We start from the raw sequence: 282439 nt of genomic DNA, 5'->3' as shown, positions 1-282439 counted from the left end.
GTTATCAGACACACTGCTAGTCTCACTAGGGTGCTGTGCTCACGCCAGTTCAGACCCCGGCCTCTCTGATCCTGCAGGGCAGGGTCTGCAGAAGAGACAGACTCCTAGAGCTCTACAGCCTGAGTAGCACACAGTCTCCCGGCTCACACTGCCTCCTGGGAGCATCAAGCCTGCCAGGGCAGATGAGCACTGGACACACAATGCTGGCAGGGGGTGGTGGTAGGCAGGACTGCTTTTTCCAGTGGCCTTTTCCAAGCCAGAAGGAACTAATATGTGAGCTCCCCTGTTTTAACCACAGTAGAAGCTGCCAGGGCACCTGGATTCCTCCTGCATGTGCCAGGAATGGTGTGGGCACACCTCCACAGTGGTGGAAAATATCATAGCAGTGAAAAGGGCAGAAGCCATTAGGGGCTTCCTGAATGTGGACTAATGAAACTTAACCCTCCTTGGGGATGGACAGGTTCTGTTACGCCGTCTTCTTCCTGGGTGTTGGAGTCCCAAGAAAAGCAACTCCATGCTTCTGAACCTCAGTTTCTCCCTTCACAAGCTGGATGTGCAAAAATGCATGCTGCCATAGTCTGTAGTGGGGACCCATGTGGGAGGTGAGTGACCTGGCTAACACTTGTCAAGTGCTCTGCAGATCATGTGGTCATCATAGTCACCCTACAAGGCAGCGTACCTCGGTTCACATGCAAGAGGCTCTGCAGGAAGATTGCCTGAGGTGACAAGGGCAATTCAAGCCCCTAGGACCATGACACTATGGCACTCTGAGTCGTTGCCTTAATGGAAAGCACAAGGCAAAGGCTAATCGGGAACCCCAGTGTCTGGTTCTATTCCGGGGTTCAGCTATGAGCCTCTTGATTCAGGGGTCTTAGGCAGCATGTGGATAGAGGACTCTAAAAATAGAGATGACCCCAACCAGGAAGAGAGAGAAGTACAGGTGGGAGGAGGCTACTCAGGGGCTCTGGAGGAAGCACGGGGCTCAGGGCTGGGATTGCCTCAGGAGGCCTGAGAGCTGTACTAAAAATAAAAGCAGACTGTCCAAGTCAGGTGAGAGAAGAGACTTTGAAAGGAGAGAAAGTCCATGAAAAGCCGCCAAGAAGAGCCTAAGACATGTGCTGTTGCATGGAATAATGAGGAAAAGCTGCCCTTCTCCCACAGTGACGTAAATCATCCTGCGACCCTCGGGGCGGGAGCCACTGTCCAGCACCTAATTCTTCACAGCTGTCCCCCGGAAAGGATTGGAGGGGGAGTGAGCAAAAGTGGGAGGCAGGGTGGATGTTGAGACTGTGAGATGTGGGGGTGGGGAAGAAGGAAGAGAACAGAGAAGGGACACCGAGGTACTCAGGCGGAGAGGGCCCATCCTGCTTCTGATCTCTTGGTCCCAAATTTGCTCTCCGCTCTGTGAAGCAGAGAGCAGGCAAGTCCTAGGATCAGAGATATAAGAGAAGTCTGGAGATCAAGGAGACCAAGCCAAGGTCTGGCTGATTGTGGTATTAGGAAGCTTGGCTGGCTGTCAACCTGGAAGAGCCCCCTTACCTATAGTCCCCTCCCCAAGAGCCCATCAGCACTGGACTGAGCAGAGAGGTTCTAGCACTGGCTAGTTCCTGATGCCATCTCTATTCTCTCCACAACTTGGACCTATGCATATGGTGGCTGGATACCTGGTGGGGCTTCACAGCCAGTTATAGCTACAGCACCGGTAAGGAGGAGGGGTCAGACAAGGAGTGCCCAGGAGACCCATAATTCCTCCTGAATACTGGGGCCGGGGAGAGGAGGCAATTCGGGTAGTCATTCTAATGACCCTCAGCCCTGTCTGTACCTTCTGACCTGGAGACATGCTAAATACCCTTTTGGAAGGATGTTTAAAACATTACACTAAGGCCAAAATCCACTCATGCCCCTGTTCCCAGAAGAACCTGATCTTGTCCTCAGGATCCATAGTAAGGGGATGAGATTCACTCTTTCACAGATTGAAGACTTGGGACCAAGAGACTAGAAACAAGATAGCCTTACCTATCCTGCCTACCCTCTCTCCCCCTCCTCTAGCTTTCCTCCTGATTCAGTCTGTATTTCTTACAATCTTGCTGCCTGGTGACAGAAGGAGACACATAGAAGGAGATGAAGAGGACACAAAGGGCTTCCCCAGCTCCCACAGCCAGTGGGCTCCAAGTCCAGCCCAGGGCATCTTAGTGATAAAGTAACCCAGCCACTTTTCAGGGTTGCTTGACTATCTGTCCCACTACCTAATCAAAGCAACCTGATCCAAGCAGGCACATGAAACCCCATATTGCAGAACAGAGTAAAACTGCTCATCATAGCCCAGAGGTCTGGAGAACCACAACTTGCATACAATAGAGCTCTCCAGAATCCTGCTGGACCACTAAGGTTATGTCTGCCATGCCCTGAATCTGAAGCTCACTGGCATTGGGTAATGGCGGTGGATCCCAGAGGAGCTGTTAGAACTCAGTGTGTTGACTGATTTTCTTGTTACTGTGACAAAATGCCCAACAGAAGCAATTTATGAGAGAGCAGGCTTATTTGGTTCATAGTCTGAGAGGGCACAGTTCACCATGGTAGGAGAAATCATGGTGACAGAAGCATATATCCAGTCACATTGTATCTACAGTAGAAAGCAGAGCGGTGAATGTTGGTGTTCAGGTGTTTTTCTTTCCCCATCTCTCTTTTCCAAAGATTTCCTCAAGTCTTTATATTCACTACAGGAAAAAGATTTTAGAAGCCTGGGATTATAGCAGGAGGGGCTGTTCTCTAAAGCCTCAGGAATTACAATAACAGGCCAGCTGCGACATCTTCTTGTTCATAGGACCAGGGTGACTGGCTTGCCTCCAAGCCATAGGACACAGTGAGAACTTGTGGGGGGCCTTCCTGTCTTTGGTATGTTATATGCTACCTCCCCCATAGCCTTTGCTCTCCTTGGTACTTCCCCCAACCCCAGGCCCAGCAAAGCCTCTGCTTTGTGAACATGTGCAGAGGGAGCCTCAGGCACTGGGCACAGAGATAGAAACCTGGCTCTGGGCTTCCACCTTCTGTAACTTTGACCTCACTGTCTTGCCTGCCCAAGCGTCTTCCTTCCACCCACCCTACCTGAAAGCCAGGAGCTCAGATGATAAGGAGATTCACCACCCTTTGAATCTCCTCTGCTTTGATTGCTGTAGAGTTTTACAATGGAGACAAGCCCAGCATGGACACATGAGATCAGCATTTTAGCCTGAGTTGCCTGGCCAAGTCTATGACAACACTGCCCTCCTGGGATGGCCAACAGCTGCCCGGCCTCAGGGCCACCTCCATAAGCCCTGCCTTCCTGAGAGCTGCCAGAAGGACCCACCCAGGCTGGCAGCCTACAGCTCCAGATGTAGAGGCCTCGCCTTGCCAGTGGCTGGAGACTTTCTCAGCAATCCTGAAGGTTCCTGGCCTTCTGTGGATTCCCTAGTAGCCCCACATGGAGCAGTGCAGGGCAATCTGAGTAGGAATTCTGGTGGGCCTGAGTTTTTAATCCCAGCTCCTGAGAACTAACAATTGATATGTTTACAAGCCACTCTGCTCAGCACCAGGTGCTGTATTTGCTTCAAAAGACTTAGTTCTCCATCTTGTGAGGTGGGGGGACTCCTGACATCCCCATTATACTGAACAATAAACAGAAGCCCAAGGCACATAAGAAACATGCCCAGGCTGGTTTTCCTGTGAGCTCCAACGGGAGTCTAGAGGAGAAGGCCATCATTATTATTTGCTGATACAGTCACTGAGGGCTAGGACAGGAGCTGAGACATGCCCCTTGCACATCCTTGTAAGTCTGATGGAACAGAGCTGACCTATGTAACAACAGAGTAAGTGACCACCGAGAAAAGCATTCCTGAGCACTTCCTTCCTGGATAGCCTTGGTCTTCCTGGAAGTACTAGACCACTTCCAGCGCCGTCATCTCAGACCACTCTGAGTCCTGTAATCAGAGGATCAGCCAGCCTGGACTGCTTGGGGCAAAGGCTCTTCCCTGATGCCTTTGCTTGCTTTGCATGCTTCCTTGGTCCTCTGGGAAGTCACTATATTAACTCACATACTTCTGTGAAGTGTGTGGAGTCTCGGGAATATTTCCTTTGATCCAGCTGCTCTAGTTTGGATTTAAGAAGAACAGTTAAGGCAACAATACTTATTGTTCATCTGTCTAGAATGGCAGCCCCACTCAGAACTCTGCAAGGTTTGATCTGTTTCTACTATGGATTCTGCTGAAACCTCTGACTGGTGGAGGAACACAGTGCTCCTCCCCCAGATGGCCAAAGGTGATTGGGTCTCTAGTGGAAACAGAATATTGAATAGAGCAATCAGAATACTCTCAGTCAAAGACTAGACAATCCAGACAACTCTAGTCAAATGCTAAACCAATCAGAAGCTTCCTTGGGATTTTTAACCTGGGATGGGAGTTGACTGGGACAACCCGAAAGAAAAGAGGCCTGCAAGCACAACATGGAATCATTAATATGTCGGGGGACCTGCACATGGCATGGATCCCAAGTTGGGCGGGTCTTTGGATGACCTTTACTGAAGTAAAGGTCTACATTATTTTTGTCCCTGCATTTTCGTTAGACAGGACAGGAACCTAGCATAGCTGTCCTTTGCGAGGCTCTACCAGCAGCTGACTGAGACAAATGCAGATACTCATAACCAACCATTGAACTGAGGTTGGGAACCCCTATGGAAGAGTTAGGGGCTAGGATTGAAGGAGCTGAAGGGGATGGCAACCCCATAAGGAAGAACAACAGTATCAACTAACCCAGACCTCTCAGAGCCCTCAGAGGCTAAGCCATCAACAAAAGAGCATACATTGGCCAGTCAGTGGCCTCTGTTATGTATGTGGCAGAGGACTGCCTTGTCTGGCTGGCCTCAGCAGGAGAGGATGCACTTAATCCTGTAGAAACTTGATATCCTAGGGAAGGGAGAAGCTAGCAGGGTGAGGTGGGAGTGGGTGGGTAGGTGGTGGAGCACCCTCTCAGAAGCAAAAGGGAGGAGAGATGGGGTGAAGAACTTGTGGAGGGGGGGCCAGAAAAGGAGGCAACATTTGGAATGTAAATAAATAAAATAATTAATTAAAAAGAAAAGGGCTGGTATTTGGGGAGGGGAGAGGCGAGAGTCCTAATGAGCTGAGTAACCTGATTCTACTGGTCCCACTGGGGAAAAGCATAGGAAAATCCCAAGATTCCAGTTGGAAAAAGAGACGTTGTTCCAACACTGCTGTGTAGAGAAGCAGTCACCAAATGAAGTTCCTGTGATAGAATTAACTCTAGAAAGTGCCTTCTCCAAATAGTCTGAAATAGTCCAAATAGTTCTGAAACACTTTTGGCCAATAGTTTTTATATTCATCAACACAGAGTCAAAACCCCTCAGGGTCGAGATGGGGAATCCAAGATGTCCTTAATTCAGCAACTGAATTCTATCTCCCCTGCCCTCTCCTCTCTCTCCCACCCTGACACTCCTCTGGGATGTTAGTATATAGTTTCTCATGAGACCAACACACAACTAACATTAATTCTTAACATACTTTTAGTTGTTCATTTGTGACAGGCCTCACTACCCAGAACTTGCTACGTATGGCCTGCAGCTTTCCAGGTGGGCCTCCAACTGGTTATGTTCTTGTCTATGCTTATTTCCCAAACACTGACATTATATGCGTGCTCCGCCACACCCCATCCTATGCTTAACTGCATTTTTCAAGAGCTCCCCCTTAGGTAAGGTACTTGAAAACCTATGGTTAGCTTCCTTCGAGTTACTGTATGTTGTTTTTAAAAGTAATTACAAAAATAATTAGTTTTTCCTTTCACATTTCCTTCTCCTAACCTGACCAGCTTCCCAAGACTTTATCCTATACAGTAAATGTATGAACCAGCCCTGGTGGCACATGTTTGGGATCCCAGCACTTGGCAGGCTCACTTGCAAGTTATAGAAGGACTGTTTAAAAATGAACAGAAAAATATGTGGGATCTTCACTGCCAGGAGGCTTGTCTTACTGCTTTGCTAGACTGCTCCCGTACTCACTTAACACCTAGATATGGTAGGAAGAGGTAGGTCAAGTTCAAGGGTGGCATGGAGTAGTTGTCACCAGGCAAAGAGAGATGTGAGTCACAGGATGACCTTTTTCTCTGCAGCATGGCCCCTTTGTCTCATCAGGTGCCAATAGAACAGGGCACTGTGGTCTTTTTCCTCTTCCCAAGTATGGAATTAATGGTGTGTTAGTCAGCTGTCTGTTACTGTAAGAAAATGTCTGTAGTACTTACTTACAAAGAATAAAATGATTATTTTGGCTAATGGATTTAAAGAGTTCAATCTGTGATCTAGTGTCCCTGTTGCTTTGGGCCTGTGACAAGACAGCATATCATGGAGGGAGGGAGAGGCAGAGAGGCAGAGAGGCAAGACACCTTGCCTGAGTTAGGGTTTTATTGCTATGAATAGACACCATGACCAAGGCAACTCTTGTAATGACAACATTTAATTGGGGCTGGCTTATAGGTTCAGAGGTTCATCCCATTATCATCAAGGTGTCCAGGCAGGCATGGTATAGGAGTTGCTGAGAGTTCTACATCTTGTTCCAAAGGCAAATAGGAGAAGACTTGCTTCCAGGAGTGTAGGTGTTCAGGGGGAGTACAGATATCTTCCAGAACAGGGTATCGGCTGGGTGAAGGTTCAGGGGACAGGTCACTATGACTCCGCCTATGATTCACTTGTCCTTATCTAAGTTGGTACTATCCACCAAGGCTACCCAAGGTCTATGACTATTCATAAGACCTATGACTACTTGTTCTCATCCAAGCTGGTAAATTTCCACCAAAGCTGCCTGTTTACAATATCTTATAGCTATCCGTTTCAGTGTTTTTCCACAGAGACCCAAGACTTTGTGTTAGCAGGCATGTGTGTCAGGCCTACTGCTAATTTTAGGCCTATGGCTGATTTTAGATCTTCAGTGTATAAGCAGGGCTGCCCCTGACAGACTGTCAGACCGACAGGCCAAGGAAGTCAAGGACATAGTCTAGGCTCTACTTTGTGACTCTGCCATGGTTTCCAGAAATTTGTGAGGTTTGATGTCTCCACCTGATCCTCCCACAAATTGACTTTTGAGAAAAAATTACTAGTATTACTGTCTGAGGGTGAGAGACAGAAAAGAAAGAAACAAGGAGGGAGTAGGGACAGAAGAAGGGACCAAGAGGGTACAGGAACAATGTAGTGTATGGTCTTACTAGTCATGCTTTGGGATGAAGGATGCTCAGAGCCATCTACACAAAGGTCATCCACTGTGGAGATGTCAGGCCTGAAGCCCAGAGAAGGCTAAGGTCCTAGACAGACCTAGGAATGAAAAAGTACCCTGAACGCCATCCATCTTCCAGCCAGACAAGCCTTGCAACCATCAGGAGCCTGGAGGAAAGACCAGCAGAGCGAGCAGGGAGCCTGCTTCCCTGGCCTTGACAGCCGCTCCACAATGATCATTCTCATCCTCTACACTTGCCCCATCGGAGTCTGGAGCATGCACCCCTATGCTTGATCATGAAAAAAGGCTGTCAAGATTGCATAAATTATATAAACTGCTTCTTTAACACAGCTGTTAATGAAGTCAAATTGCAAGCTTACAGTGAAATAAATTATATTAATAACAAAGGTACCACTCAGACATCATCAAACCCATCACCTCCTAATTCATTTCACTACTGGGTTTCTATTCATCTACAATCACAATCAATACGTTGTGCCTGTGATGAAACTATCCCATAATGAGCACCATTGATCTTATCAGCATCATCCAATGATGTCAAATTGATGTGAGTGTTCATAACATATGTTATAAACCCGGAACTGCCTTACACAACTTCTGACCTGCCCTACTCTGCCCACCCTTCCTGAGTGCTCACTATCAAGGACTAACTGACACAAGACTGATTCCAAGTCCCATGTGTGTGGGAACTGTTGGGCTCTCCTCTCCTGTTTATGAACAGAGTTCAATACATGGTCAGCCACTGGGCATTGAATAAAGAAGGCAGCTCAGCTTCTTCCAGAGTCACCGTGTTTTCTAAATGTTTAAAAACAGTCATCTCTCCATGGGAAACTGGTTCTAGGGTCTCCTGTAGATATAAAGATCTGTAGATGCCCACCCAAGTTCCTGACAAAAAGTGACACCATATCTGTGGAGATCCTACAGGGGGCTCCTGCACATCTCAAATCCCCTAGAAATGGCTTAGAGCAGCTAACACCACGCAAATGCTGTGGGAATGCTATTGTATTGAGATCAGGAAGCAGGGCGGAGGAAATACTCAGTATAGAGGTAATTTTATCAAAGCATGTTCCATCCTAAATTGGAGGATTACATGAGTGCAGGACCTGTGAATATGGAGTCTGCCCTGAAGCTTGGACAGTAGCTCACCTCTACGATCAGCCTGGTTTTGAAAGCCACTTTGAGACAAGCAGAAGGTCTAGGCTTGCATCTTGTCACTTCTCTTCATCCCCAACAGTAAAAAACTCTTTTTTCTTTGTTCTTGAATTTCACTTTGAGCCCCTCACCCCACTTCCAATTTAGGTCAAAATATCTCAAATTGCCTCCTTATTTACAGATGTCAAAATCCAATGCTAAGATCCTGCTGGGGAAAGCACCAGCTTGTCCTGGGGCCAGATTTGAAATTAAATAATAACAAAATTCCCAAATCCAAAGATGTCCATTGCCTGACATATGCAGCTTACATTTGAATTCACTGACTAAAAACCACGCAGCTGGTGACCCCCTCCCTCCCAAGCTAATGGAAGATTTTTTTTTTTATTCACTTGAAACTGCCTGGTCTTCAAAAAAGCAACCTTCCCTGTGCACTTCCTCTCCTCAGCCTCCTGTTTGGACACGTAAGGCATATAAAAACCCCATTTGGAGAATTGCTTCTTTCCCATGAGGCTTTGCGGTGGTTGTAATTTATGAAGCACACAACTCCTGCACCCAGATCTAGAGGTCACCTTAGGTTTCTCCTCCGAGGGAGGCAGAGCTTCTCTTAGCCTAATCCCAATCTGGCTTCTAGAGGCTCAAAACCCATTCCACACAGAAAGGGTGGATAGGCCGGCTGCAGGGGAGCAGTAATAAATTCTGAGCAGGTGTCCGGGCCTAAAATGCTGTCAGGGATGGAGAGAGAATTAGCTGAAAATGTGTCAGTTGTGAACTGTACTTTGTTGCAGTAGATAGTGTGGGGGACATTGTTGATTTCTTTCCCTTTCTCTCAACCTATGATGGAACAAGGTGGCATTTTGTTTGATTCAGGTGGGGAATCTTTTGGATTTGCTTTTAAATGAGGACAGTGGTGTTCTGTCCTTTCAATGTCCCCTGGTCATTTGCTGTTTTAATCAACAGACCCGTTGGCTTTTCATAAGCCATTCCATACTCTGCCTCTCCCTTGGCCAGCAGCATGAAGGAACTGAATTGAGAAAAATATGGTGGTTCCAGTGCGTAGACAATCCAGGAGGGAGGGAAGGGAGGGGAGAAGGGAGATAGCTATACACACACACACACACACACACCACACACACACACGTATGTATATATATACATATATATGTATGTATGCATATATATATGCACATACGTGTGTGTGTGTGTGTGTGTGTGTGTGTAGTGTGTGTCTCTGTGTGTGTGGCATTGGAGCCATTATATGATTCACTGTCCTGCACCCACCCAGGGTTTTGAGATAGGGTCTCACCAGACTGGGACTTGAAGATAGACTGTTGGGCCAGCAAGCCCCAAGATCTTGTCTGTGTCCACCTTGTGGTGCTGGGATTACAGCCCATACCACCCACCACACCTGCCTTTTATGGCTCTTTACATGGGTGTTGGAGATCTGGTTCAAGTCCTTATGCTTCCTCAGATAGCACTTCGTGACTGAGCTGTCTCCCCAGACGCCCCCACCCCCCAGTAGTTTACCTCTGTCTCTATGACTTTACCTGTTCTGGACTTTTCATGTAAATGAGACCACACAGCATTTACCCCTTTGTGCCTGGCTTCCTCTACTTGCTATATGCTTTCAAAGTGCCTCCATATTGCACTGTATTTCATTCCCTTTAATGGCTGAATAATATTCTGTCCGTCTTAGGCGTCCACTTGTCCACTTACCAGCTGACGATTGTTTCCTTTTTTAAGAAATGCTGCTGTGAACACTCTTGCAGAAGTTTTGGTGTGCCCATATATGCTTGCTTTGTCTTGAGTTCATTCTCAGAAGTAGATCACTGGGTCACAAGGTGTCTCTGTATTTTACCGTCAGATGAACTGAACATCTTACTCCAAGACGTCTTCCTTCAACAGCTAGATTTCACTGGATGGGGAGAGGACTGGGTGGTTGTTAGCAAACTGTCAGAAATTCTAATTAATGTCACTTTATTACCAAGCAGGATTTGGGAAGGTTGGTATTGTTTTGCTGCCTCTGAAAGCAGCAACCCTACATACACAGACACACACACAGAGGCATGTGCACACACACACACACACATATACATACATACATACATACATACATACTCACATAGACACATGTGTATGTATTCACATGGACACAGATGTGCATACTTGTACACATGTATACACATACACACAGAATTTCCACCTCTAGGAATTCAGACTCTTGAGCATGTCAGCTTGTTTATTCTTGGCTAAAGGAGCCAATAGGTAAAATGGGATTTCTTCTTCTGCAACAAAGCCTATGGAGCTTTGCTCTCACTTTCCAAGGTCAACATGGATCTGCTGTTTGTCTGTCACTGCTGCTGTTAGAATGGCAGAGATGCAGGTGAGCAGCCCCCTTCCCTCCCCACGACATGTCTGGGGAGCTGCCTTCAGCCACCAGTTTCTGGTTGTGAGTGTGGACTGCCCTGGAGCCCAGAGCCCAGAGCTCAGAGCCTATAGGTAGACCCAGACAGAGTGGGACAGCCCTGCCTCTTGCCCATCCCCATCCTGGGGTGCTGGAAGCACATCTATGCCTTAGTGCTCAGAGAGCAAGCTGAGGCCCCAGGAGGAAGTGAGCAAGCAGCCTGACCAGGTGCTTGCCCTCTCCCAGGCAGCACTGCTTGGAAGAGGCGGCTTTCCAGGTGGGAAGTGCAACATCCTGGTGTCTTAAGGGCCTGGCCAGAGATCCAGATGTTTGGCGTGCACAGCCCCCCAACCTAGGTGATTGAATCTGACACTTTTTTTTAATAGGGTATTGGCACAGCTGTCCAAAGGAAGCTTGTCTGTGTTCATTCCTCCCCTCCCGGCCCCAGTGTGTTCCAAGTTCCGATTCCAGGCAACCTTTGGCAGCTCATTCTTCCACTTTAACACCGGAAAAACCCCAAGAGTCCCCCAAACACACAGGAAGGGGGGACCTGGACTTTTTCATAGAGAGGTGAAAGGGGAGTACACAAATCAATTCAGTGAGAGAAGGGATCCATCCCTGGCTAGGACTTCAGGTAGCTTTTGAGACCATTCTCCACTCTAGGCTCTGAGGACCCACATGCAAGTTTGACAGACCCCCAGGCCCATAGACTGCTGCCTTGGGAGGCCTCAAAGGACAAGAAGGGGGGCACTTTTCTGTTTCTTGGTCATTCTCTTTCCAAGCAGCTCAGCATCCCTGGCCCTACTGATAAACCACCTACAATTCCCAGAATACACTATGCTTCTGCTCCTCTATGACCCTTTCCTTTTCCCCAGAAAGACTAGCTCTTCATCATCATTTATTTTGGTTCAATTCCAACTGCATGACTCCCTGCCACCTTTCTTCAGCTCTAGCAAAACGATGATCCTGCCTTGCACAAGCATGGGGCCTAGGGGTGTACTTCTATGTCTTCTGTGAAGAGGAAGTGGCCTTGCCCTTCTTGGTAGCTCTTGCCAAAGACCAGAACCAGAATAATACTAATGCTTGCTCAGTAGACGTTTGTTGAATGAAATGAGATTAAATGAACTGAAATGTAACTCATAAGCAGCAGAGATGACACCAGAGTCAGGAAGCTGTAGCAAAAGCACATAGAGGCACTGGTGGTTCAGAACTTCCAGCTGCCCTCATGTAATTCAGGAGCATTTGCATCAGCCTCCTTTAAGAGAGTTGAAAGCCACTAACCGGGTACCAAGATATTCAGAAGTAAGTGTGTGTGTGTGTGTGTGTGTGTGTGTGTGTGTGTGTGTGTGTGTGTAGGGGGGTGGGTGTCAGACAATCCTAGAAAAATAACCCAGATGCTGCTGAGGGCTAGCTCTCAGCCAAAGTCCAGTCCTGCAGCTTCAGTTGTGTTTCCAAAAAGAAGATACACCAGAATGCTACAGAGCAGTCCCTAGACATCCAGCATGCCTGCGTCTAAGTTCTTCCTGGGTAGGTGGCAGATCGGGCTCCCAGCAACTCTGCATGCCATTCTCTTGTTGCAACAGGCTGAATCTAAAATGTCCCCAAAGGCTTATGGGCCAACAGCTGGTCCTAGTCTGTGGTGCTGATACAAGATGGTGGAGTCTCTAAGAGGTGAGACCTGGTTGCCCATGGATGAATGGATGTTAACTAGGCACCATGTGGCATACACATAAAGCAGAATATTACTCAGTATGCAATGGTTTTTGTTTGTTTAATTTGAGGGGTTTTCTCATTAAGCATTCAGTGCTGTCAGTTTCCCTTTGGCACTGGCTGTACCCTGAAAATTCTGTTATACTGCCTTTGTTTCCAAACATTAAAAAATATCCTTTGAGGCTTCGTCTTTGACATAGGAATTATTTGGAAATGTGTTGCCCAATTCCTATTTTGGGAGAATTGTCTTTTGTCATTCTGTTACTGATAGCCAGAGAATGTCCTCTGGATAGTTTCAATTCTTTCAAGAATTGGCTCAGGATAATATTAATGACTATTTTCTGGAAGGTTCCTAGGAAGCATGTGTAAGAAGGAAAGCTTGCTTCCGGTGGACTGATTCACTAATTTTGGAAAGAATTACATAATAATTAAATGCTTTCATCTTTATTTAAGATTGTGTTATGTCTCGATAAACTCATTTTAAACTTAAAATACTGTTAAATCAGAGCTAAGGAGATAGGTCAGTGGACAAAGAGCTTGCCACAAAAGCATAAGGACCAGAATTCAGACCCTAACCACAGGCATCAACACTGAATCTGTGTGTCAGCTCTCCTGCAATCTCAGTTTTCAGAAGGTGAAGATAGGAGACCCCAGGGCAAATGGCTAGTTAAACTAGCCTAATTCATAAGTTGTAGATTCACCAGGAGACACTGTGTTGGTAAGTAATATGCAGAGTGATCAATAAAATTGCTTGATACCAACTTCTGGCCTCTACAGGTACACAATGTGTCCACACACATGAAAACACACACACATACACAACATTCGTGTATATGCATAAAAAGAGGAAATGATGTTAAACCAATGACGAATTGACAACCCATAACCTGCTGAGTATCACAGCTTAACAACACAGTATGCTAGAGTATAGGAGGCTGGTTGCCCTGTGATCCCAGGCTGACTGGAACATGTGGCACCCACAGCTACCCACAGTGGTGAGAAAGGACCGTTCCACAGTCCATCACCAGCCCAAGAGCAAATCCAAAATTCCACATGTGGTTTCTACTGAGTGCATATCACCTTTTACACTGCTGCAAAATAAGACAATTGCAAGTCAAGCCGTAAGTTGAGAACTCATGAACTCACAGTAATAGTCCACACTCAAGATGCTTCCCCAGCCTCTAATGCCTTTCTCACAGCTGCTGCAATGTGAGCATTTGTATTTCCTCCACAGGGAGGCTGCACAGGCTGGCTGACCCCAGCAATAGCTAGCTAACACTTTTAAGGTATGCAACAGCAGGCAAGTGGGAGTGTCTCCTTGCTGGGCTCACTCTGTTTCCTTGCTGGTCTAGTACATCCAGTTCTATGTGGCTTCTCCAGAAATGACTGCTTCTGCCATGGTAGCACAAGGCTTATGGGCACAGTCAGAATAGTCCATCTCCCCTGTGAGATCACACAAGCCTGGCTTATGTGCAGCTCTAGCTACGAGACTCAGAAATCTACTGGGAAGTTTTAAGAGAAAGGTTTAAAAAAATTTTTTTTGTGGGGCTAGAGAGATAGCTCAGCAGTTAAGAGCTCTGGCTGTTCTTCCAGAGGGCTTGAGTTCAATTCCCAGCAACCACATGGCAGCTCATATCTGTCTACAACTCCAGTTCCAGGGGATCTGACACTCTCACACCAGTGCACATAAAATTACACACACACACACACACACACACGTATACACATACATGTACACATACATATACATACCCAGACACATAGCACACTCTAAATAAAAGTATATAATTTAGTCAAGTGATGATGGCACATGTCTTTAATCCCAGCACTCAGGAGGCAGGTCTATAGAGCGAGTTTCAGGACAGCCAAAGCTACACAGAGAAACCCTGTCTTGGAAAACAAATGTGGCTAGGATTATGATGGAGCTTGGACCTCACGCATGACCTTGAACTGTCTGCACAGGTCTTCTAATACTAAGCTGTATCTCAAGCTCTTTCTTTTCATTCAATTAAAATGTAATTACAACATTTCTCTCAACTCTCTGTTCCCTCTCCCATATCCACTCCCTCTCAAATCTGTGATCTCTTCCTTAACCGTTGTTGTTACATATACACATATACAAATAAACATGTGAATAGAACGGGCTGACTAGGGACAGTCACTAATGTCACATATTTAAGTTTCTAGGGCTGACCAATCAGGGGCCCATCCCTGGGGAGGCTAATTCTCTCTCCTGCTGCAGTCATTGCCTGCAACTTTTCATGGGGCCTGAGGGATTTCTCTCATCTGTGGTGAGATGCCAGTCAGTGTTGGATTTGTTCAGCCTTGTTTAGACAGCCATGCTGATAGTCCACAGGTTTAGCTTCCCCGTTATAGCCAGAATACACACTCTCATGTAGACTTCCTGGACTTTCTTACAATCGTTCTGACTCTCCTTCTGAGATGTTCCTTGGGCCTTAGGTATGGAAGTCGTGTTACAGATGAATCAATTGAGGCAGGCATGTCATTGTCTGCATTTTAATAATTGTGGCTTTCTATAATGGTCTCCATCTGCTGCAAAAGGAAGCTTCTTGATGAGGGATGAGGTCTAGGTCTATGCTTAACCTGTGGGTATAAGGACAAGTGTTTAGAATGCAGTTAGGAATTATGCTGGTTTAGAAAAGTGCTGGCAGTTGGTTCTCTAGGATCCATGGCCTCACTAAGCACAGGGAGTTGTTTAGCTCTACAGTACCAGGCATGGTTTCCCTCCCCTTGGAGGCCTTGGCTCCAATTGGACAGCCGTTGCTTGCTGCCAAGATACAGGTGCCACTATTTCCCCTGATGGTCATTGCTGTCGATCATAAGCCATAACCAACTGTGTAGGAATACTGACTGCGTTCCCTCTTAGTAGGCTGCCTATCATCTGGTATTACTAAGGCTAGTCCTCAGGGAGTGGGCTTTTGGGACAATTTCAGCTTAAATCATCTGTGTCCTGTGTCCAAAGTGCATGGTGTCTTCAGCAATACAGACTCACTTCAATTTCTGGGATGCAGCCAAGGGCAGTGTGCATCCGTGTGTGTGTGTGTGTGTGTGTGTGTGTGTGTGTGTGTGTGTGTGGATGTGTATGTTTTGTTCTCTTGGACTCCCCTGACCTCAGAGAGAAACTTCTCATACCTGTTACAGGGTTGTTTTTTTTTTTAATTTTTATTGAATAGTCTTTGGCACTTGAAGGTAGTGTTATCATCCTGAGTACTGTAATTTTAGTTAACCAATACATATGTGTATGTGCATAATACAATACATATACATATATTTGTATTCTATTACATATATATTTGTATTATACACATGTGTATTATAGTGTTATGTGTAATTTCAGGTAAATTTAAAATAATGATGGCTTTTCAAACATCCTAGTGTTATTTATTCCTGTACTCTCTCTCCTTCTGTGATGTTCTCCCTCATTGCTCCCCAAATAAAACTCCCTCCTTGTTTTGTCCATTTGCCCCTTCCTTTCCTGTATCTTGCTATCCCCTTCTCTAGACCCTTACACACACACACACACACACACACACACACACACACACACACACACACCATGGTCTCTTACTACTTTCTTGATTCTGTGGTTGCTCCAGGTTATATACTCACACTTGAAGATTTAAATCTAGAAACCGCAGGTATAAGAGAACATAAGATATTTGTCTTTCTGGGTCTGGCTTACCTCTCTCAATCTTATATTTTCTGGTTCTATCCACTTATCTTCAAGATTCATTATTACCTTTTTTCTTACAGCCGACTAATATTCTATTATGTATATGTAACAGAGTTTAATTATGCATTCACCAGCTACTATTTCTAAGAGATACAAGTTTCTGTATCTACCATTGTCCAGTAAGACAAGCCTTGGGAAGCAGAAGGGAGGACCAGGCAACACCACCAGAGAATGGACTGAAACAGTAGGACCGTAGAGCAGAGCCCACTGACACTTGGCATATTTCCCACTCATTCCAACAGAAAGCAGAACAAAGAAGTAATTCAGGCAGGAATCTAAAATTTAGGCTAGAACGAGGAAGTAGACTTCAGACATGAAAATGACTTTGGGCTAGGACAGGAAAGTTGGCTCAGATATTTTAGTCATCCTGAGAAGCCCTTAGAAACAATGATCATGGGAGTATTCTCATAATTGTGTTTAATGCCTTGCTTGTTCTTTGACTATTTGTGTTTAATGCCTTGCTTGTTCTTTGACTATTCATGTTTATTGTCTTGCTTGTTCCTCGACTATTTGCATCTATTGTATTGCTAGACCCTCAACCTAGAACTGACCTTAATACATGCATGTAATTAAAATGGTATAAAAGCATAAAGGAGGAGGGGGATGGGATAGGGGGTTCTAGGGAGGGGAAATGGGGAAAGAGGATGACATCTGAAATGTAAATAAATAAAATATCTAATTTTTTTTTTTTTAAAGAAAGTTTCAGTCTTTCTGGATGAAAGAACCAGAAAAAAGAATTTAGGGCAACAGAGCTACTTGTACCGAACAGAGGAAAGATTCATGACTCAGGGTCTGGAGCACAAACTTCACACAAACCTCCAGGGAACAACAGGAAAAGTCAGGTGAGAAACACATGTTCAGGGCAGCACAACCTAAGGATGTTAGAAGGCTGAACTCAACTATTTTTACTTCCTTCGCTCTACAGAGTGAAAAACAAAGGAAAACTAAAGCTAGTATGTGCACTTGTCACACACACACACAAATTAATACAGGTTAGAGCAAAACTAAATGAAATAGAAAGGAAAAACAAGAGAAAAATCAACAAGGTGAAAATTGGTCCTTTGAAATGATTAACAAAATTTACAAAAGAAAGAATAAAAAAGAAGAGGAGAGGGGGTGGGGGGGAATGGGGATAGGGGATGCCATCTGAAGTGTAAATAAAATATCTAATTAAAAAAAGAAGAGGAGAGAAGGGAGGAGAGGAGAGGAGGGGATGGGAGAGAAGGAAAGGGAAGGAAGAGGTAGGGTTGGGTGGGGAGGGGAAGAAGAGATATAGGAGAGAGAGTGAGGAAGGATGAAGAAGAAGAGAAGAAAGAAGGAAAAAAGAAAGCAAGAAAGAAGGAAGGGAGGAAAGAAAGACAGAAGGAAGAGAGGAAATACGTTCCTATATTTAACAAATACATAACTTAAAAGCTACAAGAATCTCAAGGAACTCCAAGAAGAATAAATGGAAAGGAAATAGAGATAGCCACCCACCTCTCAACCCAGAACTCGGGAGGCCAAGCCAGGATGATCTGGAATTCAAGGGGTAGCAATTTTGAGGCCAGCCTGGAATGCAGAGCCCTTATCTCAGGAAAGCAAACAAGACAAACATCATAGAGACCAGAAGATATGTGTAATTTAGGGACTAATGATAAGGTTCAGAGTTAGAGCACTTGTGTGTAGCATGCACAGGACCACAGGTTCAATACCTCCTACCTTACCTTCCCCTTTCCACACAAAAAGTTTTAGAAAAAAAATGCTAACTTAGAAGTTTATATCTAGTAAAAAAAAATATCTTTCAAGACAGCTTAAAATAAAATTGAGATAGTTTATTACCAGCAAAAAACACACTGAAAAAACTCTTAAGCAGTTTCTTTAGGAAAGAGAGAAATTGCATTTAGTTGGAAGTTGAATCTTTAGGAAAAACAGAACATTAGAAATGGCATATTTCTGAATAAATATTAAATACTATTTTCTCTCCATTTCTTAGAAGGCACAGAACTGTCTGATAACACCTTGTGATACTATATATATTTCTATTAATATTGACATTTTTTAACTTTAATAACATTCTATAATGGTTTGAATGACATATCCACCATAGGCAGGAACTTGAATTCCCGATTGCCAGTCATTATTTGAGAAGGTTCAGGAGGTGTGACTTTGCTGAAGCAAGTGTGTTCCTGAGGGGAGGGGCATCTTTGATGTTTCAAAAACTTTCTACCTTCCCCAGTGCACTCTCTGTTTCCTGTTATGGTTGAGATGTGAGCTCTCGGCTAGCTGTTTCTGCAGCTGTGCCTGGTGCTTACTGCAACATTCCCCAACTGTGACAGTAATGAAATCTCATCTTTTTGTAATACCCAAAATGAACCTTTTTATAAATTGCCTTGGTTATTGTCTTTTATTTCAATAATAGAAAAGTAATTAATACAAAAGTTGGTATTAGCAAGTAAACTCTTGCTATGACAGAGACCATGCTGGTTTTTGAAAGAGTGTGGAAGGTTTTGGAACTCAACTAGAAAAGAGGGTGAATGCTGTAGGCAACATTGAATGGATTGTCCTAACAGGAGCTTAAGAGACAGTAGTACTTAGATCAATGAGGACTGTGGAGGGCCAGCTCAAGAGGTTTCAAAGGGAAACAATATTAGCAACTGGGCTACAGACTATACTTGTGATATTTTGGCAAAGCATGTGGCTACTTTCTGTCCTTGTCCTGAGAACTTGCCTGAGGCTAAACTTAAAAATAATAGACTCATTTTTTTTGGCAGAGAAGATTATAGGAGATTCCCAAAAAGGGCTAAAATGGTAACAGGAATCCTCAAGAATAAACAAATCTGTAGGACTTAAACCACTGAATTCTAAGAGTTCTTTGAAGCTATAGTAATCAAGACTACATACTTCAAAACAGCATAGAGTCCAAAACAGACGCATAAGTGTTTATGCTCATGTTTTGGGGGGTTGTTTGTTTGTTTGTTTTAAAATTGTTATTTTTATTTGCTTTTTATTTTTTTTATTTTTATGTTCATTGGTGTTTTGCCTGAATGTATCAGATCTTGGAGTTACAGACAATTGTGAGCTGTCATGTGGGTCCTGGGATTTAAACCTGGGGTCCTCTTAAAGAACAATCAGTGCTCTTAACCACTGAGCCATCTCTCCATCCCCCACACTCATGTTTTTCAAAGATGCCAAAGTAATCTAAGAAAAAAGAAAATTCTTTGAAAAAATAGTTCTGAAGTAACTGGATGTTGTGAACTTGGAGAAAAATTGAATCTCTATTGAGGAGGTGAGGAACTAGCTTAGGCCTGTGTCTTAGTTGGGGTTTTCATTGCTGTGAAGAGATACTATGACCATGGCAACTCTTATAAAGGAAAACATTTAATTGAGGCTGGTTTACAGTTTCAGAGATTTAGTCCATTATCATCATGGTGGGAAGCATGACAGCACACAGGCAAACATGGTGCTTGATAAAGGGCTGAGAGTTCTATATTTTGATCTGCAGGCAGAAGGAGACTGCCCCACTGTGCATGGCTTAAGCGTATATGAGACCTCAAAGCCTGCCTCCACAGTGACACACTTCTTCCAACAAGGCCACACCTCCAAATAATGCCATTCACTATGGGCCTATGGGAGCCAATTACATTCAAATTACCACAGCCTGCAATTCAGAATGGAGCCTGAAAGCCACTTCTTACTATGATGTTGTATATAACGTTTCTTTATTCCGAGAAGAACAAGACACAGAGCTTTACAACCCCTGGGCAGGTCTATTCCTGTTTCAGTTGCCAAAATAAATACCCAAGGAAGTCTTATTTTTGCTGCCCAGACAAGCCCGCTGGAATAGGATCTATATCATTATGCCAGTGTCAAGCACTCAGGAGTCAGGATTACTGTTTCCTTCCTTCCTGCTTCCTCCTTCCTTCTTCCTTCTCTTTTCTTCTCTCCCTTCTTTTTCTCCCTCCATCCTTCCTTTCTCCCTTCCATTCTTCCCTCCTTCCCTTCCATTCTACCTTTCCCACTTCTTCCTTCTTTTCCTTTCTTCTGAAACAGTCTCCATAGAAAGCTTTACTTTGAATTTCTTTCTAGTGGATTTTATTAACAACGTCTATATAGAAAATACTTAAGTTTTATGTTTCTCTTATATCATACATAAAAGCCAGCTTGAAACAGACCATGAAACTCATAGAGGACAAAATAGCATCTCATGACTTGAGGTAGGCAGAACTTACTAAATAAAGCAGAGATCTGTAAAAGCAAAAGAAAGATTCCTGATGAGTTAGACTTTATCAAAAGTGAAACCTCCTTAAAAGATACTGTGAGGAGAAAAAGCCCTACAGAGTAAGATGAAATATTCAAGTCTGCATCTGACCAAAACATGGTAGAATAAAGATTACCTCTAACTTAACAAAGGAATGACAAATAGGCTGATGAAAGAAAGAAAGAAAGAAAGAAAGAAAGAAAGAAAGAAAGAAAGAAAACTTGAAAACTAAGCTATGATAGAAAATAATGAATTAGAAAGATTTTAAAAATTATTGAAAGAGGTATACTCAGTACTGATCAAATAAATGGTGCATCTACAGGGGAAAGAAAAATGAATATTACGTTAGATAATAGCCAGTCTCCCAAAAATGAAAGCAACAACTAGACAAAATAAAGAAGAATACAGAAGACTGAATAAAACATCCACACAGTTGACAGAACCATTATGAAAACCAGTCACACTCTTGGCTGAGAAGTCCTGACAAATTCCAACTAACCAACATCATTCATACTGCACTCCCTCCTGAAAACACTGTGATTTTAAAACATTCCAAATTTAGAAGAAAAAAAACTTGTATGTTTAAATTATTCCTAGATTAAAAAGAAGTCATGGGTTGAAGGACACACCTCAGTGGTAGTATAGTTGCCTACCACGCAAAAGGCCGTGAATCCAACTACCAGCACTACAAGAAAAACAAGAAATCACAAGTAATGTTTACAAGAGGGCCCATCTTTTACTACAGTTAACATAAAACAAGAAAACTAAAAATTTATCATGGAAAAAAGAAATACAAAAAAATAGAAGGAAGGTAGAAAGTAGAAACAATTAAAATAAAAGCACCTTTGAAAAGAATAAGAATTCTCTAAAAATTTCTTTGACAGGACAAATCATTTTTTAAAAGAAGGCATCAGAAACAAAGTCTTGAAATTAGAAAGGTAAACACTTATATCTATTAAAGAAACTCTTAAGCAAGAAGTTTATTATGTAAACTATATGCTGATGGGTTTTTTTAAAAAATCAAAGAAAATATATAATATAAATTGCCCAAACTGACACAATAGTAGAAGTTTTAAGTTAGTAATGATAGTTAAGAACATTAGAGGAAAAAGGGAAAAAAGTAACATTCAATGCCCATTCATAACCTCATTTGTTGTTTTATAGGGCTTTGTTTGTTAAAACAACAACAAAATGTATGATCCCTGTTTTCACAAGTTCTTCAAGATAATAAGTGAAGCAATTGATTTTTGAGGTAAATGCAGTCTTCATAAGAACAAAGAACAATCTACTGGTTTCATGTCACTATAGATATAGAAGTTGTATGAGAAATATTACCTTTTCTAGTTTAGGAGTGTCCTCATATAATGATAATTTGTCACAAATCAGTACATTTCTGCTAGGAATACAAAGATGGTTTTATCATTAGAAAATAATATGAGTATCCTTTTCTTAATACGTCAAAGGAGTCATAAGCAAACAACACCACCACAACACAAAGCTCTAAATGTATGTGTGTTTCAGTTGGAATACTCACAAAGGTTAAGAAATTAGTAAGGGGACATAGGGGAATGGTGACTCTTTCGAGGGACGGGAGATAGATACAGTGATAACAGAGGAAAGGGGATTCATGGAACAGGAAGGATTAGGAAGATGGAAAATCTGGGTAGAAGACAGAATACAGGAAAGGATAAGTAACACTTAAGTTCATTTGTAAAATCCATATAGAAACCAGCTATACACACACACACACACACACACACACACACACACAAGTTTAAATGCAATTCTCCTATAATAGGAAATCAACACCCCAAGTAAACATCACCCAGTACAAGAAATTGTACAAGAAATTAGTTATCTCTTCTAAATTATTGGTCATGGGGATATCATAGAGCCCAAACATTACAGGCTATTGTAATTATTGTTTCTTACTCTTGAGAACTTGAGAGTAGGACCATTGTGGTGGTTTGATTATGCTTGGCCCAGGGAGTGGCACTATTAGGAGATGTGGCCTTGTTTGAGTAGGTGTGCCATTGTTGGAGAAAGTGTGTCACTATGGGGATGGGCTTTGAGACCCTCCTCCTAGCCACGTGGGAGCCAGTCTTCTTCTAGCAGCCTTCAGATCAGGATGTAGAACTGTCAGCTCCTCCCACACCATCTCTGCTTAGACACAGCCATGCCACTGCCTTGATGATGAAGAACCTCTAAACTTGAAAGCCAGCCTCAATTAAATGTTGCCATTTGTAAGACTTGCCTTGGTCATGGTGTCTTTTACAGCAGTGGAAACCCTAAGTAAGACAACCATATTTCTAAAGACACCACATACTTGAATCATACGCATGGAGAAATCCTGGCCTGGAACCTTCATCCCTACCAGCTAACTTTACACAGTGCTAGAAGATGCATGCTTACAGAAGGTAAAAGCACTCATTAGCATCATTCAGCTATGAATCCCACAAGGCACAAACTGCTCTGTCAAACTATGTTCACTGGGGTACTTGTGCCACAAATGTCATGGGAGCAACCCTCCACTTTCTGACTGGATTTAGGGCCTGATCTACAAGATGGAATGCACACCTGGCTCTAAGAACTTGCAGCCACATGGGTTATAGACTCTAGGGATAGCTCCCACTACTATAATTTTGCTAAATGGACACAGACTAAAATGCCCCCTAACCATTTCTTGTTATAGCATACACCAGTGCATCTCTCAGCTGTCATCAAAGAAGAGCTTCATACAACATGTGACAACACAGAGACTCACCACCAGTCAGTATTTACTGAATAAGAGACACAGTGTGCTCAGTCCTGAAGAGAACATCTATATCACAATGTGCTCAAGATTTAGGGCTTCTTCTGGGAGGATAACGAGGTAGGGGTGATCCGTGGCCAGTGGGAGGAGGAGGGATATATATGATCGAACTACATTGTATGAAACTCTCAAAGAATTAACAAAAAATATTTTAAAGTATGCAAGCGCAACCCTAAAGAAAATACTTTGGCTTTTTTGCTTCATATTGGAAAGCTAATGCTATAATTCACATAGGAATATTAAGAAACTTGAATAACTAAATTGATTTGAACAGCATTATTAAAGAAAATTCCACATGGCTAGTGGAGCCATGGGTTTGATTCTCTCATTCTCTAAAAAGAAAAAGACACCCTGTCATACTCAAAGCCATTTTACAAAGGCAGAGTCTTTCAAATAATGTGTCAGAACTGACAAGCTGGAGGACAGGATAAGATGGAGAACTTATACTCTGGCTGGGGCGGTTATCAGTAGATTGCGTCAGACAAACTGCCTTATGGAGCCTGGGGGAAACAGTTCAGAGACAAAAGACAAATCCCAGATGAAAGCTGTTAGGGAAAGGGAAGAAGCAGGCACTGGGAGGAAATGTGGAAACAAGAAAGCTTATGGTTTGAGTTTAGGGTTGTTTTGTTTGAAAAGAGACCTGAGTGGAGAAAAGCCCACAGAAGGGCCAGCTGAGCCTCAGAGGGAGAGTGTCATGTCCGAGTCTTCTCCAGAGAATTTAGGAGAGAGGGATGGAGGTGAGGTAGCTGGTGCAGAAAGATGAGGGCAAGTCTGTGTCCCTAGTCCAGGGCAACGTAAGTATTCTGCTGTTCATCCTTCATACATTCCCTTGGTTTCTGTGACTGCCTACATTTTAGAATAGGCAGATAAAAAGCAGGACCTTCAGAAGGAGTAGAAGAAAGTAGAGAAGTCAGAACCAGAGACACTGAGCTGTGTGTACTCTAGAGACTACTAAGGACTGCCTCCACTACCCTCAGGCAGCTTAATTACCTACCACTCAAGGGCAAAGTTGAGGCTTAGACAAGAGCATGATTTGAAATAACGGAGGAACCCTGGCAGCGGAACCGCCTTGCACTATCCAGTGCTCCTCCGCACCTGACCACGCCACCCTGCTCTCAGGGAAGTAATTGTAAATGGATCAGTGAGCTGGTGGGACTTGTAAAACCGAGTCCTGAAGATCCTGAAGGTTTTACCCATCCTTGAATGTCCCTGAACTTGAAGTTCACTTTATTTTCTAAGACTAAACAAAGTCCTGAGATCTGAGGAAGTCCTTAGTCTCAAGCTAAGCAAAGATCCCAGGGACCAAACCAGCAGAGGGATACTGTGGGAGGAGACACAGTGGGAACACGTGACACAGTTAAAGAGGTAAAGGAAGCCCTAGGGTGAATGACTGCAAAATAAGTCTCAGTGCTTGCCCCAACCGTCAAAGCCAGAATGGCCATCTCAGTTACTGCATCTGTAAGAGAGCTGAGTATGAAGGCAGAGAGCAAGACAGGGACTTGGTAGGAATCAAGGAGGTGGCTCTGGGCCTTGGCTGTGGGCAGACATGAGCCTGGGCTCTCTTCCATCCATCTGGCTAGCCGGGTCAGGCCTGGGTGGGCCGAAGAGGGGAACCCAGCCTAGAGAGGCTCACACAAAGCCAAATGAATTGAGAGGGAAATGAATCGCTTTGTGGATCAAAACCTGGGGCTTGTGGGGAAAAATAAAAAGGAGTCAGTGGCTGACCAGGGTCCAGGAACACCAGCTATAAAACCTAAGCATCTGTTAGGACTCAGAGTTAATTTGGCAACTTCAGCTGTGGTCCCAAGGAAGTGGGGGTGGGGGTAGGCTGAAGTGTTGCTGGAATCCTCAGAAGAGGCCCCCAGTGTAAGGTTCCTGGGAATACAAAGGACATAACTGCTATCCAGGGCACAGTGTTTTCTGCTCAGCTCACGCATTTAAGACTTTATGATGGGACTCCAGTGGCTGCTGAAAAGTTCCAGAATATTCTCATCAAACACAACAGCTCTGTACTGTGAAACTGAATGACTTTAGACCTGTAGGGAAGGTGCTATTGTTACTTTGAGGTTACTTTGAGATAAGTTTTATATTCTCTGGCATGAGAGAGACTCAGGTGCCCCTCCATTTTCTTTTGCTTCTTGTTTGTTTCTTAATTTTTACAAACATTTTTGGGGGCATGGGAGATGAGCTCAGTGGTAGAGCATTTGTCTACCCTGCACAAGTCCCTGAATTCAATCTTTAACATTACAAGAAAAGTGTTTAATCCGGTGCAGCATTCAGGAGAGCAGGCCCTGTGCCTTGCATTTGCAGTACAGTAGAGCTGGCCCTGGTGGCAAAGGCATGGGTGAGCACCCTGAGGATATGAAATCAGGAGAGCTGGCCTACCGCTTGCCGGCTGCGGTATTGGGTGAGCTAGCCAGGGCAGTGCTGGAGAGCTCACCCTGGTGGTATGGGTGAGGGAGAGCTGGCAGGCTGACCAACTGAGCTAACACCCAGGCCCAGCTCTAGGGCCTTGAGCTGGCCCACCCCAACATCTGCCCCATCTATTACTGCTGGGGCTTGTGAAGAGGTCCGTCCTGCAGATCCGAAGCTCCAGGGTCTTCATGAGACAGGGCAACAACAGGATATCTGAGGAGTCCCTGTGAGGATCCAATATTGGTAGTGTAGCCGAAGCCAGAGAGACCTCGAACTGGACCAATGACTCATTGCAACGAACATGTGCAAGTGAAGATGTGTGGACAAGAGGTTATACTGTGGGACACACTGAGCACATGGAAGCTTCCATGGCCAGATTTTTCTTTTAATTTAATTTTGGGGCATGAGGTTGCAAGGGCAGAAGGTAGGTACAAATAGAGAGATGAGTGGGATTGGGGTACATGATGTGAAATTCACAGAGAATCAATAAAATGCAAAATACACATACACACACAGTGTTTAATAGACATATAACATTTCCCATTTGGGGCTAAAGCATGATGGCTCTAGACTCATAGTCACTGTGCAATAATCAAACCACAACAATTAGTATGCATCCATCGCCTCAAATGCCTGCCATTCTCTGTGTTAGGGGCATTCAGACTCTTCCAGTTGTTTTAGGATGTAGTGATCTTAATTTGCAACATTTGCAGATATGAAAAGTCCCCTCCGGGAGGGGGTGGAGCTTTGTACCTATAAGGAGAAAGGCCCAGGTATATGGTGTAGTGTGTATGTGTGTCTGCCTACCACTCCCTTGGGTGGTATTAGGTGTCTGTTGGTACATACCTGTCCACAGCTTGTCTGAAACAAACAGGGTTTTGCAGCTTGGGGTCTAATAACATGATTTTGTGCCCTCTCTGCTTTCAAGTTCCTTAGTTTTGCAGGCAGGTACTCCTGGGATGTGAGGGTATGTAAACATGGTGGGTCATTCAACAGGAAGCTTAGCAGCAGGCCTGTGACAGGACCACAGGTGCCTGGGGTGGGTCACTGTGGATGGAGATCAGATGCCTTATCCCTTCCCTGTGACACCCAATCTCACAGGCTTGTTTTCAGCCAGACAATCAACCTCTGTTCCCAACCTGTGGACCACTCAGCTGCCTGTCTTGAATGATGCCAGATACTCAGCAGAAATTTCAGTGCCTTCTCCAGCAGCGCAGCTGCCTGGGATCCACTGGGGAGGCCTGGACCTCCAACGATGCCCTTGTGTGACTAGCACAGCTGCCCAGGGCTCCTTTCCATGTACAGCAGAGGCAGCCAGGTTAGAGCCCACTTTCCTTAGTCAAAGACACAAGCTAAACAATCTCAGGTGTCCTTGTCCATCTCCTCCCTGGGTTTGTTTTTCTGTTTATCCCCATAAATAGGTCACAGCGGTTCCCAGGATGCTCAAACAAGGTTGTGTAAGCAATGGTGCAACTTAACAAAAAGCAAGTAGAAAACAAAACAAAATAAAGAAAAATCCTGATCCTTGAAGTCTATACCATGGCTATGGCAACGGAGGGACAACCACAAGTCAGTGCGCATGCAACAAGCTGGACTGAAAGACTCCTCAAGAAAGCAAGGCTTTCTAGGGTGTATGGGTGTGGTGAGCCATGTCACAAAGGTGCCTTGGCCATCAATTGATCCTAGTGACAGCCAGTAGCCATTTTGCCTGAGGTTAGTAGCCATAGATCAGATAGCCAAGATGTTCTCAGATTCCCTTGGGCCTGAACACAGACCACAGGAGTGAGGGGCAGGATGTCAGGATGGGATTTTGGCTATTAAGTGGAATAAGCCCTTTGTAGCTATGATCCGGCTATGGCCACAGCTGTAGGTAGGGTTGGCTCAAGCAATAAAATGACTCTCCTGAGTGTCCTCGGATGACCTGCTGGAGTGTCCTCTTTTTTTTTATAGTGCAGCTTTGAAAGCTCACTGTCACCCTCAGAAAGCATCGGAAACCAGGTGACATGGATCTCAAGGCCTTGACCATTCTTTCTTACCCTTTCTATGGTTCAAAGTATCTTTTGATCTCATTAGGCTATTACCAGCCTTACATCTCATTAAGCCACCTGGGGCCCTTTCTGCCTAGCTATTCCAGCTATCCTTGAACGTGTCACTTAAGAGTCTGAATTGTCACCTTCCTCAAGCTAATTATGTGGGACCAAGGATCTTGTTGAACCTGCTGCTTCCTTGTGGTCCTAAAAGATGAGGCCCAGAGATATGTTTGTCCTCCCCAGTCACCAATAGCTGAATGCATTCAGACACCACTCATAGCCTCTGGGCTGGAGAAGGCCGTATTCTACCACATTGCAAGGTTATTAGGGACATCAGCTTAGGGTCCAGCTGTTCAGAAGGTGTGGGGTGCTTTATGAATCAAGACATTTGTGTTTGTTTATAGACATGGTAAACCAACCTGGAAAATCCAGTCTGTTCCCATCCCCAGGCTCTGAATGAACCGGAGAGAGCAAGCTGGGAGACATTATTTCCTGTCAATTACCAGAAACACTATGAATAAACACGTGGGGGCCTGTTAACAGGCACCTATGAGCTAACGTGCCTTTATCCCTCCCTTGGGCAGGTATCAAATGTTCACTTTGCTGTCCATGGGGGACCTGGTAAACAGCCACTGGGGAGTTTTCTTTCCTTTAATTGGAGTGGTTCTTGAAACAGATGTCCAATGTGTAGGGATATCTGGATGTCAGCTTCTGAGGCAAAAACATAGAGAAATCCCAGTACAGCAGATCAGGAGAGACACGCCAGGGCCAACCCATCAACCATTGCAGTCCCTTAAGTAACGTAGCCTCTGGTGTCACAGGAGGAAAAGTCAGATGTAAAGCATGCGGTTTCAAAGCTAGATCTAGCAACTTAGGAAAGTTCTTGTCCTCTGTCCAGTTTCTACATCCCCCTTTCTGAGCCTGGCACAGGAGCAAAAAGCTCTTCCAGCCATCCCTGGTACTGCTCCCTCACTATTGGGCATTCTGGGAAACATAAGTCTAATGCTCGTCTCAAAACAACCTTCAGCAGGGCTACAGGAAAAGGCCTAGCTTTCAGAGTTGTTGTAAAATGTAAGGATGTTGAGTCTTCTCGTGAGAGCTGCATCTTAAGGATGTTGAGTCTTCTCGTGAGAGCTGCATCTTCTGGATGCAAACATTCGAGGGGCATCCCAAGGAACAGCTAAGTGGGGAGAGAGAGAGCCGATGGCTTTTGATGCGGCTTCCGGACCTGGACGGGAAAAACCTACCCTTGAATTTTAGGAATTGCATCAACCAAAATGAGGCACTTTTTTTTACAACAAAGGAGATATTTAGAAAAGAAAGAGAAAAGACATTTCATCAAAATTTAGTCACAACAAGCTTATAATGTAATTTGATTTCTAGAGGCACTTTACTATTTTTTTTTTAAGTGAAGAAACGAAGAGTATACATTAAAAATAAACTTTTTCCTTTCGGTGCACTCTTTTTAGTTGAATGTGACTTTATTCTATATGTAAATTACTTTTAAAAGTCTAAAAAAAATTATAGGTTTAAAGAGGACATAATAATCCTAAATGTATATTTTCCTAACAACAGGGCTGCAAAACAAGTTAAGCAAAACCAGATAGACTGGAAAAAGAAAATAAACAAATCCACAGTTGCAGTTGTAGACTTTGATACTTTCTTCTGGGTAACAGTAAACAGAGAGAGCACCACCGAGTGAGGCAAGGGCCTGAGGGCAGCATCAGCCTGACCCCTAACACTAGGTGTTCCTTTGGACAAGAGCTCAATGCTCACACTTTCTGGTGCGCAAGACAGGCCTAAGGGAACACAAAATCAGGCTGCAGTCCAATAATAAAAAAAAAAAAATTTTAATTAAAAAAAAAAAACGTTTGGACTTCATTAAACTTAAAAGAATCTAAATTGTTTAAAGTCTTGGTGTGTGCCAATAACAAGGTTAAACTGGAAATAAATATCAGAATATCTGAAAATATCACCAAACATGTAAAATTTTCAATAATTGATGGTGCCAAAGGAAGTCTCTGGTGAAAAGTAGAAAATATTTTGTAGTGAGTAAAGATAAAAGATGTTGGAATCTGTGGCCTGGAGCTAATGTCCTGTTTAGAAGGAAATTTAGTGTGTTTAACTCTTTAGAACATGAAGGGCTCCAAGTTTGTGATGCGGCCTCCTTCCACAAAGTAACTAAGGGGAAAAGGAGACAAATTAGCCCAAAGTTAGAAGAACGGAAATAAGACAGAAATCCACAAAACCAAATGCCATTGTTAAGAAAAAGTCAACAGAAGGAATAAACTTTAGCCAAGCTAAAGTGGGGGTGGGGAGAGGGGAAGGGGAAGAGGAAGGAGAATATATCAGAAAGAGAAATTGGTGCTTGTAAAGATATCAGAAGGTATACTATGAACAACTCAGAGAACATTAATTCAACAATTAAGAGGAAATAAGCTAATTCCTTAAAAACTACAGAGTCTTAAAACCAAGCCAAGAAGAAATCGATTCTCTCGACATCATGTATATATTATTAAACACTGAATTTGTGGCCTTAAACAAGACCCTCTGAGAGGCAAGCCCTGGGTCTGGATCTCACGGCTGAATCTGGCTAAACAGTGAAAGGAAACATAACAGCAAGTCTTCGGAAGTTTCCAGAGAAATAGTAAAGGGGACAAGCACTTCCCAAATCGTCTAAGAAGGCTGATGGTGCCTTTCTATTAAAAGCCAACTAAGAAAGATTCAAAGAAGAAAACCACAAGCCAATCTCCTCGTTAATATAGCCCCTAACAACCTTAAAAACGAAGAGCAAGTCAAATTTAACAATATACAAAGAGAATAACCCACACAGGAAAAATGGAATTGATCCTGAGATAAACCTGGGGGACAGGGAGCCCATATCTGTGTGTGGAGTCCACATCTATCTGTGTATGGGCCTACAGGGCCTCCCATTGTGTGTGTGTGTGTGTGTGTGTGTGTGTGTGTGTGTGTGTGTGTGTATGTATGTGTTTGCACAAAGAACAAATAAAGGCACATTCCCTTCACCTTAGAAGAAATAATTGTTGCATGGCTACATTGCTAAATCCCTAGGAACCTCACTAAGTTAGGAGACCCCCTGCACTGTCATTGGATTTATTTTCTGGCCTGACGTTTGTTGATAACATCTCAGTAAGTCTAAAGTAGCTGTATGTCTTGATCACTGGGCCCAGACAACACAAACCTGCTAAGGTAATGCCCAATATGATTACTTGTGGAAGTAACAGGTAGTCAAGATCCCTGTGAACCAAACATGACAAGAGTGATCGGGAGTTGATACATATGCCCTGGAGGCAGTGTGTGAAAGCTAGGCTTGATAAGCAGCTGCAAGTAGCTGCACCTCCCATGCAAGGGTACAAAAATCCACCATCACTCCCTCACAGATCCAACTGTCCTCTGTGTGGGCCAAATGGGAGTGTTGACTGGGGTTGGGTTGGGCACAACCATATCCACGTCTCTCATACCCTTGACAGTGGCCCTCATTGCTCAAGTCCCTCCAAGAAAATAAACTTGGTCTTTGCTTCCTATTTGTCTTCGTAGAGAGAGAATTCTAATTTTCATTTGACATTTACCATGGTACAACTCCATCCTCATAGTAGGAAATCAATGTAGGGGTTCCTGCCCTTAATCCATGTGTCTCCTCCAATGATACATTGGGAACTGGAGAAATAGCCACAGGATGAGTTAAGACACGATTCGGCCTATTATCAAACCAGATGGCGTCTTACCTCCACTGATCACCTGACTTTTATTACCCCCTACTAGGGCAGGCATGCATAAGAAATAATTTAGTAAATTCTATTAATGACCTTGACAGCCAAGTTCCTTTTCTAGCACAATGCTCCTCTCCAAACAATAGCACCTAGTAACCCTGGACCTCCCCCACCACACACCTGCATCAGGCTACACTTCTTTCTGAACAATGGAGTAAGTTTCTCCTCCCTTGATGGCCATCAAATGTGGATAGTTTCTATTCAAACATATTTCTAGTACATCCTGATCCAAGGATGGGAGGACTCATCAAGCCTGAACTGGTTTTGGGTGCTGTGCACTAAGACAAAAAAACTGTGTCCTCGGGTGAACTGTTGGGGAGTATCCTATGCATACTTGAGTGTGCACGTGGTTACCATGTTTCTCTTGCCTTTGCTGGCTGAGATCCCTTGGCCTCTGCTACCCTGGGATCTGATTACTCTTATCGAATTTTGTTACTCCAAATCAAGAGACTGCATGTTTGATTCTATACTCCAAATCAAGAGACTGCATGTTTGATTCTAAGCACAAGCACATAGAGAGCACCACAGTCATGATTAAAAGGGGGGAGGGGTTTGACCTAAGCCCCTTGAGGCACTCAAGGGACCAGGTCCCTCCCATAAAGACCTCCAACTACCAGGCTCAGCCCACAGAATACTCAAACTGCCATAACATCTGGACCCAGCCCCTCCAGACACAGGCAGCCAACCAAGCTCTGGATTTAAAAACCCAGGACTCCCCACCATGGGAAACTCCACCCCAAGAAACACTTTATAAACTCTGTCTTCTGCTCAATTCTCTGCTGCTTCTCCCCTAAACAGTGGCAGCCACTTCCTTGGGTTTTTCCCTCCCAATAAGTCTATTGTGTGAGGTTTGTTGTACAGCGTGAGTTTGTGGTATCCTTTGGCCCTCTACTGACAGGACACCTTTCCCTTCAGAGCTATAACACTTGGGGGAAACCTTCTCCCTCAAGAGCAGAGCTGTAAAACTTTGGGGAAGGTGCTCCCCTCAGAATTGTATGTAACTCTTACATTCAGGCTTAGATGAAAAGTTCATTCTAACATGACTGTCTCTCCACCTTCCTCTACAGCACAGAAAGTCAGGCTAGCACTTCAGGCTCACTTACTCTAGGCCACACATTAGTCTCCATTTCAACCCAATGGCTGAGAAATATTGGAGTTCTTTCTATCCCCCTTAGCTGAGATGTCAACAGTGGAACCATCTGGTGGTTCCCTCACAGCAAATTGATCTTACTGCAATTTTATGTTCCTTCTGTGGCCATCCACACATGCAATGCCCAGTCTTCTACATGTCACCAGATTGTTTCTGTATGAATAAGGAAACTCAGGTAGCCTTAGAGTATCAGATACTCCTCTGGTCATGTTTTGCCCCCTTTCCTTTGGGTTCTGTCTTAATTAGGGGTTCCATTGCTGAGAAGAGACACCATGACCAAGGCAAACTCTTATAAGAGACAACAGTTAATTGGGGCTGGCTTACATGCTCAGAAGTTCAGCCCATTATCATTATGGCAGGAAGCATGGCAGCATCCAGGCAGATAAGGTGCTGGAGAAGAAGCCAAGAGTTTTCTACATCTTGATCTAAAGGCAGTCAGGAGAAGTCTGTCTTCCAGGCAACTAGGAGGAGGGTGTCTTCCACGCTGGGCAGAGCTTCAAAGCCCACACCCACAGTGATATATTTCCTCCAACAAGGCCATACCTACTTAGAGTGATACTTCCCAAGGGCCAAGCAGATCCAAAGCACCATAGATTCCATTAGGACTTCTTGTAGGTTTAGAGATGGAGGTAGGGCTAGATTCTGAGTAGAATAAGGATTCCTTCGAAGGCAATCTTTTCCTTCCCTTCTTTCTTCCTTCAAACCCCATAAAAGAAAGCCGAAAACAATAATCAGGGCCCTTGATTATCCCCATTCCCCATTCTCATTCTTTGTCCCCCCCAGAGTGGAGAAGGGGGACACTTTGCACTGGAAGTAGAAAGGCTGTTTTAGCTAACAGAGTTTTGTCAGAATTTAGGAGTTCAATGCCTCTAGCTTGCTTCATTGGGGCCTCCTGAGACATTCCATCGAAACTTTCAGGACCCAAGCCCTCCCTAGCAGTCAACACTCTCTCTAAGACTTTGGATTTCATTTATGGTGTTAACTAGATTGAATTTACAGTGTTAACTGGTCATTTAGGAGGATGAGACAATGGTTTTTGGCTTTGTTTGTTTTGCAGCAGGCTCTGACCTTCTAGCCACAGAAGGTAGAGGTTATTAACTAAGCATTTAGACTGCACTTGAAGTCCCTCAGCTCCTCTTCTCAATTCCTTCGTTCTCAAATGACATTGGGAAAAGCTAATCAGTCTCTTTACTTAACAGAAGTTAATTTAAGAAAAATTTAGGGCAGTGCCATTAACATAGTCACTCAGATCCTTGCCAATGCTGGGGGCGAGGGGAGGTAGCCAAGGTTGACCTAGAACTTAACTACATAGCTAAAGATGGCCTTTGACTGCAGATTCTTCTACCTCTATCTCCAAAATGTTGGTGTTGCAGACCTGCACCGCAATGTCTAATTTTACATGGTGCTGGGGACTGAAGCTTTGTGTCTTCTAAGGAAGTTCTCTTGAACTATATGTTCAAGACAGATCCTTCCTTCTTAAAATCGTTTGCTTAGGACTTCACAAAGGTAACATTTCACTATCTGTATTAATAGATCACTTCATCGAATATCACTGATTCCTTTGCTTTAAGAAATGGCCATCACTGTCTTGAAGACCAATGAGGTAGCAGAACCAATTCCAGGCAACAAAGAGCCAACTCAAAGAGCCATTCTTAAGATCTTGTTCCTGAATGGGCACAATGGCTCTGTGGGTTCACAAAGTTACTGGGCTGACCTTACAACCTGAAGGGATTCCTGGATGGAAATGGATGGACATGCATAGGCCCAATTCTTGAAGACTGTCCTCTGACCTCCATATATACACTATAGTATGCACATGCCTTCACTTACCTCTCTCTCTCTCTCTCTCTCTCTCTCTCTCTCTCTCTCTCTCTCTCCCTTTCTCTCTCTCTGTCTGTCTCTCTCTTTCTGTCTCTCTCTCTCTCCACACTTTAAGAAATAATGTTGTACCCTTCACACACAAAAATCTGTATCAGTCAAGATTCTTCTGAGAAACAGTGCAATTGTAGATTTTTATATAGAGAAGCTTCTTGAGTTTTCAACAGGGTTACATCCTAAAAAAAAAAAAAAGTAGAAAATCAGAAGTCAAAGCACATTTGCTGCACTTAACCTGCTGAATGTCATACTGAGCAGTATGATGTACTCATACTAAGCAGTATGAGTAGAGGTTGTGAGGCTGAGTGACAGCTGTGGCTCAGGGTTACTGCCCAGCATCACTAGAGAATATTGTGGTACACAGCACTTGCCAGGAAAGAAGTAAACTGCCAAAGTTCAAAGTCAGGACTCTATTGCATGTGTATCAGTTTTTCATCATTAAATCAAATTATTAAATCAAATTATTAAATTAAAGCACTGAAAATCAAGAATCACACACATATATATATGTATATGTTCTTGCCTATACAGTCTCTATTATATATAATGCCATAATTCTATCTATATTGTTTATGGTACATAATATAAAATGTGTATAATAGGTATAAAGACATTCAGTCTAAGACATTGGCTCATGAGTCTAATGCTACCATATGGCTCAAGACACAGAGCTAAAGGTATACTTCTAGCCCAAAGGGCAACAGGTGAGAGCAAGATGAGCTCACAACCCAGAAGCCTGTGGGCAGTCTGCTGCTGGACTTTTTTCTCAATCAGGGAAACTAATTGCAGTGGTTTAAATAAGACTAGCCCCCATAGACTCATGTCTTTGAGTATTCAGTCTCCAATTGGTGGAACTATCTGGAAAGATTAGGATACATGGCCTTGTTGAATTCCTGTATCACTGGGCTTTGAAAAGTCAAAAAAAAACAAAAAAACAAAAAAACAAAAACAAAAACAAAAAAACCCAACAACAACAACAAAAAACCTCATCTCATTCCCAGTGTGCTCTCTGTCCCTGTTTGTGGTTTGAGATGTGAGTTGACAGCTGTTCCTGCCACCATGCCCTTGTTCCACCATCATAGACTCTAACCCTCTGAAACCATAAGCCCAGTTAAGCGCCTTCTTCTATAACTTGCCTTAGTCATGTGTTCTTATCACAGCAATAGAAAAGTAACTCGTACACTAGTCAACTGACTAGATGAGGTCTACATTATTGAAACCAATTCTCTTAAGCAAAAGCTTATTAACTTTAATTTAATCTTATCTCCAAATATTCTCTTAGTTGATACCTAAGATGCACACAGAGACTTTTTTTTTTAAAAAAATAGCATAATCATATCCTTAAATAGGAAAGACATTGTCCAGAGTTGGATATTCACGACTCATTTTAAAAGTTCTAAGAAAATGGAGGTTAGAAGTGAACTTCTTTGGCTGATAAAGGACATACATGAAATAAACTACAACTGACATCATTCTTAACAGTCAAAGACTGAACACAATTGCAATTCTAGGCAGTCACACCAAAAGCAGTGTTACACACAACTGTCAGAAAAGTGGGAATAAGCCCAGTGTCTCTCAGTGGATAATCACACACACACACACACACACACACACACACACACACACACACACACACTGCATACAACTCAGCAGCGGAAGGAACCAGTCACTGATACACATCACAGCATGCATGGATTGAAGATGCGATAAGGCAGTTAGAAGAAGCCATTGTAAAACCTGCTGCAGGTGAGGGAATCAATCGTGATTGTCAACTTACTGGAATCTAGTGTGAGTCTGGAAACAAATCGTTTTCCCTTGCATTTGCTGTGTCTGTGGGAGAAGGTGGAGTAAGTACGCTGAACACAAACATTCCTCACTCTGCCTTTGGACATGGATGCAGAATCCCTACCACAAAGGCTGCCCCCACTCAATGGACTTTACCTTCAAACTGTAAGCCAAAATAAACTCTCCCTCCCATAGGGTCCATATTGTTAAGTACTTGGTCCTCACAACCAGAAAAGGGACTAATACAGTAGGGTTCCATTTGTATGAGACTCTGAGGGAAAAAAAAAAAAAAAAAAAGCTTTGGTGATGAGGGAAGATAAAGGGCTGCCAGGGGTGAAATGCAGGGGCAGATTAGGTACAAAGGCACAGCAGGAAGGACTCCCTGGGGAGGTTAGAATTGTCCAGAAAACCGCCTGTGGTGAAGGTTCCAAGACTCTAAGCATATGTAAAAACTCACGGAACTGCAGATGAGGGAAGTCTAATATTCTATGTAAATTTAGACAGCAGGATGGAAAAACTTCTGCCAGTGGGCTAGGAAAAAAAATTTAATAAAGGAAACAAGATTTCACTTTAAAATGCTTAATTGTGCATTACTTATTGATGAATGGAGTCCGTAAGATTTAACCTTTTTTCCCCCTGTGGACATTTGATGTCTAAAATTACAGTTGTCACATTCCCTGAGTGTAATTAGATGTGGACGAGCATTTTGCATCGTTTAAAGTGGCAGCGAGGAGGCAATGTCGGGCTTCTCTGTCTGGCTTTAATGATATGTCAAGCTGCTCGGAAACCTCTCTGGTTTTGGAAACTGACATTTGGGCCTCAATTGTCCAATTATCTGGGCCATCACCCTTGGGTCTGGACTGTCCACAGTGATGTTTTCTGGGCCCAAGGCCAAGACCTCAAGGCCAGTAAAAACCTTGACTGACGTCAAGAAGCCAAAACCAGAGAGGGAGAGAGGGAGGATCCTCCTGGCATGTGGCTTTGAAGGAGATACAGCTGGAGTACTCAGGATAAGAATTTTCACCTCTCCAAACGACTTCACTGAGGTATTGCACATGGCTACTTGAACCAAATCCCCAGTGTGTGTTGAGAAGGGTCCAAAGTTACCTGAAAGATTCTATCCTGTCTGCTCTGAAACAGAGCCCACTTGGCATGAAACAGCACAGTGTAGCTCACATTGTGAAACTCTGATGTGGGCAGCCCCATCGCAGGAGAGCCCACAAGCAATGGCGGTCCTGTTCTTCAGTGATCACTCAGTCAGTTAGAGGGTCCAAATGCCTTATAAGTGAGAAACTACCCCCCCCCCCAACACACACACACACACAAAGTTTTCTTTAACCAGCTGGAGATCATTTGTCCCAGGTCACTCGATGGTTTAGAACGTGTGTCCAGCTCCTTGGAGCAGCTTGCATGTACTTATGGGTAAGACCCTGGAGACTGCCCTTACTCTAAAATATCTCCTCTCTTGGCTCAAGCACTCAAAAGGGTGTTGTTCCATCTTGGAGAATAGCCCTAGGGGTAGAGCTTTGAAAGAGAAAAGAGCAGTGGACATTAAGGGACTGGGGAACCACATTGTATAGAAAGCTGGAAACTGAGGGACAGCAAAGGACATAGCACATACCTCACTACTCTCACCTGTGCTCTGACTAGAGTGCCTCTGCTTCCCAGAAGCATCTGTCAGAAGCCTACCAGCAAACATCTCCTCAAGTCACTACACAGAGTTAAGGAATTGGTACCTAGGTTCCTGCTTCTTGGCAACTGGGCATGCCAGGTTGAAATATCAGAGCCAGATTTTATTAATAAACAGGGGCTGTGTTGCTGTGTTTTTACATTGATAAAAAAGCAAATGGGCCAGGTGATGTGATGGAGGGAGGAGCAGAGGGGGAATCTGATACCCTGTATCTACATCATTAGGAAGAAGGCTTTTGGTGAGACCATGTCTCAGATACGAAGACCTGAAAGACAGATGCTTTAGGGGAAAGCATATGGAAGAGGACATCCAAATAACATTGTTATTTGGAATAACAATGGTACAGAAGCAGAATGTGAACAGATTTGAATATTGGTGCCAAGTGCAGTCACGGTGAGATGGGCTAGTGGAAGATAAAACTGTGTAACAGGAGAGAGCCCTGCATAGAATAGGCTTCTGCCTGTCCCTTTGCTTTCCTCTTGGGAGGTACTCTCCTGAGGTTGCCACCTCCTCAGAAAGCGGTCTCTTGTAGGGATTCCCTCTGCTTGACTTTGGAGTTCTAGCACCCAGGGCTTAGAGGATAAGCCATGAAGCAATAAGAAAACTGCTGTTCTGTCCATGCCCAGCAATACCCAGACTCATTCTTTCACCTTGTCAGCCCAAGCTCCACATTCCTCCCCATGCCCTGCCGAGCCTTGCAGGAAGCTGGCCTAGTCTTTCCTGTGATTTCTGTTTCCTTTCTAGATTATCTTTGAGGATTATGTTTTCAGAAACATTTTTTTTTACAGAGGCTTTCAAATATACTCGAATGTAAAAAGACTGACTGAATGGGCCTGCGTGCACTAACAGCTTCCCACACACATTAAGCCATGGAATACCTTGTTTTGTCTATCCCCCAAACCCCTACACACTCATCAGCATTTCATTATTTCAAAGGAAACTCAGACATCATACCATTTTATCTGTAAATATTCTAAAAAGTCAGGTTCTTCCATGATAAAAAGCACAGTGTTATTCTTATGTAAAGTATTTAAACAAAAAGCTTGTAGAGCCATCCAAAATTTGGTATTTCATGTGGATGTGAACACTGGGGCAAGAAGTGAAGTTAGGGCGGAAACTCCTTTTCCCAAGATGAGGCCAGTCCAAGAATTTAGTCTCAACCATTGTCGTAATTAGGGTTTTAATGCTATGAACAGACATCATGACCAAGGCAACTCTTATAAGGACAACATTTAATTGGGGCTGGCTTACAGATTCTGAGGTTCAGTCCATTATCATCATGGCGGGGAGCATGGCAGCATGCAGGCAGGCACCGTGCAAGAGGAGCTGAGAGTTCTACATCGTCATCTGAAGGCTTCCTGGAGAAGACTGGCTCCCAGGCAGGACAAGGGTCTTAAAGCCCATGCCCACAGTGACACACATACTCCAAGAAGACCTCCTAATGGTGCCATGCCCTAGGCCAACCATATACAAACCATCACAACAATTAAGTGTACTTTTTCCAGTTGCCTTGCCTGAAATAGAAAAATACCTGACTATGTTTGGCATCTACCTGTGATCCCTTAGTTACTAGATGTTCAGTCTAGGGAAAGACTTGAGTCAACAACTGGAATGACAGTTCCTTATCAATGATGTGGTAACAGCACTAACTTGTTGTATGGGCAACAGCTGACCACCGAATACAATGTATCAAACACCTGTTCCTTAGTAGAAGTTCAAAATTTTTCCTCTGACTCTGATTCAGAAAGTAATGACAGCTCCAGAAAGTAATGACAGCTCTGGTTTTGTGACTTCCATCTCTCTCATCTCTCTCTCCCTCTTTCTCCTCCTCTCCCTTTCCCTCCCCCTCTCCCTCCCCATCCCTCTCTGCCTCTTTTCACTTTTAAACTACCTATACCAGTTCATTTGAAATAAGTCTCTTATAAACAGCATGTAGCTGGCTCTGCCGATCTTCAGTGAATTTAGATCTCTTACATTTAATACAATCATTGCATTGTAAGGCCTTAAGCCTGCCAGTTTGTTTTCTTTCTTCATTCTTCCCTATATTCCTTTTCAAAGCACTTTTTAAAGATTTGTTTATTTTTGTTCTTGTTTATACATGCATCTGTGCCTTAATGTATGTGTAACACATGCAGGTAGATACTGGGAAGTTAGCAGGAGGCATTAGATCCACAGGAACTGTAATTAAAAGCAGTTGTGAGCTGACTGATGTGGGTGCTGGGAATGGAACCTGGGTCCTTTGGAAGAGCAACTTAGACTTTGAGCCATTTCTCCAGCTTCTCCTTCTGTGTCTTGATTCCATTTTTACTTGTTTTCTTTCAGCTTAAACACTCTAGAGAGATTTTGGGCTGAATAGGAAATGTCCCCCATTTATGGACTCACATATTGGGGACTTAGTTACCAGCTGATAAGCTTCTGGGAAAGGATTAGGTCCTGAGAGGTTTGGCCTAATCAATTGATTAATCCCTCAATAGATTCAGAATACAATAGCATCACTGAGAGGAATCAGAAGTAGGAAGTGGCTACTAGCTGGAAGAAGCAGACCACTGGATATGTGCCTTGAGGGATTTTATCTTGTGCTGGCTCCTTTCGTGTTCTGTTTCCTGCTTTCTGACTGTCATGAGGTCAGTTGTCCCTGCCACATGCTCCTTTGCCATGATGTTCTGTTTCATCATTGGCCCAGAGTCAGCACAGTTGAGGACTGTTGTTTGAAATCTCTGAAACCAAGAATCAAAATAAATCCTTACTCCCTTGGGTTACTTTTCTTGGGTAGTTTTGTCATGTAACTTAAAGTTAAGATGGTAAGATTCCATTGATATTTATCTAAACTGTTTTAAGTGAATCGTTTCACGGTCACTTCAGATATTAGAACGTGCATAGACAACTGCCACAACTTACTGGTGCCATCACATCAGGTAAAACTGACATAGTGCCTTTAGCCTCTTCATGTTCTTTAAGAACACAAGTGTCTTGAGTGGGTTGTTTGTGTGTTTGTGGGTACACATGTGAACTGCTTACATATCCACACGTGTGCATATTCCAGTCCAGAGGTTGACATTGGTTGTCTTACTCCATTATTTTCCACTGTATTTATTGAGGTAAGGTCTCTCACTGAATTTGGAGCTCACTGTTTTAGCAAATCTAGCTAGCCAGCTTGCTTGGAGATCTCCAGTCTATATATATCTGTCATGCTAGCCTTACATGACATTTGTTTTTAAACTCTAGACCTCACATATGTGTAAAAACATTTTATCCACTGAGCTATCTCCCCAACCTAAATGCCCTTATTTTCTATTTATTCCTGAAGGTTACTTTTGCTGACTATAGAATTCTGCCAAGGCAATCGGAGCTTCTGCCCTGGAACTCCAGAGTTGTGTCATAGACTTTCCTTTTCACTCACCTTTCATATCTAGAGTGTGAGAAAGCCAAACATCTGGGGTAAAAATCAATCCATAGCCGCTGTTTTTAGCCTGTAAGCAGCTGATAATGACTCCCCAGATAATTAGAAATGAAAGTACTTGCTATTTTTCTCAATATGTAATTTTGTCCTTAAACATAAAACATCACCTAGAAATGTGTTCATTTAAAAATATATTATTTGATATCCCAATGATTATATTTTATCATAGTACAAGCTACTGTTCTAAGTCATCTTGAATCATCCAATTTTTTTTAAGTTGTTAGATGTAGACATTAGTTCCCCCAAATATTCAGTGTTGTAAGGCAATAGTAGCATAATTATTAATGGGTTAGTAAACTACTCTCTGATTAGGCTTGTGATCCACTTTGCAGGAGGGAATTCATGCTTGATATTATAAACCTGAGCAGAACCCCATGATTGGTTCTTAGTGGGGAACAGAATTCTATTGTTCAGATAAATTGGCATAGTGTCAAACTGCTTTGTAAATGTTTGTGCTTAAACCACAGGTATATGCTACTCTCAGTCTTAGAGAAGCCTACCTTTCTAGAGTATAGGAAGGAGTGTAGAGGCTTATGGCTGCATAAGGTACTAAAAATAAATCATGCATAAATGACAGGTGAGTGCCTAGCACTGAATGAGACATAGCATCTCCTCTTAGCTCAGGGAACTTCCACAGAAGAAAGACAGGAAAGAATATAAGAGCTAGGAGATAGAAGGGTCGAAAAACACCATCTTCTGGGGAAGACATGGCCATTTCAGTTACAAACTCAGAGTAGCTGTAGATGCCTGCACTGGGTGTGTGCAAGAATGGGCCCATCCGTAGTCTGTTGGTGGACAAAAGACTCAAAGGGGCCTAACCTTCCCTGCTAAAGTACTTGCTACTGATAGATTCAGGGAGGGGCAGTCATTGCCTTCAGTTGTTCCCTCTAGTGACTCCCTCAGACTCCAGTGGATAGTTTCAATCCAATGGACACACAAATGGTCCTAGTTAAACTTAATGGATCAGAAAACAAAACAAAGTTATGAAACTTGGAAAGGAAGTATGGCGGGAGGAGGGAAGGCTAGTAAAGATGGGAAGGAGATAAGTAAGAGAGGGGAGGAAGAGAAAGTAATCAGAATGCAGTATATACATGCATGAATTGTCAAAGAACAGACTTAATAAAAGAGGTCATTACAAGCAGACAGCAGTAGAACACATATCTTTTGATGTAGAATAAAATTAATCTCTAGTTATTTTTTAATCACCATCAGATCACAATTATCTCTGGTCATTTCTCCAGCTTTTGAATCCTGGAGTTTTCCTTTTCTGTGTGAAATCAAGGAATAAGAAGCCTTAGAAAGAACTACCCTTCTGATAGACAGAGAGATATTGCATGCTTCCTCTCATTTGTGAGTTCTGTTCTTTATAGAATATGTTACCATAAAAGTACCAAGGATATAAAAGTAGATACAACCATCTAGGGAACAAAGAGGATTGGTGAGGAAGGAAAGGGGTGGGAAGGAAGAGGGTAGCAGGGTAGGACTGCAATATGTTCAGAGTACATTTACATACTTGCTTGAAAGTAGCCTTAGGTAAAGCTGCATAATACAAACTAATTCATTCATTCAAACCCCCCCCCCCATTTTAGTGGGAGATTTCAAGTGTTTCAAGTTCCTTCTCTATTCTAGCCATTAACTTAGTCGATTTACTTCCTTTTAGATAGAGATCAAAATCAAAAGAAATGAAGAAGACTGACTGGGAACGAATCAAGTCAAAGCATCCATTGTTGAGAGCTACCTCTCTCGCCCCTCACTTTTGGAGGCACACATTATTTCCAAACTTTTCTTTGTGGGCAAAACCTGTCATAAGTAACCTAGAATCCCCTTTATAATTAATGTAAAACTGCAGACTTTCCATCAACAAAAATGTGCGTTCTTGTGTTGGCTGGTAGCACAGCTAATTTAGCTTTGTAATGAGATAAAGTATGTAATCAGATGGCCATGGAACCTGGGCAGCCAGACCCTGGAAAATGTCCTGATTTCTGACTGTGGTCTTTGGGAATTGTCTCCTAGGGTCCATAGAGAGACGTCAGGAGGATCTTCTGATTGCCTGTGACCCTGGTCATGGAGGCACCTTCTCTTCTTTCTTGGCCAGGATGCTGAGGAGTAGATTACCCAGTCAGCTACCTCCAGGACAAGCAGAGGGTGTGTGTTTGCAATCTGGTGAACTGTTTGCATGTTTGTGTGTGGACATGAGACCCTGATTTGCATTGTAGCCTGTGGTTAGCAATGATGTCAAAGGAGAGGAGGTAAGCAGACAGTGTTCAGGTAGCATGGTGTGCAGACAGCTGATTCTATGGTGAAATCTGTCTCTCTGTCGCTCTGTTTCTCTCTCTCTCTCTCTCTCTCTCTCTCTCTCTCTCTCTATGTGTGTGTGTGTGTTTCTCTCTATGTGTTTTTCTCTCTGTGTTTCTCTCTGTGTGTTTCTCTGTGTGTTTCTCTCTCTCTCTCTCTCTCTCTCTCTCTCTCTCTCTCTCTCTCTCTCTCTCTCTCTCTCTCTCTTCTCTCTGTAAAAGACCTTTGGGGGAGTCATAGGCCTGCCACCTGGAAGAAGTGGGTGAGCGGCTGAACACCTGTGTGTGGACAGTTACATAAAAACCAAAGTTCCCTGTCATGGCACAGAAACATTGTAAACACATAGAATGAGGGGAAATGCCACATTTTATATTCAGCCCACAACTGAGCTCTAGCTGGAAGTGTAACCAGAAGAGCAAAGGGAGGAGCTATGTGGACCTCCACTTTCTTAGCCAATGCAACCACCTTCGCCAACAACCAGATGATGGATTCAGAGCCAGGAGAGCCCCAGAGGTCAAGAAGAAAAGTGAAAAACACAACCCATGGAGAGGGAAGCCCAAGCATTCATGGACGTGGGGGTGAGCAGGGCCTTAGGCAGTGACCTGCACTGGGACACATGGGACAAGGTGAGAGTGGCTCACTAGGAAGGGACTGTTTGGGTAAAGAATGAGGTCAGGTAGCATCTGGGTTCAGGTATCTTTAGCTGTCCCCAGTAGAACAACCTTGGAGGGTAGAGAAACAAATCCCTCCAAAGAACTCATTGTCCACCTGGCTTTGCCCCCTCCCTGGAAAACACAGGAAATGGTACATGGTTCTTGGGCCACTGGACACTGAAGCATTTCCTAAAGACCTCTAGCAATGCTGGCATTTTAAAGTCTTCTGACAGATTTTACAACCTCATAGCTTTACTCAGTCAAGGAACACATACCCAGGAAGGACGTCTGAAATGCAGGGAATTTATTTTCTTCTTCTTCTTCTTCTTCTTCTTCTTCTTCTTCTTCTTCTTCTTCTTCTTCTTCTTCTTCTTCTTCTATTATTATTATTATTATTATTATTATTGTTATTATTATATTTTAATGTGAATATGCATCTGTGTGTATGCAGATTTATATACACTTGCATGTGCATGTGGTGGTCAGGGGACAATCTTGGGTGTCCTCTTCATAAACACTAGCCATTTCTTTTGAGACAGGGTCTATCCATTGGCCTAACCAATTAGGAGTGAGCCCCAAGGATCCTTCTGCCCCTCCTTGCCTCCCCAACACTGTGCTTACAAGTGTGTGACACCACTTTGATATGTGTGTAGAACTCAGTCCTTCCCATTTGTGAGGCATTTTAACATATGGCCTCCCCCTTCCTCCAACCCCTCTTTTTTTCTTTGCTTTTTGAGATTTTTTTTTTTTTGAGCTGGGCAATAATGACTCACACATATCATCCCAGTATTTGGAAGGCTGAGGCAGGAGAATTGCTATGTATTCAAAGCTAATTTATGCTATATGAGTTCCAGGCAAGGTTGAGCTTCATAGCAAGACCTTGTCTCAAAATAAATAAATATTAACTTTATTTTCTTTGAAATGCATAGAATTCTAGCTGGCTTTGAAATAGCCTAGCTTGTGGGGATGCTTTAGATAGCCATATCAAGCAGTTGGCTTCTGATCAGTCCCTGCCCCCTTTCTCCTCTATTCTCATCTCTCACTTCCTACCCTCTCCCCATTCCTCTACTATCTTCGCAGATTTCCTTGCAAAAAGATTATTTGTGAAACATGACTGTAGAAGTTTTCAGTAAGAAACCCTCAGGCTGTCGTAGACTCTCGGGCCCTCATGGTAAGCACTGAAAGAATTAGAGCACAAATCAGGAAGTAGAGCAAATAACTTATCCTCTGTCTCACCTGACAGCACTTTAGAAACCACGCTATGAGCCAAGTCAGACGTGAGTGTTGTCTTTAGAGATGTTATCATTCTGATGCTCAGTGGTAGGAAGCCGGGTGCCTTGTGCCGTGTGCAGAATTTGAGACAGGGACAGGAAAAAACATGAAATGGGACAGGCCTTGAATGACAGCTGTGGCCCGATGGAATTCATAAGGTGAAAATATCAAAGCCAAAGGCTTGAAAAGCATAATGTGCCACATGAAAGTCTTTACGGAGCAAAAGAATGTTCATCACTATAATCAAGGGGCTAAGAAGAATACACTGTTGTGGAATCGCTCTGCTTGTCAGGCAGAGAAAGAGTGAGCCTGGTTCCTGTCTGCAGCAGGGACATGCACCTTGACAAAGTGGTGAATAAATGCCCAGATAAATGGGATCTCATTAGACCTGTGTCTGGAGCCCCCACCCCAGAAAATCCCACATCCCTTTTCTCAGAAGGGTACTAGAAAAACAATCTGTTCTACTCAGAGTCTGAACCACCAGCCAAAGAGCATACCTGGGCTGAACCTAGGCCTCACTCATCATATGTAGTAGATATACAGCTTGACCTTCATGTGGGTACCAAATGACTGGAGCTATCCCAAAAGCTGTTGCCTGTATGCAGGATATGTTCTTCTACCTGGGCTGCCTTGTCTGGCCTCGGTGGGAGAGGATGCATCTAGCCTCACAGAATTGAAGTTCCAGGATTGGGGTGGGGGTGGGGAATAGCTGAGGGGAGCACATCTGCTCAAAAGAGAGGGAGGAGGGGGAAGAATTATGGGAGGGGGTGACGGGGGGGCAGTGAGTGGTAAATAAAGTGAATAAGTAAAAAAAAATAGTAATAATAATAAGTTAAAAAGGAATGAAAGAAAGACAGAAAGGAAGAAAGAAAAAATCTATTCTACAAAAATAAGGAGTCATGCCAAAAAAGAGGAAGATGTGGGTGGCGCCAAACAGGACTTAAGGGATCGGGTAAAGAGAATGTGTGGGACCATGATGAGGAGTGTGAGTGGTGCATCTGGAGAATTCTCTGTGGAGATTTGGGACGGGATGGGGTGGCAGTAAGAGCTAGAGCTTATAGTAAGAAGGACTCAGTTGCTGCTGTCTGACCACTTTAGAGGTCATCTGAAGTGTTTTTAGAAGTTTGGGGCACAGATTTTCCTTCAAGCTGACAAAAGGGACACTGTAGAAAAGACAGCAGTTAGCCTAAGAGGAGGAGGGTCCATCCAAGGGGTTACAATCAAACTTAGAACATGGCAAAAATCCAGAACATAAATCAGGCGGTCGTAACTGTACAACACTGTGGGGAACATTAAGACACAAAGTTCACACTAAGTTTTTACTTAGTAAGGTTACATTACAATTGTAAAACTGGCTAGACCATGTACCAGAGTTCTTAGAGAAATAAAGTAACTAATTAGCAGTGTGTTCCATCAGAACAAGTGCCTAGAAGCTGTGTAAAAGAAGCCAGTTAAACTCAACACCTAATCATGAATTCAAAAGAGAAAGAGAATCCTATTGCATCATTTTTATAGGATTGTCTAGCAAAGTTTTAAAGGCTTAGATAGTTTGAATAAATATTCCAAACAGAGAGTTTGATGACAAAGTATCTGGCAGCTTTTTGTAATCAGGGAATATTCATAGTTAGCGTATGAACCCTAGAATTCATTTCTGTTAAAAGAAGAAATGGTCTACAGAGTGAGTAGGACCCTGGGGGGTGGGGTGGGGGGGGTAAAGAGCATGGCCAATTGATCCAGCATGTAGGTCCCATATTATTTGGGTGATGGATTGTACAAGGTTCCCCTGTTCATAGTATCCTCACATTTGCCTCTCTGTTGTTTGAGACATTTAGGACATGGGTGCAGACACCAAGATGCTCACTGGGCCAGAGAATCCACCCTGTGTTATGTGAGACATGAAGAGTTACTCACCTTCCCCATCGATGAGAAGGAGGTATTTTGTTTATTTGCATGTTTGGCTTACATGGGCAGAACTGGTCAGTCAGAGACCTGTTGGAGACAGGGACAATGGACTCTGGTGGGCTCTGATTTCTCAGTCATCATTGTCATGGAATGAAGCTAGCATGCAATTCATTTTGGTGGGGCTGTATCCCATCCAAGGGAAAGGGTATTAATTGGGCTTGCGGACATTCTGCCATGCAATTGTGTTGTAAACTTAGTCCATTTGACTCAAGTGTTTAAATTTTCTTTTTCTTTTCTTTTCTTTTTCTTTTTTTTTTTTTTGGCAGCTTTCTTTTATTGGATATTTTATTTACATTTCAGATGCCATCCCCTTTCCCCATTTTCCCTCCCTAGAAAACCCCTATCCCATACCCCCTTCTCCTTTTTGCTTTTATACAATTTTTTTTTTAATGTTAACCAATAGCTTTATAAATTTGGTGATGCTCAATATCAGTCAGAAGTATAACCTAATACCCAACCTAGATATAGCAACTATCTTTGACTTTTCATAACCAGCTTTTTTAAAACTACCCAACTTTGAATATTTTACATTAAACATACTTCAACTTTAAACTTGTTTTGAATTACTTGCTTTAGGCTTAACTTTGGCAACATACAAAGACTTGTAAATGGGAGATACAAATGGTTTCTACCTCTAACCTCGTCCCTGTAGATGAATCATATTTGTACTTACCATGGCTACTTTTTTTTTTTTTTTTTTTTGAGATACGATTTCTCTGTATATCCCTGGCTGTTCTATTCACTCTGTAGACCAGGCTGGCCTCCAACTCAGAAATCCACCTGCCTCTGCCTCCCAAGTGCTGGGATTAAAGGCGTGAGCCACCACTGCCCAGCTTAGAATTTGATCATTTTTTAAAGTGTCTAAAGTTTTCCTAAGTAGCTAAAGATTAGCAAAGTCAGCAAAGACATAAGTGATTAGACATGCATCTTTAAGTCAGATTTTACAGTCTTCTTAAACTCCCCTCCTCCACGAGGGTATTTGTGTGTGTGTGTGTGGGGGGGGGTGTCATTGTTTTGTAAAGGAGAACCAAGAAGCTTGGGGAGAAGTAGAGAGCCAGATATTTAGCCAATAGTTATCTGTAATTACATTTAGCCATTTTGACTTTTATATGTAAGTCTTTCTTGATTAAAAAAATTTTTTTCAATGCTATGAGACATAACAGTAACTAACCCATCATTCCTAAGGAGAGGTGTTAGGTAATATTTTGGGCCATCATTCAATATCTATAACAGTTCTTTATCTCTGTATATGCAGACCTACCTCCTATTTTTAGTTTTTAGCCTGCATACCCTGGAAACCTTGATGCCTCACATAATTAAGGCCTAATTGTAGCCAACCAGCTACAATGGGCAGAATGACTGGACACTCAGGTGTAGGTCAGATGACCTTGTCAATCTCTTCCTTGTTTGAAGGAATATTAACATGGAAAGAGTCCAGCTGTAATTGCTTTAAGCCGGCACAGTTGGAGTTCTGCAGATGGCCGTTGTTTAGCTTAGAGGGCATTGTGCAACATCACCTCCATGAGAGATGCTTGACTACAAATTACACACATGGAGTGATGTAACAAATACTGCCTGTATACTACAGACTGTAAAACTATCAGCTAAGTTTCCAGATAAACCTTATAGAAAACACAGGACAGCCTTTATAACTTACATAGCGTGTAGAGTTTTTTATATATCACAATCATCATTAAATTCTTGTTTACATCACCTAACAGAATGTAGCTGAGGGAGCCCTGTTAAAACTACGATGCTGGAATCATCACTGAGAGATTTTTAACTGAGGGCCGCCTTTATCCTTTCTATGTGTGCGTATCCTATTAGCTGGCCTTATTACAGACCCCTTGGTAGGATGAGATAAACAACAGTAGCATCTATTTCAGTGGCTCTCAACCTTCCTAACACTGGGACCCTTAAACAATTCCTCATATTGTGGTGACCCCCCAACCATAAAATTTTTGTTGTTACTTCATATCTGTAATTTCGCTACTGCTGTGATCCATAACTATCCGATATGCAGGATATCTGATAAGCAGCCCCTGTGAAAGAAGTTTCAAGTTGAAACTTCAAAATGAAGCTTTAAACTGAAAATAAAATCTAGGCTGGGTCCTAGTGCCCATTGTTTCTACTTGGTCTCAAGCTTGCTTTGCCCAACTGAGGTAGGACAGCTTTTTTGTTCTTGGAAGTTCTTTACCTTATGCCTTTGGAGTGTCTTTGTTTCTGCACAAGGGGTCGCAAACCACAGGTTGAGAACCACAGGTTGAGAACCAATGTTCTACTGGAAACAGTTCACTTCTTAGCTGTTTTAAGTTACAGAATGTCTTTCCTGGGGTGTTTTATTGTTTTTCTTCTCCCTGTCAGAGAGTCAGAGTTGGGTGCCAGCCTGACCCAGGATAGGAGGCTTTAGAGGCAACATTGAGATAACTAAGCTTGGGTCTGAAGTAAGCAGGCCACATCCCATCCCCAGAGCCAGCATTTGAGAGAGGTTAGACAACCTGAGACAATTCTGTGACACTTTAAAAACATTATCCATACCCCCAAATATATTTGAATCTCTGTAAGACCTAACCCAGTGATCTATGTACTCGGATCCAGTTTGTGTGTGTCTGCAGATGAGGGAAGAGGACTTAAGGCTGGGAAGACCCTAAGAAGATCTCAGCACCAGATGTAAGAAAAGTGAGGCGTAGAGGCTGACAGACTTGATCTCAGTGAGCAAGAGTATCTAAGCTCGGTGCTGCACAAACAAAGGCAGCCCGAAGGCACACGGTAAAGAAGTTCCAAGATCAAAAAGGCCATCCTACCTCAGTCAGTTAAAGCAGGATTGGAGACCAAGTAGAAACCTGAGTCATTAGGATTCGGCAGAGTGCCAGGGATGAGAAGGGTTAGAATGACCTCGGGAGGAGGGAGGATGGGGCACAACTGAGTGGCCTCAGACCCTTTAGAGTTTAAGAAAGTCATTTAGGTATGTAAGAACTTCAAAACTGAACATTTCAAAGTGGGATCAGCAGTTGCCCTTATCAGAGGACTGTGGCCATTTGAGTGGCTGATTGAACAAGTTTGGTGGAGCTTTTAAAGATTACCTCAGAGACAAGCCTTTGAGAAAGATAATTTAGAATGCATTTTAAAATTTGTTTTAAATTTGAAATGACAAGCAGGACTGGTGGAGTGTCTTCCCCTGATGCCTGAGGCACTCCCCAGGTTTGGGGAAGGATGTAAACTAACCCAAATGTTAGGAAGTTGTGTGCCCACACTCACATGACTCAAAGAGTCAGGAGGTAATGTGGTTTCAGAGGAACCTCTAAGACTTTGTGATCAAAGGAGTGAGAAGCTCTTGAAAGTTCCGGGATCTGGTCAGAGTGCCTATGAGTCATACTCAGAGATGGACAATCACCTGGTCTTGCAGAATCTGGGTGTGTGGATGGCAGCCATCAAACAACAAAAAGACTCTTAACTTGAAGATCAGAAAGTCTAAGCGGAAAAGGTTAGAGGAAGAAGAGCACTTGGAGTAGTGCAGAGAGGGACAGGATCCAGAGGGTTTCCGTTGAGCATCAGTGGTCCCAAGAAGTGAGGTTCCATTCGTGGGACTTAGGCTACACAGAGGCAGAGGTGACCAAAGAGTAGGTAAGGTCTTAGGTCAGACTGGTTACACACACACACACACACACACACACACACACACACACACACAGTGAGTTTGGGGGGGGGGGTGCTCCCAAAGAAATGCCCCCAGGGAAGGGGGAAAGAGGACTTCAAACTTTAAGAAGACCTTAAGAGGGTCTCAGCACCAGATGTAAGAAAAATGAGGCGTAGAGGTGGACAGACTTGATCTCCGTGAGCTGGGACTGCCTTATTAGAAGAGCTGGGCCCTGGGCTTTCCAATGAAGATGGAGTGCATTTAGAGGGTCTGGGGACAGACAGACAGACAGACAGACAGACAGACAGACAGACACACACACACACACACACACACACACACACACACACACACAAGGGCAGGTAGCTAGCAGGGAGTTGCAGCTGTTTTTGTGGTTTGACTGGGAGCAGGATGAGTTCAACACTGAGACATATGGTTTCTGCAGGTGAAGTAGAGCAGCCAGGCTGAAGGCCAAACGATTCTTTAGGATTCACAGCTATTGCCCAGTGCAGCCTGACTGATCGAGAACTTTCAGCTGAAAGTTCACTTTCCAGCATTTCAGCTGCCCCCAGACAACTCCAGTCTGAAAATATTAAATGGAAAATTCCAGAAATGAAACAAGTCACAAATTTTAAGCAACTTATAATAGATGGCTATCATTGTTCTATCTTATTATTAGTTACAGTTTTAATCTCTTATTATACCAAATGTATAAGTTAGCCATGAGCATGTGTGTGTGTTGGGGCGGGGGGAACAGCATACAGAGAGGCAGGCACTAGCTGCAGTCTCATGAGCTCTTTGGAAACCACCCCCCAAGCATAATGAGGTGCTACTAAATTTGCATAGCAGAAGGCTAACACATCCCTCTTCCAAGTCCACATTCAGTAATGTCACTGTTGCATGACATTGGTGACAGTGAGAGTATTTCCACTAGGCAATCAGCTAAGCTACAAATGAGGTCCTTTAAAGCCAATTCAGTACTAAACCATGACTAAAGCCACCAGGTTGGGAGAGAACAAGGGAATATTCCAGAGTTCCACAACTAATATTTGATTCAGGGATTCTGTTCATAGCATGCATTTGTTATGAACACAAGAGTTTGGGGGCGGGGGAGGGAGATGAAAGTCTCCTGGGAGAAATAGGACTGTCCGGAAGTTACAGTAAAGAACACAGTGTAGCCTATTGTTTATTATAAATGGTGCAGTGCACATTCCGGATGTCACCAGCTCTTACTTGGAATTCATATGCACGTGAATGCATGTGTTGTCTTTTTACCAAGCCTCTGTTAAACAGTTTGCACGGTGCTATTAGACCTGCTGAGAAAGAACAACCCTGTAACTAGCAGCACCTGCCCGGAGATACCTCCCAGGAGATGAGTTAAACAGAACTTCCAGGATGTCTACCAGGACTCTATAAGATGCATGGAAAAGCAAACCAATGACCACATGAAATCATTCATAACGAATGCACAAAAGACTGCACAGACAGGAACCGTGAATCAGCCATCTGCCAGTGACTCAGCTAGAAACCTTCAGTCAAATAAAGTCCACAAAAACGTCCTTTGAGATGTAAGTACCACATGCTGTTGATTAGACAGTGTACTACAAACACACTGCCAGGAAGCAAGAAAATGCCCCTTACGATCATTTCCTGTTTTCAGACACTGTTAAGTGGGGGGCAGGACAGGAGAGGAGGCATGAGGACTGGAGAGATGGCTCAGTGGGTAAAGACACTGTAGCCAAGCCCCAAAACCTGTTTAGATCTCTGGAACCTATATGGTGGAAGGAAGACCAACTCTCTGAAGTTGGTCTCAGATTTCCACATGTATCCCATGGTACAAACACCACACACACACACACACACACACACACACACACACACACACACACACACAGATGTAATACAAGTTTTTAACAGGAGCCAGGTTGACTTGCAGTAAGTGACGGGTGGGAGAGGGGATGATGCAGAAGATGGAGATAAAAGAGGTAGATCATTATCGCACATTTAAGATTAAAATTTCAATTTTTCATTTAAAACTTTAAGTCACATTCTTTTATTTTTTAAGTGTGCACAGTGAACATATGAAGGTCAGAAGACAGCTTTCTTTCTTTCTTTCTTTCTTTCTTTCTTTCTTTCTTTCTTTCTTTCTTTCTTTCTTTTTGGTTTTTCAAGACAGGGTTTCTCTGAGTAGTCCTGGCTGTCCTGGAACTCACTCTGTAGACCAGGCTGGCCTCGAACTCAGAAGACAGCTTTCAGAAGCTGGTTGTCTCTACTGTGTAGGTAGGTCCCAGGAATGGAATTCAGGTTTCCAGGTGTAGCAACAAGTACCTTTGCCCACTGAGCCATCTCACAAGCTCTTCTTTTAAATGTTTATAAATGTTGACAATGGAGCAGGCGCCACTTACAGCCATGGTTCCTGTGAGCCACAGTCACACAGCTCAATATTGCTGGGAGACATCAGATGCAGTATGGTCTTGTGCCTGCTGAACTACTGGCTTCCCTCCCAGGGGAGCTGGAGTCTATGGGGATGGTCTAGAGCTGCCCTCCACCAGTCTGCTCTCTGATCACCTAATGACATCATCTCCCTGTATGATCTTGGTAATCCTTTCTCCCCTGTGCTTTTCCTGAGCAAAATAAATGAACGTAAAAGGCCCTCAGAGTGGTCCTCAGTCCACTTAATTGTCCTGCCTTCAGGTTTTGACAGATAGTCTGTACTTCTTAAGACCCTTCAAGCATGCATCTGCCTCCCCATCGCTGTGGGATGTGAAATTCCACTCACATGCCTTCCTCCACCTGACCCTGGCACATTTTCTCTCTGCCTTCTCCTTTGGGGGCTAAGCTGAAGTCTTCCCATGTACCTTGGCAGAGCCTGGCTCCCTGCATGGTAGGTCAGAGACACATGTAGAAAATGTACGTGGAAGTAACCCCGCACAGTGACACCCAGAGAGAAGGCAGGCACACTAATCTAGAGACATACCCCTGACATGAGGGTCAGAGACCCAGGCTCCCCAGCATGCTTCGTCTGGCTTCATCCAAGCCAGGACAGAGCCTTATGATGCCTAGACACTCCAGGCCTGACCATCCAGAGCCTGTACCCACTTGAATTCTCTCAGACTTTTAATTGTGGAAGGTTTTTTAAAATTTTTTAACCAGAATGGTGTTCATTTTAACTTTTTTTTCCCTCTCTGACTTGTGCGTATATGTGTTGTTCTGGGAGATTTTTGCAGATTCTAGCCATTCCACCACTCCTGGTAGTGGGAGACAGACCACATGCACCAGTTTATGGAACCAAGAACAGGACAAGTGGAAGAGTCTTCTTAAGGCTGTCACCAGTACTCACGTTACATTTCCCTGAGATTCCAGGCTTACCTGTGCTCAGATGAAGAGACAAGCAAGGCAGAGAGGTGGAGGCAGAGAGGCTGGGACCAGAAGAAGCTCCTTTGCTTTCATGACCTTGGACAACACACTTTGAACAGGACTGAGCGAGTGATAAATGTTCAATAATTGCTAGACAATATTTCTGTTTTCTTTAAAAGTTACGTGTACAAAGTGGCCTTCTATTTCATATTCTGTTCTGTGAATTTTATTTATTTATTTTATTGGATGTTTTATTTACATTTCAGATGTAATCTCCTTTCCCCATTCCCCCCACCCAGGAACCCCCTATCCCATCCCCCCTCCTCCTGCTTCTTTGAGGATATTCCCCCACCCAACCACTCCCACCTCCCCACCCACGATTTTCCCCACACTGAGGTGTCCAGCCTTCACTGGACCAAGGACTTCCTCACCCACCTATGCCTGACACTGTCATCCTCCCCTACATATACAGCTGGAGCCATGGTCCCTCCCTATGTGCTCCCAGGCTGGTGGTTTAGACCCTGGGAGCTCTGGTTGGTTGGTATTGTTGCTCTCCCCATGGGGCCACAAACCCTTTCAGCTCCTTCAGTCTTCTCTCTAACTTCTCCATTGGGAAACCCTTGATCAGATCAGTGGTTAGCTGTGAGCATCTACCTCTGAATATGTCAGACTCTGGCAGACCTCTAAGGAGACAGCTATATCAGGCTCTTGTCAGCATGCACTTCCTGACATCCACATCAGTGTCTACCTTTGGTGATTGCACCTGGGATGGATACCCAGGTGGAGCAGTCTCCAGACGACCCCTCCTTCAGTTTCTGTCCCACGTTTTGTCTCTATATTTGCTCCCATGAGTATTTTGTTACCCCTTCTAAGAAGGGCCAAAGCACCCACACTTTGGTCTTCCTTGTTCATGAGCTTCATGTGGTCTGTGAGTTGTATCTTGGATATTGTGAGCTTTTGGGCTAATAATATCCAATTATCAGTGAGTGCATACCATGTGTGTTCTTTTGTGATTGGGTTACCTCACTCAGGATGATATTTTCTAGTTCTATCCATTTGCCTAAGAATTCCTCGAATTCATTGTTTTTAATAGCTGAGTAATACTCCATTGTGTAAATGGAGTATCCATTCCTCTGTTGAAGGATCTTTACCAATCCTACATCCGATAGAGGGCTAATATCCAATATATACAAAGAACTCAAGAAGTTAGTCTCCAGACAACCAAGTAACCCTATTAAAAATGGGGTACAGAGCTAAACAAAGAATTCTCTACTGAGGAAACTCGAATGGCCAAGAAACACCTAAAGAAATGTTCAATATCCTTAGTCATCAGGGAAATGCAAATCAAAACAACCCTGAGATACCACCTCACAGCAGTCAGAATGGCTAAGACCAAAAACTCAGGTGATAGCAGATGCTGCCAAGGATTCGGAGAAAGAGGAACACTTCTCCATTGTTGGTGGGATTGCAAGCTGGTATGACCACTCTGGAAATCAGTCTGGCGGTTCCTCAGAAAATTAGACATAGCATTACCTGAGGACCCAGCTATACCACTCCTAGGCATATACCCAGAAGATGCTCCAACATATAACAAGGACATATGCTCCACTATGTTCATAGCAACCTTGTTCATAATAGCCAGAAGCTGGAAAGAACCCAGGTGCCCTTCAACAGAGGAGTGGATACAGAAAATGTTCTGTGAATTTTAAGACACGAGTAAACCTTCCAGAGTAGGTTAAAAAAGAGTTCCATCACCTCAGGAAACTCCCTCCTTCTGTCCCCTTCCAGCTTAGCCTCTCTCTTTGACCTTTTCTAGAGTGCCATATAAGCACAGGTAGGTAGCCAGCTAAGACTGGCTTATTTCTCTAAGTATAATGACTTTGCCATTCATTCTGGTTATCGTTTTATCTTCTTTTTTTTACCTCACTGAATAGTATTCCATGGCACACTGTTAACACAGTTAATTCATTACGTCATCTGTTTGATAATACTAACGTTGTGTCTGTCATGATAGCTATGATTCAAAGCATTGGGCGCCAGATGCTGCTTGTGCCCTGGACTACTTGCCCTTGGGGGTTGAAGGTGAGGTGGTGTGGAATCAATGACACAGACTCCTGGAACAGGTGAGTCTGCAACAAGCTCATCTGAACTCTGCTGCAAGCTCCTTTAATACCCTCCACCCATGCCCCATTGGTTCCAAGAAAGCATTTCTTCTAAACAGCAGTTCCCGATTGGTTGGCACTGTCTACATCTGCAATCCTTAGTCTCTTAGGTAGTCCTCATTAGGTCCTCCTGCAGGAGATGTCTTTGTGACTGCACAGCCCCCAGCGTTTAGGTAGCTGCCGTTCTTCCTACATTTCCACCCTTTTGTTTTTATATTTTTTACAACCTAGTGGGAACTGGGGTTCCATTGCCTTGACATTGTTGACCCCACCTCAGAGGATTTCCAGTATACTGGACTGTGCAGGTCTTAGGTTGTCCTGTCTCCCAGGATCTTACGTATCATTAACTACCAGCCCTCAAAGAGATATCACTCTGGAGGCATGTCACACAAGGGTGAGATGAGGAACAGCTTACACGGTGGTCTCACGGATCCCTGCCATCCAGGTTTTGATCACTTCCTTGGAGGAGGGGTGTTGCAATTGGGATTTTTGAGAGCCATTAGCACCTGGAGGGTCACTTTATTTACGGAACACTGCCTGGAGATATGCTGTGTGAGACGCTTTAACAAAATCGTTATTAGTATGACAATTCCTCTCATCCTAGCATAAGTGGCTATCCATGAGGGGTTAAACAGCCTCTTAATACTGTCACAACCCAGTCTTTGCATGAGCATGAATTCATTTCTGTGGAGCAAATATCTAACAAAGGATTGATGGGTCACAGGTGGCAGTGGTACAGATTAGTGCTTTAATGTCCATTTTCTGAAGTGGCTGGAGGTGCTGAGAATATGATTGTGTGCCTGCTTGCTACCCACAAGTCTTCTTGGGTGAAGTGTCACTCCAATTGCTCCACCCACCTTTTAAACTGTGTCACTCATATTCTTCCTTTTGAAATATAAGAAAAATTTTACATACTCGGAATAGGCTAATCTTACAACATTTGCAAATACCTTCTGCCAGATAATGTATCATCACCATCACTACCTCCCCCTCCCCCTCCCCCTCCCCCGCCCCCTCCCCCTCCCCCTCCCCCTCCCCCTCCCCCTTCCCCTCCCCCTCCCCCTCCCCCTCCCCCTACCCCTCCCCCTCCCCCTCCCCCTCCCCCCTCCCCCCCCTCCTCCTCCTCCTCCTCCTCCTTCTTCTTCTTCTTCTTCTTCTTCTTCTTGATTTATTTATTTATTTAATTAGCTGTCTTCAGACATACCAGAAGAGGGCATCAGATCCCATTACAGATGGTCATAAGCCACCATGTGGTTGCTGGGAATTTAACTCAAGACCTCTGGAAAAACAGCCAGTGCTTTTCACCACTGAGCCTTTTCTCCAACCCTGCTTGCATTTTGTGGGGGAGAGGATTTTTTTTAGTGGTGGTGGCCTCCAGGTCATGATCTTTGTCTTTGGTCCCACATTGCTTCTGATATCAGATGTCTAACCCCAGGCTGGAATGCACTGCTATTTTCCTTTAAGAATTTTAGACTTTTTAAAGTAAAATTTTAATGAAGACATGGTCCTCACATCAGGAATTTTTTAAAGTTACTTTGCTTCAGAGTATTCAATATTTTTTTTAACAGTTTTAAATATATACCTGTCTTAGTGTCTTCTCTATTACTGTGATAGATACCAGGACCAAGATGACTTATAAAAGAAAGTGTGTAATTTGGCTTATGATTTCAGAGGGTTCGAGTCTGCAATGGAGAATCAAAGGAACACTGAGAGATCACATCTTTTTCCACAACCATGAAGGAAGCACAGAGATACCACTGGGAGTTGTAGCAGTCTTTTGATACCTCAAAGCTCACCTTCAATGACATCTCTCTTCCAATAAGGCCACACTCCCCAATTCTCCCCAAACAGTTCTACCAACTAGGGATCAGGTATTCAAATATATAAACTTATGGGGGCCATTCCCATTCAAACCATAATATCCTATTATTTGTATTAGTTTTTCTCTTGGCAAGTTGAAAAGGTTTTCATTTTTTTCATTATATTTAAAGTGTGTGTGTGTGTGTGTATGTGTTTTCTTTTCCTATAATAAAGAGGCATACGTAAAAAGTATCCAGTATGTGGCTTATGAAATCATATGGCTATGTACTTGTCTGGAGAAGCAAGCACACAAAACACACACTCCTAGATAAGCCAATAGCAAGCTAAGTGCAAGACATAGCTGTGACCCCTGAGGACATAATTCAATGCCTGACTGTACTACAGTGAACCCCAGATTGAGCTTCATGTCCAGATCTTGTCTCAACAAAACAAAACCAACAAAAACAAATTGCAAAATGCAGTCCAAAACGAGAAGGCACCAGTACCCCAAATTAGATTTCTAAGCCAAGCCTACTAGGCTGCAAAGCTAACTTGACTCCAGGGCAGAGTAGACATCTGTGGTTCCAGGTGACCTGCCTGGATCCCTGCCCAAGGAGAGGTGATATTCCATGATCGTAAGGCAAGGCCAGTTCTCTGTCTTGTCCAGTTGGTGGTCAGAGAAGCATTGCTAAAATGAACTGACCTTAGTGGAAGCTGAATCCTTTTCTGTGCTGCTCAGTTTGGCTAGTGTGGGTGAGCTGGAAATCTGTTCCTCCTCTTTTGAACCTGTGCAGATACAAAGCAAAGAATTTACCCTGGTGACTTAAGGACCTTAGAAATTCTCCAACAAAAGAGCTTATTATTTTCTGACATGGTTAATGTCCTGACTTAATGGTACTGCTGTATCAGACTCAGCACCTTAAATTAGTGGACAGCTTGGGCTGTGCCCCTCAGGATTCCAAGGGGTCACCATGCAGCTGACCTCCTTGGCTCCTGTGAGAGCTGAGCACCCTGGCTCCCCCTCAAGAACTGTCTGCCTCACCCTGGTGCTCCAGATCACTGTCCCTGAGCATTTGCTGACACAAGGAAAATTGTTCTGCACACATGATTACCAAACCAGTTCAGGGTTTGTTAATTCAGTTAAAGACAAGAAGTCCCCTCTGTGCCGGCCTCCTAACCACCTCTACTGTGAAGCATTACAGTCAAGGAATGTAGTTGTCCAAAGGGTTTCACAAACTGTGTCTCCCAGGCTCCCAGGGCTGCTGACTGGTTATGTCCATGCCTGACTGACAGGCTGAAGAGATTTTTACATTTTTCACCTTGACCATCAGGTAAGGTAAAATGCTTGTACCAACACTTCACAAGCTTGTACCTAGAAAATCAGTGTGGACTTAGGGCTGACTAACACCCTTCTGAAAAGTATTTCCTGGCTTTTGATCTATAGTCACTGGTAAATAACAACCCAAGAGTAAGCCAAGTAAGTGAAAACCTACATTGTCTGTGACATGAAACTTCACTCTTAAGAGTAAGTCACATTACTTAGAGGCTATTTCACAAAAATGGGAAGTAAAATGCATTTTAACGAGAAAAATTGAACACAACAAATTATAAAGATTGACTAAAAATAGCTTAGCATGGTGCAAACATCATGACTTGCTGGAGGTGGATGAGGCAGGAGGAAGAGCCTCCTGAGAAAAGAAGGACAACCTCTTAACAGTTGAATTTCAGCTTCAAAAGAGCTGGATCCCATGATAGCTCCTGTGGTAGTTTGAATAGGTATGATACCCATAGACTCATATGTTTGAATGCTTCCCCCATAAGGAGAGGCACTTAAAAGGGGCATCAAGACAAATGCAGTTGATGGACACTGGTTGGTGTGCTTACTGTCGTGAGCACAGTCAGATGACACTTTGAGCTTGGTCAAATTGAAAATGGACACACAGTTTCTTGAGCCAATGGCTAACTTCATCTGTGCCATGTCACCGCCCCCAACACCAACACACACAAATTCACAATACAACATAGCTGGATTCAATGGCAGTCAGTCACAGTAGCACACTGTATTTTTTTCAGCTTGTAATTATAAGACAATAGCAGCTACCATTATATTTTTACAACTGTTGCTACCATTATATATTTACTACATTACATATTATATATATTGTATATTATATATGTCATATATAAAAGATTATATTGTATATTATATAATGTATATTATATACACATTTGCTACTGTTGCTACCATTATATATTTACTACATTACATATTATATATATTGTATATTATATATGTCATATATAAAAGATTATATTGTATATTATATAATGTATATTATATACACATTTGCTACTGTTGCTACCATTATATATTTACTACATTACATAATAATATATTATATATTGTGTATATTATATTATATTATATTATATTATATTATATTATATACGTGTCTTAGTCAGGGTTTGTATTCCTGCACAAAACATTATGACGAAGAAGCAAGTTGGGGAGGAAAGGGTTTATTCAGCTTACAGTTCCACATTGCTGTTCTTCACCAAAGGAAGTCAGGACAGGAACTCACTCAGGGCAGGAACTTGGAGGAAGAAGCTGATGCAGAGGCCATGGAAGAATGCTGCTTACTGGCTTCCTTCCCCTGGCTTGCTCAGCTTGCTTTCTTATAGAACCCAGGACTACCAGCCCAGGGATGGCATTACCCACAATGGGCTGGGACCTCCCTCCTTGATCACTAATTGAAAAAATGTCTTACAGCTGGATCTCATGGAGGCATTTTTCTCAAGGGAGGCTCCTTTCTCTGTGATAACTCCAGCTTATGTCAAGTTGACACATAAAACCAGCCAATACAATACATATGTTATATATAGAATATTATATGTATATTATAACAATCATAGTATATATACATTTACTACTGTTACTATTATATATTTACTATGTAATACATTATATAGTATATTAATATACATGTTATATATAGAATACTATATTGTATATTACATATATTACATATATTGTATATTACACATATATACATTTACTACTGTTACTATTATATATTTACTATGTAATACATTATATAGTATATTAATATACATGTTATATATAGAATACTATATTGTATATTACATAGTGTATACTATATATACATTTACTACTGTTACTATCACTATATATTTACTACAGCATACATTTACTACTTGACTGGAATACCGATGGTTTATACTTCATGGGAACGTGCTCTCTTGAAGTTCTTTTTTGGCTGTGTTTGTTGTAAAGAAAAGCCTTTCAAAGAGGGAAACAGAAAGGCACTGGGGGGGAGTAGAACACAGGGGGCTACGGCAGTTCCCTCATTTACTTGGAACCCAGGGACGGGAGGGGACTCGGGCCATTTCACACAGCAATGGAAAGACCACTTGGCTCTCAGGAGCAACTTAATAGAAAACATCCTTCAGCCCCACAGAACTGTGGATGATACAGCTGATGGTGTGTAACACAAAACACACTCATCTTATTCCTTATACCTAAATAAATCCCTCCTGGGGGGCGGGGGGAAGCACACTCCAGTAATCTGTTTTGGTGATGTATTTCAGGAAAGAATGCACACCAAGGAGGGCTGGCACAGAAGACATGGGAAGCCATCAGCCAAATGAGCCGAAGAGGACAGACCCACCGCATTGGGACAGGGTGGAAAGTGGGGAATGCTATCGGCAACAGAACAGAATGAAGCCCTTGGGGGTTGTATCATTTTCATCAGCCTGAGTCATTGCAGGAGACCGGGAGGACAAGTCCGAATCTATTACTTAAGAAGCCTCGGTGCTGGAGTGGCAGTTTTATAGGTTGTGTGCAAATTTTCATAAAGCCCACACTGGGTTTTATATGCCACGTTTCCGAATGACTCCAAGCAACGCCTTCCCATTGAGACAATTGACAAAGCAGGGAGGTGCCCTAGGTTGGAGGAGTATTTAACCTCCACAGTGGCCATGGAGAAAACACTGGAATGGAGTGGGGCTCACTGAAAGCCGAGGTTTTCGGACACAGGGACGGTGTTCCTCTGAGAGCCAAATGCATCCGTTCTGAGTGTGTTGGATAAAATGGGTTTGTAAATGGGTTTGTAAATTCTGCTTCCAGTGGAACGGAATATTCATGACCCAGATTCAAAGCATCCTAGGCAGTGTGACACTATGGTATTTGCTTCCTAGGGGATGAAATTCACAGATTTGTAAGTAGGTTCTCCCCTTCAGGTAGGGCCCCCAAAATCTCATTGAGTGTACACTTCTAATCCAACCTCTGGCTGAGCTAATTGGGTCGTGCTTTTGATTTAACTGAAAGGCCAAAGATGACTCTTGTAAACAAAATTCAGTAAGCCAGACAATAGAATTTGAAAAACTCAAGACATGGGTAAGCATCACAGGAATGAAGAGATGAAAAAGCTTGCTAAATCTGCTTTTAAATCTGATGATCAAAATAAGACTATATAAGCTGGGTATGGTGGCACATGCCTGTAATCCCAGCACTGAGGAAGGTAAATTGTGAGGACCCAAAGTTCAGAGCCTGCCTGGGCTACAGGATGAGTTCCAGGCTATCCTGAGATAATTGAATATAACTGATCCAGGAAGTGTTTTTAAAAGCAGTGGGGGCCTGAATTTTTCTTTCTAATTATTCTTTTATACACATCTCATTTCAAGATAAGATAGAAAACAATAGCAGAGTATTATGAAATAAGATTATATATATATTTATGTATATATACGTATACACATATACATATGCATATTTACTAGGAAATTGTGATTCAGCTAAGGTGGTGCCTTGAGGAAATGTCATAGCCTTAAGTACTTATTATTGTGTTCACTTTCAACTAAAAAAAATTGTGTGTGTGAAAGAGAGAGAGAGAGAGAGAGAGAGAGAGAGAGAGAGAGAGACTTTGCAGTGATTCCAGAGAGAAGTAATAAAATAAAAGAATAAAAGATTTTTTAAGTGAAAAAAAAAAAAAACCTGCAAATAAGCCCAAGAGGTGTACCTCTGGAAAAAGAGCTGGACTAGATAATTAAATAATTACATTATAACTGTTGAAATAAACATTAACCCAACCCAGGGGAAAAGGGAAGAAAATGTTGAAAGAAAACCATGGAAATGGGGAAAGTCTCAGCTACAGGAGACATTCTTCAGAAATGACTGACAGCCCTGCTTACTGCTACAAATGCAAGTGTGAAAAGCCATTGTTTTATGGGAAAACATAGATTCCTAAAAGTAGAAGTCAGAAGAGGTAGCCATAGAAACAAAATAACCTGCGGCATAAGGATGTCAACGCTATGGAAGAGTTGCTGGAGAGGGCTCTCGGCCCAGCTGGGTGTTGGATGGATTCTCTCAGCCCCACAAAGCAGAGCTGCTGTCAGTAGTCTCTAAACTGCCACAAATGCTGGGGAAATCAGGAGCTCTTCCAAGAGCAGTCTCATTCCAGTTCTTAAAGGCTTTCAGATTTACAGAGAGCTGCAAAGATGAGGCAGAATTCCTGTAAGTTCCCTCGCACTCCTCGATGACTCTTTTGTCACTGGTGTCGTCCATGTGTCAGGTTTGAACAGGGAACAAAACCCTTAGACAGTCTGTAGTCTCCTTTAGATCTTCCAGTTTCCCCTTGATGACCTTTTGCTATCACAGGAATTAATCCAAGGCACATAATACTCTTATGACTTAAAAATGTACATATTGATTATAAAATTTGTCAAGTCCTCACCAAAGAAATTTTTTGTTTGTTAAAATGGAAAAGATAAAGGTTTCTTCTTTCTTTCTTTCTTTCTTTCTTTCTTTCTTTCTTTCTTTCTTTCAGATTGTTTTCCCATAGCTCCAACTCCACCTTTGAATCATCTGCCTCATAACCCACTTATCTGAAATGTAGTTTGGTACATATGCCAAATCCCACGTGCATTTTTGAAGTGTTGTGGATGGGATACACATGATATTTAACATAAAATATAGCTGGGTCTCACTGTGAGCACAGCTACCAAAAGATCTAATCAATTCAACTGCACTTTAAAAGAAAAATATACTCCAACCAGCAAGGCTTAGTCTGAGATGTAAGAATATTCCAGCTTAGGGGATCTAGTAAATATAGGGCAGAGGTCAGAAGAAAAAAATAATTATTCATAGATTTAGAAAAAAGTATTTTTTAAAAAATAGAAACAGATTGATCATAATTTTATGTGTGTAGTTATGAGTCAACAGTGCTTAATGACAAAGCTTCAAGGGTGTTGCCACTGAAGCCAGGAGAAACAATTGGCGTAGTCAATTAAAATTATATTGGCATTGCTGCCAGTGTGATCAGACGAGAGCAATACAGTGCATACAAATTAGAAAGTACATTTTCATTATTTGCAAATGTTAACAATAGTTTGCCAATAATACAGAGACACACATGATAATCAACTAAAAAGAAAAACTATTAGAACAAAATTATATATATATATATATATATATATATATATATATATATATTTGCATGTAAGAGAAACAACTCCTAAAAAATATAATGCCCTTCTACCAGAAGCCATAGATTACCAAATCAAAAGCTCAGGTTTGGGATGCCTTCACTCAAGTCATTGGCCAAGGGTGTTCTAGAGGCCTCAAAAACAATACAAGTGGTTACCACTGTTCTTGGTTGCCCAGCAGAACTCAATGATAAGATCCTAAAGATTAGAACCTAGACTTTGGTCATAGGACATGAAAAAAATCAAATGGATACTGATTAGGAAGCATCTTCCATGCTATCATGGTACCTAAAGATGCTGTGTAGAATACTGGGGGTTGGGGGTGGTGTCATCAATAATCTTACCTAGCTACGAATGAACTCTGTGAGCTACAGTAATGACTGGCATAATAATCTGTGGATGATGGTGCAGATATCATGGAGATAACAAACCACTTTCTGATTGAAGTGAAGACTCGTTCCACAAGAGGAAACAGGGGGAGTAGTGTAAATCTGACCAAGAAACCATGGTTGAGGATTTCACAAACTCCAGACTACTACTGTTGATGCTAACAAAATGGACATAAAATCAAACTGCCCTCGAAATTTGTATATTTCTATCCTTAGATTAATGCAACATGCATCCCTTATTAGAGACATCTCTTTGTCCAGTAGATGATGATTTACACAGAAACTCACAACTCTTCAAAGTACAGAGAATATGTTCATTCACAAATGGAATATGTCACCTACCCACCCCCAGGGACCATCTCAGAAGAGAAGGCAGAAAGATTATAAAATACAGAGGTAGGGAAGACCTGAGAAAAAAACAATATTTTCTAGGCACGACTGGACCATTACATTCATAAACTCACAGCAGATATGATTTCCTTCACCAGAACTGCATAAGATCAAGATGGTCAACATCCTATTATAGAGTGGACCCCAACTCCTAACTGAGGAGCTTTGACAATTGGTAGTGTCAAATCTTGTAGGTCCATGTCTGACATCTGGGACTCAGTCATGGTCTTCTGGGCTCCAAAGGGCTTAAATAGGCCCACTTTTCTATTTCAACATTTATAGCACATGCAGCTTGTCTCCTAGGCCCAGGCTGGCTCTGCACCACGTGATATGCTGTCCTTGGCAGTATTCACATAATCCTGGCATCTCTAGTATTCTAATTTCTTCATAATAACTGAGACCTCCCCTTCACCAATGATCTCTTCCTAGCCTCCAGTGCCAAGCCTCAGCTACTCACCATGATCCCTTTATACCTTCAAAATCAGTACCACATGAGGAGACTCATACATTGCCAATTTTGTTTTCTAGCTTGAGATCTAGCTGGACTACAGCATCTGTGTGCTGACACTGAAGAAATAGTCCCAGAAGATTTCATCGTGAAGATATGGGTTTCTTATTAATAACAGCTGATTTTTGTTTCCAGCCCCAACTAACCAGTTACACTTGCCCCAGTAAGGAAAGGTTTCATTTCTATTGATTCTTAGCCCAAAATATCATACAAATGCCCCCTCAAAACTTCTCAAGCCAGGCCTCCATCTTCTATGGCTCTCTCAGTGTTCCTATTACCCAAGCTCCCGTGACATCTTGTTAAGATCTGAGTATCAACAGCTTTTCCAGCCTGCAGTTTCAAATCGCTTCCACAGTCCTCCCCCAAACCTTGTCAGGTCTTTCCCGCTAGCACTTCACTCTCTCTTCCAGTTTCTGTTCTTGTTATTTTTCTGTTGCCATGATAAACGCTGCTTTCCGGCTTGCTCTCCATGGCTTGCTCAGCCTAGGACTGTTCATGGGCCAATCTGATAGAGATGACTCCTCAGCTAAAGGCTCCATTTCCCAAGTGACTCTAGCTTATATCAAGTTGATTTAAAACAAGTAAAGGACAATACACAAGGACACAAGGTAGTGTGAAAGTCACACAGAGGGAAAAGTCCAGGAAAACTGAAAACTGAAGGCCCACAAGACAGGACTGGCCTTATCACCTTTGGCACAGTGGAAGCTACAGTTTTGTTTTCATGTATCACTAAATATCAGTGGAACCTTGTGTAGTGAGTCCAGAAACATACCAGACAAACAATGAGCAGCCAGGGATACAGCTCAGTTATAGAACAGTCTAGAGTGCCGAAATAAATACATAAAAGGGTAGATTATTCAGACCTGAAGTTGAGACAGTTGGGTAACAATTTGCTAAATATTAAACATTTAATAATAATAATGTGGTCCTTATCTTACTCCATTTAACCAAAACTTTTTAAATAGTTGAAATGAGTAAATACCTACAACCAATGGAACTGACAAGATATAAGACAAGGCTCAAGAACAATGGAAACATCTTGAGTATTTTCGACAATATCCTGACTGTCTCAGTAAAAATTATAAATCTGATCGCATAATTGCATTTCCAAACAGAAATAATATAATCACATGTGAAGTAAAAGATGTAAGTCACCATCTGGGGAGAAAATCAGTCACAATCTGGCAGATGGCACAGAAAAATCCGATTTCCATAACATGTGGTGGTGACCTGTTGAGATTCAATAAACTAAGAGCGGGTAAACAAGTAACATAAGCCAGGCTGCATTCAGTAAAATGAAGCAGCAATGGCTGCCCATGCTCAACCATAGCTGTGCAAACCGTATCTGCTTTGGAAATATAGTTATTTTTAATCTTTCTGACTGGCAGGGACAAAGAAAAGTATCCATTCCCATGAAGAAACAGGACAATTCATGAGGTGTGTCTGGCGTAACTTGGGAGGCTAGTTTGTTGGTATCTCTCCCTTGACCATGTTTCTCCAGGGCCTTATCCTTTTGTAGCATGCAAAGACACATAGAAGAAGACCCTGGCAAGAGCCAGATGCCTACCAGTTAGGAAATGTCATGAAATTATAGTAGAAGCTGATAATGGAGTCCACAGGAAATAGGATCCCCACTGCATAACGGGAACACAGTCAAAGAGAGAAAATAGTGAAGTTTGCTTGGATATTCTTCCATAGAGAAGTTTTCCTGATTTTTATGAAGCTGAACCTCTGTAGGTTTGCCATGGTCTGGCTTAAAGTCAGGTTAGTGGGTTCAAGTATTTGGGGCTCAGGTACTGTGCTGAAATATGTGATTAAAAAAGTGAGGTGGCTCTAGGGTGACAAGCTTGGTAGTGGTCACAGACAGCTTCAGGCTCTGAATCTTGGGTTGACGCCCTTCAAACTGGCAATACGGGCACAAAAGGAACTTAGTAGTTGAACCCACCTCATCCGGTCACTGAGAGGACTAAAGCTGTATGTCCACATGTCAAGCCAAACATCCTATGAGTAACAAGAATATGTAAGACTCAGCCATTACCCTTGTTAAAGGCTGACCTCTAAATTCATAATTCTGTGGGTCCAGTGGAAGGCAGGAAGGGTTGTGCCCACTCACTTGCTAGAAGGTAGGGAAGGTTCAGGCTCAGTGAACTCCTGAGATATTCATGTCCGCATCCATTTGGGCACTAGGAGCTCCTCTGGAGCAGAGCAGTCAGGTAGGAACTGAATGGGAGGAAGAGTTATTTTCCACGTGTAGCTCACCCTCCCTGCCTACCTGTATGAATTGCTTTTTTAATTAAAAAACAATCCCAGTAGTAAGCCAGTAATAAACAGAAGGGTCTCCTGCTCTGGCTGGGAGGAATTCCATGTGCCCACGGCCTTTCTCTCTGCCCACTGATGCTTGAGCTATCCATAATCAGAGAGCTGATGTAGTGCCAGTTCACAGTGCTGTTGACAGACTTCAGCTCAAAAGTCCCTTTATGAGACCTTGTCCCTCAGTAAAGCTTGCAAATTGCTCTGATCTTAGGGGACAAAGCCATTGCTCATTCTCTGAGTCTCTGAGTACCCTACACAATAACGTAAGAATTGGCGAAAATTACCCCAGATAAAGCGTCTTTTAGAACATCAAAGTCCCTGATTTCCAGGCTGTAGGCTGCAGGTATGTGACAGGCCTGACAGCCCAGATGGAAAGCAGAGATAAAGGGGAAAGTGAAATTCTCCTGGAGCCGAGGAGCTGCAGCCCGTGAGGGTTTCTGCAGAGGGGATTAATGTTATTCTCGGAGGTGTGAGCACATTTGGCTTTTACGTTCAAAACCAGGTAATAATCAGTGCTGATAACAATCAACAGTCAGGAGGGAATCGGTCAGCCCTTCCCCAGTTGCCTGTCTATCTCCCGCCCTGCCTGTTTAACTCTGGCCCGGGAGGTTTTGTGAGCACATTGTCCTCCATGTTTCAACTAGACTCTTTTGTTTCTGATGTTGTGACCTGAGGCTCCCTCTCCCCTCCATCTTTTTTTCAACACTAAAGATTGAACACAGAACCCTGAGCATCCTAACTGGGCTGCTCTACCACCGAGCCACACCCCCAGCCCCGTTCCTCTTTCCCCTTAGTCTCGCTTACATTTTTGAAGGAAAAGCTTTACCAAACTAAGGTTCTCCTTGACCAATGTGAATGCTATCCATAAATACAGCCAAGGTGGAAGCTTGTGTGTGTTCCCTCCAAGACACAGAGCTGTGGCTCAACACCAACAGCACCTGTCTGATATGTACCTAGCCTTGGAGAATTCAACAAGGCATCCTGCAACTCTTCTAGGATGTTCTTCATATTCCTGCTGACCACTGAGCAACGGCTGACTTTTTTGAAAACAAAGTATTTTAATAGGTCACAAAAAGAATAGTGCTGTTTCGTTCTTTTCGAGTTGGCAGCAAAACTGCCTTATTTTATCATCAAATGTTACATAAGAAAAAAGAGAGAGAGAGAGAGTCACCAAACTGACATGCTCATGTTTCTTTGATATAATAAATGAGAGACTAAGAGGAGGGCTAATATAAACGTGATACCAGAGGATCTGGACTTTAGAGAGAATCCCTAAAGAACCAGCCACCAACAGCACACAAACAGAACTCTAAAGCAACTTTAAGGAGACAATGCTTTGATTATTTGTAAACCAGGCCCAGTGTTTTCAGGGAGAGCAGAAGATAATTCACACAGCTCAGTGCTCTGCTCCCTGGCTGGTAAAATCCAACCTTTTATGGAACTTATTAAATAACTGCTTCTTGTACCTGGAAGCAGCTAAAGTATACATGGTTCAGACAGTGGGCGATGCCACATCCTAGGATGCCCATGGAGTTAGTGGTTCTCGCTCAGAATGCAGCTGTGTTGGAAAACATAAGACACCATCTCTAAAACAGACAGTTTCCCCCCTCCGAACCCACAATGGTGCCTTTCCCCAAGGGCTGGTTTTCAAGGCCACTCCTAGCAGGACTAAATGTCATATTTCATGCTCCAGTTTTGGAATATTCTTGGAATTGCTCCCTGATGGACCTCATTCTCAGCGTACATTGTATGCGGTCACAAGATTTTTGTCAAATAAAAATTATGGCACCTATTAGGATTATTTTCCCCAGAGATGTATGGTTTAGCATTTTACCGACAAGAAACCCACTCTCAAAGAACAAAGGTTTTGGCCCTCATGAGGATAATCAAGACCATGCAGGAGCCCTGAGCCTTACAGCTGTTTTAGATAGGTCTGCAGAACTGGGTCAAAGCTGGGCCTGGACAATGCTGCTGGCTTGTAAGAGACTGGCTTTCAAAGCATCGCCTTGTTGACGTCTGTCAATACCTGGTGGTGGGTGGTCCACATCATGACTGGCACATTGTCTTCATCTCTTCCATTCAATCTTGTGAGGGACCAAGTGGCCTTCAGATCTGGACAGGGCACCTTGTACACTGCCTCACCTTGGCTGATCCATACTTAGGTCATCATCACAAGGTCAAAGGTCATTTCTGGGTATTGTCCCAAAGTCATATGGACCTAAGTGACTTAACCAGGATCCATTTTGCAACTGAGAGGAGCTGAGGTCAGATACAAAGTCCCAGCAGCTCAGGGATGCTGTTTGACACCAACCAAGGAAGCAGCAGAGAATGGAAAGGGGGGCGGGGGGGGGCTTAGGGGAAGTAGGAAGGGCTAAGAGCCATTGGAGTGAGACTTCTGCTTGGGGGAGACTTGAGTGACTATCTCAGGAAGACAACAGAAATTCTGGAATGACTACACTGGTGACATTTGATCATGTGGTAAGGTTCAGTTCAAGACCCTCACTAGAATTTTGTAACATTTAACTCCACAGGCTATCAGCAAATGAATTAGTTTTCAATTTAGCCGTCAACAACTTTCCTCCAGTGAGGTCATCTCTCTCAGAAAGTTTTTTTCTGATCATCACTTCCACATCCCTCAGCCTCCAGAAATCAATACTTCTGTGCTTAGTGATGCCTTTTAAACGGACAAAGGACATATACACACGTGGAGCTTTAGATTTTTTATTAGAGAATTGGTTCTCAAGGTGGGGCTAGCTGGGCAGGAACACAGCAAGGGACTGACCACTGTTTCATCATCCCTAAGCTTCACAGGCAAGGGGGGAAAGCACACCTTCAGTCTCCCACAAAAAAAAAAAAAAAAAAAACAAACAAACAACAACAACAAAACCTGGCCCTCTTGCCATTCTTCAGATGAGCAACGTGACAGGTCAAACAGCTGAGAAAGCCACAGTGCCCCAGGCTCTGTGATGGGTGACTCATGGTTGACTTGTGGGACCACTTGGATACCTTCAGTCTGAGTGAACCTTTAATCAGGTATTGAAAAGCATATCATCTGTAATGGACAGCATGCCAGCTTTGCTTGCCTATGCCTCTTGTTTCTTGCACTGGAGATTTACGGTAAGTGAATGACCCTTTTAATGCACACCTTCAAGTAAGAGAACTTGCAGCCAAACCTAGGATAAGCTTAGTAATTTTTATTAAATTTTCAAAATATAAATGGTAAATAATAATGAATAAAAATAGCTACCCATCACCCCCTTGCTTTAACCCAATTTCTTGTATTGCTGCATGCTTCGTGAGGTGTCTGTGAACCACTGTGATCACAATGTCCATCTTGTTTCATAGTTTCCTCTTTCGAGACAACCATTGCTGCTTTCTCTATGACTGGCATGTAGATACTATCATGCTTGATATCATGCTGTATAAATTTGACATGTTTATTGTTTTCTGCTTCTGCATCATTACACGATATGCTTTAGCAAATTTATAATGAAGTCCTTCACAGATATAGTATGTTTCTCCTGCTTTTTAGTGTTTGGGGGACATGCATGTGTGTCCATGCATGAGTGTAGGTGTGCATGTGTGAAGATCACACATCTTCTACCTTATTATTTTTCTTTTTTAACTATTACTTTATGTATATGGATGTTTTGCTTACAAGTGCATTTGTATGTGCTCTCCCCCCACCGTGTGTGTGTGTGTGTGTGTGTGTGTGTGTGTGTGTGTGTGTGTGTTCTCTGTATCTGTGTGTGTATGTGGAGTGTAATACATATCAGATTCCCTGGGACTAGAATTACAGACCACATGTGGGAGCTGGGGACAGAACCCTGGTCCTTGGGAAGAGCAGTTAGTGCTTGGGTTGTCTGCGAAACACGGTGATTCATGACTGCTTATGGAATATGACAAAGAACACTTGCTATGTTCTTCTTCAGCCTGTCCTGATCTGAAGTCTAGCTCTCTCCTCCATTGTAAAATAAGTTTGGAACTCCAAATGTATATGTGTCTGAGTCACAATCACTAAATACCTTTCTCAAAATGATAGCACAGTGTCCAGTGTTGCCAGTGTTACCTGCCCACCCTTCCCGGCACCATGCAAACCTCTAAATGACACTTGTCACTGTGGCTTGGTCGTTATGATTCAAAGTAGTATATATTTCCTGGTGCTCCCCAGTGGGAAACAATAAAGAATCAAATGAAATATAAAAGTGCATTTCCATATCATCCTAACACTTCGAAAGAGCAACTTCATCTAAACTTGAGAATTGTGAATCTCTTTTGTCTGTAGTCTTGGATCAGGTCAGTGAGAAACAGACTGGACAAACCAACAGAAGGGGCAGCTTTTCTCCTGGCTCACACTGGCCACTGCCACCCACCACTCTGGAGGGACAGTCAAACATTCAGGTCATAGGACTCTACAGAGCTTTAAAGGAACTACAGTCTATGTGGATCCCTGAGAAAAATCGACCCTGGGCCACTAGCCATGTGATCTTTTGTTCCCCCTCGTCTTCCACCTTCTAGTTTTCTGTTTTTAATTAGGACTTTTGAGTTCTGTAGTGCAGATCTGAGCCGTTTAAAGAATGGCTTTTATGCTGTATCTTTTAAGGAAAGTGATTCTTGGTTTCCAGCTTCATCTGTCATTCCACCCTCATGCATCTCGGAGAAATTAGCAATGTGATTCTTCTCCCTCCTCCCTCCCCCCCCCCCATTGCAACCTAAAATGAAAAAAGCTCTCTTATTTTCCATCCAAGAAACAGTGGGGTAGGGAAAGCAGCGGGCAGACGGGGCTAATGAGGTATAACTAACCATAGCCAGCAGGTTTCTAGGATCATATGTACCTGCATGCTTCCCTGTGGTAGAGCTAGACAATGATGTGTGTTTATATCTCTGTTGTACTGTTTGTGCAACATATGTGTGTGTGTGTGTGTGTGTGTGTGTGTGAGAGAGAGAGAGAGAGAGAGAGAGAGAGAGAGAGAGAGAGAGAGAGAGAGAGTCTGCATGTGGTGGGGGAGCTAGACACTTCTAAATGACCTCAGATCTTTAGAGCAGCTTACAGTGCTAACTTATAAAATACCTAAAGTCAAGATATCCACTGGTGCTGAGTCTCTGACAAGCCACACCATGCGTTTGTCTCTTCACAGAAGCAGCTGAAAGATACTTTATTGCCAGGTGATGGAAATTCATCAGTTACTCATCCCATTCCTTCCACGAGCTAGGAGCCTTTCTGAGCACTCTGGAGTCTGGAACTGTATACCATCTCTGGGCCTCCCTGTATGCTGTCTCCAACCCTAACTCATATCTCAGGTGATTATCTACAAAGCCATCACTCGGCAGCCCAAGTCCTCAATGGATGGATGAAGACCATCATAGAACTCTCACTTCCCATAATACGTGTCACCTAGATGGTTTTAAGTCCTTTGGATGTTGTCCTATTCTGTATTGGAGAAACGGAGCCCAGAAACCTTCTGCATAGGAAACTAAAATAAACAAAACATTTGCCTTCTGTGTTTGGCTGCCTGGTCTGGTAACAAGAAACAGCTACTTTTTAAACGATATTTTAATTCTTTGGGAACTAAACACTGAACCTTGAACACATTCACGATACCACTGCCTGCATGACCATTCCTTTTTATCCAACTTTAAATTTGAGTTTTCTTCCCCCCGCCCCCCGCCCTCCTTTAAGACTAGTTTGTGTTGCCCAACTAGTCTTGGGAGTGGGGCCTGACCTGGCATTGGTCAGCCTACAAGGGGTCACATCATTAAAGAAAAACAGTTTTTTCTTTTTCTGTAGCTATCACATGCCTATAACTCCTCAGCTACTGGTGGAATTCCCTGCCCACCTTCCTCCCTCTATGCTGTGGTTGTGTCTGGCTTGAGCTTCTGAAGGTCTTGTGCCTGCTGCCATAATTACTGTGAGCTCATCTATGCAATTACCCTGCTGTGCCTCCAAAACACTGAAGAGACAACTTTTCAAAGGTGCTGAAAGACACACACTATCAGATGTGGGACTCTATTTAATCTTACCTAATCACCCACTCATGTGTGCTTTTTTAACAGTTCTGATGTTGGATGAAGTGTGTTCCAATCAATTTGACTTTATACCATTTATATATATCATTAGTTAATGTCTTAATTCTGTGTGTATTGTCATGAATCTTTAGTAATGTATACTAGTTTCCAAATTCATTTGATTTATTTAACTGATATGTAAATAGAACTCCCAAGAAGATAGACATCAGAGGATGTCTTTAGGAAAGCCGACAGATAGTTTTTCAAACCATCACATATATGCTGTACGAGGATGCTCTCCCAGTGTTGAAATACCAGAGCAATTCCTCAGAAAGTGTACAATTTACCTCTAACCTTCATTTTAAAATTTTGATTTATTATTTTTATTTGCGCATGAGTCCCTTTGTGCATTTATACAAACCATGTGTGTTCAGGTGGCCTTGGATACCAAAGGGTGTTGGATCCTCAGGAACTAGAGTCATTGCCAGTAGTGAGCCACCTGATGTAGGTGCTAGAAGCTGAACCCAGGTCCAGTGTCAGAGAAGAGTTTTTAACTATTGAGTCGTTTCTCCAGCCTTGTTTTGAATGTTTTTGAGCAGTGGGTTCCATTCCCTTCCCTTGGGTAACTCTGGGCTGTACAGTTAGTAATCATGTTAGCAATCACTAGAAAGTCGACAGCAGATGCACTCCTGAGGGTACGGGAACTGTTTGAGTAGCGTCTGTCCAGCTTGCACAGTTGACTCTGACTGTCAGAGGTGCCAGGAAGCCACAGGCTGTCCTGCAAGTTCAGGGGGTTGAACGCAGGTCTCCATCTCCCCAAACTCCCACCCCTGCTCCCAGCCTTCCCATTTTCCCCGTTACAACATGAATCAAATTACAGGCACCTCTGTTGGGTTTCCTGTGAAATAACAGATCTTACTGTAACCAAATATTACCATCCCAAGAAACCCTTATGCAACCAGCAAGGACGCTCCATTCTCAGGCAACAGAGAAAAGCTTCTTTGTTCTGAGGTCGACCACCTGGAACACGTTATCCAGGGCAGTCACAGTGGAGACGGGGCTCTGAGAACCCAATCACACCCCTGTCTTTGGAAGGACAGGCCACCTGATGCTGCCTCCTGGCTGTGTTTGGCCCAGTTTCATCAGACCCTGGTCCCTGAAGCAGGGCGTGGACAAAGGAGAAGCTGCTGTCATCCATGGAGTAGGACCTTGCTGACACAATGCACTCTGATACAGCACTTAGGGGACAGATGAGAGGATCAAGGGCACAGGGACAGCAGGCCTGGAGTCTGCCCTTCCATCCGCATCTTGTCCCACTCTCTAGAGCAGTTAGCTGATAAGCCTGTATGTCGGCTGTGTGAGAGGCAGCCACTCCATGCAGGATCAGTTCAGGCATGAGGACACTTCTCTTGGAAGCAGAGACACTCAGTGTCCTGTGCTTCAGAACATTACCGTTCCAGAAGAAAGCTTTGTCTCTGTTCTTCTGTGCACTCATGCAACAGTCACAGAAAGGGAACAGGCCTAGGGTTCAGTAGTGAACCTTAGAGATAAAGAGTCAAAGCTGGGTGGAGAGCTCAGAATGATGTGTAACCAACCATGACTGTGGCCTGCCTTTATGAAAGGCCAGCAGGAGGAGCAGGCAACGTTCCAAGTAGATTCAGCTTCAATAACAATATAACTTTTTGAAGATAATGCCCCAGTTTTGTTTATATTATTTAGTCTTAATATAACCTTAGGTCATTGCTGGAAAGGACCTTCATGTTTAGTCATCTTAGGGCCCCACTACGTGGTATCTGAATGGAAGTGGATAGTATTCTGTCCACATCATTAATTTACACCCACTCTCTCAGACCCTCAAGTGTACAACAGTATCCTGGAGTCAGGCACAAACCGCTGTTGAGACAGCCACAGGGCAAGGCCTGAGTAAGTATTTTTTCCAGCAAGTTCTGAAGTTGCCAGGACAGAGAAGTTAAAAAGAGATATCATAATGACAGCCATTTGCTTGTATAATGAGAGATTTAATATAGCCAATAAAATGCCCAGTTTTGAACAGGCATCTAAACCTGTTATAAGAACAGAGGCTTCTCCCTACGCCAGCTGACAGGAGATAAAATAGGATGTGTCCTCGAGCTAATTTTAATATCATTCATCACATGTGGAGACTGAAGATAAATCAAGGGCTGGGAAACAGCTCAGTGGTCGCTACATCTTGCCAAGCATATGCAAAGCCTGGCCTCCCAACACAAATCAATCATCAATCAAGTAATGAACGAGGAGCCGATCGCTTCTCACACAATCTTCGATGGTCATTTGGGAGAACAAAGCAATAAATACAGCCGTTTGCCAGAGAGGTAGGGAGTGCATTCCTGCAGAACTATTACAATTATTAATAGTTTAAGAACATTTTAGTGATTATAAATACACAGTACATCTTAAGAGAGACCAAAATACAAGCCACTTTTAAGGCTTGTATCCTTTACTCCTGTGTTCCAGAACCCATACCTGGTTCACCATTTGAAAGAGCATTGCTTGCTTCTGAACTAGAGAGAAGGGCACTGCCTGCACAACACTCCCCTAAAATGGTGTGGGGGGTGCGGGCGGGGGGTGCGGGGGGAAGGGTGCCCATTCATCATTTCCTGTGTGGTGTCAGATTTCACTGGGCAAGTGCGTTTTCATTCATTTAAGCCGATCTCTCTGGCAAGAGGCATTTGGGCCGCTTCATCCCACCCTAAAGCAAGTTTAATTTCCTTGATTAAAAGTACACCCGTGTTCGGCATGTCTCATGAGGCCAGAAAGGGACGTTAATGAAGAGTTTCCCTTTGAAATAAAATATACAGATTTTGTTTCCCAGTGTTTCTGTCCCCCCTGCTCTCTTAGTTTTCATGTCATATCCGATATCACAGAGCCTGGCAGCAGAGGGACGCCTGGCAGCAGCGCTTCTCATGGGGGGCGTTCTCTGGGCTTGTGGGCGTGGCATAGATGTTATAGGAACAATGAGGAACCAGGAAGGGATCCACTTTGTACCCACCCTGATGGAAGAAATGCTGTCTGGGGTAGAATTGGGACCGGAGGGTAAAAGGTTATTATCAAAAGCATCAGGAAAGGAAACCATTTCTGGCTCTTGAAATTTACTGCCCTTCAACGACCCTTCTCACAAAGGTTTTTACCTAGAACATTCACACCGACTACAAACGCTAGTGGAGAAACAGCTGTTCTATTGACCAGGACTCGATGCAGAACTAGAAGAAAGGCATGCTTTGTATGTATCTGTATATTTATGTCTTTCAGGGGATAGTGTACTGTGCATATTAGATTTTACCACGATGTGCAGAAATTGCTCAAGCTGATATATAATTAGACTTTTTAAAATATAAACTATCTTTATTTAAATCTCAGACCCACATGTTTATTTTTACTTATCCAGAAGACTGAAACAACATTTTTTTTTAAAAGTTTGTTTTCTTGGGCTTTATGTTTAAATATATATAATTAAGGCAGTTTTTGAACATACCTAATAACCATGAGGTGACTGAGGAAGATCTTTTCAAAACTTAAAATTAAATAAAATAAAAATAAAAGCTGGTTAGAAGTTGTCCTCACCACCTTTCACCTAGTTTGGTAGCTTAGCTATTCATTTCCTGGAGCCAACAGCCAGGGTAACGAGACTGTAATGAGAACTCAGTGCGCTGACATCTGAGACTCAAAGTGCAGGACGAACATGACAAGCATGCTATTTTTGTTAGTTTGGGAGGAGAGATGATCAATTCTTCATTGAACGTTCCAGAAACATGCAGGGCATATGGGGGAAACCACTAGCCACTGGGTTCATTTCATTTTCATCTGTAGTCCTGGTATAATATAAAGTGAACATGTCTTTTAAGCATCTTCCTATGGTCTCTTTGCTGGTGCTGGGGCTTGAACTTAGGGTCTTGGGCATGCTAGGCAAGCACTCTACCACTGAGCCATATGTCTGGTATCCTCACACAGTCTGCTGTCTGCCTTGCCCTGTGACCAACACCAGGATCAAGAGTGAGACCAATTCTTCTAAAGGCTCTCAGCCTCGTCCTGTGAGCACCCACACAAGGACACTACAGTCCTGATCTAACCCCCCCCCATGGGGGTCATAACTTGCACATTCTTCTCTGGGTGGTGTCTCTCCCTGAGACTAGCATCTGCAGTCCTCACTTGTCCAAGGTTAGACTCATCCCCCTTTTTCAGGAATGCTTTCCTTTGTGTGGCCCAGTGCATCTATTTAGCCTGCATTTTATACACATTTTAATAGTTCCTCAGGAAGTTAGTTGGCTTTCTGTTGATGTCACAAAACACTGAGTAAACACCTTAAAAAAGAAGGGCCCCTTACCTTTGGTTTTGGGTTTCAGATGTAGGCTTTTGTCTGGCTCTGTTGGTTTTGGCCCATGATAAGGAAGAATAGTATTTTACAGAAGGGAGGGGCTATGTGGTAACATGTTAGAAGGCAGTGGGGGACTGGAGGGAGTGAGCCAGATCCTAAGGAAGGAGCTAGCCCACAGTGACTGGGCTCTGGGGTAAGCCACTTCCCACTCATGCTGGCCAGAGTGGGGGGCATGACTCAGCAACCCACTCCTGCAAGGTTTTCATCCGTGTATGCACAGTGAAGGGACAAAAGAGGCTTCCCTAGGTCACACTGCCTCCAGACTCTCCCACCCGTCTCAGCCCTGTAAGATGCTGCTGCTGGTAGCGCCTGCCATTTGGATCCAGTAAGTCACAGAAGCCTGTCTACTTTGGCCAATGGTCCATACGCTCTTTTTAAAATTTTATCACCATCATCGTCATTCTCATGATTTCTCATTCTTGATCAAAAAGTAACAAGGCCATTTTAGGAAACCCACCACTCTTTGGCCAGAGTCCTCAAACTTCTCCCCACCATAGACCACACCCTCTGTGTGTCCTGCCTGACTTGGCACAGTGCTGCCCCCTTTCTCCTCATATGCAGATGCTACATCCTGGAAGATGTTTTCAGACTCTGGGATCTAGACTGCAGTCATCTTGCCAGAGGAGATGAGAAAGCCAGATACCTTCCCTTGTTTCTGGTTCTACAAATACTAGCCTTGAGATTGAAAGCAGACTACACTCTCCTCTGACAACTTGTATTTTCTTTGTCTTGTTTCTTTTCCCTTCCCTTCCTCTCCAATATTTTTTCCTTTAGGGATGGGAGTTGAGCTCAAACCCCATTAATCAGATAACTCAACTTTTCTAACCTTCCAAAGGACTGGTTCTCAGCCACATATCAGATATCCTGCTAGTCAGATATTTACAGTACAGTTCCTAACAGTGGTGAAATGACAGTTATGAAGTAGCAACAAAAATAATTTTATGTCTGGGGTCGCCACAACATGAGGAACTGAACTGAAGGGTCGCACCCTGAGGAAAACTGAGAACCGCTGCACCAGAGCAACGCCAGATTTTAAATTTAGTAAACACCACTCCCACCACCTCCAACCGAGACTCTCCCACAGCAGCTGTGTGGACTGTTCTCCCTGAGTCTCCCACGCTCCATTCTGGTTAGCTTCCTCTAGAGCTGTCTCTCAGGTCCTCTGTGATGCCCCCTCCATTGCTGACCACATCCATCCAGAGTTGTGTCAGGGTGGTCAGAAGCTCTTGAGCCCTGAAGTGTCATCCATAACCTGAGGTTACAGGATAGTGGTGGCTCGGCAGTTCGCAGGGGCACAGAGCTGATGTGCCTGAGGGCTTACTGTACTTAGCTTCTGAGGAGTTCAGCTTTCTTCACCTTTTGCACAAAGGGCCTGGTTCAGTCTACCAGGAAGGAATCCTGGTTCTAACAGGCCACACCCTGCAGTGGTAAATTTCCTAGGCTAGTGTCTGCCTCACCCTCTTTCTCCCCCTCCCTCTGGAAAATAGCAACTGCTCCATCATGAACACCCTCAGGCTCCACAGTAGACAAACTCCCACACAGTAAGGAATTTTGAAACCTCCTGCCAATAGCCCTGTGGGTAAGTCTTCTTGGAAGCAGCCTACCCAGCCCCAGTCAAGCCTTCTGATGCCCACAGCCCTGGCCACATCTTGTGTTCAACTTCATGAGGAAACATGAGCGAGAACCACCCATCTAAGCTGCTCCTGAATTCCTGAGTAAGACAATAAATGGTTAAAGTTTCCCGCCTCTGCGTTGTGGGGCAATTTGTTACACAGCATTAGCTTACAAACAGCTTATTAGTACCAGTCACAAATATTTCTGGTTCTAGCTTTCAGACTCAGGACAGAATTGTTTATCTCTCCCTGCTGAAAGTTAGCTAAGCGTACACAAATTCTTGGTTAATGAAAGGGACCAAAACATATATGTGTCACCTTGATGAGAGCATTTTAAGAGTCAGTAGAGTGCCACCAACCCTCTCCCTCTATCAAAGCATGGGGGTGTGATATAAATAGAGCGATGTGGTTCTACCCACTGTGGACCATGAAGAAAGGGCATAGAGAGCTAGCTGACCCACTGTGGACAGCAGAATGAATAAATGATTGGGGCTTTCCATATCTCTGTTTTAGCTGCTTGTTACTGCAGCATGCCCCTGCCCTGCCCTGACTGATATAGACTGATGAAGAGATGCAGGGATCTGATTCCCTCTACCCTCTGCTTTTTACATTCTTTGGGCCCAGCCAAGCCAGTGTCTCCATTGAGTTCAGAATAGAATCTTGAGTGTACGATCTTGATTCTACCTAGGAAGCCACACCCACTCACACACCACTCCCAGTGCAGGGAACAATAACTGTGGGGTCTGGTTAGGGAGAGAGTTAAGGGCTTGGCCCAATCACCATGGCTTTGTTGATGGGACGTCATGGATGAGAGACCTTGCAAGGCAGTGACGGGAGTGGAAGGTGTTAAGGAGCAGTCCCTGTGATCAACTCTTTGCTTTCTTTTCCAGAACCATAGAGAATTGGGGGAAATTACTGTCTGGCCACCCAGAAAACAAAGACCATTAGGATTTCTTTTCTTTTCTTTTCTTTCTAGACCAGTCCACAGCTCCCCAAGGACCTGCTGTGGTTTTGGGCTTCCTTTTGCCTTCTCCAATCTCCATCACACACACACACACACACACACACACACACACACACACACACACACACACACACCCTTCCTTCCAGCCCCTCAACTGTCTGCCTCCCCTCGCCCACGACTCTGTCTCCTCCCCTAGTTCTCCAGCTCCGGCCCCTCATTAGGAAGTGTTAGAAAGTTGCTGAAGTGAGAAAGGAGCCCGTGAAAGCTCGTTGTCCTAATTAAACTTTGACAAGGAGAGAGACAAGAGGTGACAGGGGGCTTGAGGGGACAGTGCCACCATCAGAGCCCCAGCCTGGGCTCAGGTTGGAGAAGGCCTTTGTCCTGCAGAACAAAAGCTACTGTTTACATGTGTTAAACCTCATCAGACTTCATCAGACTCAGGTGCAAAAGCCTATATCCCCAACAGGCCCAGCTTATGTCACCTTCCCTGAGCACAGAGGGTCCCAGCCATCAACCTCAATCAGGGCCAGGAACCACATCAAAGCGTCTTCCATTCTGCAGACTACTTCTGCTCTGAAGTGCACTGTTGTTGTGACTTCCATGCTCCTCCCCTGAGGAATTAGGGCACAGAGCCCCCCATGGCAAAGCTGGACCCTGCAGCATTGTTAATGAGAAAGGAAGGGTGGGATTGCCCAAGCCTTCTGACATAATCACATGAAGCTGCTGCTTCAGAACAGACCCCAACGGCCCCAGAGTCAATTTCCCTGAAAGCACTGTGAAGCAGAGCTTCCTGGGAGAAGAGACAATGGTTGCTATTGTCTCTGTCACTTCCCCTCCACCCGCCCAGATTAAGCATCCACATGGAGCCACAGCCCTGTGCAAACCACGTTTGCCGATGAGATGCCCAATCCTACTTCCAAAACCCCCGTGAGAAGCAGTTTCTTTCCCAGTCATTGCTTCCAGACTGGCCAAGCCGGCTAGAGAGGCTAGGCCAGAGCCCAGGGAAACCTGGGAGTAGCTTGCAACACAGGACACTGGTGGCTAGTGGCGTCTCATGGGGAGCTGGGAGGCAGCCAGCACTGGCCTTTGTTAGACATGCTCAAAGCCTGGGCAGAGGCCAGGGGGTTACATATTCTCCATCCCACTTCCCTCCCTAGCAAGCCCCTGGGAGGAAGCTCCAGAGGGGACAGATCTAAAGGTGGGTTATGCAGTAAGCCCTCAGAACATTCCTGGGAAATCTATACCAGAGCCTCCAAGATCAGCTTTTTTCCTTCCTTCCTTCCTTCCTTCCTTCCTTCCTTCCTTCCTTCTTTCCTTCCTTCTTCCCTTCCTTCCTTTCTCCCTCACTCCCTACCTGCTTTCTTCCTTCCACCCCTCCCCCGCTCCACCCCTTTCCTTAGTGCTGGAGGACATCAATCCCAGGGCCCTGAGCATGCCAGGCAAGTGCTGTACTACCAAGCCACAGCCCTGTCCACAGACCTTGCCTTTCTTCTCAGCTTTCTGAGCCAGCAACCACACTGTCCTCTACTTAGCCACCCACTTCTCTCTCAGCACTGCCCAGCCCTGTTGTCTCTGGAAGTGTCCTAGAAGTAATTTCGACTAGAAGAAAATCCCCATCATCCACACCTGAGGTCCTCACACTATCTTTCCTCCGGACTGCGTGTTCTGAACTGAACGTGTGGCTGGGGAGCCCCAGATCAGCAGCATGGGGCTGGTGTAAAAGGGGTGACGAAGACATGAGAGATGGGTGTGGGTCTGTGCTGAGCACTGGGTAGGAACAGGGAACTTGTCCTGGACACTATGCCTCTGCCTCTGCGTCCCACTTGAAGTACCTGCAAGCAAAGCTGACTGGAATATTCAAGAGCGAGACTCTGGCCCCTCTTCTCATTCATAGGGAGACCAGCCTGTGGATAACCCACCACAGTCAAGACAGATGTTCCAATGGTAGGGTTAAGGAGAAGGGAAGGGAAGGTCTGGTGCAGAGGAAGGAAGATTCCTGGGAGAACTCTGGCCCTCAGTGGATCAGCAGGGTCCATAGCAGGGATGATGGAGCACAGGCAGGTGACAGTTTCACTGAAGCAGCACAGTGACAAAGGCATCTGTCTCATCACAAAGGCCCTTGTACCTTCGTAGGCCTGGTCGAGCTGCCTTTCTAACTGTGACATCCTTGGAAAAGTGTGACTTCCATTCTGCAATGACCTGCCCCGCTTCCAGCCCTCTCCTGCTGCAGCCTGGCTTACAGGCAAGGCGTCGGAGAACAGCTACCGATGCATGAAAAACGAAGCCATTCTTTGGGGCCCCTAGAACCTAAGGTGTCTTGCGGAAGACAGAGATCATTGTTGGCTAGCAACGAGAGTGAACTGGCGTGCTAAGTATTTTCCAGTGTGCTTCTTTTTAACTGTGGATCTATTTTAAAAGGCTGACGTGCAAACCCAACCCGAGAATACCTTGGCTCTGGCTCAACTCGATGAAACTAAAAAAAAAAAAAAAATGATTTAGTGTCATGTCAGGCTGTTGCATATTAAAGTGGTGCCGTGCCTTCGAAGAAACCAGTTCAGATCCCGAAAGAGAGGCCTTAGGCAAAGTTAAAGTTGTAACTCACATTTCAAGGAGCAACTGTAAACACGTTCCCCAGTGTGTACAGCAGCCTGGACTCCTAATGACACTTGGTGAAGGCTCTTTGCCCCAGATTAGGACGCTTTTGTTTGCCCCTCCCCTCCTCAGAGCACATATTTTCTCAACAACATCTGTGTGCAGGAGGGGGCGTTCCTGAGGCGGAAGTGTTTGAGGCTGCCTTGGCTTGTGGAACGAGGCTGCGTGGTTCCTGGTTTACAAAGGCAAATGGTTTCACAGGAAACCTGAGTTTCTGACGCTCAGGGTGGAGGGGGACAGGCAGGGAGCCTGTGTATACATCGGGTATGTTGTCTCTCCAGCTGTGCCGCTGTGGAGGCCTCTCTGTGCGGAGCCACTAATGGACAATGCCTGGGCCCTGAGCCCACAGCAGATGTGCTGGGGAACGGAGCCAGGAAGGGCTGAGATGTAGCTGACAGAGGGACGCAAAGGGCCTGAGAAGCCTAGCAAGGTAACCACAGGCGGAAACAAAGAGAGAGAGAGAGGAGAGAGAGAGAGAGAGAGAGAGAGAGAGAGAGAGAGAGAGAGAGAGAGAGAGAGAAACAAGAAGACATTCCCACCATTCCACAAAATGGGGCTAACATGAGGTAGCCCTTTTCCTTGAAGTGGGCTTGGCAGGCCTAGTTGTTGAAAGAAAAAAAAGAAAAAGAAGAAGAAAATCAACGTGTTTTACATTTGTCTGGCCTGCATATCTAGACGAGCTTGCTCCAGACCCCCTCACACACAACACTGATGTGGGAGAGGAGGACAAAGGGCATTGCGGACAGAGTGAAGGGGCATTTGGAACTATTTCTCCCATCATTTTTTAAGCTGAGTTTGTAAACAGATAGCAGCCTTTAGGACCCTCCTGAAGTTCTCCCACCTGCTGCAGGGGGCAGGAGCCAGGGTGCCGAGGGCCCCTCTCATAGACCACCTCAGTTTTTAAAGGAAGGCAAGGGTCCGTACCTCTGGTGTTGAGGGCTCCTGTTTCCTGATTTGTGTTTTGGAGCTTCAGTGCCTCACTTCCTTCATCTTCTGTTGTTTGCCACAGAATTAGACACGATTCCAGGATATCACAACTCAGGACCCCGGAGAGATTAACTGAGTACACGCACAGGAGAAGCACCTGCTACCTGCGAGTGTGACAGGGTCAGATAAGTCTGAACACCTGCTGCAGGTTCAGGAAAGGAGCTGCCACAGGATTAGACTCCAGGATGAGCTTTATTAGGGGAGAGCCTTGAGATCACAGGGGCTGTGGTTGAGCCTTGAAGGAGAGAAGTAATTAAGAAAGATACAACATCATATCAGAAATATCACAATGGGTCCCCAGAGGGAGAGAAAGAGAATCCCTTCCCTTCAAAACCCAAGAAGAGCTGGATCAGGAGTCGGGGCCCTGAGGAGATAGAGGCAGGCCCTCAGGTCCAGAAAGGAGCTGCACTGGGAGAGAGACACCATCCACTGCATGATGGAGTAAGAAAAGCACCGTCAACTCCCTGAAGAAAAACCTTGGCGAATAAAAAGGGTTTCTGGATTTTGCTTTTTGAGGGGGTGAAGTGGGAGAGGGATGATACGGGGAGTTCCCTAGCACGTGACCTAACCTGGCCTAGCCTACCTGCCAAGGAGCATGGAGCCAGGCACTAGATAGCACCATAAACTTATCTTATAGTTACAAAGGGGTTGGGAGAGACCTCATGTCCCCTCCCCCATTCCCATCCCTATCCCCATGTGCAGTAGCCATCACTTCAGAGGCCAGTCAGCTTTTTGACAGATTGGAGGTGGGGCATGTGGCCTGATTTCTGAGGAGACAGAGGAGAAGCTAGAGAGCATATGACCTCATACCTGGGACTTCGTACCTCTAGTCCTCACAGTGGGTGTTATATAGATACCTTATTGTAGGATCAGGTGGGGTCCCAAGTCACAGGGCTCAGGCTGCTCAGGGAGGCGGGCCGCAAGAAGTTTGACTTTGCTTACCCCACGCCAGTGCTAGGTGGGTATCAGGCTATGGGCAAGCTGCAGGACACCACTCTTCTCTGGGGATAGAAAAGCGCAGTCTGAGGTCCCAGGAACAGCTGGGGCTGACTGGTGGGGGGGGGGGTCCCCAGGCCTGCAGGAAGGCTGGGACCATCTGGTTCTCAGGCTCTTCGAAACCCAGTCACCACTGGAAGCTGCAGAAGAGCTGAGAATGAAGTGGGGGACCACGGGCTGGATCTGGCCTGGGGCATAAGGGGAAAGGAGGGAGCTCCGGCTGGATCCCGGGGTGGGATGAGGTGAAGTCCTGGCTTGTCTGCGGGAGGCTGGCTTGGCTTGGTAGAGGCCTTCTTGGTAGAGGAGCACAGAGAGGCCTGGTCCAGGAGATTAGACAGCCAGCTCTTTAGGTGAAAGCCTTCTCCATGGCTCCCCATGGCAGATCCTGATGAAAAGAGACAGTCCATGGTTTTAAGGCATTTATTGTCATGGTGGAGAGTAGATGAGTAAAACCATACCCGTACCCCAGTTTCTCAGGGCAGGCCTGAGGTTAAATGCCTTTTGTAGGGAGGTGTGTCTGGGAAGGAAAGCTTAATTGGCTAAGCCCTTCAGGCCTTTAGGTACCTCATTAAAATGGTGATCTGTCTTGAGGCTACGTGACCACAGGTCAAGTCCTCTACCTGCAGATAGTCTTGGGGCTTTGCCCTTATGTGATTGATGGCCACAAATTTATGGAGGGCTACAGCTTTGTGTCAGGAGCCTAGTGTTCGGGAACCAGGCAAAATGTCTGCTGTCCCTCAGGGTCACCGAGGTTTCCAATCTTAGCTCAACCAGGAACCAGGCTGCTTTTCACGGTTCTATACCTTATGCTGGGTCCCATGACTTTTGTTACATAACAGACAGCCCCAAATTCAAGTCTTCTTAGGGTCCTGAGAGCTGAGTGGAGTTCAGCTCATGTTTTCCCTGCTGGTCTTGCCTGGAGTGTCTCATTAATCACAATCACCCTGGGTGATTTGACTTAGCTGTCTGTTATTCAATAGGAATAGCTCAGCCAGGATATTAAGACAGTCAGATCTGCCTCTCTCTGGGGTGGTAGAGCCTCTTTCTTCCAACATGGCTTCTTCATGGGGTCACTCCTGAAAGATATCTGGTCGTCTTACATGGGGGCTTAGGCCCACAAAAGTGCAGAAGAAGAAATGGGAAGCCCTTAAAGATTAGACTCAGATGGGTGTGGCATTCCAGGTGTGTTGTAGAGCTGTGGCAGTATACGGATGAAGCCACCCCTGAGTTAGCATGGGAAGGAGGGACTGCACGAGGATGTGGGCATGGAGAGATGCCATTCAGGGTTATCTCGAAGGTCTAGCTGCTGTGCCTCCTGAGTGGGTGTGACTGTGACACTTGCAAATGAGAAGGGCAAGGCCGAGGGAGACACAGAAACCTGCCCAAGGCAACATACCATGGACGATGAGAATGAAACTCAGGTTCCCAATCTCTACAGCCTGATTTCATGTATCCTCCATTCTTGGCCTCTTGGACAAAGTGATATTGTCTTAGTCTCTTTTCAACAGCTATAACAAACTGTCTGAGGCTGAGTCATGTATAAAGTAAAGGGGGTTTATTTAGCTCATTGTTTCAAAGTTTAAAAGGCCAAGCAGCATGGAACAAGCTCCAGTAATGGCTTCATGACACATGACATGGTGGCAGAAACAAATGCAGAAAAGGCCATTTGGTCAAACAGGATGCCTGAGAGAAAGGGTCAAATTCACCTTCTTTTTAATAATAATAATAATAATAATAATAATAATAATAATAATAACCCTCTCACAGACACTATATAAAGATCCATGAGAACTACGTCAATCCCATCAAGGGGTACTTATACAGTGAAGGAACCACCTTCCATTAGGCCTCAGCACCTCTTCACACTGCTATATTAAGGACCAAAGCAGATGCCCCCGTCTCAGTGTAATTTCTGTAGCTAAAACTCAATACAGTAGACTGAGTGTTTTATAGAGAAAAGAAATGGGTTTCCTATAGTTCGGAGGCTGGACAAGTCTGAGGGAAGGGCAGCAAGGGAAGCTTCTAAAGGAAAAGAGCTCTACAGGGTCCTGTGGGTATCACATGGTGAGAGAGTGCAAGGCTGCTAGCTTGGATCTCTTCTCATCTTTGTAAAAGCTACTAATACCTTCATGGGGCCCTGTCCACACAGCCTCATCTAACCCTCATCAGTGGGCTCACCTTCATATCCCGTTTATATGACTGAAAATTAAATGTCGACATGAGTTTTGGTTGGGACATTCTACCTTGATGGTGCATTTGTGTGCCCAAAGCATGAGAAGTGCACACGTAGGACTGAAGGCCGGCTCCCAGTCATGCTCTCTGTCTTGTTTAGCAGTATGGGGCCCTGGGAAACCTGCTACTAAGGTTTAAGAGTTGATTTTCTAGAGGGGCTGCTACGTGGAGAGTCAGGGGCATCCACCTCGCCGCAGCTGCAGACCCTGTGCTTGCTCAGACCATACACCACCATGCTGGATTGCCACACGTCCCAGCATGCACTCTAGCATCTTCACCTAGCAGTGCACCAGCTGAATCTCTGGGTGCAAGACACTCCAGAGTGGGGAGCAGGGCTCCCAGGAGAGGTTCCCTCAAAGTGTGAGAGTTCCTTTGCCCACCCATCATCTGCTTCCCTCTGGTATGTTTTTGGACACACAGATCCCAGCCAGCCCAGCCCCCTGGCCTCCCAGCTCAGCCTTCAGGGCAGGGCAGGAGAAAGAATGCAATGGGAGTTATGGCTTAAGGAAGTGAACCGTGATAACCGTAAACAGACAGTTTGGGATTTGGTCTGGTATTCTGTGCAAGGCAGGGCCTTTCAAAAGGCACTGGTGTCAGGGTCAGGCTTGCACATTTTCATGTCACCAACAACATAAAACACAGTAGTGGCATTGTTACAACGCTACACTTTTTCACCTTAAAATGGGATTGGTTTGTGCATTGGGAAAGTTTCCAAAAATAAATGGCCTCCATCACAAAGGTTAGCAGAGAGGGAGTCACTGGAGGACTATAAAAGAGCTGTCGCCGACGATCATGTACAAGTCCCTACCCAAGCGTTGGCAATATTTAACACACGGATCTTAGGCAGTGGATCCTGTACAACGACAGGAAGAAAACTTCTCTATCGGTCCTGATGTGCAAGGCTTAGCAGAAACAGCTGTGGGTAACAGCTCAGGCTGCATGCTCTGATTTAAGAGAAGTGGTTAGTATTGGGCTAGGAAGGTAGCTCAGTCAAAAAAGGTCTTGTCTAGCAAGCATGAAGACCTGAGCTCAAACCACAGAACACGTTTAAAAATAACAGTGGGTGTGGTGATCGCCACTTGAATTTTAGTGTGGAGAAGGCAGAGATCGGTGGCTCTCTGGAACCCACTGGGTAGTCAGCTAAATCTACCTAGTAAGTGCCAGGCCAATTAGAGACCTTGTCTTAAAAGGCAAAGTAAAAGAACAACATCCAAGGTGAATGATACTTGGGGACAGCCAATGTTGTCCTCTGGCTTTCAGATACATGCTCACACACATGTGCCCACATACACAAGTATACCTGTACATACAAACATTCACACACACAAGTGACCATTACCAAAAACATTTTCCCTCTTTCAGTCAACACTGTAACTGGAGAGTACCTATGTATGTGTCATCTAGTCTTATAGTCTTGGTTGGTAAACACTCTTGCCGCCAGCCCAACGTAGAGACAATCTGGAGAGTAGACAGCTCTCTAAACCACCTTAGAATGTGTTCTGCTATCCTTAAAAGGCTGATGACTTTTGTGTCGCATTAAAACATAGGCAAGATGCTACCTCATTGCTGCTGAAGTCAGGACCCTTCTCAGATCTTTTCAAGTTTTGAGTCATTTGGTGGTTCTCAGAGGAGTTGTTCATTTTAAAAACACAAGCTAGAAGCAGGCCCCAAACAACCCTAATTTGGAACTGACCCGAAGGTCTACTCTTCCTGGGGACTAGTTTCCATGATACCAAAAAGTACTAAGCAAGCTTGCAAAGGAGGGAGGCAACCAACAGTCTTACCCAGATATGATGACTATGAACCACAACAGTGACCAATACAGCAGGACAACCCTATGGATGCAATAGTGACATTCATACCCTGGCAGTAACCATCCACTCTCTAATTGGACTTAAGACTCATTCAACCATAGAGAAGCCAGGCCTGATAAGTAGAAACCCAGCTAACTCCTCAATGCTAGTGAAGTCATGGTTATTGGAGGAGAAACTACAACCGCTATTTTACTAAACCAGCACAATGTCCAGCATCAATCCATAAACATGTGTCCTTACACTCACAGATAATTATAGTCTTTGTGCCTCTTCAAGGAAACTTCTCTTTTCGATAGACAGACACCACTACAAAACCAAAAGCAACCAAAGTGTAGGGTTGTGCATCCCTGTCTCGGGGGGATACTCCATAAAATGCTCTTGCATCTAAGGCTCAGGGAAGGCTCATTGCAGAAGAGGGGACAGAAAGATTGGAAGAGCAAGAGGAGTGAAGAGTTTGCTGGGAGATAATTTCTCCTACCAATATGGGAAGCTACATCCATAAACTCTCACCAACATGACTGGTCAAATGTGAGCTGAACAAGAACACCACTGGTGGGTGTACCAGGGTGCACAGAACAAAGCTCAAGCACCTACAGCCCCACATGAGGAACTATAAACAACTGGGAAATCTAGGCACAGGAGAGGTGACCTCCCCCCGGGAAGAACACAGCAGCTGGCTGTCCAGTGAAACATACATATAAGAAACATTATATGGACTGAGCAGGTTATATTTAGGAATATATATATATATATATATATATATATATATATATATATATATACAAACACACATATACATACACATATACAATGTGTGTGTACATATGTATGAATATATATTTAGGAATGTGTATATATATATGAGAATATATGTATGTACATATAAACACACATATATACATATACGTGTATGTATGTATATGTTTATATATTTAGAAATGTGTTTATACATATGAATATATATGTATGTATATATAAACACACACAAACACACATAAAACATATACATATATGTGTGCGTATATATGTGTGAATATATATTTAGGAGTGTATATATATGCATATATTCAGGAGTGGCCCTCCCGCTTCCTAAAGCATATACTAATCTCCATGCTATACAACACTGCACTGGGGACCCAGAGTCCCTTCTCATTCCAGCTCAGTCTCTATTGACTTGATAGCTGTGGCTCTGAACTCTGCCTGTTCTGTAGCATCACTGTTTGTATACAAAGAAGGATACATTTTTGGAGATGGCAGTGGTCTCTACCAGGGCTGTGGCCCTAGGCTGGCCAGGGACATTGTCTCATCTATGAATATCTCAAGCATGAGAGAGAGATACCAAGGGATGGCTTTTCATTACTCCAACTATTTTCATTTGTTCTAGAAAGAATATTATTTCTGATGCATTTAGCACACACCTACCAATAAACTCTCTGAACGAACTTTGGCCGGATTGAGCATGGTGAACACAGGTCTGCTCACCCTGCCTTGCTAAAAACTGTTAGACTACATTCCTGAAGCTAGCCCGCAAGGTCTCTTTCCTTAATTGACCAGTTTCTCCTCATAAAGCTGACCACCAAAGTCCAGCTATCAAAGTATTGAAGCCCCCTTTGGCTCATCAAAGTAACACACACAATTAAAATTACACATCTCATCCCTAGCACAGAGTTTCCCATTTTACCTTTATAAACTGCCATTTGTCTATGGTCCATGTGTGTCTCCTCTCTATCCAGAGACAGTCCTTTGTCCCATCACCCTAATGTATCCCCTGGACAAATACCTCTTACCCTCTCCCTTCCTCTCCTCTCCTTTGTATCCTTCCCCTCCTCCCTCTTCCCCTATCTCTATCTTGTCTGTTATTCCCTGTTCTCTGTCCCTCTGGGGCAAATGAAGCTCCTTTGCACTGAGAACTTGGTCTTAGGGATCCTGAGCCGATCTCTTTCCTTTCACTTTCCAATTCCCATTGGTGAGCATGCCCTGTACAGAAGGGGCCTTGTCAATACTTTGGGACTCCTCAGAAGATCCAGAATCAAATTGTCCTGGCCAAGGCTCTACCTTGTGGCTAATGGGAGTTCCCCTGTGGCTGGGGACTTCTATTGAAGCATCAGAATTCCAGACAGCAAACAAATAGAAAAGGGTATAACAGAGCCGTGAAGAGAGAAGGGCAGATGGAAGTGTGGATGTGTCATCCCAGACAGACTTGTCAAGGGAGTCCTCAGGGACAGAAAATTTCCCCTAGGACCACAATGGAAAGGGGCCAGTACTGCAAAGATCAGAGGAAAAGCAAATGCCCTGGGGTGGCTGCCAGGTGATAGTGCTTTGGGGATAGAAAGACCTTGGCAGTTGGGTCTGCAAGCAGCATAGGTCACTGTGGGGCAGACAGAGGCCCACGTGGAAGTCTTTCCAGCACGAGCAGTGGACTTAAGGGCAGAAAGTTAGGAGTTAAGGTCAAGCAAGAGGGTGGTGTGGGACAGGCAGAAGTCCCAGTTTGCTTCATCTTTGACCTTCGACTGTCGAGTTGCATCGGGGTTAAAGTGAGGTTTTGGACAATGGGAGAAAGATCAGTTCTTGCAGCATCGTGTTGCAACATTCCTTCTTGATCACCCATCATACTTTAAGATGTTCTGCTTTCAACAGCATGTAACTCTTCAGCATCCCAAGCCCCCAGATGCTCAAGCCTTCTGTACAAGAGGATGTGGTGTTCACACAGACCTTCGTATATTCTCCCACACAGAAAACCATCCTTCATGGCTCACAGCACTTAGCACAATGTGGCGCCATGCAGGTAGCTGACATACTCCATCATTTAGGAAAGAGTAACAAGGAAGACTCCCATGCATATCCCGTACGATGTCCTTCCTTCCCAACACCTTGGATCTGGTGTTGGTTGATCTGACCACAGATCTTGAGTATATAGAGGACTGACTGTCCTTCAGTCTAGCCTTCCCACAGATGGCTCAGAAAAAGTTATCTCCCCTTTAAGCAACCTCCATGTCATCTCACTGGGAACAAAGCTAGTGAATGGATCATGACAGTGGAAAGAAACTCTTCCATGAGTAGATGAAGTCTCACTGCTGAGTTCTTCTTGCTTGCTCAACAACCCACTAGCCATATCTCTCCCACTTCAGGCATTCTTGTGGAATCAGCTTGGCTCTAAGGCTCCTTTCCTATGACCCATCTATCTCTCCAACTGTCACAGGGTCAAACACTTACACTGCCCTGAAAAGTCTGTAAGCTTGACTTTCTCAGAAAAAAACAAAAATAAATAAATAAATAAATATCTGTTATGATGAAGACATAACCTCTTTTTAATAGCATTGCCTTAGTGTTTCTAGACTTGGCTCTTGGAAAAATATCTTATCAACTAAAAGTCTCTATCTCCTGGGGGGACAATTGTAAAATGCCTCCAAAGAGCAGGGTCTGGGTTGGTTGCTGAAATTTTCTTTCAGCCACAGAAGAACATGGTGACATCCTGACTGAAATGAAGCTGAAAAGAAAAAAGAGAAAAGAGAAAAGAGAGAAGAGAGAAGAGAGAAGAGAGAAGAGAGAAGAGAAAAGTTTATGAGAGATTCATTGCAGTCATGATGATGAGGCGGGGCCGAGCTGCCTTCCTCAAAAGAATTAACAGCACAAGCCCAAGCAACCTTTCTTCGAACTACTGTGCACAGCCGAAGCTTCCAGAGATCTTATCAATTTGTAAACTTTTGTCTCAGCAGGTCCCAGACTGGGCCTAAGAGTCTGCATCACTAACAAAGCTCCCAGATGATGCTGATATTGAGAGGATGCCTGTTAGTTATGTGCTAGTATAGGTTAGAGTGTCCAGTTCCTGAGATGATCCTCTTCTGACTATGAACAGAACATGTCCAGCAACAAGATCACAGATTCATATGCATGTCCCAGAGCGACAAGGTGGTTTCTTGGACTTGAAGTCATCTCTTGGTCCATGACAGACATAGCTAATCAATCAAGATGCTCGATGATTCTTCTCTACTTAGCATTACAATGTCAAGCAATGCTGGAGAGACAATCTAGGAAAATACCTTGCCCCCGAGTCTGGAGAAAAATCACCCTTGATTAATGGCTAAATAAAGTGAGAAAGATAAACAGGCCAGGGCCAAGTTGGGCTTTTAGAAGCCCAATCAGTGAGATTTCTAGAAAGTACTCCAGTATCTGCAATGCCAGATAAGGCATATGTGATAGTTTGTGTAGGCTTTGCTCAGGGAGTGGCACCATTTAGAGGTGTGGCCTTGTTGAAATAGGTGTGTCACTTTTTAGAGTGGGCTTTAATACCCTAGTTCTAGCTGCCTGGAAGCCAGTCTTCCACTAGTAGCCTTCAGATGAAGATGTAGAACTCTCAGTTCCTCTTGCACCATGCCTGCCTGGATGCTGCCATGCTCCCACCTTGATGATAATGGACTGAACCTCTGAACCTGTAAGCCAGCCCCAATTAAATGTCATCCTTATAGAAGTTGCCTTGGTCATACTGTCTGTTCGCAGCAGTAAAACCCTAACTATGACAGTATATATGTTCACAAAGCTCTGAGTTCTGTGGTGGTCTCTCCTCCCATGCTTATGGAGTTGCTGAAATATACCTGTAGCTTTGCTCATGAAGGCCAGGAAAGAAATTCTAGAAGGGCTGAGAAACTACTCACCAGCCCAGGAGTTTCTTGGCCTGTGATGAAGCAAGAGGCTAGAGTCTATCTCCTTACCAAGAAGATCTCAAGAGGCCTAAATGGACTGTTGCCCACTATGCACCAGGCAGTGACTGGCCTTCCCACACCAAGGATGTCAGTCAAAGTTTTCATTCCAGCATCATTTTAGGTGAGGATTCTGAGGCAAAGGAGCTCACACGTGCCCAACAGGAAACTTCACCATCTATCTGCCTGCCAGGCTGGCCTACACCCACACATAGTATATCTTTGCACTTTAACCATTTTGCAATCTCTTAGCAGGTTTGCTTTACCAGGTCCTTGCTTGTCATCCTTTGGGAGAAACTTGGAGGGATGAAGAACAGGTGGACACTGAGGATAGTGTTTTCTCACTATCAATCAAGAGTCTGGCTGCAATGAGCTCTTCTTGTACACTGGGTGTGTCACACCTGCTCTCTAATCCATGTGACCCCTTTGCTGGATGGAAATCATTATTCCCAAGCACTGCAGCAGGGCAGGATGACAAAGAGCAGGTGTTAGGCTCAAGTTCGTCCTGGGCTGTGATGGGCACCTCTATTTCTCCAATAAATGAGCTGTTTTCCACAGCCCTGCCTAGGTACTGTGTACCTAGCACCAGCTGAGCACATAGGCACCAGAATCTGTAGGCCTCATGTTTAAGCCTATGGAGCAGCGGTACTGATTGGTCCTGTGCACCGCTGAAGTTTGGGGAATGATGGCTCAGTGGAGAGATGGCTCAGTGGTTAAGAGCACTCACTGGTCTTCCAAAGGTCCTGAGTTCAATTCCTAGCACCCACATGGCAGCTTACAACTGTCTGATGCCATCTTCTGATGTGCAGATGTACATGTAGACAAACTACCCAAAATACAACTATTTAATTGTTACTGGGAAGTGAATGTCCATCTTCTCTATAGAATACATTATAGTGGCAATTTCCTACTCAACTTGGTCCCATGACATCTAGTGGTCAACAGAGGAAGTGCATGAGAAGTTGTGATGAGCAGGTGCAAACATGCACTGATGGTTTATGGGATAAAAGATGGGTAGAGTTCATCGTTAGCTAAGTCTCTGTGGAATTAGTCAGATGCACATTTAAGCCATGTAAGGCCTGTGTTTCGTTCCTAATATTTATGCTGTTTTACTATCACCAATGGAAACTACACTACAAGTAATCTGCTGTCTCTTAATAAACTATGTTTATGGTAACACAAAGCATATGGTACATGACATCCTGATATAATGTGATGCAAACCCAGTGCTTGAATTCTTGCTCGAGTGTGAGAAGCACGGTGAGTTGGAAAGTGCTGTAGTCACTCATTAAGCCAGGCTCCTGGGAGTGGGGTGAAGGTATCAGGACCACCGTAGTATCGTATGAAAGACTTAGGTAAAGAATAGCACAAAGAGGCATATTGCATCTTCAGGTACAACGTGCCTTGCAGGGGAGTGTGAACTCTGCCAGTGGATTCACAATGAGGGTGTGGCTACAGGAGAATCCCCCAGGAAACCTCTGACAGCAGAGACTTCAGCAGCCACCTCTCCCCACCATCATTTCCAACCCCGGATCCAAGTAGTGGCAAACTTCCAAGAGAAGATTCCTCAGAAATCTATGCATTCTTTTCAGCATGTCCCAGCTGAAGGGCAGGAGGACAGCCTTTTCGCTGTGGAGCCAGTGAGATGCACCCAGGAATGATTTGCCAAACCGTAACATACTCAAATTATTTTTTAAACATTTTGGGTTTGGCAAAATGTATCCCACTAAGTCCCTTTTCCCGGCATCCTTACACCCATGTGGATTTCAAAGGAAATCTAATATGTATGTTTCTGATTCACTTGGGCCTAAGCGAACACCATTGTTCAGTGAGAATCATTCTGTGTCCAAGACTCTCCCTAGACCCTTTCTTCTATCTGCCCCTTAACACTTTCCCTCCTAACCGAGAGGCCTGTTCTGTCCTGATCAAATTGAACACAAAAGCTAAAACATTCAAGCTTAGCTCAAACCTTAACGACCTTCAAGACTGATGATGTCTGAGAAGTTTGCAAACAACGTCTTGTGTCACTAAGAATGTCCAGGGGAGGTTCTGAAAAGGGTGGGCTGTCGTGAGCGAGATGCAGTGGTTAGAGGGAGTGATGTTTGGTACACTTTAAAACTGAAACTCTGGCCTCTTATTCCCTAGAGTGAGTGTCACCCCAGACAAGCATCTTTCTGATCTGGATGGCTCAGTAAACCTTGGCACTCAGGGCAGTTCTCCCAGTGTCGGGCATCCCTCAGAAGACAGCAGACACCAGGAAGGGACCATGGTGTATAGGGTGACTGCCCAGATCTGTGGGACATTTGCATCAAGCTATTCTCTTCCCTAGGTGGGAGTCCACTGTCCAATTTAGGCAATGAAAGCAGTGACTGACTCAGTGAGGTGGATTCGTTTATTCTGTCTAAGGGTTAGTATTGTTATTTTAAAGTTTCTATACAACACAAACAGTACATGTACATATCTACACCATGGAAAGAGTGCGTGCGTGTATGTGTGTGTGTTGGGGGTGTAAACATGTACATTAAACATATGGAGCTGCCTCTCTCCTTCCAGTGGACCCTGGGACTCCAACTAAGGGGTAGACCTTGGCAGCATGCATACACTTTTACCCACCAAGTCATCTTGCTAGCCCTAGGGCACTGGGTGATGCTCAAGATAGCCAAGATGGAGAAGACATTCTTTCTAAACAGACTTCTTTTGATATAAAAATGGCATGATTATTCCATTAGAGTCTTTTTTTTCTTTCTTTTTTTTTTTTTGGTCCAGTGAGGGGTTGGGTTTATACAGCCAGCTCAGGGTGACATCCTGAACAGTGAAGGAAATCTAGAGCAAAAGCCTGGCTCCAGGGTCATCCGGGTCTGGGTTCTTGCTATGTGTCTATTCCAAATTCCTTATCCTAAGCTTCCGGTTCAGAAGTGCTTAACCATCACAGGATGGCTGCCTCAACCGCAGCCCTTATGTCTGTGTTCCAGCCACTGGCAATGAATGAGTCTCTGAGCTGATTCTACCATGGAAGCTCAAACCAAGGCTTCAGCTTATATTTCCTTCATCATTTATATTTCTTTCTCTGCAAGAGAAGCTGGTAAGCATGCTTTATCAAAACACATGGCTGCCCTGATAATACGGGGTTCTTATGGCCAGAAAGAAGAGGAAAATTGGAAGGTCAACCAGCTGTCATGCTTACCCACATGCTCTTTCCTGGCTTTGTCACAACTCCTAACCACTGGCAGACAGGAAAGTTCCAGAAGCCGTGTACTGTCAGATGTTGTGTGTGTGAGGTCTCATCAAGGCCAGACCCACAAATATTGTGATGTATTCTCTTTGGTTTTATATGATTATTTCTCTGTTTGCTTCTGCCTGGTTGGGGTTGGATTTACCTCAGCTTCATGTGTGTTTGTGTGGAAGATATTTTCTTGGGATCCAGAAGGGCCAGAAGTGTTGAGGAGAAAGCAGCTGAAAGAGGCAATAGGGATAGCCCTTCAGTCTTTGCCCTGCTTGCCGTAGTCAACCCTGTTTCTTCTATGCAGGCTGCTTCTCACTCTCAAGATCCTGGTTATCATGGCTACATGCACTATGTAATGGACCCCAAACACCCACATGTTACAGCATTGGTCTTCATCCCGCAGTAATACCTTTAGTAGTTGGGGCCTGGTGGAAGTATGTCTAGTCATTGGAAGGATGCCCTAAAAAGGATATTAAGGACCAAGCCCATTCCTGTTTCCCTCTTTCTTTTGCTTCTCAGTCAATGTGAGGTGAACTTTTCCACCTACTCCAGCCATGATGTCCTGCCTCACCATGGGTCTAAGAAAACAGGCCCAAGGGACTATGGAAATATGAGCTGAAATCCAATTTTTCTCATTAGTTGATTGTGCCAAGTATCTTGTTTCAGTACCAGAAAACTGACTAACACTTGTGTTCATTAGTTTTTACTGACAACTTGACGCAATCTAAAATCATCTTAGAAGAGGAAACTTTAATTGACAAACCTCACGGATTAGATTGGCCTAGGATCTTGTCTGTGAAAGATTGTCTTCATTAAGGATTGGTAGGGGAGGGTTCAGTCCACCTTGGGCAGCACTGTCCCTAGGCGGGTGGTTCTAAGATGTATATGAGAAGTAGCTAGTTGTGTATACACCATTGAATGGATCGATGGGTAGCTTTCCTCCATGGTCTCTGCCTCCAGGTTCCTTCCTTGAGTTCCTACCTTGAGTTCCTCGCTCACCTAAGTTGCTTTTGATCCGAGTATTTTACCACCGCGGAAGCAAACTAAGAGAATATAAGGAAACAGATTCATTTGCATGTTCCCACAAAGCTGTAGCACAGAGTAGACTTGATGAATCATAATTCATAAAACTTGAATAGTAAGAAGGTGCCTGTTTAAATCAATTTGGTCAACATTGGACAATTCTCACACAGTGCAGACTCTGCTTCGGTGAATGGAAAGAAGCATTCACAGTAAATCAACTTTACCTTAGTTCTAGGCCACCTTATCCCCCCACTCCACCATTGATAGCCAAGAAAACTGAGTCACCAGGGGCCACCTAACAATTGCATGGCCTTCCCTTTGTCAGAACCTCCCTTATCAGAAACGCTTGGCTTTCTGGGAAGCCTTTCAGAGTGCACACCCATGACCCTGGATTGGGTCAGACTCGCTGAAAGAGGTGAGTGATTTAGCTAAGAAGATGCAATGGTATCTGGGATGCTAGAGACCCCCAGACAGCCCAGTCACCCCTCATGGAGGCTCAGACACCAGACTTGTAAAATAAAGTGTAGGTTCTGTCTTACCCATTATTAATTACATTTATCACAGATTTCAACATCTCCCACAAACGTGTACGGTTTGAAGCAGAACTAGGTTTTGACGTGAGGGAAGTTATCCAACCTCTCTTTTATCTCGGCTTCCCCTTCATGCGTATTTGTGTGGAAGCCAGAAGTTGACATCGGATGCCTTCCTCAAGACTCATCATTTCAGCTAGACTGGCTGGCCAGTGAGCTCCAGGGATCTGCTGGTTTTCACTGATCTATCTAATGCTGGATTCCAAGCAAATGCTGCCATGAAGAGCGATTTTTTCAAGCTGGTGCAGAGGAGCCAACTCAGGTCCTCACGCTTGTACAATAGGCACTTTTGGTGACTCAGTCTCCCCTCCAGTCCCCAGTGCTTTGTAAAAATATTTATTTATTGATTGATTGATTTATGTGTTTGCCTGCATATTTATATATATACATAGATATACATACATACATACACACACACACACACACACACACACATATATATATATATATATATATATATATATATATATATATATATATCCCACACCATATATGTGTAATGCCTACAGAAACCAGATGAGGGTGTCAGATCCCCTGGAATTGGAGTTACAGACAGCTAGCTGTGAGCCGGCATGTGGTTGCTGAGAACCAAACCATCTCACCACACTAGCCCCAAGATGCTTAACTTTGTTTTTTATGTTTATCACACAAACAAGCCTTCGACAACATAGTCCCAGATCACATGATGTACTCGCCAAGAAGCCAAGCTTCAGACAATGCTAGCCCCACCAATCTGAATACAGAAACAATGAGATGAGCAGGAAATTGCAGGCTGGATGCACTGCATAAGCCGGGATGAAGTGAAGGAGAAACGTGTGTGAGTAGGAAAACCTGGAGAATTAGGACCAGGCATTCTACAGCACTCCATAGTTTATCCAGTGTTATCTTGCTTGAGCCTCCCCAAGCACTAGGGAGTAGGAAGGGGGTTACAGGAAAGGAAATGAAAGTTCAGAGCTCCAGTGTCCAACTGAGGAGTACACAGCTGGGTCTGAGGCAGGGATGTGGGGCGCCCAAGGGAAGCTGAGCCCTCACCAACCACAATGCTCCAGAACTCCCCAAACACCTGGCGACCCACTGTGCAAAGTAATGAGCCCTTTGGTCCCTAGGGCCATGTTCTTGTGGCCAAGTCTATACAAAGCCATGAGTATTGGTTCCTAGCAGACACAGTCAGAAGGGACGACCTTACTATTTTGTTACCTCATAAAATACTTAGCACCTTAATTACATCAGATGACTGTAACCCCGGGGGCCACCTTGGGACACAGGTACATCCTTGGGTGAATAAATGTGACAGAAAAATATTAAGAGAAACCTATCCTCCCATCCTGCACCACCGGCTTCCGAAGTTTGCCTTTGGTTCCTCGGAGACAGTGAGGTCTAGGACAAGTATCCACCTGCCTCTGTTTACTCACCTGTAAAATGGGAACTTGAGCATCTCAGCTTCTCCCTGACTGCTGAATGACAAGCTGAGGGGTGTGGAGGAAGAGACTTCCAGTCAGGACAAGCCCAGAGCCAAGCCCATCCCCCCTGACCTGCTCTTTGGGAACTGCCTACTACAGGGAAGGTCTATGGTTGAGTATTCTGCTCTGACCTCTGGGTCACGTGGGAATCAGTAAGAGGAGGAAGGTGAGCCAGCCTGTCTGCGGGCATTGCCAATGGCTCCAAGACTCTGCAGATGCCCAGTCAGGAGGGAGTCTTGGGGTGTGAATTGAGGCAACCTGAATGCCTGGCAGAGTGACAGCTGTCCACCTTTAAAAGAAACCGATTCTTACCAAAAAGGGGCAGAGTTCTAATTCCCAAAGCCATTTGCCTCCCCCTAACAATTATTTAATAAGGTCAGTGTCCTCTGTACGTTTTTTGGAGTTTGTATTTTCTTAAAGACCTGTCAAACTGATAGCCCAGGCAGGATCCAGGGTAGACTCGGAGAATAGGAGTTCTGATAGGGTTGTGACAACTTGCCAGCCTTTGGTCTCTGGCCCCTGCGCAGAGAAGAGTCTTTCGGCATCCAGATGGTGGGACTCAGTATCCAGGGGCCCTTGTGTGAGACACCCCAGATGTTTTCAGTAGACCAAGGTGGGAGTCATGGGACCAGCTATGCTGATAGGGAGCCCAGAAAGAGCAGGAATGATGGAGGAAGAGTGGTGGTGACCCTAGTGTCAAAGGCAGATTCTCAGAAGCCTGTCAGTCCTTGCTTATTTGGGAGCCCACGGTCTCTCATTCCCACTCTCACCCGCATGCTCAAGTCTCAACAGCAGGAGACTTTTCCACTGCCTGAGAGGGCAGAGCTCAAATAGGGCCCTTCTGAACGTTTACTGCTTATTCGACTATCCAGAGGGATCCCTAGTGACAATATAGTGGGGAGGGACACGGGAAACAGAAATGGACACTGAGTCCTTAGAACAGACAGAGGGAGCCACCTTACACAGAAGCACATGGCCAAACTTCTCTGAAGACTGAACCCCCGTCCTCTGTGGGGCGTTCAAGCCTCATCCACTGACACAGCCACCCTACACCTGGGTGAGCTTTCCCCTGTTTCAGATGAGGCTTAAGTCTAAGTCCTGGGCTTAATAAGAGGAGTTGGACATGTCTTTCCCCAACTACTTCTTGGCAATTCTAAGCAAAATAAACATTAAGAACTTTTAGTCTGAAAGCAACAAGCTGCAAAGATCTCATGTCTTGTTTGGGGGGGATATTTTTCCATTTTTTAAAAACGGAATTTTAATTTGTGCGTTTCAAACATTAAAATAATTGCCTCCCTGGGGCTGTGCGTACTTAATGAAAGTCACAGGACCAGCAGCCACAAAACTCCAAAGTGCTGTGCATAAGAGCTGTCGCTTAGCTTTTGCCTGCTGTCGTGGGTGTGAAGGAAGTTTCCTGCCAGCCAGGCTCAGAGTGGACCTCCTTCGCTGGCGGCCCTAGCTTGGGAAGGATGGAGTGCAGGCTTCTGGCAGCTGGACCCCAAGTCCAGGCATCAACGGGTGGTGGCTACAAGACGCCTAAATCCCGGGAAGCGCAGCGCAAGGTCCCAGAGCGAGCTCTCACTCTCGCCGAAGTTTCGGAGAGCCGCTGCGGTGGCCAGGGGACCGCAGGTGCCTTGGACAAAGTCTCGGGATTGCCCGGAGAGAGGCCTGTTACTGTGATCGCTGCGAGCCAGCTCCCTGCCCTGACGGGTGTCCGACCCTTGAGAATTCCGGCCCCCTCTAAGCTCGCAGAAGGGCAGCCTTCTGGGCTGCAGAAGCCCGCGGTGTGGCCGCCCTGCGATGCGCAGAGCTCTCTGGCCGCAGCCTAGATCGGGCTGGGACCGTCCGGCTCCCGCAGGGGCAGGGACAGCGGGGAGGGGTGGCTGCGGCGGCCCGGTCCCCTCCTCCTCTCCCGCGCCCGCCCTCCCTTCCTCCGTCCTGCAGCCAATTAGGCGGCCCCCTTGGGCGGGAGGCGTGGGGCGCTGCATAAAGGCGCGGAGCTGTCACCCGGAGCAGGCTGCGCACCGCCCAGGCCAAGCCGGTGTGTCAGGGACACGGACCAGGGAGTGCGAACCAGTCATGGCCACCACCAACGGGGCTGTGGAAAACGGACAGCCGGATGGGAAACCGCCTGCCTTGCCGCGCCCCATCCGCAACTTGGAGGTCAAGTTCACCAAGGTGAGGAGGGTGACCATTCGACTCGACGGCGCCCGCAGCCTGGTAGGGAGATCAGGGGACCAGGAGCCAATTCTGCTGGGAGTCCGCAGGGAGCTGCCCTGCCGGTACCTGGGCGTCTCTGATGGGGGCCGGCTCCTTGGAAACTGTACTTTTTTGAGGGGCACCCAGAATGAGAACCCGCGTCTCTAGCTGAGTGATCTAAGCCTCAAAGCAGGAGTGAGGCAGTGCAGCGCCCAAGGTGCAGAGTTGCAGCCTCCAGAGACCCCATGAGTCCGGGCCACCGCCCACTTTGAGTGCTGGTGCTTTTGGTGAATGAGCATAGAGTGACTTCTTGGTAAAGGGCTTTCTGGGCTGAAGGACTTGGGTTGGGAGGGAGACATACCTGAGTTTCGAGTCTGAGCCACACCAGGAACTGTAACTGGGAAGCAGGTCTTCCTTGACAACGAAAGAAGGGTCTGGTACCTTCCGTTGTGTTCAGCCTGAACCCAGCTTACCAGCTTACCGGGAGAGCTGGGGAGGAGAGATGGAAGTCACTGATGAATACTCCTCTAGGGCTTTAGATTTGGGCCTAGGAAAACAGCTGCGGGTTGAACAAGGCCACAGGCAGTGCCCAGGCCCAGTAGTGCTTGCTCCTTCCTGGGAGGCTGGAACTGGCAGAGTGGAGACATCACCTGCCCTGAGCTTCAGGGACAATGATGTCTAGGAACAGAGAAGGTTTAGGGAGGAAGAACAACCCTAAATTCAGGGATGCGCTGCTCTGCCCGCTGGGGTGTACGGCAACTGAGGGACCGCAGCGTTCTTCAGCTTCAGGTCTGGAAACCTCAACCCCGCTTATTTTCCCATCTTGTCCACCGATCTCAACTCCAGCTGACACAATGCTTAGAAACCGCCTTCATCCATTTTATTTTTCAAAAGTAGCAATTATCCATCTCGAATAATTTTAATCAAAAGGCGAGCGTGTCAGGTCGCTATGTGTGGGCTTCAGATTCTGATCTGTTGGTACTTAGTCCCCAAAGTCAGCCATGCCGACATATAAATTGCATGACATTTACATGAACTGTTTTCCCAAGGAAGGCTCTGTAATCAAGAGAGGCACAGCCCTGGGAGGACTGAAAGTTTTTAAAATGTAGTTTCCTTAATCACTTCAGCTTTGGAGGGAGAATTCCAACATCAGGGCTGGGAACCAGGCAAATAATGGCTTCATTTTTCAGACCTCACTGCGATGATCCGCTCTTGTTCTGGTGGTGGCTGTTTTGTTTTGTTTTTACAGTTCTGAAAAACAGTAGCCAGAAAGTGAACAGGATTGCCTCTTTGCTTAGTATCTTACTGAATCCTCCCACAACTGTCTGGATACAGGGCAGGAAAAGTTTGCCTCTTTTTAGGTGATTTCCTGGAACACTTTAAAGTTTAAAGATGCAGCCTTTATGGAGAGGATCCTGGGAGATTGTCAGAGGAGTAATTGGTTCTGACAGAGCCCCCTCCCCTTTGAGGGTTGAAGGTCCACGGGTGTCTGATGGAACCTGAGGAAACATGGTGAGATGCAGGGGACTGAGAGCTGCGACCCTCGACCAGGAGATACTTTCTCCAGCTGCCTTTTGCCTGCCTACACCTTTCATTCCCTTACTGGTTCCAACCTGCTCCCTCTGGGGTTCTTGTGCACCTCTGTAGAGACCTCTTGAAACAATAAAAAGGCCAAAGCAGGCCTTGAGCCATCAGGGTATCCTGGGCTAAGGAAGGACGCCAAAGACGTGGAAGAACAGAATCCAGACCCCGGGGCAAACAGTGGGCTGTGAAGCACTGAGCCAGCAGAGGTGTGGGGTTTCCCAGCTCACCAGGCTTCTCCAACACGGAGGACTGGTTTGAGTCCAGGCAATGGCAGGGTGATTTACCAGCTTCCAGAAGGATGATTTTACCAAAGCTCCTTCATTTATTTTCAAAGTTTTACACTGGGTGCAGGGTCATGTGGCGTGGTTCTGGTAAGGAGAGGGAGGGTCCTCTGGGGTTTCCCATTCTGATCCTAGAGGACGGGAACCTCTTCCACTTTAGGGGCCCACTTTCTTTATAAAGCCTCTCCCAGTTGGAGAGGTTCTTTTTCAAGGTTTCTAATTCATCAAAATACAAAATGTGGTCATCCCTTTTATGAAAAATAAAATTCCCCCAAATCTCCTGAAAATATAGTCAGTCACTTTGAATTTAGCTGAGTCCAGTGGAAGTTACCGGAAATAATCCAGCAGGGTTCTCTTGTGTGACCACCACCTTTACCTCTATCCAGAACACCTTCCAGGGTCTTCAGTAATAAAATATAAATTCTATCTGCACCATGAGGTATCTTTAACTTTATGCCTCAATAATGTCCCATCCCTGCTGGTTCACAAGTCGATGAAGATGATGTCTTTCTAGATCTGTCAGCTAGCAGCAGCAATTTAGCCGGCATCGGCGGTGGGCCTTGCCCATGACTGCTTCCTCAGTTTTGTTTATAAGTCGATTTAGTGGAAAGAAAACCGGCAGCGGGAACCACTTACAAGATCCTACTTACTGGTAGAATAATGAAAACAGCTTTACTCAGTGAGAAACAAATGCTATGAGAGAGAAATATGGTCAGCCAGTCTGTAGTTTTTACTTGAGGTTGCTGGCTTGCAAGGTCTAAGGATCAATGTCATGAACAACCAAATACACACACACACACACACACTCATATACACATACATACACACTCATACACACACACACTCATATACACACACACATACATACACACACACTCATACACACACACACACACTCATACACACACACACACACTCATACACATACACACATACATATACATGGACACACACATATATATTACATATGCATAGTTTTAAAGAGTGTGCCCAGAGATGAGGTGTGTTTAGCAGACATCCGATCACTGCAATCTGCCTCCATTCCCTGCTATTTAGACTGTTTTACCACCTTCTCACTTTCCCTCCCCCTTGGAACTGATACCAGGAAGGACCTAGAATCAGCAATTTTCACTGACAGTCTCTATTATCTAACCGACGAAATTTCATCTTCCTTCAAATGGGCCTGCTCCTGGCTTCACTTTCCTCTGCACACTGACTTAACTCCTTCTCTGCTTATTAATTTCTTGCTGGTGCCGAGTAATTACTTGCCGCATGGCCAAAGTGGACTCTTGGATTTGGTTTCAGCTGAAAGAATAAACCTGTAATTGTAGCCAGGCCTCTTCCTTGCATGCTTCCCTGGGGGCCTGGCCTCACATGGAAGGTGCTGAGCTTCCAGAAGTTGGATGGCTATGTCCTGTCACAACTTCCCCCTCAGCTCCAAGCTCCACATTGAGGGTCTGGGGCAGCCAGTGCTCACCACCCCAGCCAAAGCCTGACCTGTGTTTAAAGGTCACTCCAGAGGAAACCTGGAGTGGTTTCTTTCTGATAAGCTTCAAAACATACATAAGAGAACCTGAAGCAATGGTAACCAGTCACACACTCGTGCCTTCCCCAACCCTCTCTTACTCTCATCAGGGAATCCTTGTGTTTTAAACTAATCAACTTCAGTCACTGAAACTAATCCTGCAGTGACACAATTATTATTATCATCATCATTTTACTATCTTGCATAAAGTTATGTGATATATTTTGGGCTGTAGAGTTCTGGCACACAGTGGCCTCTTCTGTAGGTGGGCTGCAAAAATGATGCTTCAGGAACTACAGCACAAGGGTGGATGCCTTGGTGGCTTCCCTGGTGGCTGACAGGTCTTCTCTGCCATCAGAGCCTGCTTTGTGTGTTAGCTGTCTCCTCTGTTTCTTGTTCCTTCTAAAGGCCACATCTTTTGGGTTTTGTTTTTAAGTTTTATGTGCATTGATGTTTGCATGTATGTATGTATGTATGTATGTATGTATGTATGTATGTATGTATGTATGAGGGTGTAGGATCCCCTAGAACTGCAGTTACAGCAGTTGTGAGTTGTGACGTGGGTGCTGGAAATTGAACCCAGGTCCTCTGGAAGAGCAGTCAGTGCTCTTTACCGCTGAGCCACCTCTCTAGTCCCACAAAACCACATATTTTAGCACTGTCTTTTAAAGGTGATTAGAGATTAGAACACAGTCTGAATGAGTAGAATTCACCTCAGTACACTGATTCGATAAATTCCTTTTAAATATTCTATTTCCAGCTGTGTTTTGGATAATTGAGGCTTCTATAAAATAATCTTTTTGCGAGTTGCTTGTTTCTGGATATAAATTATAGTTTACTGTATCACTTAAAGTAATCTAAAATGTTTCTAACCCAGATACTTAGCGTGGTGTTCCAACGCTGGCTTTGTAAAAGGCCCCGGGAATAAACACTGTGAGGGATGCAGAGATGATGCCACCCTGTGGCTTGAGGAAGCCTAAAGATTTATGGGAAGATCTCAAATAAACCTACGTCCTGGGGGTCTTACTTGAAAGGAGGAAGTGTGCAGAGCTTACAGCCTTTTGGGACCTGGCAGGCTGTATGTCGATTTATACACAAACTGCCTAAAGCCTACTGATACACAAGCTTCAACGTGCACACTCTTTCTAACCATTCAATCCAGCTATTCTTTGGCAAATCCACGCTATTGCTACAAACAAAGATAACGTTTAAAAAATAACTCTAAAGAACTTTGGATTAATTCTTCTTCCGGCTGGTTACTTCGTGTGACTCTGTGTTCTGTTCCCCACTCCAGGTCTCATCTATAAAACATCCAGGGGAAGGGGTGGGGAAGAGGGTGGGCAAGACGTTACCTAAGATCCTTAGCGTGTTGAAATTGTATGATTTTGATTTAAGCCTAATTTGTTACACTTCCTTTCCCGGTTAGATATTTATCAACAACGACTGGCATGAATCCAAGAGTGGAAGAAAGTTTGCCACATATAACCCTTCAACTCTAGAGAAAATATGTGAGGTGGAAGAAGGCGATAAGGTGGGTGCTCCCCCCCCACACTTTCTAAGTAATTCAATTAGAGAGAAATGGAGGCTGAGGAGCTGTGTGGCTTGGCTGTAAGACACGTGGGCCCACCTTCAGGTAGGGCCAACCACAGCAGCCAGTCGGTATGTGCAGCTCAGACGCAGCCTAGCATGGGATCAGTTACAGATGGTCCTCTACAAAGAGTGGCCTCTTTGATGGATGTTTCTCCATCTCTGAGGATGACCTCAGCTGTCTTCATCACACAGCTAAAGGGAAGGTTTTTATCAATTATTTCAACCCGTAAGCATTAAAGAATCTTTCCAGAAGGCATTTCCTGCTGGTGTGCTTCACCAAAAGTAAGGTTCTGGCAGGAGACACTTAAAAGGGGTGGGGGTTGAAGGGTGGGGAGGATGCTTCCTAATGAGCCTGGGAGTAGCGATGATGTCACATGACTGCTCAGTTTCTTTGCTAGTGGAAACTCACAAGATCATGTGAGGCTGTGGTCTGCACAGACATTTGCCTAGTGTAAGGCCTTCTTTATCACATAGGCATGAGGGAACTTCTACATGTGCCCTTTGTACCTGTCAAAGCCATCAGATTTATTTTAAATAGAGAAGCCTTGAAGAAAGTGGCCTCCTACAGAGAGAAGGAAAATGTGACTCTCTGCTTAACCATTAAAGTAGTGGGTGGATTGCCTGTCTGCCTTCCCCCTTCCTTCTTTTTTCCTTCCTTCTTCCCTCCTTCCCTCCCTCCCTTCATCTCTTCATCCCTACCTCCTCTTCCTGTATCCCTTTCTCTCTCCTTTCCTTCTGTCCTCTCTTCCTTCCTCCCTTCATCCTTCCCTCATCCCTCCTTTCACTACTCCCTCCCTTCATTTCTTCCTCCTTTCCTCTCTCCTTTTCCTTCCTTCTCCTCTTCCTTCCAGTTCCCATACCTTCCCCTCACCCTTCCTTCCATTCCTTCCTTCCCTTCCCTTCCTCCATTCCTCTCTTTCTATGACCCCCTAACCCCAATTCTGAGATTGCATCTTGCTTTATTTCCCAGGCTAGCAGGTAACTCCTAGGCTCTGGGATCTTCCTAGGACTGTGGATGCTAAACATTTTTGTTTTCTTTTTGGTGTTGCAAGTCAACCCCAGAGCCTTTTGCATGCTGGGCAACAACACTCAGCTCTTGGTTTCTTGAGATGGTTCTCACTATTTAACCCAGTCTTGCCTTGAACTCTTGATCTTCTAGCTGCCACCTCCCAAGTCAAGTGCTGAGGTTGTACCATCATTGCTGCTGAATGGATTTTGTTGTTGTTTTTCTTTTGAAACACAGTTTCTCTGGGTAGCCCTTTGTAGACCAAGCTGGCCTTGAACTCACAGACATTTGCCTGCTTCTGCCTCCTGAGTCCTGGGGTTAAAAGTGTGCACCACCATCACCCTGCCAGATGTTCTTAATATGTGCATTGGTGAGGCCAAGAGGGTAGAATAAAGGTCAAGAAGACTGGAATTTTCTTCCACAAGTGACATCTTTTATATGTGCACACATAGTGGCTTACCTGAATAGACTGCAGAAACCCTGCCCCCTGTGGTTCCTTACACTGAAAAGCAAAGAAATGAGGGGGAGCTGGGAGAGAGCTGGAGGGGCCTGGCAAAGGGGACAGGAGGCAGATAAATCCCAGGAAGAAAACAGGAATTCTGCATCAGGCTCTGGTTCTTCCCATCACCCGAATGAACATTTAGCTCTCTGCACCCAGAGATAGAGATTGCCCTGGCACTGCAGCTGGAGAGGTCCTGGCCTCTGCTTGGGATCCAGAATAAGAACCACACTATCTAGCATTTCCTTGGCCAAAATTTAGTGAAGGCTTTGGAGATGGTCTTGAGAGGCCTCTCCTGACTGGGGTGCAGCTTTGGCTACCTGCCACATCACCCCAGGGAGACACTCTGCACCAGGCCTGCCTGTCTATCAGTAACCAGATCCTTCGGAGCCCATTCCCTGAAAGGAGGCTAGGTAGTTCTCCTCTGCATATCTCCCACTCTGTCCTTTTAAAAAATAAAGGACAGAGGCTCGGCTGTAGAGAGCTTGTCTAGCACATGGGAGGCTCCAGTTCAAATCTCAGCTTAACAAAACAAAACAAAACACAAAGACCTGTGGTTGTTACCCTTCCTTAAGTACAACACTTAGTGTGTACATGGTGGTCTCTGTGTGGTGAAATAAAGGTGACACACGGAGAATCTTTCTTTCTTTTTTTCTTTCAGTTTTTTGAGACAGGGTTTCTCTGTATAGCCCAGGCTGTCCTGGAACTCACTCTGTAGACCAGGCTGGCTTCAAACTCAGAAATCCGCCTGCCTCTGCCTCCCAAATGCTGGGATTAAAGGCGAGCACCACTACTGCCCTGCTCATGGAGAATCTTTCTTAAAGTTTTATGTTTTATTTCACTTATTAGCATATATATGGCATGCCTGTGACTGCAGACACTCCTGTTCACCGGGAGATCAAAGGGCAATTTTGAGGAGTTATTCCTCTCTTTCCATTATGGGTTCTGGGGATTGAACTTGGGTCACCTACCTTTCACAGCAACACTTCCGCTGGCTGAGCCATCATCTCCCTGGCCTGGGTCAAGAAAAATATTTGAGGTGAACAACTCTATAAAACATTAATTCTTAGCCAGTACAGAAAAACTAAAAACGACTTACCATGTAAAGAAAAAAAAATCACTTGAAAGCCCCCAAGTCATCCAAAAGATTTAAAAAATGTGTTGCTTTGAAGCTCTGGGCTGCCCCCTTTCTTGGCTCTACAGCAAGATGCTGTTGTGTTCTGTGCCCTCAGACTGCGGTTGGTGAAAAATGACACATTCTCTCTGTTGTTTTGCCTTGCAGCCTGATGTGGACAAAGCCGTGGGGGCCGCTCAAGCTGCCTTCCAGCGGGGCTCTCCGTGGCGCCGGCTGGATGCCCTGAGCCGTGGCCAGTTGCTGCACCAGCTGGCTGATCTTGTAGAAAGGGACCGTGCGATCCTGGCAGTGAGTACAGGCACCGGGCGTGTGTGGGGGGGGGGGACTGTCCTCACTGTCCCTCTCACTGAGGGATCTGTCCCCATGGGATGCAGCTGGAAACATCTGAGGTGTTTGTTTTGTGGGGTTATGGGTCTGTTTGGTCTTTGGGTGTGGGTAGCAGGTGTCCCTTCCTGAAGACTTCCTCCTTGTCATATTGAAGTCAGGTTTTCTCTGCGGCAGCGCAGCCTCTTGGCCTAGCTATGGAAAGGAAGTTCGGTTGCCTCTGTGGTTCTCAAACTAGAGACATTTACAACCAGTCCCCAGAGGCTGAGTTCACCTAACCTTACCTGGACATTTATGTAGTAGCTGTTTTCTGCTTCACATTAACTTCCTTGCAAGCATAACTCTAACTTTATCAGAGTTCTGCTAGTCTACCCTTAGCTGAGGTTTCAGTTATCCAGAATCACCTCAGCTCAAAAATACATAGACAATCCTAGAGATAAGTAGTCGGCCTTGTATCGCAGTGAACTGCTGTAATTTTATTTATCAGCTACTACTTCTCATCTCTTACAGTGATTTACAAGCTAAGCTTTACTATGGAAAGTCAGGATAGGAAAAAAAAAAAACAATACATATTTAAGGGTTAGGTGCTACCTGCAGATTTCAGTCATCATAGTATAAGCGCTGGGAAGGGGTGGGGGGTGGGGACAAATGACATTGTTTATAGAAAATCAAAGTCCTTGCATTATTCAAATGCATCCCTGTATTGCCCCAGAACAGAACAGTGGCGGGCACACCCAGAACGTTGGGCAGTATGAGATTTGATTATTGAAGATGCACAGCATGAAGGATCTAGGCTCCAACTCCAGCTTTGCCCACTTACTAATTACATGCTAGTTTCTTGACTGCCTGAGATTTATTTCTTCAGAGAAATGTCACAGATAATGATATCCAGGTCCTGTTTGAAAAGGAGCCATTTAAAATCATCAGAGTCCCCAGGATACAGTAAGCACCAACGAGGAGATAGCTATTATAAATAATAGCTATCATGTTGATGCTCCATGAGCCCCAGGCTCTGACCCAAGCTGCTCCCCTCCCCACGCTGGCCAGTCACTGTTAGAGATCTTAGCTTCTCTGCTAGGAAATAGGAACAGGATAGCAATACAGCCTACCCATGGGTGTACACAAAGGCTGCGGGGCTGGGAAGCCATTAATAAGCTAAAAGTCTGTTCTTTAACAAGATTCAGCCTTCCTTTGGTCCTGGAGCAGATGACCAGAAGACATAGCTGGGCCACAGAAAGTCTTTTGTTTTGAAATTTTAAAAAGTTTTAAAAAGTCATTATTGTCTGTATGTGTGGTGGTGGGGGGGGGGGTGCATGCGTGTTGGGTGTGCACTTGCCACAGTGTTTGTGTAGAAGTCAGAGGACAACTTTCAGGAGTTCCTTCTCTTTTTTACCATATGGATCCCAAGGTTCCAACTCAGGTTCTCAGGCTTGGTGGCAAGCACCTGTTCAGGAAGCTGTATCACCAGCCCCACAGGGAGTCTGGAAACCATCACAACCTTCTCTCTAGCTGATGTACAAGTCGATTTCTTGGTTAAAATTTTGTTTCAAACCTTGAGGCCCAGTTTGTAGGAGGGGACATCTCCTGTTTGATCATTGATTTTAAAAAAATTAGAAAAAGGTTTTTAATTTTTGAGGGTTTTTTTTGTTTGTTCGTTTGTTTTCTGATGTTGAAAACCAGGAGAGTAGCCACCCTTTTAAAGAACAATATCAACCAGGACCCTTGAATTGCTTTTGTCCTGAGTGCACTCCTTGGGGATATGGGAGCCCTCTCGCTCTCCTTGAGAGAGGTTTGCAGATACCTTGAGCTCTGTTTCCTTCTCCCAGTGCTGGGCCTTGTGTCCACAAGAATGAATCCAAGTGAGAGCGGCTCCCTCCCAGGGTAAAAGCTCCAGAGAGCCTCTGGTTTCTTCCTGCACCAAAAACCAGCCGTACTGTTCAAGCTGCCAAACTGGCTTTTTCAAAAACATTTCTGTTTTCCCCCGCATGAGCTCATCGGTCTGCAATGTCCACGAGTGCTAATAGCAGACTGAAGAGGATGTGCCCTGGGCAACCCTCCACACCCTGTCCTCAAGTGTCAGTGCCGTCCGTCGCGGTGAGGGGCCACCTTCCTCTCCTGCCCCATCGCCCTGGCAATATAGCATGTTGATAGCAGACAGAAGCAGGTGGGGGGGGGTTGGGCCACCACCCAGAACACCACTACAACCTGGTTGCCCACAAGAAATAAGATCCAGCTCTTGGCCCCAACATTAAAGGGCCCCGAGAATGACTGGGAAATATGGCTTTGAAAACTGTAACCACATCATAGGAGGGCGCCCCTCGCTCTCCACCTTGATATGGTTTCCTGCCTTTTTGAGTAGCAAAATGCTTTTATTCTGTTATATTCTCTTGCCTGCTCAGTGGTTTGATGGAGCTGGGTGTTTATTCTGTGTTCAAAGTTTGGAAACAGATGTTGGGGCCTTCGTGGCTGGTGACTTTTCTAGCTCTGTTGAGGAACCTAGGTCCAAGCCCTGGCCCTCTGGGTGCCCATCCACATAGGTGCCACATAAGGCTCCTCCTTGATAGCTTAGGTGCCGTTTCTGGACCCTCATTTGCAGCCTGGGACACACTGGCATTTGGGGCAGCCACATTAGTAGCTAATTATCCTGTAGTATCTGAACATTAAGACATCAATTTTTTCAGAAGGTGCATTTTTTCTCTTAATGCAATAAAGAAAGTAAGCCTGGGAGTGGCTGAGGTGGCCCATGTCTGAATCACAGCAGAAAGACAACTACCAACTCCAGTCTGGAGCTAACACTTGATTTCTCAAGCTCAGCTCTCTACCTAAACTCCAGTCTCCTCCTCCACCAGTCTTCCTCTTTCTCTTCCTCTACCTCTTCTCTCTCCTCCACATTCTCCTCCATCACCTTATCCTCTTCCCTCTCACCCTCCTCCTCCACATTCTCCTCCACTACCTTCTCCTTGTCATCTCCACATCCTCTTCCTCCACCACCTCTTCTTCCCTCCTTTTTTTTTCTTTTCCTTTTGTGCATGTAGAGATGGATATCTGTCTTAGTTAGGGTTTCTATTGATGTAATAAAACACCACAGCCAAAAGCAACTTGAGGTGTGTGTGGGGGGGGGGGGGGCGGTTCAGCTTAGAACTTTCAGGTCATACTCCATCACTCAGGGAAATCGGGGCAGGAACTCAAGGCAAGACCTGAAGTAGAAGCCATGGAAGTTTGACGTTTACTGGCTTGCTCCACATGGCTTGCTCAACCTGCTGTCTTATACCATTCAGGACTACTTATTCGGGGTTGTCACTACCCACAGTGAGCTGTGGACCCTTCTTAATCACTTATTAATTTTAAAAAATGCCCCCACAGACTTGTGTACAGACCAATCTTGTGAGGGCACTTTCTCGATGGAGGTTCTTTCTTCCCAAATGGCTCTAGCTTGTTGTCAGGTTGATGAACCAGTAGCCAGCACATGTGAGTATAGATGTGCATGCACACGTGTGTGTGTGTGTGTGTGTGTGTGTGTGTGTGTCTATAAATTTCTGTATAAAGTCACTGTAAACTGGGTTTTGCTTGTACTGGTTCTTTACAATCAACCCAGAAAATTCAAGTTACTACTCTACTAAACAATTTTGCCTAAATTAATGATTTAATAATTTAAATCTGTAGGCAATGCGTATTGGATGCTCTGGCCTTACAGCACGTATTGCCTCATTTCAAAGTCAGGAAGTTGAGGCCCAGAAAAAAAATAACCACCTTGTCCAAGGCTACCAAACCAGAGGTAGAAATTCAGGCTGGGAGGCAGATGGTTGCCATGTCCCAAATTTGTCCAGAATGTTCCATCAATGTCCTCTCTCTTACCTTGTCACAGAAAAAAAAAATCGAGAATAGCCAGATCCCTAACTTCATGCACAGTAGTGTTCATGTAGTTGGAGGTTGTCCAGAACTGAGGGTATTTGGATTCCTTGCAAGTACTAAGCTTCTCCTCAGAAAATGAAAGTGGATTCAAATCCACAGGGGCCAAAGGTACAGGGTACTGGGTGTCATTCTGGTCTCCAAGTGGTTGATGTTCAGAGTGAGCCTCAGACCCTCAGACTCAGCCAAGGTCTTTCATCTTTACCAAGTCTGAGTCCTTCCTTCTTAAGAACAGTGAGAGTCACCAACCACCCATCTAGTCCATAAGAGAAAGCTGGTCTGTCCACCAGTTAGCACATAGACAATTGCACTGTAGCATGCTGTTGATTTGAGTATTATGTTCCCTGATTGCCTTAACTCACACACCAGCCCCAAGATGGTGAAACCGCTAATATCTTCCTTTTACAGCAGAGAAAACTGAAGTGGAAGACATCTGAGGGCTCCCTGGAAGTTAATGTTGGCTTGTGTTCAGCCTTAAGGGAGTCACTGGGCCCTGCTAGCCCGGTGTCCATCAGAAGTGATGATTCCTATGGCTAGGAAGATGGTTCAGTCAACAGAGTGATGTCTGCAGCATGAGCATGAAGACCCGAGTTTGGCTCCTCGGCACCACATAAAAAGCTAGGCATGGCAGGATGAACCTGAAAATCCCAGGGCTGAGGAGATGGAGGCAGGAGGATCCAGGGCTCACTGGCTAAAACCAATCTAGCTAAACCAGTGAGCTCTAAGCTCACAGAGAGACCTTGTCTCAAAAAGTAAGACGACAAGGGATTGAAAAGCTTCTATAGGCATACATACCCATACGCACATGTGTCTACACGCACATGAATATGTATACACAAACATACCACACACACACAGGCTGTGGTTGTTTCTTTTGGTTGTCTCTGAAGTAAAGGTCAGACAGAAGAGCCTTGAATATTTTGAGTCTTCTAAATGCCCAGGGATAGCCGCATAACAGGTGATAACTAAGCTCCCTGGAAGTTAATGCTGGCTTGTGTTAGCCTTAGGAAGTCACTGGGCCCTGCTAGTCTTAGTGTCTGTACTCTCATCAGTATCTTCTAATGGGAACAGAGCCATCCAGCATCCAATAAGACACAGGCTTGTTAGTGCCTTGGGAATAAAGCCCTGGGTGGGAATGAGGCACCTCCCTTCCTCTCCCTAGCATCATTTAGCTCCATAGAAACTTCAACCCTAGGAATTCAGCCCTAGGCAATGTGACTGGTGAATACTTTCTGTGAGGCCAGATAAGTGGACAGTTCAGCAAAGTGCTCCATAGGACTGCTTGTGTGAGAGACAAAGGGGTTTCTTTCACCCGGGCTAGAAATAGAAAAGAATCCCAACATTGAGCAGTGGCACCCAGGCCTAGTCCAGCTAGCTTGCCCTTTCTGGTCTCTTTCCGCATCCGGCCAGCAGCCTGCTTGGGAAGCATTTTATTGTTGTGGTGGTGGCCTGACCCTCCTGAGCTCCATGGTTCTTTCCACTGCCACACTGACCAGCTCAGCTAATAAGGGAAATCCGGTGTCTTCCCTTTCTGTTTTGTTAAAAGAAGCCATCCTCTTGTCAGCCAAATTTCTGGAAGCTCCCTAGTGGTGCACGAAGTCATGTGTCTGGATGGTACATTGGAGACTGCTGCGCTCTGGATGGAAGAGCAAATGCCAGGGTGGATGATGTTCAAATGAGTGTCAGTGGAAACAGTGCCCATGTTTGCCAGGCCTCTGCTTCAGGCATCAGGCAATAAAGTGGGAGAGGACAGTCCTTGCCAATAGGGGGCAGATACATTTCAATGTGGAGGCAGGTTTTCTGAAGTGCTGTGTAAGGACTGAGGTCTAGAGAGCTATGCCCTGGGGAAGGGCTTTCTCCTTCACCCTCTCTATTTAACAACCAGATGAGGGAAAAATGCTGTGTCTACAAAAGACGCTGCCTTGTTTTTGCAGACTCTGGAGACCATGGACACCGGGAAACCATTCCTTCATGCCTTTTTCATTGACCTGGAGGGCTGTATTAAGACTTTCAGATATTTTGCTGGTTGGGCAGACAAAATCCAGGGCAGGACCATCCCCACAGGTGAGCCTACGCAGACTCTAACCTTGCTTGGGTCTACTGGGGGGGACCTGTCTTCTCTTCTTCCTTGCTTGCCCTTTCCCCTGCATTGCATCTGTCCCATGGACTCTGTCCCCACATGGACCACGCCAATTTGTCTTTTAGGGAGCTCAATTTGTGTTTTGAACTTGAGTCCAAACCGCTTCTTTGCGTTACAGATAAGAACGAGACCTAGGACCTTCAAAGGCTTCTCTTTCTTTCTTTTAATTTTACCCAGTGAAATTCCTTTTTGTTTGTGGGGGTTTCTGTTGTTATTGATGTTATGCTTTTGTTGTTTGTTGTTGCTTTTGCTGCTGCTGCTGTTGTTGTTGCTGCTGTTTTAAAACAGGGTCTTTCCACACTTGCAGAATAGTCGACTGATTATATCTGCCAAGACAGAGTAATCAGCCCTTAATAATTCTGCATCACTAGGTCTGTCAGATGATCCTGGGCCAGAAGGCTGAAAATCGGATGCTCCAATGTTCTGTAGTATAGGGACTCTCCAGGTGTTCAGTGGTCTCTATAAATTGGCTATGTTTTAGAAGCTATGCTTGTGCTTCCCATAATCTCAGTTAACTCAGTCATTCTGGACTTCTGATGGGGTTGAAAACTTATAGTCTCATAGCCAATCCTTGCTATTTACTATGAGAGAAAAGATTTGAGTGGATGGTTTTCAGCTGACATTCATTCTAAAGCCAAGAAAAAAAAGCCAGGTTCAGAACTAAGTCTTTTATTTAGGAGAGATGACAGAGGTTCTGCTTAGTCAACAAAATGATGGACTGGATATTAGGTCTATCTTGCACCTTACAGACATAAATTGGTATAGTTATGCTCTAACTGTATTATGAGAGAAAAGTTTTATTTTAACAGGAAGGGTGATATGTAGGAGGAACTAAGTTGGAAGGAGTAAGGAGAGGAGGAGTAAGGAGAGGAGGAGGAGAAGGAGAGGAGGAGCTAGGTGATGAGAGAGAAAGAGAGAGTGGGGCCAGACATGGAGGCAGATGTTCACATGTCCCTGCCAGTCAATGATAGTTGATATATCTAGGTTGGGTATTAGGTTACACTTCTGATTGATATTGAGCATTACCAAATTTATAAAGCCATTGGTTAACATTTAAAAAATTGTATAAAAGCAAAAGGGAGAAGGGGGTATGGGATAGGAGTTTTCTAGGGAGGGGAAAGGGGATGGCATCTGAAATGTAAATAAAATATCCAAAAAAAAAAAAAAAAAGGATTTCTACATAAAAAAAATAAAAAAATAAAATAAAACAGGGTTTTTCTATTGGCTCAGGTTTGCCCTGGAACTCAGCCTGTAAAACAGGCTGGCCTTGAACTCCCAGAAATCCACCCACCTCTGCCTCCCAAGGGCTGGGATTAAAGGTGAGCGCCACCACACCTGAGTCCATGTGAACTTCTTAACACGATTGTATTCTTCCCCTATGCCACCTTTCTTTCAGATGACAATGTTGTGTGCTTCACCAGGCACGAGCCCATCGGGGTGTGTGGGGCCATTACCCCAGTGAGTATGAAAGTGTTCCTTCACAGACCATTTCTGCCCACCGTAACAGCCACTGGCTGGGGACAGGCTGTGGGCATCGGACTCAACGCCTGAGGGCTCCTAAGATAGTTCAGGGGGTTCGGTAGGAGGCATGGTGGATTCCAGCTGTGTGATCGGAGAGGCTGCTTCTCAGGGACAGAGTCTCTTAATTAGGCCTGGGACACAGGAATGTTTGGTTACCAGAGAAGAGGGCTTTTCAAACAGTCAGACCTGCCTGGGCAAAGGCATGGATTGGTGGCTTTCCTTGGAAGGAAACAGAGGAAGGTTGGCAAGGAGGAGCTCAGGTTAAGGTAAGCACTCCTGGTAGATAGCAGGTCCCATTCCTGGAGCCTGGGACACTAAGCAGCTGAGCCTTGCACAGGTTGGGAAACCGATACTTCCTATCTGTTTGGGAAGTCCTTGCCCCCCTCCACAGCAGCTGGGTGAGTGAGGACTGAAGAGACAAGGGAAATGTCACCCCTTTGGCAAGCATTTTGGAGGGAATCTGAAGACACATAGGGTAGAACTGTTCTGCATTAGCATCTTCCAGGATGCACTGAGCATGCACTAGACTCCTGCAGTCTTGCTTACTCCAATGCTACCCTTCAAAGCCCAATCCAGACAAAGGAAGCAACCACAGAGGTGGCTGGGCCCCGGGATGCGGGCACAGTGGACCTGAGCCTCAAGGCCCCTTTCTTGTGCTCTGGCACAGTGGAACTTCCCCCTGCTGATGCTGGCCTGGAAACTGGCTCCTGCCCTGTGCTGTGGGAACACCGTGGTCCTGAAGCCAGCTGAGCAGACACCTCTCACCGCTCTGTACCTCGGCTCTCTCATCAAAGAGGTAAGCAGTCTGACAAGGAAATATTATGTGCTCTGGATAGACCCACACAGCCAGGAGTTAGGTACCATGGAAAGCAGTGACAGCAGCCGGCCACCATGCTCACCAGCTCAGCACCACGCAGAAGGAAGGGCATGACTGGTTAGCTTAGCGACTGTGTACATGGTAGCTGATCTGAAAGCTGCGGTTCCTCACCATGGTCCTATTGAGAACCTGCCTCTCTCATTAAGGTATAAACCAGTGGTTAGCTCTCTGTGTCTTACCTAGGGCATTGCAAGAGGGGGCCAAAAAAAGAGATCTCCAAACTGGGTCCTGGGCTCAGTGGGCATGGGAGGTGGGAAGGGTAGCCTTGCCAGCTAGCTAGGTAGTTAGTTGCAGCTGTGTGTAGGTCCTCAGGAGCTTCCCCATTGTCCTCCCCACCCCAAGGGAGCCACAACTCAGGGAAGCAGTGGCCTAGAGGGACACCTGCCAGACACACCTGGCAGCATATTTCAGCTGTTCCATCATCAGCACGCATGTAACAAAGATCGAAAGAGCAGGAAGAAAGATGAGCTGGAAGAAAGGCGACCGTTTCACTCCCAGCTGGACTGAGGCAGCGGGGAGGCGTACACGGTGGAGGGAGGTTGGGGTTGCTGTAACCAGTCAGGACTCACCCTCCCCTCACTGGTCACACATGCTTTCATGCAGAAGAGACTCTAGGTTCTAAAATCACAACGGTTACAGAATAATGCCCAGGAAACTTAAGAGTCAAACACTGGACCGTAAAATGACATTTTAAAAAATAAAGTCATAGACAAGACCCTGTGTTGGGAATGACCCCTTCTACCTCATTAGGGTGGTAAAAGTCTTGTTAATAGGGAGGGACATGTGAGTGGGGAGCATGAGTGTGAATACGGAAGATCAGGAGTCCCTTGCCTCAGCAAGGGCCAATCCTGGATGTGCCCAGTGGGCACGGTAAGGGGAAGGATGTGTGTGTGTGTGTGTCCACTCCAATGCTCTAGATTCTCAAATTAAACACATACACACACACACACACACACACACACACACACACACACACACACACACACACACAGAGAGAGAGAGAGAGAGGCAGTCTTATACAAGAGAGCCACTGCCACCTAGTGGTATCCCTCAACCTTTGCTCCTGGGCCCTGCTAGGATGCTAGCTAGAATCTTCCTGGGTATGATCAAGTCTCCCATGTGCCTTCACCCCCAGCCAGCAACAGAGGATTAGAAGAACATGAGGAGGGCTGCTACAGCTGATGTGGGTGCATGCTGACCAGTGTGTGGCCCAGCTACCCTTTGAGGATGCTGCTCTGCTTGGGGACATTACAGGGCTACAATTCTTAACCACCCCTGCAGATAAGTTTGTAGTGGGTGCTGTCTGTCTGATCCTTTGATACTGTTTCTGTCCCTCTCAGGTCGGGTTCCCTCCGGGTGTGGTGAACATTGTGCCAGGCTTTGGGCCCACAGTGGGAGCAGCAATTTCCTCCCATCCACAGATCAACAAGATAGCCTTCACCGGCTCCACAGAGGTAAGCCCTCTTTGTGAGCTGTTGGCAAAGACAACAACCAGTCCATTATTTGAGACACACCGACATTTTCTTGAGGAGTTCAAATACTATTTGCTTCTCTTTTTCTAAACCTATTAGTAAACTATTAGTAAAACATTCCAGTTCCCAAACTAAATAAATAGTTAATAGAGTTTGGAAGCCTTAGAAAAAATAACTGAGAGATAAGATAAAATAAAAATGTAAAACATCCATATAGTAAACAATATCATTAAGACTAAGAGATGATAAGTAAGCTGGGAGAAAACCAGTTGTACAGCATGTAGCTTTACAAATGTTTATATATCCTTCATATGTGAAGAGCACCCACAAATCAATTTTTTTAAAAAAAAGAAGAAGACAAGCAGAATGGTGGGGGAAATGGACATCTCTGAGATGTCTAGTCTGGCCAGGAGCCTGCTACCCACCTGAGTCCTGCCACTCCTTTGGCAGCTAGGGTAAGCATCCTTAGAGACTCTAGTAAGAATTAGACTCTGACCTACAGCCACCATTCCCTTGCATGGTATTAAACAGGCCCTGGGAATGTGGACCCTGAGCTGTTCAGCTTAAAGTCTCAGTGTCTGCTTTGGTCCCCTGGGTCTTTGCCATCTCTGAGGTTCTTGGTGCCTGGCTAAACTTGTTGACAGGGTGAGTCTGGAGGAACACTAGGCCAGCCCTGCATTCAGCTGTGTACTCAGATCTCAGAGAGATCTCAGGGTGTGTGGGAGGGTGGTCCAGTGGCACTACCCCAGCTACCAATTCTCATTCCTCCTCCCGAGGTGGGCCATCTTTAAAGGGCTCTAGAGAAATGGTCACATGTTATTACAGGCCAAGCCATCTTTGGTGCTTCCCTCATTTGACAGTCCTCTCTGACCAGCACTACCTCTATATTAGGCTGGCAGAGTCTCAGCAGTTACTAGCAGGAGTGCCAGGTCACTCAGCATGGTGCCCAGCTACAGTGGCCAGCCCGATGAGCCAAGGCTGTGTGACAGTATGATGCATCAGGCCTGGGGTGCATCACTGAGGCAGGTGACCAGGGTACCCAAAGCGTGCCTGCACATGTTCACCACATCTAAGAGCTAACAAAGCCTAATTCTTACCCTGAAGGTTGGAAAACTGGTTAAAGAAGCCGCCTCTCGGAGCAACCTGAAGAGGGTCACGCTGGAGCTGGGGGGCAAGAATCCATGCATCGTGTGTGCGGACGCTGACCGTGAGTCACTGGGGCTATAGGTCTCTGCTCACTTCCTGGCGTGCATTCAGGACCCATGAGAAGAGGAGCATATGCACATAATGGGATGCTTTCCTCATGGGATGGCCCTGCCATTGCCCTTCACAGGCCCAAGCCTTTGGAGGGCAGAACAACATTGCTGAGATGGGCAAGCATGTGACTTATAGATACTACAGGGTCTGTCCCTGGAAGCTAAGTTCACCTTCCTGTCCCTGAGGAGATAGGGGAGGCTTCGAGGAGTCTGTAGACAGGCTCCAGTTTCTCCTACAGGCCTCCTTCTGGACTTGGGGAGGAGGCAGGCTCCCCATTCTAGGCATCCATTTTTCTATCTTCAAGCCAATGTCGCTGCAGTATACTTAGGCTCTTGAAAGAGTTGAAGCGTTTCTTTCTCCTGACACACCAGAGGACAGCCTTGCTGACCCTTTAAAACACTAAACAAAAACACGCTCTGCGTGTCATTCCTGTGTGACTATTCCCTGGCAGAGCCGCCTGCACAGTGGCTGAGCGCAACTTGTCTCTTGCCAGAGTTGTGTGACACAATATTAAAGAGTGTGTATGTTATTGTTGGCGCTTGTGTCCAGAAGAAGACAGAAAGGACCTCAGTGAGCATTTATCTGTCTGAGCACTGGGTCACCTACAGTGTGACTCCTCAAAGACTTGAGAGCACCTATGCCTTAGGGAACAGCCTCCCCGCTGTCCACCCGTGCCAGACATCTCTGCCACAGAGAACAAAGCCTTCCATTCCACACTCAGATAAGACTGGAACTGCAAATAACCCTGAGAAATAATAACACTATTTCTCACTAAGATGTGAAGGACTGGTTTCTTTCCCTAAAGCTGATTTTCAGTGGGAGAGAAGAGTGAGAAAGGGCCCCAGGGAGGCTGTGGAGAGGGACTGCCTGGCTCTGGCCCGAGCAATGTTGCTACTGGAGTCACTGGAACAGTTTTGTATGTAGCCCTCTTGTGACTCACATTTAGGGTCCCAGACCCCCATCCAAAAGAAACAGTCCTGTTCTGTGTTTGTCCCTCCTGCTGCTCTTTCAGTGAAGGGAACCTTATGTAAGGGCTGATTTTCCAGGATCATGAAAACACAGTGTGTCCCCCTTTTTCTTCCGGCCTCCTCCTCCAGGGAGCGCCATTCCCCAAAAATTAAATTCTGACATAATGCTCAGGGTGACATGCAACACTGTCACTTCAGTCATCCTTCCTGGTTCCCATCAGGGACCAGAAAATGAATTGATGTCTTCAGGACGGGCCATGCTAACCTGGCCCCTGGCCCAAATGCAGAGGTGGGGCACAGGGAGGTCTGAGATCCTTGTGAGACTGTCCTGTCCCAACTCTGGTGGGATACTGTCCCTCCAGGGACAAGAAGGCTGGGGTGGGGGGTTCCATGGACAGTTGAACTGGAAAGTGCTCCTACTGGACTCTCATTAGCACATTAAAGGCACTGAGAGAGCCTGAGACTCCAGACTTTCTTAACTCAGACTTGGTGAATCTAAAATCCTTTTCCCCATCCTCTCCTTTGGGAAGCGCCAAGAAAGAAAAATTAGTTTCTGAAATGTAGTCATCTGGGCCCTGTTTTCTTATGGGGGTAATTAGAGTTGCAGCTGTCAGGCCTGCTGTAACAACTTAATCGCTTCCTCTTGCCTCCCCTGACCCCCAGTGGACTTGGCCGTGGAGTGTGCTCACCAGGGAGTGTTCTTCAACCAAGGCCAGTGCTGCACCGCGGCCTCCAGGGTGTTTGTGGAAGAGCAGGTCTACGGGGAGTTTGTGAGGAGGAGTGTGGAGTTTGCCAAGAAGAGGCCCGTGGGAGACCCCTTCGATGCCAAAACGGAGCAGGGGCCTCAGGTAACCCACCAACAAATATGTCCCCATGCGTAGTGCTCCTGCAGGGACTGAGCTAGGCAGAAGTGTGGTCACAGACAGGATTCCTCCTCCAAGGAAAAGAATTAGCTTGTGCTGTCCACTCAGGGCTTTTATTTAGAGGCGCATGGAACTGTTTCGGTCAGGAAATGGAGCTGTATCCACGGGAATCAGGGAGGAATCAGCAGATCCCAGGCACAAAGCTATCTGCTGAGTCCAGCAGCCTTCTTGATATGGTGACCTTCAAAGTATGGGGATAGAGAGAGTTCCCTGAACCCTGCAGAAGAGGGGGCAGTCAAAGCAATGACTGACCAGCTTGACTCAAGGGCCTTCAAGGCCACATGCATTATAGCATGAAGTAACCCCCAGTAACCAGAGGGTGGAGAGACTCTAGGGATTGGGCTGCATCCTGGGCAATGAGAATAGGTTTCTGCGGGCCTGGTTTGGGAAGCCTGGGCAGGATGTGAATAGCCACAACCATGAAGTTTCATAACGTTTGTAGAGTGCACGTCCTGGGTGGCTTTCTTACTAACCATCCGTGAAGCCCATGGCTGGATATTTAAGAGAGGGGCCTGGCCACCCCTGCGCCACTGCAGCAGAGAACGGTGGCAACTCTGTTTCTGCCAGACTGCAGCTCAGCCCTCAAGTTTCCAACCATATCCACGACTTACTCCCTGCTATCTGCCCCAGACGCACACTGAATTGGGACCAAATGTTTACTCAGGAAACTTCAGAGCTCAAAGGAGGCTCTGTGGCTTTGTTCCTTCCAGCCCTTAGTATTCTCATCTGGGAAATGGGAGTCGTAGAGGGTATAATGTCACCAGGAAGAACTCAACAAAGGGAGTAGACTTATTTTAAGGCAGATGCCCTGACTGGCAAACTCTCTGACCTAGGAGGTGCACATCCCCAAGTGACTTCAGGGCATCCTAGTCAGTTTTGCTTAGCTATTCTGTGTGGATGCTGGCTGGGGAAGAAGTGGAGGAGGATTTTCTGGCCAAGGCTATACCAACCTTGACTCCAACCCATGTGCTCTGTGGCTCCAGTGTCATGTGTCCCTGGCAAGGAAGCTGTGTGCATTCCTCACACCCAGCCTCAACCACAATCTCTACAGTCCTGTCACAGGGTAGTCCATGCTCTCCATGCAAACATGGCCACAAACCGGTATCGAATCCACAAATTGTAACATTAATCTGGAATAGGTGGAAAGCCTTTTCTCCTGACATTTCTCTCCTTTTCTTCCCAAGTCTCTGGTGTGGCATTTCTGGGAAGCGGGTCAGGGAGGGGGTGTGTGTCTATTCCACCTGGGCTCTGCTGTGCATGGCACAGTCCCTTTGAAACTCACTCATGCTGTCTAATCAGACACTAGGATCCTGTGGATGTTCTTCCCCCTCCCAAGACCTGTGAGGTTTTACTCTGCAAGACTGTCCAGCTGCCTAAACACTCCTGTGTGTCTCAGGCCTGTGGAAGAGCTTGCTGACCTAGATCAGGGACCGGGGCTGGAGACCGCTTGCTGGAACATTCCATCATCTTTTGGGTTAACTTGGCAGCGGAGCAAGGAAGCCACCTGGCCTGCTCGGGATCCGGAGGCGTCCTCTGCAGAGGTCCTGTGGGGACCATCTTTTCCCACTTCTGGTGCAGTGCCCTGCCCTGTCATTTCCCTTCCTGCCAGATCTTTCTTCCTGTACTGTAGGCACCAGCTGACATTTCACGGATGGCTATTAGATTTAAACAACGTGTTTATGAGGGCTCATGGGGGGGGGGAGTGGAACATGGGTGTGTAGGGGTTCTGACAGGGACCCACGCTGCCTGCAGAACAGATGAGGTCTTCTTCCAGTAGATCATAGCTCCAGCCAGCCGAGACCTGAGGCCTGATGAACTTCCTACATCCTCCTATGTTGGCCTCTAGGAGGAGAGAGGGGTTTTGTAACATAAGGACTTCCCCCCACACACATTTTAAAAAATGTTTTAAGTGACACTCATTTATTTAACTTGTATGTGTATACATTTGTGTATGTGGGGGACTGGTGCACATGCCACAGCACATATGTGTATGTGAAGGCTAGAAGCCGTCTACCCATGTGTATGTGGGTCCTTGCCCGACCCAGGACTGAGCTCAGCCAGCACCGTTATTTGCTAAGCATCTCACCAGCCCCATCTGGAACTTTTGAGCCAAGATGTGGGTCACCCAGAGAAAGATGGAGAGGGCTGGGAACTGGATGTGTTTGGGTTTCTTTCATTACTTTTCGTGGGTGTGTAAGCACATCGCTCTAGACCCTAACTATGTACAAAGGACTCAGTGAAGGGGTTAACCATCTCCACCCCCACCCATTCTTACCTCTCCCCATATTGGAGCTCCTGTGGTCTTTATTCCTGGAGTACCCACCCCCAGGATTTCCTTGCAAGTGTGATTATGTGCTTGGATGTCCTCCCCATCTCTGTGCACAAGAGAGATCATGTTGGTGCCACCATTTGATTCTTTATTATTCTTTAAAAAGAATCACAAAAATCTTTCTGTACCTGAAATGGGTTTACTTACTTTTCATCCTTTTTTTCTGTATGTGTGTATTTGTGGCATATACATGTGTATGTATTCATATGTGTGTGCAACCATGTGCACAAATGTATGTACACGTATTATATGCTTGTGTGGAGTCCAGGGATCAAGGTCAGGTTCTTCCTCTGTTGATATCCACCCTATTTTTTGAGACAGGGTGTGATTCTGAACCTGGAGTGCACTGACCAGCAAGCCTCAGGAAGCATCTTGTCTCCACCTTCCCAGTGCTGGGACTATAGGTGTGGGTCACTATGTCCAGTTTTTCTCTGTGAATGCCAGAGAGCCAAAATCCTCATGTTTTACTGACTGAGCCATCTCTCCAGTCCTGTTTTTTTTTTCTACTTAGTGTTTCTTGAATGAAACCAAGTCTCCTATCTGGATGGCTCAGCAACAGTGTTTTTGCTTAGATTTTGTCTCTCTTAGCCTGGGAGGGAAGGAACTGTCTGTCAACCCAGTCACAATACAAGCATATGTATTTGAGGAAGAAGACAGGAAGGAAGAGCATCTTCCCTGTTGAGCCATCCCAAGAAGGGGTGGCCTTTTGACATCTGGTTAGAAACTGTGTCCCCCAACTGGGTGTTAATCTGTGGCATGTGGCTTAGGGCACCTTGTAGCCAAGATGGAGACAGCAGAATGTGGAACTTTTCCGATCAGTTTGTTTCCCTCCAGCCCAGAAGCAGTACTCAGGCCCTACTGTGAGGCTCACTCCACTGTTCCCAGGTCTGCTGAGTCCTTGTTCCCTCCTCTGCACTGTGATAGGATCATTCCATTAAGTTCCTACCCCAATCTGTGGTGTGCAGTAAGCAGGGCAGAGTTGTCAGGCAAATATGACACCACTAGACTTGAATTTCAGACAAACTGAAAACACAGCAGCTTAAGTATTATCCCAAATGCTGTTTGGTGTATCCTTATACTAAAAGCTACCGTATGTTGTGTTTCTGATAGTTACATTGAGCTGGGCATCCTGTTTTTACTTGTTAAATCCAGTAATGGAAGCAGAATGCTGAGATTTGAAAGAATGTAATCACTCCTGAATCTGTTTCACCCTGAACCTTACCTCACAGCATGAGGACCAGAACCAGACATGACATGAGAGTAAGGCCTCAGGATGCAGATGAGGATGGACGACCTCCCTGTGGCCCCAGTGTTCCAAAGAGCATGGGTTTGTGCAGGCAAGGACTCTCTGCCCACAGGCTCTCTGTTACCAGAACTAGGACTTGACAAGGATACAGAACAGAGGAGGACCTGCTGAAGGTGCTGAGGGCCATTGAAAACACGAGACCACAGTCCCCTCCTAGAAGAAAGTAGTCATAATTTCCTCCTGTGTCTTGCAGATCGACCAAAAGCAGTTTGACAAAATCCTTGATCTGATTGAGAGTGGGAAGAAGGAAGGGGCCAAGCTAGAGTGTGGGGGGTCAGCCATGGAGGACAGAGGGCTGTTCATCAAACCCACTGTCTTCTCAGACGTTACAGACAACATGAGGATTGCCAAAGAGGAGGTAGGTATGGCTACGGCCAAAAACCGAGGCCCCAGGGGTCCTTCAAAGAATTCTGAGGCTCCAGGGATCCCAGAAATATTTACAGGGCAAACAGTCTTATTTCTGGGTGGCTCTGCTGTCTCTTGGAGCTCTGATGCTTCTGGTGAACCCCAAAACCTGCAGCAGCTACAGTTATCCCAGCCCTGTCTCCATCTTTGGTTATGGTCACTAGGCGGCAGCAGCCCAGTTCCTTCCACACAGTTACACACACAGCCCAGGTCTGACATATCTTAGCCTTTCAAGTATGACCAGGCACCAAACTATGGATTCAGGAACAGTGGCCACTTCCCACTCTTTAGACTGTTCTTAAATGAGTGTCCCTTTGAGTCCCAGCTATCATTCTCACTGGTTTGTCTGCCACATTTGTTCTTGAGAATGACAGATTTCCCCTTGCCTCTGAATCTCTTGGTTAGGCTCAGCTGTTCCTGCACAGGATTGGTAAGAAGGGCCCAGTCCAACAGTTTCTCAACCTGTGGGTGAAAACCTCATTAGGGGTGGAGGGAGGGGTGGTCAAATGACACTAAGACCATCTGAAAACAGATATTTACATTACGATTCATAGCAGTAGCAAAATTAAAGTTAGGGTGTAGCAAATGAAAACGAATTTATGGTTGGGGGTCACCACAACATGAGGAGCTGTATTAAAGGGTTACAGCATTAGGAAGACTGAGAACCACTGGCCTAGACCTTCTGGAGCATGTGAGGGGGTGGGCATGCGCTTCCCTGTGAGGTTCTCTGATAGTTTCTCCTTGAGATGTTGAACGGTCTCTCACCTCTCTGTAGAGGTGCAGGGCTCAGATCTCTATGTACTTCTTTTTTAAAATCATCTTGTTGTTGCTGCTGTTTGTATACTTCTTGGTGAGATGTCACAAGGAAGCAGAGAAGCCATTTCCAGAGACTGTGCACTGTCCTGGTGTGATCCCACCTGCTGCTGAGTCACTGAGTCACTCACAAGCTCCCCTCAGACCCTCCTCTAAATGAGCAAACATGTAGCTTCTCTCTGCCCTTCTTGGCTGGGTGACTATTGTGTCATTCCATCCCCTGGGACTCACTATAGAAATAGCTTAAATATCTTCATTAAGTGACAGAAAAAGACACCAGGAATGAGCCAGGCATGGTGACACACTCCTTTAATCCCAGCTGCACTTAGGAGGTAGAGGCGGACAGATCTCTGTGAGTTTGAGGCCAGCCTGGTCTATAAGAGAGTTCCAGGACAGGCAGGACTGTTACAGAGAGAAATTGTGTCTCAAATAAAACCAACCAAACAACCAAACAACCAAACAACCAAACAACAACCCACCAAGAAAGCAGCATTTGTCCACTTGTGAACACCCTTCCAAAGAACTTTCCAGAAAGCTATCCAATGCTTTCCTTCTGTACACCCTGCTGTGCATGAGTCTTCCCAAAGATCTAAGACTGAAGATTCTTGTGACATGAAGGGAACATAAATACAGTGTAAATTCTCAGATTAACTCTCAGTTTTTGTTCTGTCTGAATCCCCTATTTAAATTTCAGCTATCACACAGTATAGAGGTTCTCTGGGGTTCTTTTTCTTGGGGGGAGGGGCTCTAAGAGTGTGGAAAGCCATGAAAGTGGGGATGCCTGCTCAGGGCACCCAGTCCCAGCCTCATCACATACCTCTCTCCTTGTAATCAATCACAGATTTTCGGACCAGTGCAACCAATACTGAAGTTCAAAAACCTGGAGGAAGTGATCAAACGAGCAAATAGCACTGACTACGGGCTCACAGCGGCAGTGTTCACCAAAAACCTCGACAAAGCCCTGAAGCTGGCTTCCGCGCTCGAGTCGGGGACAGTCTGGTGAGCCAAGCATGCACACTGGAGCGTTTGTGTTGTCCGAGCAACCGGCTTCCTAGTTTCCCTTTTCCAGTTTCATCAACAGAGGTTACGTGATGTGCTCTCGCTGTTAAGTGTTCTGTTGCTCGCCCTCTGAAATAGGGCCTTAAGTTCTGCATGAGGAAATCAAGGCATAGAAAGAGATGGAATGACTGGTCCAACATCACACAGCTAGCGCAGTTGGCCCTCAGTGTTTAACTGCAGAGGATTCATTCCTTACTGAGAGACCAAACAGGATGGCTACTCAAGTCCTTTGTATGTGCAGGTAGCTTAGACACATCTTCTAGATGGCAGGCTGGCTTGTAATATTGGTCTGTCTGTCTGTCTTTCTGTCTGTCTGCCCACCCACCCACCCAGCTGACCATCTATCTATCTATCTATCTATCTATCTATCTATCTATCTATCTATCCATCCATCCATCCATCCATCCATCCATCCATCCATCCATCCATCTATCTATCTATCTATCTATCTATCTATCTATCTATCTATCTATCTATCTATCTAATTATCCATCACATCTATCTATCTATCTATCTATCTATCTAATTATTTATCCATCCATCCATCCATCTGTCCATCCATCTATCGATCTATCTATCCCATGCTGGCACTCTGACCCAGGACCTGGAACATGCTAGAAAAGCATTTTACCGTCAAGACACACCCCATTCCCTCCTGTGTACATCTACATGTTTTGCAACACCCAGTACAATGCCGTGTTGATATTTGTTGTGCAACATTGCTTAGGGAGCAGTGGCAAGAGAAAGAATAATTCTGCACAAAAACTTTGGGTTTGAAGTTGGTTGAATCTGAGGATGCAGAGCCTATGGTTATCATGGGTCACTGGACATAGCCGAAAAGGCTCCAAAGCCTCGACCTTTGACACACTGTGTCACACTAATTTTGTCTCTGGTGGATTCTAGAGTCCATGCATAACTAAGCTGCAAGGTATGGACATGGATCCCTGCACACTGATAATCCTGCAGATGGTATACTCATGCGCCCATCTTCCAGATGGATAAAATGAGACTCAAAGAGGTTGAATAAGCTTAGAGTCACACAGTCTAGGAAGCAGATCTCTGAGGTCAGGCCTGCATCATTTCACAGCTAACTCATCCCCTAGCTCTCTTCCTCAGTATATTCCAGTTGTAGTTTCTGGCAGGAAGAACAGGAGGCAGGGGTAAGGAGCACATAAGGAGTGTGCTGTGTGGAAGCTATTGAAGCTTTGCCCAGAGCTGTGCATTGGGCATGCTCCAGTGTCTTAAGACACAGGGGTGTGTTCTCCAGGTAACCCAGGTAACCCAGGTATCTTTCACTCTTGCTCTAGGATTAACTGCTACAATGCATTCTATGCTCAGGCTCCATTTGGTGGCTTCAAAATGTCTGGGAATGGCAGAGAACTGTAAGTATTTCTGACCCCTCACTGTTCCCTCTGTGACGAAGGCTGGTGGTCCCTCAATGGAGGCTGTTCCAGATCTTTCCCTTCCTCCCTCCCTCCTTCCCATCCTTGTCTTCTTCTAAGCCCTACAACCAACCTATAGCCTCAACTTCTTCTCCTGCCCAGTGCCATCACCTTAGGGACATTCTACAGTTCTTAGCTCTAAGCTAACAGGATGAGGTTGTGTCAGTCAACATCAACAGTCTTACAACACACATCTATATCTCCACTTTGCATAGAGAAAACAGACTGGCTCAAGTCAGGTTCTGATTCTTCCCAGCTTTGCTTTCAGAGCCTGGCATAGGCTTTAGGGAGATACATGGGTGACTCTGCTTCCTTTTGAATACTTTTGGGGGGGGGGGGCTGTGTTGCCCCTCCATGGCCTCTGAAGTACTTTCTGAGCCTGAACAAGTTCCTCTGTACCTTCTCTGCCTGGCCTCTGGTGATTCAAGGATGTACCATCTTACCTCTGGCCCAGATTCAAAGTTGGGTGGAGTGCCCCTGGGTGAAGATGCTGGGGTCCCCAGCTGCACACTGTTTCCATTTGCCCTTGCCATGGTCCTGGTTTTATTAGCTAGTGTGAACAAACATATTGGTAGGCTTGGTGTTCTTAGGGAGCCATCTGTGACAACACCCTAAGGCTGTTCCTGGACATTTCTGAGCGTGCATGTTCGTCCTTTGTTTAAACAGTTTGTGTAATTTATATACAAATGCATTGCCTTCTACATAGTCAGAACAGATCTTGGGTACTTCTCAGCCTGGGCATTAGTGGGGATACAGAACAGCTCTCCTGATAGATTAAAAGTGTGTTGTGGTAGAGAGGGCTGGCTTCTACTGGTTTTTGACTGATCTGAATGGAACTGGGGTTCCTCATTCCACCTCAGTTCTGTTCAGGTCATGACACAGGTCCAGGAGTCATCTGCACATGTGAGCAGAAAGCATAGAATGTTCTTTGGATCCTTTTTGTCCCTGTGACTGATTCACCTGCAATAATGTATTGATTCTTGGCCACAAAGACCCACTCTTTGAGCACTCTGTAGAGCTCCCTCGGGATCTTGATGTGTTTTCCATTTTTAAGCTTCTACTTTATCACCTCTTGGCGAATACTGACACTTGAGGATGAGAAACCAGGAACAGGGTCATCTGAATTCCCTCCAGGATCTTCCAATGGTAACAATACTGATGATGCTGGCATTTGCTTAGGACAGACGCTAGTGTGAGAGCCCCTGAACAGTCGTCTGTGGCCTTGTAGAGATGGCCCATGAGAGAGATAACAGCTTTCATGGGAAGACTTGGACTCAGGATGTTAGTAGGTCATAAGAGTTGAGAGTAGGGCTGGAGAAATGGCTAGGCTCACAACAAAAGTGACAAGAGTCAATATCAATTCTGGTTCTTTGACCTTGGGTAACCCAGGACTTAATAGAGATCACGTGTGCCCCTTTCTTTCTTTCTTTCTTTCTTTCTTTCTTTCTTTCTTTCTTTCTTTCTTTCTGAGTTTTGTTTTGGGGGATTTTGTTTTGTTCTAGTACTGGGACTTGAACTTAGGTCATCCAGCATGCCAGGCAAGTTCTCTGCCGCTGAGCTAACCCCTGTCCTAGGAGTCATCACTGTAAGCCTCTTCAAATGAAGCCGCCAGATCTCATGTGGTCATTTGTCTCCTCTGGTCTTCTGTCTTCAGCCAAGCAGGTTATGAGGGCTAAGGAACTCATACCCCTCACAGCCTTCCTTCCAGAGGCAGCAAGCACACCAGTCTCCTAAGTGCAGATCACTGGAGAAACACAAAGTGACCAACCAGAAGGCATGTGGGGTACACCTACTGCCTGGCTTTCCCTAGCATCACTGAGGATTGTCTGCATGGCTTTTTTACCTGGGCCCTTCTTATCCGGTGTGGGGTCTGTGGTCCCTCTGCCTGCCACAGACTGTCGTGGTAAGCTCACAGACCTCAGTCATGTTTCATCCTGACAGTTGCCCTAGGGACTTTCTTAAATGTCTGGAGTTTTGTTTTGGTTTTTCGTTTTTGGATCTTGGGCATATGTTTTCCCAAAGCTTTTTTTTTTAAATGAAGTTTTTTAAAATCACTTGTTAGGAGCCTAGAAACTGCCTTGAAAAATAATTTCTATTTTCATTTCTTTCAAATCAATGTCTCCGTGTTGCAACAAGTTTCCGTTTTGTATATATATATATATATATATATATATATATATATATATATATATATATTGGAGCACCATATGGTGAATTGCATGGTTTTCCCCAAATTGGTTACTGGGGCTGGGCTGGTTACTGGCTGCACACCCACCAGCCCCACCAGGATATGTCCTCTGGGCTGGTCTTGGATGAAGCCTGAAAACTCTGTTCCTCTTGGTGCATATTACTTCCTGTTTCTTTGATTTGCAGTGTAACTAAGGCATGCAGCATCCAAGCCATTGAACAAAACCTCATATGACAGAGATGCGGCAAGGTCAGGCGTTCTCCCCTGGCTCTCAGTCCCACTTGTTAGAGGGACAACTGCTCACTCATTTTGTTCAATCACTCAGTGGTTCACATAGCAATTATTTGGTTTGTTTTTGTTTTTCTAGAGTAAAAATAATTAATCTTAGATTTAAAAAATGATAATTTAAAAAATTTAATGGTGGAAACAAAAAGAAACCTAAAAACCAAAGCTACTGGGAAAGTCTCTTGCTCTGGCCTATCTTGTGTTGCTCCTCATACTTGACCCTGACCTCCCACCAGGCTTTGTATTTCCCAGCTGGGTCTCTGAAGACCTAGTGAATGACAACAGTTTGTCCAAGGCCGCATCCACAGATGACCCTGTAGGCATGAGGAGATTGTAGCCCTACAATTTCACAAAGGACGGGATCTTTGGTCTCTTGGCGATTTTTTTCTTGCAAATATTTGTTGAGCGTCTTTGCTGCTCCAAGCTCAGTGTCAGGTCCTGGGACTTTGTCAGTGAACTGTTATCACTCCTATCCATCCTTGTGCCCATTGATAGGGAGGGTTATTGGAAGGAAGGCTGAGCTCCCAGATGGTTTGGGTGGCTGAGGTAGAAAGGACTGGGTGAGGGGTTGGAGGGAGACAGTGAGAACTTGAACCAAGACAACAGATGAGGAAATAGAAAGAAGAAGGGGGAAGCTACACCCTGTTTCTTGCAAGAATGCTGACATTTCTGAACGTGTCCAACTTGAGCTACTTTGGAAAGATTCCATCCCTTTTCTTTGCCAGATTAATAAATCACTAACACTTAGAATTTTTGCAAAGCAACATTACTTTTTCATTTTGAAACTTTACGGCATATTTTCTATAGATATGCATAAATCCATCCATTCTTTTCTGTTTACTAATGCGGAAGCAAGCTACTTTTTGGCCTCAAAAATGGGTGTTGGACATTTCCCAGTCTTTTAGTGAAAGCCTCCTAGAATGGGCGTTAGTGTTATTTCCAGAGGATTTTATCATTACAAACGCTGTTTATACACTTCTTTGTGTGTAAATATTATGCACTTAGGGTGATGGTTTTCAGAATAAATTCCCAGAATTCAGTGCCCGGCCACATGAAAGTGATCCTGTCACTGTGTGGGTTTTCATTTCTTCAGGTGTGCAATGTTGAGCGTCCCTTTCACACACATTGGAATTTGCTTTTCTTTCTTTCTTTTTTCTTTTCTTTTTTTTTTTCTTTTTTTTTTCTTTTTTTTTTTTTTGTACAAACATGAGTATGTCCGTTGTGTAATTTTCCCCTTTGGTTGTGTTTCTCCATGTTGCTTTGTAAGAAAGAGCACTCAAGCAGTACATCTTCTTAATGGTGACGTTGCTTATCCAGCACAGAGAGAGTGGCCTGTGTGATTGATTCTCTCTATTGATACAACTGAAAAGGCATGCTGGTATCCCCATGGCACAGCTCAAACAGTCCCAACGATGCTGATTGTCTTAGTTTGGGTTTTATTGCTGTGAACAGACACCATGACCACGACAATTCTTATCAAAGTAAACACTGAATTGGGGCTGGCATACCGTTTCAGAGGTTCAGTCCATTATCATCATTTCTGGAAAGCACAACAGCACCCAGGCAGGCATGGTTCTAGGGCAGGAGGTATGAGTTCTACATCTTAATCCAAAAGAAGTCAAGAGGAGATGCTGGGCTTACCCATAGGATTTCAGGTCTCAGAGATGAGAAGGGACTGTGCCTCAGATCTTTAGTACAGAAGCCCAAATGGACATCTTCCTACCTTTTCTGGAACCAGAATCTATTGGTTTTGGTTTGTTTGTTTTTCTGCAAGCTCTAAAAGTGTGCTGTAGTGGAATGGCATCCAAGATGTCTGTGGGTTCTGGAAGGGGATCTACTCCAAAGATGGTCTATGATGCTCAGGAAAGATTCCTGGCCCCTGTAAGTTGTAAGGGAAGGAAATATTCCGAAGATGCTGAGCTGAGCCATCACCTCCCTGTCTTTAGCCTGTGTCAGTGTCTGCTCCCTTTCCCCTGCATTCTGACCCAGCTCCTCTTGCAACTCTTCCTGTCAGAGCCAGATATCCTTGTGGTCCCTTAGCCAACTCCTCAAGCTTGGACATCACCTTTTCTGTCTCTGCAAAGAGTAACAAATTGCCACTTGAAACTTATATAGTCGGTATGGTTCTCACACCCCGATTCCCTGCCTGCACATCTCATTCAGTGCATAGGCCTCTTTTCCATAGCCACCTCCCTGACACAGAGAACATGTGTTCTTTTGTTTTCTTCTCTCATTGTCCAAAGGCAAACTCTTAGTTCTTTTAGCTTCACCCAAAGCATCACACACAGGAACTTAGCATTTAAACTCACATTTCCAGTTCCTGACACTTACTGAGCGCATCGTAGAGTCGACTGTCTTTACTACGTCCAGACACCACACTGTGTCCTGTAACACAAACTACAACACTCAAGCTGTCTGACAGAATGTTCTGGCTTTAGAGGAGTTTTCCCAGAACCGTGTGAACTGACAGTGTGAACTGACAATGTGAATTGACACTCTTTTCTGTCATCACAGAGGAGAATATGCACTGGCTGAATATACAGAAGTGAAAACTGTCACCATCAAACTTGATGAGAAGAACCCCTGAGGACAGACCGGTGTCTTCCTCAAAAGCTGGACAGCTGACCGTGGCAACTCCAGCTCGCCGCAAGCAGAACGCAGGACGACAGTGCTCAGCTTCCCAGGACCCTCTCTTCTGGACACTCGATCTACTGGAGTTCAATGGTTTTGATTTTCCTCTCACTCACACTCACGCTTTATGGACCAAACTGTGGGTGGCCGGATGTTATGTGGGAAACTGCAGGCCTGCCTGGGGAGGAACTCTTATCCAGCTCTGACTTTGCCTTTAGACTAAGTGCAGGACACCGCAAAGACATCCAGCTCTCTTTACCTATAAGATGGTCTCTGGAGTGTCCCAAGGTTCATTTAAATGCTTTTTGACCCTGGTAGGGATTTGCTCTCTCACTGAGAGCAAATCTGGTCTTCTGGTCTCCTCGGGGTCATCTGTGCACAGAACAAGTCCCTCTTCATTCTCGGGGGGGAAAGTGGGACTATTCGCAAGCAAAGGATTAGTGAAGGTGAAGGGAGGATTTCAGGGACCCAGAGTGGGAAGCTTAGGGAAGCACATGCCACGGAAAGGCGCCAGAAGCCTTTGGTGTGCAGGGGTGCGGGTCCTAAGGGCTGCATATGGACACTGACCACAGGATTCACCTTGAAAACAATCCTGACTTTGGAATGACCAAATGAATATCTCAGAGAATTTGCCCTATGGCTATGAGATGGTCTTCCATGACGAAGGCCCACCTTAGGCAGAGAACGTCTCACCTTTGCCACTGAGGACTCATGTTAGAACTACCAAGGTAGAGCAAACCCTGGGCTCTCATTCGACCCTCAGAGCCACCGTTCACTCTTACAAATACCCGTTTCTACCACATTCATTAATGGGTACGCCCACTTCCTTTTTCTCTTCTCCAGCTCCATTACCTGTTTTAGATCAGTGAAGTTCATGCCACTGAGAGACAGCTGCCACTGCATAGCTCTGTGGTCTTCAAAATCCCATTTGGACTTTCATTTCTGATGGGTTTTAACAAGTAACACCGGGATCCCACAGGGGACCCGACCATCAGCCAAGTGACCTGGGTATCTCAGTCACACTCACACCACAACATTCTTCCTTTCCTCTTTGATGCATCCATACGATGTGCAAGTCCATGTTTGAACTTGGAAAACTACAACGGTCCCCATGAAGCTTTGAGGATAGAACCAAACTCCTTGAGTTGACTGCTATCTGGGTGTTGGTTTTTTTTTTGTTTGTTTGTTTGTTTTGTTTTGTTTTTTGTTTATCGTCAATAACATGCACCTCCCTAACTGGATGTGATGCTTACATTCCAGGAATAAAGTTGGGCTGAGCAAGAGTGAGAATTAGGCCTTCTGTCAGAACCAGTGTGTGCGTAAAGAATATGGTGTGTGAATTGAGGCTCTCAGCCCTGTCAGAGACAAGGAATTTCCCATTCACCTTCTTCCTCCATCAGCACTTCAACTACCCTAACTGGTTAAATCAGGATTTGGCCTCATCCACTGAATTTTCAGTATCTCAGTAACTCTAGGCACTACCCTTCACCATAGTACAGTAGAAGGTTGCGATTCTTCTTCCATTGTACAATAATGCCTTTAATATGAAATGTTACATTATTTATGACTGGTATCATTAATGTATCTTTTTATAGCTGTAAGTACACAGAGGTAGTATATTTAACCTTCTGTAATATACTGTACTTAGAAATGAAAACCTATATAATATTAGATTTCACTTCTTTTAAGGTTTACCCCTGTGGTATGGTTTTTAAATCGATTGGATTGGGGATTTTGATCTTAACTTCAGATTGTGTGCAGCAATGAAACAAATAAAGTTGGACATTGAGAAACATTTTTTTTTTCATTGAAGGACTAACCCCATTTGAATTCTGTGGTAGGCCCTTCTCTTTCTGAGACTTCTGTGCAATGTGGCTTTTGATAAGACAATGGCAATAATGAAACCACAGTCCTCCAGTTGGGCACGTACAGGGGTCTTCTTGATGGTAATGGCTGTTTCTATAATCTTGCATGGTGAAGACCCCCGTGGCTCACAGACAAAGTGTCAGATCCTTTCTATGCTGCCCAAGTCCCTTTTAGTCACAGAGTAACAATGGCCTGGGCAGAAAGTGAGGATTTGGGAAAAACATCTCGTCCCCAAATAATGACCCTGTGTCTATTTTTTTGTGACTTTCTCTACGATGATCTAAGGGTCTAGACTTAACTTAGCTGAAGTTCTTACGGCTTCTCAGTTACCTGATTATGACCTGACGTTGATGCTGCAGCAGAAACCTTGTGTAGGTCTGGAAAGATCAAACTGTAAACTCAGCATCACAAGCCCAGGCATCTGATGTGAAAACACCACCCCCTTAAAAATGGTATGGGAGGTTGGACCAGATCGCTCTCAGCGTGCACCTGTACGTGTGTCGCTGTATTCATGAGTGCTTCATCTCTGATCCAAACGCTAGCAGAGGATGATATAAAAAAATGACACCTTCTATTGTCTGATTAATTAGAACATGCCCGCCTAAAGAGAGCCACTCTAGAGACACGTTTGAGTATGTGTGTGTAAGGGTGTGCAGGTGCACGTGTATGCCAGTGCTTGGACACATTCTCTCGAAGAAGACATTATGGGATGTTCCAGCTTCAGCTTTTGGTGGGTGCCTACTTCCTAATGTCTATACCTTGCTAGAATCCTTGTAGCTGACTGTGATTGTAGGTGGAGACTGGGGGAGGGTCTTTAAATCATTGTTGAGGGGCATCAGACAAAAGTGAGCATTTGACTGAATAAAAACGAGTGCCAGAAGACAAAAGCAACAGTTAGCCCCAGCAGTGTAGTGTTCACTCAGGGAGATGGGTGGCTGGCCCACCTCTGACTGTCTATCAGAGGAACCCTTTGTAGACAGGGTCATTCCAACCTCAGACTGAAAGTCAGGGTGGGATATGAGCAAACCAAAGAAGAACATGGGTCTGCAGCAATGAAAAGAAGAAGGAGAAGGAGAAGGAGAAGGAGAAGGAGAAGGAGAAGGAGAAGGAGAAGGAGAAGGAGAAGGAGAAGGAGAAGGAGAAGGAGAAGGAGAAGAAGAAGAAGAAGAAGAAGAAGAAGAAGAAGAAGAAGAAGAAGAAGAAGAAGAAGAAGAAGAAGAAGAAGAAGAAGAAGAAGAAGAAGAAGAAGAAATAATTTTAACTGTTCTGTAATAGTCTCCTTCGCAAACTTGTGATTAAAACATACTTACTCAAAAAAAGGTCATATATGTGTCGAATGTTCCAGATGTTTGAGTTGTTTGCTTGTTCTTTTGTTTGCTTTACATTGGTCACTTTTCCTAACCTATTTCTAAGCTTGTCTAAAGGGGACATTTTCTTGCCACAGTAAGTATTGGCGACACAAGTCCCCTTAATGTTGGTCTTGGCTCTAGACATGGACTTCCTTTTGGTAACGCTAGGTGGCAGTGATGTATGCATGCCCTGAAGGCGCCACCAAGCCAGGCTCATTCAAACTGAGGACGCCATGCCTTGCAAATTATTAGGGACTTTTCCGTAGCAGTCATATTGCTGGCCTTGCTAATTGGTCTGAGGACCTCGGTGGCGAGGGCGGGATCGCAGAACTGCGCCTACATTTTTGAAACGGTGTTCGGTGGAGGAAAAGAAGAGCGAACGTAGGAGAGCTGCAAGGTAGTCAGTCCCCTGGTCAACTAGGGATACAAACTCCAACTTGAGGCGTTCCTGAAGTATCTCAGGAGACTCACAGCTTCTCAAATTCTGTGAACTGGCAGTGAAGCGGTCTGTCTATGTTCTTTGCACGTGGTCCCTGGAAAATTCGTTGTTACCTTACCGGTGAGAAGCACTTAGGTGCAGTACTGGTTTTCTGCCAAGGATTATCTTTTCTACGGGAGGGGGGAGGTGAAGGGGGAGGGGCTGGAGCAGAATCCTAAACTTGCCTGCCATGAGTGTATAGAGCCGCGTTTGGTTATTATCCTCAGTGGCATTAACTGACAACATTCCACCCCATCACCACAAGCAGCCAGACAGGGTGGCATGCGCCTGTAGTCCCAGCTACTCCGGAGTTCGAAAATCGAAAAAGATTCATCAACTAGTAATATCTTTGCAAACGTCCATAATTAGCGAACTTGTACGGTGAAAAAAAAGCGCAGTTTACAAAACATCAACTTTTAAAATGTAATTTCTGTACTGCTCCCTAAAGACCTGCACACACATTAATATTCTCGCCCTTTTAATATTTACAGCCAGAGTATATGGCCAGCATACAAGATAAAAAATTAAATTAATCTGTTCTAAAGCAAGGTAGAAAAGGCGCAACCTTGTCACTGCGCCTGTCCCCAGGGAAGACAGCAAAGCATTCAAATTTGGAGAGGACCCCACAAAGTCTCAAGACCCCAGCGTCTACCAAGGCACAAGAGCAGTGAGCTTGGTCACCAAACACCTTGCAGCTAGGGAAACCGAGGCAGGCCATCCAGGGGGCCGTGTCGCTATCTGCAGAGGTCCTGGGCGGCTTACCCTCTGGCCTGGCCCCGCTTCCGCGCCACCCGCCCTCTCCGCCCGCCAGGCGGCCACAGGATTGAGGAAGTGCGTCTGGCCCCCGGCGGCCAGAGCGTTGCAGGGTACGGTGGAACCGGCAGGCCTCGGCTCTCTGATGTCGCTGACCTGCGGTTCCGGGACCCCGCCGCCACAGGTAAGTGCTGCTCCGACCCGCGCCCTGCCTGAGGACCCGAGCGGAGCCCGCACCCCTAGATCCAAGCTTTGCCGGCGCCACCCCGTCCCGCGCCCGGGTCCCCGCGTGCAGCCGCTGTCGCCTTCTTTGCGCCCAGCGCCCCGCTCCTCCCCGCAGCACCCTCTCCCCAACTCGGCACCCCGCACCCCGGGAGACCGCGTGCTCTGGACCCCCGGCCTGTGTCCTGGATCCGCAGGTCACAGTTGCGGTGGGCGCCTGGATCTCAGAGTGACCGGGGTCTCTTCACTGCCTCTCTGGGCTGCGCAGAGACCTTCGCTCTTTGAAGGGTTCAGGGAGTGCAGTGCTGGAAACCGGGGGGGGGGGGGGGGGGAGGTTGCGGGGAGGGGGGACACACAGAAAACCAGAGGGGGATCAGAGCGGGGCGGGGGCGGAGAGCAGAGTTCAGAAACAAAAGTAGGAAACACCAGGGCGGCTACAAAGTTCTTTTGCGTTTGTAAAAGCCTTACTTTTAACTTGGAAGTGGGGGTGGGGTCTAAGCGTGGGTGCGCGTGGGAGTGCGTGGGCTCAAGTGGTGGGAGGCAAAGACCCAGCAAGGCTCTCCCCGCGCGGGGCAGCCGGGAGGCTCGGGATGGTCTGGAGGTCTTCCCCTGCTCCATGCCTGGGGCATGCTTCACCCTCTTGTCGCAGCACTTTGACTACCCCTTCTGTTGCTTGAGCCCGAGGCAGTCCTTAATTGATGAGGACAAGAATCCCTGGAGGGTTAGGGGTGGTAAGAAAGACAGTAATGGAGGAACTGTAGGATGCTGACAGCCAGTTCAGCCTGGCTTTTAATAGTTTGAGGACATTAAGTTTTTCTCTTGCATGATGCTCACCCCTACAAAACCCGGAGTAGGATAAACAGGGTCGGTCATAAGGGCCATGATCTTAGCAAAGTCTCACCAAATAACCTGCTTTTGATGAGTTGGTCACTCACAATCACGTAACAGCATCGAAGGACCCACAATTTGTACATTTTGGAAAAACCTTAGCACTGAATTCTTTCTGTGATTTGGTCTTCATTGTCTTTGCTCATGTTCCAGAAGAATATAGCATACCAACACCTAATTTGTCCCTAGAGGGGCTTTTAGAGTCAGCCACGCCTGTCCTTCCCCCACACCTCCAACAGACTTCTACATCAACTTAATAGCTTAGATAGAATAATTATGAATCAATAAATCAATTAAAACAGCTAGAGAGATGGCTCAGTATGCTAAGCACTTGCTGGTCACCTGTGAGGATCTGAATTCAGATTCAGAATCCACATAAAGCAAGATGAGATAAAGATATAATCCCAGCATTCCCCTACTTCAAGATGGGAGATTCCCTGGAAGCTCACTGGTCAGCTAGCTTGGTGTAGGCAACAGTGAAAGAGAGACAGAGACAGAGAGAGAAGATTAAAAATAAGAACCCTAGTCCCTTCTCCTATTTTTGAGGCACAACAGGGCTAGTGCACATAGGAACTCCTACGCAGTCCAAATTGCCATTTTTGCCCCTCCCTGTGTTTTAGCTGGCAGGTAAAGTGATATAGTACATAGCCATTCTTTATTTTAATATTTCTCTTATAAATTACGTATACAATATATTTTGTCATATTCTTTTCTCCACCCCCAACTCCTCCCAGATACTTCTCTCTATCCATCTAACTTGATATTCATTCTGTCAAAAACAAAACAAAGAACACTAAGTCAAACCAACCAAACAAAACAAGGCACACACACACACACACAAAAAAAAAAAAAAAAAAAAACATGGAGTTTGCTGTGTGCCTGTGTGTGCATATGCGTGTTAGGCATCGGGCCTGCCCTGGAGCAAGGCTGAATACTGATTTTCCTCATTCCAGCTGGTATCACAATTGCAAATTGCTTCTTGGTTGAGAGGTGGGACTTTGTGCCCACTTCCCCTTCTCAGCACTGGCATTTTTGTCTTGTTTGCACCTGTTCAGGCCCCGTGCTTGCTGCCACAGTCTCTATGAGTTCATATGGGCATCAACCCTGTTATGCCTTGCAGTCTTTCCACCCCTTCTTGCCCATAGATCCCTGAGCCTTGAGGGGAGGAGTATGACCAAGAAATCCCAGTTAGAATAGAGTGCTTCAGAGTCTTTTACTGTCCAGTTGTGGGGCTCTGTGTTAACTCTCACCTACTACAAGAAGAAGCTTCTCTGAGGTGGGTTGAGCTATGTGGGGATAGCCAATGTGTCGTCGTCGGGAGCCATTTTATTGCTGTGTCCCTGTGGTGGTATACTGGTGGGTTTTCCAGCGGGAACAGAATGGTATGCACACATTCTTACTGGCTTGATGACAGGATGTGTCTTTCCTCTTCAAGGAGTCTTCAGTAATACTTTCATCTTGAGGTTGGCATGAAATCCAAGGGTACCATTTCCTCTCATTCCAGCCCTCTGCTATCCCACTGTCCCAGCCCACTGCCTCCAGCCCTCAGCCCCCAGCCTCCCTCTCCATCTTAAAGGGTCTGCTTTGCTGCCCCATGTCTCTCCATGTGCCTCCCAAGCCTACACCATCTCTCCCTTCCTTTCTTCTACACGTGTCCCCCCCCCCACCCCCCACCCCCGTCCACATGTTCTCCCATCTGTTTATCTCTTGACTGCTTACTCAGGGTCTCTGCTCCTCTCTGAGGATCCTGAGGACAGAGATTGCTTGGTTCACTGTGGCCCCCGCTCATAACTGTGTCAGAAATCACCTGTGGAGAGTGGTGGATACAGTGACGGATTGATGAAAGAAGAACCTTGAGTTAGATGTGGGTTCAGACTGGTGGAACGTTTTTGTCCCCCAACTTTCTGCACTCATGTGGGGCTTCAAAGCACATAGTTCTTGGGCCTCCCGCTCCATGATATTCTGATGTCCGTTTTTATAGGCATGAATATTGGTTGGAGGGTGCTGAAATCACCAGAGGTATCTAGAACCATAGGCTGTCCATCTCCACCAGGTTTTGACTCAAGAGCAAGCTAACAAATGTGGTCTGTCCCAGCATGCTTCACTCAGACATTCAACACCTGTCTTGGTTATCTTTCCTAAACTCTGCAGAAACACATGTGGCCCTTCTTTGTCAGAAACCTCATAGCAATGATTTGTTTTAGGGTCTTCCTTCCACTGGAGCATCATAAACTCATAGATATTCACTCTTCACAGAAATGGCTCGGTGAAAGCCTTTTCAGAGCAAATGGCAAGCTCCTTCCTTTTGTTATTCATTAACCATTTAGGTTTGCTCATTCATACAGGCATGAAGAGTTAGCAGAAGGAAATGGGTGACATTTTAAAACATTATTAAAATAGTCAACTACTATCTGTGACATTGCTCTGCGCCTAAGGGAAGCACTGGGCTCTGTGAGGGCAAAGATGGAGTAAGTCCAGTTACCTCAGCCTAAAGCACCTACCTCAGAGTGTAAGTCAAAGGACAAATGATAATTTTAAAACTGTCCCTAAGGCACAATCCTCTATCTGTGGTGTGACTTACAAAAAGAAACTGAAAGGGGAACCAAGCGTGCTGGGTGAGAGTTAGCCTAAAGTATTTTAAAGTGTGTGTGTGTGTGTGTGTGTGTGTGTGTGTGTGTGTGTGTGTGTAGCTTAAACGCATTATATGCCAAGCCATTTCTGTTCTGGGTATGAACTTCTGCCGTTGGGGATCTTAATGAATCCGGTGTGTTTGGTGGCTTTAGAAGTGCATTTGGAAGCAGATGATAGTTATGACTCTTGGTTTCTGGATTTTAATGTGTAATTTGGAGGCTTTACTTGTTAAACAGGGTCGGTTTGGAGGTTCTTCTCCCTAGCTCTTTTCTCAAGTTGATCTCTCGAACTGGGCTGTAACACTTACAAAGCTTCTGAGAATCTTCTGAACTTTGCCTGGCTCTCCTGTGTTTCCTTTCCTCTCTGTGCCAGCCAGATTTCTCAACTCTAAATACATTTCTCTGGATGATGTGTCCCCCAGTTCAGAGAAGTATGGGTTATAGGAATGAGACCGCTGACGTGGACCCTCTTAGCCACATCTTCCCCTGCCTGGAAGAGTCCGCCCCAACCCTATCCCACCCCTAACCCCACACACCACCCACCAAGGGCAGGTGCCTCATTCCTCAGCTTTTAGAGAAGAAATTGGAAGCCCCCTTTAGCTCGTCTTTGTTCTGTGGCTTGCTCAGTGCCTACATGGTTTGGGGGAAGCTTCTAGAACCTGCATGCTGGGACACAGTGATATTCTGGGTGTGTTCATCAGAAGGGAAGAGGCATGAGACCCTCCCAAGTCCCAAGTCGCTCTGTTTTAAGTGGGGGCCACACTAGACCTGTTGGAGAGTGTGTTTGTCAAACTGTCTTATGTGACGTTGCCCCAGTGGCCCTGTGAGGTAGCCAGGGTGCAGGGGTGTGAGAGTCTATTCTTAGCAGGTGAGAAAACAGAGAAAATTTTTTTCAACTGGATGTCACACTGCCGAAACCTAATGGAAGCAGCCCACACCTTGACAGCCACACCAGACGTGGTATCTGAGGCACTGCTTATACAACTATTAGCTCTTGTTGTTGCTGGTTTTGGTTATGTCCTCATTCTCAATTTTAGGGTCTTAAATGCTTATGGGCCTGCACTTTATGTATAGGGTGGACTATGGGAACAATGGTAGGAATATATATATATATATATATATATATATATATATATATATATATATATATATATATATATATAATCTTCCTGTCCTGGGCCAGGTCTAAGCAGGCCCTTCTAAATAGGTCTGGACCTTTCCTCAGCAAAGCAGCAAAGCATCATGGGCATTCATGTTGGAGGGCCCCCCAGGGCTAATGGGAATTCAAGCAGGTGCTTAGCCTCAGATCAGGATCTGTTCAGTTTTAGGAGATGACTCTTAATTTGATTAGAAATCTATGTGGCCAGAAAAATCATGCATTGTAAGCTATTTAGCCACACCTCTGACTGTCAATGAATTGTTCTTAATAAACATATTAACAGTGAGTTAATCCAGCAGCTGTAGTTCTTTACCTTATACCAATGATCACACAGAAAAACCAATATTTATTTAAAACTGTGCCTCAATAGATGAACAGTTAAATGACCTATCTTTACTTTCTATGCTATTCTGTCTGCCTCACAGTCCCATCCCATGATACTTGCATATTATTATTATCTGGCTCTTTGGACCCCTTCTTCATCTCCAATTCCTCCATCCTGCTGCTGATCTGAATCTCCTTCTCTCCCTCTCTCCTTCTCTCCCTCTCTCCTTCTCTCCCTCTCTCCTTCTCTCCCTCTCTCCCTCGCCCCCTCTCTTCCTTGCTCTCTCTCCCTCTTTCCTTCCTCTGGCTGGTGGACGTCCCACCCTATTCTCTTTCTGCACAGCCATTGGGTGATCAGCATTTATTGACAAGGCAGAGAATAAATGGTAAGAATTGTTTACACAAACTTGAGACAGGAGAGTCTTGACATAAACATTACAAAGCTGCATCCAGATTGAAACAAGATATGAGGGCAGAGAATAACACACTTGTAGCCTTCACACTGTGCACAAAAACATTAAGCCTACATTTGACCTTTACCCACTATGTGCCTATAGCACCCCTTCCCCCAAGTTGTGACAACCCAAAATATCTCTAAATATGGTCAAACGTCCCCTTGCAGAGAGGCAACGTTTACAGGGTTCATTTGCTGTCGTAACCAATAACAACTCCTTCCAGACTTCTCTTTGGGACCATTGCCTGGTTGTCATTTGGGGATCACCCACAAGCATCCATAGGTATCAGTCCTGAACAAGGGATGGCCTCATATTGTGAGCAGCTGTGTGCCCATCCTACCCCAGCTGAAGTGTTAGTCCTGCCAACAGGAGCCTCATTTTTGCTGTGTTTGCAGCATCAGGGTTCCACATGGGGCTTTGGCTATTACAGTGCAAGATACAGTGGTTAAGTGTAGAACAATAGCAACTGGACACAACCAGTGATGATCCGTGGTAACTTTTAGTTTCCTTTCTCAGAAACAAGATCTGAGCCCAGTGTCAAGGTAGGATGGGGAGAGGTCACTGTCCTTTCAGATTTGGCCAGACACACAGACTGTGAAGAAATATTCAGAGAAAGGGGAAAGCTAGTGACAATGAAGAACATCTTCAAGGGCTTGCAATGAGGACTTAAGTTTGAAAGCTTTCTAAATTTTTGTCTTTCTCCACCAGGATGAGCATGAGTCTGTGGCACCATGACTAGGTGTCCGTGCTTTAGCTCACCTGCACAGTGGCAGTTGCGGTGACAACGGTGAGACTTTCCTTTGGAGATCTGCTGCCTGGAGGGTTGATGGCTGGCATGTCACAGCGACCACCCAGTATGTACTGGTGTGTGGGGACAGAGGGATCAGCTGTGTGTCCAGGATCTGCCATGGAGACCCATAATGGTAAGTGCCGGGGCTGAGTAGGGGCTACCATGCTCAACCTATAGAGAGAACTTAGGCTCACTAAGAATGGATATTTTCAACCAAAAAAAAAAAAAGTATGATTATTCGGTGCTTTTGCTATATCTTGGGATTCTCACTTAAATTCCTAAACTTGAGAGGCCATGTACAAAATTTATTATGCTTTTAGAGATTTTGAAAGTGGGACATCATATTAGTCAAGGGATTTTTTTTTTAAAAAAATGAGAATTCCTTTATGTTTTTACACTATAAAAATACTTGTTTACCAAAAAACAACTGAGAAGAGAAAAATAGAAGTTAAAAAAAAAAAAAGACTCACCTAGGGTCCCACTAAACCAACAGCAGCACAGGCAGAGGCTTGCCTGCTCCTTTAGTCTGTTTCTCTGTGGTTAAGGGACTTTGGGTTCACACTAGGGCAGTGGTGCTCAACCATACTAATGCTGCGACCCTTTAACACAGTTCCTCCTGCTGTGATGACCCTCAACCAAAAATTCATTTCTGTTGCTACTTCAAAGCTGTAATTTTGCTACTGTTAGGAATGGTAATGTGAAAATCTGTTTTCCTATAGTCTTGGGTGTCCCCTGTAAAATGGCTGCTCCACCCCGCCCCCAAAGGGGTCTGGACCCACAGATTGAGAACCACTGCTCTAAGCTATTTACAAGGTTGATGTGATGATGTGATCTTACATGCTGTTGTCTCCTAACCTATACGTGATATCTACAAATTATTGCCAAAGTCTTGTGATGAAGGGAAACTTCAGGGAGCACTTATGAAATTATTCATCCAGTCCTTAATTTTATTTTGTTTTGTTTTGACCCAGGGTTTTGGTTTTGTTTGTTTGTTTGTTTGTTTTTTTGTCTAGTCCTGGAACTCACTCTGTAGACCAGGCTAGCCTTGAACTCACAGAGATCTACTTGCCTCTGCCTCCCAAGAGCTGGGATTACAGATGTGCCCCACTGCCACCTGACTGAATACCTAATTTCTATTTGGACATTTGAGTTACATCTAATTGTTTACTCTCCCCCAAAGCAGACCATTCCTATATTTTTATACGTGGTTTCCAGCTTCTTCCCGTAAGACAGGCTGATTGAAGTCAGATTAAAGATTTCCCATCAGAACTGCAATGCTTTGATACCAATGGGATATCATGGATGTTGCTGACTGTGTGTCTTGGGGTCGGTATCTGAGGACTTTATCAAATAAGCTCTCTAAATTCTCACAGCAATCTGTGGAGACAATGCTTTTTATCTGTTTATTTACTTGTATATGCATGTGTGTGTGCACTTGTGTGTGCTTGTGTATTTACTTGTATGTGTGTGTATGTATGTATGTGTGTATGTATGTGTGTTATGTGTGTGTGCATGTGTGTGAGTGTGTGTATGTGCATGCATGTGTGTATGTGTGTGCACGCGTGTGTGTGCATGTGTGTGTATTTACTTGTATGTGCATGTGTGCACGCGTGTGCGCGCGTGCGCGTGTGTGTGTGTGTGTGTGTGTGTGTGTGTGTGTGTGTTATGAAGGAATCATTAAGCAGAGACATTTGTTCAGTTTCCTGAGGTGTTTTCTCCAAAGCTTTTCACATGCTAGACACACCATCTCCCTCTGAGCTCCACCCTCAGTCTGAGGATGGTGCGTTTATCCCTGTTCTGTAACTGGAGAATCTGAAGATAAGAGACATCAAGAACCTTGTTTAAGGTCAACAACTCATAAGTCACAGAACTGCCATCTGCACCCCGCCTGACCCTCTAGAACTCTTACTCTTAAATGATAGGCTGTCTGTCACACATGGTTTGAGAGTATTTGTGTCCTCAGCCGTAGAAATGATTGGAAGCTAGCTCCGCAGACATGTGTTCAGCTTGCTGGGTTGTTATGTTCGTTTGTTTGTTGTTGTTTTCTCCATCTTAAATGTCCAGGAGCTAACTAGAGTGATGCTTCTTTGTACATAAATCAAATCAATAGGGTTTTGTTGTTGTTGTTGTTGTTTTGCCATCGCCCAGCACTACAGGTCCCAGATGCTAACTTACATCCTTTACATTTTTTTTTTTCTGTCTTTCCCCCCAGAGGTGCTTTGTGAGTGAGATCAGGGTGACCAGGGAGTACAATGCTGTCTTCCACTGGGATAGGGTCTCGTCCTCTCCAGTGTACTCTCAGCTCTGCCATCCCCCTGCTACTCCTTTTAGCTCTCCTGAATGAGGATAGGAGTAGATGTGAATACAGGAACGTTTGGACAATAAGAGCTTGCTGGGCAAATGGCTCTGATGATGGCCAAGCCCCGAGGAGGACTCTGCCTGCCCTTTCTTACTCAAGAGCTGGTGATCTCAATGTGTGCTTCTCCACCCTTGGTGACAGAACCACCCTGCACTCGGAACACCTGCACTCTTCCAAGATGGGCTGGTCATTAACACTCAGCCTATTTTATAATGAAGTGTCCCATGCCTCATGCAGTTGACTAGATACTATACTGTAAGTGGGAAACAGAAAGCTTGTATGCATATACTGTCGCGCTATTATGAAGTCACAGGATCGTAAGTGAAAACTATATAAGTCAGGGGCTGTCTGTATACACCAAGACCACAGTCAGGGGATGGCTGAATGACATCAAAGGGTGGTGCTTCATTAGGACCAAGCCTGCAGAGCTGTGACTCACAAACCAGGTTCAAATGTGCTTCACCGCCCCTTTGCCATCAATGTCTTTTTTTTTTTTTTTTTTTTTTTGGAATAAATGACATTAGACTCAAGTTACCTGCAGCCGAGTCCTCTTCAGATTCCACTTTTGACTTTGAAGGTATCCTCAGATATGGGTTCCTTCCTGCTCCCGGCCCCACGCCCAAAACATTCCGAGAGTCTTAATTTACCAGCTCCCTTCTCCCAACGGCATGGCATCTACCAGCCTCAAGTCAGGGAAAACTGCTCCAGACCTATTTTGCAATCCTGACTAAGAAAAGTTGGCTGACAGAAGGGAAGCCAATCCTTCTCAAATTATACAGGGCCAGCTCTCCATCTTTGAAAAGTCCCTAGAATATCACATGTTTTAAAAAATGGCCAAATTCTTGATACCTGCTTGAATGGTTTTGAAAAAAGATTCACACTTCAGCTGCACACATGCTTTAAACTCCAGAGTTCTTTGGAAATGGTATTTTATGCCTCGCATTCATGTGCACTGTGTGTTCTGCACAGCCCCTACCTAACTTGACATTTATGCATTTAAGGATGGTTTCAAAGTTCATGCGTTTGCAAGCACAGACCAAACTGCAGCATCATGGCAGGTGGTCTGCGTGCTCACCACGTGTCTCATGAGAAAGCAAGACAGGGGCTCTGAGAAGGTGGAGCGGTCCTGTTAGACTTACAGACTTCAGATGATTGGCAGGAGGAGCTGCCAGCCCTTGCCTCTGCTCTGCCAGTGTTGCTAGAGTCTAGCAGCTAGACACATTCCTTTGATAAGCATGACATGTTCTTTTTGTATGCCGGTACCCACTAGAGTGGAAAAACCTGCTCTACCAGTTAAGGCGAGGCACCTGGGAAAGTAGCTCAGCTAGGAAACTTCCAGATTCAGCCTTCCTACACAGCTGAAGGTATGGGGAGGGACTGGAAGAGACCCATCTTTGTGTGAGGGTCCTGCCCTTGCCCCTGAAAGATGTGAAACAGCTACCTACCTCTTAAAGCACTATTAACTGCCAGACCCAGCATGGACCAAAGAAGATGGAACATCCCAGAGGGGCTTCAAATCCCAGGTTGTTACATAGCTGCTTGAAATCGCTTCCTCTTCTTCTTTCTCCTCTTCTTCCTCTTTCTTCTCCTCCTTCTTCTCCTTCTCCTCCTCCTTTTGCTTTTCAAAATATGCATTAATTATCTGCCATGTTACTATAACCACATCGTTTGCCCAAATGGGGACTCATCATGCCTTCCAGGAAATAGATTGTAATGGGAAATGCCTCTAACACATTAGCCTGTATGCTTCTGTGTCAGTGTGCAGTTGTGCTTGCTGGGATGTGTGGGATGCATGAGCTAGACAGGTCAGTGGAGCCACCTGCGCCAGCCAGGGTACAGGGGCACACTGAGCCTCTACAGGAAGCACACTGAGAGTCAAGTGCGCGGTGTCTTACTAAGTGGGCAAAAGAAGAGTAGCTGGAGTGGCTGGGAGCTGGTCTGCTGGGTCGTAGTCAGTTCGTGCAGGCGGCGGTTAGCTCAGCTACACCTCATTCCTACAAAGCCAAGCCCAGCTATGTGTGCTCTGGGCTAAGTGAGACATGTAACATTTACCTTAATCTGAGACTGAGGCCTCTCTTAAGTATTTTTCCAGAAGGTGCTTGCTCACGTCTAGCAATAGGGAACTGACTAGCAAGCTGGTGATATGAGGTTTTCTTAGGAAGTGGACACGTTGGACTCTCTCCTGCTGTTCAGCCCAGTAAGGCAATTTAAGTCCCTTCAGTCCTTTCTTTGGGAACTAAATGCCTCTCCTGCTAAAGCCAAAACTTGCCTCTCCTTGCTGATCCCTTCTTAGGCTAAGCCTTCCGGATGCTCTCAACAGCAGTCCCCATAACACCACTCCCATAGTGTGTAACCTTCTTCTAACCTCAGTCTGTCTATGGACTGATCCTTAGGCTTCCTAAGTGCAGGGAAAGAGCAGTTCCCACCTTCTTTCCAGCCTGTCCTGTGCAGGCTCTAAGGAAGGCTCCTACAGGTCCCTTCCCCATTCTGAGTGGCTAGAGCCTGAGGTGGTGGCTTACTCAAAACCTCAGCCCCCTCTCTTTCTTAATCTGCACCTGATCCCCACTGTCTCGCTCCCACTCCCCTACCTCCCCAGCTTCCCCCACTCCCACCCTCTGTGGCTGGGCAGAACAGGCTCTGTGCCCAGGCCTAACCCATTTGTCATGCATTTAGCAGCCAGCAGAGGTATCCAGTCTAGCCACCCATGGTCCTGTGAGCACAGAGATTCATTCCTGTGTGGAAGGACAGAGAGTTTCAGGCTCCTGTTTGGATTCCTGATCCATGTGAGTCAGACTTTGCCACAACTAGAAGCCATTAAAAAAAATGAAACTGGATCCCTCAACTTGTAACATATAAACCTAAACTCCAGGGAGTGAATGTCACATAGATTTTGTGGTGCCATTTTGTGAGAACCGTCCTTAGCATTCTGACTGCCCACCCACCCCCATGGGCTTTTGGTTTCTGATCCAGTTCTCTTCCAGAATACTGGGAAGCAGCAGAGAGTGGGCAATGGAGCTTCAAGGCTAACAATCGAGTCTCCACAGGTTGTACTGCTCAGGTGGGGTGCCCCACAGCTTACGTGCGTTGGAGGTGCTTCCTACGGACACATTTCCCATTTGCAGTAAGCTCATCAGGGCATGACCCTGCTGTAAGCTGGAGTCCTTCAATCTCTCTCTCCCCATCATTCACCTTTCCTACAATCTATCCAGATTCTATTTAACCACTATGCTCTCTGTTGAATGGCATTTGTCATGGGGAGGAGGGTAGAAGCTACACAGAGGGGGCAAACGTCTCAAGCAAGATGCTGTCCCTGAGCTCCTAGCTCTGATGTTGTGGAAAGAATCACACAGTAGTTTACTTGGACACTGTGTTTCAGAAATATGGGTGGGTTTTGGATTTCAGTTCACTTTTCCAGTTTCTACTAAAGTTGGACCTTCTGGGCCCTCGTCCACTATTCAGGAACCCAAGGGTGCGTTGCCAAATGTGTCTTAAAATCATTTAGCTGGCCCTTTCAGGAGAGCCAAAAGGAAATAGTTGACTTCTGAGACACTGGGTGTTTGAAAGACTCAGAGGTATTTAAGGTCCCCAAGAGCTTGTGGTCTGTTGTTGTAAATATAGAATTATGGGATGGTGACAATTTTGAGGTTGGAATTTGAATGCAAAGTGGCAAGAATGACACCAAGGTTCCTGCCAGAAACTGGTCTGGACTTAAGATCTGTGAGAGCCCAGAGGTAAACGGGGGCTACAGGTGGCCCACACCCATGGGGGTTAGAGATGAAGAAGCCATACCCTGGGTCTGTAGTGGTGTTGGGTGGTAGGAGGCAGGGCAGAGCCCTCAGGGTGCCCACTCCTGCCCCAGCTGACAGGCTCAAATAGCATCAGTGAGCAATTGTTCCTGCCTCTGTGCAGACATCAGCGGCACCTCTGGATTCCAACAGAAAAGGCAAACAGAGGCTTACCCACAGCGGGCAGGGACCATTCTCCTAGGCCCAGTTAGTACTTGAAAGTTAAGGAAAACAGGTATCCATATGTAATTCATACATTCTTACAAGCAATTGAAATAATACAGGGAGAGGCATCACCTGTTGATGCTTCTCATCTTGTATAGGCTGGCCACCGTTAGCTGAATGTACTTCCTAATGTCTTGACCATGTGACACGCACACACACACATGCACACACACACATGCACACACACGCATGCACACGCATATGCATGCACAAGCACATGCATGCACACACATGCATGCACGCGCACGCACACGCACACATGCGTCTTGCTTGACATGTTTTATACTCAGCTGTACTTTTCTGGAGTCCTAGAATTTTACCCAGGACCTCAAGTGTCCTCAGCCAGCATGTGCTATCCCTTAGCTACATTCCCAGCCTCACCAATCTTGTATATTAAACATTCAGCGGTTTTCCCTGAGTGATGTAGGAGTTCACTCCACATGGGCATGGACATAAACACAATTCTATTCTTTCGTCATTCCCTTGGTGAAGTGTCTCTAGAGCCACTGTTCTCAGCCTTCCTCAGGCTGCGGCCCTTTGATACAGTTCCTCGGGTTGCGATGACCCCCAACCATATGATTATTTCTGTTGCTGCTTTATAACTGTAATTTTGCTACAGTTATGAATGGTAATGTACATGTCTGTGTTTTCTGATGGTCTTAGGCAGCCCCTGTGAAAGGGTCATTCAGCCCCAAAGGGGTGATGACTCATAGGTTGAGAACCGCTGCTGTTATACTCTCTATGTTTTTTGCCTGCTATCATGACATGTTCTCATGGCTGGGGCTCCTGCTTGGAGACTCAACCCGGGCTTCATCCTGTGAGACCCTGGTGTGCACATCTTGCCTTTTCCTTGTACCCCTATCCAGCTTCCCCCTGAACTCTTACTTTGGCCTGTTTGACTAGAGTACCCCAGCAAGAAGGTTCTTAAGAAAGGCTTTGCGGAAGACACCCCCGGGCACCTTCACCTCCCCTGGGGACCTGCCTGCCCCCACCTGCCTTCTGGGTTTGGAGGAGCGTGTTCTTGTTCTTTGATGTGTTTTGTCTCCCTCTTGTCCTCAGTTGAACCCACAGAACTCTTCCAGCAGTCTCAGTATTTTTAATGTTTATGCTTGTTTATTTATTTACATCCAAAATGCTGCTTCCTCCGTGTACACCCTCACACAGACCCTCCCCTACCCCCTCCTCTTCTCCTCTGAGAGTGCCCCACCCTTGATATCTTCCCACTCTGGAGCATCAAGTCTACTGAGTCGGGTGCCCTCTCCCATTGAGGCCACACAAGGCAGCCCCTGTTGGGAAACAGATACCAGAGTCAGGCTACAGCTTTAGGGAGAGCCTCTGCTCCAGTTGTTGGGGGCCCACAGGGAGCCTGAGCTGCCCATCTGCTATGTATGTGCCAGGGGCCTCTTTCCAGCCTGTACGTGTTCTTTGGTTGGTGACTCAGTCTCTGACAGCTCCCAGAGGTCCAGGTGAGTTGACTTTGTTGGTTTTCTTGTGGGGTTCCCATCCCCCCTGCCTATCTTCCATAAGTGCTCCTGACCTCCTCCAGTGTTTGGCTGTGGGTGTCTGCAGGCTCGGTATTTTGAGCTGGACTAACAGGCAGCTTGGGTGAGAGTCCTTTTCATCATGACTGTTGGCAGTGGATGGCCCTGCTGTGTATTCCTTCTGGGCTGTTTTTCTCCTCTGCTTCCCTTTTGTCTGTTTCTGTGGAACTGCTCTTGGTTAAGATATGTGTCACTTCATTTTGACATTTGGTTGGTTGACTGTTGGTTGGTTGGTTGGTTGGTTTGGTTTGGTTTGGTTTTTTGAGACAGGGTTTCTCTGTATAGCCTTGGCTGTCCTGGAACTCACTCTGTAGACCAGGCTGGCCTCGAACTCAGAAATCCACCTGCCACTGCCTCCCAAGTGCTGGGATTAAAGGTGTGTGCCACCACTGCCCGATGACATTTGTTTGTTATTTGTCTGATTATTTATTTAGAAGCTCTCACTCTGTACCTTGGGCCAGCCCGTCATTTGTGGTTATCCAAAAAGCCTTCCCATCCTTCGCTGTCCTGTTCGTACATCCTGGTCCTGTGTTACATGTGTGGTATGTTCCTGAATTCCCCAGGACACACTAATAGGATGTTATTTTATTTTAGCACCAATTATTTTAATGTTTTCTTTGGTTATTTATCCTTTAAATGTTAAATTATTTAAAATCAATGTATCTACAATGAATCCTAGGAAGGACCCTGATTGTGTGCTCTATCCTGAAGCATGTTCCCATCCTTTGGCTCTTACATTCCTCCCACCCCACTTTCTTCAGTGTTTGCTGCATTTTGAGGGAGCGCAGGGTTGATATGGATGTTCCAGCCACCACTGGCCACTCACAGTTATTCATTCTCAGCACTTTAAGCAGTAACATGTCTTTGCATTCGGTGACACTCATGGCTGTATGAGTGCTGTAGGTTTTTATGGACAAGATTATGAACAGCACAGCCTATGAATATAATCAGACATATCTAGAAAGTAGTTTGACAACACAACCATCCAACAAAACAACGCCAATATGGTCTCCCCCAGGGTCTATGACTTTCCTAGCGAGAAAATTTTACTGTTAGAGTACCAAGCTTGAATTCCCTCCTATGAGACACGCCTCAAGTCCACTCGAGAGAAAGATTGATGTACTGGCTGGTTTTGTTTGTCAACTTGACACAAACTGGAGTTATCACAGAGAAAGGAGCCTCCCTTGAGGAAATGCCTCCATGAGATCCAGCTGTAAGACATTTTCTCAATTAGTGGTCAAGGTTGGGAGGGCCCATTGTGGGTGGTGCCATCCCTGAGCTGGTAGTCCTGGGTTCTTTAAGAAAGCAAGTTTAGCAAGCCCGGGGAAGCAAGCCAATAAGTAACATCCCTCCATGGCCTCTGCATCAGCTCCTGCTTCCTGACCTGCTTGAGTTTCAGACCTGGCTTCTTTTGGTGATGAACAGCAGTGTGGAAGTATAAGCTGAATAAACCCTTTCCTCCCCAACGTGCTTCTTGATCATGATGTTTGTGCGGGAATAGAAACCCTGACTAAGACAGTTGGTTACCCACATAAACAGTCATATTGCTGTTGTACCAAAGGGCAAGTCTTGCCTGGTAGGTTAGTACTGTAGACTGAAGGAAGGGTCCAGCTATAAATAAGACCATGGTTGGCTTTTCTCCCCAGCAGCCTGGACAGTGCCTTCCAACACTATGAAAGCTACTCATCAAAAATAGTTTCCCAGTAGGTTCAAGACTGATTTTTTTTTTTTTTTTTTTTTTTTTTTTTTTTTTTTTTTTTTTTTTTTTGCACCTTGAAGCCAAAATGTGTGGTGCCTTCAACTGTGGGTTCCTGCCATGTAGTTATCATGGGTGCCCAAGAGCAATGATAATAACCCATATTGTTTTAGGTACCCATAGTAGCTCCCTGACCAATAACTTGTAGGGAGGCAATCCATGTCTGGCACTGAGATTTTTATTTGAAACACACAAGTAGATGGCATTGGCTCTCAGATGTTCCTGGTTGACCAGAAGGAAGGAGTTATGAGGAGGTAGAACAAACATTTGTTGAATATACTAAAAACAACAGAGAATGATGTGACTAGCCCTCATTCTTTTGAGAATTTATTCACTGCACCATATGTCAAAGCCTGGCATGAACCAGGCTTGGAAACCCAGAAATGTCTTCCCAGTGCTTAGAATCCAGGGAGGAATGACATCAAGCAAGAACTAATTAACCTGATAACAATATAGGCTCTGTGATTGCCTAGGTGTGTCGGTGGGGGGGAGGGCGCTCAGCTGAGTGGTTCTTCTTGCTTCACCCATGTGTCTGTTCCCTCAATGCTCCTCTGTGTGACTTTGTCCTCTTTAGCATGTACAGTTGTCACACAGCCCCAGTCTTCACAGCTTACAGTTGAAACTTCCGGAGTTCAGTGGTAGAATCTTCTAGACTTTCAGAAGGCATGAGTCCAGAACTGAAGCAGTATCACTTTGGCCATCTCCCACGAGTTAAAACAAGCCAGGAAGCAAGGTCAGATTGAGCCTATATAGGAAATAGGCTCTTTTTCTGACCAGGAGAAAGGGCGGAAATTAAGCAGCCAACTTTAATATGACAACTCTTCATACAGTATTTATTTTTAGTTACTATAAGTCATTTTGAAAAGATTTAAAGTACATAAGACATGCATAGTTTCTATGTAAATACTGTACAACACTTGACATAAAGGCTGTCACGTTCATGTGTTTTGTCATCCAGAAGGAGCCTGGACCCAATCCCTGCTGATGCCAAGGGTTGACTGTGACTATTATATTCTCTAAGGAAAGACATATAATATTTCACCTACTTACACATTTTTAACATTTCTATTTGGACCCTTTTTTTAAAAGCCAGATTGGTTTTGACTATTGCTTCTCTTTATTTATAGGTGTATTCAGACCTTCTACTTTTTAAAGATTTGTGTGTTTATTTTATGTATATGAGTACATATGAGTACATTGTCTTCATTCACTCCAGAAAAGGGCATCAGATCCTTTACAGATGGTTGTGAGCCACCATATGGGTGCTGAGAATTGAACTCAGGACCTCTGGAAGAGCAACCGTGCTCTTAACAACTGAGCCATCTCTCCAGCCCCAACCTTTTACTTCTTGATTTGATTTTGTCTATATAGTTTTCCAGTGTTTTAGCATAGTGACATCAGGATTCCAACAAAAAAAATGTTTAATTGTTACTCTTGACATAAAATTCAGAAGCTTAAAAGAAAATACAATGAAAACCTTGCCTTCCCCTCTTCCCCCGCTCCCTGTCTTCCTAATTTCTTTTACTACCATCAGTAAAGGGATCTGATGCCCTCTTCTGGTGTGAATGAAGACAATGTACTCATATATACTCATATCCATAAAATAAATACACAAATCTTTAAAAAGTAGAAGGTCTAAACACACCTATAAATAAAGAGAAGCAATAGTCAAAACCAATCTGGCTTTAAAAAAAGAGTCCAAATTTCCTAATTTCCTTTTTTTCCAAAGAACAGACAGATGCTCGCTTCCCCTTGTTATTTTTTAAGCTAAGAAACCACAGGTTCTGTCTACTGCACGCCACTCTGTGACTTTCTGTTCTCATCTGATTTCAGAAGCTAAGCAGGGTCGGGCCTGGCTAGTATTTGGACAGGAGGAGCCACACTTTCTTAGGCTTGAATTCACAGTGGTGGCTTTCTCATCCATAAACCTTTAGCCTGTGCAACATTTCATGTTTTAACTCCCTTTAATTTTGTGTGTATATGGTGTGTTTGTGTGTTTGTATAGTGTGTGTGTGGTGTGTGGTGTGTGTATGGTGTGTGTGTGGTGTGTGTGATGTATGTGTGTGGTGTGTGTGTAGTGTGTGTGTGTGGTATGTGTGTGTGGTATGTGTGGTGTGTGTGTATATGTATGGTGTGTGTGTGTGTGTGGTGTATTGTGTGGTGTGTATGTGTGTAGTGTGTGTGTGTGGTGTGTGTGTATGTGTGCTGTATGTGTGTGGTGTGTGGTATGTGTGTATGTGGTATATGTGTTGTGTGTGTGAATATGTGTGTGTGTGTGTGTGTGTGTGTGTGTGTGTAACTTTTGAGCGCATCACAAAATGAAAGAGACTGATATAATAAACTCCACTGTGTCTGTCACATGGCTTCAGCTAATTTACACTCGGCCCATCTTGATCTGTCAATGTTCTACCGCTCTACAGATGGTTGGGACCTACACACAGATTTACATCTTCAGAAGTCTAAAAGCATTCAGAGCACATCACATGTATACTTTTAAAATTTCAAGAACCTATTAATATTATCTAGTCAATATTTGTGTGTGCTTCGTTGTCTGTTCATGTCTTTTAATTATTGTTTTCCAGTTCAGCTGGCTAAATCATTGTCTCTGTGCTCTGTGGATCAACACTGTCCCGAGACTCTTATTTTCTCTTTTCTCCTTCATTTCCGTTCTCTGTGCAGTTTCATTGCTGATAAAGCCACATGATCCTTGGCAGCTCCCACTGTCTGGATCTGGGCTTCACTCTTGTGTGTGTCCTGGCATGTTCCCCTCTTACCCATGGTTTCTTTGGACCTGGAGGGCTGGATAGATTCAGGGAGATTTGTTGGCAAGAGCACCAGATGACCTGTGTGTGTCCCTCCTACTTTGCCTCAGGAGTCAAAGAATGTCTGGTGTCTCTCTTTGATATTTAAATTTTTTTCCCAGATATTTAACTGGTGTCAACTTGCTATTTGTTATTAAGGTCCTAATGGGTTTTCCAGTTTGTACCTAGTGGGAAGTCCTGGCTTTGATCCCCAGTTCTTCATCAAATAAGGTGTGATGACAATCACCTATAACCCCAGCATTCAGCAGTCAAAGGCAGGAAGATTAGAAGTTCAAGGTCATCTTGACAATGCAGTGAGTTGAAGTCAACCTGGGCTACATGAGATCCTGTCTCAAGAAGAGGAGAGGGTACTTAAAAGTTTTTCCTTCTTCAGAGATTAGCAGATAGACATCTCTAGATAAACATATTCTCTGTCCAGCACGAACCTGTGGTTTCTTTGGTTACAGCTATGGGGAATGTCAGGACCGAGGCTTGGTTCTTCCCTGTTTGTTGTTCTAGCGTGAGTCAGCTCCTGCGTACCCTTCACAGGCAACCAATGAGGGCTTTACCATCTCAATATCACTATGAGCTAAATTGTTCCTCTTTGGCTGGTAGGCCCCTTGGGTTGCTTCCTCTGTATTTGGCATAAACCATCTGTCAAATAGCAGCCTTGCTTTCTTACCTGACAAAGCCACCAGAATCCAGGTTGTCCTTTCCCTATCCAGGACCTGCAACCCAATACCTCTCCAAGAAGTCCCATTTTTCTTGGCTAATCTCATGATTTTATTTATTTATTTATTTTCTATTCTTTGATGCATTCTCTGTCTTGTTCCAGCAGCTGCTCACAGTGTCTCATGTTTGCACCCCACCCTCCCACCTCCCTCTATCCTACCCTTTGGCTTCTGTGTCTCAATTTTGGTCAATCTGTCTTTCCTTAAGATTTTATTTCATTACTCCTTTAAAAGAATTGACTGGGGGTTTTTCTCTTTCTTTTCTTTACATTTTACATTCTTCTTTCTTTTTCTGCATTTCCCACTTCCTTTTCCAATTTCTTGCCTAGTGTCCTGCCATTTCTGAGAACTTGTCTTATTCAATTTGGGAATTATTCTCACTGATTCGATTATATTCTTAGATTAGATTAGATACTTCTTAAATTTTTTTATTTTTATTTGATTTTTTGAGAATGTATTTATTTAGTTATATATATATATATATATATATATATATATATATATCCTCTGTGTAGACCATTTCAGACCTCACTCGTATCAGTCTTCCCATAGAACACTTGTTCACTTACACTTATGTAGTGCTGAGTGTCATCAGGAATCTATGGATACTTGTACTTTGGGCCACATGCACATGCTCCATCATTTTATAAAACAGGCTGATACCTGTAGATATGTGGGAAAAACATAACTCACGGGGTGGGGGTGGGGAGAGTCCAGCGCGGCAAGGGCTGGCAGCAGGTCCCGGGTGGGCTTTCCACACCTCCATCGGAGGGTCCCACATTCACAAAGCCGCCATGGGAAGGCCAGCGGCTGCATCGGGAAGGTTCAGGGTTTCAAAGGCTGGGAACCTGGCGGCAGGCCCAGGAGATACGTGGAGTCCAGTTTTTCAAAGCTTTTATTGTTCATGGCCTGGTGAATGGGTATAGATGGTTTGTGCTCCCCACACACACACACAAAAGCCAGGGGAGCCTGGCTTTTATAGGGAGGGGAAAAAGGGGAGGGGATAACTTAATTAGCTATGCCCCCCCAGCCTTTAGATAGCTCATTAATATTTTAATCTCTGGAGGTGGAAACCTGTTAATCACACCTTCTACCTGTGTCCTACGTGACTGAAGGGCACAGGCTGAATGGAGATCAGACCTCCTGTCAGAAGCCTGTGTTCTGGGGGCGTGGCCAAACACTCACAACCCAAAAAACCAGGATACCCTTCCGCAGCCCGACATAGATATTGCTGTGGAAGAGCAATCCTGGACTCACCTTGAGCACATATGGGGATGGGGAAACAATACCCTGCTTGTCTCTTTCCGGCTTGTCCCTACTTCCCTGTCTTGGCTGCAGCAGCCTCTGCTCAATCTTCCAGATGGCAGAGTTCTCCTCCAGCAGTCACTTCTGTTCTCTACCTCACTTGCTTCTCTACTGTCCAGCTCTTCTGGTTTTTATTTCTCAGGGTGTTTTGTTTTGTTGTTTGCTTGCTTATTTGTTTGTTTGTTTGTTTTTCTAACAGTGGTTCTGGGTAGAGATGGGTCTCTGAGATGCTGGAGAGCTGGCCCTGAGATACTACATGGGGAAGTTCAAGCGCTGGCTCAGCCCGTCTCCCAGGATGAGGTGACATTTGCTGTCAGCAACTTTTACAATGCGAGCCCAGATCTCCCTCATTTCAGTGACTGCCTTACACTTCCTCCACCCTATCTGGAGCAGAAACAACAGGATATACTGAGAAATTCATACTCTGAGCTCCAGCCAGACCCTGCCCCACGCAGACACTGTCTCTATCAGCTGCTCATGTCTCCATGTGATCTCAGGCCCAAGCACCGGCCTGGCTTCCAGTGAGAATGTATACTGGGCTGAATACCAACTTCTCTAGTGGTTCATCTCTGGTCTTCCTCAAGTGTTGTGGTGATCTGGTTGGGTTTCCGCCTTTGTGTTTGAGATACCCCATGAGTTTCTGTGCATCCACCGTCAGTCCCAACAGCCTGCAGGAAGGAGACAAGGAGACTACCGCAGACTCCCTGTGGGGCACGCCCAGAGCATGGCTCCTGAGCAGGAGAATCTCTCAGGTCTGTAAGTCCTGCCTCCCACTCTGTCTCTCTAGTACAAACAGGACAGAGCTCTTGGTTCCCGCTGCCTGGCACAAGCTGGACTAAACCACAGGAGTCCCTCTGTGACCTCACTGGGGTCCCTCTCTAAGTCCCCTGCCAGCAACCCTCATTTCTCCTGCTTCTGCGCACAGCCTGGGCAGCCTCAGAGCACCCCTAGCCTTCTCCAACCCATGCCCCATGACTTCTGGTCCTCTTCTTACACTAATATGATGGCGTGGTAGCTTTGGATGATTCTGTTTAAATATTTTTGATCAAATTTATTATTCTGTGTTTGTACACAAATACATGTGCCACAGCATATTTGGCGGTAAGACGACAACGTACCCAAGTCAGTTCTCAACTTCTACCTATAGGTCCTGAGGGTTGGACTCAGATTGTTAGGATAATGTTAATTTGTTTGCTTTGTTATTTATTTATTTTATTTTATTTTATTTTATTTTATTTTATTTTTGACAGGGTGTCTTTATTAGCCCTGGCTCTCCTAGAAGTCACTCTGTAGACCAGGCTGGCAACTCACAGAGATCTGCCTGCCTCTGGCTTCTCAGTGCTGTAATTCAAGGTGTGAGCCACCTCATCTATCCAAGATGACACTAATACTTGAGGAGATTAATGACACTAATCTCTTTCATTTGAAGCTACCTCATAAAATAGAGTGTGCATTTTCTCATCCCCTAAAATCTTGGGAAAAACTAAAACTCCCTATCTTTGTTATCTGCCATAATAATTTCTACAAATTTAATTAAGTACATGGTGGCTTTAAGAAGATGCCAAAACAAGCTATCTGAGGCTTCTTTTTCTAAATTGAACCTAAGACGACGTTCCTTTCTCTTATTTGTTTTTATTCCTTAAACAAATTCCTAGCGAGAAAGAAGCACCATTTTTCTCCCTCCTTGGCCTTTTTTGCCCTCATTTGTTTGCAAAGGATGTTGTCTCAAATGTGCAGCCTCGGGCTATTCACCCTGGATGCAAGTCATAGAAAGATCCAGAAGGAAGGCTATGAGTCAGGGGTGCAGGCTTCAGGCCTTGAGCAGAGCTGGGCATTCTTGAGATATTTGTGGTTACTAAGGAATGTTGGGCTGTGCTTCAGTTTAATAATCAGAGAGGGAGACAGAGAGACAGAAAGAGGGAGAGAGACAGAGAGAGAGAGAGAGAGACAGAGAGAAACAGAGGACACAAAGAGACACTGAGACAGAGAGAAAGAGAGAGACAGAAAGAGACAGAGACAGAAAGAGACAGAGACAAAGAGACAGAGACAGAAAGAGACAGAGAGATAGACAGAGACAGATACACAGAATCAGGTATACAGAGAGAGAAAGACAGAGAAAGACAGAGACACAGAGAGAAGCAGACACAGAGACAGACAGACAGACAGACAGGCAGGCAGCATGCACATTACTGCCATCCAGCCAGCATTTACTCTAAGGAAGTAAGTCTGTACCAGAAAACTGCTCTGACAACCACAGGCCAGGCTTGGTTCATCTCAAGCAGCCACACCCTAAAAACCCTGATCTTGGCCCATGCTACATCCTTGCTTTTGGCTTAGGAAAGTGGATGACCAAATTCATGTTGCTGAAAGTCAGCTGGCCTCAGTTTTTGTTGTTTGAACTTGAGGGTGTGAATCTCTGAAGATGTGGAGAGAAGAAAGAGCACATGGCCCCGAGTTTTTCCTTGACAACATGATCTGGATTTCCTCAGGACTGTCACACATCTGAGAAATGCCTGCTAGGCGATTTTGTTCCTGTGTGAACATAGACTATGCAGTCATACACATATGCTGTAATGTAGCTGAATATACACATAGATTGATGGTATCTCTCTCCATGTATACATACATACATACATACATACATACACATATACATACATACATACAGCATATATATAGAAAGAGAGCATGCACACATACATATACATATATATATATATATTTAGAGACAGCATGCATATACAGAGAGAATATATATATATATATATATATACACACAGAGAACATATATAGAGAGAGCATACATATATTAACTAGATGGATAGATATATAAAGTTATATTTTGTCTAGATAAATTTAAACATATGCATATATATATATATATATATGTATCCCACACATACATACACATGTGTATGTGTGCACTCACATTCATGGTATAGCTTGTTGCTCCTAGAGCCACACTAAATAACATAAGATTAATGAAGAAAGAAAACAATGTACCCAAGAGACACAATAAGCATGAGACCTACAGGGCTGCTGCTGATAAAGTAAATTGTTCCCATAGGTTTTGTGTAGCTGTGAGTGTACTGGACATGCCAGACAGTGCTGTAGGTATATGAAGGAGCAACTCATCTTTCCCATCACCAGGATGATGTGGTGCTGTGCTTTGCAGGAGATTCATCCCTACCTGCATACCACAGACATGTGAGCAATGTGTTACCACCTGTGTTAACACAGCTCCACAGGGGTTCTTCAGCTACATCGTCATCTCATGGCCCACCATTGTCAATGTCGGCCATCACTGACCAAAGCACCACTAGGCACCACCTGACAACACTTCATAACCTATTTGTTTGAATATGGAATATGATCACGTGATTCCAATATCCTAAGGATAAGTCTTTAATTCTTAGTTTTCCTTCTTCCAGAATTTATTTTTAGGCAAACAACTAAAACAAATGTAGATTCTTTTTTTAACATATACATTTTTATTTACTACGTTGAACACTGTGATGAGTGAATAAAACAAAAATACAGTTAAATTAACAAATGTAGATTCTTATCTCTCTTCTTTTATACAGAATATCGTTAACTGCAAATGCTTGTCTGGATTTCACCTGTTTCTTTCATATATTTGTATATTTGATATTCTTTTTGTCAACTATGTAGTATTCTACAGAGGCGTACCACATTTATATAGGCAATCTTTTGTCAATAGACATTGGGCTGTTTCTAATATTTACTACAAGAAATAATTCTAACTTTACATTCACATGGTAATAAAACTATATAGCAAATTCCAAAGTGTTGTGACAAAGGGCATATGCTTCTCAAAATCAGACAGATGTTGCTAAATAACCTCCGAGAATGTCTGTCCCCTCCCAACTTCAACACTGTTTGGTTTTGCCCATTTGCCGTAGGCCAGACAACAGTGTTTGTTCCCAAACTTGAGGCTTTCCCCAATTTGCCATGTGAAAAATTATCTCAGTGTAGGACCTTGAGCATAGCAAAGCATGTATGTGTGCTATCACTAAGTGCTGCCCCAGAACCCAGCATCTGTTCAATATGTAGTTCTCTTGTGATGAGCCAGGCAGGGCATAGTTTAGCAGTGGAGGAGGGGGTTATGTACTCTGCCCTGCTGGAGTCCTCTCTTCATGCCTCTTGCCAAACAATTCAAGGAACCCTTTGACCTTTTCTCATGAGTTCTGAAACATCCCTCCTGAAGACCGTGTGTTTTGTTAACACATAGAATGCCCTGTCAACTCTATGAGAGCACAGAAACTGAAATGGAAATGTTCAATGTTCACGAGCTAAGAGAAAAGGAAGAAAAAAGTCTGATTTTTTAAAAACCTGCCTTACTAACTGGATTTCCAAATATAAAATTAAAATAAATAAATCAAAGGCCTACCAAAGGAAATGTTAAACTCCGGACATAAAACTATTTAAATCAATCAAATATCATTATACTTAGGATGACTTAACATCATTGATCCTCTTCAAATCATATTGCTTTGACTTGATACAGTTAATTCACTTTTAAAATAATATTCCTTATTATATGTATCAAAACTTACACTGAGTAATGAGTTTTGGGTTGTGGAAGACTTATCTTTGCATCTGTGTTCATTTTGTCTTTGTCCACCAGTTGAGCAAACAGACAAGTGTTGTCATTATTCTCTTAATATTGTCAAATTCCCTATAAATTGGCGTTGCAATTCAGGGCAAAAGCAATTAAAATTCAAACAGGCCTTCTTTGTGGAACATGAAAAAATATACTAAATTTTATCTCAAAAAATAAATCCATGAGAATAAATTGCCAGAAAAATTCAAATGGTGAGGAGTTGGGGTGAAGAGAACAGAACCCATATAGTTTGCGACAATGACACCATGAAGTAGGTGGTGTAGGGTTGTGTAGGGTTGTGGGTCCACCTCTGCTCCCACCATAAGGCACAATCACTTGGAGAGGCTTGGGGAATTTGACTGTGCTTGTTCCACGCTGTCCTGGGTGGATGCTGGGCTATAGGGAAACACTGAGGCACTGCTCAGGGGGTGGGGAAGCACAGTCTGAGGCGTGGGAAAGCCAGAGCTAGTTGGGGGGAGGGGCTGCCAGCCTGGGGTGCCTGGTTCTCAAGCTCTTGGACACCCAGGTGCTACTGGGAGCCCCAGAAGATCTGAGAATGGAGTGGGGGGGGTGTGTGTGGGCTGGATCTAGCCTGGGGCAGGGAGGGGGAGTTGTTGGGAGTGCACAGAGACCTTCTAAGGAAGATTAGACAGTGGCTCTGTAGAAAAGGCCTTCTCCATGGCTTCCCACAGGGCGGCGGATCCAAATGAAAAGAGACAGTCCATGGTTCTAAGGCATTTATTGTCACAGGACAAAGTAGATGTATAAAACCATACCCCACTTTTCAGGGTGGGCCTGAGATTAAATACCTTTTGCAGGGAGGAATATCTGGGAAGGAAAGCTTATTGGTTACACCCTTCGGGCCTCTAAGTAACTCATTAGCATGGAGACCTCTGTCTTGAGCCTACATAACCTACGGTCACGTCTCTTTTATGTGAGAAGCATGGCACACGTGTTCCAAGTCAGGAGTCTGGCAGGGAGCTGGGAGTCACCGAAGCCTCAGGTGTGTGCCCACCGAGTCTCGGGGTCTCAACCTGCTCTAACTTCCTAGCATGGGTTTTACATCCCACGGGGTTGAAATCTCAAAAGGAAGGAACAGAGAAGAACAGGAACCAAAGACCAGAGAAAGACAGGAACCAAAAACCAGAAAGAAAAAAAAACCAAAAACAAAAAAAACAACACAGAAACCAAAGACCAGAGAAAGACAGGAACCAAAGGCCAGCTGCGAAGTGCGTGAAAGTGTATACTACTTTCACTCTGCTGGGTTTGTTTGGTAGTGGCATAGGATACCACGTTGTTTCCTCAATTCTGCACAAGAGTCAATCTCAGAGGAATCAAATGAGCAGGCATGAAATTAAGCTAAGTCTAGGAAATCTCCAAAGTCTAGGAAAGTTACTAAATTGAAATGTTTTTGAAGTGATGTCTTTTTCTCAAAACACAACACAAAAGCTGGGCATCATGGGAGAGAAAACTAAAGACTGTACAGTTAGAACTGATTCGACTCAGAGCACCTTTCTGTGTGAAAACTGCCAGAACAAACTGGTTTCTATACATTAGCAGAGCGCTAACTTTCTTCATCTGGAAAGAACACTTGCAAAACAATGTGGAGAGGATACTGTTATTTTTACATGAAAGGAAATCAGGAGTTAGGAGTTACTTTAAGTTCACAGATACACACACACACATGGGGAGGGGGCATCAATAAACATTGGAAACCTATGTGTGTCATTCTATGAAGAAGAATGCCAATCATATCCATAGATGGAGTATGTTTCCAGGCTTTACAGATATTTGATAAGACAAGGAAATTTATTATCTAACATAATGAGGGTGTAATTTTATTCCCATTTCCTTAGATTTTTTCAACTAATATTGACTAATATAATTTTATAACTAATAATTGTATTGTACTTTGAATGTAAAAGGTCTCCTATTGACTATTATTTAGCCACTTGGCCCCAGTTTATAGATTTGCTTAGAAGGTTCTGGAACCATTAGGAGATGGTGTCTCTCATTGTCATCAAGGCAGAAATTACTGTGGCAGAGAACATGGTGGCAAGGAGCATGACATCAGGCAGGCAGGCATGGTATTGGAGAAATAGCTGAGAGTCACATTCTGGTCCAGAAACACAGAGAGAACTGGGTTTAATGTAGGGTTTTGAAACCTCATAGTCCACCTCTAGGGATGATGCGCTTCCTCCAACAAGGTCAGACCAGACAGAAGCACAGGCAATGGCAACTCCACATTATTTCTACCTGTGTCTAATGTCAAGGAACTTTTCCCTATGTCTCTTCTGGTAGTTACAAGTCTGACATTTAAGTCTTTATTCTATGTCAGGTTGAATTTGGGATATTATGTAGCAGAAAGATCCATCCCCAACATATTTTCTTAAAGGAATTATCCTTCTAACTCTGTGTACTGCAGGTGCTTTGTCAGAAATCAGATTGTATATGTGTGGATTTTCTTTTGAACTTTCTACTTGGTTTCACCTGCCTATGTGAATGATGGAAACATATTGTTTTGATTACTGCAGCTTTGTGGTGTAGTTTGTAACCAGGGTGCATGGTGCTTTCAGTTTTGTCTTTCACAAGACTGTTTTAGCTATTTGGGGGGTTATGGTTCCACTTTGTATTAGGAGGTTTTGTTGTTGCTGCTGCTTTGTTTTGTTGTTTTGCTTTCCATTTCTGTATAACATACTGCTGGATTTTGATAGAAGCTGCACTGAATCTAAAAGACACCTTGAATAGTCTAGAAATTTTTACAGTATTAATTCTTCCACTCCAAGAATATGGTAAGCCATTCCGTTTATTTGTGTCTTTGATTTCTTTTATCAAGTTTGCAGTAGGTATTTCATTCCTTGTGTGATATGACAGTTCCCTCTGTGATTGAAACATTTCATCCTGCAGAAAAGGTCCTTAAACAGTAAAGTACACAACTCAAAATACCTTCAGGAAGTCCCTGAAATTGATCAGATTCACTAGGCCCCTCCCTTTCAGAATAAATAATAAAAGGCTGACAGTCTCCCTTAGATAGAAGGAAGCTGAACTACAAAGACCCTGAGACCAGACCAGAGACCTGGAAGAAGCAGAAACCAGCTGAGTTACCTGGAAGAGGTTTAGACCAACTGAGGCACCTGAAAAGCATACTCTCCAACCCATTGAACTGCCTGAAGGTCCCCAGATTCTGTAAGCTGTCAATCATGCTGGCATGGGCTTTGGTGATGCAGCTGTTTTTGTGTCATTTCTCCCATCATCACCCATTTTCCTATAAGTAACCCCAGTAAAACTTATTGGTTCACCAAGCTGGACTTTGGTAAGATCCATACTTCAGTCTGTCATGGGATCACTTGCTGGGTGAGAAGATTTTTGTTTTATGTCTCCCCAGAAAAAAAAAGTTTTTGCCATACAACAACTTGGTTAAATTTATTCCTGAGTATTTCTGTAGTTTTTGTAAATGAGAGTGTTTCTTGAATTAATTTTCTGATCTTCCATGTTATTGTGTAGAAATGGAGGGAATTATTGTATGTTGATCCTTTAACTGCTGGATCTTTTATTAGCTTTAATGGTTTGCTATGATGGAAACTATGGCCCTACCATGTGCGACCTTTATTGTGCTGAGGTCTTTTGATTCTATACCTGGCTTGTTGACAGTTTTTGTCATAAAGCTACATTGACTATTGATGGTTTAGATGTGTCCACTGAGATGATCTGTTATCATGTGTCACAGTCATTGTTTGGCATATGTTGAGTCACCCTTGCACCCAAGGATAAATCTCAACCTCACTTGGTCATAGTGTATAATCGTTTTACATGCTGTCGAACTTAGTTTACAAGTATTTGATTGAGGATGTTTGCACCTATATTCATCCTGTTTATTGACCTGTAATTTCCCCTTTTTATTAATTTATTCTTTGACAATTTTATATGTATATAATTATATATATGTTATATATAAATGTGTATAATATTCTAACCATCTGTTACTCTTTTTCTTATTCTCTTCCCACTCCATCAGCTCCCCTCCTCTCACCAGGCTCCAACCCACTTCCGCCCTTCGTTTGCACTGTTGCTTTGTGACCCACTGGGCTTAACCAGGGCCACCCCACAGGCGAGAAGCTATTCACTGAACTTTGAGTAACTCACCTGTGACAACATCATGAGAAACAATGAGTTCCTCTTTAAACAGCCTGCTTCTGGCCTTTGCTCCCCTGACCTGTGAGCTCCTGCCCCATCTGTGACCAAATGTTTCAGGCCTTAGAATTCTGCACAACCCATGGAGGCAATTGCAGTTTCCTGAGTTTTGAGTACCACCACCAGGTCATGCCTGCAGGGTGATGTTTCACAGGCCTCCGCCCCACCACCCAGTTCTAACCTGCATTCTTTCTAACCCAGCCCCCATTCTCCCTGAGCCTCGGAAAGGGAGAGATGAGTGCCTCATTTAAGGCTGACCACTAGTTACTTGTTCTCAGAGCTTTGACCAGCCATGACTAACCACCATTCTCTGATGGAGGTTGAGGGCAGTGCTAGTCCCGAGACCACTGGACAATAAGCTCCTGGATTTTTTTTTTCTTACAGTGCCCTTATATGATCTTGATAAGCCAGTATCATAAAATGAATTTGAAATTTCTCCATTCCCTTCAACATTTGTGAAGTATTGCCACCAATTCTTCCACCTTGATAAAATTCACTTCTACAGATATCTAGTCCTACAATTTCCTCTGGGGGAATTTGTTGTTGTTGTTGTTGTTGTTGTTGTTATTCTTTCAGTGTCCCTCGGCATTTTCATACTTCTTATTTATACACAATTCATTCTTGATTATTTCTAAGATTTATTTTTATTGTTGTCAAGTATGCACCTGTGTGAGCACAGGTTTGTGCACATGAATCCGGGGCATGTGGAAGCCAGAGGGTTTGGAGTCACAGGCAGTTGTAGGCCACCCAACATGGGGACTGGGAACCAAACTCAGATCCCCGGCAAGAGCAGGATGTGCTCCTGCCACTGAGCTGTCTTGCAATATTTTGTATGATTCCCAGTCTCCTTGGATGTGTTAAGCCTTCTTTTCAGCCTACCATATGCTTTGCTCTGGATAATGTCTGCCTGCACCTGAGAAGAATACGGACCCTCTTGTCAGATGGACATGTTTGTCCATTCGGCCTGATGTTGGTCAAGTTCATGGTCTCCTTTTTGATTTTCTGTCAGAACCATTCATAGTAGAAACTAGAGTGGCAAAGATGCCAACTATTGTCACGTTGTCTATCCTGATTACAGTTCCCCTTTCACTCATCTCCGTTCCTCCCCCAAATCCTCTTCCATCCGGATGCCCTCCCTCTCTGTCTCTCATTAGAGAAGAGCAGGCTTCCGTGACAAAACAACCAAACATGACAAAATAAAATAATAAGATGGAGAAAAACTTTCATATCCAAGTTGGACATGTAGGAAAAAAAGGGCCCAAGAGCAAGCATGAGAGTCAGAAACTCTTGTTGACACACACACACACACACGGGAGTCCCATAAGTACCAACCTGGAAGCTGTAATATATACTCAGAGGACCTGGTGCAGACCTACGCCAGCCCTGTGCTTGCTACTTCAGTCTCTGTGAGCTCATATGAGCCTTGCTCAGTTGATTGGGAGGGCCTTGCTCTGCTGATGTCCTCTGCCCCCTCTAGCCCTTACATGCTCTCTGCCTTCTCTCTTACAGTGGAAGTCTCTTTTTAGTCCCCGTTCACACACACACACACAAAATACATTTGTCCTTTCACTTTCAGTCTATGTGCATCTCCCGTGGGCAGCAACGCGTTCCCTAATTTTCCTGACTTGGGACTTTCTCTACCTTTTGATTAGAAATGTTAATCTGTTCAGATTGAAAGTAATTTTGGATGGTGAAGATTTACTCTCAGACCAGAAAAAAATGGCTGAGTAGTTGGGAGCACTTGTGCCTCTTCCAAAGGACCTGGGTTCTGTTCCTAGCATCGGGTGGCCACATCCACCTATAACTCATGCTTCTGAGGATCAACTGCTCCCTTCTGGCTTCACACACACATATATACACATGCGTGTATATATGTGTGTGTATATATATATATATCATGTGTATATATGTAAACACATGTTTTTATTTATGCAGATGTGCAGACATATATATATATATATACATATATACACATATATACACATATATACACATATATAAATAAAAAATAATAGAACACATTATAAAAAAAGATTTACTGGTGCCATTTTGTTACATTTTTTTCACCGTTCTGTAGTTCCTTTGCTTTCTTCGTGGTACTGATTTTCAGTGGTAATCTTCGGCGGCATTTTAAGAGAAAGATGCTGTCGATGTAGGCAATTGGGGTGTTTTGTTTCTACATTTAGCATGTTTGGGGAAGTGGTTGTTGTTTTCCTTTGGTGGGGACTTTTTTCCCATGGGTGGGGGCAGGACTACACCTTATGCTACCTCCCAGAGCAGACTTGAAGTCCCAGTCTTCCCATCTCCGCCTCCTAGGTGCCAGGATCTCAGGTGTGTGCCTCCACACCCAGCTAATTTGAATGTCGATTGAGCTTCAGCAATGTGCCAGGCAGTACTTCGCTGTGGCTCACGCCAACCTGTCTGAAGTAAACACTTAGGGAGCTTAATCCACCTTTACCTCTGCTCCTCAGCGCTGTCTTGTGCTAGGTGAGATCTGTTTGTTGACCTTTTAGCCTGACTCACATCTGACTCCAAGCAAAGCACCAAAAGCCACCAACTTATCCATTGAATTGACATTGCCTGGTCCTGGGTGACTGGGGAATATGATAAGAACCTCACACTGAATGATTTCTTTAGAAATTTTCTAACTTTAAATTTCTAACTTAATTTAAAGTAATGACAATGGCATTGCATTTCTCCAGAGCAAGGGTCAGACAGTGTGCTAAAAACTGCCCACACCTTCATTCTCTTGACCCTGACCACAGAGCCTCTGAGCTAGTCAGGCTCCACCAGTCCCTCTAGTTTGGTCACTGAAGAAAAGAGGTAATGGAAGCATGCCAGGGACCCCAGGAAGGGTGCTCATGACAGGGGGAAATGGGGGAGGCAGCGATAGGTGTGTGAGTCTTGATGACCCCACACTTCTATCCCTCTCTGGAACTCTCTCAGGGTCTCCTTCCTTGGAATGCTTCATCTGTCTACAGCTGTGTATTCCTAAGTGTATGATTAAGTTTCAGATCCTTGTGTGAACTGGAAAGCCCCAGAATAGTACCTTGAAATTGTGTAAATTTTGGTCTGAAGTGAGTCCTGTAAATGTTATTCTGAAACAGCCTGATTTGGAGAACAGAGAGGAAATGGGGTGCAGGAGGCAGAGATGCTATTCTTGGGAAGAAAGTTCCAGAAAGGCCTGGAGTAGATAGATCATTCTTGCCCTTTACTGGGAGAATCCTGTGCCCCTGGGCCACGTTTCTTCAAATGTAGGTGGGTAAGATTATATGGTTCAGTGGTCTCAATCCTCTTAATGCTGTGATCCCTTAATACAGTTCATGTGGTGACCCCCCAACCATAAAATTATTTTCATTGCTACTCCATAACTGTAATTTTGCTACTGTTATGAATTGTAATGTAAATATCTGTGTTTTCTGATGGTCTTAGGTGATCCATGTGAAAGGGTTATTTGACCCCCCCCCCAAAAGGGATCATGACCCACAGGTTGAGAACCACTGCTACAACCAGCTGCGCATACCCTCCTAGCATGCAGAGAGTACTGAGGAAGCTTTTGGTGGGTGCCTGTTCTGTGGAGGATACATTGCTATACACCTGCAGCAGTGAATTAGTAGGGCCTGGCCTGAGGGAAGCACTGGACAGACACCTTCCCAAGGGAGCAGATTCTGGATCAGACCACATGTAGACAGAGGAAGTAGAAGGAAGCCCACAGGGGAAGTCCACAACTATTCTTTGGGGAACCCCCATCTGTGGTGGGTTCTGGGCAGAGGAGAGTATTGGCCAGCAGGGAAAGGGTGGGGAGGGAAGGAAGGAAACCTGGAGTTCATTGAGGGAATGCAAACACACACAACTGCCTCCCAGGGACCAGAGTGAGAAGATGGGGCCTGTGTCCCCTTGTGCACACATCTGTTCTTTTATTGGCTAATGTGGAATATGAGGCACAATCGTTCATGGGTTTCATTCTAGAAACGTGGAAGATCCAAAGATACCAAATGCTTGCCAACTCCTTGGAAGCTGTAAGAGGCAAACCTGGCACTTGAACCCCATTCTGACAACTTAATTATACTTCTGTTACTCCGTGTTTTACTTAGCACAGTTCTCAGTAGACGTTACTGGAAGCACCTTGGTGTCTTGTCTTATGTGTTTCCCTTTATTTTGGTTTTTTTCTTCTTCCTTCTTTCCTTTGGGCCTACCTCTGTAGTGAAGAAGTTGGGTTCCGTTAGGAAACTGACTGTGCTAACTGGAAAAGCATACTCTGAGAAACACTGACATTTTAGGAGTAACAGAAATAACTGGAAATTAGAGAAGAGAGTTTTACGGAGATGACCTGAGATTCATTCACATAAGAATGACCACCTTGAGAAATGGTTGTCTGGCAGCTCCCTGCATGCTGTGTGGGGTGGGAATGTGTGTGTCCACATTCATGTATTTCAGTTGTCACATGCATCAGAACATGCAGTAATGAGCATGTTCATGCATACAGCTTCGTGTGTGTGTGTGTGTGTGTGTGTACCATGAACAGGGGCATGCAGATTCTCCACCTTACTGCCCTGAGACAGGGCTTACTCTACACCAGAAGCTTGCTGCTTCAGCTAGGCTAACTGGTACTGAACACTCGGTATGTAACTATCTCTGCTCTGCCCAGTGCTGATGTCACAGGCACTCACAGCCACACCTGGGTATTTTATTTTATTTATATTAAACGTGTGTTTTTCCTGAATGCATGTTTCTGTGCCACATGTATGCCTGGTACCCACGGAAACCAGAAGAGGGTGTCAGAAACCCTGGAACTAGAGTTACAACTTCTTGTGCTACTATGTGGGTGCTGAGAATTGAACTCAGATCCTCTGGAAGAACAGCCAGTGTTCTGCACCATTGAGCCATCTCACCAGCCCCAGGCCTGGATTTTTTTTTTTTTTTTTTTTTTTTTTTTTTTTTTTTTGTGGTTACTGGCAATTAGAACTCAAGTCCCCGTGCTTAAAGGGCACATGCACTCACCCACGGAACCATCTCCCTAGCCCATTTTTATTTAGCTTCTTTTTTTTAAGGCTGGGCATTAAACCCATGGCCTCACATATGCTAAGCATGCCACACCACTGAACCACACTGTCAGTCTTGCATAGAGATTTTAAGTATGTGGATTGTGCCCTTGGAGTTGGTTCCAAGCAAACAGGATTGCTGTGTCAAAGGATGTTCTAATCTCTTGGCATTTATGATCATAATCACCTCAAAGATCAGACTAGGAATTATTTCTTAACTTTTATATCTTCATATTAGAGCATTTTCTATTGTGCTGTAGCTATGGAGTTAAAGGAATTGTCTTTTCTCTGGGTTTTCTCTCAGTCAGAACGATGGCTCTTTCTTTTATAAATCAGCTCTTGTTTGTTTACCATCGTAAGTCCTTCAAACATCCCTAGTTGTGCAGAGGGCACGGTTTCTGCTGCATATGTTTAAAAGTAAACTCTAGGGGAAAGCACGGCATTGACTTAAGCTGTCTCAGCAGGCTCCAGGTTCAGGATCAGCACATAGGAGGTATTAAATGTCCATAGAGTGAAGGAGTAGTGGGTAAGTGAGTTTTGGGAGAAGGATCTAAATTTAGGAGAGAAGTCATCATCATGCCTGTGCCTTTCTCTCTCTCTCTCTCTCTCTCTCTCTCTCTCTCTCTCTCTCTCTCTCTCTCTCTCCCCTTCCAGGGAGACAGGATCATTCACCTCTCAGTTACCACGTTCTTACCATGCACACCATGACATATCTTACGTTGAATAAGAATAGTGTTTGGCTGGCAATGCATGGCCTAGAGGGCAGAAGGTTGTGTTCTGATGGCCAGGGTCCAAATATTAGCTCTGCTGTGCAGAGCTGGGTAAAGCCAGCTTTCTGAATCACCCCAGCCCTAGTCACCTCATGGTAGCTGGTAATGAGATACACAGCCTTGCATGAGCATTGGGGAAAAGGCACAAGTAAGTGGGACATTTTCCAGAGAGCCCAACAGAACTGAGAAATGACAAACTTTACCTGCTGAAGGCAACCACCGTTTTAATTTTTGATACCCATTGGTTCATATTTATAAATGAAAGAGAAAGAATGGGGAGAGGAGAGGAGGGAAAGAGGATGGGGGGGGGAGAGAAGATGGCAGGATGGTGTGTCTTTTCCTGTGATACATCTCTTAGTTAGCTCTCATTGCTGTCACAGAATGCCTGACACACACAAGCTAAAAGGGGAATGTTTACTTTGCTCATGATTTCATAGGATCTGGCCCATGGGACAGGAGAGCGGCAGGGCAGACTAGCTCACAGCATGGCTGACAGGAAGCAGTGAGAGCAAGCATCCCCATAGTTCTGGAGTTTTCCTTTTGCTTTCTTTTATTTCACATAGGCCCCTAGCCTCAGGGGGATCTCCCTCCCCCCCTTAGTGACTCCTCTGTAGAAGCCCCTCACTGAAGCTCCAAGAATGCTTATCTACCCCTCAGGCACTGTTCAGTCCTTCAAGATCTACCATTCCTGGACTGGGGAAGGTGGCCAGGTAAGGACACTTCCCATCAAGCCTGGTGACCTGAGTCTGATCCCTGGGACTCGTGTGATGGAAGGAGAGAGGCGGCCCCTAAAAGTTGTGTTCTGACCTCCACATAGACACAAAGGCATGTACACATGTACATGTATACAGACACACATACAAATAAATAGTTAAATGGATGGATAGATAGATAGATAGATAGATAGACAGACAGACAGACAGACAGGTGTAAGAGAATATTTAAATTAACCACCCTTATACTTCTTGATGCATTTTAGTGACTCACAGCTTCTCATTTGGAAGACCCAGGAGGTCCTATATTAAAAGCAGAGACATGGACACTATGTTCTCTAAAGTCAGAAAGCACAGGTTCACTTCTTGCCCTGATCCTATAGAAATCTGTGAACTTTTAGCTGCCCTCCTGGCCTCCCTCATTTGTACATGGCAGCTGGGACTTCTCCCTCACAGGGTTGTGGGTACTGTATTCACTGACATAAGCCAAGCCCCTGTCCTATGGGAGAGTCCCAAGCATCTACTTCCTTGATGTTGCCAACTCCCTGGCTGTCTGGCGCTTCACTGGCTGGCACGGGAGCTCTGCAGGAAGTAACAGTTGTAGCTTTCTGTTTGTGGTATGTTATTCTACAGGTTGACTCCTAAGAGAAAACCACAGGTCCACTATTAGAACCTCCTATTGGGGCTGGTTACACGGGATTTTCTTCCTGCTTTATGAATAGCCATGACATTTGTAAGATCTCCAGCGATGGCCAAGGTACCATAAGATGCACTGATTTCACCACACTCTCCCAGCAGTGAATTTTATCTTTCCAGTTTTTACTGTGTCATGTGGATGTGGGCATAACATGGTATTTTAGGATTGGTTTCAGTGTGTGTATGTGCATGTAAAAGAGAGAAAGAGAGAAAGAGAGAGAGAGAGAGAGAGAGAGAGAGAGAGAGAGAGAGAGAGAGAGAGAGTTTGATTGTATGTGTCTACAGACCTGTGCCTGCCGTGGTACACACATAGAGCTTAGAGGACAACCTCTGACTTTACTCCTCACCTTTCTACCTCCTTTGAGGCAGAGTCTCCTCACCAGTGTGTTAGTCTGGCTAGCTGGCCTGTCTTCTCGCCATCACTGGTAAGGGAATGCTGCCATTACAGGTGCATGCTGATATTACAAGCACATGCTGCCATTACAGGTACATGCTGCCATTACAGGTGCCTGTGCTGCCACCTCTGGGTTTTAGGTGCCTTCTGAGGATTTGAATTCAGCTCATCAGGCTTATATAGTGCATGCTTTTACCTATGCAATCTCCTGAGAGAGAGAGAGAGAGAGAGAGAGAGAGAGAGAGAGAGAGAGAGAGAGTGTGTGTGTGTGTGTGTGTTTAATTAAAGAAAATAGGTCCTTTCTGTGGTTTCTCCCATGGAGCAGTCTGTATATATGACCACCCATCTGTCTTTTACTAATGAAAATTTCCAAAGATTAGATGAGACTAGACGTGTAGTTCTGTCTATACCTGGGAGCTTTGCTGGAACGAAACTCACTCATCTCAGGATTACAACCGGTCCCCAGCTCTTATCCCAGCCCTTGCTTTGCTCTCTTTGCTGATGCTGATGCTGGTGCAGCAGCTAGCAGGCAGGATGGAGCTGAGTGTTAGCCATTTGGAGCCAGGAGGAATTGCCTCCGGAGGGTCACCTCCCTCCCCTGCACCCTGTATCTTCTGCCTCTTCCCCCAAAGAAATAAAGGCTTGGATTTCACCGTAATGTGACCCAGAGGTAAAAACTGCAGCTGAAGCTAAAACCTTCCACTGGTGTCTGGGGAAGAGAGAAGCATCCTGCTCTCTGACGACTTCTAAAGCCAGGGTCACCAAGGCGAACGCTGAAGTGCAAAGAGGGTGTCACCTCTGAGGAGGCCCAGCCTTCCTTCCTGGTGCTGTGGCCACATGGGGACTTGGTGGATGAAGGTCATTAAACAACTCTGACCAGGTTGGTAGCGTAGCTTCCTGGAGTGTGCTTGTCTTTGTTCTGCAGTGAGCTGAGGGCTGATGGGTCACTTGACCCGTTTGCTGTTCTGTTGATGGAGGTGAGTGTGATTAGCAATGTCATGGGTGTTCCAATAAAATGGCAGTTCCTTTTCTGAATGTCACAAATGTGTCTCTCAAATATAAAGGCACCATACATTTTAAATGGACAAATAGTCTTTGCCTCCTGTCACAAACATTTACTTCAGCACTAATGAGAGATCTCTCTCTCACACACACACATGCACACATGCATATATACATGCACACACACACACATGCTATGCACACACAAACTTAGATCTCAGAATTAAATCCATTTTTTGTATAATTTATCCATTGCCCTCTATTTGTAGGGTAAAGCAGTGGAGAATATGTTTTTGGTTATTTTGTTGGGAGAAATGACAAACCCTGCTCTAGAAGAAAAAAGTTAAGAATTGCTTTGAGACAGAACATCCTGAGGTACAGAGACAAAGGAGGCTATCCTGCGGTGTCCCCGTGTCTGAGCTCCTAGGATAAGTGACAGGGTCCCAACAGCTTTGCTCTGTAATATCTGTGGGATTCTGTTGCTGTAAATCACCAACAGATGAGAATCCTTTCTGCTAGTTTGTTTGTAGTCAGAATAATTTGTTGTTCTAAAACAAGAATTATGTAAGTCCCAGGGATGGGGTAACTGCCAAGAAACTCATTTCCCCTAGATGGGGCTGATAGTGTAGGGTGCTGTGTGAGCCTGGCAGTATAAATAGAATGCTGTGCTGAAAGCAAGAATCAAACACAAATGATGTTCTCTTTCTGTGGGTTACAGACTGTTTCTCTTCTTTTAACCAATGTTTCTTCCCATAATGGACTTGAATTTACCACCCATGTCTGGAGCATCCAGAACACGGCTGCTACTCATGTTTGCCATCAATCAGGAACACCGCAGTCATGAGCTCTGAGCTCACTTTAAGTGCTTCTTTTCATGTTCCTGGGTAACTCCACATGGGCTTACCAGGGACCACATTTCTGTTCCCTCCTTCTGATCAACTCTGCTAAAAATCTGACAGGCAACTCTTTTAGAAGCCGAATCTTTTTTTTTAAGATGCTGTTGGTTCCCATTTCTCTTCCTCTGTGCACCTGGGCAGGCATCTTAATTTGTATTTAAAGCAAATGACACGCTTGTTTGTAGTTGTGTATATTGGAAAAGATTGTCGCTATTTAGGAAAATAAGGACATAATAAAGCCGATAAGAGTTTTTAATATCTGAAACTAAGCTATTCAGGATTCTATTTTCAGCTCTTCCTACTTGTGACAATCAAGTTTTGTTGAAATAGAGTAGATTTGGGTCTCTATGTTTTCATATGACTTTCAAGTGTATATGAGGAGTGATAAGTGTTTTACCATGAAAAAGAAGTGTTATTTTGAGCAAAGTGGTAAGTATAAACCCCTGAATAAATAGGTACAAATAGCTAAGCAGTCTCAATTACTTTTAGACTTTGTATCAAAGTGACCAATTCACAATTATCGAACTGTAATGTCTTGGGCTTAAACAAATAGAAATTCTATGAACATCTTTGCCTGTAAAAAAGGTATCTGATCATGGTAAGGCTGTCTTGAACATGAGGTGTTTCTCTGGCTTTCTACTCTTGGGGTGTGTGTCATTTCTCTACCACTTAAAAGAAATCAGCCATCCCACTCCAGTTCAAGAAACTTGGAAAATAATTTAGAGAACTTTCTGTAGTTCCTTTGTCTATCTCTCACAATCAATCCTCAGTGCTCATTGTTGGAATCTCACTTTTTCTTTCAGTATGAATACATGTTAACCTTCCTGTTTGGCATCTCTGGAAATTACGCAGAACTGGTAGTTAGCTGCATGTAACATGAATTAGTACCTGTCCAACAGTCTGATCAGACTAGAGCCCCAGCTCACTAGAACCCCAGACTAAAGTACACATGGGAAGTTCATACAACTTAAGGAAATTGGGAACCAAACTGAAAAAAAAAAAAAAAAAAAAACCCAATTTCAAGGACTTTAACTCGAACAGGGCAGTTTTAGATCTCCATGACACCTGCTACTGCACACGGCATTATTTAAATACGGTGTTAAAATCAAAGCACTCTTGTAATTTCCCGTGCACTGTGGGACCTGTATAGATGTAGGAAATTCATGGCTCTCCTTTATGTCACTTCAGGATCTAGCTGCCTTTGTGTTCCTAAGAGGAGCAGAAGCAAAGACATGCAGGCACACTGGCTGATTATGAGACAGCGGCTGTTTAATTCTGAAAGATGAGCCGTGAAATGATGAAGTGCCCCCGTGCTGGTGGGGTCGACTCCGCCTCCTTCTCACCCCTGCTAATGGCCCTTCTCCCGCCCAGCCCTGCTCTCAGCTGCCTGGGTCTCAGACTGTGAATAATTCATGGGAACTGTCCTGTGTGTTGGAGAGAGAAGCTGTGTGTGTAGCCACTCACATGCAGAGCTGTCTTGTCTTTCCAGAAACAGAACCCAAGATCTCCCCTCAGACCTAGCCATCCTCACGCCTCAGGGAAGCTCTCAGCCATAAGTGATGATCTACCCGGCATGGATTTTCAGAACAATTGCCTTGGAAATTGTCAGTGTGTGTAATGACTCTGGATGGTGTTGACTGAGGTTGTAAGCAGCTTACCTTGGCTTCTGCACAAAGGTTTTTTTTTTTTTTTTTTTTTTTTCTCTCCCCCTGGGTTGATAGGGAAGCTCATACTGTATGTCAGATGTTGGCCCCTGAATGTAGGGTTTGACAATATAAACCTCCGTTCCCCCAACATGTTATTATGAAAAAAAATTCCTAACATGTAGTCATACTGAAGGAATTGAACCAGGCTACTCCGACACACCTACCACCTAGAGTTTGTTATGAGTCCATCCCATTTCTAATGATTTTAAAGTAAGTTACCAACTTACTTTTCACCCTTAACTAATATATATATATATATATATATATATATATATATATATATGATATTTATAACTTTTTAGATAAAATGCCTACAAAGTGTGCTGCACATATTTTAAATTATCCTTTGATACATTTTAGCAAATACAGCAAATGTGTAATGCAAACTCCATCAGGATCTGGAACCATCAGCACAAGCAATGTCTTCATTCCCTACTCCCCCCATCCCCAGACACACACACCAAGAAATAGTATCACTTTGTGCAAGGTTTTATCTTCTCAGCATTTTGATTTTGAGATTCCTATCCGAGTGGTCGATAGTTCATTCCTTTTATTATTGAGTAGTCACGGCCCCACAGTTTGCTTATTCATGCTCCTATGGACGGACACCAGCGCTACCTGAAGCTGGGAGGTGTCATGACTGTCACTTTTAGGAGCATTTTTGGGTAACTTTTTTTGGACATACTCATTCTGGGTAAAAGTCTAAGATCGGCACTGGCAGACCATAGGTCAGTGTGTATTCCATTGTGAAAGAAACCACCAGAGCTGTCTATAATTTAATTATACATTTTATATTCTAGCCCATCGGGCCTGAGCGTTCTGATTGCACATGCCTTCTTAAAGGCCAGTGCTCTGGTGGGAGTGTCGCGGGTATTGTTGCGTTGCGGCTTCTGTGTTTCCCTGATTGGCAATGGTACTGAGTTCTTGACTGTCTTCCACCGTTCAGATCTCTGACTCTTTGTAATTGTGTTGTCTTTTTGTTATTGTGCTATAGTTTTTTAAACATTCTTTATGGTAATCTATGTAGCATTTCTTTTCAGATATGTTTTACAACGCTGTGTGTGTTCCACACCAGGATTTGCCTGCTTCTTTAAAGGATTCCTTTTCATGAGCTTATATAACACTAAACTCTTGTCTAATTTAGCAACTTTTCATCGCTTCTAAGCTCTTTAGTCAAGTATAACTTGGTAGTTTTCCTTCATGTTTTCTGAGACCTTCTGTATTGCTCATCTTTTCTCCACTGTAACAAAGTACGGACACAGGCAACTTGACAAAAAAAAAAGGTTTGTGTGGGTCACAGTTCTAGAGGCTCAGAACCTGAGTGAGCCCACACTGGCTCAGCAGAGGGGGGGACCTTGTGTTGAATGCCAGGCAGTCCCGTAAGTGCAGGAGCAGACAGGGGGTCACACCTTGACAATGAGCGCTTCCTCAGCCTTCATCACCTGGACCTCCCATGAGCCCACCCTTTAAAGCACTTCCAGTAGTGTTGTCCTGTTCCCAAGCCTTAAATCCCATCGGACCTGAGAGACGCTCAGACCGTGTCACACCACAGCATCATTAAGGAACCTAGGTTTCTCTGAAGTCTTAGGACCTTAATAGTTTTAGCCTGTATGTTTTAGGTTCATGGTCCATCTCAGGTTAACTTTTGTGCACTACGAGAGACAAACATCTCTTACATTTAATTGTATTTTATGTGTGTGAGTAGGTTTGCCTGCATGTATGCATGTGTGTGTGTGTGTGTGTGTGTGTGTGTGTGTGTATGTATGTATGTACGTACATACGTACGTACGTATGTATGTATGTATGGAAAGTGGGTATGCAGTGACTTCAGGGTCCCAGAGATGGGGTCAGATCCCCTGGAACTGAAGTTACAGGCAGATGTTCACTGCCATGTGGGTGCTGGGAGCTGAAATCTAGCTCCTCTGGAAGAGCAGCAAATGCTCTTAAACTGCTCAGTCACCTCTCCAGCCCAAATAATGAGGACATTGGTTATGTTGGGACCATCTATTGAAAACTCTTTTTCCCATTGTGTTTTGGCACCTGTGTCGAAAGTTAATCAGATAGCCAAATACGAGTCTTTGTGTATTTGCTATGTGTATGTGTTCATTTGTGCATGTGTGTACATGTGTGTGTTTATGTGGTGTGTGCGTTTTGTATGCATGTGTTTCTGTAGGTGTGGTGTATGTCTGTGTGCCTGTGTATGAATGTATATGTGTGTGTGTGTTTTGTATGCATGTTTTTATGCAAGGTGGTGTATGTTTGTATGCCTATGCATGTATATATGTGTGTGTGAGTGTGTATTTTATATGCATGTATTTTTGTGTAGGTATGGTGTGTGCTTATATGCCTGTGCATGTGTGTATGTGTCTGTGTTATATGCATGTGTTTGTGTAGGTGTGGTATGTATTTGTATGCCTTGCTTATGTGTAGTTTATAGGTGTATGTTTGTGTAGGTGTGGTGTGTGCTTGCATGCCACTGAACTCAACACCAGATGACTTCTTTGGTCACTCTTCATCTTTTTTATTTTCTTCTTTTCTATGTTTATGTTTGCGATGTGCATGCGTGTGGTGTGTATATGTGCGTGTGTCTGTGTGATCACATGTGTGTGTGTTCACATGCAGAGGTCTGAGGTGGATACTAGGAACCTCCCTTGATTGCTTTTCCATGTTATCCATTGCATTGGGGTCTCAGTCAAACCCAGAGCTCTCTCACTGGTCTCACTGGCTCTGGGGATCCCATCTATGCCGTCCCAAGCCTGAAATCACAAGAGGGCTGCCAGACTCACCTAACGGGATCTAAACTCTGATTCCCATGCTTGTCCAGAAAGCTCTTTACCCACTCAGCCCTCTACCAGGCCCGTCCACATTCTTTTTTGAGGCAGGCCTCTATCACGGGACTCAGATCTCATGAATTCAACTAAGCTGGCTGCAGTGAGCTTTCTCTCCACACCCCTGACCCTTGGAGTGACAGGCTGTGCCCACAGTTCCTGGGTTTTACTTGAGTGCTAGGGATCTGAACTCAGGTTCTCATGCTTTTGCGGAAATCTGAGCCATCTCCCCAGCCACATGACTTTGTTTATTAACTCAGTTATGTCCTATAGGAATATTTGTCTACCCTAGTATCATATTGCCTGCTTATGAGAGCCTTACGATAAGTTTGGAAATTAGGTGATATAAATCTTTTTCAAGATTGCTTGGACTATTCAAGGTTCTTCAAGGTTTCCATACAAAATTGAAAATATGATATAATTTTGTGAAGGGAAAAAATGTCCAAGTGGGATTGTATTTGAACTGAAACTGAATCTGTGCCTAAGGCAGGGCGATTGGCACCTTCACAGTCTCTGCTCTCTGCTCTCTGAGCATGTGAGGTCTTTCTGGCTACACAGATTTTCATTTTCTTGGCAGTGTTTTTCCAGAGTTCAATCTTACTCATCTTTTTGTGAAATTTATTTCTAAGCATGTAATTTTTGCGCTTTGTTGGGTAGCCAGTTTTCCCTCACTATAACAGAATACCCAGGCTAACCAACATTAAAAAAAAAAAAAAAAAAAAAAAAAAAAAAAGATCATTTTAGCTCATAGTTTTGTTCCAAGACATATTCGCTCCACTGCTTTGAGTCTGTGAGGATCCTAAAATGTTCAACTCAGGGACTGAGAGGGAGCAGAGAGGGAATGAGAGCTACCAAGGGGTCTAGGTCCCCAAGGCTCTGCCCCGGGTCATGTGACAGTTTCCCAGCAGGCCCATCTGCTAACGGCTCTGCCAGCAGGCAGGATCGTGGCTTTGCAGATAGAGCCTTTAAGTCATGGGCTTCTGAGGAACAGCTAAAGTCCAAACTATAACCAATGCTATTGCAAAGAAATTAAGCTTCAAAAGCATTCTCCAAATGTTAGCTACTCTTATGTGGTTCACTTTTGTGATGTCTGCGTTTTAGGGCCGCCTTGCTCAACATTTATTTAGCAATCAATATACAACAAAGGAAAGCACCTGCATACATCATCCCTTTTGAGAGATGCAGGTGGTGGGCCACCAGCTCCACCTCTTATCCCAGGGTCCCTTGTCCTGTGTGACTCTTAGCCATGAATCATAGAATTCTCAGCATACTTCTCCTGCCACTGAATGTAGTTCAGGGCTTAGCTCCTCGTCGGCTACAGCCTTTCTGTAACATCTGTAGAGAGAACGCTTTCACTTTTCTTTCCAGAGAAATATACACATACTTCAGAGGAACAGTTTTGGGAAGAACTTTAAAACATTTAGGGGACTTCCAAAGCGCATTTGTCAACATCTGGGAGCTTTCAGACCTCTAATATGAGCCTTGTTCTAGAACGAGACACTGATGGAGAACAGTGATGTTCTTCACCCATATCTTTCCACCCAGTGCAGTGCCTGGCTGTGTCCAGCTGCTCCATAAGGACCTAAGCACCAAGTCCTCTCCTTCCAAGCAGCACCAGATGCTCAGCTGTCCAGAGCATCCCACCTCTCCTCTTCTAACCAGGACAGGCTAGCACTCACTTATAGAGAACAAGAACATGTCTACAGGAAGCCACAATTCAAATAATCACCATGGCAGGGTCACCAGGCATCTTAGGGACAGGGTGGGTTAATCACACACATGGTCTAAGCATGTCCAGGCCCAGAGTTTCAAAGGGTTGCTGGAGATACCAGAGTAATGTGTCCATGCAGAGGTAAAGATTATCAGCCCCCAGTCACTTGACTTTTTGAGAGCTTTTGAGTGTTACGTTAGTAGCTGCTCTCTCCCTAAGAAGGGCACAGCAGTGAATCCTTTTGCTAGAACAACCGGCTCTCTCATCAGAATGCTGTCTGCCTCCTGTTGCCCAGGGCACTGGAGCAGATGCAGTTGGCAGTCCCCTGCAGCCATCGCTGAGCTGTGCTAAACTTCCCACTGTCCCAGTAAATGCCTTCCAGAATGGCTACAGGTCCCCAAAGATATAGAAGCTTGCTGACAGAGGCATTTCAGGATTCTCTTTCTAATCCACCCCCACCCCAGACCCCATTATGTCATGGGTAATGCATTCCTCCACTGTCACCTCCGATGACTACCCAGAGGTCACCAGCCACAGTGATGCCATGTGTACATGTCCTCCCACGCAGGTGCCGAAGACATGGGCAGCAAACTGTCTTTACCAGGTGGCAACTCCACAGTGCAGTGCCCCAGCATGGAAGAAATCCACACTGCATACAAGCAGAGAAACCTCTCCCGAGCCCGTGACCTGCTCAGAGAAGTTTGTGAAGAGAGCGAATCTCCACAGGAAAAGGTAGGGTGAGCTCCTGCTCTGGACTTTCTGGTGTGTGTGTGTGTGTGTGTGTGTGTGTGTGTGTGTGTGTGTGTCTGTGTATGTGGGAGAGGGAGGAGGGATATGCTTACCTGTGTATGCATGCAGAAACCCAAGCTCTACGCAGGGTGTCTTCTCTATGGCTCTCTAGTTTATTTTTATTATTTATTTACTTTTACTTTATTTATTTTGCCTGTAAAGTAGAAAGCGCTCCCATGGGCATGCAGTACTCAAGGAATCCAGACGAGGGCGTCATGTCCCCTGAAATTATGGACAGTTGTGAGCCTTGATGTGGGTGTTGAGAACCAAATGAACCCAGATCTTCTGCAAAAGCTGCAAGTGCTTTTAACCATGGAGCCATCTCTCCAGCCCCTCCACCATATTTTCTGATATACGATCTCTTACTAAACCCAGAGCTTGTCATCTCAGTTACACTAGGCTGGTCAGCAAAACCCCAGGAACTTCCTGAATCCACACCTCTAGAACTGAGGTTATATTGGCATGCACCAATGAATCTGGGTTTTGCGTGTTTACTGGGTATCCAAACAGGTCTTCATGTTTACATAGCAAGCACTTTATCCACAGAGCACTCCCCCCCACCCTTTTACCCACTGACCTATCCCTCCACTGGAAAGGAGGAATAAAGTCTCCCTTTTAGTGGGGGAGGGAGAGTGGGGAGAAGGGGTAAAGTCTCATGGATCCCAGTTTGTCCCCTAACTCACTATGCAGTCAAGGTTGACTCTAAACGTCGTCGGATTCTCCTGCCTCCACCTCACCTCCAGGATAGGGATTACAGCCAGGTTTAAGATGCTGGTGATGACGGTGGATGCCTGATGCCGTCTAGACTAGTACTGGACCAGCTTAATCATGTTCCCAGCTTGTGGATCATTTTCTGTTTGCCAGAGTCTTCATGGGACTCCAGCATTGGTCGGGAACAGCTCGATTTGCACTTGACCGTGTGGAGACTGTTCCTTTCAGTGGTTATTTCAGTGGCACGTTGCTATCACCTTCCCCTTCGGTGCCCGGCCTTGCAGGGTTGTGAACGGGCTCCCTACATCTAAAGAGCCAAGTGCCCTCTGCAGATTTTATCTACTGACTTCATACTTTCTTCTATTATATTAAAAACAGCATGTGTTCAGAAAACTTTGGGAAAACCTGTTAGTAAAGGAAATAAGGAATAAAAGCTGTGGGTATTCCTGATGCCCAGACACTCCCTCTTCACTGACTTGGTACGCTTTCTTCTAGCCTGCTGCTCTGGGGAGTGTTGCCATTTCTGATAATATATGATAAATTATTGTTTTACATATACTTCTTGTTTGTGTCTATTATACCAAGACTTTTCTTCAGGACTATAAACTCATTGCAACCATCACCATTAATAGTTGCATGACATTCCCTGTGATAGAGAGAACATAATTTAAATTCAATCTACTCCTCTAGATTGGATTATTTCAATTTTTTTTTTTTTACCAATAATGTTGTATGAAATTTTTTGCCTACTTTTTTCTTTTTTTTTTAAATAAAGATTTTCTTTATTTACATTTCAAATGTTATCCCCTCTCCCGGTCCCTCACTCCCCACTGAATCTCCCTATACCATCCTCCCTCCCTCTGTTTCTATGAGAGTGTTCCCCCACCCATCCACACACTCCCACCTCCCCACCCTGGCATTCCCCTACACTGGGGCATCGAACCTTCATAGGACCAAGGGCCTCTCCTCCCATTGATGCTCCACAAGACCATCCTCTGCCACATATATGGCTGGAGCCACGAGTCTCTCCATGTGAACTCTTTGGTTGGTGGTATAGTCCCTGAGGGTTCTGGTTGGTTGATATTGTTGTTCTTCCTATGGGGCTGCAAACCCCGTCAGCTCCTCCAATCCTTTCTCTAACTCCATTGGGGACCCCGTACTCAGTCCAATGGTTAGCTGCAAGCATCTACCTCTGTATTTGTCAGGCTCTAGCAGAGCCTTTCAGGAGACAGCTATATCAGGTTCTAGACAGCATGCATTTCTTGGCATCCACAATAATGTCTAGGTTTGGTGACTGTATATGGGATGAATCCCCAGGTAGGGCAGTCTCTTAATGGCCTGTCCTTCAGTCTCTGCTCTACACTTTATCTCCATATTTCCTCCTGTGAGTATTTTGTTCCCTCTTCTAGGGAGGACGGAAGCATCCACACTTTGGTCTTCCTTCTTGAGCTTCATGTGGCCTATTTGTTTTCTTAGTGTAAGGCTATTTTCTTATCATGCATGGGTATCCCAAATGGAAAGTATAGGTATACATATTTTTGTTAGTGTATTAGAATAAAACAGTGAGTTTCATTTTGACATTCTCATACATGGTATTTAAAGTTTTATTACCTATGCCAAACCATTTGCTAAAAAGCAAATCCAAAATAACCCCCCTGCCTACAGCTCAAGGAGGATAAGAATCGAATGTTACCATGGAAACCCTTCATCCATACTTTGTTTACATTACTTTGATTAGCATAGGCTTAATCTGTCTACATTTAATTGAATGTTAGAAATGATTCTATTTTTAAACCTCCAGCCTGCTCTCAGAGAAGTAAGAGATTAGAAGACAAAGAGCATCGTGAAGAGGACATTTGATGTCGCTCTGGTTATGAATTCTCGGGGCCACACCTATGAGTGGGAGATGGCCCAACCGTTAGGTCCACAGGATGATGTGATCCCCAGTGTTCCCTGGCCATAGGATGTTATGAAGAATTCCCAAAGCATCATATAACATGTCAACACAATTTGGAAAGCTCTTCAGTATAATTTCAGTAAATAAGCAAATAACTTCTGCTTCCATTAAGAAGGAATAGATGCGAGCGTGCAGAGGAAAGTCATGTACGCAGGCAAACCACGAGTCCATATAAAAAATAAAAACAAATACACATGGTTTTTAAAACTAAAGAGAAGCTGAAACTGGTGTGCTTTTCAGCATTCCTATCTCTGTGTACCTGAGAACCATGCATCTGCTGTACACAGCAACGGACATTTTCAAGTGGGAGAGAAAAAGACCTGCTAGTGTGGTTAGAGCTGGGGGAAAGATGGTGTTGCATCTCTGGGGTCCCTCTCACTTTTTTGCATCCCAGACTAAACACAAAGAAGCTGGCAACTCAGAAACAAACGGACAGGGACAAAGAAGCTCTAAGGAAAGCCAGAGGACCTGGCAAGGGTAGCATGAAGACACAGTCTGTAGGCATCGCCCGACCACGCCACAGCGGTGCCTGCAGTACTTCTCCATCTCGCTCCAGCCAAGGCCAAGTGGAGAGGTTCTAACCTAAAGATACTGGAAAAGTCATCCAAGAAGGCTGCTGGGAGCAGTAATTTAATAACCATCCCCCCAACACACACACACACACACACACACACACAGCTGCCACTGGAGACCTAAGGAACACGAAAGACCTTCCTAACCAACAGGAACCAGGAGTCCATTCCCCTGGTCCCATCTAATTCTGTGTGGTTCCTGTTTTTCCAGCCCACCCAAGAGTGATTAATCCACCCCACTGTTCACCCACTAGAGTTAGCAGAGTCCAAGCCCAGGACTTAAATAAGATCCCCATTCTAAAAATACTTTTCCACTAATCACCAGATCCTAATAAACACACTCTCCCCAGGAAACAGAAAAGTATCACTCAGTGAGAACAGGGCGGCCACAGACATCCGCAGCTGGATGAGTCAGATGTTTGGAAGCTCAGACAAGACTTCTAAAACAGACCAAACACTCCATGAAGCAAACATGAGCGTGCTTAAAGCAAAAGTAAACAGTAAGCATCTCCAAAGAAGGAGTGTCACGGAGGAGCAAAGGAGAATGAAATGGATATTGTAGAGTCTCTAAAATACAATAGTTGAAGGTTTCTTTTGTAGACAGAATCAAGTCTAGAATAGAGAAGACAGAAGAAAGAATTGGAACCCTGATAGTTTGGGGAGAAGGAGAAAAGGGGAGAGGGAGAAGGGAGAGGGAGGGGGAGAGGGGGAAAGGGAGGAGAAAGACAGAGAGAGATGAGGAAGGGAAAGGAGAGGGAGGAGAGAAGATAAAGGGAGAGATGGGGAGGGAGAGAAGAAGAAAGGAAAGGGAGGGGAGAGGGAAAGATGGAAAGAGGGAAGGGAGAGATAAAGAGAGATAAGAAGGAGAGGAGGAAAAGAGAGAAGGAGAAGGGGAGGGGTAGAGAAGAAAGGGGAGAGGGAGGGGGAGAAGGAGAGATGGGAAGAAGGAGAGAAGAGGGAGAGGGAAGAGAGAGAGAAGGAGGAGGAGAGATAGGGAGAGGGAGATGGAAAAGGGGAGGGGTAGAGAAGAAAGGGGGAGAGAGGGGAGAGGGAGAGAGGTAGGAGTAAGAGATTGAAAGTGAAGAGAACCTCAATGAGAGGTGAGAATTTTAGCTGAACTCATGCTATTGGAGTCCAGAAGGCGTGGAAGGAAACATACTGAACCCTAATTTAGGAAACTGAAAACTCCCCCAAAGCAGAGAAGACAGAGCCAGCAGTGGAGAAGCTAGAGGGTCCACAACAGGAGCGAATTCGGGGACCAGTGCTCCCCACGTGTCATCCTCAAGCCACTGTGAAAACAAGAGATAAACTAAAACTATTGAAAGCTCCAGTGAGAGCGAGCTGCTTCAGGACGAGCTGTTTCCTTACAAGGAAAACAATCAGGAAGACATCATCAGATACAGGGGACCCAGAGGAGGTGACACAAAGCACTAAAGAAAAGGAGGAAAAGGGTCAACCTAGAACCCCATAGCCTGGAGAATGCCCTTCAAGAAGGAAGAGAAAATAAATCCATTCTGGGATGATAGAGAAGAGAGAACAAGTATCTGGAAGGTGTCCCTGATGGAGCACCTAAGACCAGAAAATGCAGATCAGGGCTGCTGGGGTAAACTGCAGCCTGGTGAGAACAAAGCCCAGACACGCAAAATAGATCGTGACTTCATCCTTCATTCCTCAAGTTGTATTTGACAGGGTAGCATGGCTTAATACAGCTCTTAATAGGAAGAGAGGGGATTTTTAAAGACAAGGAAATTACCTAACAAAGGTAAAACTTTAATGCTATCTAAACTGATAAAAAAATTACTGAAAATAATATTTTATCAGTTTATTTTTGTAGGTTGCATATCTATAATGCAATACCTGAAGCAGCCATTTACAAAACTGCGTATAACGGAATATGGTGGTGCCTGCCTTTAATCTCAGCACTTGGGAGAAAGGCGGCAAATTTACAAAGAGGTATACATAGAGAGTTCCAGACCAACCAGGGCTACATAGTGAGTCACTGTCTAAAAATAAACATTAAAACATTATAACCTAAGAAAAATGAAATTCAAAATAAATCAAGCTGCTCATAGGGAAAAAATAAAATGAGAGTAAACAAAGCAAACAAAATTATATGGCAGACTTAAATTTAACATCCAAATAATTATATTAAATATAAATGATTTAAATCTGTGAGTTTAGTTCCAGAATTTTACAGGTAGGGTTTTAAAAAAGAATACAAAATGGATATGGCCTATGAGAAACTCACTTTTAAATGCAATGGTGTGTGTATTAAATACAACGTGAGTGTAAATGCATGTGCATATGTGTATGAGTGTGTGTGAGTGTGTATGGGTGTGTGAGTGTGTATGGGTGTTTGAGTGTATATGTGAGTGTGTTGAGTGTGTGAATGTATATGCAAGTGTGTTGTGTGTGAGTGTGCATGTGTGTGTGAGTGTACATATGTGTGTGCATGCGTGTGAGAGTGTGTGTGTGAGTGTGTGAGTTTGTATTATGCGTAAATGTGTGTGATTGTGTGAATATGTATATGTGTGTGAATGTGTATGTGTTCTGAAAGTAAGTAGATGAAAATATACAGGCCACTCGAGCATTAAGCAGCAGTGACTATGTCGGTACCAGACAAAGTGAACTTCAGAGCAAAGAGAATTACGTGAATGGTGGAGTTATTAACTAATAATAAAGAACTAGATGCCCAAGATAGAAATCTTCAATCTTTATGCATAATTTGTAATAGTAAGAAACTGTGTTTATGCTCTCCTCTGAAATAAAAAAGAATAGTTATAATCAATATATTATTTAGTAAACCACATGATGTTCAAACTAGGGAAATGAGGTGAAGTTAATAAAATATATAGATCTGAAGGGAAAATAAAACTATCCTCCATTTGCAGATGATATAGTCTGCATAATAAGTCCAGAAAAGAAAAAAATCTAGAAAAAAAGGAAAATTGATAAACTTTATATTGCCAAAATTAGACAGTTATGCTCTAATGAATGAACACTCTGCTTAGAGGCTAGAAAGAAAACATGCAGCCTAGGAGAAATGTTTGCTAACCGCATCCCTAGCATCACATTCATTCTGAGGATAGAGCTTGGAAGAGGGCAAGCAGCCCTACTCTACTCAATGGGACACACACACATTCACTCACACACACACTCACACACACACATTCACTCACACACACACTCATTCACTCACACACAAATTCACTCACAGACACACACAGACATACTTATAAACACACACATTCACTCACACACATGGACATACTTACAAACACACACATTCACTCACAAACACACACTCACACACTCATATACATATACACTTACACATGCTCACATTCACACACATATATATATATATATATATATGTATACTCACACTCACACACAGAGAACTACTTACAAACATTCTCTCTCTCTCTCTCTTTCACACACACACACACACACACACATATATACGTATACTCACACTCACACACAGAGAACTACTTACAAACATTCCCTCTTTCTCTCTCTCTCTCTCTCTCTCTCTCTCTCTCTCTCTCTCTCTGTCACACACACACACACACACACACACACACACACACACACATACTTACATACTGTTTACCTCAGGGCATCCAGGAAAAGAGGGCGGGAGAGGCACAGCAGAGCAGTGACTGGACGCACGTCCAGGGCATGTCCTTAGTGACCTCTGCCCTCTGACGAGGCACCACCTCTCACAGTTTATTCCACTAGGACAGGTGTGTGTCATCCACAGCATGACAGAAGTATAAAAGATTAGTGGCTGGCAGGGAGGTGACAGAGTACCTGTGTCTAGGAGGCAGCAGGAGGCAGATTTTTTTGACAAGGAAGTCATATGTGGAACAAGTCTGCCCTAAGCATGGGCAGTGTCCTGACATCATATCACTGGTTTTGAAACCATAGACGGTTATGAAAAATGTCTCCCCCAGGGTAAATTGGGTGATGGGTTGTCAAGTCATCTTTGTTCTACTTTTGTGACTTCTGTAATCTCAAATTATTTCAGTTTTTTTAAAGTTTTTTTAAATGAGAACAATATAATACTTTGTAATGTTTACAAACTAGTTCAAATGAATCAATTCATGATTTTTGCAGTCAGGGTAGCAGGTCTTCCTGGCAGGGCAGAGACCAGTTGGGGATACGTGGGAACAGCTTTGGTTTGGTTACAGTGACAAACTCAAGTTATCCTAGAAGGACAACTTAAGATGGTGAAAGGGTTTTTCTGTCCACTTCTTTCTAGGTTTGTGCTTCCTTGGCCTTCTGCCCATTGCCAACCAGCTCTGTGGCTTTCAGGGCGACATGGCAGAGAAGGCTCAGAGACACAGTGCTCACCCTGAGGAGGCCAGGAAGAAGAGAGGAAGAAAGGAGTGAGGAGAGGCACAGTGGGGCAGTGACAAGTGTCAACAGCATGTCCTTCAGGGACCTCTTTTCTCCAAGTAGGGACCGTTTGCCTGGGGGTCCAGTCACATGGGAGAGTAGGTGGCAGTTCATGGGAGAGCATGAGTCTGCCCTCCCTATGGGCATAGCATACACTTGGTAAAAAGATGTGAAGATGAAGGTCAGAGAAACAGCTCTCAGGTAAAGTGCTTGCTGTATAAGCAGGAAGGCCTGAGTTTAGATTCTCAGCACCCACAAAAAAAGCTAGGTGTGGGGACGTAGGCCTGCAACCCCAGTGCCGGACGAGGGACAGAGACAGGTGGATCTCAGGGACTTACTGGCCAGCCAGTCTGGCAGAAATGGGGAACTCTAGGTTCTGTGAGGGACCTTGTCTCAAAAGATAAGTTGGAAAGCAACAGAGGAAAATACAAGTAGTCTTGAACCTCCACCCGAGCACACACCAGGAAGCGCCTCTGAAGAAGCCGTGTGCACACACACAAACAGATGAAAAGCACACTTGTGTTTGTGTAGCTTCCCTATGAGTGTACATGGAAAAATATGCCTTAGAAGGCCATGTGCAAACTTTCCTTTATAGAGGGAGGTGAGGGCAGAGGAGGAGGCTGGCCTTTTATTTTATACTGAATTAAATACTTCAGAGCTACCAGGTTGTCTCCAGCCAGAAAGGCAGCTCCTGCCTTCCCTGTCTTCTGGGTCCCTCTTGGCTGTGGCCAGCTGTGACATCACCCATCACCTCCTGAGAATGGGGCTTTTAAGCCTGTGATGGACAAGAGTCTAGACAGCTCTTAGTCCTGGAAGTCAGTTAATCAATCACTTGTGGCTTTTCTCCGTAATGCAAGTGTTTTCCAGGAATGGCTGGGCTTTCCGGGCCCCACCTGGCCAGAGGAATGGTGGGTTTTTGTTTTCCAGTTACATTTAACCAAGTTTAGCCCCCTCAGTTGTCAGACACACCATCTCTAGTGGGGTCACACCATCTACAGGATGTTCCTCCAAGGGTCCCACCCTACCCAGCAGGACTTGGGTGGAGTGAAGAGAATGTGGCTCTGTGCCGCAGTTCAGATCTGGGGTAGCTCTGTCAATTGTGCAGCTCCTAACCGAGGGTCACACGTTCAGATCCCTGGCATGGAAATAGAGCCCTTGCGTGGCCATACTGGGAATACCATATGACTGTGCAAATGAAGTACTCGGTGCAGCATCCACACACTGGACAGGGCTCGGTGAACATCCATCACTCTCCCCAGAGCATCACCCACAGAGACCCTTGCTCATCTTGCTCTGACATACTTTGGGGAGACGTCTGCTTTCTATACTGTTCTGTTGCTTATTTTATGCACACACACACCGCCACCGCCACCGCCACCGCCACCGCCACCGCCACCGCCACCACCACCATGAACTTACCTACAAATTCAGAAGGGCCAGAAAGACCACCCCTGACATTCTTTATGCTCAGCCCAGCCCTTCACACACACAGGGCTTCCATAAATGTGCACAGAAGCACCGACGGACTCACTCCAGTCTGGTTTTCCATTTGCCTCCTCCCACACGCTCACACTCAAGATCATGGGGAGCAGCCACGTTGTAGGAAGGACTGATGTCTCAGCCGTGTGTTCCCACAGTCGTGCTGATCCTTGGGTGGATGCAGGTCCGTGAGTTGCTAGGCTACCTACCTGTCACTGACTTCTAAATGCCAGAGTGTCTGGAATGAAGTCGGAACTCAGGCAGAGACCAGTGTCCATCCCATCACTCTCTTCTTTGCAACTCAAATCAAGAATCCTGCTGATGCTTCTTTGTCCCTGGATTCTGGAGTGTGGAACCCCACCATCACACACACACAGTTATCAATAACCTGCAGAGCGGTGTTTTAGGGTTTCTATTGCTGTGATGAAATGCTATGACCATGGAGTCTTATAAAGGAAAGCATTTAACTGGAGCTTGCTTATAATTTCAGAGCTTTAGTTCATTTTCATCTTGGTGGGGAATATGGCAACTTACAGGCAGACAAGGTGCTGGAGTTGTTGAGAGTTCTACATTCAGATCCATAGGCAGCAAGAAAAGAATGAGATACTGGAACTAGTTTGGGCTTCTAAAACCTCAAAGCCCACCCCCAATGACAAAGTTCTTCCAACAAGGCCACACCTACTCCAGCAAGGCCACACGTACTCCAGCAAGGCCACACCTCCTAATGCTTGTCAATTAGTGCCACTTCCCCAGTGTTTACATTTATGAGCCTATGGAGGCCATTCTCATTCAAACCACCACAGATGATCCTCAGAGTGCTTGGTACGGTCTCCTTCTCTAAGGTTCATGAATTGTCACATGGCAGTTGAGCACTGGCTCTGGGCTCATCCAGCCTTCATCTTCATGAAGCAGCTGGTTGAGAACAGTGCCATACGGCAAAAGAATCATTTACGTAGATAAGGACAGGTTTTCTCTTTTAATTTTTTTTCTCTTCACAATTTCATACATATATAATATGCTGTGGCCTTTCTGACCCCACTACTCCTTCCCACCCCACCACTCCCACTGGACCTCTTTGCCTTCCCTACAGGCCTCTAGTGTCATGTCTTAGTATCCATTGGGCTTAATCTCTTGCCTGAATGTGACTGTGGGTTTTTTCTCATGTGTGAGCTCCTTACCAGTGTCTGTAACAAAGTAGCAACCCTTTAACTACCACTAGGTCCTCAGGTAAGGGGGAGATGCATCCTGAACCTCCCCCGCATCCATAATGACATGTTGATGGGCCCCATCTTATGTAGGTCATATGCCAGTAACCAAAGCTGCTGTTGGTTTGTGATTTCATTGGTTATGTCACGTCCAGAAGTGTGTTACAGCACTCCCTCTTGTCCTCTGGTTCTAACAGTCCTTCTGCATGTCTTCCATTGTGTTCCCAGAGCCTTGAAGAAGGGATAAAGATGTTCCATTTGGGGCTGAGCACCTGGCAGTCATTTACCCTCCACCTTTTGAAAGTTAGGTTGTCTAAACCACATTAGAGAAGTAAACTGAAAGAGGAAATGCCAATAAAGTTTTATTGAACCTGAATGGACATTCTCAAACATGTAGTGGTCTGGCTTGACCTTTGAACTTTCTAATGGTGGGGAAATAGCCCACATTCAGGGATAGTGACACCTGGGACCGCAATTGTGCAATCATCTCTGTAATGCAGGGCAGCCATGCCAACCACAGCTCCGGCTAAGCTGTGGTGTCCTGGACTAGATAGCCATGCTGTTTCAGTCTATGTATGGGCTTCTACCCTAGTATGAGTTGGAAAGTATGCCTGTGTATGTTAAAGTCATTGTTTCCACGTGTACTAATACAGAGCTCGTGGTGGGCTGTCTCCTGGTTTTGTTCCAAGTGTGTGAAGTTGAGTGTGGGCTGTCCGCAGTTCAAGCTTGACACAAGCAGCACAGGCTGGTGGTGTCGTCTGGGCAGCTGAGCTGCAGTCTTGTCGGAGACTCAGGGGAGCACCTGATGTTACGGAGCTGGCCTCACTGAACCCTGTCCTGCTTTGGCCAGGGTCAGCTGCTAAGCATCTCAGCAGCCCACGGGGATCTGGAGACCGTTCGCTTCCTGCTCACTGAGAAGCACGTGGAGCTGCCGCTGGAGCCCACTGACGACAACCCAGCTGTGGTGGCAGCGCATTTTGGACACACTGAAGTAGTCCGTGAACTGCTAGAGTCCTTACCAGGTAAACCTCTGTGTGTGTCAGCTCCGTGACCACTCTCCCTTCTAGCTTCGCCTTTTCGGGAATACAGTTGGGACTTCACACTTCACACTTTACATCCTTAGGTGATCTTCTCAGGTGGGTTTTTCTCACCTAGCAATATTCATCAAAAGTTACTCTGTGTCTTTTCACTACTCAGTAACTTGTTCTTTTTATGGCTAAATAATACTCCATCGGATGGATATACCGTTGCTTCTGGTGAACTCGAGGTGTTCTAGTCTCTTATAATGTCCTTGTAGTATTGGCTTAGCAATAAGGAACAAGTGTCCAAAGCGTCACTGTTACTACAGGTTGAGGCACTTTGAGAATGAAATTTAGGTGTTGGACCTTTGATGTCAAGGCTATGTGCTGAAGAAGAAGCTACACATGGTTTAATATTCTATAACTGATACCTTGAATTTCTTTTATAAGTTTGAAACCAAAGGCCCTATTGTTTCTGTCCTGGGTCACATCATGTAGTGGTTCTGTGTGGGTGTGTCTGTGCGCACTGAGATGACTCCAGAGAACACTATCTTCTCGGTAGAAGCAGAGCTTTCACTTAGACCTAGAACTGCTGTGCTTTATTCATGGCCAATGGGAAGATGAGGCTGAGGAGCAACCAGCAGGATTCAGAGACACTTTCTTCTGTCCTCTCACCCCATCCAGGTCCCTGTACCCCCCAGCGGCTGCTGAACTGGATGCTGGCCCTGGCTTGCCAGCAAGGGCATCTGGAGGTTGTGAAGCTGCTGGTCCTGACCCATGGGGCTGACCCAGAGAACTACGCAGTCAGGAAGAATGAGTTCCCAGTCATTGTGCGATTGCCTCTGTATGCAGCCATCAAGGCAGGTAAGTCCCACACAGTCAACCCTGGCCTGCAAAGGGTCCCACTTTCCAGTGTGGGACTCTGGCTTTACCCTCACCCCTAACTCTCCAGTGGCCTACAAAAGGACCTTCTGCAACTCTTTCCTTTCTCCTGTGTATGTTGGGGGGCGGGGGGCGGGAGTCCAGCATGCACATGTGTGCAGCTGTGTGTGCACACTCGTGTGTGGAGGGCCAGAAGTCAACCTCAGCTACTGTTCTTTAAGACAGAGAGATGGCGTATCTCAATTTTGCCTGGAGAGTCCCTATTCATCCCAGTTGGCTGCCTCTCCACCTTCATGGATTCTTCTCTCTTCCTCTCCCTGTTTCTGAGATTACAATCTTATTTCATCATGCTCAATATCTTTTTAAAAATAACTTATTTTATTTTATGATCTTTGATTGCGGTTTTCATTACATCTATGTCTGCGTGAGGGTGTCGGATACCCTAGAACTGGAATTACAGACAGTTGTAAGTTGTCATGTGGGTGCTGGGAATTGAACCCAGGTCCCCCGGAAAGAGCAACCAATGATCCTAACCACCGAAGCCATCTCTCCAACCCCTCAGTATCTTTTGTATGTGAGTTCTGAGGATGGAACACAGCTGTACAACTCAGCAAGCACTTCACTGATGTGGCTGTCCCCTCAGTCCTGTTTTTAGTGTCTTTTTTCAAAATAGCTGGTCCTCCCTACTAGTCCCCCATTGGGTGGCAGGGACCCACTACGGCAAGTGGGTCCTCGTGTGTAGCACTTAAAGATCAAAATCCCATAAACTCTCTCTGCCAGGAATTTGGTGCATCAGGGAAGTAACCTAGGGCCTGCTCTCCAAACATCCCGCCCCCGTGGAAATGACCACTGGAACATCTGCATGCCCTGAGCTCTCTGTGCTTTGCCCCATCAGGGAATGAAGACATTGCCATATTCCTACTTCGGCACGGAGCCTATTTCTGCTCCTACATCCTACTGGATAGTCCTGACCCAAGCAAACATCTACTCAGGAAGTATTTTATCGAAGCCAGTGCCCTGCCCAGCAGCTATCCTGGGAAAATCGTGAGTGTGGGAAGGGTCTGAAACACAGCTTTGGATGGGGCTTTCTCCAGGCTTTCTTTGACACATTTACAAAACCAGTTAAGTAGGTCATATATGTGTTTTAAATTTTCCCTTACACTGAGTAAGACTTAACGCTATGCAGGTAGGGTATATTTTTAAGAGGTGAAAACTCTGGATGGGGTGGAGGGGAAGGTTGTAATGAAACGCATGAGTCTGCTCTTCCTGGGGTAAGTAATCTACTGAGCTAGGAAGGATCCCTTCATATGTTTCCACAAGGAAAGCTGTTAGAACATTGTGAACCAAGACAGGGAGCTGGGCACGATGATGCGGGCCTGTGATCCCAGCAACTGGGGCGCAGAAGAAAAGATCAGGAGTGCAGTGTAACTCATAGAGAACCCAGAGTCAGCCTGAGATACACAGGGCCCTGTATAAAAACAATAGGACAAGCAAAAACCTATACTATTTACATTGGCTCTGTAAAACATCTGTCAACATTGCTGTAACTTGTTCTTCCAAATAGGCACTTGGGACAAGGTAGTCTCAGCCCTTCTCTTGTGGATATGCACTTGGTTTTGCTAGGAATTCTGGGATTTGCCTCTTGTTATGCAGCCTCATTTGCTAGAATGTGTCTGCTTCTGTTAATCTGCACTCCAAGGTCCTGACGCAGGCTGCCGTGGAGTCACTGCAGCAGCAGCGGCAGCAGCAGCAGTGTCTGAGCCTCTGGCCCACACCTTGCCCAGTACTAGACATCCCACCCAGAACCTTCTCATTTTTCTCCAGCCTGTCTAAGGAACACAGCTATCAAGTGTTTTCATTTCCATGTTTTATTAATAGTACTATTAAAATTTTTCACATGTTCATAAAATATTTACATCCCTATAATGTGAGCTGCCTGCTGACGTTTGTTGGTTGTTTCACGAAGCTTTAGCTTTTCGTTTTCACGTTGGAAATCTCTTGCGTGTTAGAGGTGTGGAACCTTTGTGAGTTCTGTGTTTCTCTCCAAACGTTTTCCTTTCGCCTGTTCTTGTGCTGACACAGACATGAGAACATGCTGTCACTGAAGTTCATCTCCTTTATTGGCTCTATGGGGTCTGGGGTGTATGAAGGGGGGACTTCCAGGTTTTATATAAATACTCTGCTAGTGACTCTTACGGGATTTTTGTCCATTTAAGTTTTTACATTTTAAGCTTTGTCTTTCTGCTGCTCATCTCCATGTGTTATGCGAGGGGAGGGAGGCTGGCTTTCATCGCTCCAGGTGGATAACCAGTTAATCCAGCATAATTTCCAGGGGAAAGTAGTTGGGTGTGGTGGTGAGCTTGTCTACAATTCCCACTTGGATGGGCACTTCTTCCGTTTGGGACTGTCTTGAGTTATATAGCGAGACTCTGGCTCAAATATAAGCTAAATAAAAATGGAGCTTCTTCTCACCTCTGGGCTAAAAGTCACCATCGACATTTTCATATAGATACTGGTATGTGTTGGGGTTTCTGAGTACTGAGTCGTATGCAGCAACCAACACTGGCAAAGGCTTGCTGTTTGATTATAGGTGCCTTGGGTAATCCTTATAACCCAGGAACACAACCTTCCTCATCCTTTGCTGTTTCCAAAGTTATACATACTCTATTCAATCCTCACAGACACCCCATTTTGTTGTATCATATAAAGACTTTATTTCTGTTCACATGTCCGTCCTGGCAGAAGAGCCTGTCTCCTCCTTGGGTGGACACCTTGACCTCTCTCCTCTGCATAAGTCTTAGATGGGTTTCCTGAGTTTCACTTGCAGGTCTCAGGTCGTCTCATTTATGTGCCTTTGTGTACATTTCTAGTTTTCTCCCAAAAGGTCTTGGATCACTCTTGTTGATTTGTGATCTTTTTTATTGCTTTGGCACTGTTTGAATGGAATGTACATTTGTGCAGCTCCTACCTCCTTTTCTGTCCTGATGACCCTGGTGGGGAAAATGTTTGTCTTTTTTGTCTTTGAACCATTCCCTTACCAGCCTCCCTTATTAATTCTAAGTCTGAGTTCCTTCAAACTGCATAGTTCAACAGCAGGTTCAAAAAAAAGGTGTGTGTCTGTATAACCTGTTTAGTCTGTGTCTGCACATCACTAGAATTGTTGAGAGTTAGGCAATCATAATTCAGACAGGCACCTCTCCCATGTCCCTGGCTTTAAGGCTTTGTTGTCAGTGGTTTATAAGCCCTGGCTTTGGGTTTATTGACAATAGGCCCTTTTGTATTTAGGTAGGTTTTTGCTTAATGTTGCATTAAATTTGCTTAATGTTGCATTAAAAGTGTCACTGAATTACATGTGGTCAAACCACATGTGAAGCTATAGCTTTTCCACTTTAATTCATTGATTAACTAAATGATGGTGGTAATTGTGAGCCAACCTTGAATTGAATTGGTTTGTTTCTTTGCCTGGATTCGAACTACGGACATTCTTTTTACATCTATATTTGCAGATGGGTTGTTCTATAATTTTAGGTTTCTGTTGTTCTGTTGAGGTTTGCTCAGTAACCATTCTTGCTTCTCACCATGATTTTAGAAACTTTTCATTGTTTCTTTGTAGATGTTTTATAAGAACCATTGTTGACACTTGGATAAAACAAGTTTTATTTTTGCTGGTTAGCTGGGGCTGAGAAGTTAGTGGTGATTAAAAAGAAACCAGCATCCTTGAGGTGAAATCTTGGCAGTGTTTCCTCAGAGGCAGCACACAGAAGCTGTGTTTTAGAGGTAACCAGACTTGTGTCTTGTGCTGGCAACTATAGTTAGTCATGTGTAAAAGTCACCCAGGTAGTACTGGTTTTGAAGGCATGAAGGGGTCATGAGGAGCAGCTTGGGCTTGTCGTTGGGTAGCAGAGCCAGGACTCTTAAAGAGAGCTCAGGCGAGGCTATTGATGAAAACAAAGCCCAGTTGCAGCAAGAGATCCCAGCATTTCAGAGATGCCAGTACCATGGGACAGCTGCCAAGAACAGCAGCAGTGGTGGAGTGGAGTCAGCCTGAGCTTCACAGAGAGTGTATGTGTGCTGCAGAGGGTAGAGCCAGTGAAGTGACCCAGACCCTTTGGTGGAGCCACTAAGACTGTGAGTGGATCCCAGACATTGGACACTGAGTTTTTTACACAGCTGGAGTTTGGTTTGGTTTTGTTCAGATTGTGACTGGGCCCTGGTTCTTCCCTCTTAAAGTAAGAAAGCACTTATCTTATTTTTTATTTTATAGGAGCCCACAGTTATAGACCTTGGATTTTTTCTAAATTGTTCTTATTTTTAAAGACTATGGAAGTCTTAAATTTCAGAATGTTTATGTTGTGATGTTGATATTAATGTGTGATCTTGGGGATGAACAAGAAGGAAAGGTTACAGCTTAACAGTGATATGTTCGTGTTAAGTTGACAAGGGGTCAACCTGGCTAGTTTTATGTCAGTTTGACACAACCTATAGTCATCTTAGAGGAGAGAACCTCAATTGAGAAGATGCCCCCATAAGCCTGGGCTGTAAACAGACAGGCCTTTAGAGCATCTTCTTAATTAATCGTTAATGTGAGAGGGCCTAGCCCACTGTGGGTGGTGACATCCCTGAGTTGATACTTCTATAAGAAAGCAGGCTGAGCAAGCCATGATGAGCAAGCCAGTAAGCAGCACCCCTCCATGGCTTCTGCACCAGCTCCTGCCTCCAGGTTTCTGCCCTGCTTGAGTTCCTGCGCTGACTTCCTTCACTGATGGACTGTGATGTGGAAGTATAAGCCACATAAATTTTTTCCTTCCCAACATTTGGTCATGGTGTTCTATCACAGCAATAGTAACTCTGACTAGGACAGCCCACTTTAGTCCTATGGATGTCTTGGTCCTGGAAATGGAGTCTGTGGCCTCCCCATGTGACCACACCACACTCTTGTATTTTCATTAACCTTGAAAAGATTTGTTGAGACTTCTCTTTTAGATTAATCTTCAACTCTCTCTGTATGTAGTATGTCTGTGTGTTTGTCTGTGTATGTGTAGTATATGTGTATTTTGTGTATGAAGTGTGTGTCATGTGTATATGTGTAGTGTGTGTGTGTGCCTGTGTGTGTTTATATGTGTAGTGTGTGTGTATGTGTGTAGTGTGTGTGTAGTGTGCATTGTAAGTATAGTATGTGTGATGTGTGTGTGTGTGTGTGTGTGTGTGTGTGTGTGTGTGTGTGTGTATAAGAGTGAAGCTGCACAGAGAACAGAGACATCCGACTTTTTTGAAGCTGGAGTAGAGGTGGTTATGGGCTATCCAGCGTGGATGCTGGCAGTCAAGCTCCAGTCCTCTGAGCCATCTCTCCAGTCCTAGTTCACTGAGACTGTTCTTTATTTCCTGGTCTTCTGGCAACAGCATTCAGTGTTAATTTCATCTGAGTGTGTGTTTTGAAATAAGGGTCTCCCCTCCCCCACTGCTTCACATTCGCCTAGAGCCCCCTTCCTGCAGCTGTTACTGCATTTATTGCTGTCCAGGCTTCACCTTCTCTTACTCTCCCTGGTTTCCTTGCTCCTACGGAAGACTGATAATCAGACTTCTGTATGTCGTTACCTCTGTATAAGACTGTTGGCACTATCCACTATAAAACAGGGATTAGTATAGTCCCGCCGTGGGGCAGCCGTGTGCTCAGCACAGGAGCTGGCATACAGCACATGCTCAAAGGGTTAGTTGTTGCTGTTGTTGTTGTTGTTGTTGTTGTCGTCGTCATCGTCTTCATGCTGCAAAAGGAAATGCCGGTCCTCTGGCCCTGCATCCATGCAGTAACTGGCTGGCTTTCTGCTCCTTCTTATCCAATCAGTTCATGCAGCACAACATTAGCCTGCATCGCAGGGAATGCAGTGTGTCTTCTGAGTGAAAACATGAAGGTGCAAAGACGCTGTTATCAGCTCTCATGCAGCTAGACACTGTTGCTGCTCACCAGAGCCTGCATCTCCTGCAGACTTAGTTTCTCCAGACCTCAGTTCCTGAAGCAGGTCATGTAGGTCTCAGGACAATGAGTGGGTCTCACTTTCCAATGTGCTACAATGCCCAGGGGTCTTAAGCGTTCCACTTTTGAACTATACCCTACACTGATGAATCCAAATCTTAGGGTCAGGGCCTGGTCTCAGGAGTTTTAGAAACTCCCCCAGGTGATTCCAGTGTGTTCCAGATGTTGACAGTCAGTGCTTTGGTTTCTTAGTATAATGTTGAAGCAGAGAGGGCCAGACATCTCTGATCTCATCTGCAAGATGTCTCCTGCCTCACACTCCAAGGCTAGCAGCAGGCTAATAAAAAGACAAATAAAAGACCACAGTGCATTTCCCTCTCCTGAGCAATTCAGCTCACATCAGTAGAGGAAATGAAATCACAGCACAGACCAATTCATTCCAGCTCTCTGGACTTCCGCAGATCAGGTATTATTTTTGTGATTCAACTGAATCTCAAAGACAAAGGCCCTGGAGTGCACTAGGTGCACTGGGCTGTCTTGTAATCTCAGACCTACAAGGGGACACCCCTTCTGTGCTGCCCCCAAAGAACAGATAAGGGTGTTAGCCCAGGAGGCCCAGGTAAGCTCAACACCTTTCCGAGTATCCTGTGGGACTGTTATTGTTGGTTGTTGTTTTGCTTTCAAATACTGAACTGCAAATGCTAGGTATTAAAAGAGCAGTTTGGCCACATGGGCAGTTCATGCCCTGCCTGAAAACACCCTTGGCTTTGTTGCCATTCACAGCAGTAACTCTCATGTGGTAGCCGTCACCAAGAAGGACACAGGTGATGCAGGGTACCTCCAGTGACATTTTTAGGGTGTGCCACCTTGTTTTGTGTGTGGATCCTGCCTCCCGCACTGGCTTGTGTGATTTGGGGTTTCTTTTGGGAAACAGGGTCTCACTGTATCCCAAGCTGTATCCCAAGCTCATCTTGAACTTGCAACTCAGTATCCTGAGTGCTAAGGTTGCACAGTGATCCTTAGGGGATTTTTTTTTCCTGGTATATTTGGGCAGGCTCTCGTATAACCCAGGCTGGCCTTGAGCTTGCTGCGTGTTGAGGATGGCCTTGAACTCCTTCCTCATCATCCCGTCTCTCCCTCCTAAGTGCTGAGATCGCAAGCATTCACTGCTATGCCCATCTGTAGTGGGCATGGTTTTAATGTCATTTCTGTCCCCCTCTGGAAGCTGAAGCTAACACAGGCAGAGCAGGCGCCGGTTCTGAGGCTGCCAGGGTCCACCTCTGCCAGCTGACTAGGAACTGCCAAGAAGCTCTTATTATCCACAGACAGCATCTGGCTCCTTGGACCTTGTTGAGTAAGGAAGGTCACAGAAGCCAAACACGTGATCAGATCTATTCAGACACACTTTTCAGACAACAGAAGTGAAGCTAAGTCAGACCTGGCAAAGCCATTTCCCTGATTCTTGGTATCTATCTTAAACTGCCAGATTCTTGCCAGATTCTTGCATACTGAGAGCCAAGTTCACAGTGGACAGCTGGACAGTGGTGTGCTCTATTGTTGTGAGGAAAAAAAAAAAAACCCAGGTTGCTTTAACACCTAGAATAGAGAAGTCAGAAACACCAGGAAAAGCTTAGCTGGTTTCTGGAGCCTTAGCTGTTCATCCTTGTGCAACATTGAGTGTCAGACCAGAGGGCTTGCTGGGCCATTTGCAGGATTGGACATCAACAGAGACTGAAATTTATTTTGACACGGCTCACTGGGGAGATCATTTCCTCTTTCAGATCTCTCAACTAAGTAAAGCTAGAGGGCCATTTAGATCTTGCCATTCACGTTCATCTTTGGGTTGGCCCTGGCTTGCATAGTGACCCACCAGCCTGTCTCCATGCTGGAGCTGAGCAGAAGGTTGTCTGTGCTGAAGCAGGTATTCACCTGTGTGATCTGGGTGAGTGTTTTTATTTTCTGACAGCAGAGGAAGGGCCTGAGGCATCTAGGGAGGCCTAGGTCTCTGCCTCTGGTGGCCTGTGAGAGGTGCCAATTGCCCCAGCTGGTTATACCTCCTGCTCATAGGCTGAAAGGTTTTCTTTTGTTTTGTTTTTTAAGGGATAGATAAGGCATTGGGGGGAGAACTGTCTTCCTAGGTAAGGCCTTGTACATGTTGCAAGGGATTTTCTTCAAGAACTATAAGTAATTGGATTGTAGAGAACACTCATATATTCTTTGTGGCCATCTTAGTTCCTTGAACCTGTGAGTGTCTAAAAGTTCGGTTTCCTGTGGCAGAGGCAGAAATTAGTTTCCCTGGATTTAAGTCTCAGGATTAGTGAGTCTCCAAAGGGGTAGAGACAGTGCTGTCAAGATCCTGGGTTCCACAGCCTGGCCTGTTCACCTCCTACTCATGTGAGTGGATGAGAAATCTATCTGCTGCCCTCAGAAGGTCACAAAGCAAAGTCAGGCATCTTCTGTCCATTTTGCTCTTGCTGGTCTTGTTGCATTATAGTGGTCCCTCATTACCAATGGCTCTGCTTCTCATGGTTTCAATTATGCAGTCAATTTTGGTCCAAAAATATTAAATGCAAAGTTCTAGATAAAACTATTCTTACGTCTTAAATTGTATGCCACTCTAGGTATCATGATGGAGTCTTAGACTTCCAATCCATCTCATTCCAACCCGGATGTGAAGCACCCCCTGTCCAGTGCCTCCATGCTGGAGTCTATACCTGACCAATAGTCGCGTAGCCACTGTCGCGGCTCCCAGATGGACTCTCAGGGTGTCCCAGAGCTGTGCTTAAATAGTCCTTATATTGCTTACAGTATCCCAAGCACCTAAAGAGGAAATGCTGGCCGTTCAGATACACACCAACACATTTTGAGAGAATGACGCCGTTCTCTTGACTTCAGTTGATAACTTTTTTGCTATCATTCTATTATTAGTTTTTGTTGTTGATCTCTTACTAAGTGCAACATACAAATTAAACTCATATAATTGGCACAGATATATAGGAAAGAGCATAGCACATTTAGGGCTTGGTATTAACCATCGTTCAAGCATCCCTGGGATCTCAGGACATCTCCCCATGGATGAGGCAGGATGGATGTGTTCCTCACAGGTATAATTTTCTCTAGTCTGCACAGACTGACTCTTCTCAGTAGATGTCCTGTCGAACATGATACAGTTGGAGCTGTCCTGCAGAGCAAGGCCTCTTGCAGAGTTTTCAATTCACGAATTGCAATCTCTTTTGGCCTAATAAATTGTTACAGATATATAGTTGTATAAAACAGGTATACAAACCAAACATCTACTGATAATAAATCATAAAGAATTTTATTTTAAAGACAATTATTTGACATATATATAATTTACCAGTTATCAGAGATTATGCAGAAAATCTGCATACCAATGGGGTAGTTGTGCATGCTTATTTTTACAGAAAAAATTAAATCTCAGCTGAAAATCTGATGCTACAGGACTTAGAGCATTGTCAGTATTGTTCAGAGGTGGCTGATGTTTTGACCATACACACACACACACCCCAGTGCCAAAACCACCACGTCACATAAATATGTAGTATGAGGTGGCAGAACTGTGATTAGAGCCATCTCAGAAAGTACTAGAAATTCTATCATAATCCCCAGATGAAGCTCATTGGATGATTTTTTTTTTAATGAAACTTGTCATCAAATCAAACTATAGTTTCTGCAATCAAACATTCTAGCACAATACAGTCTAAACGGATTCTTATTGTACTTACATGAGAAACGGTAGCTGGAAACTATTTGAAGTTTTTGCTCTCCTTAATTAAACCATTACATTTATATAAGAACAGAATATCTACATATATAGTAAAAGCACTGCATCTCTTAATACCATAGCCCAGGTCCAGGCTGCAGTGGTTTTGGAACCTGTGTTAGCATGCTGGCACAGTGTGAAGTACCTGTGCTGTGTACTTCCATCTGAGACTGCCATGAAGTCACATGACACCACAGCAGTGAGTTCTGCTGGAAACAGCTCAGGGTCAAGACACCATCGATCTGGAGCTATCGTTCAGTTATTGCAATTCATAAGCCTTTTTACCGTTGCTGAAGGTCCCCACATTCGGGCTCAAGGCCCCACATAGGCTAACAAGCTACAGTTTAAGAAGCTTGGATATAAAGCAGTAGTTGTGTTTGTTATTCATATTTAGTTAAGAGCAGAGAAAATGATTGATGAACCAGACATGCAGAAAACCGTTCCTTGATCTTACATGGAAACCTGGAAAACACAGAAGGGAAGGATGAGAGAGCAAGTCAGAAGCATCAGTAGTCTTGGGACTGTGGGGATGTGGTCCAGCAGCTTAGTTTAATCATAGTGCAAGCAGATTGCAGGCAAGCTAGAACTAAGCTTGAGACACTCATCAGAACTATCCACCTCATAAATATTAGAAGTACTCATCGATTATAAGAAGCATGGAGATGGTTGGTGTTTCTGAGTGTTAAAAGTGTACCTCCAAATATGAAGATATATAATCGGACACAATATGAATGCATTTAATTAGCAAAAATTATTTATAAGAAAGGGTATTTTTAAATGAACCTATTTTTAATGTACAGTAAAGCTGGTGAAAGTTGGACCTGAATTCCCACCTAATTGGGAGGCTGGGGGAGGAGAATTGAGCCCAGGAGTTCCAGAACAGCTAGACAACAGAGAGAGACATCATCTCAACAAAACACAGGAACAAAAAGCAAAGCGACAAAAAAAAAAAAAATTAAATCCAGAATAGGTCATCACTCTCTATGACGGATCACTTCTCATCAGTTGGGGTTGGCTTTAATCCAGACAGTGTCTGTGAGTCACCTCCCGTGGCTGGGACTCCACATTGCCTGGCTGTGCTTTCACCTCTGCAGTCACCTTGGTTACAGAGTCCACTAGACACAAACAAGAGAAACAGGGAGTGAATTCACACGTGAGCAGACCCAAGACAGCGAACCACCACAGGAGAACATACACGAACCTAGTAGCAAGTATGAAAAACCAATTTAAAGCAACTGAAAGCAAGGTCACCCACCTATTAAACATCTAGGGTTGACTCTTTGGATGACATTCCTGTTTGATGCCAACACCACAACCTCAACAGAAGCTTCCTGAAAGCAGGATCCCTGACCACCTTTGCTCACTCCATCTTTGCCATTCAATATAGATTCTGAATAGGATTAGTAGATGGTTGGATGGATGGATGGTTGGATGGGTGGATGGATGGATGGATGGATGGATGGATGGATGGATGGATGGGAGGATGGATGGATGGATGGATGGATGGATGGATGGATGGGAGGATGGATGGATGGATGGATGGATGGATGGATGGATGGATGGGAGGATGGATGGATGGATGGATGGATGGATGGATGGATGGATGGATGGGCAGATGGATGGATGGATGGATGGATGGATGGATGGATGGATAGATGGATGGATGGATCATTGGATGCATGTGTGGATGAATAGGTGGTTAGATGAATAGTTAGATGGGTGGGGGTAGGGGTGGTTTATGGACGGAAGGACAGATGGATATATGGGTGAATGATTGGACGGATAGGTGAATACTTGGCTGCATAAACAAATAGACTGTTGAATTTTTAAATTTCAAATAATGTCCCTTCTGTTTATGTGATATTGTAGCTTAAATGTACCTATGCAAAATATCCTGCTTTAAACTATCACATAAGTGTGGGGCAGAATTTTTGCTTTTACTTAAAAATTGAGGAGCCTTGGGGGGGTTGTCTCACAATAATAAGCTGTAGATCTTTGGTAACTACACACAGATTTTTTTTGTTTCTGGCCTTTTTTTCTTTCTCAACTGTTAGCAAAGCAGTGGTGGGTGATTTCTTATAAATTTCCTGTATTTTAAAAGAATAACTAAAATAGTATAAGTAAAAAAAAGAACATTATTGACTGGGGGGACCCTGTAACTTTTTAAAAACTTTAGGGGCTTAGTGTAGACTGTATCAGTCATACAAGAGGCCTGGGTTCTATCATCAGGGTGGAAAACAAGAGAGTTAATGAAGGCAGAGCCGGGCTTCCCCAAGAAGTGACTATTGTTCATCTGACTTAAGAAGTAACTGTGATCCCTGTCCTCTGTAACCAACTGGGGTTGGCAGGGTCTGAGTTAACACTGTACTGGTTTTCTGGAGAGACATTAATCGGCCCTAGGACTAAAATATTTGAGTTTGGTTTAATTGCAGTCTATTTTTAAAGATGTTATGGCAGTTTTTACATCCATGAACACACATGCAATTGACCTGGAATTTTAATGGCTCTTAGAGAATTCCTGGTTCTGACTCATAAAATAAAGTGAGCAGCTGTAGCAAGGATTCATTTACACAACATGGGGACTGTTTGTTCTTTAAACTTTTTACTTGAGAACAATTTATATTGAATTAGGAACTTGTGGGAATGGTTCTTTAATTATTTCCCTTGGATGCATCATTTCCCACTTACTTTTATTGTGTCACGTTGGGCAATTTTTCTTTTGATAAATAAGTCTTGTATTTTCAGTGCAGTCAGGGGCTTGTTAGCTGTAGCTAACAATAAAATCTCCCATATTTTAGACAATGATTTTTACACCAGCTTTTTAACTGCCATATTTACTCCTTGGTTATTAAATACTGTGTTAGTTTCTTTTTAAATATCTTTTATTCATCTTTAACAATTTCATGCACATATATTTATGCACCCTGACTCCTCCACCTCCCCTGAGCCTCCCCCCACTATAACCCACTGAACCCTTGATCTTGTTGACCTGGTCTCGTATGGGAAGCCATAGCATTAGTGAGGTCATGGATGCAAATGCAGAGTCGTATCCAAAAGACGGCATGTCATAGCATCTGTCTCCACCCCTACCTTACCTTCTGCCTCTTTCACTATACGCCCTAAACTTCTGGAGAGGGATGGTATAGGTGTTCCATTTAGGGCTAAGCATTTGATACCCCATACCCTCAGAACTTTTGCCAGCTGCCCACTGCAGGAAAAGGCATCTCTGGCCAAGGCCAAGAGTAACGATGACCTATGGTGTAACCCTAAATGTTTGGAAGGCAGTTCCACGGGGGCAAACCAGCAATAGAGGATCCTATGATGTCCCCAGCCATGAGCTTTTGAGCATGTTTGAGGAGCTAACTTCTTCCTCACCTGACTCCACCTGGAGCCAGACTCCCACCAGAAAGTGAGCATGTCTAATTTTAAGCTCATCAATGATGATTAATTTCATTGGTTTTTGAGAGATGCTTACCTTGACCTTCTTGGTCACACTCTCACTTTCCCTTCATCTCTGTTTTTCATGCTAGCCTGCCTGACTTTGCTTTTCCCTCTGTGCTGAGGGAACACAGGGCACTATGGTGTTGCCTTATCCCCCCTCTTATAACGGATCAGAGCTGTGTGATCTGGAATCATTGAGAGGCTTTTGTTGTCCTAAGTTTCTATACTGTTGCTGTGTGTTGGTTTTTTTCTTCTCCTCTCCTCACCCTGCATTATTTAAAGGGGAGTTGTTTCAATGTCCAAATAATTGGACACTGTTTAATCCTCATAGGTGATCATAGGTGTGAGCTATGTAGTCGGGAAAGGCACGAGTTACGTTGCAAGAGTGCTTTTCCAAGTTTCTTTCCCTTCATATCTCCAGGTTTAACCAGTTGATGAGAAGGTTCCTGTGTGAAATAGAACTTATTCTCTGGCGTCTGCCCTTTGGTAGCCTCCTGCAATTCCATGACATATAGCTTTGTAAATCCCCCGATGGTTCTTTGCATAGTTCATCTTTCATGGTCTACTATCATTTTTACCTACACTTCCATCGATTTTTCTGTTATCTCTTTTGCCTTGTGTCAGGACATAAAGATTTAACTTCATTGTAATTTTTATGGTGATAATTTGTCTTTTATCACACCACCTGTCTTAGGTGTCTTTGGATGGCTCTCGGTTTTTCCGTAGCCTTGTAAGGACGCAGGTGTGGTAGAGAATATTGAATGCTGGGCATACAAACTACAGTCCTGAGTCTGTTATAGGACTAGGTCACTCCCAGAGTTCTTTCTGTGCAGATTGTAGCAGCTTTGCAGGGATGCTATAAATGGTCGGTTGAAAGTACTTTGCGGGCACTGCAAGGAACTCATGAGAAGTGCTGTCATTGGATGGTAGCTCAACCTCTGGACTGTTCACCTACACGCAGGTCTGAATTCTGCTTGTATTAGTCAGGGCTCCTCTGATAGCACAGCCAGTGAAATAAATGGGTAAATAACATAGATGAAAAATGAATGGATATGTAGAGAAATTTTAATCCAGCAACATGGCTGCTCTGACAAGGGATCACATCCAAAGATTTGGGTCTGAGATTCAACTGGATTGCAGACATAAGGCACACATTTAATCCCTCTGACTGGAATATAGACATGACCTGAGTACTCACCTTTAAGGTAAAATTGTTTGTAGAAGGAAACAGCCATGTTTGAAAGTGATAGCTAATTGAAGGGCAGACAAAGTGATGAATCAGAGAAAGATTTGACAGAAGAGTCAGAGATAGGATGCGTCCAACTCTCACAAGAACAACACAGGAAAGAAAAGCAGGAAAAGAGAGTCAGTCAGCTGGATTTCAGTTCAGTGAGTGCAGAGCAGTGGAGTTGAGTTTGTTCCTGAGTTAACCAGTTCAACGCAGGTGAGCAGGGGCAGTTGAAGCCAGAGAATAAGAAGGAGCCAGAAGAGTAGAACAAATTGCCAGAGTTAGTTTGAGGCAAGCAGAGCAATTCAATGAGAAGGTGAGAGAAAGCAGATCAAATCAATCAGCTTAGAGAGGGGTTTGAGCCAGGATTGCTGTGTTAAACCAGCCAGCCAGAGTTTAGAAAGAACTAGAAAGGGTGAGCTTAGTCAGCACTAAGCCTCTGAGACATCTGGTGAATAAAAGTTATTTTACAGGCTAGATGGATATAGATGATAGATAGATGATAGATAGATAGATAGATAGATAGATAGATAGATAGATAGATAGATTAATTAATTAATTAATGGATAGATGGATGGATAGATGGACAGACATGTGATTGATTGATTGATTGATTGATTGATTGACTGACTGACTGATTGAGGAGATGAAACTTACTAGGGGAGTTGGTTTGTGTAACTGTAGAGACTTAACAGCCCCTTGATTCTTTGAGATGGAGGCCATGGATGCTAATAACATGTCTAGTGGTAGACTAATGGGAAGGCCTGAGAACCTAGAGGACCATTATTGTAAAGCCTCCAAGGTGATTTTCTTTTGTCAATGAGGACAAGGGGAATGTCTCAGACAGAAGAAAACAAAGAAAATGACTTCAGCTGTTCAGTTCTGTCTCAGTCCCTGGCTGAAGGAATGGCACCTGCCCATGTTGAGGGCAGATACTCCACATCCACTGATATCCTTTAGATCCTCATAGACACAACCAGGCATGTCCTACCAGGTTTCTGGGGATTCCTTCATAGAGTCCAGGCCTAGAATTAACATCCACATACCTTACAAGAACAGATAACTGGAGTAGAATTTTTAAATACACCATTAAACTTGGATTTGAAAGTTATTTTTGTATTTAACACTTTTCAATCATCTGGTTTCTGTGGTAATGTTTATTCTACTTTATATGATTGGCAGCTAAGCAATATTAAGTCTGACACTCACAATATATTTTAGCAGACATGTTTCATTGGAACTGATATCATTTTTTTCTTTCATTCAGTCATTGAATTAACTGAGTAACCCCTTTCAAGATTAGGAAAATCCCCTCCTTTCTCTCTTGATCTCTCCTTTCCCTGCTTTCTGAAATAGATATTCTCAAGTCCTTCTTGGGCTTCCTTGTACACCACCAGTCTTCTCTGACTGGGTGGCTAATTTTAGGTCACCTCATTTCCCACTGATCTTGCTTTCTCATCTACTCTCTTGGAAGGTGCCCTTTGGTTTTTAAGAATCCATTTCTTTCTTTTGATTTCCACAAAGGTGTTATCTATGGTCTTTTATTGGTCTTTTATTCTGTGTGTGCATGTGTATGCATTCCTACATGCACATGTGCGTGCATGTGTGTGTGAGAGTTCAGTATGCACGCACACACACACACCACAGCATATGTGAAAGTTAAAGGATTGGTTCTCTCTTCCTATCATGTGTGTCATATGGATGGAACCTAACTGTTGGTGTCTGTTAATGGAATGACCTGGACTCTCTGTTTTGACTCCTTCTCATTAGTTAGCTTCCTTTTACTGTATCAGAATACCCAAGAGAAGTCAAGTAATATGGAAGGAAGCTTTCTTTATCTCAAGGTTTCAGAGGTTTCAGGCCATGATCAGTTGGCCTCACCACCTTGGGCCTGTTGCTTGGCACCAGGGTGAGAATATGCAGCAAGGGGCCCATTTGATTCCTGGCTGGGAATTGAAAGAAAGAGACCAGAAGAGAAGAGACTGAGTCCAGATATTTTCCTTTAAGGGTGTGCCCCTGAGGACCAGAAGACTTCCCACCAAGTCCCACTTTCTCCTTCTGGAGCCTTCCCCAGTAACACACTGGAGACAAGGCCTTTACCACTAGACTGCAAGGCTGTTCCAGATCTGAACCACATAACCTTCTGGCTTTGCCTGACTGATTAGAATCCTGTGATGGTTTTTTCTAGCCTCTGATTGCCACTTGGAAAAGAAGCTAGAACTTTTTGAGATTAAAAAGTTTGAGATTAAAAGAGTTACACACCAAGAAAACAGATGGAGAAACAAACAAAAAAAAAAAAAACAGAGATATTGGGAAATAGACAAAATAACTTGAGAGAGTAGCTAGAGAGCAGACAGTACTCCATCTTTAATTCTATACAATACTGCAAAAATAAAACCCTCTGGAAGATTCATTTGTTCATTCCTCCTGATGAAGAATGGACTAGATATCGTTAGCAAGAGTAGGCACCTATCTAGGTAGACATAGTTGCAAAAACCCCACATTTCTATAAAAATTAGCACACATATGACTGAGAGTATGGCATGCTAAACTCAAAGTCCTGTGACAATTCAAACTAATTCTAAGCAGGGACAGCAGCATAGGTAGCTTTAGATGAACATAGATGTTCCTCTCACCACTCGGAAGCCCCAAATTGAAGAGAAGCCAGCTTCAGACATAATCTGAGAACATCTGCTGAACAAAGAAAGTTTGGGGGTTGCCGTGGGTCAAGGGCCAACATACAACTCTAGAGTATTCTGTGTGTTTCTCCATTTTAACACGTGTGTCATAACTGAACAAACATCTGTTGACTGCCTCTCTCAGTGTGTTGTGTCCCACTGCACTGAACAGTGGTCTGTCCCATCAAGGGGTTTATAGTCTGTAGGGGTGATGGTTCTGACTTAACTGTGAGCCCAGTAGACAGAACTGACATGAAGAGTAGATTGGGAATCAGGGAGGCAGATCTATGAATTCTGACCTGAGGGTGAGCAGAGTCCTGATAAGAAACAAGGGCTCCACTCTACCAGGCTCACCACCTGACCCACGGCTTGGGACCCTACCAGGCCAGTCTCTGAGCCAATGATCCTTTTCCATGTCTCTTTTGGACCTGTTCTTTAGCCACTCTCAATGGAGTTTTAAAGCTAAGCTAAAGCCATTGGAGAATCCAAAGGAGATTCAAATCTCCTTTGAATATTTTTTTTCCTTTAGCCAATAGAGTTACAGTGACATAAGAATAAAAGTCAAGTTCAGCCAGGTGAGAGAAGGTGGCTCAGTAGGTGAAGGTGCTCACCTCTGAGCCTGAAACCTTGAGTTCCATCCTTAGGGCCCACATGGCAGAAGGAGAGAACTAATCCCTTCAAGTTGTCCTCTGATCTCCATGTGTGTGCTGTGGTGTGCATGTTCACACAGATGTACACAAACACACACAAAATAAATAAAATATAGTGAAAAATATTTGGGGGTGGAGGAAGGTGATACCTATGTGGCCAATGGCTTCTAGAATATGCAAGACAGACAATATGTCTGGATTGCAGCCTTCATCCCCAGACCAGAAGAGCTTTCTCTACAACACTGTCTGCCCATGGCCCAACATACATACACAACCCTTTTAGTTCTTTATAAAAATAAGCTTTTAATCTTACTGTTACTAACGTGTACCCGTCTGTCATCTGTCTGTACAAAGGTGTGTGTGTGTGCGTGCGCGATGGCGTGTGTATGGAATGTTTGTGTGATGTATGTATGAAAATCTGAAGACAACTTTGGGGGAGCCATTTGATTCCTGGCTGAGAATTGTAAAAAGGAGAGGAGAGCTTGTGTCCCAGTGTGGCCAGAATACTTCCTGCTGAGAGGCCTAGCAGTTGTCTCTTTCCACCTTAAACGTGGATTCTGGGAATCAAACTCCGGTCCACAGACTTGGACGGTAAACACTTTTCCCCACTGACCACCTCCCCAGCTTCCCACCTCCCCAGCCTCCCACCTGACATCTTCACAACCCAAGTCCCAACCATCACCTCGGGGAAACAGCTCTCCATGCCATCCTTTTCTGCCTCCAGGCGTGGGCGGTGCTTCCTGTGTGCTTCCTCTCATTTGGCAGCATTTAAAAGGCTTAGAGACAAACACCGGGACAGTTTCCATCTGTGTTCGGCCAGTTCCTGAGGCCTGATGGCTGAGCTGTTGAGCAGTCGGTGCCAGCTGCCTTTGATCTTTCGGTTCAGCCCTCTGGGACAGGGTTATGCAATGCCTGGCTGTGCTCCCTCGGAGCCTGGTTTGTGGTAATTTTGCCTAGACTAACACAAACAAGCAACAGAGCACTGCAGGCTCACTGAACCTGTTCCTGTCAAGTGCGTAGCTATCAATGCCATCTGGTGTTCTTTATCTACTCTTTCTGGCACCCTGTGAACACTTAGGTGCTCTAGGTACCCTACCCGGTGCATGGAAAATAATAAAACGTGTCAGCCCAAATTTCCAATGTAACTGAAGACCAGGTGGAAAGCTTCCATGTTTGTCTACGGTATGCCCCATCCTGCCTGCGTGCATCGTGCCGCGTGTTCCTCTGTCTCCCAAGTATGTCATTGTGTCTTCAGACTTCAGCCACTTCTCTCTGGGCATAAATTGATCAGATTTAAGTTTCGAAGAAACGTGTGGTGGAGGGCCCTAGAAAGAGCTTTAAGAACTGGCAGTACCAATGGCATTCCCCCGTCCTTTGGGTCTAGTGAGATTAGTGGTACACACCACAGTCCTCTATGTGGCTGGTTTTCTTCTACTAGAAGGATCACTGTGAAAGAAGCCTCTGCATCTGCTCCTGCCTCCGAGCTCCTGCCCTGCCTGAGTTCCTGTCTTGACTTCCTTATATGAACAGGGACGCAGAAGTGTAGACTAAATAAACCCTTTCTCCCCAAGGCACTTTGGTCATGGTGTTTTATCACAGCAATAGAGACTCTAACTAGGACATGTGCCATGATATAACATTCAGAAATGGTTCAGTAAAGAGTGAAGAATTTTGGTTTTATTTTTGAACGTTTTATTATGTGTATGGGGGTGCAGATAATGGGCACAGGTGCCCTCAGAGCCAGAAACATAGGATCCCCTCGAAGCTGGAGTTACAGGCAACTGTGCGCCACCCAACATGAGTATTGGGAGCCACCCTCAGCAAGTGCTTGACCAGAGAGCCATCTCCTCACCCCCGGAGTAGATGATTTTGTGTTTGGAAAGAACTGGGAGACAGCCATGGTGGTGATGCTTTGACAGCAGGTGACTCTAGGTCTGTGGGGTCCATTGGGTCCTCGTTCAACTCTTGGCAAACTTTAGATTTTTCTAGATTTAAAAGTTTATATTAAGTGAGGAAAGACAGTCATTAAAAGGGAAAAAGGCTGCCAGGGAAACTGAGTGACTTATCTAACACAATTGACAGAAGCTAAGGTTTCTCTCTCTGGATCTTAGCTGTTCATCCTTCTTCATCTAAAAGACCTGAAGACAGGGAGAAAGGCTGGAGATCATTCTGTTGGAAGGGCCGTCAGGGCACACACAGCCTTTCCAGTATTTGACTACAGTAGCTAAAAACAATGTGTACAGCACCACCTTGTGGCCAGATATGATCACTTCTCAGCCGCTGCCAATTGCAAAGGTGAACTTAGCCGGCATTACTGGTACCTTTTCCCCAGTTCCCCCAGTTCTTACATGTTCCCATTTATGAAACATTAATTTTTGTCTATATTTCTGGCCCTGTGATTTTCAAGTATTTTCAGCTGTTTTAGATATACAAGCCAAAAAACATATTTTTTTCTCCCCAGAAACCCAATTGAGTCTCAGACTCTTTGATAACCCTGAGGACAGAGGAAAGCCTTGGTCTTATTTATTTAACCGGGACCAATTTGCTGCCTGACAATAGGATTTCTGACTTCCTCTTTTGAAAAGAGATAAGGAGCATGTTCTGGGCATGCCCTAGCAAGAGATTGGGCTGTTGTTTGCATGTGGCAGACACTCAGGGCACAGAGTGGTAGATACGTCTCAGAACAGGACCGAGGGAAGGTTTTACTGCATCTTCATTGGAGGTTATTGTCCATGGAAATTGGAGACATGGCTGGAAGTAGGGATTCCTGTGTATCTCTGCAAAGGCCTTACTTAGCTTTCTCAGGTTGACCTGAAACTGGAAGCAGGGCCAAAAATTAGGGAAGCTGTCTGTTACTAATATAGTCCTGGGCCAACTGTTGCAGAGGAAATTGGTGAGCTCGTTAGGCTGTTCCAGAGATAACAATGGTTATCTTGCTTTCTGGGCTATTTGCTAAGGGGGTGGGTTTCTTGCTGTGAGTTGTGGGCCAGAGTTCTGGATCTCCATTTGGTGGTGTCCAAAGTGTGTCCTGGCACAGCGCAAGGTGGCTGCAGACAGTGGCCACCTAGACCACACAAAGTGAGTCAAGAACAGAGACCTCAGAGCCACGTATGGGACTCAGACTTCTCCCTGCCTGAGAAGAGGATGTCCAAGCTTCAGGGGGCCTCCTTAGGACCCATTGCTGCTTCACTGCACCCCAGTGTGCAACTCTCAAGGGTTGGCTCTGGTCCCACCAATACCCTCTGGAGGTGACTCGGGGACATGAGCAGATGATTTGTACAGAGCACACTCACTACCTCCCTGTGCCAGCTACCACGGTGGCAGCTGTGGAGGCTAGGTAGACATGGTCCCAGCATCTCAGGACAGGGCTCCAGCTAAAGTGGGTACACGGCCTCACTTGAACCTTTTACTCCAGGCCCACCTTGGGCCTGGACTTACCAAACTTACGTGCTGTCCCTTGCTGTCCAACCGCAGGCACTTCGTGTGAAATGGTCCCATCTCAGGTTGCCCTGGGTGGACCTGGACTGGCTCTTAGATATCTCCTGCCAGATCACAGAGCTTGACCTCTCTGCCAACTGCCTGCCTTCACTCCCCTCAATCATCCCATGGGGACTCATCAATCTGAAGAAGCTGAACCTCTCAAACAACCACCTGGGGGAGCTGCCCTGCGTGCAGTCATCCGACGAAATCATCTGCTCCAGGTGGGCCCAGGAGTGTGGACAAGGCCCTCTGTGCCCACCCGTCAGAGGGTCCTTGGTTGAATTTTATGTTTTGGAAAACTAGCTTGTGGCGGTAGCAAGCAGGACGCTCACTCTTACACGAGCTCACAAGAGCATGGCCATCAAGATCTCTGACCTCTTAGGAGCCAGAGAAGTCTGAACAGATGGTCTGGGCTAAGATTATCCATAGCCACACAGAGCTGTTTGCTCAAAGTACCCAACTGGATCCTGCTCAGAATTAAAGGACAGTGGTTAGAAGCTTCCTGGGTTGGTAGGAGGGTTTACCCCACCAGAAAAAGGCTGAGGAAAGGCTCAACTATGAGAATGTGGTGGCACATGAACACAGGTTACTGCCTGTCTTTCCTAGAGCCCTGAGCCCTGAGCCCTGAGCCCTGAGCCCTGAGCCCTGAGCCCTGAGCCCTGAGCCCTGAGCCCTGAGCCCTGAGCCCTGAGCCCTGAGCCCTGAGGTGGCCCGGGAAAGGGAAAAACATCTGTCAATTACTTTTCTCATTGTTGACTAAATACCCTAATGAGTTAAAGAAGGAAAGGTTTATTCTGACTCACAGCTGGAAGGAGACAATTTAATGTGATGAGAAAGGCATGGCTGAAGGGTCAGGGGTAGCTGGTCATGCTGCATCTCCAATCGGGAAGTAGAGAGAGATGACTGCTTCTTGGTACTCAGCCTAGGACCCCCAACCCATGGGATGGTGCCACACATGTTCAGTGCCTTCCCATCCCGATTTACCTGATCTGAATGGTCCCTCGCAGACAGGCACAGAAGTGTTTGACAATCATGATGAGCCATCAGAGGACTGTACTTGGATTTTTTTTAAGGATCTGTAGCTACCAGGCTTCATTGCAGAAAGGACTTGAGGTCACTGCCACAGCTAAGACTCAGGCTGGCAAGATTACCCAGTGGACAGTGATGCTTGCTGTCAAGCCTGATGTTCTGGAACCTACATACTGGCAAGAAAAGAGCTGATTCCTGAAAGTGGTGCTCTGACCTTCAAGGGGGTGCCAGGGCACACTGGTATAAGTTGTAAAAGAAACTGGGCATTTAAATATTGTAAGAGACAAGAATGTTGGCAAGGGCTTGAAGTTAGTCCTTGAATCTCATAAATGAGATTTACAAACTGAAAAATGTAAAGAACAAAGTCCATCTGCACAGGCTCCTTAACCTGGGTCAAATGGGCGGATTTGCAAGCCCTAAAAGATTGCAGTCCTGCTCCGTGGCCTCTTGGCAGTTCCAGTGCACTGCTTGTTTTGCACAGGCAAAGATTTTAATCCCTGGATGTTCAGAAGAACCAGGACCCACCAAAGTCAGATTCCATTGTGGTAATGGTTAAACAAATGAGCAAAAAGTCCTCATAATGATCCCGCTTATTTTTCAAACTGTGTGTACAGAGAGGATGCACACGCCTTGTCTAGCGAGAGATGGTTACATACTGCTGTTGCTCTTCTGGTCCCTGACTCCCTTCTCTCTGGCCCCAGGTTACTTGAAATTGACATCTCCAGCAACAAACTGTCCCACCTCCCTCCCGGATTCTTGCACCTCTCAAAACTTCAAAAGCTGACTGCTTCCAAAAACTATCTGGAGCGGTTGTTTGAAGAAGAAAATGGTACGAATCTCCATCAATGACCCCGTGTCACTAACCACTTTCTTGATGGTTGGGGCTGCAATACGTTTGACCATGCACACTCTTTTTGCCCCATAGCCACTAACTGGATCGGCCTGCGGAAGCTACAGGAACTCGATCTAGCTGACAATAGGCTGACGGAGCTCCCTGTCCAATTTATGCACTCCTTCAAGTCTCTGACCTATCTGAATGTCTCCAGGAACAACCTCAAGACCTTTCCGGATCCCTGGTCTTGCCCTTTGGTTTGTATCATGAAAGCCACAGTCCAGTTTGTACCCGCTCTCTACATTCTCAGTCACCTCCTGCTCCTCTACATTGTAGCTGTGTAGAGAGGCCCACAGTCTCAGTCACAGCCTCAGTCATGCGGTCTGCAACAGTAACACTTATAAGCCAGGCCTGCCTGGCTGGGGATTAAGGGACACACAGTAGCTGCCACAAAGTTTTGTGAAGCACTCTGATACAGGATGACACAGGGATGGAAAGGTAGCTCACTTTGGTAAAGTGCCTGCCACATAAGCATGAGTCTGATCCCCCAAAATACACACACACGCACACACACATACACACAAACATACACACACACATATACACACATACACACATACACACACACACATACATACACACAAACATATACACACTCACACACACATATACACACATATATACACACATACACACACACAAGCTAAGTGTGGATCTGGAGAGATGGCTACATGGGTAAAGTACTTGCGATGCAAACATAAGGACCTGCGTTTAGGTCCCCAGCCCCCATTTAAATGCTATACAAATACGGTGGCCCAAATGTAAGCCCAGCACCCAAGACGCAAAGGCAGGATTCCTAGGGCAAGCCAGCTAGCTAGACCAACCACATTTACGAGCTCTGAGTTCAAGTGAGAGATCTGGTCTCAGTGAATGAGGTGGAAAGCAACAGAGGGAGACCTACCATCAACCCCTGGCCTCCATATGCACACATGTGAGCATACATACATACATACATACATACATGTTACACACTTTTTTAAAAAGCTAGTAATGGGAACACTTGCCTGTAATCCCAGCATTGAGAGGCAGGGATAGGAGAATCCCTTGTTGGCTGGTCAGCCAGTCTAGACAATTAATGAGCTCCAGCTTCCCTGAGAAACCCTGTCCAACAAAAAAGACGGTGGGGAGCTATTGAAAAGACACCCAACATTACCCCTTAGTCTCCACATGTACACGTATACACACATGCAAACTCAGATAGACGCATGCATACCAACACAAATACCAAAAGGCGGTGCAGCTCTCTAGTGCATTGAGAAGTGAGAAGAAGCGGCAGCCTGTCTGTATTCATGCCTCTGCAGACTAAATGAGGTTTTTGTTTCTTGGGAATCTGGCCGGTTGAAATGGATGAATGACATAAGGAATATTTGTGCTTTGTTTCTGTTGGTTTCAAACCAAAGAATAAGCATTTCTAGTTTGGCCGCGTACTTGGGGAAAGCAGTGACTCCCAAGAGCGTGGCTCTGAATCAGCCCGTTATTTCCCAGGACAATGCGCCAGATGGTGAACAAGGGAAAACTATGAGGCACATTTGTCTTCCCTAGGAAACCCTGTCCCTGCTCCTGCAGGACAGGACCACACAGCAGACACGGAGAATTCGAAGCCTCATCCTTACCCAGCGCTACGGTCACAGAGCCCTGTCCCAGTAGCCTCTCTTCTGACATCAAATTTACAAACAGACTTCTGGGCAGCTCTACAGTAAGAAACTTACTATTCTCCCCCTCTCCTCAAACTCCTAGAAATGTTGTAAAGCCTCCAGAAATGCCCTGGAATTGCTGCCAGACAAAATGGCTGTCTTTTGGAAGAACCACCTTCGGGATGCGGATTTCTCCGAGAACTCTCTGAAAGAGGTGCCCCTGGGATTGTTCCAGCTTGATGTGAGTCCAATGTCGCCCACATTTCTCACTGTCCGCGGTGGTAAGAAAAATCACTCTGGGCTGCGGGGAATCTATGTGCTTTTTCCCAGTTCATGAGACAAGTAAGGAGAAGCAGTAAAGGGTAAGTTCAGCTATCAGAAACAACATGCAGTCTTGAGCCAAGATAGCCACCAGGAAACAGATGTGCCAGGGAAGGGCTTGTTTGCCTGGGTTAGTCAGCTTTTCATTACTGTAACAAACACCCTGAGACAACTGACTTCTATGAAAGGGGCTTGTCTTGGCTCAAGGTTTGGAAAGTATGTTTAGATACACATCCACCATGTTGGTTTTCGTGCTTTGGGGCCTGTGGTAAGGGAGAGCAAAGCTGTTCACCTCACAGCTAAGACCTGAACTAACAGGAAAGCAGAAGAGGTGTGGTCCCAGTATCCTCCTCAAGGGCACACGAGCAGTGAGCAGAACACCTTTCCCAGCCCCCAGCTCTAGAAGGTTCCACCTTCTTCCAGCAACTCTGAGAGCCAGAGAGTCCACCTTTATTGTTGCTTTAACATACTGACCTTTAGAGAGCTTCCTCATCAAAAATAACAACCCTCAGGACCTCACTCGTGGTGGAACTTTCGTTTTGCTTTTGACTGTAGTGAAGAATTAACCTAGAGTCTCAGGTACAGCACAAGAGAGCTCAACCGCTGAGCGCCAGCCCTTCACATCGAAACTTTGAAGCTTGCCAGAGAGAGATTCGATCTGCCTCCATCTGGCCTCCAGAGATCCCACTGAGCACCACAAACTCTCAGAAGAGACTTTGTACCTAGAGCTCTGCACCACGGCCTACACAGGGTCTTCAGGCAGGCTGTGAGCCCTGTAGGCCCAGAACAAGGGATTGCTAACTGTTTCCCGAAAGCATGAGGACATTCCCTGTAAGACCTGATGGTGGGCTCACAGACCACATTGCCTGGGGAATGTGACCATGTTTGAACACCCAGTAACAGCCCCTAACCTTCCCAGACAAGCTGCTCAGGTCATCCAGAAGGCCAAAAGACAGCATATATCCTTTCAACATGCATATCTCAGAAAGAGGGGCTATCAGGTCATAGACCCCCTAAGCAAGCATGGGAGAAAGGAAGAGGTCCACATATATTCACAGCATGGAGAGATCACAGTACTGCTGAATAAGAACCCGTGTCACTGGTCCCCACAGGGGCTGACTGGCCATGCGTTCTTACCATTCACCACTTCCCTATTCTGAGTCTGTCCCGCACACCAGAACCTTGCAGAATTGCTTGGCCAACAAAGACAGATGGAGCCTCATTGAATCTCAACACTATGTTCTGCGAAATCCCTGTTTTCCCCTGGTCTCTTTCTCTGTATTGGGAATTGAGCCAATCTTCACATCCCAGCCCAAGCCCTGGGCTAATCACTTGGGGAAGCTTTTATAGAAATGCAGAGGGTGCCAACCATTCTGGCCATGGTGGGTCGTGACATCAGCCCTTCAACAAGGGAAATCAAAGCACCCAGGGGGCTTAATGTGGTACAGCAGTGTGGTGGGTCTCTTGGGCCACATGATTGTAGGTGGATCTGTGATAATGTCACCAAGAAAAGCCAAGGTGTGTCTCTGTTGCTCTCATTAAAGAAAGACATCCTTTAAGTGAGTAGGAACTCCCCCTAGGCCTGCATACAGCAAGGCATGGGGATGAATCATGTATGTGGAGAACCCAAGGAGTCCATACTATAAAGCTGAGGTCACTCAGCGGGCCTGCATACAGCAAGGTGCACAGGGATGAGTCCCCTATGTGGAGACACCAGGGAGCCCGTCCTGGACTTCTGGGGATGTGGCTAAGGCAGATCACCCATTGTCTTGTTGCCTCTCTGGAGACTGACCAAGGAGGAAGTACCCAGTGGTGTACTGTACACTCCAGGCAGACATCACTAACCGTGACTCTCAAGAATCTTTGGCCGCAGGCCTTTACACTCCTAGTCTATGGTTGTCATTGGCCTTGAGGGAAAGTCTAAATGCATTGAACAATGCATCCCTGCTTGAGAGGATTTGGGGAGTTTCCTAAGTAGAAGTAGGCTGGGATTGTTTGGCTGTATGTTGACAGGAAGCCCGCTGACTTTCATGACAGCTTCTCCCTCCCATGTTTAACATCATTCCCCCACCCCCTTCTCTTTCTTTCAGGCCCTCATGTTCTTGAGGTTACAGGGAAACCAGCTGTTGTCGCTGCCACCTCAAGAGAAGTGGACCTGCAGACAACTCAAGACCCTGGACCTCTCCAGAAACCAACTTGGCAAGTAAGCAGGGGGCCTCTTTAGCCCTGGTGTATACAGACCACAGATGGGGGTCCTGTGCCCCCAGATATGTTTAACTACAGTCGAGCAGGAGATGCTGAGCCAGGCTGTTATAATCCACTTGGGATGGAATGAAATACTTCTGTAACAAAGCAGTTGTTCACCATTATGGAGGCTGCATGTCTGAGACAGGGGAATCACGGAGTCTGGTGCCTACTGAGACCTCCCTCCTTGACTTGTTACATTATTACAGCATCAAGGTAGTGATGGCCCACGCCTTTAATCTCAGAGCTCAGGAGACAGAGGCAGGTGAGTCTCTGAGTTTGAGGCCAGCCTGGTCTACAGATGCAATTCCAGGACAGCCAAGGCTGCACAGAGAAATCTTGTCCTGAATAACAAACAAACAAGAAAATGGCCACCGCTATACACCTCCACGATCTTTCTCTTTACAGTTGTTTTCTTCTGGACACCATCCATATTAGATTTGGGCCCATCCTAAAGAACCCATGGCAACATAGACCCTTTCTTAAAGACCCTAGTTGATAAATGTCCCTTATTCAGAAATGCTTGGGTTTGGAAGTCTTTCAAACTTTCGATGTCTTTGGGATTTTTGAAGTATTTGGCTGCATCCCAGATGTCCTGAGATGAGACCCAAGGCTAAATACAGATTCACATGTGTGTCATATGCCCCTGTCCACACAGCATTTTTAGTACACCTGAGTTTTAACTGTGATGTGGCTCTGAGGTCAGGTCTGGTGTGTTCTCCTTTGAACACCACACCAGCACTCACAGGGTTAGTCTTTGGGAGGCATCTGAATTCTAAACTTCTGGACTAAAGGTACTACTATGTGACTTCTCCTGGGGAGAAATGACCAAAAATGTTTTCCCCATATGGGACATTTGATGACAGAGCACAGACACAATCCCACCAAGTCTAGCTTGAAGAACTGGTGACTGTGTTGGGGTTACTTTCAGGACTCTGGGTGAGGCATAGGTGCCAACCCACAAAAGCTGCATCCTGCCCACCCTATAGGAGCTCCACGGAAGAGTCTCCTCTTCCCCAGCAACGGGGGTTCATTGTATAGCCTGAACGGTTGAGGGCTTATGAATGATAAAAACTCCCCAAGCTTCCTGAGACTTAGAAGTTTCTCCCTTCCATCCAGGAAAACGGCATAGGTACCCAACAGAGTATTCCAATACATATTCCCAGTTCCAAAATAAGGATTCCAGGTGACATCAGGCAGCCCCTGAGGGGGACCTTCCATCTGTAATTGTTACAGACTCCTGAACATCCTGTCTCATACTTCAGCTATTGAAAATGAGCCCTGGGGAACCCAGGCCCTTGGGATCATTGGCTGGTGGTCACTCTGTAACCGCTAAACAGAACATACACTCAAAGGCAGATTCTCTGGTGGCAACATACCAGCCACCAGAATACCAAGTACATACCAAGGAGGAGTGCTTGCACCTTCTTGAAGCTAGACAGTCTGAGAATGAAAATAATGTCTGTGGCACTTTCTAATTGCTTCTTTCAGAAGGCCCCTGAGTTCTCTCAAACAAACTGCAGGAAGCACAAGCACATGCTGATAGACTTTACTGCCTTCTTTGTGGTTCTATTTTATGTAGTCAGAGCTAATATACTCTGTGTCATGCTTGTCATGCTTGGCCTCAAATTTCTGAGTGTTCTTTCTATTTTCCCCTCCACAGAAATGAAGATGGGCTTAAAACAAAGCGGATTTCCCTTTTCACCACCAGAGGGCGCCAGCGTTCTGGAACTGAGACAGGTGTGTGCTGGGCTTGGGAGACCCGGAGATCCTGGAGATGAGGCAAGACAGGGTAGTCTTGTATCCTAGTCACATGTTGGCTTTCCCTTTCCTTTCCCGGTTGGAATGTCAGAGATGTTCATGGTCAGCTGAAAGGTCTGCCAGTGTAAACAGTGACTGTTAACACATGTCACTTGTGTACTTGTGTGTATGCCTGTGGCCCTAACTCCTCATCTGAAGTCCAGCAATGCTGATAGCTACCTGCCACATACAGAGAGCTGTCCTAACTGTATACACAGGAGTCACAGTCCTCATGGAAAGTAGGAAATGTCGTGCATGAGGAAACTGGGGCTTCACATGGACCTCACTCAGCCTAAAGCAGTGGCTCACAGGATAGATAGTTCCTCACAGGCTGGGAGCCATTTCTGGGTGCATCCGTGGTTGGGTTTGGGAGAACCTGGGCTTTCTAACTTGCTAGAAGTCACCTTCTCAGTCCACCCACACGTGGTGGAGAGTCTCTCCTAACAGGAGTCTTTCATCATGAAGAGCTTACCTTCATGACTTCCTATAAACCTAACTCTTCTTCCCAAAGATCCTGTCTCTGGATTGAGGGCCAGGGCTTCTGCACCAACTCAGAGTTCTTGACTAGTTCTGGTTCATGCGACAGAGCCAGGCTTCCACACAGACTGTGGGAGTCCACCTCCAGGGCAGGACCAATGCCATCCAGTCCTTTCTGCTGTACTGGCATCTTCTAAAAGCCATCAGAGGCCACAGCCATGCTGTCCACAGGCTGAAGTTGCAGGAGGATCTTCCCAGGGCTCCGGGAATAGAACTTTCCCTAAAGTTTACATTCTTTTCTCACAAGGCAGAGCTGGGGAGGAATTCCTTGGGAAAGACATTTTGTTCTTCAGGGAAACTCTCCCCTGTGGTAAACAATCAGGCCTCTTCTGTGCAAGCATATGCCTGTGTGCTTGTGTGCATGCATGTGTGTATGTGTCTATGTGTGTGTCTGTGCATGTGTGTGTGTCTATGTGTGTGTCTGTGTGTGACTATGTGTGTGTCTCTGTGTGTCTATGTGTGTGTCTATGTGTGGTGTGTCTATGTGTGTGTCTGTGTGTGTGTCTGTGTGTGTGTCTATGTGTGGTGTGTCTATGTGTGTGTCTCTGTGTGTGTCTGTGTGTGTCTATGTGTGTGTCTATGTGTGATGTGTGTGTGTGTGTATTTACATTAAGTCCAGAGAACAACCTCAGGTGTCATCCCTCTGGTATTTTTCTCCTTTTGTGTGGTGTGTGTGTGTGTGTGTGTGTGTGTGTGTGTGTGTGTTGACAGGCTCTTTCACTGGCCTGGAACTCAACAAGCAGGCTAGGCTGACTAACCATCATGCCCAGGAATCCACCTGTTTCTGCTTCTCTAGCACTAGGATTACAGGTGTGTCCCACACATCCACTTTCCCCCCTTACCACCACCACCCCAAAAAGTGGAGCATCTGGGAATCGAACTCAGGTCCTTGCAAGGCAGGACTTTACAGATTAAGTCATCTCCTTTATTTATTTGCAGCTGTCAAGTACTGACTGTATGCATTTACAGGGCACAATGTACCAAGTGCAAGGACCGGATCAGAGACCACTGACATTTCCAACACCTCGAACTGGCAGTTCTTAGTGTTAGACATTGAAAATTCTCCCTGCTAAGACGTGTACAATTAGTTGTTATCCCCTCTGCCCCCATCACCTCTGCACCCACTATCCACCCTCTCTTCCTCCCTCACCCCTGCATCCGCCCTGGCCTCTGCTAACTGCTATTCTAGTCTCTACCTCTGTAAGATCAATTTTTGATCAAATCTGAGACTCTTAAACCAACTACACCTTTGGAATGTCCATCAGGACAAGAGCATAAAACAAGAGTGAGTATGTAGGTCATTTTAAACAGACTGTAACTCTCTTCTCTGGCTTAAAGGGGTGAATGTGACCAGAACAGGTGGTGAGAGGTGAGGTTGAGAAATGTCACAGAGGCCAAAGTGAGTTTGCAAGAGGTGAATGCTATAGGCCATACACACACTGCCCTTTGTGGGCTGCCGTGTGTGTGTGTGTGTGTGTGTGTGTGTGTGTGTGTGTGTGTGTTTGCATTCACACATGTGCATGCACATGTATATATGTATACACACAGTAAACTTATAGATCGGTCATATGTGTACACAGGTTTAATATGAACAAGTAATATTGGTAGAAGGAAATCAAAAATTGATATGAGTAAATGGAGTCTACCCTACTATGTCTGTGAAATCAACATCTGTGAGATCAAATAACTGCTGACTGAAAAGTCCCATCAGTACCAAACCTGCACACTTGTCTCTGTTTCCTAAACAGCATGATATAACAGCTATTCCCACAACATCCACCGTGTCGGACAACACAAGTCATCTAGAAACGATTTGAAGTCTAAGCAGGCATCAACATACATAGGCTATGCATATGTATATGTGGATTTTGGTGGCTGCTGTAGAAGGGGCATTCTAGAACCAGTCCCTCAGAGTTCCTGAGAGATAACTATGTACAAATTTAATATATGGCAAAGCAATTACAATGCCAAGCATATGTCATTGTAATTTAGTAAAGCAGACTATTTTCAGGTTTTAACACAAATAGTGTTAGTGTAACTAGCTATGAAGAAAGGTGATAGCAATGTCCACATGGATGCTTGCCTTTTTTTAAAAAATAACACTTTAGAGGACATGGGTGTGGTCCGGGGCCTTTAAAAGCAGGCTGGGAAATCTTTTTCATTTTATTTTTATACATGGTCTCACACTTTAGCCTAGGCTATCCTGGAAATTTACTCTGATGCCTCAGTGGCAATTGTCCTCCTTCAGCCTCCCATACACCGAGATTATAGCTGTGGGGCACCCTGTCCTCAAAAATCATTTTAAAGCCCTAAATAATAGCTTTGCAAAAACTAACAAATTTTATTAGGTAAAAGACATTACAGGCAAAAGCTTACTGCAAACATTCTGAGAATTACTTCCCATAGAAATCACCATGACACAGATTGGCACACAAATTCCTAATATGCAAAGAATGCTTAAAATTTATTCCTCTGTGTGTGTGTGTGTGTGTGTGTGATTATGACAACCTCATAAGAAAAAAAAATAGCAACAAATAATAAAGTTTGGAAAAATAGATCCAAACAGCCAGGAGACAGATACAAAGATATATTGCCATGTTATAGGAAAGCATAGTTTACAAATTTTCATAATAGGGCTGTTTTGTTTTGTTTTGTTTTTTCTGGGTGCAAGTATAGAACTCAAGGATCCAGACATGCTAGGCTACACTAAGCCATCCTTCAGTTCAGCTGTCCTTTTATAAATGAAGGCAGCCGTGGGAAGTTGAGTGCAGATGTAGGGATCTCACTTGGAAACGAGAAGCAAGCACCATCTTTTCCCTGGTGCCAAGTAGGACAATGGACAGGAACATGGGCTGGGAACAATCTCAGTCACTTGAGCCACTTGCTGGTGGCCAGCTTTGTGTGCCCTGCCTTCTATTCAAACATGCGGGGTCCTTTTGGGGACCAAGGCGATGGCACTGGAAGGTAAGCACATTACTTAGTGGGGTTAGTGACAGCTGTGGAAACTGCTCTTAGGAAGGTCAAGCTGCACAGTGAGAGACCCATTGGAGTGAGTCGGCAGACAGTTGAGGAGAGCACACCTTCAAAGGCTCCCTGGCAGAGAGAATCATGGCATTGGTAGATGACAAAGGCCTCCTGAGTTTTCAATTGCCTCTGGAATGCTGAGGGCCACCTCTGAGCGAAATGAAGGCAAAGATGGGCTTGCCAGCCCTCGTCCTCAGTGGCGTCTGTCTCTCAGGGTGGCTGACCAGGATAAAGAGTTATCTATAAAGAACGACTTGTTTGCACGGACAGTTAAATTCCAGGGTGGTTTACATATATTCAGTCAGTCATGTTTGTTCAGTTGCCTTGTCCAAAAATAATTTGGATGATCGTTTTTACGGTAAAATTCAGACGAGTGGGGTCATAAATAACTTATGAATAAATAACAGTTCATAAATACCTTGAGCTGTCTTCTCTCCAACCCAGTTTCCACAATTTTCAACAGTTGCCTGGGGTGTGACAGGTGTTGCCTCCGTTCGGAGCTTATTCCCCTCATCTGTCACTTAAGGAGCCTTCATAAACACCAGGCTGAAACTTCAGACTTGGCCAGCTCTGTGCCCAGCTGCTCAGTGTTCCCTTGCTGGGCAAGAAAGCACACCTTCTCCCATTAGCTGCTCTCCCAGGAAAAAATGTGAAGTGGTTTCATTGAAAGGGGAAAGAATGCACTCTTGCCTTAGCAAGCCTGCTGCAACTTTATTTCCACAGCTGCAGGGAATCCTGCTAAGAGCCCAGTGAGCTGGGATTGGTTTCCTAAGTGTTCATTTTAGTAGTCTGGCATCTTCTCTCCTAGAACGTTCTCTGAGGCCAGGTTACCCCATGACCATCAGTACTGCTGCTCCATGGGTGGAGAGATACCAGCACTGAGGGAGGGAGGGAGGGAGGGAGGGAGGGAGGGAGGGAGGTGTAACTAGGTAACCCAACATGATTTCAGCCCTACCAAAAGAATGTTGCCTTCTCTCTCCACTACATAAAACAATGTTGCCTACTCTCTCCACTACGTAAAACAATGTTGCCTTCTCTATCCGCTGTATCTTCTGTGGTTGGCAGAGCATCCCAGCCGGGGACTTTGGGGCAGTGCATGCATCTTGGATTCCCTGATTCCCAGTGAGATATCCTGTCCATTCTCCTTGCTTGTCAGAGGAGGGGGTGAAGGAAGGATAAAGGTTGCGTTGCTCAGAGATCCCGCTGTAGCCTAAACCGCTGAATCCCATTAATGTGGGATTGTTACGAGCTCTGTATGGCATTCTTCCTCTGCACAAAGGCTCGGGTGCTGTGGAAACAGCAAGTGTGACGTGATCTTAATGGTAATCTCATCATTAGCTTCATGAATGAACTTGCTGGAACACTAAAAAGCTGGCTGGTCTCTCAAGGAGTAACATCTTAAGCAGCGTTAAAAAACAAAAAGCGAACAAACAAAAAACCTTGGCTCCTAATATTTTTCTTTGTCGAGTAGCTGGTTGGTTAGCACAGGGGCACTGCTGCGTATTTAAAAACAAACTGAGCAGCTGGCCTTCTAGTACGTTCTTTCTCTAGACTTAACTATGAGCTTGTGTAACATGGATGCATATATGTGTGTCTGTGCATTGTATGTGAGTGCATGTATATAACACTCATGTGCTGGGGTAATACATGTGTGCATATCTGCAGACATTTTCTGTCACACCATTAAGCCTTTTTAGGGACATGGTTCTATGGCTGGCTTTTCCAATTTTCCAGAAACCATCACATTACAAACGTGCATGTGACCTTCACTGTGCTTTGTAAGGATTGCATGTTATTCCAGTGTTGAGCAAATCCCCTGTGGACATGTAGCAATGAAGTATGTGTCACTCTCTCACGTCTGTGCTACTGCAAGCAGTATCGCCATCTTTACATCTTTGTCACCTGCGCATATAAGGGAGTCTGGCCATGAGCACTGTAGGTTTCCCAACATGCTCTCCAGACATTACAGCCATTTGTATAGCACCTCCAACTATAGCTGCCCAGAACCATTGAGAAGCATGGTCTCTCTTGATTTTCCTTGGCAGCCTCCCTTCTGGAATTCCCAGCTTTTCTAAGTGAGTCTTTGGAGGTCCTTTGTCTGAATGACAACCATCTTGACGCAGTTCCTCCATCAGTCTGCCTGCTGAAGAACCTCTCGGAGCTCTACTTGGGCAAGTAAGTTGGTGTTAAGAGCAGGAGCATCCCTGTGAGGCGGAAGCCTTCCCTTTCATCAAGAGGGACCAGGCAGAAGGTCTACCCAAGAAGCAATAGCAGGGATTCCAGACCGGGTATGGAAGGCAGAGAGAGGAAGATGAATAACCATAGTTTGCTGCGTGGCTGGGGACAGTGTGGAGGACGGCTACATCCCTGACCCCTTTGTGTACTGAACTTTATGGTGTGCCAGGTCCTTCCTGTCAGGACCTTAAGCAGCATGCAAAGCTTGAGTGCCATAGAATGTGTTGCCTTAAGGTTGAAAATGTAGAGTCTGGCAAGAGGAAGTAGTGGCCATCTTAGTAGTAAAGGGGAGGGGGTACGCAATGGATGAAGACTCAGTCTGAAGCTGTGGGGACCCAGAGAAGACAGCACTAATGTTTTCATTCCCGACGATGCAGGGGTGTGGTGGGCTTAGTGTTTAAATGGAATATTGAAATTAAGGCCTAAGGCATGTGGCTTGGGGTGGAACTTGACTAGCCACCACAGGCTGGGAAGGCTTATGAGAGCTGCAGGCCTGTGTCTCACAGCCTGTGTATGTTTCTGTCACGCTGACTTGTTCACTTCAGTAACCCTGGCCTCCGAGAGCTCCCTCTGGAGCTAGGCCAGCTGGCAAACCTGTGGCAACTGGACATTGAAGATCTGAACAGTAGCAACGTGCCTGCAGAGGTCAGGAAAGAAGGTAGGGACTCTTCAACTCTGTCCCACTTACCACCTTAGAAAGATAACTTAGGTTCCCTTGGAGGACTGTAAGAATGGGGTTAGTGGGTGAATGAACACAATTCCAGACTCACCGTTTGGGAGATGCTGTGAAACTGGCCCCGACACAGCAGCTACCAACATTGATAAGGTTAAGAATGGCCAGGTAGTAAAGTATGCCAACCAGGGCAGCATGGATGTCACCCTTCAGTCCTGACTCACACTTACTTAGGTTTCAGGGTGGCTATTATCATCCCTTCCCTCTCTAAGATCCAAGCATCTTTCCTTGGAACATACAGAAATGATCCCTTTGGGATGGAATTTGGCCTCCAATGATATGTGAGTGCATTCTCTTTATACATCATCTGGGGTGCCCACTTTTTTCCTCCTCTGATTTCTCACAGGCCCAAAAGCAACACTGTCTTTCCTGCGTGCTCAGCTGCGCAAAGCGGAGAAGTGTAAGCTGATGAAGATGATCCTTGTGGGCCCCCCACGCCAGGGCAAGTCCACACTCCTGGAGATCTTACAGACGGGGAAGGCCCCGCAGCTAGCACACAGCGAGGCCACCATCAGGACCACCAAGTGGGAGCTCCAGAGACCAGCAGGCTCCAAAGCCAAGGTGAAGAATGATGGACATGTATTCCCTGTGGGCGGGAAGGACCTCCCTATGGGCTGTTCTCTGTTCTCCCAGGGATCCTGGGCCTTCTGAGTCCAAGCCCAAGATGTTCCCTGCTGCTCTGGACCAGCTCTTGCCAAGAGCGACAAGTCTGTTCTTTCCATGGCCTTGCTGTCTTTCTTTTATAATGAAGTCAAGGCTCTCGGCCAGTGGTCCTTGACCCCAACGGTCTGTTGGATTCCCTGTGGGGCTTTTAATGAACATATGCTCAGTCTTCAAATCTGGCCTCCATGACAGAGACTCATATAGGCTAGGGCGGGGCTCTCCTGGGACTAAGAACAAAGTACCAAGGCAGACAGTGAGAGATACCTCAGCATCTGAGCTCCCTTAAAAGAAGAGCAAGAAGACATCCCGGCAGTCCTTGTCCCCTTCCTGATTCCTGCTTTTGTTGAAGTTCTCCAAAAGTCCCAGTAAATGTCCTGTTTAAAATGAATTTTTCCCCAACGTGTTCCTCATTCTTGTTTCCGCTCAGGACTGAGCAGGTAGAAGTAAACTTTTTTTTTAACCTTTTGAAGTAGAAAAGCGCCTGTGGGATCTCCGGCACACCGTTTATGTTAGCTACTGTTACGTTGCTGCGACCAAAATGCAAAATACCTCTCAGGAATGACTCAGAGGGAAGCACGTGTACTTTGGCTCACGGTCCCAGGGGGTTCAGTCCATGGTCACTTGACCCCTTGTGTTGAACAGAATATCATAACAACAGTTGAAGTGTGATGAGGACAGCTGTTCACATCATGAGGGTCAGGAAGCAGGCAGTGGCAGGAAGTGGCCAGGATAATATACTGCCTTTAGCAACCTACTTCCTCTATGTGTGTCTACCTCCCTACATTCCTAGAACTTCCTGAGATCTCACTAGCAGGGGACAGAGTGTTCAAGACAGAAACCTCCAGCAGGCATTTCAGATTCAAACTGTAGCAGCATTCCATCCAGAGAACACACAGAGACCAGCTCTACCCGAGAGCCAGCGAGTACCGTCCTTAGCATTGTATATGTGTTTCTGCCTGCCTGTGGCAACTCTGGGATCCAAGGTAGAGAGAGGTTTGCAGAGTAGAAAGCAGAGAAGTTCTGTCCAGCCGGAGCATGGTTTTCTTCTCCAAACCCAGTACGATGAGAGATATGTTTGATGGCAGAGTTTTTCCCATCCCTCTCCCCCACCCCCAAGTTTGAGAAATGGAGCTTTCAGACTGAAGGGGTAAGCTAACATGCTTGGAGCTGGTCCTCTTAAGAATAGGGCTCTTGGGGCCAGGAGTACAGGTCAGTGAGACAGCCTGTGCTTAGCATGTGCAAGGCCATGAGTTCAATCCCCAGCACCCAGCATAAGAACAGGGTGCTGCCTGCTGGGTAGAACACAGAGATAATGAATACCAGGCCCACTCAGAGCAGACAGGGAGTGACTAGCTGACTCACGTCTGAAAGTTCTCTAGAATAACCAGAATCTTCTACAGTCCCCTTGGCTTTGCTGTTTTGATAGTGACTCAGTCACTTTTTCTCCCAGCTGTTCTTCAGTGAATGGGCTCCCAGGCTTGAGGGGTGGCCGGCATGAATCCCCCCGCCCCGCCCCCCACCTTCACTTTAAAGCTGACACTGCTCTTGTGAGCAATGAGGCCCATCCCGCTCTGTGCGGCTGACCTTTAGCTGGCTGAGAACAGCTGTCTGCTTTCATCTTTATACAAAACCAGGTCAGCATGCTGTCTATGTCTTGGAGGCCAAAATGCTGCCTCATGGAAATGATTCCTGGCTATGGCTAACTGTGGCCTTGATTTCCCAGCCAGCTCTGAGCTCAGGCAGTGATAGAGAAACCATTCACACAGCCTTCCTGGCAGCCCAGTTCCTGTTGTTGGATTCTCACATCCGGAGGGGTTCCCATCCTCGTTGGTGGGCTCTAATCTTTGACCTACACGGGTTCAGGGACAACTCTTCCATTTTGCCCTTGCACAGAGGGTGGGAGCCATGATGTCAAAGTGGGGTCCCTCCTGCAACCAGGTGTCTTCCAACTGTGGGAAGCCTAAGACAACCAACGGAACAGGCCATGATCTCCTCAGATGGCCTGCTCTGAGGGCATCTGATGTTAGCTTCAGATAGAAGCCTACCCTTGTGCCATGTGGCTGGTTTCCCTGGCCAGGATTGTTAATTCCTAAGACACACTGGAGTCTGTCATTTTGCCATGGCCATGTCTTTACCAGATGCATTCTAAGTTATACATTTTATTGTGATTTCCTTGCCTCCTTGGTCACTCAAATGCCCCCTTCTGTGCCTTCTTGCTCAAGTAGGTTGAGTCCGTGGAGTTCAACGTCTGGGACATCGGGGGCCCTGCCAGCATGGCCACGGTCAATCAGTGCTTCTTCACAGACAAGGCCCTGTATGTGGTGGTCTGGAACCTGGCACTGGGGGAGGAAGCCGTGGCCAACCTCCAGTTCTGGCTGCTCAATATCGAGGTGAGGAGCCATGCCCTTTGCCCTCTTGTGCTCAGGTCCCAGCATCTCACAGTTCTGTGGTCTGAAGGCTTGTGTAGATTATGATAAAAGGGACGACACAAGGAAAAGACACTCTTCTTGTTGAAAGGCTCTCCCAGAGGGCCTGATGTCTTCTGACTGTGGGAAGCCTAAAATAACCTTGGTTCTTGGTTGATTTTTACACCAAGAATCAGAGGCCTCTGAAGCCTGAGGGCCCAGTGTTCTTGTCATTTTCTTATTTACCTTAAGCCCAATAACCCTGTGTGTACGAAGCAGGCACCACTCCCTCTCAGTGTAAAGGTGCCATTGGCCTGACACGGGCCTCTCCCTCAGGTAGACAGAAGGACCAGGCATGGGCTAAACACAGCACCATTGCATGGTGCAGATCAGGTCATAAGAGTTCATGCCCCTCAGTTCATAACAGACCCATGATGTTAGAGTCCACAGGATGTTGGCTGAGCATGGACCACGAGCATCCAAGGTTGGCACACTTGCACATTGAGGAAACTGTTGTCCACTCTTTATTCAGGGAAAAGATACAGGGCTTAGCTATGGGATTCTGTTTCAGGCCAAGGCCCCAAATGCCGTTGTGCTGGTGGTTGGGACACACCTGGACTTAATCGAAGCTAAATTCCGAGTGGAGAGGATCGCAACACTACGTGCCTATGTCCTGGCGCTCTGCCGATCACCGTCAGGATCCAGAGCTACAGGCTTCCCGGACATCACTTTCAAACACTTGCAGTGAGTATCACCTACCTCTCTCACTTGCCACTGCAAGATGGGATTGTTAAGATCTCATCCTGCCTGGGATCTGTCATGAGGATGAACCAGACTCCTCTGGACAGGGGATGGCACCCTGAGCAAGAGATGACCCATTAGATGATTAGAGAGACAGGGTCTGCAGCCTCCATAACTCTCCTCTCATCATGGCCGGGCCAAGAGCACAGGGCTCCCATGGAATAAAGGTGCATGAACTTGAGTACCACCCATAGTTCTTGCAGATCAAGGACCAACATCCCAGTCCTTGTGTTGGCTTTCACTAGATCTGAGAGTAGCTGCTGAGTCTGAGAGCAGCTGCAGAGTGTGAAGCGGGGTGGGCTGGCGCTGAGGAGGCTAGCCACCCTGGGCGTGTCAATCAATTAACCTCTTGTCAGTAGCCACCACCTTGCCAGGGCAGTGCTGTTCAGGCCGTGAATCTGAGGCTCAGTAACAGAAGTGAGAATCCCTGAACAGACTAAACGTGTGTTGACTGCAGCTACTCTTGGATTCCCTCACTCTGGGTGTGATGGCTGGTGCACAGGTCAGAATGGCCTATCAGCCTGACTCAGAATGCAGCATCAGGATCTGGGGGTACTCCTGGTATGCCCCCAAGAAAGACTTGGAAGGGTCTTTAATAGCTGGAGTGCTGGCTGGTTCATAGTCAAAGCCTCAACATGTATATCTCTTTCCAAGCTAGCACCCTTGGGAGGCCCAGTACCTCTGGGCCTTCCTCTTCCTCTGTGAACTCAGCCTATAGGGAAGACAGACCAAAGCGGCATGTAGTAGGATAACCAGCGTGGGGCTGTGCTTTTAGAGAAAGGTCTCCAAAGCCTTCTTATTCTCTCTTAATGACTTCTCGAGGTTTGTCACCATTTGGGACAAATCTCCAGGGAGACAGGGATGCTATGTGCCCCCCAAACAAAGAAGTGCTATATTGATTAAGCCCTAATGTTTGCACATGTAGTGAGATCTCCTGCAAGAATCTGGAAGGGCAGGAGGGGCTGCGGCAACTCATCTTCCATGTCACATGCAACATGAAGGACGTGGGCAGCACTATTGGCTGTCAAAAACTTGCTGGCAGGCTGGTGAGTGTTCGAATCCCATTAGGTCAGAGGGTCTACTTTCCACTATTGGGATCCACGCTTCTGTCCCCTTTTGCTATAAGGCATACGGCTGTGTTTAAGGTCAGTAGTTCCAGGTGGGAGCAGGGAAGGATCATTGGCTATCACAATAGTCCTGGCATTACTAGATCTGCTATTACCCTGTGTGCTTGTCCCCAGGTAGAGCAAAGCCATGCTCACAGACTTGTTTGCTGTTCTAATGCTGTAAAGTCATGTCCTCTGGTCCTAGGACCATATAGTGGGACAATGGTGGGGAGTGTCGGTGAGGGCAACACGCACTCCTGGCCCCTGAGAGCCCCGTCTTTGCCCCACCTGCACCCAGATCCCCAGGAGCTACATAAGCCTACAGGAGGCCGTGCTGGCTGAGCAACAGCGCCGCAGTCTGGGCGATCAAGTACAGTATCTGACGGACAGGCAGCTGGAGCAGCTGGTGGAGCAGACACCTGGCAACGACATCAAAGATTATGAGGACCTGCAGTCTGGTAGGCCAGGAGTGGGTACCCAGGGAGCATCGGTATGGGGGACCAGAAGGCTGGTGGAAGGTAGGGAGACACCTGTGAGACTTCGGTACATCACATCTCCACCTGGACCCTCAGCACAGCAGGCTAGCCCCCAGCCCCGCCCCCATGCCCTCCCTCCACCTGCTCTTCTTCCCTTGGACAGAGAGCATGGCAGCTACTCTGCAGAGGATGCACACAGGCACAAACTGAACTGGCCACCACCCTCCAGAACCTTGGTCCAGGAAGATAATTAGGTTAAACAATTACAACCAGTTCTTATTGTTCATGGTAGTGACCATCTAAAATGTCACCACAGCTACTTCATTGGGAGAGATAGACCATTGCTCCTGGAGGAAGATAAGGTTAGGTTCCTGCCTGCTTCTGGTCACAGTGCCATCAATGAAGCAGGCAATAGCTTCTTTCACATATGCCTCTGTTCTGCTTTCCTTTCATTTGTTGTGTTAAAGCACCCTGACCACAGCAACTTGGAGGAGGAGAGGGTTGGCTTGGCTTACAATTCCAGGTTCCAGTCTGTCACGGAGAATAAGTCAAAGCAGAAATTCTAGAAGCTCATCATATCATATCCACAGTCAAGGAGAAAGAGAAACAACTGGCCTCCTGCTGACTGACTGCTCAGTTTCTTGCTAGCTTTCTTCCTTTTTATACTATTTAGGATTCCCTGTCTTGGGAATGGTGCCGCCCACAATGGGCTGTGTCAATTAATAATCAAAGCAGTCTCCCACAGACATGGCCACAGGCCAAATTGATCTAGATCATTCCTCAACTGAGACTCTTCTAGGTGATTCTGGGTTGTATCGAGTTAATAAGAACTAACCAACACAACACTTAATTGATTTAACAGGTACTGCTGAATTATATTAGCTCATGCGGTGGCCTTTATATAGTTACTACTTCAACACTGTTTCTCTAATGCCATATTTTCTCTATAAGCCACAGTCTTGTACATAGAAACACTAGACAGCCTTTTAGCCCTGTTTCAGAGGTTCGTTTTATAGCAAAATTAACCCAGATAACATGGCAATACATAGACCATGGAAGGGACGCCCATGGGATGAGAGCTCAGGTAGGGACATGCACGCAGGACAACTCACATTTTCACACAGCTCAGCAAGTGCCTACACACTTGGGACAGCACCTCAAGTGCTACTTTAGAAGGATCATGGGTAAACTTCATCAAGTGCTGAAATTTTCAGATACTCAGTCCGAGAGCAAAGATTACTTGCAGTTGCTTGGCCATCAACTCAGGATATTGGCGAGAGTCACAGCATGTCACCGGGCTCGGGCTGCCCACCCTGTCTGATGAGCCTGGCATGCCGGAAGTATTGGTTTCTTCCTGTGTCCCCCTTTGGTCCCCATGTGGTTCTGACACAGCTTCCTCCCTCCCTGTCTGCAGCCATCAGCTTCCTCATAGAAACTGGAACCCTGCTGCACTTTCCAGACACGAGCCATGGCCTAAGGAACCTGTACTTCCTGGATCCCATCTGGCTCTCTGAGTGCCTGCAGAGGATCTTTAACATCAAGGGCTCACGGTCGGTGGCGAAGAACGGGGTGATCCGAGCAGAGGACCTCAGGATGCTGCTGGTGGGGACAGGCTTCACACGGCAGACTGAGGAGCAATACTTCCAGTTCCTCGCCAAGTTCGAGATTGCCCTCCCTGTCGCCAATGACAGGTAAGCCCACAGCCCATGCTGTGCTGAAGGAAGGAATGGGGTCTGGGGATACCCGTGACCTAAGATTTCCAGGGCTACCACCAGCAAGATAACTAGCTCCTGGGGATGTCCAGTTGCCCAGTGTAGGACAGCAGGAGGGTAGATTTAAGGGACCCCACTTTGATGACCCCCATATCTGGTGCCATGGGCTGCTCTTGGGGCAGTTGGAAGAAGTCCACTTATTGAAAGCAGTTAGGAAAATTGCAAGAGGGGTTCTCCTTGGGGTAGATCTATGGTCAGATCTCCTTGGTTATACAATGAATGAAAAGAATCTATGACATGGACACACCTGTCAGTTATGGAGCACTTTCAAGTCATTAATGGCACTGAAGGTGGCTGGCTTGATAGGCTCAGGCCTGGGCCCCCACAGTGCCACTTCCCGGAAGGCTGGCGTAACATTTGGAAGCATGTCCAAGTCCCTTGCTTTCTTTCCTCTGCTACCTCATCTCACTGGACACATCATCCACACTGGCCCGAAATGTCCGTAACGTATGCTTCTTACCCCACCCTTCCAACTATGTGGCTGTCTTCTGCTTATCCTGAGACATCCTTAGTCTCCCCTGTATGCAAGTTTCACGTTCTCCCAGGTTCATTTACTGACAACCAGCTATGGTGTGAAAAGGTGGAGTAGAAAATGCTATAAACAATTTCTTCGTTTTAAATGCTATGCCATCCCCAGTTGCATAATGAAATTCCTCACCACCCCACTCTGACCACATGGGACGTGACTCATCCTTTGTCCAGTGTATCCATGCAGTATAAGCTACCCGCTTGCTAAGTAGCCACCTTGGTTATAAACTTAGCTGTTCTGATCTGGCTTTGCTTGCATTTGATCTGATCCCTGTTTTATTTACTAAAGCACAAAGGTACTGATGTTGGAAAATTGTGGCAATATGTTTTTATAATTGTATTGTTGTTTTATTATAGAGTATCATTTGTTATTCGGGTAATATAGTGGTTTGAATAGGTTTGGCCCCCATAGACTCATCTGTTTGAATCCTTGGCCCACAGGGAGTGACACTATTAGGAGGTGTGTCCCTGTTGGAGTAGGTGTGGCCTTATTAGAGGAAGTGTGTCACTGTGGGGGTGGACTTTGATGTCCTGTGCTTAAGCTTCTCCCAGGGTGAAAGAGCAGTTGTCTCCTGGCTGCCTTCAGATCACAAGATGTAGAACTCTCAGCTCTTCCTGCACCATGCCTGCCTGAACACTGCCATGCTTTCCCCCATGGTGATAATGGACTGAACCTCTGAACCTGGAACCCAGATCCAATTAAATGTTGTTCTTATGAGAGTTGCTTTGGTCATGGTATCTGTTCACAGCAATGGAAACCCTAACTAAGACTAGTAATATTTCCTTTCTTAAAGCCCATTTTGTTTGACTTTAAAATAACCACACACCAACTTCTGAAGGCCTTTTAGCTTTTAATTCCAACTGTGCCCCCTTCCCCAAATTCTTTTATTTATTTATTTCTTTTTTTTTTTTTTTTGGTTTTTCGAGACAGGGTTTCTCTGTATAGCCTTGGCTGACCTGAAACTCACTCGGTAGACCAGGCTGGCCTCGAACTCAGAAATCCGCCTGCCTCTGCCTCCCAAGTGCTGGGATTAAAGGCGTGCGCCACCACCGCCCAGCCCAAATTCTTTTATTATCAATTTATCTGGGTATTTCAATTACAATGAATATCTTATCAACAGTGAATTATCGAATCCAATGATCTCTGGTTTAAACATGAATACCTAGCTCATTTACATTTAGTGTGATTAGTTTTATAGTTGGGTTCAAGCCTAGTAGCTTATCATTTGTTTTGTATTCATAGCATTCAGTTTGTTCCTTTGTTCGTTTTTATTCTACCTTCTTCCGGGTTAATCACTTTTTCAGTCTTTTTATTCTTCCTGTCTGTTCTTGATGTGGTCTTCCATGGTTCCACTAGGTGTTAGAATACCCATCCTTAGTAGCGTCTTCTAACCTGCCTCTTCTCAACATCACCCACAGTACTCCATGTCAGCACTCATCTTCCTGAACACCACAACTGCCAGTGCCCCAAACCCTGAAGTGGGACCCTTGAGAGGGCCGAGGAGGGCACATGGAGACCAGAGCTCCCGTGGCTACCCAGTCTCCGGAAGATGCTCTATGCTAATGCAGACTGATGTCCTAACTCCTGTCATTTATTTCCTGGGTTTGATGCTGATATGGCTAGTGTCCAAAATCCATAGTCCTTTGTGATAGATCTTTCATAAAACACACCACTGCTCTGTACCCAATGCCAGAGCCTTACAATAGTGCCACCAGAGACTTCTGGGAAGCTGGGCTGGTCCCTGGGAAGCCATTCTAGAGATTCTGTTGGTATAAACTGGGTATCCACAGAGACAGCCCTGCTTTATACTTGGCTATGTGGCTTTGAGAGGGGTCTCAAGACCTTCTTGCTCCCTTATGGGACCACGAGCAGAGTCCTAAAGAGAGAAACCTTAAAAAGGAATTCAAGGTCTGTGATTTCTAAGAAACACAATCTTGTGGCAGAGTTTTTGGTCCTGTAGCTTGTAGAATATTTCTGCTCCTTCTTCAGTGTTCCCTGAGCTTTAGGTACAGGACGTGTGAGGTAGATGGATCATTCCCAGCTGGGCAACCTACCATCAGTTGTCTCTGCATTTTGACCAATTATGATGATAGTCTCTGTCAGCTGCAAAAGAAGCTTCTTTAGTGTCAGGTATAATCTGTGAGTATAAGGATGCATTTTAGAATGCAGTTAAAACATTTTCTGGTCTCCATGGGCCCTGTACACATGGCACACAGAGATACATGCAGGCAAAACAGCTATATGCATACTACTACTAATATTTTTAAAAGAGGAACGAATCCAGCCGCTCGCTGAATCTCCAGGATACCCTGTGCCTGCTCTGTGCCTGTCCCCTCAGCTCACAGCTTACAGCACATAGTGGATGTTACTTTCCAGATGCATTTGTAGGGAGGGACTCCCCAGCTATCAGCTCTTTTTTTTATTGGATATTATGTTTACATTTCAGATTTTATCCCTTCACCCCATTCCCCCACCACCCAGGAACCCCCTATCCCATCCCCCCTTCTCCTGCCTCCACAAGGGTGTGTCCCCACCTACCCCCCCCCCCGACTCCCACCTCCCCACCCTCGAATTCCTCCCTGCTTGGTGTTCAGCCTTCATGGGACCAAGGATCTCTTCTCCCACCCATGCCCGACAAGGCCATCCTCCTCTAAGTATACAGCTGGAGTCATGAGCCCCTCCCTATGTGCTCCCAGGCTGGTGGTTTAGACCCTGGGGAGCTCTGGTTAGCTGGCACTGTTGCTCTCCTCTTGGGGCCACCAACCCTTTCAGCTCCTTCAGTCCTCTAACTTCTCCATTGGGAACCCCTTGATCAGATCAATGGGTAGCTGCGAGCATCCGCCTCTGGATATGTCAGGCTCTGGCAGACCTCCAAGGAGGCAGCTATATCAGGCTCCTGTCAGCATGCACTTCCTGACATCCATATCAGCGCACCTAGGTCACACAGTGATGCAACGTTTTTAAGGATGATCATGTGCTCTTGTGTTCCCATGAAACATTTGTTTTGTGCGAAGTCTCTGTGTTCTAAGTTTTAAGGCAGTTGTGTTGTTTTAATTAGCCAAAGACAATAAACAGCTTCGAAGACTAACGACAGTTACCCTGACCCCAGTATCTGTGTTGTCCTCAGAGCCGTGCAGCTGTATTTGTTTTTCTTCCACCAACCAAAGTCGATGTTAAGTGATTTCACAACCACAACCCAGTTTTCTGAGAAGCAACTTCGATTTGCCTCGTCTGGCATTTTTATGCCTTTATATCTTCCCTCTGTGTTGGTCTAGTGTCTCGAACTGTATAGGGAGGGCCTCTGGCAAGGTGAGCCTTGTCAACTGATGCCTTCCCACAGTCCAGCATCTGCAGGGACCAGGGTCCTGTAGCAGATCTCAGGCCATGATAATCAACCTCTCCCCTTATGTGTTTCAGCTACCTCCTACCACACCTCCTTCCATCCAAACCTGGGCTGGACACCCACAGCATGCGGCACCCAATGGCTAACACCATCCAGCGGGTCTTTAAGATGAGTTTCGTGCCTGTTGGCTTCTGGCAAAGGTTCATAGCACGGATGCTGATCAGCTTGGCGGAGATGGACCTGCAGGTAGCACAGTTTCTGAAAGGGGAAGGTATGGGGATGGGAGAGCTTCTTTAAGTACACTCCTGGGGGAAGACTACATCCTCTGTGCTAGTGAGACCTCACTGAGGGTTGCTCTCCTGCAGAGATGTAACTGATGCAGGGTCAGGAAGCAAATGTAGCATGAATCCATTGTCCTTGGCTGGAAATGCCAGGTTTTTACCCGTCTTGCTTAGATTACTCCCTCCTTGAGTTATGGTTCCCCATGTTGGCCATTTCTAAGTCACCGTGGAGCTTGTTCTAGCAGAAGCAGGGTTCCCCACGAAACCACTATGGTTTTGGCTATTGCTATGAACTAGGCCAAGAACTAGCATTTAAAATCATGTCCCAGGACCCTGACTTCATGGTCTTGCTATCCTGGGTATACACTTTGACCCACCCAAGAGGAATCTATAACTGACACAGCCCTTCCCAGATCTCCCAAATTTAAAAGTTTGGTTGCAAGGACAACTCACAGGACTTGGTCCTCTCCATCTATCTTGTAGGCCCCAGGGATCAGCCAGAGTTACCGAGAGGGGGCCAAGCTGTCAGTCAACAGTAATTTCACGCAAGACAGTCACACACAAGCAATGTTTGCCTAGAGCAGTAGTTCTCAAAGTGGGGTTCACAGACCAGCAAAATTGACCTCACCTGAGATCCTGGGAGAGATGCTCACTGTCAAACCCCAACTCCAGATTTACCACCTCAGAAACTTCAGGATGGGGTCCTACTATGTTGTTGATAAGACCTCCAGGGGCTAGTGCCACACACTACAGTTTGTGAGCTCCTGGCGTGCACTCCGACTGTTGTAGTGTTGCATCTTTTTGACACTGATCTCTGCTTGCGTTTGCTTTCGCCACTCTCTAATTGCAGCACCCTTACGGAATTATAACTTCTTGGCTCAGTAAAGATGGTCTTTGATCAGCCCATTTTATGGGAAGAAAAATAAACATAGGAGGCTGAAAATCAATCAAAACCATTGCAGCCTGTGTTGTGGATGGTGGAGGTGTGGGGGAGTTGTCTCTTTATGCTGTCAAAATGGTTCACTGTCAACAGAGTGTGTGCTGGTGCTGCCTCTCCTAGGGTTCCCTCTGTCCTCTGCCCTCCATTTGAACCGTGTCCTGCTGTGTTCTAAGTGGGAGGTCACTATGCCCCCACACACATTGCCGGAGGCTGAGCTCACAGGGTGGGGGTGGGAGTGGGGGGGTGGGCTGGGTGGGAGTACCGACAGCCTGTGTGGCTGAGAAATCAATACAGAATGAAATCCTGTTAAAATTGAGATGGAAGAGAGGGGAGAGGAGTTCAGCCTCAAACTCATCAAAGACATGCAGATTTGCACAGCAGTAGTGTCTTCTATTTGTTGATCTGTCACACCAACAAAGAGCCCAGCGAGACGCCCAGCACCTCCCCCCCAGCCCCCAGCCCCGGTGGGCAGTGGATATGATAATAGTCTCTTCCTTTTCAAACCTCCCTATGCATCCAGAGCCTTAAAACCGCCAGACCCTAAACCGGGCATCCCACTGCTGAATTCTACACTGAGGGAACCAGAGAAATCGTCCGGTGTTTTTCATGTTTGTGGCACTGTATTTTAAAGGGACCAGAAGGGCCAACCTAGTAGAAAGGAAAGGTTCAAGAAGCCACTATCAGGACTTTAGGGAAATGAATTTTAAGTGGGTTTTTTATGGGACCCATGAGGTTTTCAAAGTAAACCTGTTATCTGCCTGGGGCAAGATGGGCAAGCATTCACCACGACCAGGCCAAAGAGCATGCAGAATGAGACACACACTCCGAATCATTGTTTCTTACATATATGTGTGTAATAAGAACACTCTCAGACTCAAACCTTCTTGTACCTTCCTGCTGGGTGTTAAATTGTTGATTGCTGTATTTGTCTGTCTTGTCCACATTATCTAATGTAAGCGTTCACTTGTGAAGCCAGGGAGAAAAAAGTCTTCAGAGAACAGCCTATTTGTAATCACTAGGAAAATCTGTTCCCAGGGTACCCTGGAGACCCTTCCATACCATGTGGCCTTTTACTTGGCAGCTGGGGAAGAGCAGCAGGCGTGGGAGGCACGGGTGGGAAAGATGCAGCGATTTATCAAGATAGGGCCAGGCCGGCCTGCTCAGAGCTCCACACAAGGCCAGTGAGAAGCCCAGAATTCTTAAACAGGGTCCTTTCTCTCCATCTTTCAGCTTTTTGAGAACAAGAAGAATACGAAAAGCAGAAACCGGAAAGTCACCATTTACAGTTTTACAGGGAACCAGAGAAACCGCTGCAGCACATTCAGAGTCCGAAGAAATCAGACCATCTACTGGCAGGAGGGGCTGCTGGTCACTTTCGATGGGGGCTACCTCAGGTGGGGACCTTGCTTGGAGAGCCCCCTGCTAAGTCAGCATGGTGCCCAGCATGGTGGTCCTGTGAGAGCCCTGACTTAGTGCCCTTCCCACTTGGAGTCCAGAGTTCTGCTCCTGAGGAAGGTTTATCATGGTAGCTTGCTAGAAATAGAGCCCCTCCCTGGGAATGTCCTGCTGGCCCCATCTTCCCACCCTCCCCCAACTTCTTCAGGATAGACTGAGGGAAGCCATAGTCTAGGATTTAAGTTCACTCCAGTTGGGGGAGTAGGGACAAGGACAAGTTAGATCATAAATAAATAAACAAATAAATAAATTATGTAAATAAACAAAAGAGTCACCCCAATATCCTGCAGGGCACACCAACCCTTAGAGTCCCTTGGGATTAAGTCTATCCTTGGAAGCAGGGAAATAACCCAGGTTTTTTGTTTGTTTGTTGATTTTTTTGGTTATTTTATTTATTTACATTTCAAATATTATCCCCCTTCCCAGTTTCCCCTCTGCAACCCCCGTATCTCCTCCCCCTCCCCCTTGCTTCTTTGAAGGTGCTCACCCACCCACCCACTCTCGCCTCACCACCCTAGCATTCCCCTATGCGGTGCCCCAGGTTCTTGACACTGGGCTCCTTTTCATTTCCGGGTTACAGTGTGGAATCCTCAGATGTGAACTGGAAAAAGAAAAAGAGCGGAGGAATTAAAATCATCTGCCAGTCAGAAATGAGGGACTTCTCAGCAATGGCTTTTATCACAGACCATGTCAACTCCCTGATCGACCAGTGGTTCCCTGGTAAGGGGATATTCTGGAACCAAGCCTTTGATCATGCTTACATATATACATATGTGTGTGTGTGTGTATACATATATATGTGTGTGTGTGTGCACATGTGTATATATGTATATGTCATATATGTATATATACATATGTACATACATATGTGTGTATATGTATATATGTATGTGTATATGTATATGACTGCCTCTTTGAGAAAGCAAAGTTGTCACCAGGATTCAGCCCTTTGCTGAGAGTCCTGCTCCAGGCTAGGTCAGGAGGTCCGGTGGGATAAGTGTGACACAGGGAATATGTCACAGAACAGAACTAGTTAGGACTCCTGGATGCCTACAATACATGGGGAGGCATGTCTCTGGGTCATACATGTGGCCCAATGACATTGTTAGTGTGAGTCATACATGGTTTATGTAAGTTGAAATCAAAGGGCTTGACATCGGGGATACCCAAATGTGGAGGACTGTCGCTGGCATGGGGTCAGGGAGGGAGGCGAGCAGAACTGCAATGCCAGTTCCTCCCTCCCTCTCTCCCTCCTTCCCTCCCTCCCTCCCAGTGTACCCCTACTGGTCCTGGTGGAGAGCAAGCCACCCACACAACCCTTCTCAGACTCTCTGAATCCATTTTCCTACTGACAATTTACCCAAAGAAAATACTTTTTGAAGCAAACCCCCTGGGGAGCCTCTGTTTGTTTTGCTACTGGGGTTGAGAGGCCCTGTGGGGCAGCAGTAGGAAGGCAGCTGTGGGGAGGAGCCCCCTGAGTGAGCACTCCTCCTCCTTGCAGCCTCTGGGAACCATAGTAGAGGGAGGATTCTGGACAGCGTGTCTGTCTCACAGGCTTCTATGAACTGGTCTACTCACCTGCCCCAGAGCCTTACATCCCAGGAAGACAATGGGAAGGTGCTTAGGGATGCCACAGGATACTACGTATTGTAGACACAGAGTCTGGCTCTCTTGCATATGGCTGCAAAGAATGACCAACATGTAAAGTGGCTTAGGAAGGGGGTTCTTAGAGAAAACAGCTAATGACTCACACTTCAGAGGGTTCTCGGCTAGCCAGCTGGGCTCCCAAGCTCTGTATCAACTCTCCAGACATTTTATAGCTCCCTACCAGCCCCCCTCCAGTAGGTGCTAGGAACTTGGCAGGTATGCCGAGTAACCAGTCATCTGAGAGAGAAGAAACTCAGCCAAGCATTTGAGACAAGATACCCTAGAGCCAGCAGCCAAGAGCCTCCCTGTGGATGTCAGATGCACCCAGAGCACCTAGGAATCCACACTGTCCTGTACAAAGCAGGTCATTGCCCTGCCCCAGGGTATGTCCATAGGTATTTCTTAGTACCTCCTAATGAGAGGGAATCAGAAAAGATGGGATATCCTAATAGGGAAACCCACACCAAGTGGCCAGCTTCCCCATGATCTTTTGCATTCATTATCCTCTGCATTTAACTTCCTTAGAGCATGCCAGCAAGCTTCCCATTTCTAGCTTATACTAACTGTGGTTAGGGTAACAGACTATAGCTCAGATTCAGCCCCAGCCATTGGGACAAAGTCTCCACCGCTTCCATCTTTCCTTTCTCTACCAGCCTGCCAAGGACTGCAGGAAGTCTTACTCAAGGTCTAGACCATGGGGTAACCCCTCTGTGGTGAGTCCTTTGGGATCAACAATTTTCCTGCCCACCAGAAGGCAAGGGCAGTTGGTATGTAGATGCTGTAACCCCAGCATTTGGGAAGCTGAAACCAGAGAATCTTGAGTTTGAGACCAGCCTCGGCTATATAGCTAAACCCTGCCTTAAAATCAAAACCAAAGCAATAAGGCACCCCAGAGTAGTACTGGATTTATGGTTTCCTTGAGCCCAGGTAGGAGCAGACAGAAGTTCTGATATAAAAGCCATCCAGGCTCAGAGTTCTAGGATACTGCTCAGGGGACCCACAGTCAGGTCACAGGATCTGTCTCCTCCTCTGTTCCCATTTAGCCCTGACAGCCACAGAAAGTGACGGGACTCCGCTTATGGAGCAGTATGTACCCTGCCCTGTCTGTGAAGCATCCTGGGCCCAGCATGCAGATCCAAAGGAGAGGTCAGAGAGCGTGCAGTACTTCGAAATGGAAGACTGTGTGCTCACAGCCATCGAACGGGACTTCATCTCCTGCCCCAGGCACCCAGATCTCCCAGTGCCACTTCAAGAGCTTGTACCAGAGTTGTTCATGACCGATTTCCCAGCCAGGTATGCCCCCACGGTCCCTCCCAGGACAGGGAGGCAGGCCATGCACCTCTCCTACCTGCTCACTGCTTAGCACCAGAACCATCGGGTGGCAGTAATGGTTCTAGCCATTCCTTCCTGCCAAGTCACAGGTGACTTACATCCCTGTTCTAAGCTTCCTGAATTAGACCAATGGCTTTCCACCGGAGTCCTCGGCAGGCCCTGCTGCGGTTGGCTCACAAAGCCACGGGGACACCTTCTCTTTCTGCTCCATTGTGGGTTAGCACTCCTTTCTGCTAGGCTGGGCCTCCTTAGGTTCCCATTCTGTTGCCCACTGGAGGACAGAAGGACATTGGAGGACACAGTGTTCCCTGGCCTCTGGGGATGGTGAGTGCTCCCACGCCTGTAGCCTCCTCTTTATTTTGGAGCAAAGGCCGATGCCCAGCTGCAGGCACACTCTGACTCGGTTCTTCTGGCTCATGCTACCCCTACCCTCCAAGGTGGTAACTGGGATGGAAATAGTGCAAAAGACAGACCTTGACCCGTCCCATCCAAAAGGAAAAGGTCACAAATGTAAGTCCTCCATAAAACAGACCATCTTCTTTAGTGTGCGGGAACCCACTCCTGTGATGTGGACTCCTTGGGGAGAGTCTCTCGACCTTTGTAAACTTCAGCCATTCCCATTCATTTTTGGAGTTATGGAGAACTGTCCCTGCGGGTGGCATGATATTTCTGGTTTCTTTAACTTTTTTTTTTCTTTTAAGGAGACCTGTTTCTCTTTTTTGTTTTGTTTTGTTTTTTTTTTCTTCACTGTCCCAGATGGCCCGAGGGCACAGCGTGCAGCCACTCCACATCCCCACTTAAAAGGATTTGTTGAATTTAAAATGGACTTGGGAGGTGCCCCAGGGACAGTGTGAAGCCCTGTGCTCAGTAGACAGTAACAGAGAATAATTAATTAACAAAGGACAAGTCTCACAGGACTTCCTTCAGTGTCTCCTGCAGCCAGTCCCACAACTGTGGGATGTGCGATGGTCGATGTTCACAGCAAGCGCCACTCTTCTGCAAAAGTGGCTTTTCTTCACTCCTGCCTTCTTCATGGGCATCCATTTGTGTATGAGCGTGACTCATATGTTTTGGAAGGCGCTAGGTTAGGTGCCCTTAAAGTTTTAGACATTTCATTTATCTGCCAAACCTTGTGGTATTTATGCCTCAGCACAGAGACACCAACTGGTGGGCTGCAGGATTCCCTCTGTGGCTTCGAGAAGCCACACTGGACAGCCCTTACTCCTTTGGATCTCATCTTACGCACAGTAGGATTGTGAGATGAAGTTGCCTGTTAGAAAGTAGAAAACTAGCCTGAGTGGGAGTCTGTCTAGAGAGGGGGCTCAGGCTATCTGCTGCGGCCCAGCCAGCTCTGATGGGGGAGTTTGGCAGGCAGAGATCTGCCCTGTAGCTCCTGCAGAACTCTGCATCTTTTTGAAGCCCTAGAAGGACCCATAGCACCCTCCTGGCCCACAGCCCATCTTAGATCGTACCCCCATACTTGTACTTCCCAAGCAAGAGCTTTACCAGGGTACTTGTAAAGCATCCCCTGACCATGCTCAACCGCGTGCCTGAGGCTGCAGAGGACACAGGTGACATGATTGAGCTGTGTGAAACCTCAAAGTCATAGAGATCAATGCATCTAAGGGCCAGGAGGGCTCACTGGCACCCTTAGCCTGGATGGCAGGCTGGCACAAATCCTGATGGGGACCTGAGGAGACCTCTGCTACCTTTCTCCTGCCCACAAAGTCCTTTCTCCCTTTGCTTCCTGTTTCGTCTTTCATGCCATTGCTTCTAAAGAAATCGGGGAATCTCAGGAAGTAAGAGGCTAAGGGATCCATGCAGATGCAGAGTCAACAGGAGGGTGAAGAAGGATGGCCCCCAAGCCCCAAGCCCTGCATCCCCGAGCCTTACTGTCAAAGCCTGCACTTCTGTACCCTGAAACCTCATTCCATCTCATTCTCCATCTGAGCTTCATGGAAAGTCCCAGCTCAGCCCCATGTTCCTTGGCTGCTTACTCCAGAGCCGCCAGGAGGCCCAAGGGTCTTCCCAGAAGGATGATGGTGTTGAGAAGAAGCGGCCATGTTTCTAAAAGCCCAATATAAATCTCTTTTCATAAGGCTCTAGACCAGCAAGTGGCTAAAATCCCCTTTGAAACCCTAGTTCCCAGTCATGGAGACACTAGCTCTGTGTATCAGAGGATGATCTTACCTAAAAAATAAAGCTACCAGTGAATAGTACTGTGTATCCAAGGGAGGACAGCTGTCAATGTGCAAAAACTCCAGAGTAAAACAAAGAAAGGGATTCCTGTTCTATGCCCATTAAGCCAGGCGTCTTCAGCATCTCTCTGTCCTGGTGATGCATCCACCATACAAAGGAGGAGACTGAGATTGCATAGGCTCTACAGGCTGACCCCTGGCATGTGTGATAGATCCAGACTTAGCCTAGATCAGTCCAATCTCACAAGTGGCTTTGAACAACTGTTATTCTCTCAGAGGGAAAACTAGCAACCGAGTCTAGGACACCCTGCCTGAGGTTGGAGGCTAACCCCTTCACTGTATGTGCTGTAGGCTCTTCCTGGAGAACAGCAAGCTGGAGCACACAGAGGGTGAGGACAGCATCCTGGGCCAAGGTGGCAGTGGCACAGTCATCTACCAGGCCCGGTACCAGGGCCAGCCTGTGGCTGTAAAGAGATTCCATATCAAGAAGTTCAAGAATTCTGCTAATGCCCCAGCAGGTAACAGGGTTATGGCCAGAACGTTTTTCTTTGGATACATGAGCCCTCTGCATCAGAACTCCAGGCTACCTTAGAGAGGACAGAGGTCACATGTGCACATGGAGCAGGAGATGAGGAAGATTTGGAGGCTGGTATAGCTGGCACTGCTCTGCTTTGTGCCTGGCCTGGGAGGGTGGGAGTACAAGCTGGAGATCCAAGTCAAGTGAAGCCTCAGTATCGCTGCCTGACTAGACAGAAGTGTGTGTTAGCAGAGACCACTCCTGCTATCTCTGTCTGCTTCGTGCCTGCCAAAGGCCTGGCACACATGGACAAGCAGTCTGATATGGTAGAAGCCACCTAGGACCTCGTGGTTTTCCACCCATCCACTTTGTTCCCAGAAATAACAACTCTGACACTTCTTATATATGAGTAAATATTTAGGCCAATAGCTTTGGCTCTGTTCCCTGAGTAGCTCATCTCTCAATAATCGAGTTTATTCTAGTCTGTGTTCTTTCAGAGGTCAGTTACCTCTTCCTTCAGTGTTCTGGGGTGAATCTCTCACATCTATTTCCCAAAATTCTCCTCTATCTATCTATCTATCTATCTATCTATCTATCTATCTATCTATCTGTGTGTGTATGTGAGAGAGAGAGAAAGAGAGAGAGAGAGAGAGAGAGAGAGAGAGAGAGAGAGAGAGAGAGAATTAACTCTCACCTATTTCCTGCCTTACCTCATTGGCCATAGGCTTTTTTATTGACAGGTGATGCTTTCACTCAGTGCAGGAGATTCTCTCTACAGTCTGGTAACAGGCAGACTCATCTGCAGGGCTCCTTCGGTCGTGTCCTGTGCAAGCAGAGAGCTGTATAATGAAAGACAGGAAATGGGGCAAACTTTGCAAATAGATATTTGGGATGTTCCCTCCCCACTACCCCCCACACCCTACTCCCCACCAAGAAAGCCAAGAGGCAGCACCCTCAGACCTGTGTATCAAATGCAGTCCGAGACCACTTTCCAGTGGGAGGGATCTTCAGTGTTCCTGTAAATCCATGTCTGTTGCTACCACAGAATAATACCCCATGCTGGGGAACTGCTAAACAAAGGAAGGTGTTTGGCTCAAGGTTGTGGTGTGTGAGACCCAGAACAGTGCTAGAGGATCTTCATACTTTCACCCAAAAAGGCAAAGAGTGAGAGAGTGGGGAGCCAGAGCCCCAGAAGGGGGCTGTATTTCTTTTTCTAACAAGCCCACCCCTGTGATAACTAACACAGCTACATTAAGTTTTCCACACATGAACACTGCGGGGTGAAGGGGAGACATGTTCTAACCACAGCACCATGTAGTGCTCAGCCCAGGCCTCCTTATTCCAGCCAGTGGAAGTGCCCCTTGTTCAGGATAGGGTCACCCTGAGATCACAAAGCCAATGTATGTTCTTTAGTAGAAAAATTAGAATCATAGAAACCAGAAAGAAAGAAACCAATTTGCAATTTATTGTAGAGAATATTGGTTTCTTCACTGACCTCACAGTTTTGGTTGACAAACCTCAGTCTGGACTTACGCAGACTATTAGAATTCAATGGCGCTTCATACACAGCAGTGCCCGTTAGAAAATACCCTCCACAGTAAACAAAAAGCACTTGGAATTGTAATTAACTAGGGTACCTTCAGTCTCAACTGGGTAATTTGACTAATGGTGTATCCAATGCACATGCGCTGAGCCAAAGCCAAGAGCTGACAAGGGAATGCGCCAACCCCACAGATGTCGTGAATAAGTCTACAGAGGTTACAGCAGGCTTCTTCACAAGGGCTTGCCTAGGAATTGAAAGCAGCCTGTGGGCTCAGGAAGCCTGCACATGGCAGAGGTGACCTTGCTGGTCTGAGAGAAGACAGCGTACTCCCTAGCTGGGGTGGAGATTAGCATCTTATCCACCCTGTGATAAAAAATAAAATTTTAATGGGTTAAAGAGGGTGTGAGGATGGACCTTCCCCCCTAGGAGCCAAATGGCCAGTGCACTCAAGGCCTTACACAACCAAAGAGCTGATCACTAAGGCAATAGACCCCAACTTTAAAATCTCTAAGGAAGGAACAGAAGCAGGAAACAAAACAGTCAGGACTTGGCTTTCCCCTGCCTAGTGGCTTCAGTGACAGATGACCCTGTGCTGACTGGCCACAGCCAGGGGTCCTGTCCTGAGCCTTCAGAGTCTCCTGCAGGCCATCCTGCATTGAGATGCATGAATGTCAAGGGTGCTAGAAGAAGCTACAGCATGGTTGGAAATCACTCATCCCTGCTGTAGATCTGTTTCCTCCACTGTGAATGTCACAGGCCCGAAGCCATGGACAGACGATAATGGTGGTGGTTTTCACCTTCACTAGTCCTAGGTACTTGGTAAGGAATAAGGTAACCTGCAGTGACCCTGAGGGTGGAGGGAAAGGGGACTAACTACCTTCCAGATAGCAACAGGGCTAGACTTTGAACATGATAAGGGAATACAAAGGGAATAAGGTCACTGGCACCTCCCATGTGAGTGGCAGCTGTGGCTGAGAGGGGTAAGGGCCTTCTCTAAGCCCTGAGGCTGGAGCCCTGAGACCCTTCTCCTGGGAGGAAGCCTGAGGGAACCCAGGGAGTGCCCAGCAACTGTCACAAAAGACAAGGCCACATTAGCCCTTGGGAAAGGAAGCCACAGCTCCTTGTCATTTGCATATGGAAGGCACAGTACAACTGCCTATAGCCTGAGCACCTCCCTTTGGGGTCCTTGAACATAGCACAGAAAAGAACTTCAGGGCGAGCCACAGTGAAGCCAAGTTAACAAAGTTGTGTCTTTATAGAGACAGAGATTGTGCACACTGTAGATGTAAACGGATGTAAGCCATCAGAGGGAAAAAGAGACATCTTTAAAGAAAGGATAGTAGCACCCACCTAAGACATGGGGATGACCACTCAGGAGAGTCAGTCCTTAAGTGCCTCTGTGTGTGTGTGTGTGTGTGTGTGTGTGTGTGATTTTTTTTATCTGAAATTAATAACCAGGCTCAAAAATTAAGCAAAGTTTAATAATTAAGTACAAAACTATAATCTAGCTCACCTGTTTCTCCCATCTTAAAGACTCTCCTTCTTGACAAGGAAATTGCCCGGTAATTTACTGGGTAATTGTTGAGGGTTGGTATTGAGAAAGGACACTGAGGTGGGTAAACTCTAAGATATCCCTCTGTCTGTCCGAGCAAGCATAGTTCTTTTTTTTTTTTTACTTGAGCACTCCTTTTACAAGGGAAGGGACTGACATCCCTGAAGGCACTCTGGGTAGATCTGTCAGTTGTGGTGACTTTTTTTGATTCCCAGTCAGAAAGGAGGTAATCAGATGCTGAATAAGGCATTTCTTCCCTTCTGCTGTCTCTTTAGTTTTCTCTGATTTTCTATCCTGTCTTAGTCTCAGCCCCACAATACCAGCTTTTAAAGGCCAAATTAGTATTACAACCCTTCATACAGTGTGTACTTTAAAATATAAATCTGTCTAACCTAACCAATCCCTGTAGTGCAAAGCTAAGTATGGCAGGCTTCCTGTGTCCTGTTACCCTTGGAAGCAACCTACCAGGCCTAGACCTGGATCTCCCTTGGCTTAGGTCCAGCAGGGAGGCCGTGACCTGCACCTGCTCTTCTTCCTAAATAGCTGATGGCCTTGCTTTGTCCTGCAGACACCATGCTGAGGCATCTGAGAGCCATGGATGCCATGAAGAATTTCTCAGACTTCCGTCAGGAGGCCAGCATGTTGCACGCCTTGCAGCACCCCTGCATCGTGTCGCTCATTGGCATCAGTATCCACCCTCTCTGCTTCGCCCTGGAGCTCGCCCCGCTGGGCAGCCTCAATACCGTGCTGTCTGAGAATGCCAAAGGTACCGCACTCTGAGAGCATTCTACAGGGGCCATGCCTGCAGCCTGCTCCTGGGAGGCCAGCAGAGCCCTAGTGCAGGAGAACAGGGCCTTTCTCTTATCTCACATGGCTATCTTGGTTGCAAAAACAAAGCTATGGGTGGCTTCATTGAGCCAAGTGCTTTGCCAACTCCAAACATGGGACAGGACATCCTGAGGTGGCCCAAGTCAGACAGAAGCAAATCTCAAGTCTTATAAGTTGAGGAAAGCAGCTCCAACTGGGAACAGAGTCTCTGATGAGATGGCACCATTGGCCCAAGAGACAGCAGCTGGTACCTTAAGCCCCAACTGCATCACTAAGTCCCCCTCTGACCACATCCATACACTGGGCACCAGTTAAGATGACACTTAGGAGCCCTTCTGCTGCATCTTATTTCTCAAATAAGCTTGAAGGGAATTCTGAAGAAACTGGTGACTATCCCCAAACTGATGCCAGAAGTAGGGAACTGGCTGCCTTCTCTAAGAAAGAACTATTAAACCAGTCACTTCTCAACCTCAGTGAAAATGGAAAGGACATCTGCAGTGTCTGTATCTTTTGTTTACACTTGACCGCAAGACAAGGTTGGCTTGGATGAGGGCCAGAGGACTTGAATCCTTTTATGAAAACACATGCAGCCCCACACATGGCCTATAATGAAAGGACCCCTAAGAATGAGCATTTCTATCCTAAATGCATACCATTACTTCACTTAAAGCTGTTCTCTGTCCCCTCTAGCATGAAGAAGAGCAAGAATGTATCTGGGGCATTTAGAGAACGTGTTAGTCATTGTGTCACAGTGACAGTTTTCTGTCACTGTGACAAAATGCCTGAGGCAAACATCTTACAAGAAGGAAAGGTTTGTTCTGGCTCGTGGCTTTAGAGATTTCAGTCCATGGCCGTTTGCCCTTGCTCTTTGGGCCTGTGTTTTGTGGTTCTTTATGATGTGGTCACATGACAGAAAAGATTGTCCATGTCATGTCAATTAGGGGATTAAGAAAAGAAAGAGAGAGCAAAAGGTTACATACAGTTCTAATGGCTCCTTCAAAGGCATGTCCCCAGTGACCTCACTTCCTTCTGTGAGGTCTGTCTTAGTTAGGGTTTCTATTGCTAAAACATTATAACCAAAGCAGTTTGGGGAGGAAAGGGTTTATTGCAGCTTCCAGCTTGTGATACATCATCTTATGGAAGCCAAGGCAGGAACCTAGAGACAGGATCTGATGCAGAGGCCATGGAGGAACACTGCTTGTAGGCTTGCTCAGCCTGCTGCCCTATACAACCCAGGACCACCTGCCTGGGGTGAAGATGCCTAGAGTGGTCTAGACCCTCTCCCATCAATCATCAGTCTAGACAATGTACCACAGGCTTGACCACAGGGCAGTGGGGAGGGGGTTCATTTTCTCAGGTGAGGTTCTCTCCTCCAAACTGACTCTAGCTTGTGTCAAGTTGACATAAAACTAGTCAGCACAAGACCCCACTTCTTAAAGGTCCCATCTCCTCCCAATAGTGCCATACAAGACAACCCTTTAACCCCATCCAAAACAAAGGAGAGGAGTCAGGGGAAGAATGAAAGACAAGGTCTAGAATGTTCATTTGATTCCATCTTAAAGTTGATAGATTTGAACATAAACATTGCTTTCTTTCCAAGATTCTTCCTTTATGCCCCTGGGACACATGCTCACCCAAAAAATAGCCTACCAGATTGCCTCGGGCCTGGCCTATCTGCACAAGAAAAACATCATCTTCTGTGACCTCAAGTCAGACAACATCCTGGTGTGGTCGCTGAGCGTCAGGGAACACATCAACATCAAGCTGTCGGACTACGGCATCTCTAGGCAGTCCTTCCACGAGGGGGCCCTGGGTGTGGAGGGCACCCCAGGCTACCAGGCTCCAGAGATCAGGCCTCGCATCGTGTATGATGAGAAGGTATCTGCCTGTTCCCACTGTCATCTCTAAGCCCAGCCATGCAGAGCAGGAGCCCAGGACCAGTGAGAAGCCAGAGGCAGTCCTGGGGCTCTGGGCTCACCTTCTCCAGGGTGTTTTCTTCTCTCAGTGAGGGGGATTCTGGCTCTGACCTTCGGTACCAGGCCTGTGTCTGCTTGTTTGTTAACAGATTGACCTCTGTCCTTAGCTTTAGAAGTATTTTTAAGTTTGTGTATGTGTGTGTATGTGTGTATGCAGGTATTGTTGCCCGTGCATCCACCTTAGTGTCTTCCTTGGTTACTCTCCACCTTATGTTTTGAAGCAGGCTCTCTCACCGAACCTGAAGCTAGCTCAGTGATTGACTAGACTTGTTGGCCAATGAGCCCCTGGGATCCTCCCATCTCTACCTCCCAGTGTTGGGATTCCAGACACGCACTGCCGTTCCTGGCTTTTATATAGGTGCTGGAGATTCGAATATAGATCCTCATGCTTTCCCAGTGAGCATGCTTACCCACTGAGCCATCTCTCCAGCCACAGCTTCAGATGTAGCCACAAGAGTCCAGGATAGACATGTTTCCTGCACCTAGACCTCACTCTCGCATTTAAGGCACCGACTGGGGACTGAAGACCACCTTGCAGGGATACAGATTAAAGGTGATAGAAGTTCTGGGTACCACAACGTGCTGGTAAAGTGCCAAGCCAGAGGAGCGAGAGTGCTGGGGAAGTGAGTGTGGCTTCTAGGCAGCGATACAGCCAGCTGTGGCTGGGACAGGGGCTGAGTTCAGCTGTCTGCTCGGTAGATACATGTTATGCTGGCCTGTTCAGTCACCTCCCCCTTGTCTCTAACTTATCTGTATTATACTTATTTACTTTTGTATTTATTTAGGGGGCACTTTGTGTAGAAATTAGCAGACAACTTGGAGAAGTTAGTTCTCTCCTTCTACAATGTGGGCTCAGGGGATCGAACTTAGATCATTGGCCTTAGCGGCAAGCGCCTTTACCAGATGATTCACAGTGTCACTTGCTCTCTGGTTTCTTATTATTGCATTATTCCCAATGGCTCATGGACCTTGAAAGTGACCTAAGCATGTATGGGTTAACTATGGCTATTGCCCGTGGTAGAAAAGCCAAGCCAGAGCAACAGGAAGGACAGACTTTTCAGTAGCAGGAGACCCAGACAAGGTGTTCACTGAACACGGAGGCTGTGATAGAAGTAGTCACATTAAAAACTGCTGCCTCCAGGCTGGAGAGATGGCTCAGAGGTTGAGAGCACTGACTGCTCTTCCAGAGGTCCCGAGTTCGATTCTCAGCAACCACATGGTGGCTCACAAACCATCTGTAATGACATCTGATGCCTCCTTCTGATGTGTCTAAAGACAGCTACAGTGTACAGCTACAGTATACATAAGATAAATAAATAATTATTTTTTTTAAAAAAAACCTGCTGCCTCCAGGCTGGAGAGATGGCTCAGCAGTTAAGAGTATTGACTATTCTTCCAGAGGTCCTGAGTTTAATTCCCCCCAACCACGTGGTGGCTCACAACCATCTGTAACGAGATCTGGCACCCTCTTCCAGCATGCAGGCCTATATACAGGCAGAACACTGTGTACATAATAAATAAATCTTAAAAACAACTGTGGACTCCATCTCAGACATTCTCTTAGGAAAGATGTTCCCTGACTTACATGAGGTCTGCACAACTCTTTCCTTGCTGGAGTTTTAAATGACAATTAAAATGAGAAAACACATGAGACACTCCCTGTTTTATGATTTTCTTATACAACCCTCTGGGGTCTTGGCTTTGGAGCCCTTAGTTGGCACCTGGTAGTTAACAATTTCTGTGTATATGGCTATCATATGGATGGATAAATGGATGAAGAATTAACACAAATAGAAAGGATAAATGGATGGGAAGATGGTGGTCAGAGGACTGTCTGGATGTTTGGAAAGACCAGGTAGATAGATGGAGAGAGCCTGTGTTTCCTGGTTATACCTTCCTGTTTCTTCCTTCTCCTCAGGACCAGCTTTCTAAGGTTGCTGGGCCCAGGCAGGAGACCTAACTTGACTTGCCTTCCTGCCCAGGTAGATATGTTCTCCTATGGCATGGTGCTGTACGAGCTGCTGTCAGGACAGCGTCCTGCACTGGGCCACCACCAACTTCAGATTGTCAAGAAGTTGTCCAAGGGCATCCGCCCAGTTCTGGGGCAGCCAGAGGAAGTGCAGTTCCATCGACTCCAGGCACTCATGATGGAGTGCTGGGACACAAAGCCAGAGAAGGTACACAGAGAAGAGCGGACCCGGGGCCTGACTTCCCCTGGCGGTAGGGACTGTGGGACTCCAATGTGTGTGTGTGTGTGTGTGTGTCTGTCTGTCTGTCTGTCTGTCTGTCTGTCTGCCTGTCTGTAGGAAAGTTGCCTTTCTTTTTCTCTGCAATGTGTATATGTGTGGGACCAGACATATTTCAAATTTTGTAGTTTTTCAGATGTTTAGAATATTTACACGTTAGTTGAATATACCCAATCCGCTCTGAAATCTGGAAGTTTCTGAGTTTTGCTCAACTTATATATCAAATGTATTGTGGTAATATAGTCCCCATGCCAAAACAGAGGGGAAGGTACATGTCTCTTTGGAAGGTTTGCTCATGAGAAGCTGGGACTGCATTAGGGGCTCCTAATATCAAGTTTAGCACCTGACCATCAAATCAGATAATTAATGTATTGTGAATAGAATCTGAGACAGATCCCTTACAAAAGTTTATGACTTTGGACTTAAGATAGGACAGGATGGGTCTTTGACTCCAGAGCAACTGAGCCTATCACTGTGGCCATGATGACCCAGAGGCTATGAAGGGCTTGTATGTATGTATGTATGTATGTATGTATGTATGTATTTGGAGTGGGGGATGGGGGTCCTGAAGCCTTTCAGTCTTGTGTTAGGTTAATCCCTAGTGGGAGGATCCGTGCTTTCCCCTGGCTTGTGCCAGGCGGCCCTATGGGGGACCACACAGCCATGCTCACCAGAGACCTCTCTCCCGCAGCGCCCCCTGGCCCTGTCTGTGGTGAGCCAGATGAAAGACCCAACCTTTGCCACCTTCATGTACATGCTGCACTGTGGGAGGCAGTCGGCCTTCTTCTCATCCCAGAGCCAGGAGTACACTGTGGTATTCTGGGATGGAAAGGAAGAGTCCAGGTAATCTCTTCATCTGTCCTTCCCTGTGTGCTGGGAACAGAAAACAGCGATGCCGGTGCGAGGTATTACTGACAGACAGCAGAAAGCAAAGCCTGGTGGGAGTACATTAAAGAGAAGAAGGGCCAGGCTGGGGTGGCAGACACCTTTAATCCAAGAGATTCAGCGGACAGAGGCAGAAAGATCTCTGAGTTCCAGGCCAGCCTTGTCTATAGAGTGAGTTCCACAACAGCCAGGGCTACACAGAAAACCCTATCTTGAAAAAAGAGGAGGGGCACAGTTTTGAAGCTAAGGGAAGCAAAGAAATGGTTGGGTGTGTTGGAAACCCAATTCCAGGGAGAGAGGGAGAATCTTGCTTCAGATGAAGTTAGCTATAATCTGAGCATGGACATTAGGTAATGCCAAAGGCAGAAGGGTGAGCAGCCAGTGAGGTGGAGTAAGAAAGCCAACGGACCAGAGCCAGAGGGAGGCAGGAGACCAGAGCCAGAGGGAGGCAGGAGACCAGAGCAGAAGGGTTGCTCTCCAAAAACTGGCTGGGGGCAGTCCCTCTGGTCTCAGCTCTTTTTTCATAGTGAAGTGGCAAAAAGTTGAGAACAGGAGAACGAGATAGCCGAGAAGAAAAGAGAAGGTCCAAAATGGCCACCATGACCTGGGAAGCCAGGATGCCTACAGGGAAGTATGGAGACCCACAGTAAGCTGCAAAGAAACCCACCAGCCTGGCTATATGATTTCTGCTCACTCCATCTCCTAGACTGAAGATGGCTGAAAACCTGACTGTTTCACCAGGAAGGAGAGAGGAAACAGGACTTGAGGGTCTTTCAATGGGGCATTTAGGGAGAAGGCCATAGGACCTGAGACCATAAAGAAGGGAGAATACACAATGGCCCTAGAAGGTCCCCAGCTAGATATGACCCAAGGCAGAGTGAGCTGAAGAGCCTGGAAAGGGTGGGGAGGCAGTTATTGGTCAGCTTGTATGGCCCAGAGAGCAGTCGGTAGCAGAAGACAAGACATCTGCTGTAGAGTGTAGGGAAGACTCACTGGGACAGGGAAAGAATTCCTGAGACTCAGAGGCAAGGTCAGGGGAAGGAGAGTGGCAAGAGATGGAATCTCCATGGAATGGAGGTCTTGTGTGATGGCCTGTAGGGTTGTCCAGTGCATGCTACCCCTCCTGCCCCTGACATGAAAGTTAGCGTAGTCTTCAGACGGTCCCAGTGGAGAGCATTTACAGGCCTTACAGTCTGGAGAGACTTAGACATAAGACTTGACTAGGGTGGGATTAGCAGAATGGACTCTGAAGTTTGCGTGGATCTTATGATCTTAAGCTATCAGTGGGGAGGCATGGACAGAGGGGAAAATAAATTCACATTTCTAATTCTTTCCATTGAAGAGCACCAAAAAATTGTTATTGGCAGTAGACATGGTCTCTAAGTACCAAGGAGAAGCAGGGTTTATCAATGGCTGGTTCTAGGGCTAGGCCTGGAACATTTGACATAAGAGAAGCAAATAAGCAGGTAGAGACTTCTGGGAGTATCTTATTGGGACTCCAGAGCCAACCTGGTTTGTGGATGCTGGGGCAGACCCTCTTTCATCCACCTCAGGATGCTTGCTTTCCCCTTTCTCAGACATGAGCAGGATGCTGGAGAAAGTTGGACCTGGGGAAAAAATCATCTTCCCCAGTAGGAAGAGAGGGTCCTTAAAAACTCCCACCAACACAAAGAAGGGAGAGTGGGGGGGGGGGCGTCTACCTGGGTATGCAGAGCAGGGAACCCAGACTGACCCACGGAAAAAGAAAAGAAAAGAGGCAGGAAAACCAGGACAACGTGACACCACTGTGGCTAGACTCTGGTTTTTTCAATTTTGTATTTTTTCTTAAGCAAATGTATTTACAGTATCATTAAAGTTTTTTTTTTATCAATACATAGGAGAAAAGACTAAAACGAATAGATAGAAGTTTGAAGAAAGTTTACTTTGCAAGTTTTGTATCCATTTTGATCATCTCCAGCCGTTTGGTGTCAGTCAGGGATGGCGAAACCTTCCAAAGTCTGGGCTCACAGCATGGCTCCTGTCTGCTGCTCCATCTCTGCTCCACTTTCTCTCTGACTAGGGGAGAGTGGCTAACCAACTAACCACTCTTCTACTGTGCCTCGCTCCCTCCTCCATGCATAGGACACTGGGGACGTGTGGAGGGGCAGTGGTGCTGGACACATCCAGGCCTGTGAGCCAAGAAGTTGCTCTCCTCACTATCTGTGGGCTGTTCTCGGAGCACACAGGTTGGAGGCATGTCTTGAGCTCCAGCCAGTCAAGTGTGGACTTTGCACACCTTATCTTTAGCCTTCTCTTTCATGTTCAAGCCTTACACAGCAGGCAAACCTACATGTACCCAATGTCATGGAGTCAAGGAGTACTTCTGATTTCTAGAGGTGAACAGGGTAGCAGACAGCATCCTTTGTGTGTAGTTACCTTTGTGTCACTGTGAACAAAATAACTGACAGAAACAACTCAAGGGCAGATGACTGATCCAGACTCTCTGTGTCCAGTCCCTGCAGTCTCAGTCCCCTGCCCTTGGGAGGAACAGCATGGTGGCAGAGGCTCTCTTTTACTTCTGGGAAGACAAGATGCAGAGAGAGGAAATGAGAGACAGAGAAGGTGGGGAGGGAGACTGGGGTCCTGATATAACCTTCAAAGCCCTGCTACCAGTATTCCATCTCCTCGCAGCGTTTCTAGAGCATGCCAAAATAGTACCTCCTACATCTGGAAAACAGATCTTTAAAACATGAACCTGTGATAGACCCTTCATGCTTAAATGATTACCCCTGTTCCAAGGCCATTCCACCGGCCTGGGAAAGGAGGTGGCCTCTGGCTATCCAGAACTAACCATATGTTGTTGCTAACCACAGGAATTACACAGTGGTCAACACAGAGAAGGGCCTTCTGGAAGTACAGAGGATGACCTGTCCTGGGATGAAGCTGAGCTGTCAGCTCAAGGTCCAGAGCTCAGTGTGGATAGCCACCGAGGTAACTGCCAGCCTGCAGGGCCCGTGTCAGGGTGAGCGTGAGAGGGGTACAGTTCCCAGGGAAACCAGACTTATAAAACTACAAGATGTCAAAGTCAACTTGACTATCAGGTAGCCCCAGCTTGTGTCTGAGCAATCCCTAAAACAATGTCATCGGTCCTGTGAGGTAGATCACCAGGGGAAATTGCTGTTGCCCCCCTCCCCCCCCCCCCCCCCCCCCCCCCCCCCCGCTCGTCACCAGCTGGAAGCAAGGATTCAGAGTAGCAAGGATGGGTAGAGACTCTCAGCAGGAGAATCTGGGTGTGTTGATGGCATGCTGTCTTTCCTCATAATACTGTGAGGGCCACGGAGCATAGCCCATCCCTGGAGATCTTCTGCCTCTGTATGCAGAAGTCATTGTAAGACCCAAGTAGCTATCTTGTAGGAATTCCAAACACTACCCCAAATCAAATGCTCCAGGGTTATGAGTAGGGAAAGTAACACCATAATCCACCTACATGACTGTTTAGAAGTAGATAGATCTTCCACAAGCCCGTAGATACCCATAGGACTAAAACCTCAAGAATTAATCTGTTTTAAGAGAATACACAGTAAGATCTCTAAGAATGCCTATCCCAATGTAATTCTTTGCGGCAACAACAAATTCACTAAATATGTTTAAAGGTGATGGACCGAGGAGGTGACCCCATGTGCATCCTACAGGAAGTGATCCTGCCCATGGCACGCTGTCACTGTATTGTGACCTCACTTTGCTAGTGGCATGCTGCTTATGCGTAGCCGAGGTGGGCTTCTGAGATGGTCTGTCCTCTGCTCCTTAGGATCACCTATGAGTTAACTTTCTTCTACTATTTTTCTGTATTTTTCAAACAAAAAGCAGAAATGAATTAGTAAGCAAAATGCTGCCTTTTTAAGGTACCAAAGGGGTTCCCCAGGCTGAAAGCATCCTAATAGGACAAGCTAGTCACTTCCTTATCTGGTTCTTACAGTGAGCTTGTCTGCTTTTGCAGGACCAGAAAATCTATATCTATAGCCTTAAGGGTATGTGCCCATTAAGCATGCCCCAGCAGGCCCTGGACACCCCGGCTGTTGTCACCTGTTTCTTGGCAGTACCTGTTATTAAAAAGGTAAGGTGGGGAGAGGGGAATGTTCAGGTCTGTCACCAAGTATGGGAGGATCTCCTTGCTTGGGACAGTGGATTGAGCTGGGGACAGTGGAGTCACACCTTTCTGGGCCACTTTGCCTACATCATAGCCAGCTTTAGACCATGTTAATGTGTGACCACCATTAACATGGAGTGTCTACCATCCATGAGCCAATGCCAGAGGCCCAGGCTTAGATGAGCTTCACACTGGTGCAGAAGATGGAGTAAGCCATTGCACATGGCCCCTTCTCTTGATAAAGGTATTGGGAGCCTCTCCCCTGCCCTGGCCACTGTCTTTTCTGATTAGTGGGCATAGCTGATTCCCTTTTATCTGTCTATGCCTCCTCTCAAAGACTCGCTTTCCTTCCCAGACCTCAGTCCTTTGCCCAGCATTGGCCAGCAAACACATTCCCTCACTCTCTTAACCCCGTCTACTCAGTGAGCTTCGCAGTCCCAGCTCCATCACATCTTGGCATGGAATCCAGCCTTACTAGGGCTGGCAAGGCCATCACTTAACTGGTCCTGGGTCTTCTCCTCCAAACAGTAGACACAGGAGCTTCACCTTCCCTTCTGGTGAACTGTCAGGATGCAGAACCTCTCCTCTGAGAAGCTGGCTGGCACTGCTTCCTTCCCTGGATCCAGACAGGCCACAGGGGCCTGTGGGTGCAACGAGTGCCTTCCACCAATGCAGAAGCAGTGCTTCCTAGCACAGCATTTTAAAATGTGCTGAGTGCCCTTATGTAGTCCCTGTTTGTCCACCTAAAACAAGGATGATAATAGTTGTTGAGAACCGCTCTGGCCCACGTTTGGGGGCCAAAATGTCTCAGACCGTTCTGTCAATGTTGGGACCACACTGCCAAAGGCCTTGGGGACTAAACTGTTAGAGCCCACACTGCCCCAAGCAGCTTCAGTCCGAGGGTCGGGGTTCAGCAGGAGAGAGAGTGAGGACGGATGCGAGGAATGGAGACCAGATAGAGTGTGATTCAATCCCGTTTATTCTTCAGTCTCTCTTTTTCTCCAAGTCCCAAGTCTTGAGTTCCTAGTCCCTAGTTCCTAGTCCCTAGTGCCTCCAAGTTCCAAGTTCTTTCTCCAAGTGCCTAGTTCCTAATGTCTAATTCCAAGTTCTTCCGAGTTCTCTAGTCCAAGTGTCTTCTTCCTCAATGCCTAATTCCTACTCCAGTGTCTGAATCTCTGTTACTCCAAATTGTTCTGAACTCTCCTGTCTGCCTCTCACCTTTTATATGTCTCACTTCTAAGCCACGCCTCTAAGTCAAGCCTTTAATCATGCCCTTAGGTCTTGTCTCTAAATCTGATCTCTAAGTCACACCCTTAAGTCACACACCTTTTAGTCTCACACACCCAAGGGAAAATCCTGGGTATCTAAAGCAAGATGTTATCAGAGTGTGCTCAGCTGTTGTAGGCTAATGCAATCAAGTCTCTGGTCAGGGTATATGGCTCAAGATGGCTGCAAGGATGATAGCCGCCTTCTGTCGGCTCCTCACAAATAGTAATGAAATAGGTCTCTAAACCTATGGAGCCCAGAGTTCTGGGCTGGGCACTTGGAAGCTAACGGTTGCTATGCCTTCTTGAGTCACCAAACCTGTGAGCTCTTCTCTCTACCCTGATCTAGTTTCATTTCTTTATAAAAACAAACAGAAGAGACAGAAAATAGGTATGAAATGAACCTTACAGTCATTTATGATTGCAGCCCCAGGGGCAGCCTAGGCACCTGGGATCTCCCTACACCAGAGGCCTGGAGAACTGGACACAAAGCATTATTGAAGGTCCCTGACAGCCAGAGCCCCAGCCAGGGCGCACCTCCTGCCGGAGCAGGGAAAATAAAGCAGACTCTGTATGAGCCTTCTGTGCAGGGTTCCTGCCCCCGTGGAGGTTGTCCTTCGGAGGCCACACAGGGCAGACCGTGCGTGCATTCTTGCACAAGCACGCTCACATCCCGACGAACGTGGTGTTCCTCACGCCGACCAGCAGAGCCAGGATCCAGAAAGACTTATGGCCTGTTTGCTCTGGCTGCTTTATTGACCTAAATCCTCAAGATGGATTTTGAGAAACTTTCCTAGGGCTCCTTACTATGGATATTGTGTGAGAGGCCACTCATTCCACTACCCTGAACAGCTTCCCGCCCCGCTCCACACAGGCACCCTGCCTCCTAACAAAGTGGCTTTCTGTCATCCCCCCCTGGCTAGAACAAGGCTGGGATCTGACTTTATTCTGTGACCCTTTCCCCGCTCAGCTCTGCTCTGGGAGATGCCCCCAGGAAGCCTGCACTTGGCTTTGCACCTGCAACTTTGGCTTCAGCCTAGTAACCTCTGGCGGGTGGCTACAGAGGAAATTGTGCTTCATGGAAAGTCAAATTCCTCAGTAGTGTCAGCTCAGGCTCTTCAGAGTGTGTGTGGATGTGGGCACACGGGGCCAAGACATGCCTGTAGGAGAGTTAAATTAGAAGTTCTTTCTTCCAGAGACATATATTGTCCACCTGATAAAAACAGTGGGATCCAGGGCCACAGAAGTATATGAGCCTTAACCCTTTCCTATGCCAGTGCAGTGCCCAGGTGACAGTGGTGGGCACAGAGACCTGGCCCCTGCTTTTCTGGAGCTCCCCACCATGTGAGCAATGAACAGAACTCATGCTTACAACAGCTGTCATGTTAATAAACTGTTTACAATAGGGAGAGCATTCTACCCTGCCCTTCAAGAGGCCTTCATGGCATCCAGGAAAGGCAGCTCCCTGCTGCTCATGTAGCAAGAGACCAATGCCAGGTGGTGGCATCCTTGCTTGATGCCCTTGGCACTATGGGCACAGTTCTCCCTGGCTCACCTCTTGCCTCACAGCACCAGTGATGGGCATGGCTCTGCTGGAGCAAGGCTACATTGTCTCTGGACTGAGACCCCTGAGCAGGCCAAGATTTCAAAGGCTTTACTTCTCCGAGGCCCTAAGGGAGAGCATGTGACCACTTGAGACACATATAGAGAAGTGCCTGTGGTTTCTCTCTTAGAATGTGTGACATGAAAAAGCATCATGTGTCCCTGTCCCTTCCCCCACAGAACTCCTTTCTGGTGCTGGCAGGCCTGGCTGATGGACTCGTGGCTGTGTTTCCTGCGGCACGGGGTACCCCAAAAGAAAGCTGTTCCTACCTGTGCTCACACACAGCCAATAGGTCCAAGTTCTGCATCCCAGACGAAGACTCACGGCAGAACCCCTACCCAGTGAAGGCGATGGAAGTGGTCAACAGTGGGACTGAGGTCTGGTACAGCAATGGGCCCGGCCTCCTCGTCATTGACTGCACCATCCTGGACATCAGCAGGCGGCTGGAGCCCTATGCAGCTCCATCTATGGTCACATCACTCGTGTGCAGCTCAGACTGCAGAGGAGAGGAGATGGTCTGGTGCCTCGACGACAAGGCCAATTCCTTAGTGATGTACCACTCAGCCACCTACCAGCTATGTGCCCGGTACTTCTGTGGGGACCCCAATCCTCTCAGGGACACATTTTCTGTGCAGCCCTCAGTCCCAGAAACCCCAGGCAGTCACATAACCACCACAAAGGAGCCTGAGGAAGAGTGTATCGCAGATGTGAGCATCATGTACAGTGAGGAGCTGGGCATGCAGATCCTCACCCACCAGGACTCGCTCACTGACTACTGTTCCATGTCCTCGTATTCTTCGTCCCCACCCCACCAAGATCCCAGGTCCCCTTCCAGTCTGCCCAGCTCTCTCACCAGCTATTCCAGTGTGCCTTTCTCTGCCAATTATGAAGACCCAGACAGGCTGCAGGAGCCCATGGTCACCTCTGACAGAACTGAGCATGACCTGAGTCCCATGGATGGGGAGACGTTCAGCCAACACCTGCAGGCTGTGAAGGTGCTTGCTGTCAAAGACCTCATTTGGGTCCCTAGGTAAGTTTTGTGGTGTGGAAGCACCATTTCTGAGCTGCCCAATGTTCTTGCTTTGGGGATGGGCTGAGTGGAACCTGTGGCTTCTTTAAAGATTTCCCAGATCCATCTAGGCCGTTCTGCCAAGCAGACTTTGCCATTTGGATTTAGAATAGGAAGTGATCGCTCCAGTAAATCTAGGAATGTCTACACAGAAAGCTCAAGGTGCCACAAACAGCAGCCACACTCAGGTTTCCTGTGGGGAATGTCCTCTTCTGCATCACACTGTGTATCCACTGACACCCCCTTCACGAAAACTTCAGTCTCCTTACCTTACTTGCTATGTCCACTGGAGAGAGTACAGCTTCCTGAGCCAACCCTTCCCCTGTCTTGGTTTTGGTTCCTTAGACATGGCGGAGACATCATCGTCATTGGCCTGGAGAAGGATTCAGGTGCCCAGCGGGGCAGAGTCATTGCTGTTTTAAAAGCCCGAGAGCTCAATCCGCATGGGTAAGACTGAGAACCATTCTGTAGGGCTGAGGGAAGAGGTGTGGGGAACCTCAGGACTCACTAACATGTCCACTAGACACATGCCTAGCACAGCAGCCCTGCTGCCCACCCCCAGCTCCCACAGATAAACCTCTGGATCCACCAGTGTGGACACAGAACAAAACAGAAGCAAAGTGGGGTCCTCCAGGCAGCTCAACCACTGGCCAAGGATATCTATTTCTGGGGTATCTGTGTATCTGAGGATCAAGTACACTGCCAAAGGTGTATTTCCAGGGCCAGATTCAGCTGTGATTGAAATGAGAGTCGAGAGTCTCTCCAGTCAGTTCACTGTCCTTCCTACCAAACAGGAGAGGTCCCCACCCCATGTCAGGGGACCCACCAGCCCATGAAGCACCAGATAGGGCCAGGTGACATGGTCCCACTCTGCAGCTCCCCTCTCTGAGCCTGAGAGTGTGACTTGATGCTAATCTGCAGTGAGTAGTGCCAGGAGACATGCCAGTCGCTGCTGTGAGCATGCCAGTTCAGGGCACAGTCTTCATGGCCAGGGAGAAGGGAAGCCTGGTGTGAGGCCAGAGTTCCTGGCAGTGTTTATCCCTCACCCTGAAGCTCCCCCATGAAAGGCCCTGAAGCCAAACATGTGCAGTATTTGACAACGTAGTAGATCCGCTGGCAGCATGCGCTGTCACTCATCCTCGGGCAAAGGCTCTCTAATATCATCCTTAATATCATCCCACAGTGCCATTCTGCCCAAAGCAGAACAGTCAGTGACAAGCAGCCAGTCACTCATGTCATGTCCAGTTAGTTCCCTTGCCTGCTGGCACTGAGCTTTCTCAGTGAGTCCTGGGGCAATGGATCTTCTCAGTGACCAATTCTGGAAATAAGATCAGGCTTTGCTCCTGAACCCTGGCTGACCTGGTACAAGGAAGCTTTGTGCCCAAGTAGTTCCCAGCTTCCAAGTTGGGCTTCTGGAAGCAAATAGGTCCTCAGAACCAGGTCGGTTGACCTTGGCACACCTACTCTGACTGGACCTGTATCCTTTTCTAGTCATCCACCCCCAGAGACAGGTTTTATCAAGAGTCAGGCACATTTGCTAGAAGGAGAAAGACCTGAATTGGCCAAAAAAGCAAGGAAGGACCAGAGACTCTTGATACCTTGGTGAAAGAGAGCCTTCATGTGCAGTGGGGCTCTGACACTGGGCATAGGAGGAGGAGATACAACCAGACCCAGAGATGGGCCACCAGCCCCGCAGAGACACCACCAGGATGAAGAGGATGCAGGGAGTCTTATCGGTTGTGGTCTGAGCAGAAGCATGCTGTGCACGGACAGACCATGCAAAACAGCTCACAGCCTCAAAACAGTGTAAACAGTGGTGGCATTGAGAGGGCAGACTTTCTGTCTAACGTATTCAATCTCTGAATGTCCTGAGTCTGTGGGGGACAGAATGGGAGGGGCCTGCAACAAGGACACTCATGGGTTACTCTTGTGTTTTCACTGTGGGGTGCAGGTATGTGTCACAGTGTGCCTGCGGAGGTCACAGGACAGTAGGGGTTGATTCCCTCCTGCTTTTACGTGTGTTCCAGGAATTAGGTCATCAAACTTGCCTCATAGGGAGGGAAGCCCCTTTACCCACTGAGCCATCCCTCTGACCTTCATGTTCTTGAACAGTAATATTCAGTTGGTGGTTTATTCTAGACACCAGAATTCCAAAGAGAGGCATGGGCAATGCCTGCTCTGCTTGTGCCAGTCGGTGGTCTTCCAGAGCGTTAGTCTACAGCCAGCGCTTATAAAAGTAAATGTATGCCCTTGGCCTTTTAGGTACATTATAAGGCTCCATCCCATAGGCCAGACTATCAGGGACAATCGGGACCTTCAAGTCCATTCCAGAGCTAGACTGAGCAGTTTATGACACCCTCTCAGTAACTCCACCCACTTTGAGGCTATACATGAAGGGGGAGGCCTTACCCTGACCTAGTGAGGACTCCTGTGGGTGATCTCAGACCCCATCTCTCTGCAGGGTCCTGGTGGATGCCGCAGTGGTGGCAAAGGACACCGTAGTGTGCGGCTTTGCAAACGAAAACACAGAGTGGTGCCTGGCTGTCTGGAGGGGCTGGGGCGCCAGGGAGTTTGACATCTTCTATCAGTCCTATGAGGAGCTGGGCCGGCTGGAGGCATGTACTCGCAAGAGAAGGTAATGCCTACGGAAGGGCCTCCATGTGGAGCCAGCAGGTCCGAGCCGCTGCCTGACCCCTCAGCTACAGCCCTCCTAAGGCACAGAAGACAAACGGGTTCTTTGCTAAGCCTTCTGCTAAGAAGGGCTGAGAAGCTAGAAGCTACTGGTAGTTTGGGAGTTCTCAGGTTCTGTAGGGAAAGTTACCAGCCCATGGGAAGCCACAGGGTCTGGTTGAGAGAGGCCTCCTTTTGCCTCTTCCATAGGCTTCCAGGAGCCGGAGAGAGTGACCCCATTCCAAGCCTTCCCGGCATAATGAATGGGCCTGTCCATTTTTTTGTCGCCAGGCCTCAGATGGAATTACACTACAGAGTCTTGGTTGAGGAGCAGTTCGGGGTAAGGTGGGAGGAGGGCTGTGACCCCTGGCCCTCCTTCCCCAAAGACCCGGGTCTTTCAGCCTGTTTCACAAGGCTCTGAATCCCTGGAGTGTGGGGCCCAGCTTGGTCGAGCTGAGATCGAATCTCCTGCTTGGCAAAGGCTGCATATGGGAAACCCCAGAAGGACCCTGGGCAGGCAGCATTGCCCAACACTGGGGATGAATGGGTTCCTTCAAGAGTCACAGCCGGAAAGCCCAGTGCGAGGGCCCCTGCTCCCCCTTTACATTCTTCTCCCCCGACAAAAGGAAGGAGAAACCCAATCATCGGGCCTGGAGAAAGGGCCTGTGTTTATGACTTGGTAAAATAAACTTGGACACAGCTGGAGCACAAGCCCTGTTTGTTTACACGTCATAATCTTGTTTATCACTTTAACAAATTAAGTAATATCTCAGCGGTTAGGCCTGGTTGTGAAATCCCATCGTATGGGACTTATACTGAATTATGTATTTGCCAAACATTTACTGCCCACGTGGACAGCAGATGAAGAAAAGCCAAGTTGTTAACAGGGTGTACGGGCACAACAGGGAACATTTTATAAAGCCTGTGCACACGTGTGCACACACCCACATCTCTGCCAAGCATCACCCTTGGTGGATGCCTAACCTAGAACTCACATTTGAATATGAGACTGTACTTGGCTGGCGTCATTGAACCTTTTCTAGAATTAAATTATAAAAAGCAAACGTGAGATGTGCTGGGGAGCGCAAGCCGGTTGAGACTCGTGTTATCTGAAAATAAACAGACTTAAACGGAAACCATGGCCTTTGTCTCCTGAGTGCCACACACACAGGCTCTGGTCTTCCCAGATTCCCTTGCTTCCTAGGGTAGACATGGGCCACCCCTCTCAGCCCACTGCTGGGTGCTCCAGGCTGCCCTGTAGCGATTCCCATGGGCAGTGGCTTCTCTGTTGGCCACAGCCCTGGAGAAAGCTAGCTCCTCACTTCCTTTTGTGAGTCAGGCTCTGAATCCTGAGGACCAGACCTTGAGCTCTGTGGCTGCTGAACCCCTCACCACCGTTTCCCACCTTGATCTCTAAGGCGAGCCTTGGAGGTCATCAGCTTTTCTTCTCCCCTGGTGTCCCAAAGAGCCTGGCCCCGTCTGCCCTGCGCCTGTGTCGTTGGCTCTCAGGCTGTTGTGCTGACGGCCAGCCTCCCCTACTTTGCAGACTCAGCCCACCTTTAGTACCTCATCCTCTCCTGTCCACAGAGAGCCCTAACCCGAACCTCGCAGTCAGGGAAGGAGGACTTTCACATAACCATCAGCAACCTTGGGGTAAATGGCTAATGGACTTGACGACAGAAGAATTGAAAACCTAAAAGAAACCTGGGCAGCGGTGGCATATAACTTTAATCCCAGTACACAGGAGGCTGATCTCTGAGTTTGAGGCCTGGTCTACAGAGCAAGTTCCAGGATAGCAAGGGCTACACAGAGATATCCTGTCTCAAAACAAAACAACAAGAATAAAAACACCTACAAGGAAACTACCACACATGTAAACAACTGACAGGTAAAAAAAAAAAAAAAAAAAAAAATTCACAGAGCTGATGAGATGCCTTATCACATGAAGGAGCTTGCAGGCAAAACTGAAGATCTTAGTTCAATCTCCAGGACCCACGTGGTGGAAAGAGAGCCAACTCCAACAAGCTGTACACACACACACACACACACACACTCATTCACACGCTAAATTAATAAATGTTATTTTTAAAGTGTACTTATAACATGAATGAAAGATGAACAGTTCCCTTACCTTGTATGCAAAATTCATATTCATCCATAAGAAAAAAACACAATTGGAAAACAGATAAATGGCATGTATAGACCAGTGTCATAAAGAAACACAGGCCCTCCACACGATAAAATGGCTTCCGTCACCCTCGAGTTACAAGGACTAAAGGACCAGCCATGATTCTTGAACTCTTACTGAGCCATTAGGCAGTGTCACAGTGGCAATCACCCAAAGACACTCTGCTGCTGGGGCCACTCTGCTCAAGAGGGCAGGGGTGACCGTGGACATCCAAACAAAATAAAGAGCTAGAGAGGAAAAATCAGGAGACCAGCAGCCAGTGATTAGAGGCCAGGGAAAGCCCAGCAGTGCTCCTGAGAAACAGTGTTTATGTGAGGTCTCAGGGCCTCACATAGCAGAGCTTACACAAGCAAAGGCCCTGTGAAGGAGCTGGTCATAACCGGGTGCTAGAACACCATCAAGAAGGGAGTGCTCAGCCTGTTCCCCACCCCCACCCTCACCTCATCCACATACCCCGCACACCATTACAGGCACCCAGTGTAGCTACTGGGAGTGGGAAACCAAACCATTGCCCGTTCAATAGAATTCAGGCCAAAGAAATAGAAACAAGTGGGGTGTTAGTTATAGTAGCTGTACCCCCTTGTATGCAATAGCTTATTTTGCCTGTCTGACATTTCCCAGAGGTCTTTGCTGGTAGTGGAACCTGTGCTTTATTCAGGCAGTTTGGTTGTGCTCAAGTAGGACTTTTCAGAGCATCCTCGAAAAGTCAAGAGTTAAGGCAGATGTATGCCTTTAGTCTCAGTACTCAAGAGGCAGAGGCAAGAGGATGTCTGTGAGTTCGATGCCAGCCTGGACTACATAGCAAGTTCCAGGACAGCCAGAACTACAAAAAAAGATGTTGCCTCAAAAACCAAACCAAACATCAGGGCTCCTTCTCTCCTGCACAGTGGTGTGGAGCAGCCAATCCTGAGACAGGGCCCTGCCTGTACACTCTGACTGCAGCCAGAAAAATGAACCTAGACTCTGCCTGCCAAGCAGACGCTAGCAAGAGCTATTTCCATGATACTACCCGAATAGGTCAGAATATCATGAGCATGCTTTGGGTTGGGAGATAACCAGCCTACAAAAGAACATGAGGCAAAGGCACACTGGCTTTCAGAGCTTCCCATGGCACCCAGATACCATCACTGCATTCCTGGTGCAAAAAGGACACTCACCTTTACACCTGAACTCCATGTTGTTCACGCTGGAGGAACAGCCAACAGTCTGCCCCAGGACAACCCAGGACAGCCAGACACCATGTAGCTTTGTCTGGTATCTTCTGAGGCTCCCTCCCTCTCTCCCTCTCTCCCTCTCTCCCTCTCTCCCTCTCTCCCTCTCTCCCTCTCTCCCTCTCTCCCTCTCTCCCTCTCTCCCTCTCTCCCTCTCTCCCTCTCTCCCTCTCTCCCTCTCTCCCTCTCTCCCTCTCTCCCTCTCTCCCTCTCTCCCTCTCTCCCTCTCTCCCTCTCTCCCTCTCTCCCTCTCCCTCTCTCCCTCTCTCCCTCTCTCCCTCTCTCCCTCTCCCTCTCTCCCTCTCTCCCTCTCTCCCTCTCTCCCTCTCTCCCTCTCTCCCTCTCTCCCTCTCTCCCTCTCTCCCTCTCTCCCTCTCTCCCTCTCCCTCTCTCCCTCTCTCCCTCTCTCCCTCTCTCCCTCTCCCTCTCCCTCTCCCTCTCCCTCTCCCTCTCTCTTGTCTCCCTCTCCGGCTCCCTCTCCGGCTCCCTCTCCCATCTCCTTCTCCCATCTCCTTCTCCTTCTCTCTGTTCCTCCCTCTCTCCCTCCCTCCCTTCCTCTCCCTCTCTCCCTCTCTCCCTCTCTCCCTCTCTCCCTCTCTCCCTCTCTCCCTCTCCCTCTCTCCCTCCCTCCCTTCCTCTCCCTCTCTCCCTCTCCCTCTCCCTCTCCCTCTCCCTCTCCCTCTCCCTCTCCCTCTCCCTCTCCCTCTCCCTCTCCCTCTCCCTCTCCCTCTCCCTCTCCCTCTCCCTCTCCCTCTCTCTCTTTTTCCTTCTCCCTGTCTCTTTCTTTCTTTCTCTCCTCTCTCTTTCTTTCTCCCCCCCTCCCCTGACCCCCTGTGGGGGGGGGGTCAATACAGTCTAGAAACTATGAAGAGTCAGAGGTCTTTGTGAGCGTAGAGAAGCACTGGAGAAGCCAGGAAAGAGAAACACTCAGGCTGTCTCTTCAAAGGAAGGAGATGTTTTTTGTCTTCCACCTGGGGGCTTGGAGAGGATGGAGTTTACAACCTGGTGGTCTTTGCTATCTATAGAGCCAAGCTTCACTCATTATGTTTGTCTATCCCAAATTCCCCCCCCCCCCCATACCTTAGCCCTGTTTTTGAGTCCATAAAATTCATCCTAATGATAGACATCACTTGCACTTACAACAGCTTAAGTGACTTCCATGTTATCTTAGGATCAGGTCGATCCTGACTCCCACAGACCTTATGTGTACTTCAGTCACTCTCCAGAGATGCTTATCTTCAGCATTGCTTCTGAGACAACAGAACTCGTCTTTACGGAAGGAGCCATATGTACTTCTTAAAGAGGCTCTATGTGAACATGCCTTAAGCTTTGTTGTACACTTGGGACTGAGTTAAGTGTCATCGAGAGACTTCTTTCCAAAAGTGTGCTGAGGTTAAATATGGCTAGGATATACTGCCTGGGGTCAGACTCCAGAAATCTGGCCCAACACCAGCTGACTAAGGCTGAACCGAGTTTCGTTTTTGTTTCTCCATTGGATGATCTGCAGCTTGCCATAGAACTTACACACACACACACACACACACACACACACACACACACACACACACAAACATAGGAAGGCTGGCTCCACGGTAAGGGAGGAAGTTGGAACCCTTGGTCTTCAGCATCCAGTAAGTAAATCGAGTAAGCCAGCCCTCCATGGCTGCAAGATCTAAAATGTTAATCAACCTCAAATGAAAAGGTAAGGAAGGGTGTAGAATGGGGCAGACCATGTGCCAATGTTATTTTGTGTCATTATCTCTCCAAACAATACAGGACAGCAACTACCTACAAAGCATTTCCATAGTGTCACTGTCAGTCACCCGAGGAGAATTTGACACCTTTGAGAGGAAATATTCAGATTCTATGCACTTACCAGATGATCTCATATGAGGGACTTGTACCTCCATAGACGTGGTCCATGGGTGGCCTTGGACACCAGGGGACACTCAAACTTGCTTGCGTAACTGTTATCATGCGATAAGCTGTTTCTTAGGATGCTCAAAACACTGGTGATAGTCTGGTATTTTAGACTATGATTTTAATTAAATGCTGGCAAGTGCAGATTAGTGACTATTTGAAATCAATGTTTAATGGGGGGAGTTATGTATCCAATGTACAGCTGTATGTTGTTATTTAGGGACTGGCTCATTTCTCCACATCTAGTAGATTTAGGAGCCTTATACACACAGCATCATCCGCATATAGTCAGGAACCATGACACTACCCCACATGGCCAGGCACTGAAAAATGCTGGATCAACAGAGGAAAAGATGCCAACATATTAGAATTTATGTATCTTTTTGACCTAGGGGCAGAAAACTCCAGAGAACAGCACCCTATTCCTGCATGAAGGGTACATCCAAATAAATGGCTTCCAAGAAGAAGCCCTAAGCCCTGTATCCTTGGCACCCCCAGGACCCAGAAAAGGGCCCAGGGTCAGAAGGAAGATGCACACAGTAGGATCTTGCAGTGTGAGGCTGTCACAAGTCATGTTAGAGGCAGGGACTACCCACATAACTCCTCAAATCTGGAGGTTCTAGGATTTCCTTCCCTGGAAATGGCAGAATAGACCTGGATCCGTGGTCCACGGTGGGCTTGTCACATTGCACGTGACCCATTTGTGACATTCTTAGGATGGCTATCACTCTCTGTCAGCCACAGGAAGCCTGACCTGTGGTCACATTCCAAAGAACTAGAGTAAGGGCTTCCGCTTGTGGAACCTGAGGAAATGCAGTTCACAGTTCAGCCTTCAACTCCCTTCCTTGTTCCAAAGGCTCCATGATGGCACCTTCGGAACATAAAACCCAACCAACTAACGGCAAGAGAGGGCATTCACAGTGTGCCCAGTGAGGCCTTGGGTACATGTGAATAAGAAGCACACACATTTATACATTTACAAATGTATAAATGATTTAAAAGACCAGAAGGACACATACCAAAATATGATCTATGGCCATTTCTGGTTCCTGAGGTCACCACTGGTTTCTGTTGGTTCTCTTCTGGTTTAACTGAGTAATTTCTTTTATAATAAGACTAAGATCTGAGTTACAAAAAGAAATCACTTTAAATACTATAAAATGGTTACCGGGCCAACCCATGGACTCTCTTGCTGTGGCTGGTCTGCCTTGGGACTTTGAGCATCCCAGCAGCCAATGCCAGAAGAACAAGTTTCATCAGCCACTTACTTTCCAGAATATAGAAACGATCCACTACTCAAGTAAGGCCCCAGCACCCTGCTCCTTTAAGACTGGGAGGAAATGTCATTTCTCCCAGGCGTAGTCTGCACAGGGAACGTTCCGGTACTGTAGATAATGCTGCCCTTGGGGTAGCAGATTACTTCCTGGAACTGAGTCTTTTAACTATCTGTAGCAAGGGCTGCAGCTGTCACATCCAGTCAGAACCCTGGAGCGTTTTGGCCCTGGGAGGCAAGTAGCATAGGCCCTCTTTCTGAAAAGGTCTGGACAGATCCAGAGATACTTTGATGCCTGGAAGGAGATTCCCGTCACCTGTAGGAGTTTCAGAATGACTGGAAAGTCGGTTTTTGAGTGTCACACCTCTGAGAAGCATGAATGGCTTCCCAGGAAGTGTCAGACCACCTGTCCAGTTGGCACAACTCTTCTCAGCATTGGAGCCTGGCCTAAAGCCAGGCCTCTAACACCATGGTGCATCCTCAACCCTTGCCAGATTCGCTTCACGCTCTGCTGCCTATAAAGCCTGTGAGGCAGAGTCGGGACTCACTCATGTGAGTGAGCCTTTGCGCAGACTGCTGGCTCCCTCCCAGATGAACTCTTGGGAGGTATGTGGTACGTTTTGGTGGCCCTGTGCTCTCCTGATTTCACTGCATGGACACATGCCCCTCTGCTCCCTGCTTCCAAATCTACTTCAGTCTAGGCATACGGCCCTGAGGCTTCATCAGTTCCAGTATGTGCCAGCCTCCACGAGCTGCTTCCAGGAGCTACGGCCCCTCAGAGTGCTCAGTACGCCAGAGCATTTTCAGTTTAATGGACACACT

General features: G+C 45.6%; 2 protein-coding genes and 1 non-coding gene across 6 annotated transcripts; 2 read left to right on the top strand and 1 right to left on the bottom strand.

The window, feature by feature from the left end:
- The first annotated feature begins 103438 nt into the window (after nucleotides 1–103438).
- Aldh1a3 (aldehyde dehydrogenase 1 family member A3) lies at nucleotides 103439–138901 on the top strand. The gene is made up of 13 exons (XM_034514660.2): nucleotides 103439–103618; nucleotides 108456–108560; nucleotides 111407–111547; nucleotides 117427–117556; nucleotides 119029–119090; nucleotides 119821–119949; nucleotides 121371–121484; nucleotides 122607–122709; nucleotides 124391–124575; nucleotides 128479–128643; nucleotides 130345–130502; nucleotides 131870–131944; nucleotides 136992–138901. The coding sequence occupies exons 1-13, from the start codon at nucleotides 103520–103522 to the stop codon at nucleotides 137062–137064; spliced, it is 1539 nt and encodes a 512-aa protein (XP_034370551.1). The 5' UTR covers nucleotides 103439–103519; the 3' UTR covers nucleotides 137065–138901.
- Nucleotides 138902–140599: 1698 nt separating this feature from the next.
- Lrrk1 (leucine rich repeat kinase 1) lies at nucleotides 140600–276161 on the top strand. Of its 4 annotated transcripts, none has more exons than XM_076935476.1 (35): nucleotides 140600–140720; nucleotides 147941–148155; nucleotides 187667–187830; nucleotides 199066–199237; nucleotides 199919–200098; nucleotides 201012–201160; nucleotides 221343–221569; nucleotides 223079–223206; nucleotides 223303–223466; nucleotides 225007–225144; nucleotides 227315–227427; nucleotides 229132–229208; nucleotides 234875–235004; nucleotides 235610–235722; nucleotides 236144–236358; nucleotides 238686–238850; nucleotides 239437–239609; nucleotides 240592–240712; nucleotides 241071–241230; nucleotides 242663–242939; nucleotides 246967–247138; nucleotides 249344–249507; nucleotides 250149–250288; nucleotides 252259–252508; nucleotides 255097–255263; nucleotides 258926–259123; nucleotides 260786–261063; nucleotides 263144–263338; nucleotides 264099–264250; nucleotides 267145–267262; nucleotides 268269–268385; nucleotides 271466–272316; nucleotides 272701–272802; nucleotides 274817–274990; nucleotides 275236–276161. In XM_076935476.1, the coding sequence occupies exons 2-35, from the start codon at nucleotides 148059–148061 to the stop codon at nucleotides 275444–275446; spliced, it is 6252 nt and encodes a 2083-aa protein (XP_076791591.1). In that variant the 5' UTR covers nucleotides 140600–140720; nucleotides 147941–148058; the 3' UTR covers nucleotides 275447–276161. The 4 variants fall into 4 exon arrangements, with proteins under 4 accessions (XP_076791591.1, XP_076791586.1, XP_034369396.1 ...); XM_076935471.1 differs by lacking the exon at nucleotides 140600–140720 and adding an exon at nucleotides 141588–141738; XM_034513505.2 differs by lacking the exons at nucleotides 140600–140720; nucleotides 275236–276161 and adding an exon at nucleotides 141588–141738 and having other exon boundaries at nucleotides 274817–275132.
- On the bottom strand, nucleotides 167072–167194 carry LOC117701899 (small nucleolar RNA SNORA40). Its single transcript, XR_004605891.1, has one exon. It is a non-coding gene; the product is annotated as a small nucleolar RNA SNORA40 (small nucleolar RNA).
- Nucleotides 276162–282439: the final 6278 nt, after the last annotated feature.

This window comes from Arvicanthis niloticus, chromosome 1 (assembly GCF_011762505.2).
Source record: "Arvicanthis niloticus isolate mArvNil1 chromosome 1, mArvNil1.pat.X, whole genome shotgun sequence".
NCBI lineage: Eukaryota > Metazoa > Chordata > Mammalia > Rodentia > Muridae > Arvicanthis > Arvicanthis niloticus.
Note: the sequence above shows the minus strand (reverse complement) of the source record. Positions and strands in the feature narration are given on the sequence as shown.

Bases quoted from the DNA above. Each gene is read 5' to 3' on its own strand.
- Aldh1a3 (XM_034514660.2), top strand. From the start codon at position 103,520: ATGGCCACCACCAACGGGGCTGTGGAAAACGGACAGCCGGATGGGAAA. The intron at 103,619-108,455 runs GTGAGGAGGGTG...TTTCCCGGTTAG, and splicing joins TGGAGGTCAAGTTCACCAAG to ATATTTATCAACAACGACTG. The intron at 119,091-119,820 runs GTGAGTATGAAA...GCTCTGGCACAG, and splicing joins TGTGTGGGGCCATTACCCCA to TGGAACTTCCCCCTGCTGAT.
- Lrrk1 (XM_076935476.1), top strand. From the start codon at position 148,059: ATGGCTGGCATGTCACAGCGACCACCCAGTATGTACTGGTGTGTGGGG. The intron at 199,238-199,918 runs GTAAACCTCTGT...CACCCCATCCAG, and splicing joins ACTGCTAGAGTCCTTACCAG to GTCCCTGTACCCCCCAGCGG. The intron at 249,508-250,148 runs GTGGGGACCTTG...TCCGGGTTACAG, and splicing joins TTCGATGGGGGCTACCTCAG to TGTGGAATCCTCAGATGTGA.